We start from the raw sequence: 220,994 nt of genomic DNA, 5'->3' as shown, positions 1-220,994 counted from the left end.
TAAGAAAGCTTTCACACTTGCACAAACTTGGCCCACTCCAAAGTGGGCTAACCCCCGACATCAGCCCCGGCTAGCTGGCCCTGCTCTGGAGCAGGGTTATTCCCGACTTTTCAGGGATAACCCCGACTTTCCATCTAAACACAGGGCTAAAAGTTACCAGTGTGAAACCGGGCCAGAGACGGTGCCAAGGAAACAATGTGAATCGCATAGCCCTGGTTTTAGGTTAACCTGGGTTAACAATGCATGTGTGAAAAGGGGCTATTTTAGCCCTACTCTTAGCCCAGGGCTTAGATAGCCCCGGGATAATGAAGTGTGAAAAGCCCTGTTGAAGAGACGACAGGGTTTGCCAGTAGTCCATTTGTGGTCACCACACCGTCAACCATCCTTAAAGGAGTTTGAAACTTTAAACTCACTTTTTTTCAGCGGTTAGTCAACATTCATGACAGTTACACAAGAGTTCAGTTAACCTGAACAAACTGTTAGTCAAGTCAAGTCAAGTCAAGTCAAGTTTATTTGTATAGCCCTAATTCACAAGCATGTCTCAGAGGGCTTCACAGAAAATATGTCTAGCTAATTCTAGCTGACACAACAGTAGCAATTACAATAGTATAATAACACATTGAACAATCATAGAGAAATATAGAAATATAGAATAGAATGGGTGCCATGCTTTAGGGTAGAATGGGTGCCATGCTTTAGAATAGTGGGGGAGGAGAGATCAGGAGAGGGAGGACGTGGGGAGGGTGCAGGGGAGGGAGAGCAGGGGGAATGTGAGAGGAGAGAGCAGGAAAGTGATGAGGTGGGGAGGGAATGGGAAATGTGGAGGAGGAGAGAGCAGGGAAGGGGAGGAGGTGGGGAAGGAGCAGGGGAAGGGGGAAAGAGGAGATAGCAGGAGGGAGGGAGGGAGAGCGGGGGATGTGGCCATTAACCGGAACTAACTAGAACACAGGGAATCTAGCTAATCTACAGCCTAGTCTGCCCTGTCCTATTCTGCTATAGTCTGATTTTAGCCTGAACACTATAACAGGTCTACAGCCTACAGTTAGGCTGTAGCTAATCTATCGCCTAACCTAAGCTATTCTAACCTACCGGCATCCCTCTACCAGTGATGGAGAGCACCGATGCCCCCCACCCTGGCCCCCGCCCCCACACACATAAGGGGTGGGAGAGAAGGCCAGGTTGGGACACAGCGGAGCCCCCCTCCACCCACAGTGCGCGCAAGGAAACCTTTCCACCACATGGATTGCCTCAGTGACTTGTTGGCTGAGGAGGAACCTTGTGAGGGCCGATGTAGTTAGCTGTTAGCTAGCTAAGTTTGTTTGTTAGTTTTTTAGTCACACTGTAAGTTTCAATACTTTATTGCCATTCAACATCGTTGATAGGAATTTGGTTTAGTGAGCTCAATCACAGAACACAGCAAAACATGAAGACATACAATTCCCCTCACACACTGTACGATGCACACATTCCGACAAAAAAAAAAGAGATAAAAGTGACAAAATGCATAAAGTACAAAATACAATTTTACCAAAGTAAAACAACACTCCCACAGGGAGGTTACAGAACCACGACCAGCTGTGGTAAGTTAAGATAATATACGTTAAAATTAAGTGCTGTCACACAGAATATCTGTCTGTGTCAGACTTGAATAGAGCCTGCAGCACATTAAGAGTTGAGAGCACGGACAGCCTCGGGGTAGGTGCTGTTACAAAACCTAGCTGTTCTGCTTTTGTTAGGGCTAAGGATGACTTTGTGCCGCTAGGGGGCAGCATTGAAAATGAATGGGACTGACCCAAGGGTCACTGGTGCGGGACAACATGTTTACTCTAATTTGCTTGTTTCTACTAGATACATTGGCGAGTGTGCTAATCAAAAGTATGTTAACACCAAGACAGTGATGGTTAGCTGACCAGATACTATAAATACACTAAATCAAACTGATGGATCAGTGATGAAATGATCAGTTCAGTCCAAAATAGACAGAAATTAACCATGTCTATATTATTTTGAGTTGAATAGCCACATTTTTCATCCAAGATTTATGTTAACGTGATACAATCAGCATAGCCAGGAGCTGAGGTCCTCCAATATGGCTGTCAGAGGGTGTGTGCTATAAATTCTGAAATGTTTATGTGTTGTGGACTCAAATGCAAAGATTACCTTTGTCCACTGTGAATTGTGCTGTGGCTTTGACGCTTGCACACCTCCTGCTCCTTGTAAATCCCTTGGGATGAAAGTGTCCGCTAACTGGCCCTCTTCAACATTTCAGAATGACTGAATTTTCATTTTTTGCTGAACTTATCCTTTAAGAAATGTAGAGTATTCTGATCTTAGTCACATTATTGAAGTGCATTGTAGACATGCACAATAATTAATTGCACAATGAAAAGAAAAAAAATGCACAATGACGTCCTATCAGAGTTTTAAGAGCATTTAGTTAAAGGTATGGCAATCCAATTGCTTGACGATGCATGCTCTAGCTTCCAGCGAGTGTTGCGCAACTTGTTTACAGAAAAAAAGATGGCTGCCACCGGTAAAAAGAACATTTTGTCCCATCCCCATAGAAACATGACAGAACAGACCGTTTCAGGTGAAGTTCAGGAGGGAAACTGACACAGGACGTAGGGATTTAATGTATGTGGGCGTGCGTCTTCAGTCATTAATTGGACGAATGGAATATTCTATAAGCAACTCATGTAAACATCTTAATTGAGATATTGTCTTATTGTCATTGGCTGGGTTTCCCAAAAGCTTCTTTGCGCTAAGAAGCTAATTCAACCCTTCTTAAGGCCCCCTTAAGAAGCAAACGCGTTTCCCAATTGCTTCTTTACGAAGGCATGCGTTTCCCAAAAGCTTCTTAGCGCCAAGAAGCTTCTTTGACCCTTCTTAAGGCTCCCGTAAGAAGCCAACGAAGCCAACGCGTTTCCCGATTGCTTCTTAGCCTAAAATTATCTTCCAATTATCCTCCGTTAAGAAGGCTGCGTTTCCCAAAAGCTTCTTAGTGCTAAGATGATCTTTCGTTAAGAAGGTTTTGTAAGAAGGGTCTGGAGCCTTCTTAACACCTTCTTAATGACAAAACACTGGCAGATCCAGTCGCGTCAGGCAAAAGGAGATACTTGTGTCCACTGTTCCTCTTGTGTTTTTCCCTTTTTCCTTTCTTTCATGTACCCTTTAGTGTTTAAAATTAGGGAACACTTGAAAATCTCCCCTGTATGTACTTGTGTTTTAAATGTTTTACCGTAGGCTATATTCCTCTAATCAGAATGGATTCCTTTTATAATGTTGTGGATTTATATAGCACCTTTCACAGAACCCAAGGTCGCTTAAATTCTGTAGTGTTTCTCTGTTTTGTTGTATGCTGTGTATATAAAGCAATTTGAACTGCAGTCCATGTCTGAAATAAATAATGTTTAATAAAGTTTAACATGACCATGATTAGGTGTTAACAGTGTTTCTCAACCATTGAGTCGTGGCCCACTGCTGGGCTCAGAGTGCCATCAAGTGAGCCGCTCCAGTTAAGATGCTTCTTAAGAGCCTTCTATTTTTTTTATTTTTCTCGACTGTTAAGAAGGCGTTTGGGAAACACTTCTTTGGAGCCTTCTTAACTCCTTAAGAAGCTTCTTAACTCCTTAAGAAGCTTCTTAACTCTTAAGAAGCTTCTTTGTTGGGAAACTCAGCCATTGACTGCAAGAATAAGGATTCTTGCACTCTATGTAAATGTAGTCAATGTGAACTGACCCGCTGCCTCTGTGCTCATCGCCCGCAGCACCTGATACTGCAAGAGGACCGGAGCTGCATCCTGAAGATGTCCCTGGAGAAGCTGAGGTTCCTGGACGACCCTGAGGCCTACCTGCGGCGCTCCGTGCTCATCAACAACCTTCTGAGGAAGATCCACCACCAGGGGGCAGAGGAGCTTGCCGAGGGAGACGAAGAGGAAGAGGATGACGAAGAGGAGGAAGAGGAGGAAGAGGCAGAGATGTACCCTCAGAGGCTGACCTACCCGGATAGGAATCTGATCTACCCGGACAGGAAGCTGACATACCCGGACAGGAAGCTTACATACCTGGACAGGAAGCTGACATACCCGGACAGGAAGCTGATGTACCCGGACAGGAAGTTGACATACCCAGATAGGAAGTTGACCTACCCAGACAGGAAGCTGACGTACCCGGAAAGGAAGCGGGTGAAGGTGCTGGTGACCGACCTGGAGGAGCTGCCTCATTACCACCGCCTGGTGCCGCCGTGTTACCCGTGCTGCGGCCTGGGAGGCTGCCCCGGACTCACCACCAACCGGCAGGTCCTTCTGTATGACCCGGACGACAACGGGTGACTCCGCGTGCTGTGTTCACACCAGCAAAACTCGGGAATTGTCGACGAGTCACGACTCGGGTGCAAGGACGGAATCAGCCACGTTCAACGTTTGTTCAAATCTACCAAGGGGAATGATGCACCTTCCTTTGTTTTTTATCACTAAAAACCTTTGCTGACAACATGCGAGGGGTGTGGGATATGTTGTGCCAGTAAGCAGGTCGTCCAAAATCAGGGTCTCTCCTTCACTGCCTTTGCTGAACACACATGCCCTGTTCGGAATCGGTCCCTATGACAGAAATAGTGGACTATTTAGTGTGTCGCCATTTTTTTTATAGTGTCCGAATTCTAAACTGTTAATTTGATTCACTATTTAGTCCACTATAAAATACCCACAATGCACAGCGATTTCTAGTGAACAACGAATGTACCCTACATTTTTGCCGGTATACCACAATGCAATGCGGTTGTCTTTACCGAATCTGTGTAGTGTCCGAAAACTCATTTTGATCATTCCCCATATAGTTCACTACTAGATGATAAACATGGGGATAATGAGTGAGTGAATGAGTGAACAATTTCGAACGTGGTTACAGTGTAGTAGTCGAACCATCAGATGGGGTACCCATTCAAGATTTAGTGTAAATGAATCTAACTTTTTTCATATTTTTCAAGTTTTAATGTATCTAATGGGGTTTTAATGTATCTAACCCTCCCAATTTTAACTTGTTAAAATCATGACAATACCCGGGCCGTCTCAAACAATTCCCCATGCCAAAGTTACACAGACATTTTTTGTAATTTGTCTCTGTATGATTGAAGTTGAGAAGTTAGGCTGATTATCGATTTTTGTCGGAAATCCAAGATGGATCCAAAAATGGCTGCCAAACTGACCCTTTGGACATTATTTTGGGAACATCATAATTTGTTTACTATACACTTTGAGGATTACAAAAAAGTATGTTCGAAAAATATATCAATGGGGTGCATCTTCCCACCCGACGACAGGTGTGAGATACTCCACGCAGGAGTTTTGTTGTTGCTGTTTTGTTGATTTTTTTAAATAGCTATTGCTGCTCATGTGGATCTGTGAGCGCATTCAGGGATCTGCAGACTACGGGCGACTTTTAATGCACCTTGCCTTGCATGTGTTTCTTTCTGTGAAATGCTTCTGTTATCTTCTAACTCTAAGCCAGAGGTTCTCAACATGGGGTCCGGGGGCCACCTTGAGGGGGTCCCACTCCCCAGCAATTGATGAATCATTAAACTTCATTATATAATTTACAAAAACATTATAGAATATAGGAGACTGACTATATATTTTGATCATAGTTTCTCTATTATCTCTCTACCTACAATAAAGATAGTCATGGGTCCCTATTCTCCCACAGGCCTTCGGCGCAAAAACTGGCCTTAAACACAAAAAAACATGCCTTGCGCCTGCCTCGGGAAGATAGCAACATGGCTTTACGGCCCGAACTGCGCTTTACGTGAAATAGGCATGGCACAATGACAGAATAGGCCAGAATGGGCGTTTCGGCCTTAAATACCGGCCTAATGATATCTTCCCTCCTGGCGTTAATTTAGCGCTTTGCGCTTTTGAAAACCAGGCTTATTCAGTGCGCTGCGGATATTCCAGGAACAGCTTCGGCTCTGCTGATCTCAGTTTGTCCCCCTCTCTCGCTCTCTCTCACTCCCTTGCTCAGAAAGGCAAGTCCAATAGAAAAAAGAAGTTGTTATACCGTACATAGTATAACAACATGACAGTTTTTTCTAACATGACAGTTTTGAGCCCATGACATTCAGAGGCTGTTGCATCATCCTACGTGTGCAGTGAAGGTGAGAGAAAAAGAGATCATTCTGGCCAAGCAAATGTTCACTGCCTGGCTTCCCTGCCACAGCCACACGTGAAATCTCATTGCATGGGCTAATACATTTCGATAATAAAGCATACAAATTAGCCTAAATAGATAGAAAGGTAGATAGAAATAGATCAAAATAATGTGTAATGTTACCACAACATGCAATTGTAGAACATTTTAATATTGGACAAAATAAAATCGCGAAATCCAAACACAACCCTATGTGAGACATATATATCATCCTGGGCCTATATATAGGGCCTATATATATCCCTCGTAGATTTAACGTGATTTAGATAAGTGACAGCGTAATGCGGTTCTACTGTCATGTGCTATACTGTGATGTCTGCTCCAATAAATTGGCCCTACTTCACATTTAGTTTTACAATAAAAACACATTTCTGCAATGACTTTACATAATGTAGGCTATATTTATGTGCATCATCCTACCTGTGCAGCAGTGGAGAGAAAACGATATCATTCTGGACAAACTTTCACCAATCTAATCTCATCATAGGGATACGCTATTTTTTTCTAGACGATGCATTTAGAACATTCTTTTCACTTTGATCTTGCTATAGTGTAGCGTATTTTCAGGCTTGTCTGGTTTTACTGGATTGCTTCGTGGAATTGGAACTTAAAAGGCAAGCTTGGGACTCGTTTACTGCACTTCTCCAATGAGCAGACTGTGCATAATTGTACGCTTAAAAGGCGTGGTTGTAATGCTTAAGGCTGCGTGTAGCGCCGATACCAAAATATCGAGTGCGCTGGTCCACGCCCACTACTCTGGGCTGCGTCTGGCGTTGGGCGCAGTTTATAGGCTGATGCAACGATAGAGCCCATGGAGTCCGTCCTGGACAAAATCATATCTGACAATAAAAAATATTCTCAGATTTGGGACAGAGAGAAAATCTCATAAAGAATGATGACCGTGGCCATAATGTAGACTAAATTAGGGTCCATAATATGAAAAATGTTGAGAATCACTGTGCTACAGTACTGTGTAATTTACAAAATATTCTGTGTAACATTCCCTAGAGATGTGTGAACCATTATGCTATCTCAAGACCCAAGACATGTTTTAAATAAATGTTTGTACTGAGCTACATGTATGTACTGCCAGTGGAGAAGAAATCTTTTCCTCTCTGAATTTGTTAATTTTTGTGTTCATCAATGAGCTGTAGGCATTTAAATTTTGCAGCACTTTGCTGCCCTCTGCTGGTGAAAATATCAGTTTTGAAATCACACACTGGTGGGTGATGTGTTCAAAGTTAACAATGAGAATGGATGGTGGGAGAAGTCAATAAGTCTTCTACTTTGATTTTACACTTATGTCTATGGTTAGAGGAGTGATCCATTACTTTTTGTTTTTTTGGAAATGAAAATGCAACCTTCTCTCACCCTCTTTGCAGTAAATTTGATCTACTACCAAATAATTTGTGGATGAGTTTGAACCTTGTGTTTTAAAGAGGAATTACAAAGTACAGAATGCTTATGAATGCCCCCCACCCCTATTTTACCTGTAGTCAGTCCTGGCTCAGGTTTTCACGAGGGGTTGAATTTTACTTTGTGTGGACAGGATATTTTTTATTTAATGTAACAAAATGTGTGCTCAGTCTATAACTAATCTGCTCTTTGATGAGTGATTGTATTTGAGTGTTCAGTCAAGTCAGTTTTCCCCAGTTGAATTTTTTTGTGTCTTGATAACAATCACTAAGATGAAAAAAGATAACTAACGATAACTGTAAAACAATCTCAATATTTTATTTTTAATTTATATTTTGATGAAAATGAATATTCCATATTTAAGAGCTATTTTGACAAAGGGCCTTTGAACATTTTTCATGTGATTGACTATCAAATAAAATATGTAGGCTAACGTGATCATGTTTTGTGTTCTGATCATCCTTGTGGTTCAGTATAGTAATAATGATTGCCTAAAATAACAGCTGTATTTAGGCTACATTAAGGGAGGCCGGGTATAGTTAACACGTCAGTTGTAGCCTGGATGGAAAAACCTTGTTCCGAGTCTTCCGGCTATGGGCAGAAGACCTGGAACCAAAGTGCTTCTTATTTTTTCTCTAACTCATAGCGACTGGCAAGGTTAGGCTGCCTACTGCTGCATTGCTATGGGGGAACGAAAACTCTGCGGACCACCGGAAGACGGGGCGTGTCTTCTTTTGTCTTCCTGTCTGTAGTAACGCGTACCAGGCTGGTGACGCGAGGTTATGTCAGTTGTAACACTTTAAAATTCTCTAGTCAGGAACAAGTTATGAATCACCTCATTCACTCTGCACATGCTCAGTTTAGTTCTTAATCCACATGTAGGGAAGTAGCAGCCATAGCAGACACAGCCAAATTTATTTTAGAAGGAAAAATACATTTTGAGATAAGGTTGTTACTTCATTTATTTTTTTATATAATTGCCCTTCTTCTTCTTCTTCTTCTTCTTCTTCTTCTTCTTCTTCTTCTTCTTCTTCTTCTTCTTCTTCTTTTATTTATTATTTATTTATTTAAACTCATCAAACTGAAATCATGTTAATTATGTGTCTATGTAGATATCTTTCATGCGAGTTGTTAATATTGCTAATAGTGCTAATATTTTTGCTGTTAGCTGTGTGGTTCATAGTCAAGAGTCTGGGTTAGTTGTAACAACATTGTAACAACACACACTAAGGTTCAATTGTTGCACATTTTGTTCAGTTGTATTTTTATGTTCAAATGTTAATGAAATACCTGTAGGCCCTTTGGTCCTATATGAGGCCTGCACTCCAGGAGTGCCACATGTCTGTCACCACTGTGACTGATGGTGCAGGACAAATAGTTATATAAAAAAGTAATTTAAGTGTTGAAAGCTTTCAATGTCCTAAGCTTTTGTCTTAATCCTTACTTCATAATGTTATATTTAACCCCAGGGTAGCCTATGTTACTTACAACTATCTCGGCTCATGGGATGAGTTACATTTCACTCCTTGTGTTTGAGACTAAACCATTCATTTTCTGTTTGTGTTACAGAGATAATGTACATCAAAGGAAAGGTAACGTACACCAAAAGTTGTGGTGAGGTGCTGACCACTGGAAGTAAACTTAAGTTGAAAAAAGCATTGTACACTCTGATTTCGGCCCTCCGGCCTTCTTCAAGATCAACAATAGTATGACAACAGGTACTATTATAGGCTAGGCCGCACCCTAGTCGCACATCTGATGGTGCTTAGACAATCATTAGGGTGAGGCAAACAAGGTAGTCTTTAGCTCTACACAACAATGACAGGTCACACTCTAGCCAATCAATGATATATCAATCAATTATTATAACTAGTGCAGTGTCCGTTCCCCCATGCACCACCCCGTGGGCGCTCCCCCCTAAGCGCAAGTTTGAAGTCGATCCAACAAACGGTTCTCGAGATCTGCGAAGAAAATACATACAAACAGTCCTGGAATAAGTCCAAATTGCACTGCACTGTGTCGAATTCCCATCAGCGCACTCCCCAAGGTTGAAGTCGATCGGACGAACGGTTCTCAAGATAAACCACTTTTTGTGTTGCCAGTAGGTGGTGCTGTGCCGAATTGCACAACATTCTGCACTGTTCTATGTCAGGTTCCCAGCAGCACACTCTCCAAGTTTGAAGTTGATCAGATGAATGGCTATGGAGATAAAGCGCTTTTGTGTTGCCAGTAGGTGGCGCTATGCCGAATTGCACGAAAACAGGGCACTGCACTGCACAATAGGGCACACTCCCAACCCTACTTACACACGATGGGGGTTCCCGGAAGTGGCGTGGCCCTAGAGCAGTGATACTCAACTTGCGGCCAGTCACGTTAGTGAATTGCGGCCAGTGAATTAGAATCTAATTCACAATAATAACTAATGTGATAAAGTTTGGCTGAGCTCCAGTTAAAGTGTCAAATACCGCCGTCTGCTCGCTACCCAGGCACTTATGTATGTACTTAACTTAACCTAACTAACTATCACAACATTGTCAGACTAAACTCCGGCTGACACCCCAAAAAACTACAATCACTACAGAAAAATGTATATTGTTTGTTTATTAGCTGGCCCCTGGCCTCCTATCATTTCACAAAAGTGGCCCCCGGGCAAAGCAAGTTGAGTATCCCTGCCTTAGAGGATATTATTTCTGAATGCGTGACTCATTATAGCCTACCATTATAGCCACATAAAAAACTGAGCTCTACTGATTATTTCCCCTTGATTTTATTTATGACAGACTTGTAAATGCATATTTGGACAGGCACATACATAGGAGGAGATTTCTTCACCCTCTGCTCTTAATTGGAACCTGGGGAGAGATGCTGCCCCCCCTAAACACAGGGTCGTACCTCTGTTTACTCTCTCAGTAGGTGTCAACGGCCCTAATTAAAGCTGGGGCTTAGGGATCGAAGGAGCAGAACTGAAGACAAATATTCAAATATCGAACGTGTTTCATGTCCGAATCGCACGAAAACAGGGCACCGCACTCCGTCGGGTCGCCATCAGCGCACCCCCGAGTTTCAAGTCGATCCGACCAACGGTTCTCGAGATACGCGAAGGACAGACAGAGAGACAGAGAGCCAGAGAGAGAGACAGACAGACGATAGTCCATATATATATATATATATATATATATATATATATAGCCTATATATATATATATATATATATATAATTGAAAACAAGGCCTGGAAAAGTCTGGAAACGTGCCTGCACACGCAACACACGCTTGGCAACATTGCTACACTGCGGCCGACTTCAGTTACATGTTCATAGCGTTACTGCTGCTGCGAGGAGCCGATGGCTGTACCCGGTCGGCATTTAACGTTAGGCAAGCACATCGACAGTGTTTTCTCACTGCAGCCTACACAGTAGACAGTGTCAGCACAGCCAGCGCTCCCGATCCTCGCTGCTCGTTAAAGATTTCCAAATAGGCTTATTCTGATAAACTGGTCACATCTATGTAACGTTCTCACCCGAAGAATATTACAACTTTAAAACAGTTTGGTTTTTTTAGCTTGAAAACAGCTTTTTGGCAAGTCTAAAAATTACTACGGTAGCCGTAATCTACTTCCGTGTCTAAAACCCAGAAAGAAAATTACGGAATGACGTCATGCAGAAGCGTCCGTGGAGTGACGAGCAACGCCCCGTTGACCATCACAATGCCACCTAGCGACCTGGCATGTACATTACGGCGTTTTAAAAATTCAACAGCGCTCATGTAAACGGGGAGAAGGTGTGAAGGAAAAGGTGTGAAGGAAACGCTATTGTGTCGTTTCTTCCAGAGACTGTCCTCGTGTAAAGGGCCCCTATATTTGTTGTAAAGCCAGATCCTCATGTGATAGGCTACAGCCTGGTTCAGCGGTTCTCAACATGGGGTCTGGGGACCACCAGGGTTTCCAGGGGGTCCACGGCAAACGAATGAATTGTTAAATTTCAGCATTATTTCATTTAAGAAGATTAGAGAATTAGATTAGATAGCCTACAATTAGGCCTATAGAATGTACTGTAGAAGAATGACCATAGGTTCTCTGTTATCTCTCTGCCTACCTACAATACAGATAGTCATGGGATTCTGGACAAAATCATATCTAACAATAAGAAATATGGTCAGATTTGGGTCTGAGAGACAAATGGGGTGAAAAATGAGTAGAAAACCTGTCCAGAATATCTTCCTGTCAACAGATGGCGCCATCAAGCCTCTTCCCCCACTCACCTCCTGGTTCCTCTCCCAAACAATGCTCCCAAACAGCAGCTATACAGCCGCAGGGATGATGTATTTTTGTAGTCAGAACGCGGAAGTCCCGGACTTCCTGGTTCTTCACTGTTTCTGTCTATGGGATTTTTGAATGGGTTTTTGCCGCGATGCTTCTAATAATCTCTCTGGGCAAGGCAAGCTTAATGAAACGCGAACCAACCAGAGTTCAGTCGGATAATCTTCACACGAGGACCACTTTCATGAGTTTTGTAGCGTAAATGCGAGCCCTAGAAGTAAAAAGCTCGAGCTAAGCTAATCCAGAACTACACACTGTCGCATAGGCTTCCACGTCACGTCAGCACTCAACCTGGACTGTTGTTGGATGTGTGCCCTGTTACCCCGGGCTGAACCAGGTGAGGGAAAGAGAATTTCCGTGTTCGTCCTTTGAAGTGGTGACGTTATTGACGTATATATCCCCATCGACTCAACAGTGTAGTCTCATTTAGCTGTTTGCTAGCTAGCCACCCTTTTAATGGCACGTAAAAGCTTCAAAACTCATAAAAGTGGTCCTCGTGTGTGAAGATGATATTATATTAGTTTATCAAGTCAGTCGGGTGAAGTCCAGCGACAGGAAGTAACCCCCAGCTCGCAGGACATCAGCACCCCTGATGTTGAGGCAGGTCCTAGCACCGAGGAAAGCAGAGAGGCCAGCCAGCCAAAAAGGGAGAAGATTAGCGGTCAGAAGCCTAGAGTTAAGTGGCCAGGTGCAGCGGAAAGTAGGAAGTGGGAAGATATCAATAGTGATTTGGTTAGGATGTTAGAGAAGCTTAAAGGAACTGCTGAGAGTAAGTTGGAGAAAATGGGAGATTGTATTTATGATTATGGTAAGGTTTGGCGTCTTTGAGAAAAGGAAGAAACTAGAGGGTGAGGTAGTTAAATCTAGGCGCCAACAAGAGATAGATAGACTTATCCAGGAGAGAAGACAGCTTAAGAGGCAGTGGAGGAAAGCTACAGAGGTTGAGAAGGAAGGCATTGATTGCTTGCAGTCAGATGTGAGGGATCGGTTGGCAGTTTTAAGAAGAGCAGAGAGCATTAGGAAAAATAGGAAAAAGAAAGAGAGAGCTAGAATAGCATTCTATAAGGATCCATTTAGATTTGTGAAGTCATTGTTTAGTAAGGAAAAGAATGGTAGCCTTATGGTACCTAAGCAGAAGCTTGAGGAATATTTGGAGGAGGTTCACAAAGATAGGGAAAGGTTTAGAGAGATGACAGTCCCAGCTGATATTCCACCTATTGGTGAAATAGAGAGCCAGTGTGATGATAGCCCACCAAGGTGGAAAGAAGTTCAAGAAGTAGTGAGACGTGCAAGGGCCTCTTCAGCCCCGGGTCCTAATGGAGTCCCCTATCGGCTGTATAAGAGTGCTCCAGATGTGTTGCAGTTTCTATGTAAGCTGATGAAGGTAGTCTGGAAGAAGCAGGTTATTCCTAAGGCGTGGCGTAGAGCAGGGGGAATCTTCATTCCTAAAGAAAGGGACTCGTTAGAGATAAGTCAGTTTAGACCTATCAGTCTACTTAATGTTGAAGGGAAGGTTTTCTTTAGTGTTGTGGCACAGAGGCTGTCTAGTTATCTAGATACTTCGGTGCAAAAGGCTGGAATTCCCGGCTTCTCCGGGTGCTTAGAGCACACCAGCATGATCTGGCACCAAATCCAGTCAGCTAGGCGTGAGAAGAGAGACCTGCATGTAGTATTCTTGGACCTGGCTAATGCTTTCGGGTCAGTGCCGCATAGTCTGTTATGGGAGGCCTTTGATTTCTTTAGAGTGCCAGGTAGTATAAAGAGCTTAGTTAAAGCCTACTTCTTAGATATTCAACTCTGCTTTACCACAGCAGAGTACACTACAGCTTGGCATCAGCTGGAGATAGGCATTATAGCAGGGTGTACAATTTCCCCATTAGCTTTTACCATGGCAATGGAGATCATTATTAGGGCTTCAAAATGGGTAGTGGGTGGAGAAAGGCTGCAGGGAGGGCTGCGGCTCCCTCCAATTAGGGCATACATGGATGACATGACGACTATGACGTCAACCGCTCCATGTACTAGCAGATTGTTGGATAAGTTAAATAGTAATCTGCAGTGGGCTAGAATGAAAGTGAAGCCAAGTAAGTCCAGGAGTATTTCAATCATTAAAGGGAGGGTAGTAGGTAAGACGTTTGTTATAAATGATGAGGTGGTGCCTACAGTGTTAGAGAAACCAGTCAAGAGTTTGGGAAGATGGTATGATGCAAGTCTCAGTGATAAGGGACAGTTTGAGGAGGTGAGGCAGGAAATGATTCAAGGTATTTCAAGTATAGACAAGTCAGGGCTCCCAGGAAAGTTAAAGTTGTGGTGTTTGCAGTTTGGATTGTTGCCTCGGTTGATGTGGCCACTGACAGTGTATGAGGTTCCCCTTTCAAAGGTAGAAAAGCTAGAAAGGATGATTAACTCATTCATTAGAAAATGGCTCGGAGTCCCATCCATAACCCTACCCATCCATAACCCTAGCTTTTAGCTATGTGTCTCACTGCACTGTTAGGTACTGCCATGGGTACTGCTGGAGTCCTTTGATGTTTAACTGTTGGTTGGCTCATGCCTGGAATAGCCTGTTAAATACAGTACTAACTTGTGGGCCTTATGCTCAGCCACCTTTTGTAATTACCTTGTCTTGTAAGAAGCAGTAGGGGTTAACTGCCGTTTTGTTTGTAGTTTTGCTTTCTCTTGTTTCTTTTATTAGGGAGTTAGGGCTTAGGCAATGTATTTTGCTTATTTCTTGGCATTAGTTAGTGTTTTATGGGCCGGGTTAAGTAATTAGTTTGTTTGTTTACTTTGTTTCTTTATCTTTTGGCATTAGTTCTCCCTGAAGTCAAGGCTTCTTTCAGCTACAGTATATTTGTGAAACACTTTAAATGTTGTAATATTTATTGATATGTAAAATAAATGGCACATTTTTGCCTTTGAAAAACCTTGCTCTCGTGTAATTTTTATGTTGCGGCCTGACACTGACCAGGTTCATAACAATAGTCGTCATGTGGGCACATTTTTTCAACAAAAGCTCAATGAAAATAAGTTTTGCAACACCAGAATGGACCATGCCTGTGCATTCAAACAAATACTACAAGATGTTTTCATAGATATAGGCTAGGAGGACAGGCCTGTCATATGGCTTTTTCGGGCATCATCACACCTGATGTCTCATTCCAGTTGGAAGCAGATAGACGGGAACATTTTCTGATTGAATGGCCTCTTCCTTTGTGTCGCGGATTCCATGATTTTGTTCAGGATTTCATTTTCCATCACATCCGGACAGTGAAAGGCCTTTTGGTGTAGCAAGAGAACAATAATCAGCGAGAGGGGGTGGGGTGGGGACCATCCCTCTTTTACTTTTACTACCGCCAAACCTGTATTAACCTCCTGCACTGCATGGTCTTGAAACGTGCGATGAGCCACTGTAAATAGCGATATTCTGGTGTCCACCCGCTATGCCGACGGGGTCATCCCTATGTTCCCCGGGTCCTATGTTCCCCGGGTCCTATGTTCCCCGTTTTTAACACTCTCCGTAACATTTGGGGTGTCTATCCGCTATGCCGACCACCCGCAATGCCGACCTTAGGTTTAGGCGTGAGGGGTGGGAGAGGTTAGGTTTTGGGTTAGGGTCTGGGGGAGGTTAGGAAGGGTTTTATGTTCCCCGGTCCCACAAAAACGGGGAACATAGGACCCGGGGAACATAGGTACGCTCCCATGCCGACCACCCGCAATGCCGACCTTAGGTTTAGGCGTGGGGGGTGGGAGAGGTTAGGGTTAGGGACTCGACTCGGACTTGGAAGGTAAATACTTGAAACTCGACTCGGACTTGGAAGAAAATGACTCGAAACTCGACTCGGACTTGTGACAAGATCAGCCGAGTGCACCAGCTGGGCTCTATCTAACTTAATTTTATGACTAGTGCACCCTGTATGCACTGCGTCTGTGTATGGAGCAGGCGTAAAAGTTACACCCAAATGCGTAGCTACTCACTGACAGCTGTCTCATCTTGATCTGCGCGTGATGCGGCTGGAATCTTCTCCAAAAATATCGATCGATATGTGCTGTAAAATAGACGTTTTGGGCGCAGGACCTCCGCTCGTCGGCGGGTTTTAAACTGATGCGTCGGAAGATCTTTCAATTTCTTCCTGACTTCGTCAACTGCCCGCAGTGCGCAGTCTGCCATCGCATTCAGTAGGCTACTGATTGCACTTGTGATCAAACTGCTTGTGTTGGCGATGTTAAATTGAGCTGTGACAACGTTTCTATGCTTTGAATACAACTCTATAAGTTTGAGCTGAGTTGGAGCTGTCTGTCAGCTGTCTCTAGCTCGTCTGAGAGAAGTGTGTTGCTTGGCAACAAGCACGTATTAACGTGAACGCGCACGTCCGCAGCCTAAATAATCTCTGCCTTGTCATTTTTTCTAACCTGTGACTCGACTTGACATAACCTGTGACTCGACTCGAGACTTGACTTGAAATAACATTGTGACTTGACTTGACTTGACTTGCCGACAAAAGGAAAGACTTGGGACTTGCTTGAGACTCGGGACCAATTGACTTGAGACTCGCTTGGGACTCGGATCAGAGGGACTTGGACAATTGTCTGCCAATTACCTTTCCTTTGCATCTACATTTCAATCATGAGAAAGTTTAACAAGCTTTAATGATACAAATTAATTTTGGCGTATGACTCCATGATATGACGCTCTCCTGAGATGATGAGAGGGCGTTGTCAGTGAAGAATAGGGAGTTCTTCAATCAGGAATTATGACGATGGTGGTGGTCAGGGGAGGAGGTGGGGCGAAAACAACTGCTTCAGCGATGATGATCAGCAACTGAGAATGACACATGGCACATACACAGCACATAGCAAAACTTTAAGGCCCAATTCCAATTCGCCCCCTTACTGACTCAAGCCCTTAGAGGCGCGTTCACGTGAAGGGAGTGAGGGTTTAGGGATGTCCCACGGTGAAATCGCAAAGTGAACGAGGGCTCAGAGTGAGCCCTTTCTGCCCCCTTACCGTAAGGGAGCAGCTATGGCCACTTAGGCAAAGGGAATTGCCCACAATGCATAGCGTTGTGACTGTGAGGTATAAAACGGGGAAGGCTGCAAATATCAGTCAAAAAAATAAAAGAACACACGCGCGAAACGAACGCGGTGTTTGCGAGTGCGCTGGAATGCCTTAATTGACAATGAAACATTACATTAATAGGGATTTCAGATTAGACAAAAATATTATATCAGAGGAATGCAAGTAGTTATTTTACACAATCCTAGAATAATCATCAATCATTTCTATTACAATTGCAATCACAACTTTTTTGATGAATGAGAAATAGTTTTACCGAATCTGTATTGTACAGTATTGACATTGTGTATAATGTTGGGTGACATGTCATTATTATGCTTATTTTAATTATAATTCCACATGTTGCAGATTGCAGATTTTGCAGTAGGCTACATTTATTTTTAAATGACAGAGCCAGAGCCTGGATGAGAACAGACTCATCAGGGAGTCTATCCCTCAAACACTTTAGGCATCTTGACAATAAACAATATATAGCGAGCCCCAAACCTGCCAGAGTCAACATCATCTTGTCAAGTGCAAAGGGCTCTGCTGTCCCAATCTTCATATTTATCCAATGTGGATCCCTTCCACACTTGATGACTCAACCACTTTCAGATGGCGGCCATTAGAGGGACTGAGGGTTCAGGGCTTGAGTGTTTAGAGGGCGGATTGGAATTGGACCCTGATGTACTACGCTGATTAGGTGATTGGGATCAGCTGGAAAGGAATAGCTTGGGCTGATTGGTTATTGCCACATGTGTGGTAAACTGTGAATGGGTGAGGAGACGGCATCAGAGAAAGGGGGCGAGCCTAACAATGAATGGGTTATACAACCTCAAAGAAAGGGGGCGTGCACTGTGATATGACGTGAACTGGGCGTTAGCTGTTAAGTAGTCTTCATTATTGAAAATAGTCCAAGACATTATTAAATGAAGACGTTGCCGTTTGTTTTATTCTTTATGTTAGATACTTATTGGCTAAGTATATTAACATTATGGGCTGCTGAGCTAAGTCTGCTCATGTAGGCAGCCATGTTGCCTGCTCGGAATGTTCTCCTAGCCATGAAGATTGATTGACAGCTGTCATGTCATATTATTGGTTGAAAGGTTGAAATTTGATAGTAGCTGACATAAGCACACTGTAGATTTCGTTATGAATGAAGACAACATGGTTGACTTTTGATGTGAAAAAAAAACAAAGAAATTGGATTTTTGTGACTTGTTTGGCATTCAGTGTTAAATAGGTGCACTCTATCTAAAATAGTTTTAAAAAAGTCAGCCGTTCTATTCACCGTATGCAGCCCCGCCCACTTCACCCATTGTATCACGACTTCCTGTTCAAGAAAGAAAGAAAGAAAGAAAGAAAGAAAGAAAGAAAGAAAGAAAGAAAGAAAGAAACCGACAGATGGAGAGATGGCTAATAAAAAGCCTAAGTAATTTAGAGACAATTAAACTGGAGTCTTTTTACAGTAGATTCTGCAGTAAAGCCACAGTCAAATGAAGAAGGCTATTAGATTTCCTGCATGAATATTATACCCTGCCTCTCCCTGTTTCTCCTGTAAAAACCTCAGGATTTTAAGAGAGCATTTATTAAAAGCGAGCAAACATTCCTCTCGACTAGAGCCCTGCGCGCGGTGTAATAAAAACTGTGTTTACTGTATCTGCCCCAGAATTAATGAGACTAAACGGTCGGTGGAGTTCATGTCTGGAGAATGGAGCCGATAATCCACCGCCGTACTATCTTCACCGCAGCTCACTCTAACTCCCAAGCCTGCAGATCAGTCAAGTCTGTGTTTCAGACTTTGTGTGTAATGTGCAACTGTGTGAGCATAAGTATTGCTGGTAAAGAGCATGCTTTAAGCCACTCTTCCCTGGATAAACCAATGTGTAAAAAATATACAAATAAAAAAATATGTAAATAAAAAGTGCTCAGTGAGCAATTACAGTATTAAACTGAATGCCAAAGGGCTGTGCCTGCTGCAGCCGCACACCTGACTATAATCTCCTATTTGACACAATCACTTTGATGTTTTTCTTTTGGAGATATCAAGTCCTGAAACCCTGCCCAAGGTTTTAATACGGATATTTGTTATATTGGACCTTCGGACGATTAGGACTTACTGTTCCTCTGTGTTCTGTATGCCAAGAACACAAGGCCATAAATTACCCGCTCAAGGCCTCCGGAGCGAGGAGCGGATCTCCAGGAGAAATTCAAAAGCTGCTCGGCCACATCCAACACACTGTGTCTGTGTGGCCAACACCATCGCCAGAATAAAATGTCGGCATTGCCCATTCCTGGTTACTTTCCTCATTATTGAGTTGGCCAGGAACAACATGGTTTTATTCAGCCCGCTACTGTCTCATACATGTTGTCCAATTGCCCGTGAACCAACCCATGCAGCACCCAAATGGGCAGAAACAACAGACAGACTCTATAAGTCAAGACCAAAACTTCCCAAACCTGCAGTCTCATTCTTCACTTTTACTCCCATCCATGAGTAAAAGAACTACTTGGTCATGATCAGTGGAAGGTCCGAGTTCCCCAAACTTCACCTTTGAGGATGAAACTCATTACAGGATGCTTCGTCTGGCATTGGATAACCTGTTGGACCCTGATGAAACGTAAGTATCATATACTCCTGGACCATCTGAAGGTTGACCAAGCTAAAAGACTAGCCCTAGCCTTCTCTAATTCAACCAACCCCTTTACAGATGCACGGACAGCCCAAGCAGTTGGTTACTAAAGAGCTGCAGGTCATCATGGACCTGTTGCCACTCCAACAAAGTGTTGGTAAAGCACTGGATTCCTTTGCACTTAGGGATCCAAACATTAATGCAAGATCAAGATCAAGCAGAATCAAGCTGTGGATCCCATGTGGAGGCTCAGCATGACTCCAGGTGGAGACTCGTTGCCAACAAAAATACATCTTTCCTAGCCTAATTCCAAAAGTCAATTTCAGTCGATGGCTAAGGTCACAAAAAAAATGTATGGAGTAGACACACAAACAGCAGTGCCAACTTTGCAAGTTCCATTTTGATCCTGTGATTTATGTGACTCCACTGACCATCACATAGCTCGATGTGCCTCATTCCTCGCCATGAACAAAGAGCAACGCTCTGGGTGGATAAGTGAAAAGGGAAGATGCTGGCGATGTGCCGGAGGACATCAAGCGGCACTGTATAACTTGAAAAAGAAATGTTCAACTTGTTTTTTGTGATTTTTTTTAACATACAAGAACCACAAAACATCTACAAAAACACACAAAATACATATACATAAACAAGTTCACTCAGAAACATATCCCCCCTCCCCGCAGGACCCCCCATCCACCAACCCACAAAGATTATTGGCTCACACAGCAAATAGAGGACAAAGGGAACCTAGCCGTCACGGCGATGCCCATGACCCCCACGCACGGCTTCAACAAATGTATACCACAATGTAATGCTTTCAACTTTAGCACCATGCATACGGGCCACCGACATCTCCACGACAGCCAGGTCCACAACAGAAGATACCAAAGGCAGAGTATGAGGGGCCATCCATCTCTGAGCTACCTTTTTTGCTGCAGCAGCAGCAGCAGCAGCAGCAGCAGCAGCAGCAGTAAGCCCCAGCAACAGCCAACGCCTCTGCCTCAAAGATAAATTCAACCCAGTAAAATCATTTAACATCATTAGTCTCTGGTCATATCAACTCATTTCCAATAACCCTCCTCAACATCTACGGTCCAAAGACGGATGATCCCAATTTTTTCAAAAACGTTTTTGATTTACTACCTGACACCGATAACTCACATACAATAATTGGAGGTGATCTGAACTGTTATTTAGACCCGCAATTGGATAGATTGTCTTCACGCCTGCCTCCACCCATTTCCTCAGTCAATGTCCTATACAACTTGATAAAATCCCGAAACTTAGTTGACATTTGGAGAGTTCATCATCCTACTGATAAAGTATATTCATTTTACTCCCACGCCCATAAATCATACAGCAGAATAGACTACTTCCTAATAGATAATCAATTGATATCCCATGTCACCGATACGAAATACCATAACATATTGATCTCTGACCATAGCCCCTTGACATTGTCTTTACGTCTCTCTCTTCCCAAACAAGCCTACTCTTGGCGCCTCAACCCTTCCCTATTCACTGAAAAGAAATTCATAGAATATATGACCACTAAAATAAAATACTTTATGGAATCTAATGACAATGGTGAAGTAACAGACTCCACATTATGGGAAGCATTAAAGGCAGTCATTCGCGGGGACATAATTTCATATGAAGCCGCTGCCAGAAAGGAGAGACAGAGACGACTATTGGAGATTGAGAATGCTCTCCCCGCTCTTGAGGCGACATACCAGGTTTCAAAATCCTCAGAAGATTATAATAAGATACTGAAACTAAAATATGAATACAACTGTATCCTGGGCGGCCAAATAAACACTCTCCTCTTAAAGTTGAGACAAAAACAATTTGAATTGGGAGATATGCCAGAGGGGCTCCTGTCACGGCAGCTCAAGAGCGCCCAAGCCTCCAAAGCAATCCTCTCTATCAAATCAAACAGGGGCGTGTTGGTGACCAATCCAAAAGAAATAAACGATCGTTTTAGAGTTTTACAGTGAACTCTATTCGTCTGTATGAGTATGATGCTGCCCAGTCCGACCTGAACGACTTTTTTGATCCTCTTGAAATACCCAAACTTGGCGATGCTGCCAGAGAGGACTTAGATTCTGATTTCACGCTGGAAGAAATTACTTCTGCCATTAAATCACTCCCATTAGGCAAAGCGGCCGGGCCAGATGGATTTGGTGCAGAGTTCTACAAGACATTCTGTGACATTCTCGCCCCACTCCTCCTCAGAATGATAACCAGCTCTAAGAAGGACAATGTCTTGCCTAGAACCCTGTATGAAGCTAACATCTCCCTTATTTTAAAAAAGGGAAAAGAAGAAGTAGACCCGACCAGCTACAGACCCATAGCGCTCCAGAATTTTGACAGAAAGATAATCACCAAAATGTTGGCTATCCGGCTAAATAAACATTTGTCATCCATCATTCACCCTGATCAGACTGGGTTTATCCCGAATAGGTTATCTTTTTCCAATGTCAGATGCCTCCTTAATACTATATATACAGATCATAGCAAGACCAGCGGCGCAGCCATCTTGTCGCTCGATGCACAGAAAGCATTTGATCAGGTTGAGTGGCCCTATATGTTTGAGTCGCTGCGCAGATTCGGATTTGGTGAATCATTTATATCTTGGGTAAAGCTTATATATGCTTGTCCAACATGTTCAGTTATAACCAACGGTGACAAGTCATCTAGATTTCCACTACTCCGCTTGGTCCAGCAGGGTTGCCCTCTTTCGCCGGCCCTCTTCGCCGTCACGCTCGAGCCCCTTGCCCTAAAAATACGCAGCCACCCAAGCCTTGTAGGCCTGAAGGTCGGTGGTATTGAAACGCGTATTAGTTTGTATGCCGATGATGTAATTTTATACTTGCATAACTCTGAAAAATCGATCCCCCCTCTTCTAGAATTATTTACCTCTTTCGGTAAGTTGTCCGGATATGCAATTAACTGGACAAAGAGTGACTTTATGCCGCTCTCTGATGCCTTTACCCCCGGCTTTCTGGAAAATCTCCAATTCAAATTGGCAAAAGACCACCTCACCTATCTTGGTTTGACCATACCCAGAGATCCAAAACTAATATTTAAGCTGAATTTTGAGGATTTTGTTTTAAAGCTTAAACAATGTATAGAAAACTGAAAAATCCTACCCCTGTCCATGATCGGTCGCATAAACTCAATTAAGATGGTTTCACTTCCCAGGTTCCTCTATCTGTGCCAAAACCTCCCCATCTTTCTTACATCAGCTTTTTTTTCAAAACTGGACTCCATAATTCTTTCTTACATCTGGAATTATAAGAACCATAGAATCTCGAAAATTCATCTGCAAAAACCCAATTCTGCAGGAGGGCTGGCCTTACCAGTGTTTAGGCATTACTACTGGGCCGCTAATGTTAGGGCTCTAATGTTTTGGTGCCAGGGGAGCCCTGGCAATATAACCCCCGGGGCCCCCTTGTGGCTAAAAATGGAGGCCAGTTCTATTGACAGCTCTTCACTGCCAGCCATGCTATTTGCTAAGTTAGAGAACCCTGGGACCCTAGGAAATTTAAGTTTCGTTGTGGAAAACTCTGTCAGAATTTTAAACCAAATTAGGAGTGCTTTGAGCCTACCAGACGTTTCTGTCCATACGCCCATCTTTTTCAATCACTCTTTTCTGTGTCCATGGTCAGACAAAAATTACCACGCTTGGAGTGAGAAGGGGCTAGTCTCCATCAAAGACTTATATATAGATGGTCACTTCGCATCCTTTGATCTACTGAAGAGGAAGTTTGAGTTGCCTGGCATGAACTGGCTCAGATTCCTGCAACTCAGAAATTATGTTTGATCCAAAATTCGCACTTTTGAAGTGCTTCCAGGTGAAAATGCATTTTTTGATGTACTGCTAAGCCCTGCTCACTCCAAGCATCTCATTTCTAGATTTGTATGTCTGTTTGACAATTGTATCACGTCCTCTACTGAGAGGATTAGAGAAGCGTGGCAGGGGGAACTTGGCATTGACTTGTCTGACATAATATGGGACAAGAGTATGTCCGTGATACAGCTTTGCTCAGTTAACAGTAGACACCAGCTGATTCAATTTAAGGTCACTCGCCGTCTTCACTATTCTAACCATAAGTTGCACAAGATGTACCCCTCTGTCTCACCACTGTGTGTCAGGTGTCGTATATCGGAGAGCACTCTGTCTCATGCTTTCTGGAGCTGCCCTTCACTGACTGGTTTCTGGGCCAGGATATTTGACTGGTACTCTAAGGCCTACAGGATAGCCCTTCAGCCAGAGGCAGAACTTGCCATTTTTGGCTGCTTGGAGTCCTCTTTGGACTTCTCTACAGCTGTGCAGCAATCTCTGACACAGGGAACAATCGTTGCCAAGAAACTCATCATGCAGGAGTGGAAGTCCCCTTCTCCACCCTCTTTCCAGCTGTGGCTGGCGGACATGACCTCTGTTATACGGATGGAGAGACTCAGGTACCTGAGGACCAACTCACTCGGGAGATTTCTAGTCGTTTCGGAGCCGTTTCTGGCCTACCTCGACGAAGTCGGGGGTGGTGGGTGATTCGCTTGGTTGATCTCCTCTTGTGCAGGACCCAATGCACAATATGTGTATATATACATACATATATTTGCTTTTTTGCAAGTACCCTCATCACATTGTAAACTCTGAGTGTGAGTGTGTGATTTTTTGCTTTTGTTTGTTTGTTTCGCCTTGTTTTTGTTTTTTTGTTTTTGTTTATTTTATTATGTTTGTTCAGCCTTGTGTGCGGGTGTGTGTTGCACCACCCGCACGTGTGCCACGCTGACGCCGTGCCGAAGCCACGCTCGTGCCACGCCGAAGTGATCACTCAGGCCTGAGTGCCCACTTTCCAAGCTTGACGCTCAAGCCGTGAAGCCGTGAGGCATGAAGTCAATGGGAGTTGTGGGCGGGTTCAAGGCAAGAGAGTAGGCGCTGAGAGGAAAAGAGAAGGCGTCTTGTGTGAACAACAAGGCGTACGTTCAGCTTGTGCCTGCTTCAAGTCCTGTGTCCTGTTTGAATGTAGGCTATGTGGCCGTTCACACCATACCCCAAAGCCACACCGAAGCCACGCCGAAGCAATGCTTCATTTCGGCATCCTTGTTAACAGGTGAGACCATTCACACCAGCCGCTACGCCACGCTGAAGCCACGCTGAAGTGATCGTTCAGGATTCACTCCTATTTTCCAGGCGTGACGCGTGAAGCTTGAAGCTGCCAGGCATGAATTCAATGGGAGTTGTGGGCGGGTTCAATGCGCGCAGAGCGAGATGCTGGGGAAAAGAGACTGCTCCTGGAATGACCGGTTAAGCATCAGTTCAGCTTGAGCCTGCCTCAAACTTCAGTTCTGCCTATATGTTCTGCCTATGGTGTGAACAAAGACTAAGGCTGCGCTGCACTTACACTAGAAAATCAAATATTTAACTCTTTGTGGCACAGATCTGTTCTCATCAGGTGTCAAACCTGAACTAATGGACTATTGGGATCTGACTTACCCTCCTAGCCAGGCGCTTTTCGCTCATACTGAGCGTTAGCATCCTCCTCTTCTAAATAACTGATGTTGCGGCTTCCAAATTGTTGCATAAAATCCACTTTTATATCGTTGATATAAAAAAAATCCTTGGTGCAATACCATTCAGGAAGTGTGGGGGGCAGTACGGACAGCAACGTACTGTGTTTACACTATAAGAGGATGTTAGGCATTGGATAGCCTCTTCACTTCAAGTTTCTGGCTCAGGTAAGGACTCGTTTTAAGACCTAGACGCGAGAGCAGCGCGGCGGTTTGATGGGAGATGCTAATTGGGTCCCCGGGCGCTAACGCTCAGTATGAGCGAGAGCACCTGGCTAGCAGGGTAAGGATCTGACTTTGACTTGTCTGCTGGCAGCAGGTCTGCATCGCCTCCGCCTCCGCCTCGTGTTTTATCAGGGGGTTTTTCTCCCATTTTCTCTAGTTGTACTTGGCCAATTCCCCCTGCTGTCCCGGTCACTGCTCCACCCCCTCTGCTGATCTGGAGAAAGTTGTAGACTAGCACATGCTTCCTCCGATACATGTCTAGTTGCCAGCGGCTTCTTTTCACCTGACAGCGAGGGGTTTCACCGGCAGGACGTAGTGCATGGGAGCATCATACTATTCCCCTCAGTTCCCCTCCCCCCTTAACAGGTACCCAGACCGACCAGAGGAAGCACTAGTGCAGTGACCAGGACTCATACCGCACCGGCTTCCCACCCGCAGACACGGCCAATTGTGTCTGTAGGAACGTTTGACCAAGCCACAAGTACCGCTGCCGGGAATTGAACCCGGGTCTCCATAGGCGAGTGTTTTTACCTCTACACAACCACGCCTTATGTTTTAGACATGTGTTTTGGAGTGCAGCCCTGAGCTCCAAGTTGACCATGTTGCAAGATTAGCTGCATCACACATTCTGTCAATGTGAAAAATAGCTTCTCCTTTAACAGCAGCACAGACATCTGGAACTTTATCTTATTTTCGACAGCTTCGACAGCTTCCCCTTTGTTACTTCAGGGGTATAGCTAGCCAACACTAGTCTGATATCATGCAACTGGTTTTCAGACTTTGAGAATGATGTAACCCAGTGAGCAGAACGTTGATTTCTAGTTGAAAACTGTGTGATACCGGGTCTGAACATCTAAGACCTAATTATTATCGATTAGTGTGAAGGCATTTCTGTAAAGTAATTTCATTTTGTACTGACAGGTGAAATGTGGTTTTACTTCGTTTCGAACTCAAGCTCTCACTAGTGCCTACAACGCTGCGACGCAGCCCTATGGAAGACTGTTATTTTGCTCCAAAATTACTTTTCATTAAAACCGACCACCCACCCATAGGTGGCGTGGTACCCCCTGGGGCTGACACGGATCCACGTGACTACGTCACGTCCTGTCAGCCCAGGGATAATCACTTTACGTTTCTTCCACCCGCTGAGAAGACGTGTTTTAGAAAGCTCCGCGGTTAACTATGAGTTAGCTCTCTTACATAGCTTTAGATACTAGGCTCGTTCCGTCTGATTTGCCCACCTCAAGAGGTTCGCGTGGACGGGATAAAGCAGGCTTCGGGACCCGATCCTGTACCCTTCACCAGCGGCGTCGGAACAACTCATCTAAAAGCTAAGAGTATCTTCCTTAGTTAACTGTTTATTGCTACTGCCGTGTAGTTCTGCTGCTACCGCCGTGTAGTGGTTATTGCTGCCGTGCAAATAGCTTGTACCACGTAGCACAGGAACAAAGAGGCTAATTAGCCCAGTTGTTACAGATAGCTAGCTTGGCACCCGTGCGGGTAGCTTTCGTGTGCTAGGTACTTTAGGCGCCGGCTTTAGAGCGCGCGCGTTAGATAGTTAGCTAGTTTGCTCAGTGCAGCTAGCTTGGACTACCTTGTAGCACTCCAGCTATCTGGCTGCGTCCCCAGACAGGGTAACGCACCCGGTTATTGTGGCAGATAGCTAACGTGCACACGTGCAGTTAGTGTCTGTGTGCTAAGTACTTCGCGCCAGCTACCTCTGTGTAGGGCTCGCGTTAAGCGAGAGTAGTAGCTAGAAGCCATGCTCTTCAGTTAGCTAGATAGCTAGCTTGCTCCCGTGCAGCCAGTATCTAGTTGTGTAGCACTCCAGCTATCTTACCGTTGCAGGCTTAGCTTGCACGGTAACCCCGTTATTCCTGTTAGCAGAGAGAGGGGGGGAACAGCTAGGTGCTGTATTAGCTGTGAGGCTACGCTGGCCAGCGCAGGCGGCGACCTTCCTGGGGCTCGAGCTAGACTTCCTGCGAGCCTTTCGCCAGAGCGACAGGCTCGCACGGGTCGGACAGCAAGCCAAGGACGTTAGGTCTGTGCCCTCGGTGTCAGTGCATCAGTGCACAGTGATGTTGGGCCTGATGGCCTCAGCACTGCATGTGCTCCCGCTAGGGAGGCTACACATGCTCTCGTGGTCCAAATATGGTTCTCAGGCTTCGCCTGGACTCGGCCGGGGACCGTCATCGCAGGGTTCCTCTGACAGGTCAGGCCTGGCAGGCGCTGGCTATATGGGCGGACCCCCGTTACCTCTCAAGAGGTACTCGGTGGGGCCCTGTCCCGCTCAGGACGCCTCCCTCTGGGGAGGGGGTGCGATTTGCGGGCATTTTTCGGCGAACGGCCGGTGGGAGGCTCAGGAGCTTCGCCACATAAACGTGCTAGAGCTGAAGGCGATTCGCCGGGCTCTGCTTCAGGACAAGCCCACCATCAATGGCGCCTCGGGCCCATTGTTGGTTGGGAGCTCTCTTGGGGACTGCACTGCCGGACAAGTCCGCGTGCGGCCAGACTCGAAAGAGAACGTTGCCTCCGCAGTCCCCCCGGCCTGCGGAGGTAACACTTCCAGCGGCTCACACATGGGCACCATGTGCTGATTCGCTCGGACAATAGGGCAGCGATCGCCCACCTGAACAAACAGGGCGGTGTGCGGTCGGGGGCACTGAACCATAGCGGGGATTCACCTGTGGGTGTATCCCCGTCTCCTTTCAGTGTCAGCGGTCTATCTGCTGGGACGGCGGAGTTACGACCGGCCTGCTGTCTCGAGGCAATCCCCGTTATACTGAGTGGTGCCTCCACCCTCGGGTGATGGAACAGGTTTGGGCCAGGTTGGTCGCGCCTGCGTCGATCACTGGTTCTCGATCCAGGAGGACAGCCCCCGTTAGGTCATGATGCGCTAAAAGCGCACGCGTGGCTGAGGGAGGGGCTCTATGCGTTTCCCCCGACCCCCCTGATCCGTCAGGTGTTGGACAGGGTGAGGGAACAGCGCCTCCGGCTCGTTTTAGTCTGTTTTGGTCCAGGCAGACATGGTTTGCGGACCTGGTCTCCCTGGCGCAAGATCCGCCCTGGGCATTGCCGGTACGGGCCGATCTCCTATCCCAGGCGGAGGGGGAGGTGTTCCACCCCTCCCCAGGCAGGTGGAAGCTAGCGGTCTGGCTCCTGAACCGGACCAGTTGCTAGCCCAGGGCTTGCCTGATAATGTGGGATGCACTATGCAGCAAGGGTGTGGATCCAGTGAACTGCAGTGTGCGACCAGTTCTCTGTTTCCTTCAGAGCCTGCTTGACGCGGGTCAGTCCCCGCAGTCGCTTAAGGTGTACGTAGCCGCGATTTCTGCTTGCCATATGGGAATTGAAGGGAGCCCCGTGTGGGCGTACCCTTTGGTCTTGCGCTTCTTGAAGGGGGCGCGTAAACTGCGCCCGCCGTCGCGGTGCGTTTTTTTCCCAAATCGGACCTGGTTACGGTGCTGGACGGGCTAACGGGTCATCCGTTTGAGCCCTTGGACTCCGCCGATTTAAGGGTTCTGTCTTTAAAGACCGCGCTGCTGCTGGCTTTGTCGTCAGGAAAGAGAGTTGGTGACCTGATTGCCCTCTCGGTGCAGCAGGCCTGTGTGGTTTTGGGAATGATGGGCGCAGGGTTACGTTGCGACCTAACCCGGCGTACCAGCCCAAGAATATTAATGCCAGCTATAGGTCTATGGTTATAGACTTATCGGCATTCTGTCCCCCGCCGTTCAGTTCGGGTGAGGAGAGACGTTTGCACATGCTGTGCCCCGTAAGGGCGCTCTCGGCCTATGTGGCCAGGACGCGTTCATTACGCATTACAGATCAGCTGTTGGTTTGCTTTGGGCAAAGGGCCCAGGGCGGACCCCTTTCCAAGGATCGCTTATCACACTGGATAGTGGAGGCTATCGCGTTGGCATACTCTGCCGTGGGCAAGGTTCCCCCGGAGGGTATCAAGGCGCATTCTACGCGAGGTGTTGCGACATCCTCTGCGTTGTTGCGTGGTGTGTCGGTGGAGGACATGTGTGCCGTGGCCTCATGGTCCTCTCATCACACTTTTGTCAGGTACTACAGTCTCGACGTGTCCGGTTCGCAGTTCGCGCACGCGGTGCTGTCGGTGGCAAGAAAGTAGTATCGTTGCCACTCTAATATGTCATTCGGTTAGGCATAAACGTTGCCATATGGCCGTGGTTCACCGGTGCCTTTCGGGTCGCCCTTTGGGTGCTCCCGGCAGCAAGGTCGGTTGAATTGAGGCACTAGTGAGAGCTTGAGTTCGAAACAAAGTAAAACGTTAGGGTTGTGCTACAACCCGGGTTTTACGAGTGAGAACGAGAGCTCTCACTACCCAGCCTTGCTGTGTCGATGCGTCACGGGGTGCGTCGGATCTCAGCGGGCTGGAAGAAATTAGAGTGATTATCCCTGGGCTGACAGGACGTGACGTAGTCACGTGGATCCGTGTCAGCCCCAGGGGGTACCACGCCACCTACGGGTGGGTGGTCGGTTTTAATGAAAAGTAATTTTGGAGCAAAATAACAGTCTTCCATAGGGCTGCGTCGCAGCGTTGTAGGCACTAGTGAGAGCTCTCGTAAAACCCGGGTTGTAGCACAACCCTAACGTTTACACAAACACATTTCAACATCAAACATTCTCCAACAACTGCCAACATTGTTGGAGAATGGGAAAAAGATTATATTTGTCACAACAACTATAGTGATAAGATAAAATGGTGGGGGCGGTACATGTATATTGATGACATCTTACTGTTTTGGACTGGTTCTGAGGAGGAACAACAGAAATATAAAATTGTGTATTGAGTATTCAAAAAGCAATATTAATTTCCTAGACTTGACTATCTCCAAGGATGCGGAGGGCCAGCTCCACACTACAGTGTACAGGAAGGCAACACAAAAATACTGTGCTGAAAGCTGATAGTTTCCACCTAATTGGCTTGAAGGACATTATACCTTTTGGTCAATTCCAACGTCTCCGACGTATCTGTGATACTGACCAAGAATTTGAAAAGCAGTCTACAATCCTGACACATTGTTTCTCACAGAGAGGCTATAAAACAAAAACTATCCAGAATGCTTATAAAAAAGCTCAGTCCACTCCTAGATCTGAACTCTTTAAGAAAAAGCAAAGAAATTCCTCAGGACAGGAGCAGGTTTACTTTGTCACAGGATATAGTTCCTTAGCAAATCCTATAAAAAGGATAATACATTCAAATTGGGATCTTATTAAAAGTGACTCTATTCTGAGGGAAGTTTTTCCTGCTCCTCCTAAGATCAGCTTCAAGAGGGCCCCTACATTGCGGGACAGGCTAGTGCCTAGCCATCTCCCTGCCAATAACACAACTACTTGGCTTCATCGATCACTAAAGGGCACTTACAAATGTGGCCTTTGTAACCATTGTGCAAATATAAAGGAATGTAAACAATTCAATGACTTAAAGACACATAAGGTGTATGACACAAAAACATTTATCAACTGTATCACTACGTTTGTTGTGTATCGTTTATCATGTACCTGTGGATGCTTTTACATAGGTTGCTTTTACACACTAAGAGACGCCTTAAAGATAGAGTCTCTGAGCATAAGTATGCAATCAGAAAAGCTCATTTGGATTACCCTATGGCTAAGCATTTTTTTCATGTACACAGTAATCCAGATGGCCTTAAGGTGGAAGGCCTAGAAACCATCCAAAAGAACATTCGGGGTGGTGATCGACTGAAATTGTTATTGCAGAGAGAAACTTGCCGGGGGCGGCTTTAGCTCAGGAGGTAGAGCGGGTCGGCCAATGACGCAAGGGTTGGCGGCTCGATCCCCGCTTCCTCCCAGCTGCTGTCGTTGTGTCCTTGGGCAAGACACTTAACCCTCCTTGCTCCCAATGGTGTGTAGGCACCCTGCGTGGCAGCCTGCCGCCATCGGTGTATGAATGGGTGAATGTAGACTATCTACTGATTGTAAAGCGCTTTGGATAAAAGCGCTATATAAATGCAGGCCATTTACCATTTTACCATTTACTTTCTATATACACCAAATGCAGGCCACAGTATATCCAGGACTGAACGAAGAAATTGATTTCAGTCCTTTTTTGTAGTTTTCTGTAGTTGTTCTGATGCTGGTATGTTGCTTGTATTGCTGCAGATGGATATTATGTTTTCTGTCCTGTCTGAAGTCCCATTTTTTGTTTGTTTTCCATATTTCTCTGCATCATGTTTGGTTACATATTGTAGAGCCATCTAGTGGGTGTTTTTTGTATCTTTACCTGTGAGTTCACTGGCTTTCTGCTCGGGTGTTTGCAATCATCTCTAAATAGGGGAAACCTTGTGCTGGTGGCCATACCCTGAAGAAGGCTGTTTGTGCCGCTACACGTGGGTCATGTCCCAGCTCTTTTAACATGCACTAGCTATGTTTTTAAACTTTTCTAAATGATATAGCCATCTAAAGTAAATAAAGGCGTTTTACTTTATGCCAGAAGAGTGCCTTGGACCTTTCTTCTTTGTTGTTGGAGAATGTTTTGATTGGTGTGCCATGGGCTTTAAGAGGTCTAATTAAAATAAATTTGATAGAGGGCAAAACAGGAGTCATACTCTATGAGAGTGACGATCCTGGCAGCTGCATTTTGCACTGCCTGTATACAAGTCAAGGAGCACTCTACCTTCCATCAGGGTTGTTTACTGGTTTGTGCCTAATACACCTGGTTGTTGTTGCTATGGGAGTTTAGCACTCACCTCTCTCTCGCCCACGCTGGTCCTCCAAAACCTACACACACACACACACACACACACACACACACACACACACACACACACACACATACACACACACACACACACGACAGGAATAGGTTGAGAGAGAAAACATGGGCACATTAGGTTTGCCATCACCAGCCTATCCTCGGAGCCGTGTGTGTGTGTGTGTGTGTGTGTGTGTGTGTGTGTGTGTGTGTGTGAGGATGGTTGCTGGCAGAGATGTGTAGTAAGTAATCATAACCAATCTATCTTTTAATCCATATTTAATTAGGCAAGTTATCCTGGTACACATTTGGCAGAGCGCAGTACTTTTCAGTGAGCAGCTTCACTGTTTATTCTCCAGAACCTTTATTTGAGTCAAGTTGAAAGCGGCCCTGTCATAGGAATTCAAGCTTTCCTCTAATCAGATATGATCAAATATGTTGAATGAACATGCTGGTAACATTTTATTTTGTTATTGCATTTTAAAAAATCCATCCTTTTCTGTTTCGGACCAATTCCAGGAAAAAACATTACAGCTGGACTCTGTCCTGATGGGCTCCCTCACTACATAATGACTCAAATCTCTCATATCAGGCCAGTTTGCAGCAAGAAGGCTTCCAATCATCTACTTGACCTCATTTGAACCAATCAGGGTCCATTTGAACCAATCAGGGTCAACCAATGAGCGTCCAGAATTGTAACAACACAGTATTGTCAACTTAGACTGCGTTTACACATAGCATTCCCCGCAAAACTGGAGCGCCCTGCCAGGCACACAAAAGGCAGTCGCTCCTGCAACAACAAACATGAAGAAAAGTAAAAAAGATCTTGAGAAAGTCAAAGTGCCAAATTGGTCGTCCCACAACAGCGATCATAAAGGAAGGTTATACTTGACATGTATAATGTTTGTGTGCACACACTGTAATGTATGCTAGAAGAGCTAACCACCCAATGAGCTAACAGCCATACTCTTCAAATTCATTTAATCTTTTTTTAACTACCCCATACTATTTTAAAACAGAATAATATAAATGTATGTACCGTAACACCAAAGTTACAACCACACCTGCCTGTATTATGCATGCTGTAAGTAAGAGCCGTCTTTTGGTTAGAATCTGTCTAAACCAGAAAACCGGATCACCAGGCTCCAGTGTGCCAGTCGGCCTGACGGCCCTTAACTTAGGTTTGTGATTGCCTGATTAATTGCCTGATTAATTCATGGATTCTTATCAGATCCTTCAACAGAACCGTCTCCTGTCAAACAGTGTGCCTGCAGGATCTCTCTTCACACAGATGACACTCTGCTAAACACAAATAGTAATCCTACATTTAGAGTCGGGAGGGTATTTTTTATTCTGCTGCAGAACTCTGTTGCCATGGAGATGTGGAAGTTGTTTACCTACCTAACCCTGGCTTCAGACCGGATCAGACTGGTTTCATTAAGTACCATGCCATATCCATACTGGCACGGTGGTACCATGGTACTGCTTTTTCTGTTATGTTCTGTGCAGCTTGGTTAGGTAGAGTAGCTACTCTAGAAGCATGCCAGGATGTAGGGCTGAAAGATTCTAGAACAGGTTTAACCCAACCAATGAGACTATTTCTGCCTCCAGAGCAGTTTTGCCTGGTAAGTGTAGCGGTAGATTCCCTGGCTATACCAACATGAGGGTGGCAGGTTCGAGCCCCCGTGTTACTTCCGGCTTGGTCGGCCGTCCATATAGGCACAATTGGCCGTGTCTGCAGGTGGGCAGCCGGATTAAGGGTATGTGTCCTGGTCGCTGCACTAGTGCCTCCTCGGTCAGTCAGGGTGCCTGATCTGGGGGGAGGACAACTGAGGGGAATTATAGAGTGATCCTCCCATGCTTCCTGCCGGTGAAACTCCTCGCTGTCAGGTGAAAAGAAGCCGCTGGTGACTGCACATGTATCATAGTTGGGGAGAAAATGGGTACGAAAAAAAAAAAAAAATCACATATCTAGAAACGTGATATGCAACGTATTTTGGTTCTGAAATTTTCAAATTCATTTGATACGTATCCATGGATTCCAGAAACGTACAATACCGACATTTTATTCAGGCAACGGTGCTGCCCTGAATCATAGCCTCCTCTATACTGCAGCTGTAATGTGCTATTAAAAATAACAATGTTTCCTACCTCTCTCTTATCTCAGCTCCTATGTCTTTGCAAAGCACAAGAAAGCAACACAAGCACAACCATCACAAGCTATCACCAGTAAATAAGGAGTGCAGTGCATGCACAGTCACGTCTGACAACAGATGTTGCAAAACATTGTAGTGACCCGAATACAATCATGTATGATAGTAGAAATAAGAGATAAGAAATATGAGCTTATCCAGCTTCAGGCTGGATGAGACTGGACTCATTCAACCTTTGTGCATTCAAGCACCATGCCATCCTTACTGGCACCATAAAGTATGCATTTGGTAGCTACTGTACAGTACAGGGATAGGAAGGTGGTAGAGAGTCAGGATTCGAGGGGTGGTCGGGGGAGTGGTGTGGGGGGGGGGGGGCTGGGCAATGGAAAAGGGGCTGTATACACACATATTATGTAGTACATGCATCAACATCCCACGCCAAATCCACATGACATAGCAGTCCAAATTGATGCAATGGGAGTGAGAATGTATTGTTTGTTTCATGTATCTGGTTTGTATATCCACAGTCCTCCTAGGTGTCATGCAGGCACAGAAGGTACGTGCTAGTTGTTTCATGTATCTGGTTTATATATCTGCAGTCCTAGGTCTTTACTTTACTTTATTTGTTTATTTGGACCGGACAATGCACAATTAATGAACACCGTCCTACCATGCTTTAAGGTACAGTGATCGGTCCTGAAGCTAGATTTAGTGATATACCTCAGGGCTGAGTGATACAGGGGATCGAGCTTGGCCAAGATGGACGAAGAGGCAAAGCTATAAATAGTATCACCATCAATCTGGGATAAAAAAAAATGCCAGCAACTAAGCGCTTTTTTGATGCCATGGAAAAACAGGACTTTTCGCCTGTACAGAAAGCCCAGTGGGAATTTTAATTTCTTAGCGAGATGGTCAATATGGTAAATGTAGATTTTTGTCCCAGGTATTTGTAATTATCAACTAACTGGAGAGGCACCAAGGGTGTGGAGAGGGTAGAAACCCCAGTTCGCCTAGGGTGAAAAGTCTAGAAACAGGAATAGGCTACTCGTTACATATTGTCACTGTAGCTCTGAACCTATAGCACCTCTTAACAATGTATCTGGGAGTTTAAGGACCTTCTGCTGTTTTGACTCATTCACTCCCTCTGAATAATGGCTTTTAATGCCTAACATGTATTAACATGTGATTGATGTCTTGCAGTGCCCAGCCTTGGGGAACGGAGGGAAGGGGGGGGGGGGGTCTCATGAGAAATACTTTCCAGACTTCTGCTCCTCCTGGTCAAGGACAGCGAGCAGCCTGGTTATTCTGCCAGGGATTTTGAAAAAAGCCGTAAATGGGCCGACAGGAGGAGGGCTTCCAATGGACGGGAGGTACGGCAGTTCAAGGCCAACTCTCCTGCTTCTCCTCCTCACTCCCACTCGGCTGGCTCCAGATAACAATTAGATGATGGTAACAGCTCAAAGAGACTTTGGTGGGAAAGTCTTGAGATCTTGCAGTTCAGGGTTATTTCTGTCTGTTAATCACAAAAAGAGATAATATGCAAAAAAACAAACAGTATATCTTCTTTGCATTGAAGCTGCAGCACAAAGGACAAAAACAGGACATTAAAATAGCAACACAGCAGCAGAAAGAAACAGCCATAAAACAATCAGTTAGTGTTATATGCCTTTTTATTGTAAAGGGTTAGTTTTAGTGACTTCAGGAAGTAAAGGGTTAGTGTTAGTGACTTCAGGAAGTTACAGACCAAGAGTGACATGAAACGGCACGAACTTGCAAGGCAAATTTTGACCTACCTGTCAATCACAGCAACAGATGTGCACATGTTGGAAGCGAATTTCTGAAAAATCATTTTTTTATTTTATTTCTTAATCCGAAAAACTAAACGTCGGAATATCGCTCAGTGAAACTTTGCCGTTGATATGCACGGTTGCTGGATATAGGTTCTGTCATGGGGACACCCATGCCCTATAGAATTATACTGTTGAGTTGGTTTGTTTGCTTGTGACATTTTATTCATTGTACCGGTAGTCTGTCTCACTACAGTGGTGCAGTTGGTGCTAATTAACACTTGGCAATTCTTCGTTTAGGCCTGGTGTGTGAAACAGAGGCAGAGGAGTCCACCCTCCTTGGAAGAGAGGGCTAGTGGATTGTGCCAAGTGTGATTTGAGTAGAATAAAATGTATGAGTCTATTTTGAGTGTATCTATCTTAGAACGTTGATTGGGACATTGCAATATATTTGATTGGTCATCCAGTTATTCAGTGATACTAATGTAACAAATTATTGTATTGAATGTAACCCTTGATCTGTTGGTTCTTTAATTTACACTGATTGTCGGTCCTGTGTTTGTAGGAGGGGCTTGGGCTATTTAACATGCAAGCACCCGTGTGAGAGAGTTCACTTTGCCATTATCCAGGAATGGACAGGATTGCTGGCCTGATAGCTAGGGCCCACATTTGGATGGGTTTAGCCTAGGCTAAGTGTTCCAGTGTCAAGTTCTGGTGTCTTCATTCTGGTTTTGTTCTGAGTTATTTTGTCTTTTGCTTTCAACCCAATTGAGTATTTTTTCCCCCTTTTGTATTTTTGTTGCAACTCAAAATGGAAAGTGCCAGTTTCTCCACAATAAACATTTTGTGGTGAACTTGAAGCCTGCCTCTGCCTCTTCTCCTGTTCGCCATTCTCACAGGTTCAGAAAATATTATTGATGTGCGAATTAATCACACTGTGTGGGCACTCCCGATGTGTAAAAGCTTTTAGACTTAAAGGAAGGCTTTGGCATTTTTTTAGCCTTATCTCCATTTTGGTCCTCATACCACTAGGCTACACTCTGTGTCCCGGAGACGGACTGTGCAAAGTTCAACACTCGCTTCATGGATTACAGTGGTTATTTTGGGACTTCCCACATCCCTTCTCTGAGACAGAGCGAGTCGTTTTCTTATTTTGCCCAGTGAATGTGTACAATCTGAAAAGCATTGTATTTATGTCTGTATCTGCCAGTGGGCCATCATGATAAGAGTAGGCATAATAATGTGTTCATTCCACTACAGGAGAGACTTGATGATCTCTGAAATTGGGTGGGGGGGAAATGCATGCACACCGGCAATCGGCCAAAAGAGTTTGAAAATCTCAGCATGTCGGAGATAGGCAAAAGATCCAATATGGTGCATCCTTAATTCAGAAGCTTTGTACTGATACTAATAATCTTATCAGTCTCCTCCTGACCTAATGCTCCACTCCGCTCCGGGAACAGGCAGGCAGCTGATGTATTACAGCAGTAATAGGCTGCAGGCAGATGAAAACAGCAGGACTCCAGTCCACGCTCCGTGCCTGTCATTACAGAGCACCAGGGCCACAGAGGGCCGCAGGGCCACAGAGAGTCATTCAGACATGATTAAAGGAAGAATCTGCTGAAAGGATGAATTAACCTGCCTGGGCAATTGGACTGGAGCAAAGAATTTAGATGCACAAGTGAGAGAGCGAGTCCACATACGCACACGCGCGCGCACGCACGCACACACACACACACACACACACACACACACACACACACACACACACACACACACACACACACACACACACACACACACACACACACACACACACACACACACACACACACACTCATTTCCCAGTCCCGGGGGGAGTGCACACTGCTAGTGGAGCAAAGGCTAACAGAAAAGAGAGGACAGGAGATGAGAGGGAACACTCAGTTCCTCTCTGCAGACAGACAGACAGACAGACAGACAGATGGGCAGGCAGACAGACAGGCAGGCAGACAGGCAGGCAGACAGACAGACAGACAGACAGACAGGCAGGCAGACAGACAGGCAGGCAGGCAGGCAGACAGACAGGCAGGGAGGCAGACAGATGGGTAGGCAGACAGATGGGCAGGCAGACAGACAGGCAGGCAGGCAGACAGACAGGCAGGGAGGCAGACAGACAGGTAGACAGACAGATGGGCAGGCAGACAGACAGGCAGGTAGAGAGGCAGGCAGACAGACAGACAGACAGACAGACAGACAGACAGACAGACAGACAGACAGGCAGACAGACGGGTAGGCAGACAGACGGGCAGGCAGACAGGCAGGCAGACAGACATTGACAGACAGGCAGATAGACAGGCAGACAGACAAACAGACAGACAGACGGGCAGGCAGGCCGACAGACAGACAGACAGACAGACAGACAGGCAGACAGACAGACAGGCAGGCAGACAGACAGACAGACAGACAGACAGACAGACAGGCAGGCAGACACAGACAGACAGGCAGGCAGACAGACAGACAGACAGACAGGCAGGCAGGCAGACAGAAAGACAGACACACAGACAGACAGACAGACAGACAGACAGACAGACAGACAGACAGACAGACAGACAGACAGGAGTTGTGGATGTGGATGATCTTGTGAGTAGAATTATCAGAAGACGGAAGTAGAGATGCAAAGACAGAGGCAAACAAAGAGAGAAAGTTTATAAATGAGAGCGGGTATCTGGGTTCCTTCCTATACACATTTTCAATGAAAAAATTCCATACTTTTTCCAGACTTTGATTTATTTTGAAGATTTGTCTGGTGTTCAATGTGATTTATTTTTTTCTCACAGATAGACATCTTGCCCCTTCTTACTAGGTCATATCACTATATAGATCAAGATTGTTCTTCACAGCCACAAATATCAGAAATTATGTGAGATGATTGGCTGGCTTCCTTCCCCCCCCCCCCTCAAATTTCCAAACTATTCAAGAAATGAAACCTGAAGATCATCAAATTCATTTTAATACATTTCCGGACTTTCCAGCTGCATAGGAACCCTCGAGTATAGGGTATAGCAGGGATTAATAATCCTCAGAATATGAGACAGAAAGACAGAGGGGTGGAAGAAAACAAAGCTGCATTGTGCCATCTGTATCTCCTCCTTTCCTGCCGCCTGGCCTCCTTCTCTCCTCATGCTTCTTATCTGCTTCCTTCTCTAAACAAAGCTGCCTCTAGTGGAAGATGTGCATTACATCATGCTGTAGCCATTCAGCGAAACACTCACCCTCTTGCTAATTATTTTGGTGACTCATGTTTTTGTACATTTCAATCAGATTCCCTGTTTTCTGATGACATCTTAGTGCAAATATCTTCTTTAACTATGTGCTTTTGTAAGCTGATGCTCATACCGATACCCCCCCCCCCCCCCCAGTATTCAACCACAACCCCAGATGCCCTTAGGTGGAGAGAGTCCTACCTTTCTGACCAATCTCAAATTGTCAGAATCAATAACCATCAGTATGCTGCTCTCAGCTCCTTCACTGGCATCCCACAGGGATACATATTGGGTCCTATTTTCATTGGTTTATAAATGATCTGCCATCCGTGTGCCCCAGGATAGATATTCAAATGTATCCTGATGACACTGTCATATGTACACACAGTGACACAAAAAGCCAAGTTGCCTCCATCTTAATCAGCCCATGTCCATGAATGGTTAAACCATTGCTGTCTACAATTAAATGTATCAAAGAGCAAATGTGTCATTAGTCATTACTACAGCAGAATAAAATAAAACTAATATCGCAATTCATTTTTCAGCACCATGATACGAATTGTCACATTTTTGTATTGCAATATACTTTAGAATTTTTATATATTGTCCCAAAAAGAAAACATTTAGACACTGTAAACACTAAAGACCCCAAATTCAGTGTAAATCCATTTTAAAGCAGTTCACCCAAAAATGAAGATTGTGTCATCATATCCTCCCCCTCATGCCAGTTGAAACACAGTTAAAGTTTGTCCATATAATGTAGCACACAGGGAGGTTGCCAGCACATCTCCATAGGAGCCTTCTCCGAACACCCCCCACCCACCCACACCTATATTTACACCATTAGTGACAATCTTAAGCTGATTGATTTGCAACAAATAAAGGTGTATAGCTATTCACAGTGATTGTTCATCTGAGGCAGGTTTCATTGCAGGACAGACTGAGGCCACCAGAATCTGAGTCAATATTCTCACCTCTATCATAGAAGTGGAGGGAAACACTGGGTCTGTATCAGCCTGATATATCATGGTTCACCCTCCAGCAACCTCACAAACAACCATAATTTTCAACAACATTCAAAAATAAAATTAATTCAGTGTTTCATTTTGCGAGAGATTTGTGAGTTTTGCATTTTGTGTCAGTGTTTTTGTTTTGTATTTAGAGTTTTGAGAAAATGAGCCTTAGAAATTGTGAAAAAGTGTAAAAAATAAAATCCAATCAAACAACCCTTACCAGCAAAAGTACATCTAACTGGTTTGCCATCAGTTGTACCGCCCTGCCCCGCTGACCTCAGCTTCATCCAGACTGGGAAATCAGTGAAAAATCACTTTGAGAAATGTTTTCAGAGAAGTGACATTGAAATAGGGTGAGGAGGTCAGTGGAGGAGGCTGTTAAACAAAGGAAACATGACCTGAGCACAGAGAGGATTTTACAACTTCTAAAGTTTCTAAACCATCAGCTATACATCCTGCTCAGACACCTGGGCAGAGACACTGAGAAATCTATCGACCTCAAACAATAACTGAAAATGTTCCAAAACGGAATCTCCATTATTCTAAAAAAGTGACGCCTACTATACTACACAAACAAATTGAAAACTAGTTCATGCTGTACTTTGAAAAGTTTAGAAGGTCACTAAGTACTTGTTTTTGGGAAATTACAACACTTGGATCTAGATTTTTAGAGATAATCGATGAACCATGGGGGGAATTTAAATTTCTCAGAATAGCCAGGGTTTTAGAAATTAAATTATTCCTAAATGGAGGCTTACTAGTTTGAGGTGTGTGTGTGTGTGTGTGTGTGTGTGTGTGTGTGTGTGTGTGTGTGTGTGTGTGTGTGTGTATGTGTGTGTGTGTGTGTGTGTGTGTGTGTGTGTGTGTGTGTGTGTGTGTGTGTGCGTGTGCATGTGCGTGTGCGTGTGTGTGTGTGTGTGTGTGTGTGTGTGTGTGTGTGTGCGTGCGCGTGCGTGCCTGCGTGCCTGTGTGTGTTTTAGGTAAAATGAAGACCCGAACACACACGCACCTGTCATGGATTTCAAATTTAGACAAGTAATTAGACAGGTTTTCTCTTACAGGTATACCTGGAGGCATTTTCACCTGACTACACTGTACCTGATAAATGACTCCAGGCAACTTCTTTTCACTCTGCAGTTTGGACCTGTCTCTTCCTGTGTGGGTGAAGTGTTTGTACCTGACACCAGGGTTTAATTGGAGCAAAGAGGGCACATCTACAACATCTCATCCGGGGGGAATGTAACACTCTTCTGTAGCAGACCCAATTTGTGTTTTACATAATACATAAGTTTCTTGCCTTGCACAATTATAAATGAGTTCCCCTAAAACCTTTCTGAAGTCAGAACTATTGCGGTCTGGAAGAAAACTGATGTACCTTCAATTGGGGTCTGGATCAGGAACATGGCACAATGTATGACAATGGAAAGAATAACATACACCTTGAAAAACAAATTGGAAGTGTATGAGCGGATATGGAAACCATTTAATGATTTCATCACAAGTGCAGATATAGGGGAGCTCATACAGGAGGCGGACTCAGGACAGGGATCTTGAAGACTTACAGTATGTGGTAGATTCCAGGTTTCTTCTGAAAATGTTGTTTTAATGTTTGTTTTTGTTCAAAATTGTCTTTACTTTATTAGGTACCACTGGTCGATAGATGTTGAGAGCGAGAGGGAGAGAGAGTGGGGGTTTGTGTGTGTGGGAGGGTTGTATTTGTTTTGTTGTGTTTATTGTACAAAACCTATATTGTAATACTTGCAATAACAGTTGATAATTGACAGGGAAAAATTTAATAAATATATTATTAAAAAAAAAAAAAAACTATTGCGGTCTACTTACCACTGTTTTGACAACAGTGCCAGTCATGTGTTTCAGACATGAACGCAGGATCTCTCCGTCTGGTGGCTTTGGAAGCAATGATACGCACAGAGCTGCTGGTCACCAACAGAGGGCGCCACAGGAAGGAGTCCTACAACCCTTAAGTTGGCATCGCCTGGTTTCCTCGTCTGGAAGTCAATAATAGAGTACAGCAAGAATGAGTCCAGAAGACCTGCATGTTAGCACTTCCGGCACTTACATGTACTGTAAAAGCCAATGGTATTTTTGTATGGGGATTTTGGTTAAATGCTTGAAATAAGGTCTGTGGTCAACAAAAGTTTATGAAACAGCAAAGTTTGTGTTCAGCAAGATAATCTTCACAGTAATTAGCACAACTATTATGACCTTGGAAGTGTTTTCTGAAACTTTTGCTAAAATACAAGTTAGAAGAATCTGGCCTGAGTTTCCTTGTTGGAATTCTAGTAAGACATTGGATTTCTCCCACATCTCTGAGGCCGTGTAACACAGGGACTGGTTCATGTCCTACACCGTCCAGCCAGCCATGCTGCAGTCAGTGTATGGTATGCTGTGAGGTGTTTTGGATGAAAATGCCACATCAGAAATTAGGAACTTTCATGATTCCCTTGGAGAATCATCTTAACATATTATCTAAGTAATTGATATATAAATAATACACCAATGACACGTGTCTAGATCCTCTTTATAGAGCAGTGATTCTTAACACATTCACTGCCAGCCGTTTTTTTTTTTTTTTACTGTAGGTAGCTTCTGCCAGAGGGTTTTTTTGAGGATTCTGGCTCATTTTACAAGAGCCGAGGATTATTTTCTGCTTGGACTTTGTGAACACAAAGTTCACAAAAGTACTAATAGAATGTGTGCATTCTCTGTCTAAAAGAGTTAGTTTGTAGAGTTAGTAGTTATGTAGATATTAGCCGTTGAGTACAGCATGGTTTCAGCGTCTGAGACTGAAAGCTGAGATAATCGCAATTTTGTGAAATTCAATGAAACAGGCAGAACAGTCACTTTAACCATTTATTTTTGGCATCAGTGAGAGATCAGACATCTAAACAATATAGTTCTGAACGCCCTCTCCTTCAAACTCCTCCCTCCGTGGGCGTGTCTGGTGGCTTTCAGCAGCGTTTGTCACAAGCGAGTTTCTACTGCCTGTCTGAGCAGTGAGCAGCCTCCCTCCCTGGCGGCCCCCTCGTCGGCGAGTGTGGATGGGGCTCACTCGTTTCTTGGGTTTGAGAGCTTTGATGAAGCTTTGTGCGATTCTAGGCTTTATGCTGCGTGTTTCAAAGTGTGTTTTCCACCCAGTCTATTTTTGGAACCCCCCACCGTTGTGCGCCCGTGTGCACCAGCGTGAAAGCGTTTTCGCCTACAGTATGAGAATGAGGCTCGTTCGTTTCTGGGTTTTCGGTTGAGCTCAGCTGGAATGAAGCTGCGTGCGATTCTGCGCTTTCTGCTGGCGCGTGCGTGCGGTGTGTTTTCACAGTAATGAGCTCTTCAAGAAGCTGCTGGAAATCATCCCTTACAGAAAAACCACATGAACTTCACATGTGCTATTTCACATGTGATCACATGTGAAAACATGTTAAATATCACATGAAAACATGTGGAACACATGTGAAACATGTGCTTTGTCCATGGGAAGCATGTGGTTTTGGAACGTTTTCACATGTGAAATGTGTGAAACCCATGTAAATTCCCATGTGATTACATTTGAAACCTATGTGATTTACATGTGAAACCCATGTAAATGTTGTTTTCCACATGTGGAAAACATGTTGCTATACAACATGTGGCAAAACATGTTATCACATGTGATAACATGTGTTCCACATGTGAAAATGTTCCAAAACCACATGCTTCCCATGGGTTTCACATGTGTTCCACATGTTTTCACATGTGCAATTTAACATGTGTCCACATGTTTCACCACATGTGGCACATGTGGTGAAACATGTGGACACATGTGAACCTCGTGTGTTTTTTCTGTAAGGGATGTGCCACATGTATTACGTATATGTACCCTCTACACACATTACAGATGTCAACCTCCTCCGATACCAACTTTTCTGCACCAGACGTGGGGAGGTCAAGTCCAACCAGCTTCCACCATTTGAGGATTGGCTATTAATGCATTCCATTCATGCAAAAGATCAGACTGCAATCTCTAGACGGTCTCTTCAAACCCAGCCATCTGTACCAAGCCCCAAGGACCATGGGTGGACCACAGACGATGAGGGGCAGCTTGAAATCCAGTGGATGTGCGGTTCCCCAGCACCAGACCGTTTTGCAGTTGCTCTCCTGCAAGTGTGTGAGGTCGTGCAAACCACCAGAGTGCACAGGTCTCAATAATGGTCTGAAGTGCACAAACCTGTGCAAACTACAAAAATGTGCCAACCAGCACACTCAGATGTGAATGACGATGATGGTGTTGCCCTCGTGGGTGGCATGGTGTCTCAGGAAGGGTAGATTGTCCTAATATTGTCCTGAAAGACTGGAAACATTTTGAATGTGGCTGTTCATATAATGTAACACAAATAAAACTATTTTTGACTGAGAAAAGTGTCAATTTACTCTGTTTTTGACTGAGAAATGTGCCACTTTAGTAGACAAGCATAGTATATCTAGTATAGTATAGTATAGTATAGTATGTACAATATCATAGGATAGTTTGCCTATATCTATGTAATATTAACAGTAGTCCAGACACACCCTAGGCAACGGATAATGAAAGAAAGATGATTTCCAGGGAGGGCACTTTCCTAGTTTTGAACGACAGCAGTCCATAATTTAAGAGGGGATAAGCACTAATAAGCTACCAGTCATCAAGGTCTATCATATAAAAACATAATCTAGGGATGTATATGAATTTAAAAAAATCACAAGTAAAATTTGCCCACCTGGCTGGTACCGATTTGTTAAATTTAGGGCTCTGGCTCATTTCCCTTGAGAAGTCATTCTTCTACCTTAAGGGCCACATTCACCCCTCACGATGGGATAGTATGGGCACATGATACCTTTTCTGAATCCTTATAGTCCTGTGAGTATTCCAGTGTTTGTTGTTTGTATCTCTGATGTTCCTAGATGCCACAGTGCTGAAATAAAACTATAGTTTAGACGAAAATTGTGGAAAAACGAATGTCACTGACAGTTTGAGGAGCTCCTGTGACCTCTGTATTTGTCAGAGAGACACAAAACTGAGCTTAAATGAAAGCTAGGAAGCTACCCTTTAAAATTCTATCAAATATATTCTCATCAAACATGAGTAAAGGTCCTAAAAAGAGCCTAGAATAGGATATGCATCAGCACCTAGAATCCAAATTATTGTAGGGGCTGGCTAACTTCATGAGCTGATAACCGTGAGAAAGCTACCATTCTGGAAAGGCTATCATACTAAAATATCATCTATGGATATATACATGTTCAAAAATCATGATTAGAATTTGCCCACTTGAGTGGTACCGATATGTGGAATTTTGGTGTTTGGCCCATGGACTAATATGTGTGGGTTGTGGGTGTCGCGTGGGCGCGACTTCTTGTTGGGTGAGGAGTATGTAGCGATCCAGGTAATTACAGGTAATGTGGTGTTTCCGTGTTTAGCTAGGAACTGAGATGTGTGGGTTGTTCCTAGGGGGAAGGGTGTGTATGTGACCAGCGGCCGCGTGGCGGAAGTCAGACAAGTTAGGCGGGGAGCTAGTGTGGTCGTGTGGAGAGCTAGCAGCAAGGCTACCGCTGGGAGCTAAGATAACTAACTGTGAATAAAAGCCCTGTACCAACTCAAGTCTCCGGTTCCTCGGGCGCAGGGATAGCGGAACGCATCTGAACTTGGGGGGGCCGGGGGGCGTGTCGGGGGGGCGTGTCCCCCCGCCGGGGGGGCGTGTGCCCCCGAATCTCGGCAGCGCCGAAGAAAATTTTATGTTTTTTGGACTTTTATCCATATTTAGAAGAATATTTAATTTTAAATTAACATTAGGATTATACTGTTGTGATGTCATTATTCAGTATCTTCTCCTTTTCTATTATTAGTATTAGTATTAATATTAAATACTGAGTATCTCATGAAAAACTATTAATATTGCATCTTTTGTGTTTAGCTCCGTCTCACAGCAGGCCCGGCTCCAGAACCAAATTACAGAGGGGGCCTGCCCCTAGCTTGGGGGGGCCAAGGGGGGTCCGGGGGGATTCTCCCCCGGAAGAAGATTTTGTACATTTTAAAGTAAAATTCATCAAACTGGTGCATTTGAGAGCAAAAGGAAGAGGCTAAATCTATGAGGAACTACACACATCTCTAATGTGTTGTGACTTTACAAATAGGCCTAAACAATTAATATTAAATGTATTTACACATTGTGCACAAATTGCATTCATTGTGACAAATTTACAATAGTTAATTAATATCCAGCCAGAATCATTGCAAATGGAGGTTCAAAGTAACAGTTAGCAATAGCATTCAGTTAATCAATGCCTAATGACAGCCAGATTCCGTTTTAAACTTTAAAACAGAAAAACGGAAAAACGTTTTTAGCACACACACAAAAAAAAAAAAAAATTGAATGGGGGGGCCAGTTTAGGGAATGGGGGGCCCGGCCCGGTCAGGCCCCCCTCCAACGCCGGGCCTGTCTCACAGCATTGTAACATTGTAGTGCAGCCAGAAAGGAAAACTACTGTAAACATTTGAACCACATTTCTTGTTTAGAACCTATAGCTAGCAACATCGCCATCTCCTGAAAAACATTAATATTGCACCTTTCTTGTGGCTACATCACAGCATCTACTGAAAAACATTTATAGTGGATCTGACTTGTTTAGTTCACTTTAGATTCACATCACATCTGAAAAACAACCAGTCGAGTGTAATAAGTAAATGAGATTTAATTGTAAAAAAAAAAAAAAAAAAAAAAATCTAAAAAAAAAAAAAAAAAAAAAAAAAATCTAATTTTTTTTTTTTTTTTTTTTTTTTTTTTTTTTTTTTTACAATTAAACCTCATTTACTTATTACACTCGACTGGTTGTTTTTCAGATGTGATGTGAATCTAAAGTGAACTAAACAAGTCAGATCCACTATAAATGTTTTTTTTTTTTTTTTTTGGGGAACTGAAAAGTACCCGGGCCGCGGCCCGGGTGGCCCGGGCGGTTCCGCGATCCCTGCGTCGGGCGAATACCCGATTCGCTACAGTATTATTTAATATACTTACAGTTTCCGGGAAACGAAAGATGTAACGGCGGTGGAAGTAAAGTTGTATATATTGTATTTTGCATATTTACGTATTGTATTGTTTCTTGCTTCTTTCTTGCAATATGTTGATACTGCTGTTTTTGCTCTGCACCTTACCTACAGGAATTTGTGTAACTTTTTATTGTTTAATTAGTTGTTGCTGTCATTGATGCTACTGCTGCTGTAATGCCAGAATTTCCCTACAGGGATGAATAAAGTACTCTATCTATCTATCTATCTATCTATCTATCTATCTATCTATCTATCTATCTGTCTATCTATCTATCTATCTATCTATCTATCTATCTATCTATCTATCTATCTATCTATCTATCTATCTATCTATCTAGAGTCACAGACTTTTTGTCTGTGGTCTCGTCAGATTTTGTCTGTCAGACCCAAATCTGAGAATATTTTTTACTGTCAAATATGATTTTGTCCTGAATCCCATGACCCATCTGTATCATAATAGGAATGTGATGTTTGTGTGTGTGTGTGTGTGTGTGTGTGTGTGTGTGTGTGTGTGTGTGTGTGTGCGTGCGTGCGTGCGTGCGTGCGTGCGTGAGTGTGCGTGCGTGCGTGCGTGTGTGTGACTGAGCAGAATTGTGTTTGGCCACAGCAATGCCATTTTACGTGCTATCGCGCTGAATCTTTCAGGAAGTGTAAAGAGCAGCCCTGTGGGTGACATAATGCAGCCGGATTTTTGAATTAGTTAATTAGTGCCGACACCATGGAGAGCTCCAGAGTGGAGGAGTCCACAAGCAGGTGCTCCAGAGTGGAGCAGCCCACAGGTGAGCGGAATTGTAATGTATTGTAGCGTTCCTGGTATTTAAGAGACAGAGGCTTCTTGCTGGTACAGGGTTCTTTATTCTCAGTTAGTCATATCACAACTCTAGGCGGTTGCTACGCCATAGCTAGCTAGCTGCTTCTCCTTAGGCGGTCACCGGAGACTGACTCCACGCATGCTCTCCCCCCGGAAGCGTTCCCACAACCTAGTGTTCCCCCTCGGTAACACACCCACACATCAGTTCCTAGCTGCAATCTAGACACTTCTATTGCACATTACATGTAATACCTGGATTACCTGGATCGCTACAGTATGAAACTGGACTATGAAAACCCTGCAGAGAGAGAGGAGAGGCTGCTTCATGCCAGCGAAGCCTGACTAAATGACCAGTCACACACACTAATTTTAGGTAGGTAAGTAAGAGAGAAACTGTAGCCTATCTGCCATTATTAACCATTAACTCCTTGTATAACTGAAATAATAGTGAAGTTTAATAATTCATCAATTTGTTGGGGACTCCCTGGAACCCCCACAAGGACCCCTGCTGGTCCCCGACCCTATTGTCCATATTTTTCACATCAAGGACCCCTAAACTGACACAAATTAGACCACGGAGCACGGACCCGCATTTGGTAAGATTTTGTCCCATAGGTCCTCCATCTGATAAGATTTTTGCTTTTAGATGTTTTACAGAAAGTGTATGAAACCCATGACCAAAATAGTCAGTCATTGAGTTATGGGTGGAATTATAGCTTAGTGAAAATAAATTATTCCACTGGGGACCCCCTGGAACCCCCTGAGTCCCCCTGGTGGCCTCCGGACCCCATGTTGAGAACCCCTGCTCTAGAGAGGACCTGTTGCCTGCTGTGTGCGCAGCGGGCAACTCTCCAAGTGGGTGTGATCTGTGACGTCACCAGGTCCGTCCAACAAACCTGTCGCTCTTTTAAGCTGGACTGGAGACAGGCGCACAGACGCTGGGGAATATTAAAGACGAGAGGAATGAAGAAGTTGGAGACGGTTGGTGGAGCACGAGCAGGCGCCGGGCACATGTGACGCATATTTTCTACAGTTTGTAGGGTATGCGCGTGGCCGCGGCGGGGACGCACAGCGTTGGAAACCAGCAAACTAAACACAGCAACACTGGATCAACACGTCCGGAGAGCCACGCTTACTGACCAAGTGACAGGTCGGTGCCTTTAAGAAATCTTGTAGGCTACTTTTAATTTCACAAACTAACTTTTCCATATGAGCAGAGAGAGAGAGAGAGACTGACACACACACACACACACACACACACACACACACACACACACACACACACACACACACACACACACACACACACACACACACACACACACACACACACACACACACACACGCACACAAACGTCACACGCACGCACACACACACAGACAAACACACACAGAAAGAGAACACGCGTGTCGAATCCGCGCTTCATATTTCAGAGCGTTCTGACCAGTGCGCGGTGCAGCCTTGTGTCGGGAAAAAAGTGATTTTTTTTGTATGGAATGACTGTGTGCCAGAGAGTGATTGCCATCAGATTTCAGATAGCCTATTTAAAAGTAAAAGTAAAAAAAAATTGTTATAGCCTAATCTAGGGCTAAGAGCAGGTAGCCTACAATAATGCAGAGTCATGAGCATTAACGCAAAAGAGATCACGTTAATTTCTTTATTTTTTATCCTATAACCCATCCGTAAATCATGAATAGCCTATAGTTTAGTTTCCAATAGAAACAGGCCTATCGGAAACAATAGCCTACTAGTAGGCTATTAGCCTACTAATAGGCTAACTATAGGCTATTGCCTATAATCAAATGCCATCCCTGCAAACACTTATTTTGCCACATTTGTGATTATTCAATTACAAGAGACATTAAGTTTCACAAAGACGTAGCCTATATTACCAAGGACATGCAGTTATGTGAATTTGCATGTTGTGCTGTTTAATCCACATAAAAGCATAGGTAAATGTGGGAACTACTTTGACATCTGATCAGGTGCAAGTGTATCAAATGAGATAGCTATGTGTTTTTCTGTTAGAATACTGCAGCAGGCTTTACAGCCTCCACAGTCAAACACAGTCTCACAGAAAATGGTAAAATAGCATGCACAGTTCATTCATGAATGACTTTATAACAGAAATTCTAAGGTTGAGTTACTGATGTGCAGCAGCTGACTTATTTTAAAGCTGGCAAAAGATGAGATACAAACAGCAATGCTTAAATCCACTGTGTTTAATTTAAATCAAAATCACTTTTATTGCCACAATATACAAGATTACATACAAGGAATTTGTCTTAGTCTTAGTGCAAGTATGCAGCGTTCATATCAATATTCAGAGATACAAGACAATACAATACAATAAATATAATAATCAATGTATAATGCAAAGAAGTATGTTGTATCAGTCGAATTTATTATTATATGCTGTTTAATTGCACCCAATATTGAGTGTGTAATTCCGTAATAATACCATGTCATCTGGAAATAAATGAGAGAGCCCAACTTTAGGGAGTAGAATTGTAGCCTAATTTTAAATTGTAGAAATAATAATATCACAGCAAAGTCACAATAGGAATATTACAGGAATATTAGTGCTACCATAGCTGATGGAGAAAAAGAAGAAGAATGAAAATGTAAACAAACTAGACTCACTCACACTCTCACTCACTCTCACACACACACCACTCACTCCACACACACACACACACACACGCACGCACGCACGCACGCACGCACGCGCACGCACGCACACACACACACACACACACACACACACACACACACACACACCACTCACACCACTCACTCCACACACACACACACACACACACACACACACACACACACACACACACACACACACACACACACACACACACACACACACATTATACCTGCACCCTCTTCATTTTCTCAGAATGAGAAATAGTTTCATTTCACTCCCTAGAAATTAACCCGATGAGAGTAGCGGCAGGCTTGTGAAGGCTGATGCAGATTTGTGTGTCAAATGTTTATAGCTTTGATTTATTTTTGATAGGGATGCACAATATCGGCAATCATATCGGTATCGGCCAATGGTAGTAATTTTCTTAACATATCGGCATCGGACCGATGTTGCATTGTTGATATCGGTTATCAGACAAATGTGGTAAATCAAACAATGTGGTAAATCTATGATTTATTGGCTTTTCCAAATGTTTTGGAAATAAAGATATTCATTACTTTTTCAAATCCACAGAGGCCACATGTGTTTTTCAGTATGTACAAAATTGTATTATCATAGAAACTTGTTTTTATACAGATCATCTGTAAATATCGGTTATCGGCCATAACAGCAATGTTAATATCGTTTATCGGTATCGGCCAAAATTTTCCTATCATTGCATCACACATTTTTTACCATTTGCATTGGCAAAAAAGTTTAAATTGTTTGAAAGTAGTATCTCCTGCAGAGGGCTGGGGGGGCAGCCTCTGAAACAACATTTACACCACGACACACTGAGGCTCGCAGTGAAACGCAGGATATTAATAGTAAATAAGAAGAATAAATGTTCATGCATGGCTGGTATTGTTTTCACCTTGTGAGTGTGTCTGTGTGAGTGTGAGTCTGCATGTGTGTGAGTGTGAGTCTGCGTGTGTGTGTGTGTGTGTGTGTGTGTGTGTGTGTGTGTGCGTGCGTGCGTGCGTGCGTGCGTGCGTGTGTGCGTCCGTGCGTTACCACTGTCACCTTTCACTTTATAGGCTAGTATTCCTACAGAGACTTACCAATGTGTGTCTGTTCTAGTCTAGTGAGTTTATAGTGACGTTATCAGTTTTTTTTTACCTCCTATAGTTTTAAATTGTACTCTTCTATAATGTATATGAGCGAGGGACGCATGATGATATTGGTACATCATCGGCCGATAAAGGCTTTAAAATGAAATATCGGCATCGCCCTGAAATAAACATTTCTTTCGATATGAAAGGCTGATAAAACAGAGATGGCATGTTTTACATAACCTAAGTTGAAGTAGTTTTCTTATTCTGCCCAGTGAACGTGTACATTTTGAAAAGCATTGTATTTATTGTATGTCTGTATCTGCCAGTGAGCCATCACCATAAGAGTAGGCATAATAATGTGTTAATTCCACTACAGGAGAGATTTGATGTTCTCTGAAATTAGGCGAAGAAAATGCACGCATATATTGCTATCGGCAATCGGCCCAAAGAATTGGAAAATATCGGGAAACGGATATTGGCAAAAAAAAAAAATCAGATATCATGCATCCCTAATTTCAGCATTATCATAGTTCTTTTTCTGTAAGGGATGTTTGGTTTTCGCTTTAATCTTTTGACGCCACTGATGATATTTTATCACGTTGACAGAAAACGTCCTTATCTACTCTGTCTGCTGAGCTGTGGAAGTCGGCGAGGGTGTCCACAGCCTTGAGACGACGCTGGGTGTAATAATAATCTGCCTCTCGTTGTAAATGCCAGACCCCCCCCCCCCCCCCCCCCCCCCCGCGCGAATACCTGAGCTGTGGGGGAGTGTGTGAGAGAGAGTGTGGAGGGATGTCCTGCCTGAGACAGAAATAACAGCTCCGAGTGGACTCACTTTAAGCAGCATCCCCTTCCCCTCTCCGGAGCTTCACCCACGCTGAAAATCATTCCGCTGGCAAGCGCCGAAAACTCGCCAAGGTCACGCTGCCCCCCCGCTCCCCCTCCTCCAGTTTGTCCATCACCCAGATACCTCAGTACAGCCTGTAACTAAAACATGGCTGTAGTCAAGCTAAAGGCAGCCCCGTACGCCCGCTGCATGCAGGCATGCACACCCGCTGCACACATCGTGAGAACGATTCATTAACTCCTTCAGTTCAGTTGGTTTGTCCATGTGAGAAGGATGGCATTACTGTAACTCCTTCCATTCAGTTGGTTTGTCCATGTGAGAAGGATGGCATTACTGTAACTCCTTCCATTCAGTTGGTTTGTCCATGTGAGAAGGATGGCATTACTGTAACTCCTTCCATTCAGTTGGTTTGTCCATGTGAGAAGGATGGCATTACTGTAACTCCTTCCATTCAGTTGGTTTGTCCAGGTGAGAAGGATGGCATTACTGTAACTCCTTCCATTCAGTTGGTTTGTCCATGTGAGAAGGATGGCATTACTGTAACTCCTTCCATTCAGTTGGTTTGTCCAGGTGAGAAGGATGGCATTACTGTAACTCCTTCCATTCAGTTGGTTTGTCCAGGTGAGAAGGATGGCATTACTGTAACTCCTTCCATTCAGTTGGTTTGTCCAGGTGAGAACGATGGCATTAACTCCTTCAGTTCAGTCGGTTTGTCCAGGTGAGTATAACTCCTTCCATTCAGTTGGTTTGTCCAGGTGAGAATGATGCATTAATTCCTTCCATTCAGTTGTTTTTTCCAGGTGAGAATGATGCATTAACTTGTTCAGTTCAGTTGGTTTCTCCAGGTGAGAATGATGCATTAACTCCTTTAGTTCAGTTGGTTTGTCCAGGTGAGAATGATGGTATTAACTCCTTCCGTTCAGTTGGTTTGTCCAGGGGAGAACAATGGCATTAACTCCTTCAGTTCAGTTGGTTTGTCCAGGTGAGATGATAGCATTTCAATAATGAGAGACTAGAAGGAAGGTATAACAAACTTTAATGAATGAACAAAGAACATTTAGATTTGGCGTATGACTCCATGATGTGATGTCGCTCCTCCTGAGCGAGAGGAGGACGTCAGTGATGTATAGGATAGAGAACCCCCCATAGGGAGTTCTACAGGAGTCATGACATGGTGGTGTTCAGGGGAGGAGGAGGGTTGAAACAACTGCAACGGCGTAGGATCAGCAACTGCAGGTGACACACAAGGTGAGTTACACACAGACAAATACTAGGGGCCTGATATAAACTACTACTCCATTCATGTGATACTCCATTCAAGTGATTGGCCAGCAGGCCAGAGAGAGGGAAAGCGTGGGAGACAGTGATTGGACAGGATTGAAGGGGCATGTCTATTTATAACTGAGTGACATAACCTGAACAGGGCATTGGCTGCAGGGGAGATAAAGATGAATGGAAGGAATCAATGAATGAATGAATAAGTTTAATCAGGTATTGACTAAGGTATTATTGAAAATGGTCTGAGACATCATTGACTCCTTCCGTTCAGTTGGTTTGTCCAGGTGAGAACGATGGCATTAACTCCTTCAGTTCAATTGGTTTGTCCAGGTGAGAATGATGCATTAACTAGAGCCATATGATTTCCACGATTGCGGAATCACGGAATTGACCAATAAAAATGGAATCAACTGTAAAACATGGAATACTACAGAATTTGCCATTTTGGACTGAAATTCAGTTTTCAGGAGGACAGAACATTTTGCAATGATCAATTAGGCTACTCTCTAAAGGTCATGTGAGGAACTGTAGTGGTAGCAGCCATCTTAACTCTTCTTCTACTGTCAGTCACGTTCATTCACAGCATCTCAAAAGTGACTACTTTACGATAGTGTCCCTAGTGGTGGACTGTAGAATACATGTAAATGACGGAACACAACAGAAGTCTGTTTGTCTGAACTCTGACTGTCTAAAAACTCTGAAGTGAATGTTTTGTTCACAGTTGTGAACGAAACAGGGAGGTTGCCAGCACAACTTCGTTGCAGCCAACTTAAGTCAATTGGGACCAAAACAAAAACTGCCAAACAATCACACTGTGAATAGAAAGACCTAGACATCATTATTTGTTGCAAATCAATCAGCTATCAGATTGTCACAAAATTATGGTGTAAAATAGGTCTGTTTGGAACTCTGAAGAACTGGTCTCCACTGACTTCAGTTGTTTTGCAGAAGGTTGCTATGGATTTGTGCTGGCAACCTCCCTGTGTGTTATGTGGACAAACTTCACAATCTGTGTTTCAACCACTGAGCTAAATAATATGGACGGAGCCATCCATTGTTTTTTGGACTCACGTTTGTAAGAAAAGTGTTGTCTGATTGTAGCCATCTTGTGGTCCTTGCGCAGCTCACGTGAGACGACACGAGACGGGGGGTTTCCCAGAGCTTCAGCTCTGCCTGTTATTGGTCCATGATCAGCAAGTTGCGCGATCACTCGACAGGCAAGCTAGCCCACTGATTTAACAGGCATGAGGCTGAGGAGATGACCGAATTGTCTTTTTTGGGTGAACTGCTCCTTTAACTGATATGAACACCATAGAAGAAGAGTGTCCACCATGCAGTGCTAACGTTACAGACACTGCATCAGACTCCGGTGGTTGCTCTCAATGTACACAGGAAAAAGAAAAGGTATGCATATAAGCTAAAATGGACAAACAAGGACATCAAGCAAAGGTACATATTAAGCAAGTTAACTGCTGAACATTGTAGACAATATGTGATGTAGAGTGACTGTTATATGTATATACGGTATATAAGAAAAAAAATATTGTGTACTTATGTACAGTCTAAGTATATAATGTAAACCACACTGGATTGTAATTAAACAAGGCTATATAAGCATATTGTGCAGTTATTTATCAGTCTATATAAGCACAGATTTGATTTAGTTATTGAGACAGCTTTGAGAGAGTTATTACATAGTTATTGCACAGTTAACATGTTTCACCTTCTAGGTGTGCGTGCGTGCGTGTGCGCGCACGCTTGCATATGTGTGTGTGTGTGTGTTTCTGTGTGTGTGTGTCGGGGGGGGGGGGGGGGGACAAATGCAGACAAATGCAATTCCGTAGCTTATTGGTACATTTCTTTCATTTATTTGAAGAAACATAAGAGGGAAAGACTCAATAGAAGATGAACTGACTTGGGGCGTTGTTCAATTCCCGGCAGCGGTACTTCCGGCTTGGTCAGATATTCCTACAAACATAATTGGCCGTTGTTGCAATGGGAAGCTAGTGTACAACTCTCCCCAGATCAGCAGAGAGGGTGGAGCAACGACCAGGACAGCAGGAGGAATTGGCCAAGTAACAATTGCAGAGAAAACGTGAGAAAATCCCCAAAAAAGTAATAAAAAAAGATGAAGTGACTTTGTAAGATGTATATAGCCTATGGTATTTTGGTTGGGTACAGTAGACGGGCCAGATCAATCTGGCAGGTAGATGGGAGCAGCAGTGACAGGTAAAATTACCCCAAACTCCCCTACTCCCATTACCAGGCTGTTTGCTGTGCTGAACCCCCTGACAGCTTGGCGCTCCCTGTCCCGCTGCCCCCTGTGGAAAGTGCTTTTTCCCATTACTTTGAAACAGCTCTGTGAGCGATGCCTTGTTGGTTTTGTGAGGGGACAGAATGGAGGAATAGAGGCAAGCTAATGCTTCTTCTGGGGGTCTTTGTGTCTTGGTATGCATCTCTGGCTGGGAACCACGTGTTGAGGAGAGACGAAGGCTCTCCACTCCTTTATACACAAGCATGTTTTTATATGTGGCTGCGAAACCTTCTCTCTTGATTAATTCTGATTCTAAATTCAGAATTCTGTATCATACAGCACACTACTGTATGTTACTCTTTGACACAACATACCAGACAAGCTTTGTTGAAAAGTTACATAAAGTGTGTTTTTCAGAACTGCATACAGTTACACCAGTCAAAAGTTTGGAGGAAACACCACATTTTTCTTCATTTTTACTATTTTTCACAGTTCCGAATAACAGTAATGGCCTCAAACTATGAAATCTCACAAATCAAATTACGCAGGGACCAAAAAAAGTGTAAAAAAAAATCAAAACAATCTTATATTTTAGATTCTTTAAAGTAGCTGCCCTTTGCCTTGATGGCTTTGGGAAGAAATCGGATCAGCTTCGCTATTTATATTTGTCTAAGAAACACATTTCAAGAATTTAAGCAGAAACCTTTAGATCAAAATGGCGCATTACGGTATACCAGGGGATTTAAAAATCAGGACGGTATGATTTTCAATACTCGCAAAACCGTTTTCTATCTTTTTTGTTCAGCCAAAATTGTTGCAAGTGTCCTTGCCTGTGCTAGCCTAAATCATTTTTATTCATTTATTCTTATTTTTATTCAGCATTTGTAAGCTTTTTTTTACTACCTTACTAATAGACAAGCATACATGTTACAAGCAACACTATTGTTTAAGACCACTTTAAACTGAACATGTTACAGGCTTGCCCATAACGGTGTCCATTCCGTTTGTTTAATTGTCATTCTCCATTGAGGACATTTGTGAACAACATTGTGCATGTAAATAAAGTTGTCTGAAACATAGAAGTTGCAACTTTTTTTATTGATGTACATGGATTTATACAAGAAGAACTTAGCCAACAGAAGAATTATTAGAACATAAACACTTAACACAATTGGCTGTTTACTCGGGCAGCCCTGCCCCCCTCCCACACATCACACATCCTTTTTAAGAGATATTTGCGAACCTCAGCCTGTGTTCTATCTTGGGCTCATTCCTTTCAGCTGGATCTGAGGGCAGACACACGTGTTGTCAATGATCTCATTTTAACAAGAATCTCAGTAAAGTCAGAAAAAAAAATCTAGTGTGAACAGTGGACTTTTTCTCACTGACGGCTACTGAATTAAGCATCCTGAAAAAGCCCCAAAGTTGCTCATTCATGAATCGTGAGAACCTTTTTTTCCTTCCCAGTAGGCCTACAGTTTGCAAAGCCAGCACAGAAAACAGTCCTCATACAACATTTACATTTACATTTTACTGTAGGCTTTCAGCCAATGCTCTTCTCTAGAGTGACTTCACAGTCAGTGCAACAGCACAATAACCTTCAATGTTCAATTCCTAAATCTCCAACATTTCACATAACCAATAACCATCAACCAAATAGGTCAGAGGCCAGAGCACATTCTCTGACAGACTGTGGCCACAGAATGATAATAGGATTGTTAAGAATGATAAGAGAAAGAATAGAGAAAAATAAATAAAACCAGAAAAACTAAATGGTCGTTGCTTCCTCATCTCCCCCCCCCCCCGATTTTTTTCCCATTTTTATCCCCCTTTAGTGCTAATTTAATTTATTTATCCTGGTTGCTACTCCACCCTCTGCCGATCTGGGGAGAGCCAAAACTGGCTCCATGCTTCCTCCGAGACATGGGCAGTTAGCCAGCCGCTTCTTTTCACCTGACAGGGGAAGCTTCACCGGTAGGACATAGCACGTGGGAGGTTCACGCTATATTCCAACCAGTTCCCCTCCCTCCGAACAGGCGCCCTTAACGACCAGAGGAGGAACCACATTAGCAACCAGGATATTGCATGTTTTGGTGAAGGGGGTTCCTATATGAAGGAAACCCCCGGGAGGCATGGAGAGAACATGCAAACTCCACACAGAAAGGCCCTTTTGACAACCCCACCCGGGTGGTGGGCACTCGAGGATGCGGACGGGCTCGCATTCCTTCAGCGTTCACAGCGTCCCAGGTGGGAATCGAACCCAGGACCTTCGAGCTGTAAGGCGACAGCGCTTACCACTGCACCACCGTACCCCCCAGCTTCCTCATCTTATAACCAAGAATAAGGTGGAGAGCAAGAACAAACGCAGCTGCTCTTGGAGGCAGACTGTTCACAACATCTCTATTAGCAGAAAGACAGACAGAAGCCCACATTCATTATGGATCTTATAGTAAATGCTTTTCCAAAATGGCCACTTCAGCCATCACAAATGTGCTTGTTTTGACTAGTAAGGCGAGAGGCAAAAGATAATTCTTTACTTTCAGAGCAAATTAGAGCAACTAGAGGAGGGAGATGAGGGAGAGGGGGTGTGATCCAGTGGGAGGCCAACAACTCATAACTCAAATAGGGGAGAGCAGGGTATGGTGAGGCAGTTTTTACTCAAAATGTTATCTTGGCAAGGATAAATTAGACAAAACTAAAACAAATGCTTCCAGCCATATTTCAGGATGTTGACTTTCAAATTAACTGATAAGAATGCAGCTAAACAAAAGAATAATGAAAAGACAACTTTTGGGCTCAATTTGCCCCAAGGAGGGGTAATTAGATTAGATTATTTTATTTGGTCTCCCTTAGGAGAAACTTGTCTTGGAGGACAAGCCCATGCTGCAACGGACCAAACAACAATATAAAAATAGTGCAAGAAGACATAATGTGAACATAATGAACAACACCAGCCCAACACCATGGGCAGCAGCACATACTATTTCATATACAGTACAATGTATGCCTCACACATGCTTACAACCCACACGCACTCCCACTCATACTCCCATTTGAGTTGCATTTCACACACACACACACACACACACACACACACACACACACACACACACACACACACACACACACACACACACACACACACACACGGTGACCAGATCCCAACTAACCAGATGTGGGAGAAAGAGTACGTTTGTGTGGGACAATGTGGGACCCGGTGCATCGAGGTAGTCTAAGATATTGATATAAACATCTATCTAACTTAAAAAATAAACATTTCCATTCTGCCCCTTAGCTCATAACATATGCTTTGCCCTCTGGTTGATTCAGTAGCACATAAGAGACTATGCAAATAAAAACTTAACACAATATATTTTATTTAAATGCAACTTTCACAACTCTGACCTGATGACTGCTGAAGCCCACGGTCATCCATGGTATTTCCATGATATTCAAATTTTTTGGAAAGGATCTGTGTGTGTATATATATATATATATATATATATATATATATATATATATACACACAGATCCTTTCAAAAAAAAAATATATATATATATATATGTTGCCTGGGACCCCTGGAGACCCTCAAGGACCCCTGGGGGGTCCCCTGGGGGGCCCTTGCTGCCCGCAAGGGCAGCGCCGACCAGGGACACCAGGGGGTGCTGCAGCGCCCACCGCACCGGGCTTCCTGCACCGTTGGCTGCATGTCCTTTTCTTTGCTGCTGTCGCAGTTTCCTCCCTTTCCTCCTTCATGTTTCATAATATTCCGCGTCAAATCTGCAGCATATCGGCTTGCAGTTTGTTTCCTCGACGTTGTCGGTGGGCGTACCCTAACATGCTTTTGATCCCAGCCAGGGCCGTAACCAGGGTTCCGAAATAGGGGTGGTCGAGCAAGGGGAGGCGGATTCGGTGGCGACCGCAAGGGCGCCGCCGGAAAAAAATTGAGGGTTTTTTTCCCCCTTTTTTAGCCATATTTAGAGTAATATATCATTTTAAATCAACATTAGGATTATACTGTTGTGATGTCATTATTCAGTATATTCTCTTTCATGTCACCACCTGCTCAGCTCTCCTGTCAACATAATTGTAACTAACAAACACAAACTGTTTTAGCCAAATTCATATCAAAATGACACCTACAAACACAGGTACACAACCCAAGCCGTACACAACACACAAAGTCATCATCGATAATAAAAAAAAACATACAGAGGGACATTTATTTATTCCTGATAGGAACGATTGAAAAATAAAATAAAATATATTATGTTGTTTTTAACTTTACACCACCTCTTTTTGTTACTTATTGGGTCATGAAACTGAGTGTTTGGGAGAGAGTCGTACTGCATCCTCATGCACGAGCCCCAAGCGGGGGCGCGCGCAGCAGCAGCTGTGCTCTCTGTGCTCAGAGCAGAGAGAGCACAGTCTGACATTTCCGCAAACAAATCTCATCGCAGTTTAGCGCACATGTAAAATATAACGCTATACTACGACGTGACAACGTGACAAAGCTTCTCTAAACACATCGGCTACTATAATATATTTCCCTGCATCCCTCCTACTGAGATTATATTGGTATTGAGTTTGGACAGACTGAATGGGCTGACTGAGGAGGAGAAGAGCTCTGCCCTGCGCTGCCTGCGCCCTGAGAGGAAAAATCAGAGGTGCTGTAACTTTTAACAAGAATCACGAAAAGCCCCAAAACGCAAATTAAAAACGGATTTCATTGCGCGGTTTATCGCTAGTTAGACGAGGGAATGACGTGGAGAAATCTCGCATTGTGTTACCCCAGAGCGGGGGGTTTGTCCTATTGTGCGGTGTGCTGCGGTAATGAGCCTCGCCTCACTTTGCTCTTATCGATAGATACAGACGCCCACATACACATACATGGAGAAAAATAATTAAATTTCTAGTTCGCCACTGAATTACCAAATTGATATAACTTTCAACCATTTTGAGCAACACTGTTTCCATACATGCCACCAGCGTTGGCTAGTTGTTGATATTTATAAAGATATTGCCCCTCTCAAATAAATTATTTATGAGGCGGTGGGCAAACTGTAATGGCGTCGATTTCCGAAAAAAAATCTTGACTTGAACACAGCCAAAGAGTTTAGTATAGACAAGAGCATATGTAATTTCTTGGTTTTTTCCATAGGTATTTTCAAATCACTGTTCTGATACATATCTAAGGGGTAAGTCCTCCTTTAAGGTAAATTGAGCCGCTTGGGAGCAAACTGAGCCATTGAATTGTTCATGTTTGAGTCTGGTTAAAATTATTTGGATGAGAAGAGTCGCAACGCCGTCCTGCTATTGGTCCATGATCGGCAAGATGCGTGATCACTGGACAGGTGACCTGTCAATCACATCTGTTTGACTCTAAATGGGACCATAATTTACTAAATTAACATCATGCTGTATTGAAGAACACTTCACTTGAAACTAGTGATTGAAACCATAAACTCATTAGGAAAGTGTTTACTGAGGTCATAAATCAAGTGAGAAGTAGGCAAATTTTCCCATTGATGTCTAATCGGAGTGGAGACTCCCCATTAACACGTTCAGTGCCAGCGACGCCATATGGCGTCATTAGAAATTTACCGTACAGTGCCAGCGACGCCAAATGGCGTCATAACTCCAAATTGTTTTTTTGACGGGGGGGTGTCGATCTAAGCTTCTTACGTCGCCTCTAACAATATTGTAGCTATTGGAGGTCGATAACCTATTTTACAAACCCATTAGGTGGCGACAGCACTCTCCTGATCAGAGAAAAAGGAGCCAAACACACAGAAATAGTCACTGGGTAAAATGAGGAAATCGCATCGCATCCGTCCGTATGCATCGACGTGCCTCCATAAACGAGCACAACGCCAGCTGTGCCCCCAGCAGCAGCATCCGCTGTCACAACTGAGCACTTCCATGTACGCTGCAACAGCACATTCACATAATCAGCATTATTATTCCGAACTGGAAGCATGCCAGCCCGTGACAAACACACGCGGAACCAAAAAGCTGAATGTCGCGCACCATTCACTGTGTGTGCGCAGCAAACTCAGCAGAGACTGAGAGCCACCAGACACATAAGACACACCCAGGAGGCGTGTGCAGTTGAGGGGGGGGGGGGGGGGGGAGCACGGAGAGCAGCAGAGCAGCATACACTTCACCCAGACAGACCCAGACATCAGAAAATTAGCTTCAGAGTCAGAGATGTGCTTGAAATGTTTAATTTCACAAAAGGCTCGTTATCTCAGCTCGTAGAAAAAAAGGTATGTTTTTCGTTCAATCAAGCTATCTTCTCCGGCTCATAACTAAAGAACGGAAAATGGGATCAATAAACTTTTTTTTGCAGGTGATAGAAGAGAGTCTCATCGTTATTTGTGCGTGTTCAGTGTTTACATAGTAATTATTAAAAAAATTATATGACTGTTTTAAAATGCATTGCGGCCTATGTGGCACAGCAAGCAACCTTTTGCCCAAGGGCCGTGGCACTGAAAGTGTTAAAAAGAATGCAGGTTTAAGTTGCTTCCGAATTGGCTTCACTTTTCAAGAAACGGAGCTACTTTATTTTTTATTTTTCTAACAATTATTTATGGTCCCATTATGGTACTTTTATGCAGGCCGTGTTAGGCTACTGCTTTTTAAATTATTCTTTTAGGATACTGTACAATACCGTACAGCACTTAAATGGTTAGCACTTTATGATCAGCACTTTATGACTCTTATGTCCTGTGTCTTTTATTGTTATTATTGTTGTTTTTTCTTTCTTCTTTGACACAGTGTAAAGGCAGAGACCTAATCCTATTTCATTTCACTGCATGTTTTACCTTGTATGACATTGTATGTGACAAATAAAGTACCCTTGAACCCCCCCCTTGAACCCCCCTTGAGCAAAACAGAATGAAATTGACAGATTATTACATGAATTTCACATTGTCAGTCATAGTCAGAAGGGTTCAGAGGGTTTCGTCACTGACACATTAACAAAACAAATAAAACAAAAAACATGGCTGTCAATCGACACGGTGGCGGCTAACAGGAAACTGACCTTATGTTGTCTGAACTGCTGTGCCACCATGGAATCAAGCAGAAGTCAGTGGTGCCCGATGCAGTAATGCAGTGTCCTTTGACCTTTGACCCTGTGTCGCCTGCCTGGTGGTTTAATTACCATGGAAGTCTGCCATGAGTGCCGGGCGCTCTGTCCAAAGCTCAAACTTACATGTTGGCACAGCCATAGTGACAAAACAGCTCGTTGCATATACTCAATCTGTATAAACATCGCTCTCCAGCCACACAACATGGGAAAGTGAGTGACTTTTGAGTGACTTTTGATATGTTTTGATGAATTGTGCATGTGTTCGTCATGTGGTTTTCCCCTATGAATATCGAAAACTCGCTCAGCAAAGTTGAAAGGATGTAATTAACTGAGTAATTCCTACAAAGTTCAATTCAGACAGGTTCGAGACAATATTGAAGGTTCAGGTTTGAAATGTCAGTGTTGGAAGTTATTTTTAGTGTTATGTTATTATTAACATTGCAGGGCTTGATTTTGCCATTATGAAGCCAGCTTGAACAGTTGTAATATTAGAATCGCTCATACTGATGTCTTTTAGTCGTTGGTTTTATAAACCTTGGAGTCTGGACTGGTTGTAAACAGAGTCTCAATAATTTGCTGTTTCTCCCACAATATTTATATCTTCCATATTTATCTAACACACTGCGGAATAGAAAATAAGTTCAGCCTTGAGAAGAAAAAAGTGATTATCAGAGTGGTATGTGATTCCTGCAGCCTCTTCATTTGTCTCAAATTCATGTACAGTATGTTCTTGTTGTTTGTTTGTGGTATTGTTTTGTTACATCTGCTGTTCTTTTTTCATAACAAAGCCAAACAGTGGATTGCTATGTCCTAACATTAGCACAGGGCTTGTGTTAGGTCTGTGCTTTGCAGGATTGGACATGAAATGCCTTTTCAAATGTTAGGAACAGTCCACCATTAGTGAATTGAAAAGGAGTTGATCTGTTTCTCAACTTTAATGTTTATTCCAGCATTTCAGGATGTCACAATACACTTGCTACAATGGCAGCACTATTTACAGTACAAGCAATGCACAAACAAGGAAGAAGGAATCAAGCTGTAAAGGCAAGGGTTGAGGATTACAATTGGTTGATACTAGAATGGCGGGACGGGGAGGGACCTAACTCAGCCTCTGACCCAGAGCAATGAAGTAAGAGAATAGCAACAGCGGAGGTCCAAAATGCATCACTCAGTAGCCAATGAATAGCCAGGAAGGGGGCTTGCGCTACGTTTGAATGCATAAAATAAAGCTGATAATATACAATTTGATTCTTTAAATGTCTGACCCTTTCAAAGTACACCACAAATGGTCCATTTTGCTGCAACTCGACAGCGCTGCTTAATCCTTTCTTTCTTTCGTTCTTTCGTTCTTTCTTTCTTTCTTTCTTTCTTTCTTTATTCGCACAGTAGAAACAGAAAACAAAGGCATATGACAGTTCAAATGACAAGTCAGATGAGATATTTACAGAGCTAAAATACAGACAGGTCAGGACAGGAAATACAATCCAGAACCTTCTGGGAACTTTTGTGAGGTAAAAAAAATTGTCCATTGGAGTAAATGGAGATGTTGCATCTCTTATTATGGCTCTGCGCTGACCCTAACCTCAACCAATCATCACTCCTCGGCCCCTATCGTTGCATCGGCGCAGTTTCTAGGCCGAGCGGCAGGCGCAGATCAAAGCAGTGGGCGTGGAAAGGCGCACTTGATATCGTCGTGCTGGCGCTAGATGCAGCCCAAAGCATTACAACCACGCCTTTTAGGCGTAAAATTATGCACCGTCATGCTCATTGGATAAGTGCAATAAACGAATCGCACGCTTGCCTTTTTAGCTCCAATTCCAGTGATCCCGCAAAACCAGACGAAAGCCAAACGCTCTGCCCCCCCCCCCCCCCCTCCCTTCATCCAGCCTGTCTGTCTGCATTATAGGCTATTATTCCATATTATTATGCTTCTCAAACCAATCTAACTGCAGTTTCAATACTGCAAGCATGTAAATACGCTACACTATAGCAAGATCAAAGTGAAAATAATGTTCTATGCATCAGCTAGAAAAATATAGCCTATTAGATTGGTGAAAGTTTGTCCAGAAAGATATCATTTTCTCTCGCCTGCTGCAGGAAGGATGATGCACATAAATATACCCTACATTATGTCAAGTCATTGCATAAATGTGTTTTTATTGTAAAACTAAATGTGAAATAGGGCCAAGTTATTGGACGGACATCACAGTATAGCAGATGCCATTAGAAGCGCGTTCCGAAGCGCGTTCCGCTGTTACTTCTCTAAATCACGTTAACTCGACAAGGGGTATATATATGCCCAGGAGGACATATATGTTTCACATAGGGTGGTGTTTTCATTTCGAGGTTTTATTTGGTCCAATATTGAAATGTTGACAATGGCAGGCTGTGTTACCATTACACATTAATTTAGAACTACCTTTTATATCTATTTTGGCTCATTTGGTGGCTATTTAGTAGCGAAATGAAGAAACACAATGCATGCTGGGAACTCAGAGAGAGAGAGAGAGAAGGGTGACAGAGAAGAAGCAGTGAAGGCAAAGAATAGGCCTGCTTTTGAAAAGCGCAAAGCGCTAAATGTAGGCCAGCTCCCAAGATATGACTAGGCTGGTATTTAGCGCCGACACGCCCACTTTGGGACTGCGCCACGCCCATTCGGCCTAAAGCGCATTTGGCAGCCTAAAGCCTATTGCTATCTTGCCGAAACAGGCGCAAGGCACGTTTTTTTGCGGTTAAGGCCCGTAATAGCGCCGATGGCCTGTGGGAGAATAGAGCCCCTCATGCCTAAACCCAACCCCTAAACCTAACCAATCATCAGTCCTTCATGACTTTTCCCAGGTCCATTTTCTGTACAAGTGTTGCTAGATCTTCAAAATCACATGGAACTAGAAGGGCACTCGGAGAGCGCAGACCTCCGCCATGGTTCATGCTATTATTGTTCGTGAGTCGAGTCAGATCGGATTCGCTCCAAAAGTGAATAGGTTCTTCCTTAACCCATGCTACACCCTTCTGCAAAGTTTCATGAAAATGGGACCAGTACTGTAGTTTTTCTGTAGTCCTGCTGACAAACAAACAAACAAACAAACCAAAAACACAACTTCAAGATTGCAGAAAAACTACTGGCCCAATTTTCATGAAACTTTGTGGAATGGTGTACCATGGGCCAAGTAAGAACCAATTAAATTCTGGAGTGGATCAGATCCGACTCACAAAGCATCACGAACAAGCAGAAGGCTAATAGCACAAACTATTGGCCTTGGAGGAGGCCTGCACTCTGGTTGTCGGCCGTCAACAGCCAAACAGGTTTGTGCACTTCCGTGTTTGAGGTTGAGGCTTGACAGTCACTGGCTGCTTTGCTGTTGATCCTGGCACTGATTAACCAGCCGGTGCCTTGTTTGGCAGTCTCGTCACAGTCTGGTTACAGTGTTTTGAAAGGCCTACCTGATCACAGAAGAACCTATATGAGCCGGATAAACTTTCATATTGTCTTTTTATATTCTGTTTTCGGAACAAACTATGTGTAGTTTACATACATAAATGCAGTGTTGCTCTTATTCACCTTTTACACAGTAAGTAAGCTTTTATTTTATTTTATTTTATTTTATTTATTTGCACATTTAAAAACAAAATAATGGTAGAGACAGGAAACCCTAGGTGGGCGTATTAAAGCTAGAAAGCTTATTAAAGCTATTGCGTACTTTGACCTCACTCATCAGAATCAATCAGTGGTGTCTGTACGTGACACGCTGGGGGCGTTTACACCTGTACTTTCAAGTGTTCAAGCACTATCCGATTGTAATATGATCATAGAAAACGTATGTTAGTGCCAGGTGTAAATGGCCTCAGAGTGACAGAGACAGTGTGTGTGACTGGAAAAAAAAAAAGAAAAAAAAAAGTAACAGAAACAGAAACAGAAACAAATATGTTGCACGTTTTGTGTTTTTCTGGTTTTCTCCTGTGCATGTGTGTGTCATCTACATTACATAGCTGTGCACGTTCTGTGTATTATTATACATTGCGTGTGTATTCCAAGGCTGCATGCTTTCTGTCAGATCTGGTCCACACGTGCAGCAGCAGTATCTCAGTTTGTCCTCTGCCCATGCTTCACGCAGTACACAAAACGTCCTATTATCTTGTCGTTTCTTCTGAAGCCTTGGATAACAGGGCGCCATATGTGGGAGGGTGGGAGGGGTGGGGGATTAGGATGATTCCAAGGGCCCTTGACTGACAGGAGCCCTGATAAGTGCCCTGGAAAACAAAATTACACTCTGGATTTTTTTTTGCAGTATTAAATTATTAACTTATCATCATAAATATAATATTTTGTTCACAATGTACAAAGAAAACTAATGGTTTCTTTTTTCTTTTCTTGTTTTTTGTGTGCAAAAAATAATCATCCAGACACCCGCTGTATTGCGCAATCCCCCTCCCCCTTTGATTTCCTTGAAATGGTTCAGTCCTGACTCTTGAGAAGAATTTCTTTTAATTAGATTAATTATATTTTTAATTATATTAATAGAATATATTGTTCACAATGTACAAATAAAACTAATGGTTTATTTTTTCTTTTCTTGATTTTTTTGGGTCAGTCCTGACTCTAGATGAAGCGATGCTACTAGGAGAAGCAGTCACGCGGTGACTGTGACTGTGAGAGCAGCAGTTGCATCATGTCTAATCTCGCTAAAGCCAAAAAGAGAAAGAAAAAGCAGAAAGGAGAGAGAAAATAAAGTCACTAAATTTTTCAATAAGAAGGAAGGTGGATGTGGCAAAATTACTGTGTTACTGAAATTAAGCTGTTAGTCCATAGTGAATATAGGCTTCACAGAAAATTCTGAGTTTTTACATTTCCCTCCTCTTCTAGTCAACATTTAATCAATGCAGGCCATTTTTTTTTACAAGCCATTCATACTAAAATGAAGGAGGTGAGGGCAGCATTGTGTTGAATAACATGGCAGTTACCATGATTGCAGTGGGTCTATTCTAGAAATGTACCATTAAAAGTACATTTAGACTATAAAAGATGACCTTTAGCAAATTTCTTATTCATAAGGGCAGGCATGCAGGGAGAGCACGTGGTGACCCATGAGTGAGACAATGAGCAAATATTGATGGTTAATACTGAATAATGACATCATAACAGTCTAATTCTAATGTTAATCTAATTTAAAATGAGATATTCCCCTAAATCGGGCTTCAAATGGCCCAAATTTTTCACCGGTGCCCGATGTGATATCCTTTCATGGGGCCCAATATCCCTGGCAGTGCCCCTGGATAATGGTAACACTGCAGGCAGTAGGAAGATACGCTTAAGCCCCAACTAATTGAACTGAGTCGCAACACTATTGACAGAAAGCCTGACGTAGTTGAGATGAAATCAAGGCAAAACAATAAGAAAGGGCCTTGGTCTTTATCAAACACAAACTGACAGTTCAAGTCCAAAGTAATATCCATCCATTTAAGAAGAAAACAAAATGTCATTAAATATCTCAGGGAAAAGTGCTTTCATATTGTCATGTGCTATAATTTTGTTTAAATTCTGTACTTTTACCTAATGAATGAATGTTCATAATGAAGGCCCATAAGCAATTTTGAAACGGTTCTAATTTTGAGTAAATACCGAAAACATAAGAAATGATTTAATATAATCCTAGTGCAGTGCCTGCATGCCGCTGCTGCACAGTTTGCCATGCCCCGCTGCTGTAAGTTTATTAACATTGAACGTGTCCAAATTGCACCAAATCCGACACTGCACGACACGTCGCCAGGCCCCATCAATATACACTCATCAAGTGGGAAGTAGATCAGACGGACGGTTCTCAAGATATGCAAAGGACACAAACACACACACACACACACACACACACACACACACAGGGCCGCTGCTGGCCATTTGGGTGCCCTAAGCGTAATTGTTTTGTGGTGCCCCCCCCCCCCCGCAAAACTTTCAATAACTGTCAAACGAAAGACTGCAAAATCATTAATTATGAACGATACTAGTGTATCTCACATTACATTACATGTGGCAAACAAACAATTGTTAGAATTACTGTACATGTCAGCAAACAAGCGATTGTTAAACTGTACATGCAAGCAGGGGCGGACTGGGATCATAATTCAGGCCGGGCATTAGATACCAAGCAGGCCAGGCTGATACGGGCCGGCGTGCGTGCCGGCGTCCGAAGGGCGTCCGCGAAAAATTTGGGCTGTTTGAAGCCCAATTTGGGCCGTTTGAAGCCCAATTTGGGCCGTTTGAAGCCAGATTTGGGCTGTTTGAAGCCAGATTTGGGCCGTTTGAAGCCCGATTTGGGTCGTTTGAAGCCAGATTTGGGCCAGTTGAAGCCAGATTTAGGCCGGTTGAAGCCAGATTTGGGCCGTTTGAAGCCCAATTTGGGCCGAGTCCAATTTTACAATGAGATGCACCCACTTTAACCCTGAATAAAGTAATAAAACCACTAGTAAACCAGTAGGCGGCGCCTGGCCTGCTGTTCAGTGAGTGGCCTGACTGAGGGCACCAATTTTTTTTTTTTTTTTTTTTTTTTTTTTTTTTGGTGCCCTCAGTCACATGATGCCCTACGCAGTCTGCGTACTCTGCGTATAGGGTGCGGCGGGCCTGCACACACACACACAGATTCTTTGCTTTAGTAGTTTTACCCAGACACTTCAGCAGACAGACATCAGGGTCAGAAGGGATTGCACCTGGGACCTTCTGGTTACTGGACAATCACTCCCTGTAGACCAGTCTAGAGTGAATGTTTCAGCCATTTCTGGTGGAGCTTTGTTGTTTAATCTGAATCCGGATTAAATATTTAGTCTCAAATAACAACAAACATTTCTCTCCCTCCTGACACAGGACCTGTCCACAGTAAGAAATGCAATAGAAAAAGCAGCTTTGTCATCGTCACCCTCGTCATCGTCGCCTAGATTGCCCCATGATGGCCTCCTCTCCTGGGATCAGCGCTGACCCGGTGCCTCTGCTCCAGCTGCAGGAGGTGGGCTCCAGCAAGGCGCCGCAGAGGGCGAGCTCCCCGAGCCTTCTGCCCGCTGTGTACAGCCCCCCTGTGGGCATGGATGGCCACACGGTCTGCATCCCCTCTCCGTATATGGACAGCGGCCACGAGTACGGCCACGAGTACGGCCACGGTCCCCTGACCTTCTACAGCCCGTCTGTGCTGAGCTACGGCCGGCCGCCCATCACCGACAGCCCCTCATCACTGTGCCAACCTCTGAGCCCCTCCCTCTTCTGGCCCCCCCACAGCCACCCCAACGTGCCCTCGCTGACACTGCACTGCCCCCCGCCACTGGTCTACAACGAGCTCAGCCCCCATGCGCCCTGGGTGGAGGCCAAACCCCATGCCATCACCCCCAACAGGTAGGTTAGGTTTGCTCTCTTCGCTGACGCTGACATGCAGCAGCCATGGCTGCTGGGAGATTTCTGATAGAACCGCAAAGCCTCTATTCTAACTCTGTTTCAATGAAGAATGCTGACAGTTCTCCAATGCCATTTTTCAGTTGACTGAAATGTTGTGGAAAATTTTGTAATAAACTACCTGTTGGCAGACTAATGACAAGTGAATGACAGGCTAAAATTCCAAATGTCAAGTTGTCCTTTTAACTGGGTCTATGTTCACTGTTTCTCCCTCGTCAGCTCTAACAAGCCGCTGGGGAAGAGAGTGGAGGAGGGAGAGGAAGGGCTGAACTCCTCCTCATCCTCGGTGGGGAAGGCCGACATGCACTTCTGCGCCGTGTGCCACGACTACGCCTCGGGGTACCACTACGGCGTGTGGTCCTGCGAGGGCTGCAAGGCCTTCTTCAAGAGGAGTATCCAAGGTAGGCAAGGCAAGTTTAAAGTCTGAGACTGTGGGCCTTCCCCCAGACAAAGCTTGGAAAAAAAGCTTGGCTCAATTCCTCGATGCCTATGGGATCATGATTATGTTAGCTGTCTGTCTGTCTGTCTGTCTGCCTGCCTGCCTGCCTGCCTGTCTGTCTGAAACATTCATATAATGTAATGCCCCAATGCGTCTTTCTTTTCTTTGTCTGTTAGGGCACAATGACTACATTTGCCCGGCCACAAACCAATGCACTATCGACAAGAACCGGCGTAAAAGCTGCCAGGCCTGCCGCCTACGCAAATGCTATGAAGTGGGCATGATGAAGTGTGGTAGGCCGTCTCTCTCTTTCATCATATTCTCACATATTCTTATAGCCTTCTATTTGAGATCACACATCATTCATAGGACATGAAAGTTAGAAGTTAAAGGCCACTACTACCGATCTCATTATGCCATTCAGATTTTGAGGATTTTCTGAAAGCACGGGATCAGAATCATAAAGAACCATCATTTACAGTAATTCATATTGGCCATTCATCAGTAAGTCATATAGACCAAATCAGCGGGGATGTTTACATTTACTTCCGGTTACCCCTGGGTCCACACATCATAATGGCGGTGAACGGCACAAACTGACGTGTTGAAGACAAAAACAGACAAAGAAGACAAAAATGGTTCGTTCGTGTTGTGTTGTTGTTTATTATCATTCATAACAACACTTTCACTAACGTTAGTGGAGACCAGACTAGCTAATTTACCTGTTGGACCAGACCAGACCAGAGTAGACTTGAAGCTAAATTAAATTAACGTGGCGTCAGTAGCTCTGTCGTTAACGAGTCTGCAAAAAAACAGCGAGTTTGACAGTTGTAAACAAACGTTATTAGCTAGCTAACACTACATAAAACAAACACAGAAGAATGGCTAGATACGTCGGACAAGCATGTTTACCAACCGTTTGAACATTTAAATTGAAAGTAGTCGGCCGAAAACAACAAGAGGGTTTGACAGCATTTATTTGACAACACGCACATTTAAACCTGCCGCCTTCCCAAAATGGTACGCGGAAGTAATGTTGTTTACATGGTGACGTCACGGTGATTTGGTCTATTGGTGCAGAGATAAATTGTCAACTTACAAACTTTCACAGTACAACCTAATACATGATTTGGTTTACAACAGGCCTTTAAATGAAGAATTAACTTGGAGAAGAAAAAACATTATGTTGAATGCATATAATGTGCATAGACAGTACAAATTCATTGGAGGTTTTATTGTTGTTATTGTTTTATTGTCTTTAGGTAGTTATGAGTGAGGAACCTCCATCATATTTGCAGTGGACTGCTTGACGTACTTGAGTATTTGCTATTAAATAAAAGGCAAATATCGGCCTGATCACTCTTACCCTAACTGAAACACATGGTACAGGCAAAACAAGACCTTACATACAGTGCAAAGGGACATTGCAGGACATGTGATAGTAAGTAAGTAAAATTGTATTTATATAGCCTACACAGGGAAACTCAATGTGCTTCACATAAAAGCAAAACTTAAACAAGGAAAACAGTACAAATTGTATACATACATACATACATACATACAGTACATACATACATACATACATACATACATACATACATACATACATACAGTACATACAGGCCCCTATTCTCCCACAGGCCTTCGGCGCTAAAACGGGCCTTCGGCGCTAAAAAATGTGCCTTGCGCCTGCCTCGGGAAGATATCAATATGGCTTTACGCTGCCAAATGCGCTTTAGGCCGAATGGGCGTGGCGCACTCCCTGAATGGGCGAGAATGGGCGTTTCGGCGTTAAATATCGGCCTAATGATATCTTCCCACCTGGCGTAAATTTAGCGCTTTGCGCTTTTGAAAACCAGGCCTATTCAGTGCGCTGGTTGCGTGGAGCCCTCCCCTCTGGCTCCCCTCTGTCACCCTTCTCTGTGTCACTCTCTCCCTCTCTCCTCAGTCTGACAGGCACAATACGACTCTCTCTCTCTGACTCCCTCGCTCAGACAGACACAACACACTTCCCATAGGAAAAATAAGTTGTAAGTTCACTGCCTGGCATGTCCCAGCATGCATTGTGGTACTCCATTTCGCTACTAAATAGCAACCAAATGAGCCGAAAACCTATATAAAGGTAGATCTAAATAATGTGTAATGGTAACACAACCTGCAATTGTAGAACATTTCAATATTGGACCAAATAAAACATCGAAATGAAAACACCACCCTATGTGAAACATACAGTATATGTCCTCCTGGGCCTATATATATCCCTTGTCGATTTAACGTGATTTAGATGAGTGACAGCTTCTACTGTCATCTGCTATACTGTGATGTCCGCTCCAATAACTTGGCCCTACTTCACATTTAGTTTTACAATAAAAACACATTTATGCAATGCCTTTACATAATGTAGGGTATATTTATGTGCATCATCCTTCCTGCAGCAGGCGAGAGAAAATGATATCTTTCTGGACAAACTTTCACCAATCTAATAGGCTATATTTTTCTAGCTGATGCATTTAGTACATTCTTTTCACTTTGATCTTGCTATAGTGTAGGGTATTTACATGCTTGCAGTATTTAAACTGCAGTTAGATTGGTTTGAGAAGCATAATAATATGGAATAATAGCCTATATATGGAGACAGACAGACTGGATGAAGGGAGGGGGGGGGGGGGCAGAGCGCTTGGCTTTGTCTGGTTTTACCGGATTTGTCCAGGAATTGGAGCTTAAAAGGCAAGCGTGTGACTCTTTACTGCAATTCTCCAATGAGCGGACTATGCATAATTTTACGCTTAAAAGGCGTGGTTATAATGGTTGAGGCTGCGTGTAGCGCCGATACCAAGATAGCGAGTGCGCTGGTCCACACCCACTTACTGCGCTAGGCGGCCTAGCGCTAGGCCTTAAACGCAGTTTCTACGCCGATTGCAACGATAGGGCCCACAGTATTCACACATTGGAAGCATTGACTGTAATTTGTATCACCATGTCTGCTCCCAGAAAGTGAAGTCAAAACATTTCGACCGCCCTCTTGTGGCTGGCTGCAGTATGTTAGGTCATGAATCCCTCCATGTTAGCAGACGGAACATGAGCCAAACTAAACAATCAAAGTACACGTCAAATACATTTCCCCCCAAAATGGTTTTTGTCATTTCAGGTAGTTCTTATCACGCTGAGGTACTGTATGTTCAAGTACACATTTTTCTGATAAGTTTGTTTTTTAATAGTTATTTAACAATATAAAAAGGGTTGATTGACAGCTGTGACAGCCACTCGCAAACCTCCATCAAACGCCGGCACGGCTGATGGGGCTCAGCTCGACTCTACTGCACAGACTCGGCTACAAATGAGCAAGATGCCAGCTTGTTGAAACAAGATGTTTTGGCTTCACTTTTGCATAGCGGTAGGAAGTGGAGACGCGTCATCCATATATTATATGTCAACGATTGGAAGAGGGAAGGTAAAAAAAGACAACAACCAAAAAACCCTACCCATGTCCCTTGCTGTGTTCATGTACGCAGGTGTGAGGCGCGAACGCTGTAGCTACCGGGGGGCCAGGCATCGGCGTGGCGGACCCCAGCCTCGGGATCCCAGCGGGGGCAGGGGGCTGGCCAGGGTGGGGCTGGGGTCCCGGGCCCAGCGGCACCTCAACCTGGAGGCACCCCTCTCTCTCGTGTTCCCCCTCCCCCAGGGGGATCGAGCACACCACTCGGCCATGAGCCCCGAACAGTTCATCTCCCGCATCATGGAGGCAGAACCTCCGGAGATCTACCTCATGGAGGACCTGACCAAACCCTTCACCGAGGCCAGCATGATGATGTCACTCACCAACCTGGCCGACAAGGAGCTGGTCCTCATGATCAGCTGGGCCAAGAAGATCCCTGGTAAGATCTGCGGTACAGGGCATGGAGTGTGACTGTGTTTATGTGCAGTAGGGTTGGCACGATGGACGATGGCATCGACCATCGTGATGGGCCGACCCCCCATCGACCTCTGGGCCTTCTACATCGGATCATCATAATTCATTATCTGTTCGAATTAAAATTGTGCCGTTTTAATAATAAAAGAGGTCAAGTCCACTTACCGTGACGTGCGGGGGACGCACCGGCGGCATTAAATAAGCGCACCCAGTTCAGGGAAGCCTCCCCTCCCCCTCCTCCGCTCCACTCCTTCTCTGAACAGAGATAAGAATGTCGCCGGGGCGTCCCCCCTGCGTCGGCTGTGTTGTTGTGAAAACTTTTTCAGACAAAGAAGAAACTTCACGTTCTTTCCTGTTTTCAACCCAAAGTGAGTACAAGTCTTCAACCGTGAATTGAACTCGCCTGTTTCCAAAGTGAAAGTTGGAGTCGCTCCATATACTGTAGATACAGCAGCTGCATTTCTCTAGCCATTTCTCCTCTCATTACATTAGGTTCAAAAGCCCACGCAAATCTAATGTTATATCAGCCAGTAATTCAGTAGTTTTTCTGCCAGCTAGTTAAATTCAACACACAGTAGCCTACACACACGTTGTTGGTGAGGATCTGTAACGTTAACGTTATTTGTTTTGCGCCGTTCAAATTGCTGGTAGTGACAGCCACTGCCCACTTCAGTCGCCTGGCTCTGTGCTGTAACACAGAGCAGATTCGAGCCCGCTGGTATAAGAGCTCAGGCTCAGCTGTCCTGTTAACGTGAATGCATTGCAGCGGCATTACAGCAACGCAGCGACTTAATAAATAATGAATTATTCCCCCAACCCCCACCCCCACCCGAATGACGATGCCATCGTCCAAAACGATGTTTCACTGTAAAACAATCACGATGGGTATTTCGGTGACATCGCACAACCCTAATGTGCAGGGCTGTAGGACTCCAGTCCGGTCTCACTCTTGAATCCCGTCTAGAGAAACGTTTTTTCACGCCTTGAAACTTGGTCTTGATTTCATATTTATTTTCATTGGGACTTGTCTTTGTCTCAACTATTGGATGTTGATTCAAATATTTCATGCCTACCTAAAAATGAGGAAAAACAGTACATTTTGGTTAATTTTTTTGTAAACAAATTTGATTTGCACCTGTAGAAATGAGTGTGTAGGTAATGGTCCTCAAACTTCTATGTATATGACTTGATCGCATTGGCCACAATCTTTACTCAGTCTTTTGGGTGCTCAAATCCATTCATTTCAATGATGGCACAGCAAACAAAACAGTGCCCATGGCGCAGTGTTTTGGAACGCAGCAAGCGAGGGATGTATTGATGGCAAGATCTTTCTGCTCCACCCAGGGATGAATTTTTGATTTCAAAGGTTCAATGGAAGACACAATTTGTACAGGCCCACATCTACAGGCCCAAACTCACTATTCGGAAGGGGGGTGGGCTGGACCTAGTAAGAGGTCCAGCTCACAGAGGGGGAGGGCTGGACCTAGTAAGAGATGTGATTGGCCGGCCCAGTGTCACTTAGTATAGAAAATGAACCAACCGGCCACTTATGCTGCTTATGGGTCGGTCACTGGAAGCTTGAGCGGCCGTGTGGTTCTAGTGCCTGCCATATCTGTTTTTTAATATAACGTTCGGTTTTGGACTTCAAAGAGTGCAGGGGTCCAATACTGCCTTCTTAAAAAGTGGAGGGCACATGTCCCCCCACTCTAACCCTAACCCCCAAATGACATCCTTGGCTCCACATGTAGATCAAGAAGTAAAGCTACTATGACCGTTTTACTGCAATGGTAATCCATTATTTCAGTAAACTACTAACACACATGTGAAGTTGTTGTCTTTGGTTGTTTGGCAACACAAATATTGGATAGTACTTGCACCCGTTGTGCAACTATCCAAGCACACTTGATAAACGTTCAGTGTTCACTGTCCACAACACACATGTCTGAGGAAGGGCTTGCGCCCAAAATGTTACACATGGTGTTATACATATTTCCTGAGGGGTTCTAGTGTGCAGACTCTATTTTTCCAGTTCCACTGTCCACAATGCACTTCACGTTTTCCAAGCGTTTTAGAGTGCTGCATGTGAAGATGGTAAGATTAGGGAAGTTAAGTTAGGGAATGAATTAAAGGCAATGGAAACAGCTTTGACAGTTTTCCCCAAGTTCAGTCAGTTAGTATAATGGTGTCTGAGATGATGGGTCAATAACAGATGGACAGATGAACAGACTGATTGACAGACAATAAATCATTAATCATCTATGTAAAATGTTAAGCCTGCTACGTATGTCTTTCTTTCATTCCTTGTTTGTAGTTCTTTCTTGTGTTCTTTCATTTCCATCTTTGTCTCTGTTGTTTCAGTTTCTTTCATTCGTTCATCCGTTTGCTTTCCTTCATTCTGTTTTCGTTCTTTCCTTACTCTGTCAGAGGAGGTAAATGCTGCTCTGTTTCTTGAGTGTCTCCTCTCCTCTTCTCTCTCCCCTCCTCTCCTCTCTCAGCCACTGTTCTGCCCAGCAGATAGCTTCCTAGGAGGTGTTAACGTGAAGGGATCACAAATACCATTTTCTCAGCTTTTTTCTGGACAGAAGTGAAAATGAGTGCCCATTGTCTGCTATATAAAAGCGCTAAGAACCCCTGGACAGGTGAGAAAGGCACTGTCGAGCAAAATACACGCTGCTGCTCAGTGATGTCGCTGGACTTGTCTGAACTGTTAAGAAGCAGAGACACTGTGCATTTTGACATTGTTTTTTCAGCAGTGGCGAACCGTGCCTATCAGAACCGGGCCTTCTATAACGTAACCCACCCACCCCCACACGCACGCAGGCAATAAACCCAAATGTAAAATAATATTATACTGATCAAACCTGGTCCAAAACTGAATAACTAAAAATCATGCAATGTTGGGATCAAGTGAATAAAACCGCTTAAAAAGAATGTCCCACTCTGACACACACACACACACACACACACACACACACACACACACACACACACACACACACACATACACACAAACTATACCCTACTGTACGTGCAAGTCTGAGGTCTCTCTCTGTGCGCACTGCGTGCATCTTTACGCATTGGTGAGGGCGTAAACAGGCTATTGGAAAGACTACATGCCCAAGATCTATGATGAGTTGTCTTCCACAGTCAGCTTAGGTCACTGTATCGTTACATATAATAATTACTCCACTACTCCTCCTCAGCTATGAAAATTACATTAGGCTACATAAACAAATGGCTGTCACTGTCAACACAACCACAGTTTTAACAATTACACAGAAATACACAGAAAGACCAGGTGAAGACTCTGAAATTAAAAGCACAACAAACCCAAGACAGACTGAGGCGGGTTTGTGGAAACAAGCAGTGACGTTAATGTAACTCCCGAGGGTCTGGTGTGGCAAGCGAAGTGAAGCGAGACACAACAAAACCCGTGTGCGGGTCCAAAACTCCCCCTGCACACCGACATCAGCTGCCCCAGTGACACCACCAGCAATAAAATAAAATAAAATGATAACACACCAATGACGTTCACAGTGGTTCACTTGAAGACAAAACCCAAATCCTCCAAAAAGCAACAAGCAACCCACAGCACAGCACAGCACTGCACAGCAGTAACTGTAATACTAGCCTCTTGTGCTCAACTGCATGTAAACTAAGGGTAAAGTTCCCAGTTGCTAGCCTGGAAATGGTGAAAATAGAGCTTTTTGCAGGTTGTTAGCTCTAATTTTATTTTCAATCATTAAATCCTTTGGATTGAACCATGGATGTATTAAAAGAACGTTTGAACAGGCATCTTGAAAACTCCGCCACACTTCCTACTTCTCCGAAATTTCCGAATCATCATTAACTCCTCCCTCCTTGTTGTTCGCCTTGTCTCCTGGTTGGCTTGGATTCGCGAATCCCTGGAAATATCCCACCCACAACTCAACTAATTGTGATTGGCTGACCCCACAACTCAATGAAATTCTGATTGGTTAAGACACCTGTCATCAAAATTGTCATCCCCTCTCATGACCAGAGTCGGGTCTTCGCAAAGGGTTGCTGGCTTGCTGTCAATCAAATATCATTTGCCGGTGGAGGCTGGTCCAAATATTTAACCCCATATTTGCTGAAACAAAGTGAGTCCAAGATCTGAACAATTTAGGGACATTATTTATTTATTAGTGAATAAAAACTAATAAATAACAAATACAAATAATTTATTAGGGGGAAAATTATTTTCTTTTCAATTTATTCTTGGGCCTTCACTGAATACCTAGAAGGCCCAGAATTCTATAATTTAATTCTATATTATTATATTGTCACCAATGGCCATTCTTTGCCGCGCACCATCACATGTGGCGCCCCTAGCAGCTAGCACACGCAGCTAGCCTGCTACCGCTAGGTTTTGAGCCCAAAAGCCGCGCCACACACAGTCTCTTTTGCCGTTCCTTCTCTCACCCTCTCCCTTCTCGGCCGTCGCAGAGGGTTATCGATCCCACTCCTAGACACCAGTGTAACGAATCGGGTATTCGTCAAAGGAACCGGAGACTTGGAGTTGGTACAAGGCTTTTATTCTTGGCTTCACAATAGCTCCTAGCAGCTAGCTTCGCTGCTAGCTCTACACACAACCACTCTAGCTCCCTCGCATAGCTAGACTGACTTCCCCACGCGGCCGCTGGTCACATACACACCCTTCCCCCTAGGAACAACCCACACATCTCAGTTCCTAGCTAAACACGAAAACACCACATTACCTGTAATTACCTGGATCGCTACATACTCCTCACCCAACTTTAATGTCGCGCCCATGCGACACCCACAACCCACACATATCCCCCTGTACCAAAACACACCAACCCCATAACATTTTTCCCCCCGTCACCACATCAAATTCTAATTCCCACAACATTTCCCATTCAACAATGACCCCCACATTTCCAATTAACATTTCCAACATTATTTTCTTTTTCTCCTACCCCATTTCAAAGTCCTGCAAATGTCCCGGAGCCCGTGGCTCTCTACGGTCCCCCCCCCTGTGTCCCACAGCCATCGCACGCACTGCAGTAGCTCCGCACATCCTCCTTGTGTTTGCCCCAATAGAATCCCATACGAACCCGGCGGAGCGTCTCCTCAACCCCCCGATGATCGGGACCATTTCCGAGGCTCCTGTGGGCCCACCGCAGCGCCAACTCCCGCAGGCAGCCAGGCACCACCCACCCTCTTTTCCCGTTCACAACTCTCTCCAAACGCCCATCTTCATCCAGACGCAGGCCGGCAAACATGTTCCACAGTCCCCTCGTGGCACCGGAACACGTGTGAATCTCCTCCACAGGGGGCCGGCGTCCGGCCGCCACCCACGCATACACCGGACCGATATCCGCGTCCTCCGCCTGTCGGCGTCCCCACTCACGCCCGTCGACCTTCCAGATGGCTATGTCATCGTCCTCCAGGACCACCTCTTGCACTCGCTCGTTTTCCCGTCCCGCTCCCCAAGGGGGCGGCGTGTTCAGGACAGCAGGGCGAACACCACCGGCGTCGATCTCCACCTCGGCTCTCCGCAGTGCAACCGTGGGGGGTGTGTAGCGGCTAGGCTGGGCCGGTTCCCCCGGCGGTAACCCCCCAGGCTCCCCCGGAGACACGAGCGTCGCTCCCCCGACTGTAACAGCTCTGCAGATAATGTCTCTCTCTTCCCTCTGGCTGTTCAAAACGATCCCCGCTCTCCTGATGGTCTCGTCGCTGATAATGATGTCGCCCTCTACCGGCTGGTATGCAGAGCAGCTAGGCTTCTCCGGCATTAGCAACACCCGTCCATCTGGACACGCAGTCCACACTCTCCTGACCTGAATGACCGGCTCTGCACTGCTCCGCTGCTTGTTGCTCAGGCTGCTCCACTGCTCCGCTACTCCGCTGTTCCTCTGCCTGTTGCTCCGGCTGCTCCCCCGGCTGTGTGTCTCCTCCAGCGTTCACACTCTCAGTGCAGTCTCTGGCAAGTCAAGTGCTCAGGCGAACGGCACGTCCAACAAAGTCTCACCTGTCCGCCGCCTGCACGTCTCTCCTCTCCCGCTGTTCTCCAGTCCCCGACAGCTTCTTGACACTCTCTGGCTATGTGCCCCAATGCACCGCATGCCCAGCAGGCTCCCTGCTGTCCCCTGTACCTTTGCTCCACATACCCGGTCCGTCCCCCGGGACCGCTGCGACACCACCTCGCCACGTGGCCCGGTTCTCCGCAGGTCCAACACAGTCTCTTTTGTGGCTCCTCCGGCCGTTCTCCACACTGCGCTCCCTCTGTGCTCAACTCGTCCACACGCCCCCCGACTTCCCGCAGCGCCCGCCACAGCTCCACTGCCCAGGCAGGAATCGCCTCCGCCAGCCATCTGACTTCTCTCAACAAACGGGCTTCCATGCCCGCCAGCACCGAGCTGATCCCCGTCGTCAGCTCCTCTTTTCTCCCGTTCACCAATGGCCATTCTTTGCCGCGCACCATCACATGTGGCGCCCCTAGCAGCTAGCACACGCAGCTAGCCTGCTACCGCTAGGTTTTGAGCCCAAAAGCCGCGCCACACACAGTCTCTTTTGCCGTTCCTTCTCTCACCCTCTCCCTTCTCGGCCGTCGCAGAGGGTTATCGATCCCACTCCTAGACACCAGTGTAACGAATCGGGTATTCGTCCAAGGAACCGGAGACTTGGAGTTGGTACAAGGCTTTTATTCTTGGCTTCACAATAGCTCCTAGCAGCTAGCTTCGCTGCTAGCTCTACACACAACCACTCTAGCTCCCTCGCATAGCTAGACTGACTTCCCCACGCGGCCGCTGGTCACATACACACCCTTCCCCCTAGGAACAACCCACACATCTCAGTTCCTAGCTAAACACGGAAACACCACATTACCTGTAATTACCTGGATCGCTACAATATTATAGGCTGCTTTTTTGCTTCAGCCTCATTCGGTTAAACACGTTTAACACCTACAGTAGGAGGAGCTACCAAGTACAACAGCTGGCTAACAGAAGCAGAAAGATGTACGCATATGTCAGGAGTGACTGTTTGAATGCATTGTCCTGGCAGTGTTCTCACCCTCACTGGGGAAACTCCATAGTTAAAATCTTGAAAATGTATTTCTGAGGCTAGTGTTTCTTTCTTTTACATCTTTCTTTCTCTCTAGCTCGACTACCCCCTCCTCCCTTTGTGAATGTGTCAGCTCATCCTCCACCGATGTGTAGCACCCACCTGGGTGATGCACGGCAGCCCGTTTGCGCCAGAATGTTCACCACACATCAGCTATCATGGTGGAGAGTTGAGGACTGAAACTTGAACCAATTAAGTAAGGGATGATTAGTTGGCCATGATGGAAGCCTGTGTTCGAATTTAGCCAGGGCACCAGGGTTGCACCCCTCAGGGGACCGGGGTCACACCCCTACCCTTGCGATAAGTGACGACCACAGAGAGCCAGGACCTCGGTTTAACATCTCATCTGAGGGACGTGCTCACTCACAGGACAGAGTCCCTGTCGCTGCCCTGGGGCATTGGGGATGGGGCTATTATTCGCAAGACCAGAGGGAAGAGCACCTCCTACTGTTCGTCACCTCCAGCACCAGATGGTCTCCCATCCAAGGACTAACCACAGTCAGCCCTGCTTAGCCTCCCCAGCAAGCCAGAGATGTAACACAGACGGTGCCAGCTTGAGGCAGGAAGAGGTGGAGTTGAGGTGTGTTCCTGCTGCTGAAGCTTAGCTAATGTGTGTGTCTCTCCTCGGACCACCACAGGCTTTGTGGAGCTGAGTCTAGCAGACCAGATCCACCTGCTGAAGTGCTGCTGGCTGGAGGTGCTGATGCTGGGCCTGATGTGGAGGTCAGTGGACCATCCTGGAAAACTCATCTTCTCCCCGGACTTCAAACTGAACAGGTGAGGAAACATGACAGCTGGTAAGACCGGCTGATGGCTTGGTTATTAGCAGAACAAATGTTGGGCCTTTTATGAATGTTATGAATGCTTGTTGTCCTTTCTTTTCAGTTTCTTTACATGATTTCTTTCTTTTTTTGATACCGATTTTACAAGCAGTTACATGGTACTCGCCTTTGGTTTCTTTCTTTCTTTCTTTCTTTCTTTCTTTCTTTCTTTCTTTCTTTCTTTCTTTCTTTCTTTCTTTCTGAGTCTCTCTCTCACACATTAAAAGTATTCATCCCAGGTGGGCATGTATAAAACAAACTCACCAACTCAACACATTTTATTGCTTTGTGATGTAAAACTACCTGTAACCTGTCTGCAGTATTTATCAAAGAGGTAGGATTTATACTGTTTCCAAAGAAGACAAAAACGTTGTGAAACGGAACGACGAGACCGAATGTGAACTGAAAGTAGGCTAGTATGGTCATCCTTTGTTTTACAGTTGTGCCGGGGCCAGTGTGCACTTTTCATAACACGGGGTGATTTGTTTTGTGGGACAGGCCTTTGGCGCATTCTTCAGTCTTCTACTCCCACATGCTAAGGCGTGTTAGCTTTCACTGGCACAAAATGCTTCGTCATATGCCTGAATAGAGAGCTGTGGTGTGCGTGCGTGCGTGCGTGTGTGTGTGTGTGTGTGTGTGGGTAATCGATACCTCAAAGGTAACGATTACCGATACCAGTCTTAATTAAGAGAGTGAGAAAGACAGAGAGAGGTAGAGTGACAGAGAGAGAGCTTTGTTGTCGTGATGGGTTGAGTGAGGCATTCTACCTTTCCTCCTCCACTGCCAGGGAAACTGTCACTACAGGCTTTAGCTTCACCTTGGTGTGTTTTCATGTTTTCATAACAGTATTATTTGTCACGGTGCGGCGGCCATGACAGCCCGAGGCAGCACTTAATTTCTCCTTGGATGCAGAGGAAAACATCCTGTGGCAAATCCATCCATTTGAACAGAAAGAGGCTGGGGTCGGCCTCTCACATGTTTACGCTCAGTGTACAGTATGTGCGTTCAACTACAGTAGGCTATGTGCATTCAGCTATGTGTGTTCAGCTACAGTATGTGCGTTCAGCGACAGTGCCCCCTATTCTCCCACAGGCCTTCGGCGCTAAAACGGGCCTTAACCGCAAAAAAACGTGCCTTGCGCCTGTTTTGGGACGATATCAATATGGCTTTACGCTGCCAAATGCGCTTTAGGCCGAATGGGCGTGGCGCAGTCCCAGAATGGGCCAAAGTGGGCGTGTCGGCCTTAAATCTCGGCGTACTGATATCTTCGCACCTGGCGTAAATTTAGCGCTTTGCGCCTTTGAAAACCAGGCCTATTCAGTGCGCCAGTGCTCTTCTGCCTCTCCCCTGTCACCCTTCTCTGTCTCTCTCTGAAACCAGGCCTATTCAGTGCGCCAGTGCTCTTCTGCCTCTTCTCTGTCACCCTTCTCTCTCTCTCTCTGACTCCCTCGCTTAGACAGGCACAACACACTTCCCATATAGGAAAAATAAGTTGTAAGTTGTCTGGCCTGTCCCAGCATGCATTGTGCTTCTCCATTTCGCTACTAAATAGCAACCAAATGAGGCGAAATAGATATAAAAGGTTGATCTAAAATAATGTGTAATGGTAACACAGCCTGCAATTGTAGAACATTTCAATATTGGACCAAATAAAACATCGAAATTAAAACACCACCCTAAGTGAAACATATATGTCCTCCTGGGGCTATATATATCCCTTGTCGATTTAACGTGATTTAGATAAGTGACAGTGGAACGCGCTTCCTACTGTCATCTGCTATACTGTGATGTCCGCTCCAATAACTTGGCCCTACTTCACATTTAGTTTTACAATAAAAACACATTTATGCAATGACTTTACATAATGTAGGGTATATTTATGTGCATCATTCTACCTGCAGCAGGGGAGAGAAAACGATATCTTTCTGGACAAACTTTCACCAATATAAAATGAATCTCATCATATAGGGATAGGCTATATTTTTCTAGCTGATGCCTCTAGAACATTCTTTTCACTTTGATCTTGCTATAGTGTAGCATATTTACATCCTTGCAGTATTTAAACTGCAGTTAGATTGGTTTGAGAAGCATAATAATATGGAATAATAGCCTATAATGGAGACAGACAGACTGGATGAAGGGAGGGGGGGGGGGCAGAGCGCTTGGCTTTCGTCAGGTTTTGCGGGACCACTGGAATTGGAGCTAAAAAGGCAAGCGTGCGATTCGTTTATTGCACTTATCCAATGAGCATGACGGTGCATAATTTTACGCTTAAAAGGCGTGGTTGTAATGCTTTAGGCTGCGTGTAGCGCCAGTACGACGATATCAAGTGCGCTGGTCCACGCCCACTGATTTGCGCTGCGCCAGGCGCTCGGCCTAGAAACAGCGCCGATGCAACGATAGGGGCCAGTATGTGCGTTCAGCTACTGCTACAGTGTGTGCCTTCAGCTACAGCGTTCAGCTACAGTATGTGCGTTCAGCGACAGTAGCCTATGTGCATTCAACTACAGTATGTGCGTTCAGCTATAGCATTCAGCTACAGTGGTCCCTATCGTTGCATCGGCGCTGTTTCTAGGCCGAGCGCCTGGCGCAGCGCAAATCAGTGGGCGTGGACCAGCGCACTTGATATCTTGGTCTTGGCGCTAGACGCAGCCTCAACCATTACAACCACGCCTTTTAAGCGTAAAATTATGCACCGTCAGTTCATTGGATAAGTGCAATAAACGAATCGCATGCTTGCCTTTTAAGCTCCATTCCAGTGGTCCAGCAAAACCAGACGAAACCCAAGCCTCTGATCCCCCCCCCCCCCCCCCCCACCTCCCTTCATCCCGTCTGTCTCCATATATCGGCTATTATTCCATATTATGATGCTTCTCAAACCAATATAACTGCAGTTGAAATACTGCAAGCATGTAAAAACGCTACACTATAGCAAGATCAAAGTGAAAATAATGTTCTAAACGCATCAGCTAGAAAAATATAGCCTATTAGATTGGTGAAAGTTTGTCCAGAAAGATATCATTTTCTCTCGCCTGCTGCAGGAAGGATGATGCACATAAATATAGCCTACATTATGTAAAGTCATTGCATAAATGTGTTTTTATTGTAAAACTAAATGTGGAGTAGGGCCAAGTTATTGGAGCGGACATCACAGTATAGCAGATGACAGTAGAAGCTTCCGAAGCGCGTTCCGCTGTCACTTATCTAAATCACGTTAAATCGACAAGGGATATTTATAGCCCCAGTAGGACATATATGTTTCAAATAGGGTGGTGTTTTCATTTCGATGTTTTATTTGGTCCAATATTGAAATGTTCTACAATTGGAGGTTGTCTTACCATTACACATTATTTAGATCCTCCCTTAATATAGGTTTTCGGCTCATTTAGTTGCTATTTAGTAGCGAAATGGAGAAACACAATGCATGTTGGGACATTCACATTGCAGTGAAGTTACAGCTTATTTTTTCTATGGGACTCTGAGCGAGGGAGTCAGAGACAGTCGGTATTGTGCCTGTCAGACTGAGGAGAGAGGGAGAGAGGTGACACAGAGAAGGGTGAAAGAGGAGAGAGCCAGAGGGGAGGGAGAGAGCCAGAGGGGAGCGCTCCGCGCAACTGGCCCACTGAATAGGCCTGCTTTTCAAAGGCGCAAGGCGCTAAATTAACGCCAGGTCGGAAGATAGCAGTACGCCGGTATTTAGCGCCGACACGCCCACTTTGGCCCATTCTGGGACTGCGGCACGCCCATTCGGCCTAAAGCGCATTTGGCAGCGTAAAGCCATATTGATATCGTCCCAAAACAGGCGCAAGGCACGTTTTTTTGCGTTTAAGGCCCGTTTTAGCGCCCAAGGCTTGTGGGAGAATAGGGCCCAGTATGTGCGTTCATCTACAGTATGTGCGTTCAGCTACAGTGTGTTCAGCGACAGTATGTGCGTTCAGCGACAGTATGTGCGTTCAGCTACAGTATGTGCATTCAGTGACAGTATGTGCGTTCAGTGACAGTATGTGCGTTCAGTGACAGTATGTGCGTTCAGTGACAGTATGTGCGTTCAGCTACAGTATGTGCGTTCAGCTACAGTATGTGCGTTCAGTGACAGTATGTGCGTTCAGCTACAGTATGTGCGTTCAGCTACAGTATGTGTGTTCAGCTACAGTATGTGCGTTCAGTGACAGTATGTGCGTTCAGCTACAGTATGTGCGTTCAGCTACAGTATGTGCATTCAGCTACAGTATGTGCGTTCATAGACTAGGGGTGGGACAAAATATCGATACTCACGGTATCGCGATATTTCCACTTGCGATACGTTATCGATACACTGGCACCAAGTATCGATATGTTTTTTTTTTTTTTTTTATGTTTTTTTTTAATAAACAGGCTAAAATATTATGCTGTGTGGTAGTTGAAACATAGTTTCAAGTTGACGTTTATTTATGTTTGTAGTTGAAACAAAAACATAAATACTGTAGGCTACATGAATGGAAATGTTTGATCATTAATATCTACTTTTAGAAATTATATACGTAGGTAGGTAGGTTATATAGGTTTTCTTGTTTTAATAATAATAATAAAAATACTTAATGTGTAACTTTTCCTCCGTGGTATCGAAAATGGTATGAGTGAGTGAGTGAACTCTGAGAGAGTTCATGTCAATTCTGCTAATAAATACATAATACCTGCTTCTTGCCTTTTAGGGGTATTTTTTTCTCTTCAGTTACACAGATATCGTGATGTATCGTAGGTTAAATTTCTTTCGTTATCGAGGGCCAAGTATCGTGACCATATCGTATCGTGAGTTACTCCATGATTCCCACCCCTATCAGAGACAGTGGTCCCTATCGTTGCATCGGCGCTGTTTCTAGGCCGAGCGCCTGGCGCAGCGCAAATCAGTGGGCGTGGACCAGCGCACTTGATATCTTGGTCTTGGCGCTAGACGCAGCCTCAACCATTACAACCACGCCTTTTAAGCGTAAAATTATGCACCGTCAGTTCATTGGATAAGTGCAATAAACGAATCGCATGCTTGCCTTTTAAGCTCCATTCCAGTGGTCCAGCAAAACCAGACGAAACCCAAGCCTCTGATCCCCCCCCCCCCCCCCCCCACCTCCCTTCATCCCGTCTGTCTCCATATATCGGCTATTATTCCATATTATGATGCTTCTCAAACCAATATAACTGCAGTTTAAATACTGCAAGCATGTAAAAACGCTACACTATAGCAAGATCAAAGTGAAAATAATGTTCTAAACGCATCAGCTAGAAAAATATAGCCTATTAGATTGGTGAAAGTTTGTCCAGAAAGATATCATTTTCTCTCGCCTGCTGCAGGAAGGATGATGCACATAAATATAGCCTACATTATGTAAAGTCATTGCATAAATGTGTTTTTATTGTAAAACTAAATGTGGAGTAGGGCCAAGTTATTGGAGCGGACATCACAGTATAGCAGATGACAGTAGAAGCTTCCGAAGCGCGTTCCGCTGTCACTTATCTAAATCACGTTAAATCGACAAGGGATATTTATAGCCCCAGTAGGACATATATGTTTCACATAGGGTGGTGTTTTCATTTTGATGTTTTATTTGGTCCAATATTGAAATGTTCTACAATTGGAGGTTGTCTTACCATTACACATTATTTAGATCCTCCCTTAATATAGGTTTTCGGCTCATTTGGTTGCTATTTAGTAGCGAAATGGACAAGCACAATGCATGTTGGGACATTCACATTGCAGTGAATTTACAGCTTATTTTTTCTATGGGACTCTGAGCGAGGGAGTCAGAGACAGTCGGTATTGTGCCTGTCAGACTGTGAGGAGAGAGGGAGAGAGTGACACAGAGAAGGGTGACAGAGGAGAGAGCCAGAGGGGAGGGAGAGAGCCAGAGGGGAGCGCTCCGCGCAACTGGCCCACTGAATAGGCCTGCTTTTCAAAGGCGCAAGGCGCTAAATTAACGCCAGGTCGGAAGATAGCAGTACGCCGGTATTTAGCGCCGACACGCCCACTTTGGCCCATTCTGGGACTGCGCCACGCCCATTCGGCCTAAAGCGCATTTGGCAGCGTAAAGCCATATTGATATCGTCCCAAAACAGGCGCAAGGCACGTTTTTTTGCGTTTAAGGCCCGTTTTAGCGCCGAAGGCTTGTGGGAGAATAGGGCCCAGTATGTGTGTTCAGCTACAGTATGTGTGTTCAGCTACAGTATGTGCGTTCAGCTACAGTGGCCCCTATCGTTGCATCAGCGCTGTTTCTAGGCCGAGCGCCTGGCGCAGCGCAAATCAGTGGGCGTGGACCAGCACACTTGATATCTTGGTCTTGGCGCTAGACGCAGCCTCAACCATTACAACCACACCTTTTAAGCGTAAAATTATGCACCGTCAGTTCATTGGATAAGTGCAATAAACGAATCGCATGCTTGCCTTTTAAGCTCCATTCCAGTGGTCCAGCAAAATCAGACGAAACCCAAGCCTCTGATCCCCCCCCCCCCCCCCCCACCTCCCTTCATCCCGTCTGTCTCCATATATCGGCTATTATTCCATATTATGATGCTTCTCAAACCAATCTAACTGCAGTTTAAATACTGCAAGCATGTAAATACGCTACACTATAGCAAGATCAAAGTGAAAATAATGTTCTAAACGCATCGGATAGAAAAAAATATAGCCGGCTGGATGTCATGAGATTAGATGAAATTTGGCCAGAATGATATCGTTTTCTCTCTTCTCCCCCACTGCACGATGCAACATCCTCTGAATGACACCTATCACTTTTACTCGATCTGATTACTTTATTCTATTTTATTTAGCCTACTGGATTTTATTATTGAGTATTTGTATTTTATTTGGCCTATGCTTTCCCCCCCCCACCCCCTGCCCACAGGCTCTGACAAATATGTTCATTCTCAATAAAATCTTCAGTAATCAATCAGACTGGCTTTAAAAGCCAGGGGGTGCCTGGGAGGGGAGCGGCCGGGCCTCGAGCGGCCTGTCGGCGATCCAGGCCGGTTGCGGGAGTGGGCGCCGCACACCCCAGGTCCCGGTGGAGGGGAGGGGGAGTGGATGGGAGGAGAGCCCTCGCCCTCCGACTCAGTGGTTTCCACTGCTGTAAATAAAATAATTGTATGAGCACTCAATCTGTTTGTCAGTCAGCTCCACTGCTGCACGACCCGCCTGCACGACCACCAGCGCCTCATAGCGCACCAGCGCGGCTCCGCTCCCCGCATCTCCTGCGTGATGCCCGGCGTCCTGTGAGGAGGAGAGGACGGCCCCGTGCAGGGAGAGGAGAACGTAGAGGACGCCCCTATTAAATTAATCTTTTGCTTTGTCATTGTTTTTCATATTTTATTTAGAATTGTAGCCTAATTAAATATCCCCCTCTCTCTTTCTCATTCTTTCTTGCACTTAATGTAGGCTACACGGCACCTCGGACAGCTCCGCTGCCACAGACGGGGGAAACATTTGGAAATAATTCTAACTACTCTGCTTTGCAAACAGAAAATATAAATACAACAGACAATTCTGTAATGAATAGCTGTAATGAGAGTGGGGTTTGAAGAAGCGCTACACAAAAGGTTCTCCAGTTTCTTTCTCTCTTTCTTTCTCTCTCCCTTTCTCTCACATTAAACGATATACATGCCTATAATGTCAATTATCTGAATGAAATAATAATACATATTAATTAGGAATATTAGTAATATTAGAAGCCTAGCTAATTTCGGGGGGGGGGGGGTAATAAAACGTTGAGCTATATTAATACAAAGTTAATATTGCTAATCAAAATGTTCCAAAACGATTTTTTTATACATCAAATATGTGTAGTTAGACAGCTATCCCATTTGAAAAAGATCTGACAGATATAACTCTGCTGCTGTCTGGATGCTGCACATAAATGGGGATTATTATGATAGCCTAAACTAAATAAATGAAACTGTGCATTGCAGCTTCACCCAAAGCCTGAGAAGGGTTGCCACTGCATGCTATAATCTTCCAATCTTATATTCTATTGTGTTCTAAACTATTTTTTTCTATATATTCTATTCTCCATTCACTATCCTGTCCCCGGCACTGAATAGGCCTGCTTTTCAAAAGCGCAAAGCGCTAAATTTACGCCAGGTCGGAAGATATCAGTAGGCCGGTATTTAGCGCCGACACGCCTAGTCTCGCTCATTCTGGGACTGCGCCACGCCCATTCGGCCTAAAGCGCATTTGGCAGCGTAAAGCCATGTTGATATCGTCCCAAAACAGGCGCAAGGCACGTTTTTTTGCGGTTAAGGCCTGTTTTAGCGCCGAAGGCCTGTGGGAGAATAGGGCCCAGTATGTGCGTTCTAAACAAACCAATATAGAGATGCATGCCCAACAGTGTTGGGGGTAACTCATTACAAAAGTAACATATTACATGTAATATATTACTTTTAGCAGTAACTCAGTAATGTAACTTATTACCAATAGGATTTCAGTAATATTATCCCAGTTACTTTGTCAAGCAACACAAGTTACAAATTGACTTGCATTTTTTTTAATCAAAGCATATTTAAACTATAAAAGTACACTCAGTGGAGTGCAGATCTCCGCCAGGACCACATTTCCCCCCAAGCTGACCCATAGACCATGTGCGTGATGAGACATCGCCGGAATGCAATGTGTTAGTGAGTGTTGTCATACTGAGATGCTATTGTAAATCATATATTGTTATTGTTATTGTTATTGTCTGCTTTTATTTTAGTGTTTTGTTTATGTATTCATGATGGGTTTATTGTATGTGTTTTATTTATTATAATTTATCGTATAATCGATGCATCGCGATGCGGATGTGTGAATCGAATCGAATCGTTGACAGATGAATCGTTGAATCATTTATGTTTAAATTTCTGTTGACATTCAGATTTTAAAGCACTTTCTAAATAAAAAAGGGACTTGATATTTATCTGACTGCTTGTATTCATTGATGAAAAAGTAGCCATGTGCAGTAATAATACAGAAAATTGAGGATTTGATACTTACTACTTAAAGGATGGCTTTCCCGTGGGGAATATGAATATATATTAAATCTCACGCCCCTAAGGTTGTCGAATCCGTTGAAATTTTTGAAATTGCTTCTTCACAGCCAGAGATATCAACAGAGCTGTATCGAGATGCATCGTGATGCATCGTGGAATCGAATCGAATAGTTGACAGATGAATCGTAATCGAATCGAATCATGAGGCCAGTGAAGATTCACAGCCCTAGTTGTAACCCACGTATTTATGTGTTTTTGTCAAGTTTGTTATTGTGCGTTTGTGTTAGAATAATTGTTTAGTTTTTTGATTAGGGGATGCGGGTACGCATAGATGGGTGGGATTGGGGCTTCTCAAGGGCAGTCTGAGTGTATGCCTGTGTATATGTTTTCATAACACTGGGCCAAATAACCAGTCTGTATTTATATATTACTAGTGCAGTGCCTGTTCCCCCCAAAGCACAACCCTGTGGGCACCCCCCCCTCCCGCACACGCACACACATTGCACTCTGACGTGTCCTCCCTAAAGCGCACTCCCCAAGTTTGAAGTTGATCCAACAAACGGTTCTCGAGATACGCGAAGGACAGACATAGTGAAAATCCTGGAATTATTATATAAAGAAGATATATATAGTGCAGTGCCCCTTCCCCCCTTTCAACACCCACACTGCACTCCCATCAGGTCCCCCTAAGTGCATTCCCCAAGTTTGAAGTAGATCCGACAAACGGTTCTCGGGATCCGCGAAGTACAGACATACAGAAGTCGATCGGACAGACAGTCCTGCAGGTACGTGAAAGCTGTGATGTTATAGGTTGAAATGCACAAAGTTTACCACTGAAATTTCTGGGGTTCCGAGCAACGCACCCGCCAAGTTTGAAGTCGATCGGATGAATTGTTCTCGAGATCCAGTAAATAGCTTTTTGTGTTGCCAGTAGGTGGCACTATGACTATGCATAAGTCCAAATTGCATGAAATGTGTCACCGCACTCCATCCGGGTCCGAGCAGCGCACTCCCCAATCGCACAAATGTTTCTCGAGATAAACCACTTTTTGTGTTGCCAGTAGGTGGCGCTATGCCGAATTGCATGGAATTCAGCTCCCTGCACTCTGTTGCGTCCCCCTAAGCGCACTCTCCGAGTTTGGTCAGGCAGAATCGTGTTTACTGTATCTACTGTCAATGCTGGATACCAGTTTAGTGGGGCTTACATTCTCTTCTGTTCTTTCCATCAGTCTTTTGTGTTCCTTCCTTCGGCTCTGGTGAAATAAAATCGATCTCCTTGCTTAGCTTTAACATGACGGTGGTTTTCAATTGTTTTGAGAGAGAAAAAGTCTGCTCCTTGGGAAGCCCTTTGTAGTTGTGTGCTACGTCGGCTCCGTTAGGCTGGAGGCGGGGGTTTAGCGAAGCTGTGGTCTTGCCTGGTGAGTTGCCGCCGGGGTAGTGGCTTTCCTTCTCCCCATAGCGTAACTCCCATCCCCCGTGCAAAGTGATATCCATTCTCCATCAAGTAGAGACGAGTAAGACCAGGTCGAGTAGAGCTGTACTGTGCTGTTACATATATGTGGTGGAAATGAGCCATAAGTGCACTCCCCGAGTTTGAAGTTGATCGGACGAACGGTTCTCAAGATAAACCACTTTTTGTGTTGCCAGTAGGTGGTGCTGTGCCGAATCGGCACTGCACTGTGTCGAGTTCCCATCAGCGCACTCCCCAAATTTGAAGTCGATCGAACGAACGGTTGTTGAGATAAACTTTTTTTTTGCCAGTAGGTGGCGCTATGCCGAATTGCATGAAAACAGGTCTGCACTCTGCACTCGGTCACGTACTCCTTAGCACACTCCCAAAGTTTGAAGTCAATCCGACCAACGGTTCTCGAGATACACGAAGGCCAAGCTAGAGGATAGGAGGAACATAGACAGACGCACAGACGCGGCCGAAAACATGATCTCCTGGAGGAGATAATAAAGATACAATAATTTCCTAATCAAATTGTGTTTTTATGCAAAAAAAACACTATGACAATAACAAAGGAAAAGGAAAACATTTAGAATTTTGGACGGTTTACACTCACTTCAAGACACTTTAAATTATTTTTCGGGGTGTTCCAGGGCGGCGATGTCATTCTGCTACTGCTTTTATTTTGGTGAAAGTAATGCAAAAGTAGTGTAATAGTTAACAAGTTACTCTAAACAGACAGTAATATTGTAAAGTAACTTATTACTTTCTAATGAAAGTAACTAGCAATATGTAATATATTACATTTTGAAAGGAACTTGCCCAACACTGATGCCCAAAAGAAAAGCCCACATTTCACATTTGCATACCTACTTTTAACCATTATGGAAGACTTGCGTTTTTGGATATGCACAAATGTCGCAACACCGACCTTTTCAGGAGTAAGGGCAAAAAACGGTGGTTTAAATAAAGGATTCAATCAATCAATCAATCAATCAATCAATCAATCATACATAAATAGTAGATGCTCATTTCCTTACTGTTCAGTTCCAAGGGCTTCAATGTCAGTGACGGAATGATTCAAACAACTACGGTACTGTAATAATCCGCTCCCGGGATCATTAATGAGGAGAAGAAGAGGCAATACTTGGTACAGTCTTTATTCCCGGTTCACACTCATAGCTCCTAGCTACACACACACAGCTCCTAGCTCCACACACGTCCAGTCCGCTTCCTCGTAACTTCAGACTCGCTCCCCCACCCGAGACCAGAAGTCCCCTACACACTGGCTGGTCCGCTGCCTTCACGTAACGTCGTAATCGCCACCGACATGTCAAACTCTGGGTCGCCACATTACCTCCTCCATTCTTAGGCCAGCTCCCACGCTGGCACCCACAACCCACACATATCCCCCTGTACCAAAACACACCAACTCTTTTCCCCAGCATCTTTTTTCCATCCCCACATTAAATTCTAATTCCCCACAACAGTCTTTTCCTTTCTTTTTTTCACACACCATCATCTACATCATTGACATTTTCCCCCTTTCCTTTTACACTCATTTTCACTCACATTTAAATTATTTCGTTTCTCTTTTTACACACATTTCAATTCACCAATAACCCTAACATTTACATCATTTCCTTTCTTCTTTTTTACCTCCCATTCTCCCTCTGTGCCCCACAGTCCTCGCACGCACCGCAGTATCTCCGCACATCCTCCTTGTGTTTGCCCCAGTAGAAATGTCTACGGATGCGGCTGAGTGTCTCTTCAGGCCCAAAATGACTGGATCCAGGGCCCACGTGGGCCGCCCTCAGTGTCAATTCTCGCAGGCAACTAGGCACAAGCCACTGGAACCCCGCGCTTCCGTGCCCCTTTCTCTCCAAAATCCCCTCATCCAGACGCAGGTCCGAAAACATGTTCCACAGTCCCTTCGTGGCACCGGAACATGTGTGAATCTCCTCCACAGGGGGCCGGCGTCCGGCCGCTACCCACCCGTACACCGGACCGATATCCGCATCCTCCATCTGTCTGCGATCCCACTCATACACGTCGACATCCCAGATGACCCTGTCGTCGTCGTCCAGGACCACCTCTTGCACTCGCTCGTTCTCCCGTCCCGCTCCCCCAGGGGGCGGCGTGTTGAGGTCAGCGGGGGTACCACAACCGGCCGCGATCTCCACCTCGGCCTCCTTCACAGCAACCGTGGGGGGTGTGGAGCAGTCAGGTTGGGCTGGCTCCTCCGGCGTTGACCCCTCTCGCTCACCCGGAGACACGAGCGTTGCTCTCCCGACTGTAACAGCGTTGCAGATGATGTCCTCTACCGTGGGGGTTGCAGAGCAGCTAGGCTCCTCCGGCGTTAGCAACACCCGTCCATCTGGACACGCAGTCCACACTCTCCTGACCTGAATGACCGGCTCTGCACTGCTCCGCTGCTCCGCTGCTTGTTGCTCAGGCTGCTCCACTGCTCCGCTGTTCCTCTGCCTGTTGCTCCGGCTGCTCCCCCGGCTGTGTGTCTCCTCCAGCGTTCACACTCTCAGTGCAGTCTCTGGCTAAGTGCTCAGGCGAACGGCACATCCAACAAAGTCTCACCTGTCCGCCGCCTGCACGTCTCTCCTCTCCCGCTGTCTTCCAGTCCTCGACAGCTTCTTGACACTCTCTGGCTATGTGTCCCAATGCACCGCATGCCCAGCAGGCTCCCTGCTGTCCCCAGTACCTTTGCTCCGCATACCCGGTCCGTCTCCCGGGACCGCTTCGGCACCACCTCGCCACGTGGCCCGGTTCTCCGCAGGTCCAACACAGTCTCTTTTGTGGCTCCTCCGGCCGTTCCTCTCCGCGCTGCGCGACCTCCCGTAGCATCTTCATAAGCCCCTCTGCCCAGGCAGGCGTCGCCTCCAACAGCCGTCTGATCTCCTGCATCAAGCGGGCCTCCACGCCGGCAAGTACCGCGCTGAGCTCCTGCTTCAGGCGGCCCTCCTCCCCATCCACCGACAGGCGTTCTTCTATGCGCACCATCACACGTGGCGCCCCTAGCAGCTAGCACCCGCAGCTAGCCTGCTACCGCTAGGTCGCTCGAGCCGTCAGCCGTCGATTCCAACTTTTCCTCCGCCGTTCCTCCTCACTCTCTCCCCTCTCGACCGAATCAGAGGCGATATCGATCCCACTCCTAGACACCAATGTAATAATCCGCTCCCGGGATCATTAATGAGGAGGAGAAGAGGCAATACTTGGTGCAGTCTTTATTCCCGGTTCACACTCATAGCTCCTAGCTACACACACACAGCTCCTAGCTCCACACACGTCCAGTCCGCTTCCTCGTAACTTCAGACTCGCTCCCCCACCCAAGACCGGAAGTCCCCTACACACTGGCTGGTCCGCTGCCTTCACGTAACGTCGTAATCGCCACCGACATGTCAAACTCTGGGTCGCCACAATACAATAAATACATAAATACGGCCAATAAAAGTTCAATGACACCAATTTTTATGTAGCTCAGGAGTTACGAGGCTCGCTCCTCCCGGCAGCATGTCGAAGTGTTCTTGAGCAAGGCACTGAACCCCTAAGTGCTCCCAACAAGCTGGTTAGCACCTTGCATGGCTCCTGTCGCTGCTGCTGTGTGAGTTTGAATGGGTGAATGTGAGATATTCATTGTAAAGCACTTTGAGTAGTCAATAGACTAGAAAAGTGCCATATCAATAACTATTTATAGAGCGCCATTTACCATTTAAAAATCTTTCTAGCCATGCCAATAGCTGGTAGAATGTAACCAATTAAAACATGTCATTATAACATTCTCTCTCATTCTTCTATCTCTCCCCTCCCTCCCTTCTCATCTGTCTGAACACCTTACTCTCTCACCCCCTCCTCTCTCTCTGTCCCTTATCTCTCTACCTGTCTCTTTTTTTCCTTCTCACCTCTCTCCCTCCCTCCCCCTCTGTCTCCCTCTCTCTGTCTGTGTATCTCTCCTTCCCTCCCTCCCTCTCGCCCTCTCTCCCCGCACCGTCTGTCTCTGTCTCTATCTCCACCCTCCCTTTCTCCCCCCCCCCCCCTCTCTCTCTCTCAGGGAGGAGGGGCATTGTGTGGAGGGCATCGTGGAGATCTTTGACATGCTGCTGGGGGCCACATCTCGTTTTCGTGAGCTGAAGCTGCAGAGGGAGGAGTACGTCTGCCTGAAGGCCATGATCCTCCTCAACTCCAGTGAGTTCTACTGTAGGGTGAGCAGATGATTGTGTGGGACTGCACAGCAGTTTCCCATGTCCCACATATTGAGACAGTGTGTCACATTTTAATTGGCTCTATAGTTTTCAAAAGTTAAACCACTGCAAGTGAGAGATAGATTGAGATAGGTTCTACTATAAAAGTCAGAATTACTTTAACTGTACTGTATGTTGTTTTGAAGTCACAATCATGCCTGTGGCTCAAAATGGAGGCCAGCTCTATTGCAAACTCCTCCCTGCCAGCCATGTTACTTTCTAAGCTAGTGAAAAACTCTTGTCAGAATTCTAAACCAAGTTAGGAGAGTTGTGAGTCTTCCAGATGTTTCTGTCCACATGCAATTTGTTTCAATCACTCTTTTTTGGCTCCATGGTTAGATAAAAACTACCATGCCTGGAGCGAGAAGGGGCTAGTTTACATCAAAGACCTATACATAGATGGTCATTTTGCATCCTTCTATCTACTGAAGAGGACATTTGAGTTGCCTGGCATGAACTTGCTCAGATTCCTGCAAATCAGAAATTATGTCCAAGATTATTATCCAAGATTCACACCTTTGAAGCGCTCCCAAATTAACATGCTTTTTTCTATGTGTTGCTAATGCTGAGCCCTCCTCACTCCAAACATCTTATCTCTAGATTTGTCTGTTTGACAACTGAAACACAGCCTCTTCTGAGAGGATTAGAGAAGTGTGGCAGGGGGAACTTGGTATTGATTTATCTGACATTATATGGGTGTTATGCCCCTGTCTAGAGGTACCTGGACATAACACAAAATGAGCCCATCCTCCCCAGGTCTCAAAATCAAGCCACCACAACACAGTTGGTTGAGTGCAAGGAATAACAATTAATTTATTAAAAAACAAGAAACAAACAAGGGTTTTCAATAACACAGAGCAAAATAAACTAAAACTGGAGTTTAGCTTCAGAGTAGGCCAAAGCCAAAAAGGTACTAACTAAAGGATTAAATCTTACCTAACAAAATAAGAAGAAAACCAAAAGACATCAGCTTACGTCCCTAACTACTAAAACAGGAGAAAAAGGGGGTTAAACTTAAATGGCAGCCTGCTCCTACAGCTCCAGCAAATCATAATCTAACAAAGATCCAGTGTGGCTGGTTGGGATCAGGGAAGAATGGGTTATGGCCCTGCGCGCACCAGCGTCTGTGGTCTGGTCTCTTATGAAGGCTAGGCCTTCCCACCTCCAACCAATCACTGCTCCTGATTACACATACACTCACACATACACACCTGGAACCCACTCACACAATCACTCAGACAATCAGGGGAGGGAAACACAAGCAATTAATGAAAATCAAACTAACATACACCCAAAATACGACAGCAGTCGTAACACCTCCTTTCCCCAAGAATTAGGCATCCCCCTAAGATGCCTAATATCAAGTGAAAGAGTGCATCAATTTCATTATATAGGCTAGACAAAAAAATCTCCTAGTTAAAAATTTGGTCTAGTTTTTTTTTTGTGGGTGTAGACTTGCACCGTAGGCTACTTCGGACAAAACACACTAACGGACGAAAATACTGTTGGACGAAACACACTATTGCAAAACAAGCTATTGTAAAGGCACATATTCTCCAGCACAGACTGGATACCACCGATTACACACAAACAGTATTTGGCTCCCGTCTGTCTTCTTGAGCAAGCCTTTTGAGGGGACGGTCGCAAATCGCCACCTCCAGACTCAAACCAGACACAGACTAGGCGTAACCTGGACAAAATCACCAGACCACGAGGGATACACTCCAAACCAATGTCTGATTTGGTGACGGGAAACATCCTTTCCAATAGAAACGAAGCTCAACAAAAGTCATACGGACATTTCTCGAATCACATGTAAACTCAGCTGTCAGAGAACAGACCAAATCCATTCACTGTGTTTAACATGCTACCACAGAATATAAGAAAACGAGAGCTCACTCACCTAAGTTAATCATAAACTCCGACAGATCCACAACTTCACACATTTTACGAGCCTTGCGCGCATGTAAGCGCACCTGAAAAACACAGTTGGCTCAAACGAGGCGACAGCATCGACATAAATAAGATGGACACCATTTGAGGTCCCGTTTAGTGAAGCCGCTGCATGTCAGATCGCCGCCCTGACGGCTGAATCCAGTATTAGGTCACAAGGCCCGCCTCCCCATGTTAGTGGATGGGAAAACACAACCGAAATATTCACAGTAAACGTCAGATAATTTTTTTCCAAAGGTGGTTTGTATCATTTTAGATAGTCATTATCATGCTAATGCATGTGCAAGTGGTCATTTTTCTGATCAGTTTGTTTTTAAGTAGTTATTTGACATATAAAAAAGAGATAAAAATGGATGATTTCACATTATAGATCTATCGTCATAGACAAGACACACGGCTTCATCGTTATCTAACGCTGCCTGCAGTGCCTGGAGGTCGGGGTGGCTCTGCTGGGTGTGTGGGGCCGGCCCCGGACAGAGGCTCGTAGCACGGGTAGTGGCTCGCTACCAGACATATCAATGGACCACAATAAAAAGAACATTGTTTTGAGAAAGGTGCACGAGGAATTAACGTTGGTTGGGGACTTAAGTTCAGAAAATATGTGTTAGTAGTTACTCCAGCTACGTTAGCAATATCGTTAGCCGCTTTCGCTAATCGGCTGTTTTCATTATTTATCGGCTTAATACTATAACTTAACAACCGATAACGATAGCTGGAATAACAATACCATACACATATTTTCAGAACTTACCAGGTTGTCCAACTGCCAGGAAATGTGTTTTATAACGTTAACTCCCGTCCCGGTGTAAGATGGGGCCTAATACGCAAGCACCAGCCATGAGCTAATCGCTAACTGGTTAGCCGTTAGCGTCACATAAACAGGTTTTATTTTTGGTATTAAAGCAACAAACGTTTTTATATGGATATCTCAGAGAAATGCTTTGACTGTGGGGATGTTCGTTCTTCACAAGCTCCTTTCTTAGCTGTTGTAAGGATATAGTTAACAGAGACAAGACTAGGCAGCTAGGCTAACGTTACCACTGAGCTATATTAAATGGAACGTTACAACGTTGCTGCCCTACCCACACTATAGCCTATCAGTAAACAACGTAGTGTAAAGCGTCAAGGTTAGATTTGTAAAACCAACATTTGCTCCAAAAGGAATTAAATCATAAAGTTAATCAAAATGCCACGGAAACATTAGGCTGCTTCGGATAATTTCCCCAGTGAGGCCGAGAGGAGCATACATGCCTCCACTTTTGGTCCGGGCTGAGAGCGCTGAGAGCGCAGCACAGCAGCACAGCAGGTCTAAATCTCCGACAACCAAAATCAGATTTTCGTACAGGCGTCATTTTGATAAACTGATCTCATAGTGGGAATCTTCCTAGTTAGTTTTGGCGAGACAAAAAATATTACAACTTAAAGTGCCATATTTAGAGAGCTAGACTGTATATAAATACACAACGCACTGTGCGCATTCTAGAAAAAGCAGCTCTACATAAGAAAGTTCAGAGGGGCAGGGAGCCCACAGAGGTTCTAAATCAACGGAGCTACTGCACAGAATCTGGTTCACTGATCTGGCCAGATTTTGGCTTCAATAAAACATACAAGGAGGAGATAGGGACACTCCCTCCATTCATATATCTCAGTGGGCGACAGGGGCACACACACATGCACACAAAGTGTTGGGTGAAGCACACTTTTCCTCCGGCTAAATCTTACAAAACAAACAAAACGGAGATCCGCATCGCCATTATGCACAGGCTGAGGGTCAGAGAGAGGACTGTTGTTTTCTCCTGATGACAGGACAGTTACCAATCAAATGGCCAGACTCATGACAATAGAAACACTCACAGCTCTCACCAAAAGCCGGAGATGCGTTTTTACGCGCAACATTTGGTGACATATTACGCGCAGGCATGAAGTCTTGACCACGCGAGACTGGCAGAGCGAATTTATGAGTCAAAATGAACTCTTCTGCCAGCACGTCAGCATTAGTTACAGATGCAACTTTTTGCTCATTAAGGTAAACCACAATCCTGTCGGGAAGACACTTTTTAAACTCCTCCAGCAAGATCAACTCTCTCATCCCCTCCACAGTTTTAACACTACATGCCTGGCACCACTTGTCAAATAACGCTCTTCTCGCACACAAACTCAAAATACGACTGGCAATTTTCTCACCATTTCTAAAACATTGTCTGTAGGCTTCCTTCAGGCACAAGTTCATAAGCCTGCAACACTGTTTTTTTCAACAGCTGATAATCCTGACTTTGCTCAATGGACAAACTCGCACAGACTTCCTGGGCTTTCCCAACAAGTTTGCACTGTAATAGAAGTGACCAGAACTCAGTGGGCCATTTTAATGTGATGGCTATGCGCTCAAAAGCACTGAAATAGGCATCCACCTCAGACTCACGAAACTGTGGGACTAAACCGATGTGCTTGCTGATATCAAACGCCGGGACAGAGCTGCTTGTGCCTTGATGGAATAATTGGACGGGGGTGGAGACCACAGGTGTTCCCCGTTCCAACTCAAGAGCTCTGACACGGACATGCATGGCCTGCACCTCTATCTCTCTGTTCTTCCTCTCCGCCTCCTTTATCTGGAGGGTCATTTGGAGATCCTCACTAGCCAAACCCCCAGCAAGTTCACGGGCAGGACCGGACCCCACACCAGCAACGAACCCGTCAGCAGCCTCCGCCACTTTCACGTCCGCCCCTGACGTATCAGATCCACGAGCCCCCTCCCCTGCCACCAATGAGGCAGGCTGAGGCAGCACACCTTTTTCCACCAGCACATCACACAGCGTCTTTTTCACGTCTGCCTTCCGGGCACTGTAAAGCACATCGATTTTAAAATGGGTTGCCACAGCCAACAGGTCATTTTTTCTACATCTATCAATTATGTCCCACGAAGGATTGTCCACAAATTCATCTACTGAAAACTCCATTGTAAAAAGAAAAGCCTACACAGACAAAACTGCCAAACAGAAGTATGAAAGCTACTTACCATAACACGAGAAGAACAAATGGACGAGCCCCCAATTTCATGTTATGCCCCTGTCTAGGGGTACCTGGACATAACACAAAATGAGCCCATCCTCCCCAGGTCTCAAAATCAGCCACCACAACACAGTTGGTTGAGTGCAAGGAATAACAATTAATTTATTAAAAAACAAGAAACAAACAAGGGTTTTCAATAACACAGAGCAAAATAAACTAAAACGAGTTTAGCTTCAGAGTAGGCCAAAGCCAAAAAGGTACTAACTAAAGGATTAAATCTTACCTAACAAAATAAGAAGAAAACCAAAAGACATCAGCTTACCTCCCTAACTACTAAAACAGGAGATAAAGGGGGTTAAACTTAAATGGCAGCCTACTCCTACAGCTCCAGCAAATCATAATCTAACAAAGATCCAGTGTGGCTGGTTGGGATCAGGGAAGAATGGGTTATGGCCCTGCGCGCACCAGCGTCTGTGGTCTGGTCTTTTATGAAGGCTAGGCCTTCCCACCTCCAACCAATCACTGCTCCTGATTACACATACACTCACACATACACACCTGGAACCCACTCACACAATCACTCAGACAATCAGGGGAGGGAAACACAAGCAATTAATGAAAATCAAACTAACATACACCCAAAATATGACAGCAGTCGTAACAATGGGAAAGGATTATGTCTGTGGTACAACTCTGTTCAGTTAATAGCAGACACCAGGTGATCCAATTTAAAGTTGCTCACTGTCTTCACTATTCCAAGCATAAGTTACACAAGTTCTTCCCTTCTATCTCACCACTGTGTGACAGGTGTCAAGTGTCAGAGGGCACACTATCTAATGCCTTCTGGTTCTGCCCTTCACTAACGGGATTATGGGAAAAAACATTTGATTGGTACTCTAAGGCCTACAAAATAACCCTACAGCCAGAGGCAGAACTCGCGATCTTTGGCTGCTCGGAGTCCTCTCTGAACTTCCCTACAGCTGTGCAACAGTCTCTAACACAAGGGACTACTGTTGCCAAAAAAGGCAGGGGCAGGGTCGCTTAATTAAAGTATAAGAGTAGGAAAACAATTGAGTGAAATTCTGTTTAATTTAAAGAACACATGAAAGGTTTGATCATAGGTCTGTAGTTCATTTGCATTTCACCTCAGACAAGACAGGACACTGCTGTACAGTACAGTATGCTCTCTGTGCTGTGTGTGTGAAATTCAAAATTCTTACTACCAACACTTAATGTACTGTACTGTACAGCAACCGTTCCAAACCTTTTTCAACTGATATTTGCAGCCCACATCCGACCGCCAAATAAGGGTTTGCGTTCTCAGAGCTTTTATTTAAAGCTGCATTCAGCAATGTTTTTGTGTTAAAATAAGTGTTAAATGGCTCTATATTCTGACAGCAATCACTGAAATAGAGTGTTTGGTCAGTAACATGGACCCCCCAACCCCCCGCTATATCTGTCTCCTGTAGCCCTGCATGCAGGCCGGACGTATCTCCGCAACTGTAACTCGTAGAGGATTCGGGATGAAAAAATACATATAGGGCCCTATCGTCACAAAAGCGGTAATTTAGCGTTTGCGCTCATTTAACGCCATGCAAAATGCAAATTGGGGGCGTGCACAAGCACATGCCTGTTATAATTGTACTGGACATAGGCGTGCCACATGCCAAACCAGGTGTTTCGGCGCAAAAATGTGGGGATAGATGGCATTATCCTATCGTCAGCAGCGCGCAATTACTTTGCACTAAGAGCTTTTAAAAGCACCTCTTACGCGCTAAATACCCCGCTGCGCTTGAGCAGATAATTCAGTGAGGCAATCAACTATAACTCACTGAGAAACTTTGATCACATCGCAAAGAGGGAAATGAATTGAGAAATCTTAATGGACAATGTACATTAGCATACTTGCAATAGGCTATTCACCTTCACCTATCCCATAACCCGGAGGGTCGTTGGCACCAGAGACGATCTGTCAACAAGCTCTCTCCATCTCTTTCTGTCCTCGGCATGAGTGAGTCCACTCTATTGTGCATGGAGAGAATTACAGCATATTGCATGCCTCATGCAAACACAGCGATTGTGAGACAGGAATTTGATTGGTTTGATTGATGTAACGCCCAGGCATTGCCTGGCCAGATCTGTGAATAATTCTGGTGCTTAAGACCACCCAAAATCCAGTTTGCGCTGGCATTTTGGGGGCGCAGATGATTTGGCACGGCTCTAATTTGCGCCTGCGGCAGGTACTGTGAACGTTTCCGCATCCCCGCCAAGAATTGCATCCCCACCATATTTCAGGACTGTCTTAATTTAGAAAACAGTCAGGTCACATCTACCCAGACAATTACATCACTTTTAAACAGTTACATTTCTGTATAAATCATTACAATATGCTCCCGTGAGGTGGGGATGCGTTTAGCTGCTGCCGGATGGGGATGTAAAACTCGGCATAACACCTGGACACTTGTGCAAGGCGGACTGTTATCGTTAAGGCACGCAAACAGGTGCGCAAGCGCAAATAGGGGATATCGCCTGTACCAAGATAGGGCCCATAGTCCTTTAAAGGCATCACAATCTGACCTTCCGTTTCCCAGAAAATGTCAACATTTCTCTGATTGGATAGTGGGAGGTCCAATCAGAGAAATGTTGACATTTTCTGGGAAACGGAAGGTCATATCGCAATGCCTTTAAAAGACTGTATTTTGTCACCCCAAATCCAACGCCGCCACCCATGAGTCATCACGAGTTACGGTTGTGGAGATAATCCGCCCTGCATGCAAGGAGCTGTCCATCGGCACCACATGTAGACACTAAAAGTGAGGACAACTAATTGATTACAAATTGAATAACTGTATCATTCAATAATGAGAAATGCATTCTCATAATAATAATAATAATACATTTTTAAATTGCCCCACGAAGATTGTAATGTTCTGCAAATTATTTGACAGCCCACTTGCAATAGCCCACAGGTTGGGAATGGCTGCTGTACAGTCAACCTAGTGATGTCATCGGCGTCCGGGTAGTATAGCGGTAGATTCCCTGCCTACCAACCTGAGGGTCGCAGGTTCATGCTCCCGTGTTACCTCCGGCTTGGTCGGGCGTCCATACAGGCACAATTGGCTGTGTCTGCGGGTGGGAAGCCGAATTAAGGGTATGTGTCCTGGTCTCTGCACTAGCGCCTCCTCTGGTCAGTCGGGGCGCCTATTGGGGGTGGAAGGGAACTGGTGGGAATAGTGTGATCCTCCCACGTCCTGCCGGTGAAGCTCCCCGCTGTCAGGTGAAAAGAAGGGGCTAGTAACTGCATGTGTCGGAGGAAGCATGGTGCTAGTCTACGGCGCGGCCCAGATCGGCAGAGGGGGGGGGGAGCGACCGGGGCAGCAGGGGGAAATTGGCCAAGTACAATTGGGGAGAAAATGAGGGGAAATTTTGCAACAACAAAAAAGGTAGAACTGGATAATAAATGGCAACATATAACATTTTAAAATGCAGAACTGATAATAAATGGCAACATGTAACATTTTAAAAGGCAGAACTGATAAATGGCAACATGTAACATTTTAAAAGGCAGAACTGATCATAAATGGCAACATATAACATTTTAAAATGCAGAACTGATAATAAATGGCAACATGTAACATTTTAAAATGCAGAACTGATAATAAATGGCAACATGTAACATTTTAAAAGGCAGAACTCATCATAAATGGCAACATATAACATTTTAAAATGCAGAACTGATAATAAATGGCAACATGTAACATTTTAAAATGCAGAACTGATAATAAATGGCAACATGTAACATTTTAAAAGGCAGAACTGATAATAAATGGCAACATATAACATTTTAAAAGGCAGAACTGATAATAAATGGCAACATGTAACATTTTAAAAGGCAGAACTGATAATAAATGGCAACATGTAACATTTTAAAAGGCAGAACTGATAATAAATGGCAACATGTAACATTTTAAAAGGCAGAACTGATAATAAATGGCAACATATAACATTCTAAAAGGCAGCACTGATCATAAGTGGCAACATGTAACATTTTAAAGGGCAGAACTGGATAATAAATGGCAACATGTAACATTTTAAAAGTAACAGATGACCTGCTTGGTTTAGTACATTAATGACCCTGCCTGCCCTCATTTGAGTGACATACTGTATCTGGCAACCAATGGAACAGTGCTCAAAGTTTGAGGTCATCCTGACTGGAGTGTGCTGTTCAGCTCTGTCTCAGATTTCTGGATCGGAGGTTTAGCTAATCTGAGCTAGGCTGTGGGTTTTCAGGTTAGGAGCTGAACATGTAGCGAAGTATGAAGTCAATTTGTTAGACGACTTCCACAACAGCCCACCAAACAGTCTTTTACAGCTTCTCCCACCAAGGGAAATGAGTTGAAATGGACTGACAACAGTCAGAGCAACAGCACCTGGATGAGACATACAGTCACGGATGACAGTTTTCACCTTTCCTTTTTTGGTGTGTGTTCCTGTTGAGAGCTCGCTGAACCATAACGTTCCCAAACTGCACTGCAAAATATGGCTGCCTCAACAAGTCAACCAATCAGCCATCAAAACTGAAAACCTTATTTATCTCAAAACAAGGGCAGAAAGTGGGCAGGGCCAAAAGATGATGTTGCAAATTCCTGAAACTAGTTGGGTTGGTGAAGTGGAGTGATGTGATGTGATGCAAATGACAGAACTTTCCAGGAGTTTGGAGATAAATTAGATGTTGTTGCGACAAAGGGGCAACTTCCGTGGCAGAATTAAGCCATTATGGAAGTGCCTGAAACCTGCATTATTTCTAGACCATGAGGACATTAGCTACATCTTTAATTCAATGTCACTATGACTACATGTACAGTATATCCTAGTACAGTGGTAGCCTGGGTAAACCCATCCCCCACGTGACCTGCTCTCAGACCTGTTCTCAGTCACTATGGTCTGGTCCCCCGCCTGTGCTAAACGATTTCCTGCGGTTGTTGGGCCCCCCCCCGATAGACCGCTCCATTACGCAACCTTCATCCAACCAGCTTTGTGCACAGAGCACATGCGCAGTGCAGCAGATGGCGTCATCGCTCTGCGACCTTTGTTGTTAGCAAGCGAGCTAACACTTTTCATTTCAGTACTGCTAACACGCAAATGGTTACAACCAGCTACAACCAACCAAGCCCCCCTCCGCCCGAAATGTAAACAGACTCAGAGCTGGCCTACGGATCGATGTGTGATTTCCAGGTAAGAATATGTTATTCACAGGTATATGCCACACTATATATTATCTCAGAAACTAGCGTAATTGTGTTTGGTAAGAAAGACATTCGATAAATGACTGACTTTTCCTCATCGGCTGTGTGGGGGTTAGCTAGATTACGGGAGCATTTAACGATCTAATGAATTCTAGAAAAACATGGCAGAAGCTAGCTAACGTTAGCCACGTGTAACATACAGTAACTGCTACGTTTTATATTACGCAGGTATTGTGGAGAAGGGCAACTGGTCAGCTGCTGCCAACCTGATGAGGAAACAGGCGTGCTTGTTATGCTGGACACTGAATGCCAGTCTGCAGACTTCATCCTCCGGCGCTGTTCGCCTCAGGACTTGAAGGCCTAACGTTGTACCATGGACTGTATACATTCTGTGCTAATAATGCTAGCATGCTAACATCCTTTTCACACACACACTGAATATACCGAAATGCTAGATTTGATCATGGACTTAACGCTAATGTTAATCAAAAACGGCCGCAGTCATAACGGTAAGGTGTGTTTGACCTAATTGAAATATTAACGTTAATGCCCTCACATTTCAGCGTGGTTACAGATAAACCTATTTAACGCTAGCTAGCTACAGTAGATTTTTGGAGGCGTTAATGTGAATGTCATGACCTAGTGATCGTAGTATTATACTGTATATTATACATAATCCAGATGTAACCTAGCTATAGCTAGACGTTAAGAGGTTAGCGTGAATGCGACTGAGACCTGACATTACTGAAGTGAATACAAGTGACCTATATTTTTCAATCCTGTCTTTGAATAAAAGTTGTACATTGTGTTATACTTGAAAACCATGTCTTTGCTCCCTTATGTGTTCACAATTACAACAAATCTGTATGGTTTATCTGTCTGTAAAATATTTACACAATGAGATTTTTTTTATAAATAATCATCAATAACGTGGATAAAGATGACATCTGCAGCTGCTGGATGAGAGACAGAAGAAACTGAACTGAAGATTGGAGCAGAGGACATGACTACAGAGAAACTTAACCGACCAGCACTCTGCTTCAATCAATGAATGCTTATAAATAAACCATACACATGAGAATTACCGTTAACGTTACAGCATTTAATAACAAATATGGTGATATCTGGTGGTCTGAAATTAATCTCTCTAGCTACAGTAGGGTAACTGGCTCCTATTGTGTCTTATTATTGTAACGTTTGAATCAGCGTTTCATAACTATAATAGCCTAATGTTACTGTAGCCTGGATGACGTTAGCTAATGTTACCCAGCCTTCCATTGGCATAATGCTGCCTCACAAATCAATCATTGCAGCCGGACTGGTCATTTGGTTCAGCATCAAAATGGGTTGAGAGATGGAGTAGGCTAAATAAACAATACACATGATAATTACAGTTAACGTTACAGCATTTAATAACGTTAATTTTCGTGTACCCGATGCCAGGATATTTTGTCACTTTGTTTTCATCAAGTTCTCTGGACTTATATACACAAGCTCACAGCGTCCTAACAGGTTAACGTTATAATCTCAGGAGAGATTAGGCTTCATTCTGTGATGCGTTTGTTATGGTTTGTTGTTGTTCACTTCCTCCCAGCATGCATTGTGCTACTGTATTTCGCTACTAAATAGCAACCAAATGAGCCGAAATAGATATGAAGGTAGATCTCAATTTTGTGTAATGGTAACACAACCTGCAATTGTATAACATTTCAATATTGGACCAAATAAAACATCGAAATGAAAACACCACCCTATGTGAAACATATATGTAATCCTGGGTCTATATATACCCCTCGTCGATTTAACGTAATTTAGGTAAGTGACAGCGTAACGCGCTTCTACTGGCATCTCCTACTGTGATGTCCGCTCCAATAACTTGGCTCTACTTCACATTTTAGTTTTACAATAAAAACACATTTATGCAATGACTTTACATAATGTAGGCTATATTTATGTGCATCATCCTACCTGCAGCAGGACAGAGAAAACTTTATAATAGCCTATTACTGTATAGCCTGGATGACGTTAGCTAATGCTACCCAGCCTTACATTGGCATATAGCTGGCTAGACAGACGAGTTTATCTGGAATCAGTGTGACAAGATCCCTGCTGCTAGCTTGTCTGCCTTTCTGTGTCAGAGTATCTAGTATCTGCCTCCTATTGTGTCTTATTATTGTAACGTTTGAATCAGCGTTTCATAACTATAATAGCCTAATGTTACTGTAGCCTGGATGACGTTAGCTAATGCTACCCAGCCTTCCAGCGTTTATCTTCCATAATGCATTAAATCATAATCACAATGCTATGAAGACATTAGCTGATCACCACAGAGCTGCACAGACAAGTTTATCAGATAATTTCGCCGTAAAATGTGTCCAGGTGATCAGCTCTGAAGCCCCGGCTTGTATGGTCTGCTAAAATCCGATTTCGATATAGGTGTTATTTTGATCAACAGACCTAGCATCACATTATTCAGTTTAAGGATCCTTATGTGGAAACATTTTGAGAACCACTGTTTTGAAGTACTATTACTATAGCTGTTTTCATTCTCACATGACAATACAACAGAATAGAGTATCAAACAAAAACATTTTTATTCGGTTCCACCATGATTCCCACATTAACATTAACAGCTGTTTTCATTTCCTCAACGTAGTTGCATAGCCATATAGCTAGTAGCTAGCTCGGGAGCTATGCTTTAGAGAGGCCAAATGCTAACGGCTACCAGTGCTTAAGCCGCAGCAGCTGTTACACGTCATTGACAAAGACGCACTCTCTGATTGGCCGATCACGGCAGGACTGATGTTGGCAGTCACGCCGTCACTCATTGGCTGCGGGGTGGCTGCGGGTCTGCGGGAGTCTTTCAACCGCCGCGGAAATCGATTTGAATGGCCCGGAGTCTAGACGCTAGTGACTGGGAACTGAGAGAGCAGGTCACGTGGTGGCTGGGTTTACCTAGGCTAGTACAGTGGTATGACTAAAAGATCAAAAGACAGGCTTCAAAAAGTTCAAAACAAACAAAGTCATACTTAACCTCAATCCCAGAACGCACATTAGCCCAAACCATTTAAAAAGAGTTGAATTGGCTCCCTGTTGAAGGCAGTGTTCAACAGTTAAAACTTCATCATGGTCTATAAAATTTTACATAACGTTTGTCTTACTAAGTATTTTCAGTTTGTTCAGGACACTCATGGCCTAAACACGAGGGCTAGTGTTGCAAACTTGAAACTACCCAACCTAAAAAGCAAAGTTGGGTGAAGTACATTCCTCTATTCAGGGGGGGGGGGGGGGGGGGGGGTACGAAATTAAATCAGCTAATTCTCTGAATAGTTTTAAAAATCTTCTAAAAACAATTCATGCTGAGTAAGCTACAGTAATATAGTGCAAAACCTTTCTTTGACTGGTTTTTGAACTTGTGTTGGTTTGTATCTCTTTTTCTTTTTATTCTTGATTGTTCTATACTGATGTTTGTTGTTTCAGGACCACATGGAAATACGTTTAACGACTCTATATTGTGATATCCTGATGAATTATTTTATACTGTATGTATTCAATACACTATTTTACATATATGTATTTTTTATTTTATTTTTTTAGAATAAATTCAATGAATCAATGGCCAGCAGGGGGCAACTCCACTGGCTACAAAAATAAGTCCAATTGTATAGAAGTCAATGGGGAAATGACCGTACTTCTCACTTGGTGTATTACCTCAGTAAACACTTTCCTAATAAGTTTCTCAATCAGTAGTTTCAAGTCTTCTTCAATACAGCATGATGTTCATTTTGTAAATTATGGCCCCAGAGTCAAATAGACAATAAAACAGACTATGTTTTGGGGCATGATTGACAGGTCGCCTGTCCAGTGATTGCGCAGCTCGCCGATTGCAGACCAATAGCAGTGTGAAACCCCTGGTCGCGTGATTTCTAACCCCACATAGGATAAGCAATAACCACGCCCTGTGGCGCCGGGATTGGCCAGGAGCATTGAAGCTTGGGACTAAAGCACCTGGGGTTTTTCATCTTTTAAAATAAAGATGTTTAAAAAACTATTGCTTGGTACATTTTCAGTGGTGTACCTTTTCTCTGGGTAAGAATTGAGCTTGAAATTAACGATATGATACATTATATTATATGAGCTATGAACGTGAACACAACACCGTTTATATTATTGCATGTTTTTGTAGATTGTGTACATTGTGTAGATTACAATTATTATGCTTATTATTATTACTATGCTAAGGAAGGTAGGTGACCATAATTAATTTAAATGTCCGCTCTCAATGTCCGCTCTCGAAATCGCTGTCTGTTCTCAAGAGCTATTCAGTTGGTTCATGAAATCGCTGGGCTGCGTGCCCTCCAGTGTTGCTCCTGGCCAATCCCGGCGCCACAGGGCGTGGTTATTACTTATCCTATGTGGGGTTAGAAATCACGCCCCCTGGTCATACGCTAGCTGCTTCTAGTCCCCCCCCCACCCCCCCCGACAGTCAAAATGGCAAACTCGAGGCTTGAAAATGGGAGTTGACAAACCAATGGCCGACATCACAGTGGCTATGTCCATATTCTTATACAGTGTATGGGTGACGTGTGAAGTGATGTCATGTCACGCAGTTGGCAGAACTTCCCAGTAGTTTGAAGATAAATTAGATGTTGTTATGACATCCAGATTAAATGACCTGTGAAGAAGGCTTTTGTTTTTTAACCTTTCATGGGATCCCAGCGGTCACAGTGTCCTTTCCACCAACACCCCCCCCCCCCACTACCCCCCCCCCCCCCCCACCCTCCTAGCCCCCAATCCAACCCGCCTCAACCCCCACCATCCACCCCACTCGTCCAGGTTTGATCAAGGCGACTGACCTCACAAAGTGTCCTCACTACTCCTCCTAACACACACACACACACACACACACACACACACACACACACACACACACACACACACACACACACACACACACACACACACACACACACAGACACACACACACACACACAGCCGCTTGCCAGACACTCTGTTGACTCTGCTCCACTGCAGCTGGGGTGAAACAAAGAGTACAAATTGTGCAACAAGTAAAGTGAAGTCTGAAAAGTGAAGAGAGCAGGGAGGAATAGCAGGATTTATTGAGTTGGACAGATGGAAGGTATGGCTCAACTCCTGTCGTGTTCCCCTTGGGAGTGGGGGGGATTTATAGAGGAGCTTTGCTTTTTTTAGCACTGCCCTCTAGTGTTTCATATGGAATAATGAGACGTCCGTGCTCAAGCCTTGTCGAGAGGTACTGTATAGCTGAAGTCAATGTTGACTGGTTTTCTCTCCAGTTGTGTTACAGTCTATGGACAAACTTCACCTGTATCTCAACTGGCATGAGCGGGAGGAGATAGAATTGTCATTTTTGCGTTAACGGTCGCTTTAAACCAGGGGTGGCCAAACTATGGTTCGCGGACCAACTGCGGCCCATTTTTAAGTGGCCCGCCATGATTCATGGCGAGCCACTTAAAAACGGGGGTCGGGGTACAAAAGTATAATCCATTTTACCATTTTAAACCAAAAAGGAGAAAACTGTCCCGTTTTTCGTTTTTCCGTTTAAAACCAAAAACGTTTGAAACCATTTCTGGTTTAAAAGGGATTATACCTGAGTACCCTGGCCGTGATATTTTTCTGTATGCGGCCAACAACCAAAAAAGTTTGGCCACCCCTGCTTTAAACAGACCTTTTACTGTGGCAGGGTGGTTAGAGAGGCCATCCTGTATCCCAAGGTGATCGCTGCAGCAGCCACTACCTATGTTTTCAAAGTGCCCACTAGATTTTCTCTGTTACATTAAGAAATAAGGAGGGGTGTTGTCTGCACTGCTTTTGTTAACATAAATTATATATGTCCTAATACTTTGGATTAATTTCCTCAACAAGCAGCTTCAGGTTAATTAACGTGAGACTAAACCTAGCTTGTCTTTAATGGGGTCAAGTTCAGGGCCGATTTTACACTTCATGGGCCCCTGGGCTATTCATCTCTGCAGGGCCCCCCCCTCAAGCGGGGGCCCTGCAAAAAAATTTGAGTGTTTTTTTTTACCTTTTTTAGCCGTATTTAAAGGAATATCTCATTTTAAATCAACATTAGGATTATACTGTTGTGATGTCATTATTCAGTATCTTCTCCTTTTCTCACTAACTTTCATGTCACCACCTGCTCTCCTGTCAGCATTCTAACTTACAAACACAAACTGTAGGTTTAGCCATCATGTTCTTTCATAAACAGCCTGATTGGAAAGAAAACATTGCCACTGAGATGTCACAACAAGCACTTTTATTATTATTATTTAGTATTTATTATTGCTGTTATTATTACAGTGCACACACACATTCTCACAATTATTGCACAAATCAATCAAGCAGTATTCAAGTCTGTTCGTACCTGAAATGTCTTCTTCCTGACTTTTGCCGTGGCAAAGCGTTTGACTAGAGTGGTGAAGTCCAATGTTTTAACAATGTCACTTTCCAATGACATCAATGTCAAGTGGGTGAGCCTTTCTTGTCCCATTGTAGACCGTATCCTGTTCTTGACAAGCCCAAGTTTTGAAAAGGAGCGCTCTCCAGAGGCATTTGTTACAGGGAGAGTTAAGTAAATCCTGAAGGCAATATCCACATTTGGAAAAACTGATGACAGGTTCCTCTTCCTTATTATTTGAAGCAAGTGCCGCACACTTTTATTGTCTGTTTTTGATGAATTCTTTGAATTGCACTATTTCATCTACAAATTAGGGAGCCCTCTCACAGGGTTCCATGTCGTTGTTCCGACCTCTCGCTGTTCCGACCTCCCCTCTCCCAGCCCCCATGCCTAAACCTAACCTCCCCCAGACCCTAACCCAAAACCTAACCTCTCCCACCCCCACGCCTAAACCTAACCTCCCCCAGACCCTAACCCAAAACCTAACCTCTCCCACCCCCCACGCCTAAACCTAAGGTCGGCATTGCGAAGTGGTCGGCATAGCGGGTGGACACCCTCTCACAGTGGATGTTATTAGCCTACTCTGCAAAAAAAATTGAATGGCGTCAGTAAAAAAGAACATTTTTTGCAAAGACCCTGGACAGGGGGCCCAAAAAAAAACATCAAGGGTCCCCGGGTAAGCCCGTTGGTAAAATCGGCCCTGGTCAAGCTATTGCAAAGCAAAAAGCAAACATGCTTATTTATTAAATTATTTATGAAATTAAACATTTTCAAAGGCTACTGTAGGCGTCAACCCTTTGATGGATGGAAACATTAGAACAACCTGCTTCAGCTGCATGTCAACAAAAACATGGTGGTTAGCAGTACTTGCTTATTGGGGGTCATCATTTATTTCCCCTGTGTTAGAAGCATCTTCCCACATAGCAGAGACATTTGTCGGAGACTTGCCTTGAAGCTGGCATTCAGTCGACACTGACACGGCATAATATGAACCAAATATGGCCCAGGTGTACGTACATGGCAGAGATGTCCCCGGCTTTAAGATGTGGGCCAGGTGTGGAGCGTAGTATTTGGCCCAGATGTCAAATTAGAACTGTAGCTGGCTGGTCTCATGGAGGTAGATTTCTATCAATAAAAACCAAACACACAATGTGTAATCCACACTTATTTTTGCCATGCGCACACAAACACCTCTCAATTTGTGTTTTGTAAAAATAATCCACAAATGTGCAGTTTTTTCCATCAATACACAAACACCTCTCAACTTGACTGAGCAAATTTGCTGGTCAAATAAGGAGAGGGCAGCTGCTGGCCACATCTATTTTATTGTTTGTTTAGCCATGGACTGGACACCAACTGGAGGACTAGTGTCTTACCTGTTTATTCATGACAGCAGGGAGACTCAGTCGCAGGGTATCTAAAGTTCATAGAAACAACTTGACCAGAATGAAACCAGTGTCTGACCAGTAGCTGCCTTACTGAATGTAAACTAGGGGCTGGAGCCAGTAGGCTATACCTTTCTTTGGAGTATTCTCTCTATTCTTTATTCTACTATTCAGATTTGTTACTATTTTGGATTGTTTACATGGTGCTACTAATGTTATGTGTATCCTTTAGTCCAGAGTACCCCACCTTGCTTTAGTCCTGAGAATTGCATGGGGAGGGGAGGGGCTACGTTCAGGCAGGTGTGTCTGACTGGGGTGTGCTACGGTGTTGCTACGGTTTCCAGGTTGAACGTCATGTTTCCTCGAAACAGTGTGCAACAGGCTTTGGTGGTGGGCTCGTGGGTGTATCAGACGTGTAAAACCCTGCTGTTTAAAAAGGCAATGTGCTCAATGACTCCAACAGATAGGTACAATGCTTGTATAACATAACAGGGTGTTCAACGCACCACTGTTTCCATTTAAATAAACTTTTTGCTACGGGTTGTCAGGGCTAAACTTATCCCAGGTAAGATAGACAGGAAGTAGGAAATGTTTTTTGTTTTTGTTTTTTTGTTCTTGTTGTTTGTTTTTGTCGGGGGGGGCATACATTTTCTTTGGAACACATTCGTTTTGGATCCTGATTTACCCTTTTATTATTTTTTCCTGAAAATGTCAAAGCGAAAAGACTCATTTGCATTTTTGAACTGCCCTGATAAATTTTTGGAAGTATAATATCCATGGTGGAATTTTATGCTTTTATTCAATCAATATCTTAAACTTAAATAGTTAAATAGCAGTGGACCACACTACTTAACATCTGACATCTTCTTAGTTAAAATTGGCTATTAAAGTGTGGCGGCGGTGTCTGTCACAATTGTGATGTCATCAGTGATGTGACCATGGATGTGACTGGAGCAATTGTAATGTCAGTGATGTCACTCGAACAACTGTGATATAGTATGAGCTGATGGCGCACAGTTGCTCGACTAGGTTGGTGGGCGGTGTCTGTCTGTCTGTCTGTCTGTCTGTCTGTCAGTAACGATTTTGGGTAGTTTAATAAAAGTCCAATATCATCAGCCTGCCCCTAATGTAAAAACACAGCTGACACGTCTGTCCTGTTGAAGCGTCCCCTGGCTCTGATGTGTGTGTGTCTGTGTGTGTGTGCATGCGTGCGTGCATGTGTGTTCCTGCAGATATTTGCAACAGCTCCCCAGAGACAGCGGAGGAGCTAGAGAGCAGGGGAAAGCTGCTGCGGCTCCTGGACTCTGTGATCGACGCTCTGGTCTGGGCCATCTCTAAGCTGGGCCTGTCCTCCCAGCAACAGACCCTGCGCCTCACACACCTCACCATGCTGCTGTCACACATCCGACACATCAGGTATACACACACGCACACAGCACTGCAATACAGCGTGAGTGACTGAAACGGACTTGTCTCCAATGTTGGTAATTTTCATCTTTTAAAGGTCCCATATTGTGTAAAGCAGGATTTCCCTTGCCTCTGTGATGATATGGTGAAAGTATCAAAACACATGATCGCCAACTAAAGGTAATTTCAGACAAAAAACTGGGCAAAAAACACGAAAGTGTGGATATTCGCTGACAAATTTTCGTGTTCAACCCTTTCACACCAAGAGCGACATGAATAATCGTGCTCCATGGATTCGAAGCATTCCACCGAAAGTTAAAAGTCTGCAATGTTGTGACAGGCAGCAGTGGCTGAGCAGCTGCGGTGATTTGGTTTGTGGAACTGGAGAAGGCAGATGGCAGCAGCTCGGGGAAAGGTAACCGTATGGCACTGGCCAGGGGCTCCTTGGGAACTTACAGTATACTCACCTCTGCGTTGCCAAGGCGACTGTGGTGCGCCGCTCACCGGGGAGAGGGGCCGGTGAGGTCGGTGGAGAGGTAGTCTCTCAAGCCAGACTGTCTCTTCTACATTCTGCGAATGCAGATTCGACAGTCTGTAATTCACGGCCACAGAACATGGACAAAGGAAGTTGGCGGGGGGAAAAAATGCTTCAGACCGGAGGAAGATCGAACCGATGCAGGTGATTGGAGAAATACGAGCGGATAAGGCGGGACATCCGGGACATCCCCCTATAATCGCTCATTATTTTCCCTTTCCGTTTTCACCAAGTTTTCCGTGCTCGACGTTTAGGCGGAAGCATTTGAAAATTGCGAGAGCCAACCGTCTGTTTTAAGAGACTAGTCGAGAGGCGTCTTTCTCCGGCTCTTCCCCCCGCCCGCCTGGACAGCTCTCCCCCCGCCCTGCCTGGACAGCTCTTCCCCACACAGTGCACATTTGGAGAGCTCAGTGCCAGTTGGTTTGTCATTTCAGTGGGATAATGCAGCCAATATACTGTAGTGTTTTACCGCGACATTATTGATTTCCCTCTGATCAAGTTTGTACGACTTGCATCCTAGGTCTATACAGTTACCGATAACGACAGACAAATATTACCAGCCATGTAGCTGCATATCTAGTCATCACGCCACCATTATATTGTTGCAGAAAGAATACATTTGCACCCCAAAATATGGAAGTTTCTGATTTGGTCTGGATAGGCTCATAGACATAAATGGGTTTGTTTTTTTAATTGCTGTGCGATTTATTTGCACAAATTATTCACGCTTGGTCTGGAAAGACCTTAAATTCACACAATCCATATTAGAAGAGCGAGCCTCTTGATTAACAGTTGACATCTTGGAGATACAAGGCTTTCACTGTGGTCTGTGCTGTCTCTGCAGTAACAAAGGCATGGACCATCTGTCCACCATGAAGAGGAAGAATGTGGTGCTGGTGTACGATCTGCTGCTGGAGATGCTGGATGCCAGCACCTCTGGTGGCAGCAGCACCTCCAGCAATGTCAGCCACATGTCCCCATCCTCACCCGGCTCTGACAGCTGCTCTGACCAGCCCGGGCCCCAGCCTCGACTCCGGCACGGACCGGACCAGATGGCCTCCGACCAGGCCACCGTCCATCCTCCTGCCCAAGCTGAGACCCCCATTCTGGACACACACCTGCAGACTCGACCCCTCCAGCCTCAGAGTTTAGAGGTGCAGGCTCACATGGCTACAGAAATTCATGAGTAAGTTCTGACTAAGTTAGAAAAAGTAGAGACACGCACATCCAAACCTGAATAGAGCAGGTGAAGGAGAAACTAACAAAAGAACGAAAAGCTTGCACACTGCAAGGCTCCAAGTTTGAGTGTATTTATTTTACACCGGTGGTGGTAACGTTTCGGGCAGCACTCTGCTCTTCCTCAGACCTGGGTTCGGGTTAACAAAACGTTACCACCACCGGTGTAAAATAAATACACTCAAACTTGGAGCCTTGCAGTGTGCGAGCTTTCCTTTCTTTTGTAAGTTCTGACTAAGCTAATGAGTATGTTTTCACACATTATGAAATAGAAAGAACCCTAGAGAAATGCATCCTTTGGAGTTGCTTTTAATTGTTTTATCATTTGCATGTTCATGTGAAAGACTTAACTAAACTTTTAAGTGTTTTATCATTTGTATGTTCATGTGAAAGACTAAAGCTGTGTTCACACCGAGATATTTATTTTTCGCTCTGTCGCTTGATTCAACCCTTTGGAATCGCTCTGTCGCTCTGTTTAAATCGCTCATCAACAGGCACACGAATTGACGGACATGTGGGGGCTATAACGTTACGCAATGTCATGATGTTTGTCCACTACGAGCCACCGTAGATGTTTACAAGCTAAGCCTATCAGCGTGATTTTAGTTTTAAAATGCAGTTCTTACTACCACACTTACTACCACAGCTTATCGCCTAGTGATAAGCAATGTTATGCATCGAAAATTAACGTTGTTTAATGGGATATGTCTTACAGACCCACGCACTGGCGCTGTCAATTGGCCAAGCCTAGTGGCCAGCAATACATATCGTGCATTCCTTTATAAATGAGGATAGCGTAGATAATTATTCTGTAACTTGCAAAGATATATTGTTATGGTGATAATGCACACAACTCAATAATTACATTATGTAACGTTACTTGGTCGTTAGTCTCGGCTCCCAGACGTTTGGTGAGCTGCGCCACCAAACGTCTGGGAATTTCACTGTCAGAAACTGTCTGTCAGAGCCCGGCGAGAACGGCCGGCAGCAGACACGCCTACATTTATTATTAGAATTTTATTTGGTAGCGGCAATGCCATTTATCAGTTCCAATATAGAGCAAGACACCGATGTGCTGCAAAGAGAGTTTATACCTGTTGTTTATTTTACAATAATTTTTCCTACCCGGAAGTGGTCCGCTTGCTACTGTGAGTCATCAGCAGGCTCTGTAACGTTAGCCTCGGGAGTCGGGCTTATCGCTGGGCAAAAGACCTCTAGCCGCCGGGGCCGGATGAAACACGCCCTATTAACAGGTTATGTTTGTTTCTAAGTGATTAATATGTTTCTCCGCAAACGCGGCGATGTTTTGCGAGACACCGGTTCTGCATGAGCGTCACTGCCCCCAGAAAGCAGGCCCACCCACAACACTCATGATTGGTTCTCCGATGCAAGGCTTCCAACAGCGCCACCTAACGTTATGCAAAGATTTAAATAGTAATATTCTCAGTCTTACAGGAGTGAAACGGATTAAGACTGAGGGCTGAGTCTACTTGGTCGTTAACTAACCGAGCGATAGTGGCTGAGCAGCCTACAGTTTCAGGCAGCTTACCTGATTATGAAGAGCACTACAAAGTCGGGCATTTTTAATGATGTCCTCGTTCCAATCAGTTCAACTCAATAATGACATTATTTAACGTTACTTGGTTGTTAACTAACTGTTACTAGCAGCACAGCTTACCTGATATGAAATGAGCGAGCACTGCAAAGTCGGGCATTTTTAACGATTTCCTCTTTCGGCTTGCAACCAAAGACACCTACGGTTAGCATTAAAAGCAGTATGAGTTGACGGGATTCGGTAAAACTTTAGTCCTTGCTTTGTTGATAGTGTAACAGACTGTTCAGTGTTGTGTTGTGTTCTATTGCGTGTGTGCGAGGCTGTGTATGTTCCCTCGAGTTGCGTAGAACAGGATATGTGGGGAGAAGCTTGTTATAACGTTACAGCCTGGCTCTATCGTTTATTATTTTATTAACCAAGTGTGAATAGGCGGACCCGAATACTCTGCTACAATAGCTTTCCGATTCTGGCATCGCACTGCACAACACGAAGACATGTCTTCCTCGAATAGTTTTCGGGCCACTGGAAAACTACTTGACAGGGCTGTGCGGAGTCTGTCTTTCTGCCTCCGTCTTGCGCATCTGACGCTGCTTGTTGTCATTGTGACGTAGGCGTATAAGGGGTCTATAGTTACCTAGATACCTAGACATTACTAGACACCTACCTCTGTGTGTTTTTGATATGTTGTGTTACTGTCATTGATGTTGCTGCTGTAACGCCAAAATTTCCCTCCAGGGATAATCAATCTATCTATCTATCTATCTATCTATCTATCTATCTATCTATCTATCTATCTATCTAGTTGGCAACTTGTGTGCTTTCTTATGTTCAAGGAAAAACTAGGCAGTAAAATAATTGCTTATAAGATGTCTTACAAACAACACAATTGACTGAAAATGACCAAAAAAGTTATACATCATATCATTGTGTTACTTATGGATGGAATTATAGTGAAAATAAATCATCACCCTTTTTGCTGGGGACCCTGAAAACTACCGGCCTATAGGCTACATACTGCCGAGAAAGCCACCACCAGGGCCTTCACAGAGGAACTGTTGAATTTTGTCACATTTTCAACGCATATGATTGAGAAAAATAAGAGAGAGGGGCCATAGAACAACTGTGTGATTTGATAGTATACAACACAACAGGTGCGCACAGCATTACGCACAGGAGAGAGAGAGAGAGAGAGGCTGTGACCTAGAGGAAAAATAATCATTTCTGACTGAGCATTCACCTGAAAATAACCTGCAATCTATTTACAGTTAGTCTGTCAGTAAAATATTTGACGAATAAATCAATCAAAAACACTGCACTCTACTTCCAACATACACGTTTTCATTGCATTGCATGGAGGAAAAAGTGACGTCAAATTCAGTTTAAAAATGCAGCAGTTTAAGGTCTTCCTGGTTATCAGCAAATGATAGGCTAAGTAGCGTGAAACAATATTATAAAGCGCTGCTTGGCGGACCATCTACACACGGAATTTACCAGAAGAACCGAATAGCTTGCCCTTAATTGACTGACTTACTTGAACATCCTTCTGTGTCACCGTACAGCCCCCAGCCATTCTTTTAATACATCCATGAGTCCAACATCTAGCCCTGTGTCGATCTGCGCCTGCGGATATCCCAGTCTCCTGGCCACATCTTGCCACCCTCCAGTGGCATAAGGTCAACGGATGGACGGAAACAGATCCATAGTAACACAACTAAAACCTTCTTCACATTAGGGATGGGCATTTCTAGCAAAAACACTATTCGAAATTCGCTGGCCAAAGTCGAATTTTAATCGAAATTCGAAAATAAAAATAAAAATGTTTTTTTTTTTTTGTTTTTTTGTGAGTGAAATGTTGCATTGTCTCCCCTGATTCTAAGTCTAAGGCTTTATTAATTAATAGAAAAAGCTTCTGCTGTGGATTTTTAGCTCAAACAAGCATTGCACCACTGAAGTAAAGAACATGTTACATGACATTGACATTTTCGAAAATAAAAAACAGTTTTGATAATCATGAGTGGTTCATTAAATATTTAGTAGGCTCAGGTCTGAGTGCCAAAGGGGTGCCAAAGTCACCCCCTCTCCCTCTTCATGGGATTTCATCCGCCATTCATTTTTCCATAAACCTTGCTTAAAATGCTTATAAAAATTGTTTTACTTGCTCAAACCAGGCGATTCGACTATACTTAGAATCAGGGGAGACAATGCAACCTTTCACTCAAAAAAAAAAAAAAATCTTCCGAATTTCGACTTTCAATAATAAAAGTCGACCTTGATAATAACAACGATTATTCGAAAATTCGAAATTCGATGCCCATCCCTACTTCACATGGGACCAATAAGACCTCTGCCTTCTAATTCAAAGAAAAAAAGCTTCCAATCCCAGTTTCACATGTATTGCAGCCTCTGAAACTTGTTGTTTTATTTCGTTGAAGCTCGGCTCCCACCTATTGCCATCTCTGCGTGGTACACGCTATCGAATGCTCTTACCTTTTATTACTTTAAAAGTGTCCTTTCCAACCATCCATTAGACCGTTGACAGGATGCAGACTGGACCCTTGGAAAATCCGGGGCGATCCTGACGGTCTCATGGTCTCCGATCCAATAGCAGGAGTAGAGGCGGGCACAAGCCCTCACGCCTGGAATTGGACCGGGAAAACACCACTCTCTTACCTGCATTCGGCCAAGGACAGACGTGTGAATTATTGCTCCAGATTAGCGTTAGCTTGCCCGACCACTTTCACTTCAACTGCTCCCCGTACATCGGCGTAGCGGACGGGAACCTCGGTCGTTGATTTTCCGGTCTGGAAGGTTACCTTCGCCTGGGCGGTGAAAGTTGGAGGCGACAAAGCTAAGTGTTTTTTTCACGTGTCGGCGGCTTTTAAGAACAAGCCGGTCCGAGTGTCGTTGTATGCTTGCTAATTGAATTGCTCTGTCTAAGCTAACCTCACGTAGAGATAACTCTCCGCTACTAGCGTCACGTGTTTCGTAGCTTAGTCTCGTTCTTGTGTTGGTTACAGGTATTAGTCGGCACCACTGCCGACTAGCTTGCTAGAGTTAAGACCCGCTAAAATAGCCTGCCGCCTATGCGCGCTCGGTCTGCCACGTTCAGTGGTTTGTGTTAACTCGCTTGCTTCAGTGTTACCCACAAGGCGAAAAAGAAGAGGATACATTAACGTTAACGTTGTTCGCCTGTCACTACCGCGTGTTCTAACAGGATGGCTAAGTGTTAACAAGGCAAAGCGCTGTGCGGATAAGTGTGGCGCGTGGCTATCAGCCAAGGACTCGCACACGCTGTGTGTTGAATGCCTGGGACAGGCCCACGCAGATAGCTGCCTCGGAGATCCGGAGTTTTGCCTCGCCTGTACTGAGATGCCTCGTAGCACTCAAAAATACAGGGCAGACTTCTTCAGAGGCCACGCTGGCGGCGTTGCTGCTGCAGCTGAGCCCAGCCAGAGTCAGACTACCTCTGGGCCTGCTACCTCCGACACCCCGCTGCCTCTCGGACAGCAGCACGTTGACAACTCTCGGGAGGGCTCCCAGCACAGCTCCCAGGAGAGCTCCCCACGTGCTTCTCGTTTGGGTTCACAGCACGGCCACAAGGAGGGTTCCCAGCAGTGCTCCCAGGTGAGCTCCCCACGTGCGTCTCGTTGGGGTTCACAGCATGGCCACAAGGAGGGTTCCCAGCAGCGCTGCCCGCTGAAGCGCCCACGGCAAGATGCGCGGGGTTCCCGGTCGGGTTCGTAGCACAGCTACCAAAGAAAAAAGGTAGGTTCCCAACAGTGCTCCCCGCCGAAGCGCCCGCGGCATGACGCGCGAATTTCCCAACGCGGTTCTCAGTCGGGTTCACAGCACAGCTGCCAGGTAGGTTCCCAGCGTGACTTCCCGCCGGGATCACGGCAGTGCGAGCAGTATACCCGGCACAGTTTCCCAGCGGGTTCACAGCACAAGACGGGTTCCCAGCGCGGTCCCCACCTGCGTTCCCCACATGGTTCCCGCTGTTCCCTGCCCCCCTCCCCCAGGTCGGGTGAAGGTGCGGCTAACTCCCGTGTCTCGGAATGGGCTCGCCTTTCCGCCAAGATGGCCGGAGGCGGGGGACCCTGGGATGACTTCCTCGAGATCCACCCAAAACGGGATGATGAGGCCTCCCTGCTGGCCGGCCCGGGTAACCCAGAAAGGGCTCACCCCGGGGGGCTTCCCCCTCCTGACGACATCTCCTCTGAGATCTACCAGAGGGAGTTCAGGGAGGTCGTGGCCAGGGCTGTTTCCGCCCTCGACTGGGACTGGCCTACGCCCCCTACCGTCGAGAAGGACATGTTCACCGCCTCCCACTTCCGCGCCGTTGAGACGCCGCTACGGGGCAGCCTGCCCTTCTGCCCCGACGTGCAGCGTAGGGTTCAGCGATCCTGGACCAAACCCTACTCCTCTGAGGCCCCCATCCGACGCTTTAAGTGCTGGTCTAGCGTCGTGGAAGGGGCCCAATCAGGCTATGAACATCCCCCCCCACTGGAGAAGGCGGTGGCGGACCACCTGCTCCCAGGCCAGAAGAAGGAAGGGAAGCCCTTGCTCCCCTCCCCAGCCTGCAGGGAGACTGCTTCGCTCCTGGAAAAGTCCTATCTGGCGGCAGGCCAGGCGGCCTCCATGGCCAACACCATGGCCTTCCTGCTGAAGTATCATTGCTTCCTGGTAGACCAGGTCCAAGCAGCCCCCGAGCCTGAAATGTTCACTGAGCTACGCCGGGTCTCCGACTACGTCTTCAAGATGCTGGAGTGTGTGTCGGAGGACTCAGGGAGGGTCATGGGATCTTCGGTGGCCGCCTTGCGTCACCTCTGGCTGCAGCTCACCAGCCTGCGTGGCCATGAGAGGACGGACCTCCTCAACGCGCCCGTTTGCCCTACCGGGCTCTTCGGTTCAATGGCGGACCTCGCCAGCAGGGCCAGGCCACCCCCTGCCCGAGGTCGTTCGACGACGACCCGCGGCAGCCCTGCACGCCGTCCACGGGACAGGCAACCCCAGGGGTGGTCCGGTCCCCCAGCCAACGCAGACAGGAACAGCTCGAATGCCCCAAGGAACGCGGGGCCAACACCTCCCCAGCCAGCCTGGACTGGCGCGGGTCGAGGAAGCCGTGCCCGCCGCAGCAGGGGCTCCCGCCGTAACCCTGACAAGTCGGCCACCGCGACCGGGCCCCGAGGCCCGGCGCGTACCTAGCGGTCCCCCGGGGGGGGGAGGGGCAGCCTCCACGCTGCCAGGACCTGGCGTCCCACAGTGTTGTCGAGCGCCGAAGAGAGCCTTGCTCAGTACGTGTCCCTTGCCAGCGAAAGCTGCGAGGTGCTCGGAGGGCACCTCACCATCTGCAGGCCCCCCTGCTATTCCCCCCCCCCACAGCTGTCGTCGCACCAGCCGGGCAACGACCTCCTGTGGCCTCTGGGATGCAGCCCCCCCGGGCTGGTCCTGCTGGGGCCGCACACCACGGGCGACGACTCGCCGCGGCCTCCGGGACGCAGCTCCTATGGGCTGGTCCTGCCGGGGCTGCACGCCATGCTGCCACGGCCTCCGGGACGCACCCCCCCTGGGGACATCCTGCTGGGGCCGTGTGCCGTGGCGCCTCAGGATCATGTGCCAAGGGTAACCCCGACACAGGGCACCAGACCTGCCCTGGCAAACAGCCTCCCCCTGTGGGAGAGGCTGTGCTGACCCACACCGTGGGTGCTGCGAACGCTGGAGAAGGGCTACGCGCTGCAGTTCGCGGCCCCCCCGCCGGCTTTCACGGGCATCCCTGTCTCAGACCTGGCGGATGCGGACTCCATGGCTGTCCTCGGCGAGGAAGTCTCCTCGCTTCTGGCAAAGGGTGCGATACGGCCCGTGCCGGACAAGGACAGGCAGTCCGGGTTCTACCACAGGTACTTCCTGGTGCCCAAGAAGGACGGGTCCTTACGGCCCATCCTCGACCTCAGGCGGCTAAACCCCCTGCTCAGGAAGCTTCCCTTCCGCATGTTGACGCTCCCCACACTGTTCAGAGCGATCAGACCCGGGGACTTCTTCACGTCAGTCGACCTAAAGGACGCCTTCTTCCACGTTTCCATCGTGGAAAGGCACAGGAGGTACCTCCGGTTCTCCTTTCAGGGAGTCTCCTACGAGTACTGCGTACTCCCCTTCGGCCTGTCTCTAAGTCCCAGGACTTTCACAGTCTGCGTCAACACAGCGCTGGCTCCCCTCCGAGAGATGGGGATCCGCGTTTACGTCTACCTCGACGACGCCCTGATAGCGGCGAGCTCGAGCGAGATGGTGTCCGCACACACCGAGGTGCTGACTTCCCACCTCCAGGCCTTGGGGTTCCTTATAAACTGGCGCAAGAGCGCCCTTGTGCCTCAACAGGTCACGACCTTCCTGGGTCTGGAGCTAGACTCCCTTTCAATGCGCGCCCGCCTCTCTCCGGAGAGGCTGGACAACCTTCGGAGGACAGCGGAGACTCGGCGTCACGCACGCACGATCTCCGTTCACCAGTGCTCCGTGCTACTGGGCCTTATGGCCGCGGCGACCGCGGCAATTCCTCTGGGGCTGCTGCACATGCGCCCCTTCCAAAGGTGGTTCCTCGGTCATCGCTTGGACCCAGCGATACATCGGTCCCGCGTCCTTACGCTGTCGGACCGCGCTCGCCAAGCCTTGGAAGTGTGGACGGACCGCTGTTGGCTCTCAGAGGGCGCCAGACTGGGTCCGGTCCCACTCAGGCGAGTGATTCGGACCGACGCCTCCCTTTGGGGCTGGGGCGTGGTCTTCGAAGGCCAGGCTGCAAACGGGCGATGGCAAGCCCAACAGCTTCGCCACATAAACATACTAGAGCTGGAGGCAGTTCGCCTCGCTCTTTGGCACTTCCAACATCAGATCATGGGCCACCATGTACTGATACGGTCGGACAACACCGCGACAGTGGCGTACATCAACCGCCAGGGCGGTGTCCGGTCGCTGGCTCTGAACCAGCTGGCTACGGTCATCCACGAGTGGGCCCGTCTCCACCTGCTGTCCCTGTCGGCGGCACACATTCGGGGCCACCTCAACCTGGGAGCGGACCTGCTATCGCGGGGCAACCCGCGCAATTCAGAATGGGTTCTCCACCCACAGGTGGTGGAGCAGATCTGGGCCAGGTTCGGGCAAGCCAGCGTCGATCTCTTCGCCTCGCGGCTCGCACACCATTGCCCCCAGTGGTTTTCCATCCTCGCGGACGATCCACCGTTGGGCCACGACGCGCTGGCGCACGTCTGGCCGAGGGCGGCCCTCTATGCGTTCCCCCCAATCGCACTGATTCCCCAGGTGCTGGCCAGGGTGAGACAGCAAGGGCTACAGCTCATTCTGGTAGCCCCGCACTGGCCGTCGCAGGTCTGGTTTGCGGATCTGATCACTCTGACGAGAGGTCCTCCGTGGCTGCTGCCGCGTCGGAAGGACCTGCTGTCGCAGGCGGGCGGAGAGATACTCCACCCATCCCCACACAAGTGGAAGCTGGCCGCTTGGTCCCTGAACGGGAACGGTTGCTAGCCCAGGGCCTGCCTGCGAACGTGGTGCAAACCATACAGAGTGCTAGAGCCACCTCGACTCGCACTCAGTACACCTACAAGTGGCGGTCCTTCTCACGCTGGTGCGCAGAAAGGAACCTGGACCCGGTGACCTGCGACGTTCGGCCCATTCTCTGCTTCCTCCAGGGTCTGTACGAAGCGGGCCAGTCGCCGCAGTCCCTTAAGGTTTATGTGCCCGCCATCTCGGCCTGCCACATGGACATCGAGGGCAAGACAGTGGGAGGCCTGTCTTTGGTCTCTCGTTTCATGACGGGTGTGCGCAAGCTTCGCCCCCAGACAAGGAACATCTTTCCCAAGTGGGACTTGGTCACGGTCTTGGATGGCCTCTCGAGGCCTCCGTTTGAACCACTCGACGCTGCCGACCTGAAACACCTCTCGCTGAAGACGGCATTGCTTCTCGCTTTGTCTTCCGGCAAGAGAGTGGGAGACTTGATTGCCCTGTCAGTGCAACAATCGTGCATGGTGTTCTCTAACGATGGGCGCAGGGCCACGCTCCGCCCGAACCCTGCTTATCAGCCTAAGTGTATTGGGGCTGGCTTCAGGTCCATGACCATAGACCTGGTCGCGTTTGAGCCTTCTGCCTCTTCTTCGGCGGAAGAGAGGAGACTTCGGTCGCTCTGCCCCGTGCAGGCGCTCCGTGCCTATGTGGCCAAGACGCGTACTTTGCGTACGTCTAACCAGCTTCTGGTGTGCCATGGGGCTAAGGCTCTGGGCAAGCCGTTGTCCAAACAGCGTCTATCGCACTGGATAGTGGAGGCCATTAACTTGTCCTATTCTGCCGCTGGGAAGGTTCCACCGGAAGGAATTAAGGCCCACTCTACTCGGGGCGTGGCTTCTTCCTGGGCGCTGTTGCGCGGTGTGACGGTGGAAGATATGTGCGCAGCCGCGTCATGGTCGACTCACCATACCTTTGTGAGGTTTTATAGTCTGGATGTGGGAGGCGCGACATTCGCTCATGCGGTTCTGTCTGCCTCCGCGGACTAGTTGCCTCGCTGACTGCTCCCCAATCCTTATCGGGTTCCCATGCGCTATAAGCCGTGACGGCCCATTTTTCGATCGAGAGTCGCAAGGTCGGGCACTTAGGTGCTCCTTTGCAGCAAGGTCGGTTGTAAGGTGGCAATAGGTGGGAGCCGAGCTTCAACGAAATAAAACTAAGGGGTTGTCCTACAACCCAGGTTTTATGAGTGAAGCGAGGCTCCCACCTCAGGTGCCTTGCTGCCAGTCTGTCTGGTTGTGGCCGAATGCCGGGTGAGAGTGGTGTTTTCCCGGTCCAATTCCAGGCGTGAGGGCTTGTGCCCGCCTCTACTCCTGCTATTGGATCGGAGACCATGAGACCGTCAGGATCGCCCCGGATTTTCCAAGGGTCCAGTCTGCATCCTGTCAACGGTCTAATGGATGGTTGGAAAGGACACTTTTAAAGTAATAAAAGGTAAGAGCATTCGATAGCGTGTACCACGCAGAGATGGCAATAGGTGGGAGCCTCCCTTCACTCATAAAACCTGGGTTGTAGGACAACCCCTTAGATTTCATAGTCAGTCTGTTGTCTTCAGCACCTGTTGTCATGAATGTGCTGGCTTCATATACTCTTATTACTTCCGCCCTCAAAAAAGAAAAAAGAAAATTAAATTTCTGTCGATTGCTGTTCCATCCATCTACCTATCCAACCAACCAATCAAAAATCAAATCAACCAATCAATCACTTGTTTCTTCCAGCTTCCTCCACCCAGAGCTGTGGCCCGTGGATGCAGGCGATGTGGCTCTCTTGCCGGAAGACTACATCATCACAGATCGAGTTGGCATGGAAATCATCTGAGACTAGACCACCTTGTAGGGGTGACTGGACTAAAAAGAGAGAAGCTGAGACTTGGACTGAACCATAAGAGGAGGAAGGATCGAGAAAATATTGACCAAAAAAAAACGTGTTGTTGTGAGGTAAATATTGTGTTATAAGATGTTTTTGGTCTATGGGAAAACATGTTTTTAACCGTGAATTGAAGTGTTGTTGTTTTGTGATTGAATGTATATTTTGTGTGTGTAATATTTCTTGTGAACGTACACTCAGTGGTCACGAGCATCGCTGAGCCGCTGAAAGTCAAACTGTGCTCTTTTTTGATATACGGTACTTTGTATCCCTTTTTTCCCCCACCTTGGTGTAATGTTCAGAACATCTACAGTGACTTACATTACAGGTTCATGTGGTCAACACACTAACATCCATATCCATAACACTAGATATAGATATACAGCTATGGAAAGAGCCATGTTTTCCATAACATCCTGCTACTCTGCCCCCCCCCCCCACTCCTGTCCTATGCTTGGGTGTAACTGTGTTGTAATCGGTGGCTGTTCATTCAGGATTTTTTTCTACTCTCTTTGTAAAAGCAGTGCTCTCCCTTTGTACCAAGAGAAGTGTCAAACAGAAATCAAAGAGCAACACTATGTGGCCTTTCAATAAGACTGTTAACTCAGCCTCCATTCCTGTTTGCGTGGAAAACCCAAGGCTGGATTTGTAGCAGTTAGGTGCAAATAATATGGTGCAACCATACCGTACAGTAGGCTATGTGGCACGGATCTGTCCTGTTGTCTGTAATGCAAAAAGTAAAGAAAAAATCCACTGGAAGATCTGGAATTAGATTTGAATTGTGTAGCACTTGCCACCAGCTAACAATTGTGATTCTAGATTGAGCAAGAAGTTGTTGTTAGCTGCTTGAGTTCTTCTCTAAAATAGCCTAGCCTAGGCCTACTATTTATTTAGAAAAAACAACAACAACAACAATAATAATAATAATTATTATGATTATTATTAGGCTATATGTGACATTCATCATTGTCTAAAATACAGAGGATTCACTTAGTAACAGAGTTATCATTTTGTCAACTTATCTACTCTTATGAAAGGAACCACCTACAAAAGCATTAATGACAAAAGATTCAAACAAATTATGATACGCTCTCAGGATTGGTATCACTTATTGACCTTATTTCGGCGGCCATTTTGATCTCACATCATGGCCACGCTCATTAAACTGAGGCCTTCATATAGACCTAGATTGAGTGATAGAGTGTTAGTTCAATTAGTTCAATCTCAGGAACAACTGCAATGACTACTTTAATGTAGCAAGAAAGTTAGCTTACTTCAATGTAATTTGAGATTGTTGTTTCAAACTTTAGTTTATATTTTATTTAAATAACAAGTGAAACATCGAATGCCAACTCAAGCACTTTGACCTGGTGGCTCAAACCTCTGGACAGTTTGGGTTTCGAGTAGGCTAAATGTTCAGTTGTAAGTCAAAGCCACATGTGAGATGTCACCTGATGTCACTTATGTGGGCTGTGCTAATTGAAGCTTCGAGTATGCATAGTATTCCTATGATGTTACATGCATTTACTACCAGTATGGCATTTTACAATACACACAGCTGATTGGATGTCTGTCATTTGTTTGGAATCACCTGTTAATTTATTACAATCACCATGTGATGTCCGGGAGATGATGTAAGATAACTCTATCAATTGAACCCATTTTCAGCTATTTCGACAAAGTTTCAGAAAGTCTTGCTTCACTCACTAGTGGCCCAGATATATTTGCTTAAAATGTGAATAACCCTCCAGACCTGCAATCTATTTATTTCTAATATGTTTTTTTAGTGGAGAATCTGTGAAATGAGAAATTACTGCCTGTTTTTCACTCTGAGTGTAATGTGAATTCAAAATGGCCACAGTGGAAAGGACTATTTTGCACAAATTGGATGACCCCAATATTGAAATGTTCAGCCAGTATCAGAATTAAAGTATGTCGGACCATAATTTCATATCATCTTTCACGTTTCAGCATGTTTAAATACCGGTAGTTAAATTTGGCATTTGACAGTGCGTATTGTGGGCATTTTCAACTGATGTTGCAAATAGTACTATATTACTATATAGTATAGTAACTATACTATAATTGGAATGCTTAAAGAGACATGCATCAAACACACCAGGCAGTTGTAGCTAAACCAGTAAGGAATGATCTTATAAGTGAGAACATAACATAGAAAGTCAAAATGGAGTAAAAAAGCATTGTCCATTTCATCATTGTTTACATGCAGTGGCCATTTCTATGTGTTGCAAAGCAGTGGTTCTCAAACAACTCCTCAAGGACCCCCTGTCCTAAAACGTGTAGCTCCAAGTCTGCTCCTGAACACCTGATCAATGAAGGGCCACACCTTCTCACAACACCTTCATTCGGTCACGTATTCACAAAACATCTTGAGGCTAAAAGTAGCTCCTAACGTGCTGATTTAGGAGAAACTCTCTCTAAAAATAATGGGCGCCTCAGTCCTAAATTTAGGACTCCTACATTTTTGGTCTAAGAGTATTTCACAAATTGTTTTAGCGTTAAAACCAGCTCCTAAACCTGCGACAAGTTAGAAGTCCTCAAGAGGACTCCTAAGTCACTAATGCATGCTGTGATTGGCTAGTTGCGTTTTAGATAACTCTGATTGGTTGCTTTGGATTTTTAAATGAGGGAGAAGGGGGGGGGAGTCATTTTAAGGATTTTCACAAGATAATTTAACCTTTTTTGTGGGAAAAACCATCAGACACAAAGGGCTCTATCGTCGCACAGCGCTATCGTTTGCGTGCCTCTTATTGCTATCTTCCCAGCGTCTTACGCTATCGTCTGCCTCCACCGTTCAGTTTTGCACTGGGATGACGCAGGTGTAGGCGTGGCCCAGGCGTGTCCATGGGCCTCTAGCCTATCACCTGTCTCGCGCAAGCACGGCCGATTCTAGGGGGGGCAGGGGTGGGCTATGCCCACCCAAAAATTAATCTTGCCCACCCAAAAAAAAAAAAAAAATTATCTCCCTTTTTGAATTCCAGACGACCGCACTTAGGGTCGCGACCTGAAGGTTGGAGACCACTGGGTTAGTTAGTTTAGGACACCTAACAGTAGTTATAGCTTTAATTTGATTTGAAATAAGCTCATCCAATGCAAAGAATATTATGGAGTTGATTATTTTAAACTATGGATGAAGGATTGTTATTTATTTGTTAGGGTAACAAAGTCAATCTGCTTTCAAAGTTTTAATTTCAGTTTGAGTTTGAATAAGACTAAAAGTCTTGTAAATATAGGTTTGAAGGCTAAATGGCAAATAGTTTTTAGCTATGGTTAAGTCTCACTGCACTAGTCTTTAATTTGATTTGAGAAATAAGGTCATCCAATGAAAATAACTGTTATGGAGTTGATTATTGAAATTATGGATGAAGGATGTTTTTAAGTTTTATGGTAAATCAATCTGCTTTCAAAGTTGTTTTCTTTTCACTTTTAAGACTAAAAGTCTTGTGAATATAATAACAGTTGTGTAAATAGTTAGTTTGTTAGTTAGTTTGGTATGTACGTAATTAGTTTGCAAATAGTTTTAATAATAGGAGTTTTGTAAATATTGGCCTGTCCCCTGAGTGAAAGTTCATACTTAGGTTACCCACAGCACAATGTGGACACCTAGTGGAACAGTTTAGTGTTAGAATATAATGCAACAGAGTTTTTTTTTGGTATGACTATTTTCATTGCCCCCCCAAAATTTTCAATTGCCCACCCAGTAACCTCACCCTAGATACGGGCCTGCGCGCAAGTGTCATTTAGCACTCTGGCAAGATACCGTCGGTATGTTCCAAGCGCAAAGAGAGGTCTAGGCGTTGCCCGTTCCAAAATAGGCGTTCCAGCGCAATGTGTTAGAAAAAAACGCCTTGGGTGCTCTCAATTTGAACGCCAGGAAATAGATGGTCTTAGCGCAAACGCAGACGTACGCCTGAGCGCAGACAGTCTCCACATCTCCGTGCAGTGCAGGAAATCCTTGCTTGGATCCATTTACCCATGGCATGGATGTCACTCTCCACTCGCGCCTGCACACACTCTTCTCTCCTCGGAATGCCACGTTGATTTTCAACTATAGCCTACATTGCAGAAAAAACACACCTTGATTTAAAAATGAGAATTCGTTTGTCATGGTTTTATTAGGCTACATAATTCCCGACCATACAGGTTTGTGGTGTGAGGTAACAATAGATTGCTTCTGAGAAAGTTGTGACGGTGTTGTGCCAAGCTGCCTCTCCCCACCCTGGCCGGCCAAAAACACCCAGGTCACCGACCCACACCCTCCCCACCACCAAGCCTGCATACCCGTCCAGCTGCCACCTTCTCGGGGGAGACCCCCCTCCAGCACCCGGCGCACACAGACTCCCGCCCCGCTAGACCTTCGTTCCCCTAATCCAATTCAAAACGCATCATTTTTTCGCACAACACCTGTGTCCGGCCAGTACAGTAACCTCTTTCCCTGCAATTGCACGCATGCAAGACCAGCTTCTCCACAGCGCGGATGGCGTGACCGCAGTCTATGGCTTAACCAGAGTGGACAATTCTGATATAGGCTATTGAAATAGGCTAGAAGTAAAATCTCACACATTCCTACCCTATTAAAGAAACAAATATTTTTAGATGTGTAGGCCTATGTTATAGCCTATATGAACAAAACGTCTAAGAGTAAGCGCATGCTTTGGGACATCACTGCGTAATTGCGCGGCGGCCCTCTCTCTCTTCCCTCGCTTGTTCCCCCCCCTCTCTCTCTCTCACCCTCTCTTTTCTCTCTCTCTCCGTTTCTCTGCTTGCTCTCAGGAAGAAAGAAGCTGGTGACGTGATGGTGGTGATGCTGTGGCTTAAGGAGAGTGATCTCACCTTGTGAATCCTTTATGGGCATAAACACGCCTATGGAGGTTTGCACCAAGATGACGTGAAGCGCAGCGGGGCGACACACCCACAATTAGGGCTTTGCGCGCCGCTATTCCAGTGCAAAACGGGCACTAACGCAAAATTACCGCCGTTGCAAAGATAGGGGCCAAAATCTTATTCATAGTGGAGTATTTCATACACATCTTGAAACATGACTTTAGGGGGTCTTTAAGAGTTCTCCCAATTCCTTAGTAAAACTTGGTCTCAGCAGGTGTTAAAAGGGAACTTAGCTAGGAGCATTTAGTGCGATTTAGGAGTCCTGGTAAGATAAAATGCTTTGTGAATACGGGGAGAATTGGGGCTAAAAGCTGAAGGATAGGACTGGTTTGAGAAATACTGTTAGGGCATATTTAAATAGAACCACTACTACAAATAAGGCAGTCCATTTTACTGCTTGTTAATGCTGAGGATCGTCTAAGACTAGTTTACACCAATAATTCGCAAGGAGACAAAACCGTTTTAGAATGTTGCAGGGGAAAGTTGCAGCAGTGTAAACTGGCCCATCTCGACTCCAGCCGGTTGATGGTGTCGCCAGCAATTCAGCTCGTCAAGTCACAGGGGCTGGTTGCAAGTAGTTGCAAGCAGTTGCAAGTTGCATCCAGTCTTGTGAATCTTTGGTCTAAACTGGGCTTAAAGCATGTTACACTTATAGCTAATTCATTATGAAATAGCTGAATATGATCATCTGTTCAGTTCAACCCTCACTTAATTTTGTCCTGTTGCTTTTATTTGGTGCCACCAGAGTTTGAATGCCATTGTTCTCATCATCTAAACTAAACTAAAGGAGGATAATGTGCTCCATAAATAGTTCTAAGTCCAGCCATGACCCGTGCCACATACACAACTATAGCTCAACAGTCATGTGATGTATCCAGCCCTAGAAGATAATTCCCCATTCATTTTCTCCATAGACATTTCAGACAGAGGTCACTATTCTTTTGATGACAATGATTTATTAACATGAGCAATGATATATTTGTATGTGATCAATGATTGTGAATAACATATTATAAATGTTCAATGGTTATGAAAAGTTCAAAGACTTTGGCGATTAGACTCCATCACGACTCTGAGACGTCATGCTGACGTCATCGTGATTATGAAGTGAAGTGAAGCCGTGAGTAGAATAGGATATCCCCCCGTGGAGTCTAGACCTGGTGGTGGTGAACTAAGAAGGGCTTCTGGAGATCTCCGACCTGGAGGAGAATGGGGTGGAGGAGTACTGAAATGACAGCAGAAAGAGTATGAGAAGGGAACAGATCTTAAAGGTTGCCGCTAAAGCTGTGATTGGCTGAATGGGAAGGATGTGGCCAGCTGTGATTGGATTAGCAAAACCTCCTATGCCCCCTTAATCAGGTAGATGCATGACACCTGAAGGAGAGAGGGACATGTGTAAGTGAGAAACATTAAAGGTGACCCTTACTGAAACTTTGTTATCCAACTTCACTTAAAAAAATCCTTAGATAACGAGTTTTAAGGCTGGAACCAAGCCAACCAGTGACCTACTGAATTGTGACTGTTGAGCTCTATAGACTTTGGCCAAGCTGTGTACATGTAGCCTTAGTGCCAAACCATCCATCAGTGGATGTGTCTAGACGTCCTCTCCTCCTCCTTACTGTCTGTGACACACACACACACCTTGTCAAATTAATGTTATAAACCAAACCCAGTCTGAGTCTTTCTCTAATCCAGCAGCATCACTATACAGTACACAGACAACTGCACTTCATGGGAAACAAAGTTTATTGTCAATCCAAAATGACAATCTATACATCCCATAAATAAGCATCCACAAAATAAATCAAACTGTACACACTGGTGTTTTGTTTCTGTTCTATTGGCCTTCAGAGTTTGTGGCTGAGATTACACACACAATCTACTGTAATACAAGTGGTGTTCTGCATACACTGAGTGCACAAAATATTAGCAACAATATTAGAATATAATCATCACAGTCATATTACATGTCTAAGTCATCTCGAAGCGTAAAAATCACGTCAATGTGCGTAAGCCTAGAAAGCCAGAGTCTGATTATATACAAAATCCTCTATATTTATGATTAACATTAACATCATAAGTGATCAACCTTAACATTATAATCTTTGAGTGTGCATGTACACAACTACATTCAATGCCCAAAGGATCGCTTACATTCACGTCTGTTTCAAGTCTGATGCAACGCCATCAGAGGAGTGTCGGGTAATAAACACACACTGTAGATATGACCTGGATCAAACAGCATTTGAAAATAAGTATTTTAACCTGGGTGGAGTTTACTGTGTCAAACACAGAAGTATGCCAAATTGAAAGATGTATAGCTGGTTTGCCTCTTTGTAAAGCCTTCTGGTTTAATGTTCCGCCAAAATAAAAATAAAATGGCATCCAAAAAACTGCCAATTAACTTTACATAAGCAAAGGAACGTATTTTGAAAGTTATTTATCATTCTGGCCTCAAAAGAAGACGAAAAAGAATCCATGAAAGCTACTGCAATAACAGCAATCCAATGCCAAAACGCATTAGTCTGATATAGCCATCAATAAAAAAAAATTGTATGCTAAAGGACTTTCACATATTTTCCTGCAAATGTCTATGGTTTGTGGCACTTATTGTATTGTACTATATAATCTCTATCCATATACGTATATCACAGACTATCCTGTATATTCAGGCAGGTTAAAACAAACAAAAGCAAAGCCACACTCATACACATTAATCATCAATAATTTACCTATTCCAGTAGTTTGCCGTTTTATACAAAATACACCAATAACAACAGTCAAAAGTCCATTGTTATCTGATAAAATACTGTAGCTTAAAATGACAGATTTCTCATTTCAAACCCAGTGGCTATAGAAAGGCATGTCCGCAGATGAGTCTCTACCATTTATTTTATTTTAAATCGCATCGGACAATATACATAGCTCGAAATCAAACAAACAAAAACCCCACACGTCTTTTCAGTCGATATGTACAAAATGTGCTATCCACAGGTGGCTGTCCTATGGAAAACGGTAAAAACAGCAGTTGTGGTAGAAAATGGCCAGTGAATGCTTTGGTAAGAACTGTCCTTTATCATCATTACAATTATATCCCACAGAGTATTGTGATAATACAAAAAAAAGAGCGATATCAAGACAAAACTTGAAACTTCTTACTTTACGTTGAAGACATTGGATGGGGACCTTTGCTGGCAGATCTGTTCGACATAAAATCTACTTGACTTAAAAACAAACCAGGGATATGGCTTCTGTTTGCTTCACTGCAAAGCTCCGCACTGACATGAGCTCAACAGGCAAAAAATAAATACATTTTTAAATACACATATAATGTAGACTTTCAACACACACACACACACACAGTTGCGCCCTTCTAGTCGCAAGGCCTTCGGGGATGAAGAGCGATGTACCTCAACACTGCTCGCGAGTGGACTCCAGTTTGGCCCAATTCAAATATCCACCCTTCGGACTTTTGTACTAATGTTGCATTAATTTATGGTCGGAGGTGGGAGACGCGTCCCCTCCATCCTACATGCGTTCGAGCATCAAGTCGCAAGATGCTACTGTAATAGCATCAGCATTAGACAGCTAACAGCCAATAACATTAACATTTAATTGTATTGGTGTAATCAACTACTGTATTGTATGCTGATTTGTCTGAGTGCATACTAAGTTGCAAATTATTATTATTTGACAAAAATGTGTTTTAAATTCATACAATCTTATTTTATTCATCACCATATACGATGTGGGTGGCTATGTTGATATGACGTCAAATGACTGGGAGCAACTAGAAGTTGAGAAATCATACCCGAGTTTGCAACTAGGAACTCCGAGTTCATGTACGTATGTACCATGACGCGTTCAATGTCATGTCGTAAATAAGCTGCTGATAGACAGGCCTAAATCTTACAATAACAAAATGCATTTTGCTATTACCTCTATGGCCTGTACATATGGCGTGTCATTGATGTGTGCATTGCAATAAAGTGTGGGTAATTAAATCAGTGTGTGGGTAATTAAATCAGTGAAGTGTGGTAAAGTCTGCGGCCTAAGCGGGCTCTCTGGAAGTCTGCAGAAAGTCTGCTTGAGGCCCCGCCCCCTTGTGGGCTGGATGGATTGTGGATTTGAAGCCCTCAGCACTGACTCCCCGGGAACGCATCCACAAAGTCTGCGAGGGCGGTGGTGTCAGGACATTTGGATTGGGCCTTTGAGTTTGAGTTGGTGATCTGGAAAACGGCGTGGCAGTAGGCTCATGTGGGTGGGGGGCCGTTGGTGTAGCGCAGCATGGGGTAGAAGGAGCGGGCGAAGTTGTTGGACAGAGTGCAGCTGTAGTCCTCCTCAGACAGAGGCACGAGGCAGGCAAGCACCAACAGCAGCAGGAACAGCAGGTGCAGGGGGAAGGCGGCGCGCAGCACCCGCCGGAAGAAGGGGCGGTCCGGGCACGAGTCCCGCTTCTCCTCCCTGGGTGTGGACAGAGAGGATGGACGGTGATGTTAAACATAAAGGGGTAATAAGGAAGATTTTTACAACTCCATAGCACAAAAGGAATATAATGCATGCCAGATATTGATATGGTTACAGATTTGGACGAAGCATCATAAAAGGTTGATAAAGGTTTGTCAGATTGACGGGCATTCATTTGTTCCGTTAAACTTTTTTTTAACAGGCATATTTCATAGACCCTCAACCCATACAATACCGTGCAATAGTACCGTACAATAGTAAGTAAGAACATGAAAATGATGGAAATTATAGTTACAAGGTTTTAACACGGCACCAGCTGTTGTTTTGTTGCACTCAAAAAGATAAAGTAGATGTTGTACTGTAAGTGAGAGGACACTGGATTCTAGTGAATGACGATATGATGAAGCAGTTCAGAAAGTTCCTACCTTCTGGTTCCAGGAAGAGTGACTGTAGCTGCTCCCAGACCAGCCTCCTCCTGAAGCAAACCACAAGTTAAAGGATTAGTGTGAATTATAACAACGAAACATGCTCCACTCAAAACCTACCATCGGGTACAGTGTATAATTATTATTATAACACTGACCCTGTGCCCTCATGATCCTAACAGTTAATTCATACTGAGCAGTACCGTACATGACTTGTACAGTAAATGCATCAAAACAAATAACTGTGGTAAAATTAAAATAAACAAACAGATCAAACTCAAAATGTATAAATATACCAATTTACTGTTTTGGACATGTGCTTGCGAACAGAAAATAGACAATTATACTCAGATCCCACAAAAGGAAAAATAAATTAAACTTCTGTCCAAACTGAAAACTAACTCACTCCCCATGATTGTGTTTGATATTACAATATTATAGTACAGTGCACTCCTCTTATACAGTAGTGATCACTTTGGGACGGGTCAAATTGATCACTATAAGCGGATGATCATTATAACCGATTTTTTTCCTTTTTCTTTATTTGTTATTCAGATTACCATCTAAATCGAATTGACAATTGTATATTTATTACATGAATACAGTACATATAAAGTAATGAAACAGACAGCTTCGTTATTTACTGAATGTTATTGACCTCAAAAATCTATAAGTTAGGTCTCCAGCTGTTTCAGACACAGTGGTCTCGCATAGATAGAGACAGAGACCGGCATCTCTCCACAGACAGACAGAGACAAAGATGCCACGATCTCTCCATATACAGACAAACATGCACTAAGTATCGCTGCTGTATCTCATTGGGCTTATTTTTTGTCAGTTTGTAAGTGAAAAAAATAAATTACTGTAGTTTAAAAAAAATCCATTGTTCTCAGGTGTGACAAGGCCCAAATGATCAATGTAAGCAGAGTATTGATCACTATGAGCTAATTATTTAAACAGCATGTGTATAGGAATGATTCAGGACCATGCTTTTTTATCAATAATGTGGATGATCACTAGAAGCGAATTCCACTGCTCAGTTTAATTAAACTTGGAGCTAGAATTTGGATGATTTTGGAGCGTCTAAACACAGTGAAGCCGTACCAGAGCAGAGGTGATCGTTCCCAGGCCAATGCTGTCCATCTCAGAGCCGGCAGGACAGCTTTCCTGAGACAGTAAACAGACATCATCAGACAGAGAGTAAACAGTGACATCATCAGACAGAAACAGTAAACTGACAATGACATCATCAGAAAAGACTGACCCAACCGCACGATTTCACCTCAACACCAGTCCGAGGTGACAATTTCCTTACTTGACCCTTCTCTTGAATTTGGCTCTTAATTAAGATTACCATCTTTTTTCCAGATTTTTTTATTTTACGATTACCTTAACCCAAATAAACTCATAGTGGGATTACGCAGAATCACATTGAAGGTGCGTTCACACACACCAAGGTGGGAAAAAAAAGCTTTGTCTTGGTAATTGGACTTTGCTCTCCAGCATGTAAATAGGAATATGAATGGAATAAGCAACACATGTAACAATAGATTGCATTTATATTGCGCCTTTCTAGATACTCAAAGCAAAGTGCTTCACATATCAGGAGGGGGGCAGGGGGGCTCAACTAATCCACCACCGATGTGTAGCACCCACCTGGGTGATGCACAGCAGCCAGTTTGTGACAGAACACTCGCCACACATCAGCTATCATGAGCGCCTTTTAAACATGAACTCCGGATCATGTCCAGCTAGAGAGAGCAGGATATTTTCAGGTTTTGCCTTTCTAAACATGAGGGGTCTTTGTTAAGAAACAACTGGATATGAGCCGTTTTTTCTGCCAGTGGGCGGGAGTGATAGGAAACAGCTTTAGCTATGAGGCAGTCAAAATAGTGGTCGCACCGTCGTCAATCACTGTGGGTGATTTATTTTACAAGTGGCAACTAGTCATATCTGACTAGTTTTAAATGTATTTCTCCCCACAAAAGTTTGATAGCCTATGTTTCCTAAATAAACGTTTTGAATCCATTTATTTCTCTATAGTCCATTCTTTATAGCCTCTATAGTCGTAGTCGATCTTATTTATTCCAGTGTTGTCATTAAGAGGCCGATTTCGCAGCAAGAATATTTAATTGGTCGGCACGTCGTTCTCGGTAAAGGACACTTTCGTTATTGAAACAGACAACATGCATGCATGCTCCTACTGTAGCCTATCTATCTGCATTTGCAGAAACTCATGAACCCATATCTTCTGGACATTGCCTTGATGAAAAAACAACGTAGCGTTAGCTAAAAGTAATAAGTGCGACAACTTGAATCTCCCACAAACGTTAGGCTTTGTTTTTCTGACATGGGAGCAAGCAAGCAACGCAGCAGCGTCCCTCCTGATGCACTGGACCTGGCTGCCTGCAACTGCAGTCAAGCCAGCCCTCACCTCGGAAAGCACGTCATTCTAGCCCCCACTTAACAATTCAAGTCGTTTTTGCAACACTTGAGGAAACCGTGAGTTTGCTCGTTGATATAAGCGATTGCCCGAACAATTCATTAATTCATAAACTAGCGAACGTGAAGTGAGTCACGAAGAGCCACACCCGCCCACTACGGACATATGCGGATCATATCGTTCCACTGTTTAACATGACCAGCGCTTGCGTGGAAGCGGATCTTATACCGGCGGTCGAGGTAGATAAGATACGGAGTCGCGGGAGTGCGCGTAGGCCGGCTAATTGTTGTTTAACATGCAGGCCAACCAGCTAGGTGCAGGTTATAATACGGATTCCACTGCATGTTAAGAAGTGGCTATGGTGGAGAGTTGAGGACTGAAAGAGCCAATTAAGTAACAAGGGATGATTAGATGGCCATGATTGAAGGCCTGTTTGGGAATTTAGCCAGGGCACTGGAGTTACACCCGTCAGGGCACCGGGGTCACACACCCCAGGCCACCGGGGTTACACCACCCAAGGCACCAGAGTCACAGCCCCCAGGGCACGAGGGTTACACCTCTACTCTTGCAAAGAACACCTCCTACTGGTCCTCCAACACCAGTCTCCTATCCAAGGAGCATCCATAGCCAGACCTGCTTAGCTTCCCCAGGAAAGCCAGTAATGTAATACAGGAGCCACTGGTGCTGACGGCTTCATCAGATTATTGAATGATTAGAATGAAGCCAATAGTCAGATTACTGTTGTCCATGTAGTCTCTCCAGCCAGTCTAGCTCTTCCACAATCGTTGAATGCTCCAGAGACAGTCTGTACTTCAGAGCATGCTCTAGAGACAGTCTGTATTTCAGCCCGTTAAAATTTAGCCAGAGGAAGTTGTCATCTACCAAAGAAAAAAAAATGCTTCAGACCAGAAGTTTGATGGTATTCGACCAATCACGACGCATGTAAACAAAATGTTTTGACCAACACTCTCCTCTGTGAAGTAGAGATGGGTAGGTGGGAGCATTTGCAAATTGCGGGAGCCAATGTGTGTTTTAAGAGACTACTGTCCATGTGAACGTTACGGTGTGTAACTGAATGACAGCAAAGTGTCTTAAGAGACTACTGTCCATGTGACCGTTAATGTGTGTAACTGAATGACAGCAAAGTGTCTTAAGAGACTACTGTCCATGTGACCGTTAATGTGTGTAACTGAATGACAGCAACGTGTCTTAAGAGACTACTGTCCATGTGACCGTTAATGTGTGTAACTGAATGACAGCAAAGTGTCTTAAGAGACTACTGTCCATGTGACCGTTAATGTGTGTAACTGAATGACAGCAAAGTGTCTTAAGAGACTACTGTCCATGTGACCGTTAATGTGTGTAACTGAATGACAGCAAAGTGTCTTAAGAGACTACTGTCCATGTGACCATTAATGTGTGTAACTGAATGACAGCAAAGTGTCTTAAGAGACTACTGTCCATGTGACCGTTAATGTGTGTAACTGAATGACAGCAAAGTGTCTTAAGAGACTACTGTCCATGTGACCGTTAATGTGTGTAACTGAATGACAACAAAGTCTTTTAAGACACTATTGTCCAGTGTCCATGTGAATGTTAATGTGTGTAACTGAATGACAGCAAAGCAGGGCCATGTTGAGCCACAGTCGTCATGCTCAGAAAAGCCTTTGTTCAGATAGATAGCAGGTAAAGCAGCAAACCTACCAGCCTTCCCCGCAGCATGCTGATGTCACTGGCCACCTGACGCAGCAGGAGACGGAGCTTGTTGGCAATGACGTGGACCTTCTCCTTGGCCTCCAGGCTGTCGTCCCCAGTGGCCTCCAGCAGCAGCTGGGATGAGATGTCCTGTAGAGAGGACACCTCCCCCTGCCGGCCGCGCAGGTCCTCCCCCAGAGCCTGCAGCAGGGGGTGGCAGAGAGCACAGGCCTCACAACACACTCCGACTCCCACACACACTCCAAAAGTTTACTATGGAGATTATTAGTTGACTTAAAGCAATACTTCACTTTGTTTTAACATGGAGGATATTCGTCTCTTGATCGCCATGAAATATTGAACCTTTATTTACCTCAACTGCACAGGGTATATATTTTATATTTTTTTATTTTTGTTTTTGTTTTCATGTTTGTGGATTGCAGATGATATGAAAGCATGAAACGGACCAAATCTATGATTTTGATGAACAATGACTACTGAAACTACATTTTGAATAACTGATGTGCAGTGTATTGTTTCATCTTGCTATGTTGATATTACGTTATATGTAAATATATTGTATGTAACTGTACAATTTTATGTGTCGGACCCCAGTAAGAATAACTGTAGCATTTGCTACAGCTACCGGTAATTGGGATCTTAATAAACTAAACTAAACTAATTCCTCACCATCAGCGCGTCCTGGTGCTCCAGCAGGGCAGCACGGGAGGTCGAGGCGTCATGGAGGTTTACAGCTCGCAGTTTGCTCTCAGCCTGCGCCAGCCACAGCAGCATGGAGTGCAGCATCTCCTCAAACTCCTACAGGAGGAAAGAGACAAAACCTGTAGCCACCTGAATGTGTTACAGACAGTGTTGTACTCAAGTCACTAGATCTCGAGTCCGAGTTGAGTCTTGAGTCCCCAGTGTTCGAGTCTGAGTCACCAAAGAAGAGTCCGAGTCAAGTCCCCTGAGTCTGAGTCCGAGTTACTGAACATGAGCGTGACTCCACATGTGAACACACGTTACACAAAATATGATGTCACAGTATTAATATAGCTATCAATATCTTATGCCAAATTATTAGGGCCTATTACAAAAAAGAAAAGGAAAGAAACTGAAAACATTACCTTTATCAATTAACTAGTTAACTAATGTTATGAACCTGGGTCATATGTATGTTTTGTCATGCGTTAACATCTTTCCCTTCCTTCTCTGTGTGTGTATTCAGTGGGTGCATTTAGTTAGTGTGTGATTGAGAGATGAGGTGCAGGTGGTGTTCTCCCTGATTGGCCTGGTGGTCAGGTGATGGGCCTGCTGCTGGCTGATTGGCTGCTGCAGTTGATTTAAACTAGTGTCCTCTAGAGAGAGAGTGGAGGACCAAAATGAAAACTTTCAAAGTAAAACACAAACTGTCCATTTTGCTGCAACTCGACAGTGCTGCTTAATCCAGGACCTTAATTTCTGGAACTCTTGAGATTAAAAAACTGGTCCATTGGAATGCATGGAGATGTCGCGACTCTTCTACAGTATATACACGGCTCTGATTTAAACCAGCTGAGGACATCTTCCAGCCCCTTTGCTCTCTCAACAATGGAGGCCAGCTTTGAACCTTTTGCTGAGTGTTATAGACCAATTTCGTCACGGGGTTAGGTCAGTGGTTGCAAAAAACATACATTGATAGTAACAGAAGGTAATAGGTTGTTCCATTGCAACATCGGCGCACAGCAAATCCGCCATTTTGGCCTGAAAGAGACACCTCTGATTGGCTGTCATGGTTCTATGCTGGTGTCCCATTGGCCATTGAGGCTTTTTTCAAGCCAAAATTGCGGCAGCGCTGTTATCAACTCTTGCCTTCAATACTCTCTGCAAGTAGGAAACAAGCTGTAGAGATTCCCGGAATAAGGAAAAAAGAAAGTCTTGTGTGCGGCTCCGCCGTATAGACACTGAGCTTTCCCACTGGGTATATGATGATCTCCAGCACTGCCTCTTTGGCCATTTATTTGGATCGTAGACCATCCCCACAGTTGAGTACGGTTCACTTTCTGCAACCAGTTTGGCTCGCCCACGAAAATACGTAATCGTTGTTTACAAATAAAAAAATTGTCTATAGCTGTAGCCCTTTGAGTGGACTTAGTAGTCTGGATATCTTTGTATTACTTGGATCAGGTAACTTTTAAACTTGTGTAATTGTAAATGGTAAATTGTGCACTGTAAATTATTTATTGAATCAAAGTAGCAGTATGTAGGAGAGAGAAGCCCTTTGATTTTGTAACCCTTTCCTCCTGTTTTTGGTTAGGAGTTTAGGTTATAGTTCTGTATTTGTTTACCCATCCTTTTCTTTTGTTAGGTAAGTTTAGGGTCAGATTTAGGTTATTCTGTTTTTTTGTGTTGGCATTTGCTTTTCTCTGAAGTAAATAAGCCTGCTACTTTGAACTTTTGACCTTAGTTCAGGCTGGCCATTCTTGGGAGTGGGAATAGCGGGGGCACTCTTGTGTTGCATTCCGGTTCCCCTAGGCCGGTTCGCAACACTAATTATTAATTAATTAGTGCGAGTCCTTGTCTCCAACTTCCGAGTCCGAATACATGAATGCTTATGTCCAAGTACGAATCATCAGTGCTCAAGTCCAAGTCGAGTCATGAAAATGAGTCCAGGACTTGCACTCAAGTCTGAGTCCTGGACTTGAGTATTACAACACTGGTTACAGATTGATTGATAGTGTGATGCGGGCGTCGGACCATCCTCTCCTCTCCGTGTCAACCCTACCTGGCACTGCATGAGCGCAGCATGCAGCCTCTGCTCCCAGCTCTCCAGGCCTTGGCACGCCTGCGTCCAGCCGTGGTTTGCCGAGCGCAGGCCATCCTGGAACTCCCTCAGCTCGGCGCTGTCGCCCCGCTGGAAGTGACGGCTGCTCAGGTTGATGGAGATCATCAGACACTTGTAGCTGTTAAAGCTCTTCTGCATCTCCTGGGTGGACGAAGGGGAAAAGATTATGATCAAGTCTAAGATATGACAGTGTATTTACACTTAGCCCAAAACATGTCCAGGGTGTCTACAAGTTTCATCAAGTTAAATCTAAGATTTTCAATGAAAGTTAAAGCGAAATATAAGACCAATTTTGCCACTGAGATGAACGTGAGGATGAAAAAAAACTGTTGGCCTATCACTGAACAGTCTGTACTGGTCTATGTGACAAATGGTTGTGGCAGAAGAAGGCTGTATTTAACAGTATCCAAGGTCTTCCTCCCTGATCTTGAATTTGGTAGTGAATTTGGGCATCACATCCAATACATTTTAAGACTGTTTCAGGATGTGCAGACATGCTGATCTCACCCAGCAGCTCCCATCTTCACCATCAATCTCAACAATAAAACGAATTAGCCCATTACATACGGTAATTTAAATCGGGGTGAAAATCCCCTTTAAACACTCCAATCATGTTGGATTGTTTGTGTCTGGCACTTCAATCTATTCAGTTCCATTCCATTTGATTCAATTTGCTTAGCTTAATCCATCCAAACGGGTGCTTTTCAAGGCTAGTCGGACGGATCTCAGAAAAAGCAGTACTTTGCCACTATTTCTTGAAACACTTGAACATTTGCGTTTTTGTGCATCTGACCTGGTTAAGAAGTCCCACTGCTCTCGTTACCTTGAGTCTCCTGATGTTGACCTCTATGTCTCGGATGCTGGTGGCCGGAGTGATCCGCTGCAGCCTCTCCAGCTCCGGCAGCACCCGCGCCAACCAGGAAGTGACATTACAGAGGTCAGAGTTGAGCTTCTGCCACTGCTCCAGATCCTGCTTGATGTCTGTCTTGTTGCTGTAGGATTGAGCTTGTAGCAGCTCCCAGCGCTCGATCACACCTGCAGACAGGTACAAGTTAGAATGATGAAATGGTCTTAACAAGGTTTCTGCAGGTTTCAACAAGTTACATTTAAGACTTTTTAAGACCATTATGAATGCAATTTAAGACCTATTGCACGTCCATACTGGCAAAAAAAAGTATGAAGGATATGAAGGAAAATGAGAGTCCCAGAATTACTTTAAAAGTAAATGAATTTTCGGTAACCCTTTATTTTACAGGTACCCTAGTTACATACAAACTATTTGTAATTACACATGAACACCAAATGTAATTACACAGTAATTACCAATAGTTATAAATGATGTTCATATGTAGTTACATTGTAACGGACCTGTAAAATGGAGTGAGTCTGTTCAACTGTAGTTCATATGTAGTTACATTGTAACGGGCCTGTAAAGTGGAGTGAGTCTGTTCAACTGTAGTTCATATGTAGTTACATGGTAACGGACCTGTAAAATGGAGTGAGTCTGTTCAACTGTAGTTCATATGTAGTTACATTGTAACGGGCCTGTAAAATGGAGTGAGTCTGTTCAACTGTAGTTCATATGTAGTTACATGGTAACGGACCTGTAAAATGGAGTGAGTCTATTCAACTGTAGTTCATATGTAGTTACATTGTAACGGACCTGTAAAGTGAAGTGAGTCTATTCAACTGTACTGTAGTTCATATGTAGTTACATGGTAGCGGACCTGTAAAGTGGAGTGAGTCTATTCAACTGTAGTTCATATGTAGTTTTCTGGTCAGAAGCTGAGTCTGTCTTTGGCCTGTTCAGTCTATTTTCAATTCCAGGAATTTCCAACAGAGTGGTACATGGTCTCGGCTGCAGGAAGTCCAACAGAGTGGTACATGGTCTCAGCTGCAGTGTACCTGTGCTGGTCTGTTTGCCGCCGGTGCTGCTGGTGAGCCCTGGATCCTCCAGTTCCTCCTCGTCATTCAGGATCAGCTTGACTCTCTTTACACTGTTGATGCTGCCGCTGCACTCTGACATCAGCTTAGCCTGCACGCACACAACACACAGCATATAGACGGTTTTCACGGAATTGTGTTGGTAGGGAACAATTTCAAACCTAGCGTATTTCCAGTCAGCTATTGTATTAGCAAACACTGCAACAGAAGGGGCCATTTAGAATGATTATGTTGTCGAGTTAAAACCGTCTATATACTATACTGGGCTGATACTGGTGCAATACGAACCATGTTGGAAATAAATGTTCACACTTTTACATGTCTATCCCTTGGATTTTGTTTTGCTATATCCATAAAATCAATCAATCAATCAATCAATCAATCAATCAATCAATATGGTACTATTACTTCTACTTCTTGAATGTTCAAATTTAAAGAAATTGAATACTGGTGCAAAATATTATCTATCTGCAGCTATAATTCTAAAATATTATCAGCAGGTAGGTAAACTGCCGATCAAAGGTTTGGGGACACAGAGCTTTTGAACACTTTGATCAACATGAAGCGGAGTGTTGAAGAAATAGATCCAAATTATTAGGAAGTGGATATTTTATGTTAACAAAAGCATTGCACACACGTTTTTTCCTTATTTCTTAATTGAAAAATAACAGAGAAAATCAAGTAGTATTTTTTGAAAATTGAGAAAAGTCTAGGTGTCCCCAAACTTTTGATGGGCAGTATGACTCTTGAGTAAGCCATATCTTTCAAACTTTAAAACCTGTTACTATTTTTGATCTGGAATTGGACACGAATGACACAGTGTGTGTGTGTGTGTGTGTGTGTGTGTGTGTGTGTGTGTGTGTGTGTTTGTGTCCTTACGTAGCCCTGCTGGTGGAGGGGTGTGCTGGTGGTGTGTGTGGGAGAGGAGCCCAGGGGAAGTCGCTTCCTCTCTGGGGAGCCGGGTTGGTGCCAGCTGGGCGGGTCCGTCACAGACTTCACTGAGAGGAGGGTAAGGTGGAGAGAAATGTTTAAAAAAGGTTTTTTGAAGGGAGAGATATAGAAAGAGAAAAAGAGAGAGGGAGTGAGAAATAGACTCTGAAAGCGAGTAATAAAAGAAAGGATAGGACTTATCAGTGATGGATATCTTGTGCCTCATCCATCACAGTTTGTGGTCACCACCACAAACCATCTGATACAGGCATGCATCTTTAATGGTGATCAATAACGTGCAAAAACAGCAGCAAAAAACAAACATTATTTGCAAAAAATATATAAAAAAGAATCCAGTGCGATATCATGCGAGTTTCATATGTGAACTTATCACCTTGCAAAAGTATTCAATCCCTTGATTTTTTGCACATTTTGTTGTGCTATGAAGGCATTGTAAGCAGACTCAGTCTCTGACATTCATTTTTCAAGCTGAACCATGAGACACATAGTCTAGTCTCTCAAGCCAGACTGTCTCTTCTACATTCTGTGAATGCACCATAAACAGTCATTCATGTAATTCACGCCCACATAACATGGACAAAGGAAGTTGGGAGGGGGGATGCTTCAGACCAGAGGAATTTCGAACAGATGCAGGTGATCCGCTCGTATTTCTCCAATCCCCTGCATTTAGGCGGGACATCCGGGACATCCCCCTATCATGGCTCATTATTTTCCCTGAGTTTCCTTTTCCATTTTGACCAAATGTTTTGGTCTGCTTGAAGTACAGACGTTTTAGGTGGAAGCATTTGAAAATGGCGAGAGCCAACCGTCTGTTTTAGGGACTGTTGGTTATTTATGAGAGGGGGGGGTATGGTGCAGGGGCGACTTTGTTTTCGTTTTTTTCCTTCACCCTCCCCAGATCTATAAATATTTTTCCATGTCCCTGGACTGGAGATAAATGCATGACCCTCCCTCCATCATAAATAACCACACTTTATCATATTCACACCAAAGGTAGTATTGAAGAAAATATGACCTTTTCCGATGATTTGGTTACGTTTGATAGCGCCCTATGACATCGGGGGAGAGAGGGGGCGGGGGGCATATAACGTTTAGTAGGCTACCCAGCCCAATAACTGCCTCATCTCCTAGTTATAAAGCCTACAGTAGCCTAGCCAGGGCCGGCGCGTGCCATTCTGCCGCTCTAGGCGATAACAAATTATGCCGCCCCCAATTGGCAACACCATACCAGCATCAAAGTATGCATGACGCAATAAATGGCCTGCATTTATATAGCGCTTTTATCCAAAGCGCTTTACAATCAGTAGGTAGTCTACATTCACCCATTCATACACCGATGGCGGCAGGCTGCCACGCAGGGTGCCTACACACCATCGGGAGCAATTTGGGGTTCAGTATCTTGCCCAAGGACACTTCGACATGCAGACTGGAGGAGGCGGGAATCGAACCACCGACCTCTTTGATCCAAAGCGACTAGTGGACAACCCGCTCTACCTCCTGAGCTACAGCCGCCTGTGCAATATGCAGGCATTTTGCACATCCATATAGCCTACCTACAAAAATAACGCACCACAGGTCTGCACAGGTCTGCATAATAACTCCAATAACCACAGCAGTCATGATACAGCACAGATATTTTCCAAATAATCACATTTTTCAGACCCTCAAACTATGCAAATCTCTCTTATCTACCACTTTCTCATGTGCATAAAACACGGAATGTGCGCACGGCGGCGCAAGCACAGTAATATAAGACTCACAATGTATTTAGCCTATAGCCTATATCATCAGCAGATTCACAACTTAACAAAGGCGAGTTGTTGTTAGGAGCTGTTGGCAAATAAAGCTTGTTTACCTTTCAGAAGTGGACACCAGCGGGGGCTGCTTCAGCAAAGGTCTTTAAATAAATCCAATCATCCTCTATATCATCCTCTGCCAGTTCATTTTATATGGAGATTGTTGCCAGTCCATTAAGTCTGTCTTGTTTCATTGTAGGCTACTACTGCAGAGGTAGTTTCAACTTTGAGAAACTTCAGATATTGTATCTTGGAATTTTGGTCTCTCCAATGAATCGGCAGGCAAAGTGCGCACTGCGCACCGCACAGGGAAACAGATTGTTTTGGAACCCAGAAACAACGTTAGAAATATCGCGCTAAGGGACCGTTCGTTATTTAGGGAAGGGTCCACTGGAGGAAAATAGGGGAGGGTAATTTTGTTTTAAATTTAGTCTGAGGGAGGGTACACTCTCTTTAACACATTGAGTGCCAGCCATGTTTTCATTCCTGTAGGTAAGTTGTGCCAGGGGTGTTTTTGACGATTCTGGCTCATTTTAGAACAGCCGAGGATTCTTTTCTGTTAAGAATTCATGAACACCAATCATCTAAAAATAACTAATAGAATGTGTGCTTTCTCTGTCTAAAAGAGTTAGTTTGCAGAGTTAGTAGTTATGTAGATATTAGCCGTTGAGTACAGCATGGTTTCAGCGTCTGGAAATTTATTCAGAGATAAATGGCTTTTTGTGAAACAGTCACTTTAACCATTCATTTTTGGCATCAGTAAGACCGTCAGACATTCTAAACAATAGTTTTGAACAGTAATTTCCTCCATAACAACAGGAAACACCCCTCTCATTCAAACTCCTCCCTCCGTGTGTCTTCTCCTCCTTCCTCCTGGCTCTAACAGCGGGCGTGTCAGAAGCGCGTTGCTGCTGCCTGCCTGCCTGTCTGCCTGTCGGGCAAGACGAGTCTGAAATGGATTACTGTAAAATCGCGTCGCCATTTCCTTGAATGGCTTGCTCCCGCGGTGTGTGTGTGTGTGTGTGTGTGTGTGTGTGTGTGTGTGTGTGTTCGCGCGTTGCTCCGCGGCTCTGGGGGGAAGGGATCTCTGTCCGTTCTGTGTGTGTGTCTCCGGGCTTCTGACTGTAAAATCGCCAAGCCATTTCCGCGGGAGGCGGCTGCTTTTGGTCCCGTGGCTTTTGGGTCCCGTGGCTGTGGCTTCTCTCTGTCTCTGTCGCCACTTAGTGGTCGGTAAAATAGATTACACACATGCTCTTGCTCCAAATAGTTATCTCGAAGATGTAAAAGGGGTTGATTGATGTCCCACCGTCAAAAAAAAAAAATGTTTATGTAAGACGAGTTAGCTCGTCCTTGGCACTTAAGCGCTGGATTATGTAAGACGAGTTAGGTCGTCTATGGCACTTAATGAGTTAATTTGAGTCCAGGGGAGGGGTATACAATGTTGATTCGATAAAAATAAACTTTTTTTGTGTGTAATGTTTGCTTTTCGGACTTCAACAACTACTGAGTTGCTTCATTTACACCCCTCCTGTCCAAACTGTTTGGTATGTCCCGGTGCATTGTTTCTCTTTGGCGGTCTGATCTGTCAATCTTTGTGCTTGGCCTATCCAGACAGTGGGCGTGTACAGTATCTGGCGAATCGGTGGCGCTTTTCTGGTGATAATATGGAAGTACAATAACCCACTGGAACAAAGTCGAGCAAACAAACAGACATGGCATCACAAAATATATATGGGCTCTATGCGCAGATAAGTCGTCTTAGGAAGTCACAGTAGAACCGAGTTGGCTCACTCATCTCCTAAATTACGTTAAGTCTACAAGGGGTATTTATACCACCAGGATGACATATATGTTTCACATAGGGTTGTGTTTTTACGCACAATAATAGAACCGGCGAACTTTTTTTCCATCAGTCATTGACCGCTATTTAAACACAAATATTGATATACACAGACTGAAGACATTATGTAGCGACCGGAGGAGGCGGTCACTCTGATTGGTGACAGTTCTGCTCGAAGCAGCGCAAAGGATTATGGGAGTTCCATGTTCTTGTGGGAAGCTGTTACTGTACAGTTAAAAACGTGGTTTAGTGATGTTGTGCTCATGTTTTGATTGCATTATGTGGTATGGCAATGTTTGTGTGGCCAGGATATGTTTAGTTTTACTATCAATGTAGCCACCATGACTGAGACTGTTAGTGTGTTCGATCACCTCTGGCCGGAGTTTCTGCAAACGTTAGGTTAAAAGTAAGATATCTCTGCATTCTTCCACGCAAGCTCGCCACAATATTGTTTGGGGAGGGTCAATTATATTTTTCAAATCGCTTCGGGAGGGTGAAGGAAAAATATATTTTGATCAGGGAAGGGGCACAGCTTTTTATTTCAGAGCACACCAAATCCCTCCAGTGACCCCTATTCTAAATAAAGAGCGGTCCCTAATTTACTGATTACACTAATACTGGTACACACATATGAGCACATGGCCTACGCTACCTTAACCCAAAGTTAATGATGTAAATTAGTCTACTTGTAGGCTACCGGTATGTCCCTTTTCCTCATTCAAGCGGGATGGAGAAGACATGATGACCCGCCCTCCTCTGCCTCTGATTGGCTAGTAGTAGTGCTTGTTTAGGCATGAGGAGTGATGATTGGTTGGGTTAGGGTAAGAATATCAGGGTAAGCCAATCAGAGGCATAGTAGGGCGGGCTGTTCGTGCCCGCGGACAGCGGGGAGAGAATGGAAGAGGCAGAGCACTGGAGAATATTTGGAGAGCTGCAAGTGAAGGCGCACAATTTGCCGCCCCTCCAAGTGCCGCCCTAGGCGGTCGCCTATATGTACGAACCGGCCCTGAGCCTAGCCAACTGCATATGTGTCAACAATTCCAGCTCTGAAACAATATAAAGCGATGATAAACGTTTCCAGTCAATGCACCAAGCAAACAGCAGGACCGAGAGGGCCTGTACACAGTGCATAGGAGCAGCGGTTTACGTGAAAGGAAGGAATGGGAGATACCAAGTCCAGTCACCATACAGGTAAACCATAGATATAAATAGGGGAGTAAACACGAATTTTGGAACGAAAAAACGCATTTAAAATATATACAAAATACAAAAAATTAATGTTGTATAACCCTCCCTAAAGCCAAAATAAAAAAACACAAGTCCCTCCCCAGTACTCAAAAAAATATTTGATACCCCTCCCCCTTTCTGCACCATACCCCCCCTCTCATACTATAAGACACATGTGGCCAAGAAGACACAGTGGAAAAACTGACAAACATATTTAGTTAGTTATTTTATCTTGAACCCAGACATATCAAAGCCTACTTTAAGACATTATCAAGATAATGTAACTTGTTTCAGGACCATTTACTTTGAGAATTTGTCTTGTTTTAAGATTTTCTTCGTTGTTTTATGATGGTTTCTTGAAAGAAGTCATATTGGCATGTATCAACCAGCAAGATTATCTGCCAGTGCAGTGAGATCATTTGACTTAAAAATATCATGAAATAAGCTTCATAGGTATGGAAGCAAGATCAAATCACTGGGCAGCTTGGCACTTTTGCAGTGAAGATGTATAAAAGAAAACGGGGCAGAATGTGACAAGTGAAAATGGGTAACAAACGTGGGGAACAGGAGGAAGGGGTGCAGCCGGGTGGGGTTTGGTTTGGGGAGTGGGGCTCATGCCTGACACATACTGTAATGAGGCAGATGCATGCAGCAGGCAGAGTGCCTACCCGAGGCTGCTCTCAGTGCTTTGGCTGTGGCTTTGACAAAGGACTCTGAGCTGTCTGTGACTTCTACATCTGCAACAGAGAATGGAAGTCAACCGACCCTGATGGCTTTTCTCTCCACAACGGAAGGCAGCCAGAGCTACCAAGCTATTTTTAGGAATGCTGAAGAATGGAAGTCGACAGAACACAAGAGTGTTGTAAGGAACAACTGAAGTCAACCGAACTCGAAATGAAACTCCCCAGGATTTCGATCGATTCCAGTGGGACACCATATCTTTAGTAAAACAGCAGCAGATTGTTTCCTCTAGGTTTTACAATGGATAAATATAGTCTAAATCGGAGCAGTACTTGTGTTTTAATTTTATTATTATTATTATTATTATTATTATTATTATTATTATTATTATTATTATTATTACTACTACTACTACTACTACTAACGGATGATCGCCATAACCACCTCTTTTTTTTTTCAATTTTTCTTAGATGTTAGATGTGTATGTGCTAAGATATACACTACCAGTCAAAAGTTTGGACACACCACATTTTTAAGTGGTGCAGCCACTTCTATACATGATATGTGTGTCCGTCCATTTGTATCATGAGATATCCGTTTGTTCAGTAGCATGACTAGGGGCCGAGGCTAGGGAAGAGGGGCGGTAGCTAGGGATAGGAAGGTGGTAGAGAGTCGGTATTAGCGGTGGGTAGGGGGAGTGGCTAGGGGGATGTGGGTGGTGGGGGGGGGGTCAAGGAATTGGGGTGGGGCTAAGGAAAAGGGACCGTAGCTAGGGATATGAACGTCATAGAGGTCACCATTTTCGTACAGGTAAATAACACATCAGAAATAATGTGATAGCTATAACACAAATCTTCTATTACATTTTCTAAGATGACTGCTCCTAAACCTGCACCGCTTACTTCAACACCTGTGTGTGATTTGTCTTTAAGCTGCATATGCGAGCTGCAGGGTGGGCGAGCCTAGGCATCGAGCACGCGTAGCGTGCGAGATGCCTAGTATTGACTATTTTCCAAATATATATATATAAATATTAAATATATATATATATATATATATATATATTCCAAATACTGTATATTGTTGTTTCCAATATCCCAAACACCCACCCTCCCACCCCCAATTTTCTCCCCAGTTGTACTGCTAGGGTGTCCTGGTCATTGCTCCACCCGCTCTAAAGATCTGGGGAGAGTTGTAGACTAGCACATGCTTCCTCCAATACATGTGCAGTGCCCAGCCATTTCTTTTCACCTGACAGCGAGGAGTTTCAACGGCAGGGCGTAGCACGCTGGAGGGTTGCGCTATTCCCCCCAGTTCCCCTCCCCCCGAACAGGTGCCCCGACCAAACAGAGGAGGCACTAGTACTGTGCAGTGAGTGACCAGGACACATACCCTTAATCCCAGAGGGGAACTGTCTGGTTCAGTGAAGGTCCAAAAAATTGAAAAGAAAATAATTTCCCCCCTAATAAATTATTTGTATTTGTTATTTATTAGTTTTTATTCACTGAAATAACAGTAATAATGTCCCTAAATTGTTATGATCTTGGACTCACTGTGTTTCAGCAAATATGGGGTTAAATATTTGGACCAGCCTCCACAGGCAAATGGTATTTGATTGACAGCAAGTCAGCAGTCCTTCGCGAATACACAACTCTGGTCATGACATGGGGACGACAATTTTGATGACAGGTGTCTTAACCAATCATAATTCCATAGAGTTGTGGGGTTAGCCAATCACAATTAGTTGAGTTGTGGGTGGGATATTTCGAGGCATTCGCGAATACAAGCCAACCAGGAGACGAGACGAACGACAAGGAGGGAGGAGTTTATGATGATGTGGGAAATGGACGCGGCAGCGGTAGTTTTCAAGGAGTAAGGATTTCAATGCTTGAAATCTGGAGCTGTCAAGCTGCAAAAAGCTATATTTTCGCCATTTCCAGGCTAGCAACTGGGAACTTTACGCTTCGTTTACATGCAGTTTGGCACAAGAGGCTCTATATTACTGCTGTGCTGGGAGGGCTTGCTTGTTGCTTTTTGGGAGGATGGGTTTTGTCATCAAGTGAACGTCATTGGTAAGTTAAACTTTTTTTTTATTGCTGGTGGTGGTGGTGTCGCTGGGGCAGCTAATGTCGGTTGGCAGGGGGAGTTTTGGACCCGCCCGCGGGTTTTATTGAGACCCTCTCTGCAGCGTAACTGCTTATTGTTTCCCCACAATCGTCTGTCTGTCTTGAGTTCGTTGTGCTTTTAATTTCTGAGTCTTTCTGTGTATTGAGCTAATTGTTAAAACTGTGGTTGTGTTACTGACAGTGACATCCATTTGTTTATGCAATGCCATTTTCATAGCTGAGGAGTAGTTGAGTAATGATTGTGTGCAACGATACAGAGACCTAAAGAAGCTGGCTGGCTCATCATAGTCCGCCCCCACCAATGCGTAAAGACGCACGCAGCGCGCACAGAGAACTCAGACTTGCATGCTATATATATATTGTGTGTGTGTGTGTGTGTGTGTGTGTGGGGGGGTGTTACGGTAGAAGGCCCGGTTCTGATAGGCACGGTTCGCCACTGCTTAATCCGGCTTCCCACCCACAGACACGGCCAGTTGTGCCTGTATGGACGCCCGGCCAAGCCGGAGGCAACACGGGGTGTCGAACCTGCAACCCTCGTTTTGGAATCTAACGCTACCCGGATGCCCTTGGAACAACATTTCTTAGGTTCTCTTCTCTTTCCTCTGTGTTTTCAGTGAGGAGTTAGCGCCTGGCGAGCAGATCGTTACCTGACAGAGCACTGAAGAACGTGGCGTCCTCGTCATCCTCGTGCGATGAAGCCCCACCCACGTCGACGGTGTGGTCCCACTCCAGTGGGATGGAGTCCACGCTGACCGGCGTCTCCCGGCCCGAGCGCGAGAGGGGCAGAGCCAGGAGGTGGCACATGGTCTGCCGCCCCCCCGAGGCCACGCCCATACGCTCCTCGCTCCCCCTCCAGGAGGAACCACTGGTGAGATCCGGTGAGTCGTCCGGGTCTGTGTCTCTGTCTGACAGCTCCCGCTCCTCCTCCAGAACCTTAGTGAGAAGAGTCGAGAGGTGAGAATTATAGGGCTGGGCGATATGGATAAAATCACAATATTTGTGACCAAATACCTCAATATCGATATTATGACTGTTGTATGCTGCTGTCTGAACAGGTCGCACTTGTGAATGAGACCTCGGTCTCAATGTGATTTTACCTGTTTAAATAAAGGCTAAATAAATTAAATAACTAAATAAAATGACAATATAGTAGGGATGACTATAGGTGCTTTCACAAAATATTTACACTATAATATTTACATCATGCTGATGATAAATAATCATCAGCAATGTGGATATAATGACTAAGTGGGTAAAGGCAAATAATAGAACAGCTAGAACAGTCTGGTAATTTCAGAAACTTAGCGAGGTAATTAACGAGGGTTAATTACGTTTTGCCATGAGCTCAAAACGGACGTCTGTGGACCAGGTGGGGGTGGAGCTAAGCTACTGACCGAGCATGTGTTGACCAGGCGGTGGTGGAAGCTAAGCTACTGACCGAGCATGTGTTGACCAGGCGGTGGTGGAAGCTAAGCTACTGACCGAGCATGTGTTGACCAGGCGGTGGTGGAAGCTAAGCTACTGACCGAGCATGTGTTGACCAGGCGGTGGTGGAAGCTAAGCTACTGACCGAGTATGTGTTGACCAGGCGGTGGTGGAAGCTAAGCTACTGACCGAGCATGTGTTGACCAGGCGGTGGTGGAAGCTAAGCTACTGACCGAGCATGTGTTGACAAGGCAGTGGTGGAAGCTAAGCTACTGACTGAGCATGTGTTGACCAGGCAGTGGTGGAAGCTAAGCTACTGAATGAGCATGTGTTGACCAGACGGGGGTCATGCCTATGTTCCCCGGGTTCTATGTTCCCCACACCTGCTAAAAAGGGTTCTATGTTCCCCGGGTCCTATGTTCCCCGCTCCCAAAAAAGGGTCCTATGTTCCCCGGGTCCTATGTTCCCCGCTCCCGAAAAAGGGTCCTATGTTCCCCGGGTCCTATGTTCTCCGCTCGTATGCGTAAAGTCGGCGAGTGCAAACCGCAGAGCCATAACGGCAATATACATTGAGAACGACAAATCCCCCCCAATATTTAAGCCTGATAAAATGTGTCCCCCCCCCCAATAAGTTGATCTAAAAAAAATAAAACAGATTTACTGGCTGCTCCTAGGGGAGAGCAGAGCAAGGAACTAACCATTCTACTAACACGGAAATTGATGTAATGGGTATATATACCACTCCCATAACGTGTGTATCACTTAGGGTGTCGAGTCATAGTCTATTTTTAATTTGTCTTTGTTGAATGTTTCAAAACTGCATGTTTAAATAAGAATAGGCGAATTATTATTTCCACCCACCACTCATTTAATTTGGTTAATTAGTTACTTTCATGTAAAAAGTTTGGAAGGAACACGCTGCATCCTGGGAGAAATATGCAAATGCATTTGTCCAATGTGGTCCAATGACATTGCTCTCTGTCAGAACTTGTTTGGATGTCCTGATGTTGGTCTTGTTAGTTATGTTGGAAAATGCGCACCAGTCTGTGTGTCTGATTAGGGGCAGTTAATTCATTCATACTGTGAGCTGCTGTGCTTTTCTTGATGGCTATTGTTCTATCCTTATAGATATGTAAAGTTTAAACTGCTACCTTGTGTTGATTTGTTAGTTGCTGACTAGCTAATGTCATTGGACCACATTGGACAAATGCATTTGCATATTTCTCCCAGGATGCAGCATGTTCCTTCCAAACTTTTTACATGAAAGTAACTAATTAACCAAATTAAATGAGTGGTGGGTGGAAATAATAATTAGCCTATTTTTATTTAAACATACAGTTTTGAAACATTCAATAAAGACAAATTAAAAATAGACTATGACTCGACACCCTAAGTGATACACACATGTTATGGTAGTGGTACTGTATATATACCCATTACATCAATTTCGTGTTAGTAGAATGGTTAGTTCCTCCCCTATGGCGCAGTAAATCTGTTTTCTTATTTTTTTACATCAATTTATTGGGGGGGGACACATTTTATCAGGCTTAAATATTGGGGGGGATTTGTCGTTGTCAATGTATTTGCCGTTATGGCCCTGCGGTTTGCACTCGCCGACTTTACGCATACGAGCGGGGAACATAGGACCCGGGGAACACAGGACCCTTTTTCGGGTGAGGGGAACATAGGACCCTTTTTCGGAAGCGGGGAACATAGGACCCGGGGAACATAGAACCCTTTTTAGCAGGAGCGGGGAACATAGAACCCGGGGAACATAGACATGGACCCACCAGGCGGTGGTGGAAGCTAAGCTACTGACTGAGCATGTGTTGACCAGGTGGTGGTGGAAGCTAAACTACTGACCGAGCATGTGTTGACCAGGCGGTGGTGGAAGCTAAACTACTGACCGAGCATGTGTTGACCAGGCGGTGGTGGAAGCTAAGCTACTGACTGAGCATGTGTTGACCAGGCGGTGGTGGAAGCTAAGCTACTGACCGGGCGTCTGTTGACCAGGCGGTGGTGAAAGCGGGCGACGCGGCCGAACACCTCCTGGCAGTATGAGTGCAGCTCCTCCAGCTCATCTTCGATCAGCACGGCGTCCAGGGGAGCGCTTTTCTGGATCAGGTTCTCACCGAACACAATCAGCAAGTCAATCTTATTGGTGTTCAGGGTGATCTCCTGCTGGAAGCCCTGCAGACGGACACGGCCTTGCTCAAGAACACTTCGTCAAGACATGGGAAACTAGCCTGGTAAAACCATCTTGATCATGAGACATTTGGATTTGATTTGGCGATGCTGATTGACTGGAGGAGTTTGTCAAGGCAAGTAGTCCCGCCTACTGAAATTGCTGTGGGAGGCTGGAAGTCCAGACTGATACGTACAGCGAAACAGAATGAGGTCCTGTGATCAGGATGGTTTTACCAGAAAAACACATGTGAGGTTCTGATTATGAAACGGGTTCTGTAACCATTACAAGCATATGTCATCAAGACTGAGCCTAATGCTGATCTTTTAAATAGCAATTCTGCCAATTTTCGGGAAGCTTGTTCCAAAATGTAGGGGCTGCAATGGCAAAAGCGCAATCAATGCAACCCTCCCCTCCTCCAACTACAAGGTAGTTGCTATGAATAAATATACTTCAACTTCTCTGGCTAAATTTAGGTTCAAAATAAGAATTGTGTTTCATGTACGCCGCATATGGCAACTTGACATGTATGAAAAACAGAGCAGACTTACGTTGAGCTGCCTCATCTTGTCTTCCATGTCGCTCTCGGAGAAGTGCTCCACGTTGGTGAGCTGCAGGTCCATCTCTGTGAGCCAGACCAGGATGCCCTCCCGTGTGCCTTCAAAGTCCTCTCTCTGGGAGGTAAAGTGCTGCAGCGTGGACACAGTCATCACACATGTCATCTCATTATTAAAATGTATTCTCTGGCTTTATTCTGGATTCCACCATACACCAAATTAATTGACAGTGTTTATCTCTTGGCTTAAGCTAGAAATGACTATGATCCCTTTTAAAATGCTTTCAGTCATGAAGGTGAGATGTAGATGAAGACGAAGAGTTAAGGTTAAGGGATTGTTAAGCCTCCTAACAACGTACACTTTTTATAGACCTGGGTCATTATATATTGAAATAGATCGTAGCCAACAGTTAGTTTCCAGTTAACACTGGACCCAGGTCTGAATATGTATTTTATATATATATATATAGTATATGTACATACATACATACATACATACATACATACATACATAGGCCTACATGTAAATATATATATTTCCATGATGTGAATTTGCTGTAAATATATATATTTCCATGATGTGAATTTGCCTTCTATGGACTGAGGGTGCTTTCACATATACCTTGTTTGGTTTGGTTGAATCTCACTAGAGTTTGTTTTCCCTCTTGAGGTGTGAATGCAGCAATCGAACTCTGGTGCGCACCAAAAGCGGACCAAACAAACGGACCAAGACCTGTTGAAAGAGGTGGTCTCGGTACGGTTCCAAACAAACTCTAGTACGGTTCGTTTGTGGTGTTAGCGTGATCTGATCTCGATCCGACCCAAATGCAGGAAGTGTCACGGATTTTTTGATTAAACGAGTTCCTGTTGCCAGCTGCGCGCTGTGCGTAAGGCTGAGGACCAGCATTTTATGGTTAAAAACAGCATCTTCATTCTTCACATCCTGTTTTGGTGGCTGGTGAAACTGCCTGGATTATTTTTGGGTGGATTTTTTTGCATGATTGCAGCCGTCAGCAGACCAATTTAACGTTAGGCTACCTCGCGTATGGCAAATGGCAAGGAGTCTCATCGGAGCCAGCTTCTTCTGTGATAAGATTGATTGCACCATAGCTGGTAGTGTGTAAACAGAGAAAAGCAAAGGCCCCAGCACAGAGCCCTGGGGTACACCAAGGAGTTTGTAAAATTTGGGAAGCAGATATCTGAGGTGTGGAATCAATGGACTTATACTGTATGTTATTATTCATGAGGAACAGTCGTACGAAGCCAACCTATCAGTCAACACCTGAGCTCTGAGCCCTTATCCCACCTTGAGTCTGCGCAGAACGGCGGCCACCCTCTTCTGCAGGCTGTCCCAGCGCTGGTTTCCCTCGTGGACCATCACTTTCAGCTTGCTGGCCGCGTCGGTACGGTTCTCCCGGGCCAGACGCCGGTACTGCTTGTTCACCAGCTCCAGCTGAGTCAGCCGCTCATGGACCTGCCTCTGGAACGCCTGGGAGGAATGGGTGAGGAACCATGTGAGTACCGTACATGAAGAATGACCTTAATCCGTTTTCAGAAGCCAAGTTTGTGCGGTTGCATCGTCAAACCAAATCATTTTGGGTGTGAATGTGTTGAAGAGCCTGAAAGTAAACCTGTCTGAAACTCTTAATGCAGCTTTAAATAACAAGATATAGAAACTCTTTCATCTCAAATAGAGAAAAATATATTTTTATATAAAAAAACTGGTGGTCCCACTAATATTCTTGTTTTCAAATGAGAGTATAAACAAAACAAAACAATGTAGCCTACCTAAATATACAACTAAAATCATATAACAGTAAAGTACAATGTCAAATTCACTGTCAGAACATTCAAAAGGCAAGAGTCCAATATGGCCCAATATATCATATCAATAGAGCTCAACAGTGACCGCCCACATCTTCGCAGCTCCTGTTCCATCACAGAATACCCCGTTCATTTTCTCCATAGATGTTTTCAAAAATCCTTGGGGGGGGGGGGGGCGGGCGAAAGTATAATTTATTTTCAAGCTTTTTATTTTTTGTTTTTGCTCAGAGTCAAATGTTTTATGGACACTCACGATTCAGTAGCTGGCTGGTTGGCTTGGTTCCAGGCTTAAAACTCTTTATTTAAGAATCTTTCAAAACATCTATGGAGAAAATGAATAGGGGAATTCTCTGATGGAACCGGAGCTGCGAAAAAGTGGGCGGGCACTGTTGAGAATTAGTCTAAATATATATAGTATAGGGAAATTACTCTAAATATCTGGGATGCAATCAGGACAAAATATCAAATTAAACATACATTGAAAATAAAATAGAACAATGACATCCATGATAATTTTCCTTTGGATGACTGGTAGATATCTAACGCTTCGACTCAAATAGATTCCAAGGAAGTTTAACTTGAATGATTTCTAGGTTTTATGGTGGCTGAGAGGGCTGTTTGGTTTTTATGAAACCATTTAGCTGATGCTCTTATCCAAAGTGAGTTCTAATGAGCAGGTACACCGTAGGACACTGGGCTGTTGGTGAGTCATGAGTGTACTACCTGTTAAAGTGAAATATCGCTTCAGGAAATCAGAGTTTTCTGCTCACCTCAAACTTCTTGAGCTCCTCCTTGGCACTGGTGTAGAGCACGTCGGCAGACACGGGGTTGGCTGCGGTGAGCTCCGCTGTCTTCAGCCAGTCTTCAAAGCGAGAGTAGTCGTCCAGGAACTTACACCAGAGACGCCATGTCTCCTCAATCCTTCACACAATAACAGGTTTTGTTACAGTATGTTATCTAACTAACCTTATTATTTAACCAATGCAGGTCAACTGAGAACAATTTACCAGCTGGGCAGAGGGCAAAAAAGGCCTTTTTAGAGACAGATGGTTCAAAGCTCACTGTGCTATGCACTCACTGGCCAAATAATTGGAATTGGGTTGTGTGTGGGTGTGTGTGTGTGTGTGTGTGTGTGTGTGTGTGTGTGTGTGTGTGTGTGTGTGTGTGTGTGTGTGTGTGTGTGTGTGTGTGTGTGTGTGTGTGTGTGTGTGTGTGTGTGTGTGTGTGTGTGTGTGTGTGTGTGCGCGCGCGTGCGTGCGTGCATGCGTCAGAGGTGGAAAGTACAAATGTACATTTACTCAAATTCTGTACTTCACTACAATTTTACAAAAGCTCATAAAATATGTTGTATTGTTAGAGTTTAAACTCCCCAACAGTATGGAGCAGTTAGACCATCAACATTAATGTAAAAATACTTCTTATAGGTTAATGCTTCAATAATGTAACGCTCTGACAGAATGAAGACTGCATAATACTTGTGTAATTTTACTTAAATAAACTTTTGAATGCAGAAACTTGGTTGAAAAGCAGGTCATGGGCCAACTTAGAAGTGATTCACTTTCCACACCCACTGGCCAAAAGGGGCGTGGCCAATCACAAAAAGGCCACGGATTCACGTAACCCCATGAAACTTTGTAGAATGGTAGAGGTAAAATTGGCAAAGCACATTTGGGGAGAAAACGAGCGGGGGGGGGGGGGGTTGTGGTGGGAGGCTGCAGACTGGAGGCAACAGGAACAGGTAAATGTCAAACGCTGTGCAGAAGGCTCTGTGGTATGTGCCGAAACGTGTAAGCATTTTTCTATTGTGATGTGAGCCAAATAAATAAGTGAAATGTGAGTATGTTGTCCTCCTTGACTTTGAAATTTGCGGTGCGCTACCCTTTCATCTTTTTTGAAACATGTTTTGGATTTTGGGTTTAGCACTCCACTGAGAAGCCCATTGCTGTGTAGCGCAACCTTCCTTTTCCAAAAGGTATCAGGTACATATTAGAGGCTGATGGGACGGGAGTCATTCTATTGGGAGTGGGATGGGACAGGATTTCTTTTTATTATTATTTTTTTTTTACTCTGGCCTGGGACTGGGATGGGATGGGAGTATTTTTGTGGGAGTGGGATGGGACAGGAGTAGAAAACCACTCCTGTGTCATCCTCTAATACATATCAATAATCAATTAACATTATCTATTGACAGCCTACTGACCTCATCCTGCGCTCCATGGACATGGCGCAGATGTTCCTCCAGCGGCGGTCCAGGCTGCGGGTGGTCTGCTGGATGGAGTCGTTCTCCGAGTCGCTGCCTGTGGCGTCAGCGTCATGCAGCAGTACGTCACACAGCGTCAGCACTGATGCCACGCCCTCCGTGTGCTGCTCGATGTCCCGCTGCAGGTCCTGCAGGACAGCAGTGTTGGTCTCGTTACTCAATTTTTTTTATATATATTACTGGTTACTCCTTATCCTTTTCAAAAGTATTACTTTACTTATTACTCGCTGCCAACAGTTCGCTACACTACTCATTATATTACTTTTCCGTTACACCCCACAAAATTGCTAATTGCGTCCTTTCTCATCAAAAGCATGTATATGTGTGAATATAGGCCTAATCGCCAACAAGTGCTAACACATTCTATCAATACACAATGTACAGGTGAAACGTGTTGTTCGCATGCCTTTTTCAACTTTTTTAAATAAGATGAATTAAAGTGAAGCAATTCATCCTTCTTGTGTGCGGTGACTCTCCTTCTTCATCTACACAATGTACATGTTTGCACAACAAGTTTGTGTCACAAATAGCACTGCAACTTTCACGCATCATGTCCACTTGAGTGGACGTAAATTATTATTATTATTATTTTTAATAATAAATGTGTTTTTTTTGGTCAAAGTTGCACATAGTCCAATAGAGTGGACGTTAGAGCATCACCCTATACACTGCCACCCACTGGCCAGCCGTTGGAACTGCACCTCAATTGACCAACACCCAAGATGGCCGACAGAAATAAAAACATGCCAAGCAGCTGAGGTATATCCAGCCAATCCTTCTATGGAAGCAGACACTTGCAGGTAAAACATTTTTTTTTTACATCAAGTAACATCTAAAAAGCAATATAGTTGTGAAAATTTCCAAGAATTAATTTTATTTAGTGAGAAAATATTTAAACTACAATTCATGCTATTACTGCCACTCTTTTTCTCCTTGAAAATGTTTCATCTGCAGTAACTTTTTAGGATATAAATCAATGTATTTATGTTCTTAGAATAAATGAATTATAATGTCTGTAAGAATGTTTTGTTTATATTGTAACGTTGTCACAAACCAGTCTGTGAGTCAGGATCTCGTTACCGCACTTTATTGGTTTCACAGGGTCCGAGGACTACTGTCAGCCATAGTCCACGCCAAAACAACCCCACAATACACACCCCAAACCCCGCTAGCTCTCCTAGCTTCTCCGCTCTCCACACCCACACAGCCGTCTCTCTCAGGTTCCACACACCGACTCCCCGAGCTGTCCCCCTCTTGCTCACGTCCCCCCTCCCCCAGCCAATCACAGGTGAACCCCTCTCTCACCCCACCCACTGGCTGTAGGCTGCCTTCACAGACCCCTGTAAATCCCCACCACATGTCAGATCCCACAGTTAACCCCCATGCACAGAACAGTATAACACACAGACACAGTCAGACATAGACGAATACAGTAGCACCCAACTCCAACCCGCTACAATATCAAGAAATATGTTGTGCATTATTATTTACATTATATGAGTAACATTTAGTGTCTATTTTTATTTTGTCGGCTCAAGTGCAGATCGCGATAAAAAGGCCTACAGGATAGTTGAGGAGATACCATTTGAGTCAAGTGAAGATTATGAAACTGACAGTGGTGGCAGTGACGATGATTGATTTATGACATCACTGATGATGTCACAGTGGGATTTATGACATCACTGAGATGTCACAGTGGGATTTATGACATCACAGATGATGTCACAGTGGGATTTATGACATCACAGTGGGACAATCACAGTGGGACAGAGAAACAAACAGAGCCCCAGCTCCCATCACTGATCAGTGGGACAAAGATAGCTGTGTGGGTGGGTGGATGTCATGCAGTCAATTACATTTATATTTTATCTCATGTTTATATTTTTAGGGTGCCTTGACTGCCTTCTGCTGACCAGGGTGATCCAGAGCCAGCTGATGAAGAACCAGCCTGTGTCTACGGCCAGACAGGAACTGTTTCAAGGAATACTACCAAGGAAAAGGCCAGAACACGTCTGGAAATTAGGAAAGACAATAAAAAGGCCAGGGAGCTCACAGACTTTGTTGGACATTGTAAATAGTTTGTATAGTTCAAATTTTGTAAAAAAAGATAATAATAAAAAATAAAAAAAAGTTTCAATTTCAGTGTACATGTACATGTGTACCTGTAAATGTGAAATCACAGTGTGTGCAAAAGAAAGGCACAAAAAGCGATTTTCCCTGATGAGGAAAAAGAAGCAGAATAACCTCTTTCCAGAAGCCCTGGGGGCACAAACTTTACCGACAGTTGGATAACAAGTTCATTTTCAAATTCAACTGACGTAAATACTTTGATCTGTAGAATTATATTGCTTTCTATACTAAAAACCTCTAAAATCAATCTTTGTTTTTTTGTTTCTGTTCCATTTAAACTGTTATTACACACTCAAGACATACTGTGAAATGTAAATAACTCCAGATAATGAAAGTTGAACTGATTCTGAAAAAAGAGGCAAAAGCACTTACTCCAAAAACATTTTCTGACACTTTTACAGCCAAAAAAACAATATATCCAGGCGGACTGTTTCAGGTTTAGGTGTAAAAGGGTTAAAACCCAGATGCTTAACTCATTGAGTGCCAAGGACGAGTATAGTCATCAATTCAAATACTAACGTTCAGTGCCAATGACGACTAAAGTCGTCAATTGCGTTTTTTGACGGTGGGACGTGGATCAAAGCCAGATCCATCTCCTGTGAAAGTATGGTGGATGTTGAATGTGTAAAAGCTATTTTACAGACCCATTAGGTGGCGACAGTGCTCTCCAGATTAGAGAAAGTTGAGTAAAAAACAGAGAAGTTATGGGGAAACGGAAATCGCATCCGTATGCATCGATATCAGGGGCGTAGGCAGAAATTCAATTATGGTTGGGCCTGGATAAAATTGGGTGGGCCTGGACAAAATTGGTGGGGCAATTGCATGACGAAATTTTGCACGGAACGCGCAAAATTCCTAGATGTCATGAAGTTGTCATGCATTAGACTCTGGAGATGATGTGCCCTGCATTTTTAAGCTACAAAACCATTGGCTAGCAAGGCAGCAGCAAGTTTGCCTCTAGAAAACAACCAATTAATTATTATTATTATTATTATTATTATTTTTTTGGGTGGGCCAGGGCAAAAAGTGGATGGGCCTGTGCCTACCCAGGCCCACCCGTAGATACGCCCCTGATCGATATGCATGAAGCATAACGTTAGCTGTGCCTGCAGCAGCCAATCTGCTGCCACAATTGAGCCCCTCCGTGTCCGCTGCGATAGCCCATCCGCATGATTTAGTTGCCGACACCAGCGTCTTTCTGAAAAGTTACATTATTCACAGCTGGGAGCCGGCGACACGCTGTGAAAAAGCGGGGTGCAGCGCACTTTTCAGTGCAGAGCAAACGCAGAGCAAACGCAGCAGAGCCACCAGACACTCCCACGGAGGAGGAGGAGGAGGGGGGTGGGGCACGCAGGGCAGCATACAACCATTGACAGTAAACACAGACCCAGACAGCAGGCTCGATGGACAGAGACAGGCAAACAAGCTAGAATATCTGATGCCCACCAGCAGTAAATCAAGACCAGCAAGAAGCTGCAACCAGCAGCGCACGCAGGGGCCAGCGCTGCTGGTTGCAGCTAAAAAATATTATTTTGCCAAACAAAATTCCTTTGTTTTCACTGTTTTATTGAAGGAAATTATTTTTGAGGTGTGACTACATCAGAAAATATTAGCTTCAGAGTCAGTCATGTGCTTGAAATGCTTCATTTCACAAAAGGCTAATTATCTCAGCTTCTAATTTGAAACGCCTCTTTTTGCTCAAAACAGCCGTTATCACCGCTACATTTTTTTTTTGTTCTTTTCATGCCTAAAGATAAATAAAAACACTTGGGGAAAAAATCCTGACTGAGGCTTTCATAATTCATGCATGAAAGGGTTAACCCAAGTCAGCGCTGTAGAAAGTAATGCAGTAACTTGAAGTTACTTGTATTAGTTTAACTGTAATATTATTACCGTTTTGGAAATTGTAATCTGTTACACTACTCGTTACTGGGGAAAAGTAATAGCCTATATTATGTAATATATTACTTAAGTAATATATTAATGCCCAACACTGCAGAACAGACACACAACCACAACCACAGTCACATCACAACCACACTCAAAAGGAGTCCATGAGAAATAAGTTGGGCGGGTTACTCGCCATTTCTAACCTCGTCCAAGTAGGCCATAAACGGGTCCCAAATAGTTTCAAACTTCCTAAGTGAGTTGGTCCTCAGGAACCTAAGTCTTTCCATATGCACAACCGAAACCATGTCTGTCAACCACAACTGAAAGGAAGGTGGAGAGGGGGACTTCCACTCTTTCAGAATGAGTCTCTTGGCTACTTGGCAGGTGATTGGATGAACAATCTGTCTATATCACGGGCTAAGTTCACTTCGGCTAATCACTTAGGACCGCCTCCTCCTTCCTCGGACGCTGATTGGTCCAAACCACTAGATTGGAGGGTAGCAAGATGGATTTGTCGCGTGATCGTGATCTCGTTCTCTGTCGGTCACGCAGTTTTACAGCAACCTGGATGATTAGTGCCCGATGCCAGTGCCTTCTATTGGTCTGTGTGTGTGTGCACGCACACGCGCGTGCGTGCGTTTGTGTGTGCGCGCATGTGTGACTCACTCCCTGGGGCCTGACAGCACTTTTGTCTGGGCTTGTTTGTTCAAAGTTAACACTCTCTGTGTTGCCATGGCAACAGATGGAAGCGTGGAGAGCCATCCATACAGGAGTCACTTTAGCCTTCCTAATGGCCTCCTCACAGCAGGACAGGAGAGTCTCTCTCTCTTTCTGTCTCTCTCCTGCTTTTCTCTGCCTGCCCGTCTGCCTGTCAGTCATCTCTCTCTCTCTCTCTCTCTCTCTCTCTCTCTCTCTCTCTCTCTCTCTCTCTCTCTCTCTCTCTCTCTCTCTCTCTCTCTCTCTCTCTCTCTCTCTCTCTCTCTCTCTCTCTCTCTCTCTCTCTCTCTCTCTCTCTCTCATGGCTGGAACCATTTCCCAGTTCCTGTAAGTACCAGTCTCTCTGGCAGCTCCAAAAAAAACAACTGTCTGAATAGCACAAAAAACGGATATAAAAAGCATTCAAAGGAAATTGGATAAGATAGCAAGCTAGATTTTGCAATTTCATCAGTCCTTAAAATGTATTTGGCATTGTTATTGTGTCGATCGAGCTTGCTATCATCCAATTCCTTTGTCAGCACTGCCATTTTGATCATTGTCATCACGCTCTCATAACATCATAACTAGGTTTCTCCCGCCTACATGGACCATCTAATCAGATGTGTCGGACAGTATCTGTCCCAAATAAGAGCCGGTGGATAGACGTGCGTCCAGACGGCTATGAACCACTGTGCAAAAAGACTGAGATAAAGACTGAGATTCATGTAGGGGTGTGAACCACCAGAGTCCCCACGGTACCACTATCACAATACATACATCGCAATACGATGCGATTTATTACCTTTTTTCAAGTACAATTTATGTCGATGATCCTTTCGCATCTGAATTATTGTATAACTAGCTGGTCTTTGACAGGAGTAACCACTCTCAAACCAGCCGAACTACTTTATAAAAAAGCCCTGAAAATACTAGATAAAAAACCCCTTTCTCATCACCACTGTCATATCATACGTAAATATGACATGCTAAGTTTTGAGAACTTTAGAAATTTCACCTCTGCCTGTCTAATATACAAAGTTCTACATGGACTGGCGCCGCCTCCTCTTGCTGACTTCATTAAATATCGTTCGACCGCCAACTCGACTCGTGTCACCCGGGCCATCACGAAAAAGGTCTGTGAGGTCCCATTTAGAAAAACTTCCTTTAGTCAGAAGACCTTATCCTTCATGGGAAGCACCTTCTGGAATAATCTACCTCCCTCTATTAGAGAATGCCCTAGTCTTGCCACTTTTAAAGGCCAGTTGAAAATATGGCTCAGATCAAACCAGCAACATATCGTCTGTCATGTTTCGTTGCATGCTCTGTGTGTTTTACTCACCTTAGGTTTTACTAACCTTTTGTACTATTAATTTTTTTGTACTATTAATTTTTTTTTCTTTTTCAAGATTACATCAACCTGCCATGGGACTACAGGTGGAAACTAGCCCCTCGGCTATAACCTGGCATGTTTACTGTACGGCTGTACTGTTCATCAATGTGCAATGTCCCATTCTTTAAATAAATGAATCTGAATCTGAATCTGAATCCACAAAGAAAAGAAAACTTGGCCATCTGTTTTTTCTAATGAGATAAAGTTTCCAGTTTGTTCATGTCACTTCAATAATTTGTATTATAGCAAAATGGGATTGTCAAGCAGACAGACTGACCAACATTGTCATTAAAACCTGTCATAAATGTTGCATGCACTTGACAATTTATATCACAAAATATTACGATACTTGGCATTTGTGTGATACGATATATTGCCATACCACAACCAAGTATCGATTAATTAGAAAGTAGCATTTGCCTACAATTTCACTCACTTAAACGGCTTCGTAACATAGCTACTGTGAATATGTCTGATAAAAAGTGGAAAATTACACTGGCGTATGTCAGCTGAAAGGAAGAGGTGGAGGCGGAAGGAGAAACCGCACTACAGTAAATGGGTGACATCATGCAGCGAGAGGCTCAGGGACTTTCCCGAAGGCGTGTCGTTTCCTGCTGCAGCTACTTCATATCAAAAACCTGTTGCTGACAAGCTAATGGGACGCTGATTGGAAGTGAAATGAGTTAGTATAGCTTGATTAGCAGTGCTATTCGTCAATAAAACAAGTCAACACAAACAACACATTTTGGGAATATTTCGAGCTGTTTTTTCCCCCAGTGAATCAGTTACAATGCAGAAAAGTTAACAAAACAGAGAGTACAAGCAGAAACAATAAAATTAGGCTGATCTCTTACCTGAACGTACAAACAAGGCAGTAGTAGCATCTATTAGCATCCTGACCTGAAATTACCATGTGCGGCAGCAGAGGCCGCTGTTGCTGCTGCTCAGCAGTTTTCTTTAACAAATGTACTCATGAATGAGTCATGTAAGGGATAATGTATATTGAGGCGGTGATTACGGGGGAAATAATGACCGACAGGTGGATTGAGCCCGACGCGCCAGCGGAGGGCTTAATCGTTCACCTGAAGGTCATTATTTCCCAGTAATCACCGCCTCAATATACATTATCCCGCTTAGAACACGGCCTACAACTAAATCATTCAATAATCTGACAAAAATAATTATTCAAATAGATTTTTTAATAGCGTTTTCAACGACAAATCGGTTTCATTCGTAATTGGCACACAAGACACCACAGCTGCAACTGGTTGGCCTAATTAGTAGTGTCTTGCTGACAAAAAGCTCTTATCAACTGATTAATCCAGGTGTGGCAGAGCAGCGGTCGGTTGTCGAGAAATAATGACCGGTGAATATTGTTGATTGACCAATCAGAATCGAGTATTCAAGAGAGCCGTGTTCTAATGATTGGTAAACACCTTCAATTCAAATCCATCCTGGCTGTCCCAGGTGTTTGCACCCACCTGCTGCTCGGCCAGCTTCCTGTGGATCTCGTCACTGTGGCAGACGCTGTAGACCAGCGGCTTGGCTAGCTCCGCCTCCACGCGGGACAGCCACGTCCGCAGGTTAGCCATGTTCTTATCCAGCTGCTGCACTGTCACCAGCGTCTCCTTCAGCTTACGCACCCTGCACGGGAACAACAAACATGGATTTTACAAGATGGAGTTTTTCAGTTTGACTGGTCAAATATGTTCTCCAACTCATGATAATTTAAAGGGATACGCCAACTTTTGGGGAGTTTCGCCCAACAAATATACACAAGGCCTTTACCGTCACTCTCCGTGCAGTATACAGTGAGCTACAGTCGTCCAGTTAGTTATTATCGCCAATGAATTGGAGGAAATGGTACAACCATCCAAAGTCACCAAGAAGCTCTATGTACATGTTGTGACTCGGGTACTCACCACGAGATGAAATATTACCGTAATCCAAAATGCAGAGAAACGCTCTTTTTTTTTAAAGGTAAATAGATAGCTGGAACTACTTTCTAAACATGGCCGCGCTGCATACAGTGCATGCACTGTGTACAGGCAAACAAGGAAGTAACTTGATCTTTGTTAGTTATCGGTGTGTGGATTACTACAAAAATGATGTTTCACGTAACTATGTTACTGTTATTATTTCATCGCTTGGTGAGTACCCGAGTCACCACATGTACATAGAGCTTTTCAAAGAGCTTATCAAAATAGTTGTCGATTAATTTTATGTCGCTCTCGCTGGCATCACACCAAAGCCCGCCCATACAGCAGCTGCGTGTGGACGCTGATTGGTGCGAACCACTGGTGGTTCGGATTCAAACAAATAGATTGGAGGGTGGCAAGATGGACTTGTCGTGTGATCGTGATCTCGTTCTCGCACGAATCCAGCTGCCTCACAAGGTTAGTGATAATTCCCCTAAAGCCAAAAATGTGTCATTGGTTGCTATGCTAGAACACTTTAAGGGCTCTATTTTCCCACAGGCCTTAGGCGCAGAAACTGGCCTTAAACGCAAAAAAAACGCGCCTTGCGCCTGCCTCGGGAAGATAGCAACATGGTTTTAGCCCACGAAATGCGCTGTAGGCCAAACAGGCGTGGCGCAGTGCCAGAATAGGCCAGAATGGGCGTTTCGGCCTTAAATACTGGCCTAACGATATCTTCCCCCCTGGTGTTAATTTAGCGCTTTGCGCTTTTGAAAACCAGGCCTTATTCAGTGCGCCGCGGATATTCCAAGCACAGCTTCTGCTCTGCTGATCTCAGTTTGTCCTCCTCTCTCTCTCTCACTCCCTCGCTCAACAAAAAGTTGTTATACCGTACGTAGTATAACAACATGACAGTTTTTTATAACATGACAGTTTTGAGCCCGTGACATTCAGAGGCTGTTGCATCATCCTACCTGTGCAGTGGGGGAGAAGAAAAGGCAAGAGAAAACGAGATAATTCTGCCCAAACAAATGTTCACTGCCTGGCTTTCACAAATGTGAAATTTCCCAGCATGCATTGGGCTAATCCATTTCGCTAATAAACAGCAACCAAATGAGCCAAAATAGATAGAAAGGTAGATCTAAATAATGTGTAATGTTAACACAACCTGCAATTGTAGAACATTTCAATATTGGACCAAATAAAACATCGAAATCAAAACACAACCCTATGTGAAACATATATGTCATCTTGGGCCTATATATATCCCTTGCAGATTTAATGTGATTTAGATGAGTGACAGTGTAACACCGTTCTACTGTCATGTCCTACTGTGATGTCCGCTCCAATAAATTGGCCCTACTTCACATTTAGTTTTACAATAAAAACACATTTATGCAATGACTTTACATAATGTAGGCTATATTTATGTGCATCATCCTACCTGTGCAGCAGGGGAGAAGAAAAGGTAGCAAAACGATATCATTCTGGACAAACTTTCACCAATCTAATCTCATCATAGGGATAGGCTATATTTTTCTAGCTGATGCGTTTAGAACATTCTTTTCACTTTGATCTTGCTATAGTGTAGCATATTTACATGCTTGCAGTATTTAAACTGCAGTTAGATTGGTTTGAGAAGCATAATAATATGGAATAATAGCCTATATATGGAGACAGACAGAGGGGATAAAAGGGAGGGGGGAGATCAGAGCCCTCGGTTTTTCTGAAGCCAGACTGGATCGCTCCGTGGAATTGGAGCTTAAAAGTGAAGCTTGTGATTAATTTACTGCACTTCCCCAATGAGCAGATTGTGCATAATTTTACGCTTAAAAGGCATGGTTATAATGCTTAAGGCAACCTGTTGCGCCTACACCAAAATATCGAGTGCGCTGGTCCACACCCACTAATCTGGGCTGTGCCTGGCACTAAACGCAGTTTATAGGCCGATGCAACGATAGAGCCCTTTAAGCCCCTGCCTAGAGTGCATGTACATTTTAGACTTTCTTTGTTCCAACAGTTAACAGTTAACACCATTCATCCACAGGAATAGCTCTGGGTATCGCCGATTCGATGTGATACTGATTCCAAAGTTTTGCTTGGATATCAAAGATATTCTCAAAGAACTAATACTGTAAATCGTACAATGAACTCTCATTAAGAATATTAATGATTACAGATGTTACAAGATCTTGTTACAATAAGAATCTAGCCATGAAAGCCTAACGTGGTTAAAGCTTCAAGCATCCATGGGAAAAGGCATTGTATTAAAAATATATATATATCGGCATTTATGAATTGATTTTGTTTTAACCCAGCCCCACACAGGAATACTTTTTGCAAATATTGTGAGAAGCTTTGTTGGCCTTTGTTTAAGTGCTAGAAGTGATTTTCAGACTATTCCTCCAGTTCCTCTCTCCTCCAGAGAGATATCCCTCATTAAACCATACTATATAGAATTTAATGTGCATTCTGCACCATTAAGATATACTATCGTATTTAATCTGCATTATCCCTCATTAAACTATATATAGTATTTAATCTGTATTCGCCCACATTAAACTATATTATAGTATTTAATCTGCATTCTCCCTCATTAAACTATACTATAGTATCGAATCTGCATTCTCCCTCATTAAGATATACTATAGTATTTAATCTGCAATCTCCCTCATTAAACCATTCTATAGTATTTAATCTGCATTCTCCCCCATTAAAATATACTATAGTATTTAATCTGCATTCTCCCTCATTAAGCTATACTATAGTATTTAATCTGCATTCTCCCTCATTAAGATATAATATAGTATTTAATCTGCATTCTCCCTCATTAAACTATACTATAGTATTTAATCTGCATTCTCCCTCATTAAACTATACTATAGTATTTAATCTGCATTCTCTCTCATTAAGATATAATATAGTCTTTAACCTGCATTCTCCCTCATTAAACTACTATACTATAGTATTTAATCTGCATTCTCCCTCATTAAGATATAGTATAGTATTTAATCTGCATTCTCCCTCATTAAGATATACTATAGTATTTCATCTGCATTCTCCCTCATTAAGATATAATATAGTATTTAATCTGCATTCTCCCTCATTAAAATATAATATAGTATTTAATCTGCATTCTCCCTCATTAAGATATACTATAGTATTTAATCTGCATTCTCCCTAATTAAGATCTAATATAGTATTTAATCTGCAATCTCCATCATTAAAATATACTATAGTATTTAATCTGCATTCTCCCTCATTAAACTATACTATAGTATTTAATCTGCATTCTCTTTCATTAAGATATTATATAGTCTTTAACCTGCATTCTCCCTCATTAAACTACTATACTATAGTATTTAATCTGCATTCTCCCTCATTAAGATATAGTATAGTATTTAATCTGCATTCTCCCTCATTAAGATATACTATAGTATTTCATCTGCATTCTCCCTCATTAAGATATAATATAGTATTTAATCTGCATTCTCCCTCATTAAAATATAATATAGTATTTAATCTGCATTCTCCCTCATTAAGATATACTATAGTATTTAATCTGCATTCTCCCTAATTAAGATCTAATATAGTATTTAATCTGCAATCTCCATCATTAAAATATACTATAGTATTTAATCTGCATTCTCCCTCATTAAGATATACTATAGTATTTAATCTGCATTCTCCCTCATTAAAATATAATATAGTATTTAATCTGCATTCTCCCTCATTAAGATATACTATAGTATTTAATCTGCATTCTCCCTAATTAAGATCTAATATAGTATTTAATCTGCAATCTCCATCATTAAAATATACTATAGTATTTAATCTGCATTCTCCCTCATTAAGATATACTATAGTATTTAATCAGCATTCTCCCTCATTAAACTATACTATAGTATTTAATCTGCATTCTCCCTCATTAAACTATACTATAGTATTTAATCTGCATTCTCCCTCATTAAGATATACTATAGTATTTAATCTGCATTCTCCCTCATTAAGATATACTATAGTATGGTGTAATGGAATAAGAGTGGGAAGGCTGCTGTCATTCTCCCATGATACAACAGGAGGAGGAGCCATTATGGCCGAGGCTGACCTACATCTGGGAGGCGGACTTGAGCGGCCGCATTCCAATTCAACTCTCTGTCAGTGACCTACATCAACACTTATCTCCAATTCAACTCTCTGTCAGTGACCTACAGTGGTGGAAATTGGGGGGGGGGGGGGAGGGTGCCTGGGTTCCCAGAGTAAATGTTGAGAGGGAATGGCGAAAATGAGAGGGGGAACGGCATTCCTCTTAAAAAAAATGTCTTGCAATGCAGTGGAGAGCAGAGCAGTGGAGAGGGGGCAGCATGAAAAGAGCAGAGAATATTAGGAGAACATGTATAATGGAAGCTGAATAAGCAGTGTCAATGTCAATGTGTCATCAAGTCTGTCATGAATAAAATCAAGGGGACATAATCAGTAGAGCACAGCAATTTTATTGAAGTAACTTTTGTAAGCGATTTTTAGCTGTAATGGTATAATGGGTAACATAGAAGTAGAGAAAATCCCGCATGACACTGACCTTACTGGTAAACTCTTTATTAGAAGATAAATAGGGAAACAACGTTTCGGTGCTAGACCTTCATCAGGTTTTAAAAGACTGACTCATGTCAGTGAGTGATGGCATGGAACTTATATTTTTCTCCAACAGTGAGGTATATATACAGGCTGGCCACACCCTGAAAATTGCTCAGGTGAGCTTGATTAGGGAACAGTGGGTGTGGCTAGATGAAAACATTATAGCCTACATACAGCCAACAGCAACAACAATAATTAACAGTAAATAAGATAACATTTTCAGAGTATACATGTAGAAAAAATTCCATCAATACATATCACATGGATAAAATTCCAAATTGGATATAACATTATAGCCTATATAGCCAACAACAACAATAATTCACAATAAGAGTACATATCACTCAGGGAAAGTTGTAAGGTCAATCCACAGATTACAACATCACATTAAGTAACATCTCATCATTAAGACCCTTAGGAGCTAAAGTCTGCAAAGTGAAAATCCAATAAACTTCTCTTCTTTTCAAAAGCAGATCCATGTCACCACCTCTAGGTGGCACCCTTAGTTTTTCTAGACCATAGAAACGAAGTGTAGATATGTCATGTCTCATATCATTAAAATGGACCGAAACAGGATAATTTCTGTCATTGCGGCGAATCGTGCTCTTGTGTTCACTAATTCTCAGCTTTAATTGTCTCGTCGTCTTGCCTACATAAGCGAGACCACAAGGGCAACGGAGCATGTAAACAACATAAGTAGATGCACAGGTGATGACACTTTTAATGGGAAATAATTTTCCTGTGTGAGGGTGACTGAAGTGGGAGCTCTTAGCTGTACTGTTGCACTGGGTACAGTGGCCACAGCGGTAATTGCCATTTGGAATTGGGCTGAGTAATGACTGTATTGGTAGACCAACTGTGTTCTTACTAGTAAATTGTGCGTGTACTAGATGGTCTCTCAAATTACGGTCACGTTTAAAGGCAATCAGAGGTGGATCTCTGAAAATCGTGGATAACTCTGTGTCTGACTGTAAGATGTGCCAGTGTTTTCTAAAAGAGGATTTGATAGCATGGGAGTTGGGTGAAAAGGTGGTCATACAGGTAAAGGAAAACTTCTTGGTATTCTTCTGGCTAATGCTGAGTAGATCAGCTCGGGGTTTTCCAAATGCCGACCTGAAACCCTGCTCAATCCATGTACTGGGATAACCACGCTGATGAAAACGTGTTTTCATTTCACTGGATTTTTGGATGAAGTCCTCAGTTGAGTGGCAAATTCTTCTAAGTCTATAGAATTGACTTTTTGGGAGACCTCTTTTAAGGGGTATAGGGTGGGAGCTGGTGGCTAGTAAGAGTGTATTTCTATCTGTTTCTTTCCTGTATAAGGTGGTGGATAGACAATCACCATTTTTCATCACGCACATGTCCAGGAAATGCACTCTTTCTTTACTGTACTCAATGGTGAACTTCAAGTTACGATCAAAATTGTTTAACAGATTGAAAAATTCTAGCAACTCCTCTGTGGTACCTTTGTAAATACAGAACACATCATCCAAATAGCGAAACCATTACCATATTCTATGTGCCTGAGGGTTCTTCTCTGAATTATAAATGAAATTATGCTCAAACAAACCCATATATATGTTTGCATAATTCGGGGCACATATCGAACCCATGCTGGTACCAGATGTTTGAAGATAGAAATCACCATCAAAACTGAAATAATTGTACTTCATCACCAGCCTTGTTAGGTCGAGAATAAGTTCATTAGGGGGAAGTTCTTCAACTCTATTCTCTAGGAAAAAACGTAAGGCTTCAACACCCCCTTGTGGTGGTATGCATGTGTAAAGAGACTGGCTACATCAAAACAACAGAGAATAGCATCATCTGGTATATTAATGAGACTAGAGATCTTATTAATGAAGTCCGTAGAGTCTTTAATGTAGGATGGTAGAGACTGCGCAATAGATTTAATATAAAATTGACTTTTATATTTGAGAATTTGAGAACGTCTTCTCCGGCTTTGTGAAACACTGATCGAGATTTTTCACCATTTTCTGACACTTTATAGACCAAACAGCTAATCAATGAATGAACAATGAAAATAATGCTTAGTTGCAGCTCTATAGTGTGTATGCACATGGAGGTGAGCTGAAGTAATGCAGCCATGTGAGGATGTGTGACAGCAGAGGAATCGGGGGGACCATAACGTCTAACACGTTCCGATAGGGTGGGATGGTGGCTCAGTGGTTAGCACTGTCACCTCACGGCAAGAAGGTCATCGGTTCGAATCTCCACACCGGTCCTTTCTGTGTGGAGATTGCATGTTCACCCCATGTTTGTGTGGGTTGCCTCCCACAGTCTATAATGCTGTATTTGTGTACCATCACAATGTAATCTAGTAAAATGTGTAGTGATGGATGTATGTAATCTATGTTGTGTAGATATATGATGCCGTATATGACTATGATGATGCCCTGATGCTAGGATGTATGTAAAGCCCTTTGAGACATGCTTGTGAGGGGCTATAAACAACCATCAAGCCATGCTGCACCTCGAATAAATACCCCCACATCGAGGGGGCGAGCTGAATTCCCGCTGCCTGACATGGCTCTCCTCCGCCTGCATGCACTGACAAAGCCCAGCCCATCCCCCTACCTCCTGGCTCTCCATCTCTCCCCACCTCCTCCCTCCCTCCCTCCTCTCCTCTCTCTTTCACAGAGACGCCACACCATGCCCCATCGTCTCCCATCGGTCCCGTGCCGGCCGGGGGATCGGACGGGGTGAGAGGTACTTACAGGCTGGAGAGGAGGTGGCTACTCCATGGCGACGGTCCATCCGCGAGCGAGCCGTCTCCTCCACCACACACACACACACACACACACCCCTCTGCAGTCCGCCTGTCCCCACCTCCTTGCTCTCCTCTCCTCTCCTCTCCTCTCCTCTCCTCTCCTCTCCTCTCCTCTCCTCTCCTCTCCTCTCCTCTCCTCTCCTCTCCTGTCCTCTCCTGTCCTCTCCTCTCCTCTCCTCTCCTCTCCTGTCCTCTCCTCTCCTCTCCTCTCCTCTCCTCTCCTCTCCTCTCCTCTCCTCTCCCAGCTTCAGCCAAACACACACAGGTTCATTCAAGGATTCACACCCATTCTAAACTCTGGGATGGTACATGGAAGGAATGCATCCCAACAGCTTAATTTGCACAACTACACCAGACAAAGGTTTGGACACATTTTAAAACAGTAAAGACATTAGGGCTGCAATGATTAACCGATCAACTATTAAATTAATATTTTTAATCGATTAATCGAGTAATTAACTCATTGAGTGCCAATGACGACAGTTGTCGTCAATTTGAATACTAACGTAGAGTGCCAAAGACGACGATTGTCGTCAATTGCGTTTTTTGACGGTGGGACGTGGATCAAAGCCTAATATATCTCCTGTAAAATTTTGGGGCATGTTGAATGTGTGTAACCTATTTTACCGACCCATTAGGTGGCGACAGTGCTCTCCAGATTAGAGGATGGTCCGAAAACAGCAGGAAAAACGCCTGTGATCAAAGAGAAACCGCTCATGCTGCAGCCAGAGCCATATAGATGGCTCTGACTTGCAGCTGATGTTGGCTGCGAACATCAGTCAATCCGCGCACACAACTGAGCTCCTCTGCCTCTGTCTGTCTGTCTGCATAGTTTCTTCACACGATTAGCCGCCAGAAAGGCAGCACCCGATGCCGAAGGGCCAAACCTTTCCCTGCAGTGCGGTTTGGCATTTCCTTGTCGCGCTGGGAGCTGCCCGGCGCACAAAAACGAAGCGCTCCGAAAATAGACTGGGTGCGTGAGGCTGTGTAGTGTGGGGAGGAGTTTGCAGCTGAGGGGGGGAGAGGGGGGTGGGGCACGCAGGCACCACACAACTACACCACGTCACTACATCAGAAAATATTATCTTCAGACTCAGTGAATGTGCTTGAAATGCTGCATTTCACAAAAGGCGGAATAACTCAGCTTCTAATTTGAAAAGTGTCTTTTTGCTCAAAACAGCCTATCTTCTCCGGCTCATAACTAAAGAACGGAAAATGGGATCAATAAACTTTTTTTTGCAGATGATAGAAGAGAGTCTCATCGTTCTTTGTGCGTGTTCGGTGTTTACATAGTAATATCACACAATATTCTGTGGGCCTTGAGAAATCACTGAAAACGCTCTGAAACTCTGGCACTGGGAGCGTCCGTTCTCCAAAAGTGGCTGGCACTCAATGAGTTAATAATACATTTTAAAAAGTCAAAATTCTCTGATTCCAGCTTCTTAAATGTGAAATGTAAAATAGGTTTAATTTTGAAAGCAAATTGATATAATTCGTCTTATGACTGTAAGAGGAGAAAATCTGGCTCATCCAGTATTAAATAATGACAGATTTCCCTCTGACATGTCCACAGCAACAGATAGGTTCAAGACACAACTGTTTCCGTGTGGGCAGGTGCAAATAACGAAACACCTGCAACACAGATAGCAATAACAAACTGTTTACAAGGGCTTCAAACTCTCACAGAGGGTTTTAGCATGGAGCCTCTATGACTATAATGATGAGATCCATTTGAAGTGTGATTTATAAAATATACAACACCAAATGTGAAAGTGTAGCCTATATGGTAGAAGACTAAATAAACCCGAACATATTCACATTTAAGAAGCTAGAACGATGTATATATATATATATATATATATATATATATATATATATATATATTTAAGCAATATTACATAAGAGGGAGTGCGGTTGTTGGCTAATATTGGCACTGCTGTGATTCGGTCGCCGAGTGCCGAAGATAATCACAGCAGTGCCAATATTAGACAGCAACAGCACGACCTCGAGTGTGATATTGCTTTTATACAACAGTTCTATTAAACAAAGCTGATTAAAAAAATGACAAAAAGCTGAGAAAATATATGATTTCTGTATTTATTCCTCCGCCAACAAAAATAGTCCCCTCAGCTTTCTGCTTTGCTGAAAATGTAGCCTAATCAGCCAAATTAAATGCAGGCTGTCTACTTTACTACTGTCTACTCTACAGCTGTGAAGCGTTTTGTTGATTAGGGCAGCTGTGAAGCGGAGTGATCTACACACAGTGAAGCGCCAGTGCATTATCATGAAATAACGGCACTCGTAGGATCTTTCTTGTCCAATCAAATTGCTCGGCCGGAACTACCTGTTGTATAAATATATATATATATATATATATATATATATATAAATCAGTCTATATATTAATCGATTATTTATAAAAATTGTTGATTAATTTTTTGTCGATGGAATAATCGATTAATTGTTGCAGCTCTACTACAGAGTGACACTGCTTCTCAGAAATCACTGAGTGGCTTGAAACTTAACGTATCCATAACTCAACTTCACTGCCAACATCACAGCGTCTATTGTCCCCTACCATTAGTACCACACACACACACACACACACACACACACACACACACATACATACACACACACACACACACACACACACACACACACACACACACACACACATCCATATAGAAGAGACTTCATTAAGTAGCTTGAAAGGGATATTTAAAACACCCAAATCCATAACTCAACTTCATTGCCATACTGTCTCTCTTCCACTTTGAGATGACCCCCTCCACAACACACACACACACACACACACACACACACTCTCTCTCCCTCTCTCTCAGACGTCTCCATCTCTCTGTCTCTCACTCCCTTGTTCAAACTTCACTCGTCACCGTAGCAACAGAGCAGCCGGTGACACGAGCATTCTTAGAGAAGCGTGGCGTCGTCACCATGGCGACCAGATGTACGAGCACGCCGACAGAGAGACGAGCGGTCGTAAACAAGCACTTTGTTTTGTTTACGTCAGCCAGTTCATAAAGCACTGAACAACATTCAGTTCTATTCTATTCAGTCTCCCCGGGGCAATTAGATTGTGGGCGCTCATCAGACAAACACAAAAATGACTCCGAACAACAATAAACTAACACTAAAATCAATCATGTGTGAAGGCTGCACTTGAAATTAATGACTTGGCAAACGGGGACTTAGAAAAAAGCAACATAACACAGTGGAGTACTGAAAATCTATACTCAAGTAAAAGTACAATTACTCCCATAACAAATAACTCAAATAAAGGTGAAAATTACTGTTTGAGAAACCTATAGTAAATGTAAAAAAAGTACCTGGTTAATAAATTACTCAAAGTACAAGTTACTTTCCATTTAAAAATGTAGGGTGTGCTGCTGCTGCAGGCCAGTGCAAAATAATGAAAAAACAAACAAACAAACAAACAAACAAAACAGCACTAGCTAATAACAATAAACAAATAAGATAATATGAAGAATCTTCCACTTGCTCTCCAATATACGCCTCTGTTCCTCACCTAATGTACCCTTCTCCTACTCCATTAAAAAGTAAAAAGTAGATTACTGTCTCAAAAATATACTCAAGTGAAAAGTACAGTAAAAAGAAGGCACATAAAAAAGTAAACAACTTTTTTTTTACTCTTGTGCGTTACTTGTAATGCGTTACTTTAGTATCCACCCATGCATATCAACCTAAAAGAAGTGTATTTGCAAATGCATTGACTCCTGGTGTGGGCAGGAGGACATCTGCCTCGTGTGCATCTTATTCAGACAATGAGGAGTGCGAAGGCTGGGGGGGGGGGGGGGGCATGGTGGCACAAAGGGCGGTGTCAGCAGAGGGGAGGCAGCTGCTGGCAGGGCAGGGTGACGGAGCACCCGGTTTGTTTTGGGGGACAAAGGCGAGCGGAGAGCCAGTGTCAACGTCTCTAATCCCCCAGGCCAGGCAGACCTCAGCGCTCCTCTGCCCAGACTGAGTGCTGCGACAAGCAGACAAAGGCTGAGGGCGAGGACGGCGGCCGCGTGTCATGACACACTCTGTACACGCTCTCTCACTCTCTCTTCAACTCCGTCAGTGCTTGTCCAAACATGTGACACACAGTGGTGTAATGTAACAAAGTATTAATACTTAAAGGAACACTCCACCGATTTTCAACCAGGGGAAGTTACAGAAACTGGAATCGGGATGAGAGGCGACCACACACACACACACACACACACACACACACACACACACACACACACACACACACACACACACACACACACACACACACACACACACACACACACACACACACACACACACACACACACACACACACACACACACAGTCCAGGTCCCAAGTTCATTTTCAATGGGTCAGTCCACCCTAAAATACAAAAAACCCAACAAGGTGAGCTTGTTCCACTGTGGCTCAGTCAGAAGAAAACAAGCTGTAAACCTGGTCAGTGTGTTGTGGTCTGTGTGTTGTGGTCTGTGTGTGTGCGCGCATGCGTGTGCGTGTGCGTGTTGTTGGAGGTTGTTGTGGTGTGACTGAGCGCATGGCTGGATTACTGATGTGGAGCAGGTCAAGGCAGACCTGCTGGGCCCACTGATCTACTGAGCTACTTTTTTTTTCACTCCACCTTTAACCCCCCCCCCCCCCACACACACACACACACACACACACACACAACTATTTTGATAATTGCTTAATCGGTTGGAGTAATTTTTAAGAAAAAAAAGTCAAAATTCTCTGATTGCAGCTTCTTAAATGTGAATATTTTCTGCTTTCTGTACTCCTCTATGACAGTAAACTGAATATCTTTGGGTTGTGGACAAAACAAGAGATTTGAGAATGCCATCTTGGGCTTTGGGAAACACTGATCGACATTTTTCACCATTTTCTGACATTTTATAAACCAAACAACTCACTGATTAATCGAGAAAATAATCGACAAATTAATCAACAATGAAAATAATCATTAGTTGCAGCCTATAGGTTAAACCGGAACATGACCACAACACATTCCATCACATTATGGTTCACTATCTGGCAGCAATGGCTCGTGCCTGCAGCTCGTTAACAGGCTTAGCCTTGTTATGCTCATCAGTTCCTGAGGAGGGCAGGGGGGTAGAGAGGGCAGGCCCACTGCTCTCTCTCCTGTGTCTCTCTCTCTCTCTCTCTATAGACCAAATCACCGTGACGTCACCATGTAAACAAATTTACTTCCGGGTACCACTTGGGAAAGGCGGCAGGTTTAAATGTGCGTGTTGTCATATAAATGCTGTCAAACCCTCTCGTTGTTTTCGGCCGACTACTTTCAATTTAAATGGTTAAACGGTTGGTAAACATGCTTGTCCGACGTATCTAGCCTTTCTTCTGTGTTTGTTTTATGTAGTGTTAGCTAGCTAATAAAGTTTGTTTGTCTGTCAAACTCGCTGTTTTTTTACGTTACAGACAGAGTAACCTCGCGTCACCAGGCTCTTCTCGGCGAGAAAGAGCCTGGTACAGACAGAGCTACTGACGCCAGGTCAATTTAATTTAGCTTCAAGTCTACTCTAGTCTGGTCCAACAGGTAAATTAGCTAGTCTGGTCTCCACTAACGTTAGTGAAAGTGTTGTTATGAATGATATTAAACAACAACACAACACGGACGAACCATTTTTGTCTTCTTTGTCTGTTTTTGTCTTCAACATGTCAGTTTGTGCCGTCCACCGCCATTATAATGTGTGGACCCAGGGGTACCCGGAAGTAAATGTAAACATCCCGCTGATTTGGTCTATAGACATGGCCATATGTGTCTCTCTCTCTGGTCACAGACAGAGGTCACACCTCGGTAACGACCTGTCAGCCACGCGTGATTTCTAACCCCACATAGGATAAGCAATAACCACGCCCTGTGGCGCCGGGATTGGCCAGGAGCATTGAAGCTTGGGACTAAAGCACCTGGGTTTTTTCATCTTTTAAAATAAAGATGTTTAAAAAGCTATTGCTTGTTACATTTTCAGTGCTGTACCTTTACTCTGGGTAAGAATTGAGCTTGAAATTAACGATATACATATTATATGAGCTATGAACGTGAACACAACACCGTTTATATTATTGCATGTTTTTGTAGAGTGTGTACATTGTGTAGATTACAATTATTATGCTTATTATTATTACTATGCTAAGGAAGGTAGGTGACCATAATTCATTTCAATGTCCGCTCTCGAAATCGCTGTCCGTTATCAAGAGCTATTCAGTTGGTTCATGAAATCGCTGGGCTGCGTGCCCTCCAGTGTTGCTCCTGGCCAATTCCGGCGCCACAGGGCGTGGTTATTGCTTATCCTATGTGGGGTTAGAAATCACGCGTCAGCCACATTAAAGACCCTCGTCCTCGGCCAAGTGTGTACTGACAAGGCTCCACCTTCTCTGTCACTGCCCCGCCCCTTTTTGGTCTGATGGTCGGAATGGGAGTTGCTGGTATGTAAATGGTAAATGGACTGTTCATACAGTGGTTTTCTATCGACTACTCAAATCGCTTTACAATGAATACCTCACTTTCACACATTCACACTCACAAGGCGACGGCAGCGGCAGACATGCCAATCGCTAACCAGCTCGTCGGGAGCAGTTAGGGCAGGGGTTCCCATCCTTTTTTGGCTTGTGACCCGATTTTGACATCACAAAAATCTAGGGACCCTAGACATTCAAATTCCGGTACACCGTCGATAATATCCTCAGTGACATCGTCAGTGATGTCACATGTATGCTTCTTTTCCCCTCAGAATTCTGACTTTACTCTGAGAATTCTGACTTTAATCTCAAAATTGTGACTTTATTTTCAGAATTCCGTCTTTATTCTCAGAATCTTGATTTAGTTATATATATAAGTTTTGGCAAAGTTTAGCCACCGTCCTCAACTAACAAACGAGCAGGGTGATTGGGGCTTTGAGAAAAGCAGCTTAATCAACATCTCTGTGTACGTTGTTGATATGATTCCTTGACATTACAATATAGTGTAGCAATACTTTTAAAGTAAAAAAAATGTTCTGATGAAGGTCTAAAGCCACTTTCAGACATGAACTCCGGGTCAGGTCAGGGTTGCTTGCCGTGAGCCTGACCCGGGGGGATACGTGAAATGTACCCTTTCAGGAGCACCTCCGGGTGTAAAGTAGAGAGGGGGTGGGGGTGGGGGGAATTTGGGCATGACCACACAATGGGGAGTTATGAAAACTGACCACACAGCTGTACTTCACTGTCTGAGCATACAGTAGCCTGTAGCCTTAAGTGAATCGCATTGACATTCAACAAACTATCACAACATGCAGAGTCTGAAAACAAGTTGCTAAAAATACATAATGGGTGCCTAACGTTCACAGCATATAATCGTTTGCGCATAACGTTAGTAATGAATTAAACAAGCCTACAACTCATGCCCAGATGCATCGATTTCCTCAAGTCTCAAGTGCTACAAAGAAAACAGGTCTTTGCTATGTTCAGTCCTAAAATAGAATTATACAGAATACTGGAAGCTAGACGTTTTTACCTTCAAAATAAAATCAATGTTGTATTACTTAGTAACAAAAAATCAGAACGGTCGACTCACTACCGGTTAAAATTGACTTTTCAAAGGGAGCAGATATTCTTCCAGTTTATCTCTGTTCTGTATCTTTCGGATCACACACACAAAAAAACATTACAGATAGATAGATAGATAGATAAATTTGCACCATATTCAAGGTGCCCAGCCCGTCTGGGCTTACAAGACACAAATCATTCAAGTTCAACAATACAAACAAATCAACAAACAAGCTACAAAACGCTCAAACATAAACAAGACAGAGTTATATATTCAGATGAACAGCTTCTCCATTCTGAGATTCCAAGCCCTCCCAATAAACCTGGCCAAACTGAAGACTTCATCTCTGAACAACCATTCCATCATCTCCTGACCAAAATAGTTCCGGTTTCTTATTTTGCATTAACTGAAATAGAGATAATCTTGGTTCCTCATATAGGCTAGCGTACAATGAAACAAAAAATGAAATTCATCTTCCACAACACCTAATTCACATACAGTACAAAGTCTCTCCTCCTCAGCAATAGAATTGAACCTGCCAACCTCAATAGCCAAAGGGAGGGTACCCGTTCTCAACTGGGCACATAAAGATCTTCTGGATCTATCCAGGGGTAAAGTAACATAGGGTTCTGGAGTGAACATATTTTTAATTTGAACATATGTTCTAAGTTTTGGTTTGAGCCAGATGTCATTGGCCCATTTTTCTTTATAATCAAGAAATAGCCTATGTTTAATATAGCGAACACTACAACGTAAACTGTTTCTGAAAATAAATTGCTGATCAGCTTCCCTGAACACATCATTGATATCATTACACCATGGATACTTATGTGCTTTATCCCAGTTAAACACTTGTTTTGCAACTCTACTCTCTGGCATATTAGATAGACGGTTCCACAATCTCAACATTTCACCTTTTTGTTTGATCAAACAAGGCTCCCAACCCATATCCCCTTGAAAAGCCAACACAGGTGTAAATTTATGTACCCCCAGAAAACATCGGATTGCACGATTTTGGATGGCATTCACCTTAGAAAATTCCTTTCTTCCCCAAACTCCAGCTGCATAAAACAAAACTGGTGACACACATGCATCATAAAGCTTTGAAAATGTAGCATAACCAAGATTTTTACAAGTTTTCACTTTACTTATTACTGAACCCAGGGCTCTACCAGCAGTGTCGGCCAACACACTGACGCCCTCTTCAAACGTAGAAAATTCATCAAAAGTAAAACCCAGATATTTATATGAACTGGTATATGCCAATGACATAGCTCCAACATGAAAATCAAAAATGCTTCTCCTTGTACCTGATTTCCGGAAATGTACAATTTGAGTTTTTTCTCTATTAACTAATAATCTCCATTTCCTACTCCAAAGATTAACAACATTTAACATAATCTGCAGCTCTTTCTCATTCCCTGCTACATGTGCATTTACTTTATTTAATTGCCATTATTGCGAAGGTTGTACCCGGAAGTTTCCATTTTATACTACCTGACTTGAAGCTACTTGGAATTTGCGGTTCTGCACGTGAATCTTCACAAACGCTGTGTAAACGTTAAATCAAAGGCAGGAATGCAACCAGATCCAGATACCCTACCTAGCTAGCGATGTTCAATACTGGGAAGCAGGACGACCCTCGCAAAAATGCTCTATTTTAAATGTGTGTGCTGTGCGAAGCTATGCAGAAATTAAATAAGATCAAAGCCATGAGCATTTCAATCCAGCAACATGTAGCCTGTTGGCTGACCTCTGGAAATACTTAAACTAAAATGTGTTCATACATACACCGCCACCCGGGTCCCCTCTAAATAACTTTAGAGGGGTGTTCCAAGTTCCAAGGCATGTCTGAAAGCGGCATACAGTAAGAGACCGAAAGCTCAGCAAATAAATGTGAGCCTTTGCACAGATTTAAGTGTGCTCATCCTTTTCTTTTCAAAGTAAAATAATAATAATAATAATAATAATAATAATAATAATAATAATAAGTGCATCCTCAAGAAGGCACAGCAGCGACTGTACTTTCTGAGGCGCCTTAAGAAATTTGGCTTGAGCACCAAAGGCCTTGTGAATTTCTATCGCTGCGCCATAGAAAGTGTTCTGACAGGGTGTATCACAGTGTGGTACGGCAACCTGACCGCCCAGGACTGCAGACTGCTGCAGAGGACTGTGAAGACAGCAGCTAAAATCATCGGCACAGAACTACCAAACCTCCATAACATCTTCACCACTCGCTGTAAAATGAAAGCCAAAAACATTATCAAAGACACCAGCCACCCCGCTCATACCCTGTTCTCACTCCTCCCTTCCAAAAAACGCTACCGGAGCATCAAATCACACACCACCCGTCTCAGTAACAGCTTTTTCCCTCAGGCAGTCAGGCTGCTGAACAGTTGACTCACACACACTGCAACGCACTGTCACTTTGTTGTTCACCATTACTGTACTGTATTGTATTGTGGTTTGTGTTATGTCTACACGTACTGTGTACAGACATGTCTGTATCACGTGTAGCCTACATAGCTATGTAGGTCTACACCCTTTTTCTGTCGGTCTTTGTGACCATGTCCTTGTGTATGTAAGGCTGAGGGTGCTCAAAGCATAAAGAATTTCATTGTATTATACATTGTATTATACATATGACAATAAACTACTTGAACTTGAACTTGAACTTGAACTAATAATAATAATAATAATAATAATAATCTGTTAGATTGCTGTTTCATTATTTCTTTTCTCCACCTTTGGTGCTAAGTGGTCATGGCTGTGGTCTTCTTCCTTGATACAGTTTGAGTTCTGCTTTTGAGAAGCAGATAATGTATAGGTTGACTCACTGTTGTGTTATCAATCAGCGATAGACATTTATTTAGATGAAAATGTCACAGATTATTACTTTACTCTTTGACAGTGATGCCAATAAAGCTCCTTTAAATTAGCATTGACAGAGAAACAGAGATCGGGGGGTGAGCATGGCTGCTAAACAGCCACCATATGTCATATAAGTCAGTCCTTCTCATAGAGGTTAAGCACCCCCCCCCCCCCCGCCCACCCACACACACACACACACACACACACACACCCACACACACACACACACACACACACACCACACACACACACACACACACACACACACACACACACACACACACACACACACACACACACACACACACACCACACCACACCACACCACACCACACACTGACTGCACCCATCTGCCTACAAGAAAGCATTCCACTGTAGCACAGGTTGCAGGTTGGCTCAGTTCAGCTCAGTTCCATCTAAATTGGCGGTCTTCTAGTGAGAACACCGTCGTCAAGGAGCAGAAACTCAGTAATGAGTTTAAACCATAGACTGTATACAAATATGGACCTAGCCACTGTGACATCACCCATTGCTTTGTGGATTCCCATTTTGAAGCCGCAAGTCTGGCATTTTTGAACATCACCATCTTTAAAAAATAATAAATAGTAGATGCAGCTAGTGCAAGACCAGGGGTTTCCCACTGAGCTGTAGTGCCACCTGCTATAGGTCTGTGAAGCCTTTAGATCAGGTGTGTCAAACATACGGCCCGGGGGCTAGACCCGGCCCGCCAAATGGTCCAATCCTGCCCACAGGCTGACTTTGCAAAGTGTAAAAATTGCACTGAGAAGTCCTTCAATCAAATGTGATGTACTTGTGAAGGCTAAGAGTTACCTAGCCTTTAAAGTTAAATAGCCTATTCATGTTTTCGGTATTCACCACTAAATGGTAAATTATTTTCATACCCTGACTAGATAATTGCACAGTTGCCATCAATTGTAATGTACAGTTACAGACAGTAGATTTGATCATTTGTTTGATGGTAGCTGAGATAACCCTGCGTGAAAATGTGTTCTTAAAATGTAACTGAGTCTCCCCTTTACAGATAAGGTAGCATTTTTCACAGCCTAGCATGAATAGCTTGTGGATTGATTTCTTCTGTTGTTGCTCATCACATTTTGTCTCAACAAATGTGTTATGCATGCAAATACTTCTGATGAGTAAGGGGGGAGAAAATGTTGGCAATCTGCTTTTGGGTATTTTGCCTAAATGTTTTTGTATGTGGATGGATTATTAATTTCCCCTACATGCCCAAGTCCACATGCTCTGTTAATAAAATAAAAACATATATAATATAAAAAACATATAGAGAAATACATCATTTTAGTCTTGTGTGTTGATCAGAGTTGTGATTAAAGGGTTGGGTAGGGAGATTTTCAGATTTCAAAGAGAGCTACGGCATTCTTAAGTTTGGGAACCCCTGCACTAAGAGAAACAAGAACATTTAGAGGTTTTGTCATTTATAGGTTTTAGATTTTCTTTGTCTGGCCCACTTGAGACCAAATTGGGTCGCATGTCGCCCTGAACTAAAATTAGTTTGACACCCTTGGTTTTGATCAAAATAGCCTTAAGAGAATGAAAAAAATTCAATCAGGTGTGTCAAAACTCTCGACTGGTAGTTTACACCTCATTGTGGTTTGTCAGACAGCAAAATAAACGGAATCGCCTCCATGGCACCTTAGTATTTATGGCCTCTGGTTCGGCTTGTGTTGCTCATTCTCAATGTTTATTTATGTTCGCCTCGTCCTGCCCTTCTGCCACATGGCGTCACGCTGTGCCTGTGTAGTTAAGAGGTAAAGAGGCACTAAGCCGGTGAACAGGCATTTCAGCAACTCTCTCCCTCCATTCAGACACCACTCCCCTCTGTGTTGGAATGGGATTTGCATTGAGGGATTAATAATATCTGTCAATCCCCCCGCGGCTCTGGGCTCTTTCTGCTTTAATCTGCAGCTACAGTAGAATGACAGCTGTGCTCTGGAGGGGAAAAAAACAATGTCAATAAAGAGATTCTCTTAAACACAACTCAGCAGCATGACTTTTTTTTTAATATTGCCAGAATCTGCTTTGTTCACATTAGTTTATGTGCTAGAGATGATTTTCAGACTGCTCCTCGATGCACCAATATGAAAATGTTGGCCGATACCAATAACCGATGTTAACATTGCTGTTATTTTGCTCATTGGACATATACTGATATTTAAAAAATGAATAACATCAGCCGATACCGATGTGATTGCCGATATATCGTGCATCCCTAGTTCTGCCGTACAATGCAGTGAATAGAAACAACAACAAATCTCCAATCACAGAAAATCACTGATATTTGGGGTTTTATCATGGAGGAGGATACACAACCCAAGGTACCCAAGCTGTCAGGAATCAATTTGATAATATATTGATTGAGCACGGCCGGGAGAAACCCACAGAGCCTAGATCCTCCATGCACCGAAGGGCCAATACTGCGGCGTAGCACTAGCTCTATTGCAGCGGATTGGGTTCTTTTTACCCCTCCCGCGGGCAACGTTGCAGATAGAGTAGTAAGGCTGATCCGTAGCGGCTTCTGGGACGTGAGTCGGGGTCTTAATTGGCCTCGGCTGGGTCTACTGGGCGAGGGTGTATGATGTTGACAGACCCGAAACACCTAACGACCCCAGATAACATCACTGATGACACGTCCTAGCGCATGCGGTAGCAGTGTATTTGAGAATTGATGTTTACAAATTAGAGATGAAACGGTATGAAAATTTCATATCACGATTTATAGTGAGCCAAATCATCACGGTTATCAGTATTATCAGGGTATTGTTAAAATGTGCTGAACATTTTTCAAAAAGTACTGATACATTCACTGAAATCATTTCTCCAAAGTTTTATATTGAAAACTCAGACCCAGTTTTCAAATAAACGCCGGCTCTGTGCAGGCGTTTAGCGGAGGAATACGGTAGTTCTACAGTTGGGAGGAAATGTAGTGCCGAATGAGAGGGCTGTTTGACGGTAAAGTAAAGCGCTGAAAATTGTCAAAATAGAGCGTACATGTACACTGATATTCATTTGTTTAGGTGGCCGTTGTTTTAGGTGACTAAATTACTTTTTAGTTCCTGGCCCCATGAACTAGAGAGAGAGAGCTCTGGAGGCTGCTGCTTCAGAGTGCCGAGTCTCGATACACGGTGTGCTCAGCGTCCAGAACGCTTTACCTATTTCAGTTAGTGTATGGAACTAGCTGATAGGACCCCACTTCAAACAAGTTCAAGTTCAAGTAGTTTATTGTCATATGTATAATACAATGTATAATACAATGAAATTCTCAACAACAAAGTGACAGTGCGTTGCAGTGTGTGTGAGTCAATTGTTCAGCAGCCTGACTGCCTGAGGGAAAAAGCTGTTACTGAGACGGGTGGTGTGTGATTTGATGCTCCGCTAGCGTTTTTGGAAGGGAGGAGTGAGAACAGGGTATGAGCGGGGTGGCTGGTGTCTTTGATAATGTTTTTGGCTTTCATTTTACATTTTACATTTTAAACCGAACTATCCCTTTAATAGCCTTCAGAGTTACAGATTATGTGCACTGTAGACTACTCTATGCAATGACGCTTCAAAGGTGGATGTGTGCAAGGAATCGCAAATGGCTTTTAATTGTTGGTAACACAAAAGTACTCTAAGAGTACTCTTAACAAGTTACTTTTCCCGGTAGGTAACGCAGTAATGTAATGGATTACTTTTTAATGGCAGTAATCTTAACTAACTCTGCTGCTTCAGAGAGTCTCGATACACGGTGTGCTCAGCGTCCAGAACGCTTTACCTATTTCCGTTAGTGTATGGAACTAGCTGATAGGACCCCACTTCAAACAAACCAAACTATCCCTTTAACAGGAATGATCAGACACAATATCCCCTTTACAGCTCTTTATTAACAATTATTCTGTTTGATTAGCCTACAAGTAAACATAAAAGACACTTGTTATCACATAGGTGTAACGGCGTTGTGTTGGTGGTATTTGCAGCAACCCATAGGGCTTGCCCAGGGGTGGATTCGAACTGCCGACCTTCGGCTTACGAGGACATGCTAACCACTTCACCAATAGCGCTTTCAGACAGACACGGTTCTGGTTCTGGCTCTGGCTCCGTTCTGGAGTCTCAGAACCTTGGTGCTTTCTGGCGAACCAGCGCGTGTTCACACCAGTTTAAGCGGAACCAAAGTGGGAGGACATTATTCGGTAGTCCTTCTTCAGTTTATTTTTATTTTTTAAGTTTATTAATTATTTGGTCTGGCGTTCGAGTGAACCCAGCCTTGGCCCTCTCTTCTGCAAGTTCGGCATATGACTTGTTCTTTCTTGTACTGCTTTCTAGCTTTTCTTGAGATTCGGTAGATGCCCAAATCGCCACTAAACATTTGGTTTCCTCAGGAGACCACTGCAAATTATTTTTCTCTGTGTTGTCACTGCCTTTTTCTCCTTCCTGCTCGTTTTCACAGCCTAGAATGAGACACGCCCACTGATGATGTCACGGTTCCCAAGGAAAACCAACTATTTTTTGGTTCCGCTGAGAACCAACTTTTCAGGCTCCGAACCAATTATTTTTTCGGTCTGAACACGCCGGCCAGTTCAGAGTAGGGTTCTGGAACCGGAACCGGCACGGAGCCCTGCCGGTGTGAAAGCCCTACAAGAGAGCTAGCTCCCTTGGCGGAGCTGATTAACGTGCCTTTATACTGGGGGAGTGAGTTTAACCACCCTACTCGCTACCACTCAGGAATCATGAGGAATCGGCGCTGATTCACTTCGGTTATATAGGCACAACTTGGATTTCACCATGATGTTCTTGTCCCTACTGCACACTGATGAAATGTTGTTCAGACGTAAATAAAACCGCTCGTTCTGAGTTCTGAGTGTATCGGGCAAGCACATGGGAGACAAAGGTAACAGATTACTTATTTGAAAAGGTAACTAATAACGGATTACTTAAATTGCAAAACGAACGTGTTACGTTGCTCGTTACCTTAAAAAATGTATCTGAGTACTCTAACGCGTTACAATGTAATGCGTTATCCCCAACACTGCTCATATCCACCCCTCGAACTCTGACTCTCTACAACCTATCCTTAGCTACATCCCCTTTACCCTAGCCCCTCCCTTGACCCGAATTGGATCTGATCTGCGCCAGAATTTAAAGTGTAACTAACCCCCAAAACACTTTTTTCAGCTTTTAACCAATATATATGACTTTGGGGGTGAAGAATGCTGGTCAAAATTTTCACATTTGAGACCAAACTGTTGCCATTCTACCATTTGTATCATTTCTCAGCAGCATAACTGGCATAAGTGCCCTCTATGGGTGGAACACTGCTTTTTTTTTGCCCTCAAATGAATGGGAGATTTGATACGTCGTGATGTCACGATGAACCAAAGACTATGGGATTTCAAGATAGTTACTCCCCTACTCCCCCTGTAACCTTTCGGCTCCTCACAACTCCAAGCCTATTCCCATGATGTCACAAGCATTTTCCTACCAATATGGTGCTACAATACACACAGCTCATTGGCTGTTTGTGTCACTTGACCTGTTAACACTAGAACCGCCACTGTGGTCAGTGGGACCGTTTTGATATTTTCAATGCATGTAACTCTATTTCAATAAAAGATATGACCCTGCCTGTCCATGACTTTTCCTAAATATGTGTTTTTTACTATCTATCTACGTTTTAAAGTTGTGTCATGAAAGGCAAGTGATAGAGAATGAAATTCCACAGCCAAAAGGTAAACAGTGAACCACTTGAAGGAAACCAGTTGAAATGAAATGATGGAGCCAGCAGTCAGAAGAAGTCGTCTGACATGATGTATTTGACATAGATCTTGGCCAAGAGATGCACTCTTGTATATTCACGGATGGATACACAGGCTTACATACATTGAACAGAAAGTCAAAGATACTTATAGGACACACATCAGATTACATGTCTTGACGCACACTTGAAGGCTACTCTGTAGACTCAACCTATCTGTTATTCTGCCCCTGTAGAGGGCACCGTGGCACGGTGACAGGGCACAGTGTGCGATAGAGAGGAGCTGCAAATGTAAGGTACAAGTTATCTAAATACGTCTGTCTGTGTATGTACACAGGTTATCCAAATATGATGTCTATCTGTGTATGTACACAGGTCATCTAAATATGAAGTATGTCTGTGTCATAACTATATGTAACTAAAATGGAAATGTATATGAATATATTAATAACTAGTGATTGTCCAAATAAAGGCTAATATGATGTAATTTTTCTCTATCAGCAAGAGAGTAGCCTAATAATAATTTAATCCTTGGAGCGCCATCGCGGTCACAAGACCAGTGCAGTTTGTGAATTGAGAGTGTAGCCTATAGCGCAGCCAGTGCACTTGTCGCCGCATGTCAGAGCAGCAGCATGTCTCTCTCTCACCTCTCTCTCGTTCTCCTTTTCTTTCTCTGTCTCTCTTTCTCTGTGTCTCTCTCGATCCCCCTCTCTCTGTCTGCACGGAGCGTCCCTCTCGTTCTCTCCCTCTCTCCGCTGCCGATATCCCCCTCTCTCTCTCCCACTTTCTCCGTGCAGATCCCTCTCTCTCTCACTTACTCTGCTGCTTGTACGGAGCCGATCTCTCTCTCTCTCTCTCTCCCCCTCTGCCTGCAGCGCACGGAACCTTTCCCCTCTCTCTCGTCCTTTCTTATATATAACGCTATACTACGACGTGACAAAGCTGCTCTAAACACATCGGCTACTATAATATATTTCCCTGCATCTCATACTGAGATTAGATCGGTATGGACAGACTGAATGGATTGAGCCGAGGAGGGAGCTCTGCAGCTCTGCCCTGCGCTGCGCCGAGGGGAAAAATCAGAGGTGCAGTAACTTTTAACAAGAATCACGAAAAGCCCCCAAACGAAAGTTAAAAACGGATTTCATGGCGCGGTATATGGCAAGTTGGACGAGGGAATGACGTGGAGAAATCTCGCATTGTGTTACCCCAGAGCGGGGGGTTTGTCCTATTGTGCGGTGTGCTGCGGTAACGAGCCTCGCGTCACTAGTCTCTCCTAACGCCTAAGCCACACACACATACATGGGAGAAAAATAATTAAATTTCTAGTTCGCCACTGAATGGCCAAATTTATATAACTTTCGACCATTTTGAGCAACGCTGTTTCCATACAGGCCACCAGCGTTGGCTAGTTGTTGATATTTATAAAGATATTGCAGCTCTCATATCAATTATTTTCGAGGCGGTGGGCAAACTGTAATGGCGTCGATTTCCGGAAAAAATTCCTCAGCTGAGCACAGCCAAAGAGTATAGTATTGACAAGAGGATACATCATTTCTTGGTTTTTTCCATAGGTTTTTTCAAATCACCGTTTTGTTACATATCTGTGGGGTTAGTCCCCCTTTAACCAGTAGTTTTTTCCTTAATCCTGATAACAAACACACAGACAAGTGGACAAATGGCACCGAAACCCTTGACGGAGGTAATAAAGGTTTTACCAGGCTACTCTAGTAGTACACACAAGTTTCCTCCCACCCTCCCTCCCTCCTTGCTTCCTTTCCTCACCTGGCCTCGATGTGGTCGAACAGGTGCTGCCAGCGGTCGTTGATGTCCTTGAGCTTGTGGTTGACCTCAGTCTCCTTGGTCTTGTTGCTGGCGGTGATCAGCTGCTCACCCAGCTGCTTCAGGTGAGTCTTATTCTCACTGAACAAGTTGATCTCCTCCATGCAGTCCTGACCAGGGGAACACAGAGGACGGGATGAGACTGTGACTACATCCACACTAATAGAGTACCCCAGGGATTACATATTTTTGTAGGCTTACCCAGAAGTCCCTGCACTTCCTGGTTCCTACGTGTAAAAGTCAATGGGATCTTTGCATGCGAATTTCGGTTAAATGCTGAAATAATGTCTGTGGTTACCAAAAGTTTATGAAACAGCGATGTTTGTGTTCAGCGAGATAATCTTCACAAATGAGGACCACTTTTTATGACTTTTGAAGCGTTTTCTGAAAATCAAGTGAAAAAAACACATTTACACTTCGTTCCGGGAGAAGACTACTACTACTAAGTTCCTCGTAGCTGCTTTAACTAAATGAATTTAGGTGTGTTTACCCTCCACTACAACCCTGCTTATAACTTTTTGTTTCAACTTTTTAGGTTACAATTATGATACTTCTGACTTTGGAGGTTGGCCAGAAGTAATAATCCTCGTGACAAGAGCAAAACATTTAAAGCTTTAGGCTGAGGGGGGCATGGTGGTGCAGTGGTAAGCGCTGTCGCCTCAGAGCTAGAAGGTCCTGGGTTCGATTCCCACCTGGGACGCTGTCAGCGCTGAAGGAGTGCGTGCCCGTCCGCATGTCCTCGAGTGCCCGCCGCCCGGGTGGGGTCGTCAAAAGGGCCTTTCTGTGTGGAGTTTGCATGTTCTCCCCATGCCCCCTGGGGGTTTCCTTCATATAGGAACCCCACACCAAAACATGCAATATCCTGGTCGCTGATGTGGTGCCTCCTCTGGTCATTAGGGGCGCCTGTTCGGAGGGATGGGAACTCGTTGGAATAGCGTGATCCTCCCACGTGCTATGTCCTACCGGTGAAGCTTCCCCTGTCAGGTGAAAAGAAGCGGCTGGCTACTGCCCATGCCTCGGAGGAAGCATGGAGCCAGTTTCGGCTCTCCCCAGATTGGCAGAGGGTGGAGCAGCAACCAGGATAAATAAATTAAAATTAGCACTAATGGGGGATAAAAAAATCGGGGGGAAAATATTATAAAAAAAAAAAAAAGCTTTAGGCTGAAATGTTTTAAACCCCCCACTGGGGCAATACGTTTCAGCCGTCACCTTTACTATCCCCTGCTCCCGCGCCCCCCCTCACACCATAACAAATGAAAGGGGCCAGGTTAGACACAAAACAAACCCACATGGCCCTGCTGGGGCCCAAAAACAGCTGTCGTCTCTTTCAGCCCACAGGCCGCCCCACCCCACCCCACCACTCCAACATGTCCCAGCTTAGCACAGAAGCTACATCTGCTGCATGCTTCAATTGAAATAGCAAACTGAATACAGTAGGTGACGAAATTAATGAAGAAACGTGTAGTGCAGAAACCAAAGTGCACTTTCCAGTTCAAAACTCTACCTTTTCCAGACTGTAATTGTTGATGAGATTTGAAGATTGTGGCCTAACTACAATATTATATGTGTGCTGATAGTGCAATAAGACTGTCAACTAGGGTTAGGGATAGTCATGCATGTTACATTTTATTTTATTTTATTTATTTTTATTTTTGCAAGTTTGTCCAATTCCCAAAACTCCCAAGAACTCACATTCCTAGACTTTATAGTTCAACAAAGGCAGCCTGGGTGTAGCTGAATTTTTCCAGTTTAGTGCATTGTTTTGACCTGTAGAGTGTATTTGTTTTTGCTTTCAAACTTCCACACAATAACAGACCTTGATCATTTTAGAGGAGCGCAATGATGGCATCTAAACATCTGAAGTAAAGTTAATCCAATCTGCAGGTGTTAAGTATCTATTGTCATCACAATGATGGTGTTAAATGGAAGCGTGTGATTGGCTGCAGCTCCCTACCTTCTTCAGCTTCTCCACCATCTCCTCGATGTTCAGGTCAGAGTTGTATGCCACCTTGTTCTCCATCTGCGTCAGCCAATCACACAGCTCCTTGTTCTTCTCATTGAAGATGATCCAGGCATTCAGACGGTCAGCGATCTCCTGTTTACGCAGAGACACCTGGACAAAGACGAGGACCAACATGAAATAAGCAGGGGGCGTCTGGGTAGTGTAGAGATAAAAGCACACGCCTACCACCAGACCGGGTTCAATTCCCGGCAAAGGCACTACCGGCTTGGTCATACGTTCCTACAGATACAATTGGCCGTGTCTACAGGTGGGCAGCCAGTGGGGTAGGAGTCCTGGTCGCTGCACTAGCGCCTCCTCTGGTTGGTCGGGGCACCTGTTTGGGGAGGAGGGGAACTGGGGGGAATGGCGTGATCCTCCCAAGTGCCACATCCTGCCGGTGAAACTCCTCACTGTCAGGTGAAAAGAAGCAGCTGGAAACTGCACATGTGTCGGATGGAGGAAGCATGTGCTAGTCTACAACTCTCTCCAGATCGGCAGCGACCGGGACAGTAGGGGGAATTGGACAAGTACAATTGGGGAGAAACATGGGGGACATTTCTGAAATAACTTAATAAAAAAAAGAAGTTAAATGAGTAGATGCAGCTGGTGAAGAAGTCACATTTTTCAAGATTTCTGTTATTGGATTTGTGCTTGTTTGGGATTGTATACAGTGGGGAGAGAGAGGGAGAGATTGTAAAATGAGAAGAGGGATTGCATGTGACAAAGATGGTGTGTCAGATCAAATTGGAACTCATGACCCACTGTATCTAAGTTATTCTATTTGATGGGAAGTGATTCTGATTATGATGAGCCTGGTAAAGTTGGTAGCAGGTTAAAGGGATATGCCAAAAATTTTGGAGATTCGCCTATTTACCATATTGCCGATATTAAATGTAGAATGTGGATGTCTTTAGCCACTTCTTAACATGCAGTGGAATCCGTATTATAACCAGCTCCTAGCCTGTTGGCCTGCATGTTAAAAAACAATTAGCCGGCCTACGCGCACTCCCGCGAGTCCATATCATATTCATCTCGGTCCCCGGTGTAGGATCCGCATTAGCGCAAAAGCGGCTGCTGTTTAACTCTGGCAGCTCATGATCCAGATCATCTAGCTGTTATGTGAGTGGGCGCGTGGTGGCACGTTACAAACCATTAATGTCCCATCATTATTTTCATGAATGGACGTAGCGTTAGTTACGTGGCTGCATTATTTGGAAGACAGCCAAATTAGGTGAGTAAACAACTAAAAGTTGAATCCCCCATCTGCCAGTTTAAAAATGCAACAAGAGAGATGATAGCCTACTAGAGTTGCGCGATCTTGACCTCAGTCAGATTGTCAATCGCCACCCTTTGACATCGCCAATACATGATGTCATCGCGCAAGCACATGGCTATATATATTATGGATGTCCATATTAATTAGCTTCAGCTGCGCTCTTGCTGTAGGCTACTTTGCTAACTTAGCATTGATGCTAGCGGGACTTACCCAGCTATCGTCATTGCCTGCTTTTACTGCTGCTTGCTGGTAATAATCCCATCATTCCCATGTCAGAAAAAGTCTCCAGATTTGTCGCTAACGTTAGTCTCTTCTGAGAAGTTTTCTCGAGTTGGATGCAGCCAAGTCTATTGTGTGAGGCAGCCATTTGACGCAGGCAGTGTTGTGTGACTGTGAGCGTCCACACTGCGGAGAGGAGAGGAGCTGACTGACTGACAGACTACATCGAGACATAGGCCTAGCCTAACTTTTGTGGGGAGAAATAAATTTAAAACTAGTCAGATATGACTTGAATGCCACTTGTAAAATAAATCACCCACAGTGATTGACGACGGTGCGACCACTATTTTGACTGCGCTCATTTTTGGCACAATGCCAGGAATGGACCCTCTGTTAAAACGGCATGTTTTTTAATGGAGTTTGGTTACAAATTCGCTAAAGCTGTTTCCTATCACATTTCTTGTTATCGATACATGCTACCGCATCCCCCCCCCACCCCCCGCCCACCCCTCGCCCACTGGCAGAAAAAACGGCTCATATCCAGTTGTTTCTAAACAAAGACCCCTCATGTTTAAAAAGGTAAAACCGGAAAATATCCTGTTCTGGTTCATGATCCAGACTTCATGTTTAAAAGCCACTTTTATCTTCAATGTGCATGCAGTACAAACTGTGGTACAGCCCTCACTGCTACTTAACTTAGCACTACAGTCTATGCTACTTTTGCCCCGTTAGGTGCCAAAAATACACATTCCAACAGGGCCAGAAACACTCACATGTACATGTGCTGACAATTGTTTCAATTGACATGGGGGGGAGGAGATGATGACAGAAATTGCATTTTTGGGCGAACTGTTCCTTTAATGAGAACTTACATTACACCAGCTCTGCTTTGCAAACCGTTTTGAGAGCAAAACCAAACGTGACCTCAATAGGCACGCGCACACACACGCGCGCACACACACGCACACACACACACACACACACACACACACACACACACACACACACACACACACACACACACACACACACACACACACACACAGGCTGATTTCAATACAAAAGGCCTAAACTCATTTCTCCCCTATCACCATCTGTCCCCCCATTCCCACAATGCCCCTCACACCCCCTTACCCAGACCTGTTGGTCTCTCTGGCCACAAAAAGGCCAGCAAAGATTTACAAACTGAACTGAACTGACTCTGTTCAAGTTATTTATCTCTGGAAAACGTATTCCTCTCAAGGTTTACTAACTGAACTTAACTGACTCTGTTCAAGTTATTTAGCTCTTGAATGGTTCTTCATCTGAGGAAATCACACACAAACATCGACACTTAACTTGTTTTATTGGGCACATCGAATTGCTCAAAACATGTCAGATGACTGTCGTTTTGAAAAACAAGTAATTTAATAAAGCAATTCAGTTCCGTTCAGAAAGATTGTCTAGTCTGGACCCAAAGTTGGGTGGCTAAAACGGATCCCAAAAAATGTCCCGCAAAGGAAAAATTCTTATGGCCAGAGTTCCATGAAAGTAAGTCTCTGTTGTTCTCATCCCGTGTCACCAGGACAACTTGCTGCTATCATCGCTTTTGATTCAGAGTAAATTATTTCGACTACAACCCAAGTTACATACATTATTTGCAGGCCAACTTTACCCAAAGTCTTTTGTGCAGTGAGGGCACACTTTTTAGCGAGAGTAGGGGAATTAAGCTGCTGGGAAACACTTATCCTGCAAGAGTTATTAGTGCATCCTCTCTGCCAGACACTACCAAAACCTACACAGGACCACAACTTATCATTTACATTTTCGGCATTTAGCTGAGACTTGAAGACCCCCTCCACTCAAAAATGTGTTTGTCTTCTTCCTTCAGTTGAATGTTAGAGGTCACTGTGCAGAAGGATGTCTGTGCAGAGTTTGACACTAGAGGCTGTATCCACAATCGTCTGCTGAAAGCGGAATGTTTCTCTGTGCTCACAGAAAAGGCGATTTGTGACATCATCGCAAATACTTGTAGCCAATCCCTGTCCAGTATTGAGCAGTTAAACTTAAATTGGGAGGATGGGGGGGGGGGGGTCTTAAATTGAGCACAACAGTGGAAGAAGCTTCAAAATAAGATCTCAAAAAGAACAAGCAGCAAATGCTGGAAAGTGCTAGGAAAGAAGTTCAATAAGGAGAGATGTAGAAGGGATTTCTTTGAGCATAGAATAGGTGAGGTGAGGTAAAAAAGATAGAGTTTTCAGTAGTTTAGTGTGAGCCTGGGGCAGTACTACAATGTTTTCAGGGTTAGGCTTAGGACTAGCAGACTGACCTTGAGGCAGAGCTCATCCCATTGGCAGTGAAGGTGGTCCACCTGCTCCTGCAGCAGCAGGACATCATCAGCGATGATGTACTGGGACAGGTCCGTCTTCATGGTAGCCAACTCCGTCAGGCTCTGAGCCCAGTCCTCCAGGGAGTCCTCGTTCTCCTGCATACCATAACACGCCAACCCACCACAACAAACTGTCAGGGACCCCCTCCAACTCACACTCACACTCGCTCACAGTCACAGCTACTCTCTAATGTCTCCCTCTATCTCTCCCTCTCTGCACGGCCCCTTTCTCTTTCTCTCTTGCTCTCTATCCCTCTGCCACTATTCTCTCTCTCTCTCTCTCTCTCTCTCTCTCTCTCTCTCTCTCTCTCTCTCTCTCTCTCTCTCTCTCTCTCTCTCTCTCTCTCTCTCTCTCTCTCTCTCTCTCTCTCTCTCTCTCTCTCTCTCTCTCTCTCTCTCTCTCTCTCTCTCTCTCTCTCTCTCTCTCTCTCTCTCTCTGCCCCAAGAGAGGATTAAGGGCTGCAGCAGCCTGCAGCCTGGGATGGGCCGGGGGAGGGGTGACAGGAGGTGGAGGGAGGGGTGGAGGATAAAAGCTCTGATGGGTCAGGATGGATGAGTTGTTGTGAGCCAAACCTGTTACAAACTTGGCTTTGCTGTCCTGGAACGGACAGAGTCAACTGGTTTTAGGTTTGAGTGACTAATCAATGTTGCGTTCCATTTTTGCATTGGGAACTGGGGATTTCCCAGTTCACAGACGGGACACGTCACCTGAACTCAGATTTCCTACTTTGAAAGTCAGGGGAACCTCACCAACTCCGACCTCAAAATCCAAGATGGCAGCTCCCGCATCAACAAAGTTGTATGTGCAAAATACCTCATAATGCATTGTTATCCACTGTTATTGCTAAGAATGGCTAGCCTGGCTAGAGCTAACGCAGGCTGGTTTTCCGACTGTTTTAATGGAACGCGGTCAACTCAGGTATGACGTTGTTCCCAGCTGGGACTTCCAACGTCCGAGGCAAATGGATCGCTGCATATTTGCCTGGGAAACAAGCATACACTGCCTGTTGGATAAAATTTAAGTTCCATTGGTTTTCATTTCATAATCAATAAGCTATAACAGATACAAATAGTTATTGGTAGTAGTTACTAATCATAAACCACACACACATAGGTTAAAGCAGATTTTACCATCTGCCTACAGTAACAGGGTCATGTCACACGTGGCTGACCTTGCTCGGCTCCAGCCTCTGCTGCAGCTCTTAGACAAAACATGTTGTGTGCGTTGTGCTCCAAGTCTCCCCTCCCCTCTCTCTCTGCTCTTCTCACTATAAGAGCTATGTGCAAATGTTAAATGTTTACTGTAACTCTGTATCATGTATACACTGAAATGTTGCAGTCTCCCTGTAATGTTTTTTTACAGGGATATGTAATGGCTAATACACTTTTGTGAGACAACTTCCTGACTGCTTGGCTTCATTTATTGTTTTGATCAAAGTTGGTCACCGTCTCTTTTGGCTTGAGTTGCTATCAGGTTAATGCGGATGAAGAATGATGTTATTGATACAAATTCCATTGTACAACACTGCCTGAGGCCTGAAGGCTGCCCGTAGGTTTGCTGTCCATGTAGGCCTACTGCCTGTCAGGATGTGATCTGTTACTGTGCAAGTTGTGGACATGTCTCTCTACCAATGCAACCAACACAAATTCCTGTATAATTACCAGCATGTGGCTAGTATTGTTTTCACCTTGTGAGTCTGTGTGTTTGTTGTTTATGATTTTTTCAACGCGAGAGTGCCACAACCATGCAAGATACAGTCACGAAACTTTACAAGTGTGTAGTTGAGATCACAAGGCTGAGTTCAAAGATGGGTGCGATCCGACCAAGGGGGCCAGAATTAGGGGGGCAAGCGTCGCAGCTGGCGTGATCCCATCGCAAGATGGTCTCTAGTTCCTATATATATATCAAATTAAGTAATTCTGATTCAATAAATCTAAATTGACAACCATACTCTCCCCAAAACAAAACAGCAATGCACAGATCGGCCATTTCTCCAATTGTCGAATCCACAGTCAGGGCTGCACTGGTGGCAGAATAATCTCAATGGTTGATTTAAACATCAGTGGGCGAAGCCGAAGAACCAAGAGCTAACTGGCAAACGTGGAATGGAATCAAAAAGAAGGAACTCAAAATAAATAAATAAAATAAATAATGATTTATTTTTCATGAATTCACTCCCATGGCATTCACCAAGTTCGGTTAATGGGGGAGCAAAGATTACTTCCATGGGTTTGCATTGAGTTTAGTCGGAAAGCCACAAATCCACAACTGTGGAGTGGGCGTGGCTTCGAAGGTCTGGAGCCAAGCTAGTGTAACAAACAATTAAAACAGGAAAAACTGTCTCTTTGTCCCCGCCCACTGAGGTGTAACTCAACCAATGAGATGATTTCTGCCTCCAGAGCAGCTCTGCCTCCATGAGATGTGAGTATTGATTTGTGTTGTGTGACCATGTGCTTGCAACGTTGATCTGTACCTTGTTGAACTGCTCTGCACTTTGCAGCTCGTCGACACATTCTGGCATCGACTGGTTCAGTCTGGTCTTCACATCCTTCAACTGCAGAACGCTATCGGCTACTCTGGCCTCACAGTTCTCCCAGTTCTGAGAAACAGAATAAATACAATCAAACAGTCAGAGTAGATCAACACTGAGTGAATCCTCATAAAGGCAAAATGACTTTGAGAATGATGTCAGTCCAATCACACTCCCTTGTCTTTTACTTGCTAAACATATCCTCCTCCATTAATTAAAGGAGATTGGATTAACTTGGCTGCTCACAGGCCATGAGAGAACCTCAGAGACAACCAGGGGACAGATGGAGGACAGAGGATCCAGGTTTGGTCCAAAACATGTCTTATACACCAATGTCAAACCAACGACCAGGGTCGGATCAAGGTAGTCTCGCTTGGCTCGCTCTATCAGTGCTGGAGAGAGTCTGGCTCAACCCACCATCATTGTGAATTGATGTAATTGTGATTGTGAAAGGGGAACAAATGCTCTGCCTTGTTTGGATTCCTTCGAAGTTTAAACCAATTACAAGCATCTTGGGCGGCTGCAGTGCTCTTGCAAAATATTGTCGGGGGGGACTTGTTTTGCTGGAACCAAATGTCTAAATACCCGCAAAAGAAAATGACATATAAAACAGTAAAACACATATGTAAACCTTGCCATTTTCAGCATGTAACGCTAGGTTGCTAGCTCAGCGGTTGTTGTTTCACGTAGCTACATGTACTTTGAAAAAACACAGCTAGTGGAAAGGGAAGGGGCTGCAATAGAGAGCCAAAGTGGGGGTTCCTCCCCAGCAAGCACGGACGGACCCGGACGAATCGAGAGAGCCCAATCGGGGCCAGCTCAAGTCATATCATGACGAGTCAGATCTGGCCCAGATTATCACTGTATAATCACTATCCAACTAATTTCACTCACCGGTCACCACTGAAATATCCATGAGGATAACTAAATGGTTGCAATCAATCACGTATTTCTCAGCCTGGGCTATTTATTTATCCAAAATCCAAGTGATCAGCACTTGCATGTGGACAATCTGCGCTGATTAACAAACTGTTTATTCGTGGAGGTGGGACGAGGAGATGAATTGCGGGGAATCCTGCAATTGTCTGCAATGTGTTTCGGGGTTCTTCTTACACAGATTGTAGACAGTTACACTGTGATGTCCGATCCAAGACTTGACGCCAACGTTTTAAATACATAGGCTATATTCGTGTCTCATAGCCTAACAGGAGCACTGGGTAAACAAACGTTATAGGGTGACACTTGTAAATTTTGAGGGAATTCCTCAATGATTCTTCGAGATAAGGTTTGAATTAAATTAGCTTTTGTTTGTATTAAAACTGTCCCGACTCCATGGATGTATACCGGTATAAAAAGAACAAGGGGTCCATGTTTTGAAACGGTAGGCTATATTACTCCAACATACAGCAGATAGTTTCAGCGAACAGTTAGCGTAGTGGTAGAATTGCTGTTCCATAAGTTGTAGATCACGAGTTCAAATGCCGCACGGGTGGTCTTTTATTTTTTGAAAATGTAGCATAAATTGTTAATCTGGACATAATTATAGCTTTATGTATAAAGTTGCTGAATATACACTGTGTACATAGCAGAATAACTGAACTATTTGTATATCATAATATTGTGATATGAGACTAGATATCATCTTAGATTTTGGATATCTTTAATATCGGGATGTGGCATAACTGTTGTCTTTTTCTGGTTTACAGCTCACTTCCACTTAGGCTACAATTCAGCCCACTTCGTAGAAATACAGAGATATGTCATATAGAGATATAATAGTGAGATATTTAATATAGAGATATAATACAGAGATTGCATTGATTGTTTCTCGGAGCGAGAAACAAGCCATGGGCAAGAGAAACACCAGACTCTCTGAATCGCTCAACAAAATCGGGACACGATTCAAAAGTGCTGCACGTAGCACCTTTAAAGTAATCATATGTTCTTAGTCAAAAGGGGTTACAGTAAAACAATTTGGTGTTCTTTTGCCTCTATAATGCTGCAGTTCATCTATCTGATCATATTAAACCTTGACTTACAGACACAGACTACAGAGCCTCCTGTCAGCTAAACCAGAGCGTCTGCCAGTCAATTTGATTAGTGTTAAAGCAGGCCAGGCATATGTCTAGAGTTGGAATTTGATCTTGCCAATTTGATGTGGCAATATAGTGAGATCATTTCACCTTTCCAATTCTGTTTCACTCAGAGCAACATCAAGCATTCACAAATCTAGCTGGCTGCCATCCAATTCCCTTTCAGGCTGCCATTGTCCTGCTCTGTCACACTCCTCGTCAGTAGGTTTGTCCTACACAGTATTATGTCCCATTAACTCCCAATGGATAGGCTTGACCAGACCACTATGAATTACCAAATTTAAAAAGTGCTAAAGACTGTGATGCATGGAGTCTGTACACCAGGCAATTATCTGTCAATAGCAATTTAAATTTAAATTTTGAATTAATTTAAAATGGTTAGCTTTTTTTTTTATCTTTCTTGCTTTCTTTCTTTAGAGAAGCGAGCTTATGACTGGAAGGTCGTCGGTTCAATCCCCAGGACCGGCAGGATAAATCTGAGTGGGGAAACTGAAAAAGCAGTGCTTGCCCCTCCCTCATTACCGCCACTGAGGTGCCCTTGAGCAAGGCCCTTAACCTCAACCGCTCCAGTGGAGCTGCTCATTGGCCAGCAGATCAGACTGTGGTTGTATTGGTCAGCTTCCAGGTGTGAATGTGTGTATGAGCAGGGCCCACACACACCTGTACTTTCCAAAGTGCTACAGTATCTCAATGTCAAACAACTTCTTCTAGTCCTTTCTCCTCAACCCGATCCTTTCCTGCTGGAGAAAGACATTTCTCTCAGAGCTCCTTGTTTTTTATTTGAAGAACATTTCAGAAGACCATGCTGTGTGATCCCTGAAGACTGTCAAGGTTACTTTAAGAAGACAATTAATCCCGCTCAGACACTGTGTGGCGCTCTGGATATGCTAAACACAGCTAAACAATCAAATGTCATGAACGTGTGTGTGTGTGTGTGTGTGTGTGTGTGCGTGCGTGCGTGCGTGCGTGCGTGTGTGTGTGTCCCTCAGGATGACGTCAATGTCCCAAAGAACCAACAGTTCGGCATTTCACTCCATTTCCAAACGTAGACACTGCCAGACATTGGGCTGAACATATCATGTTTCTTAAATTGTATTGATTTTGAGCATCCTATGGAATGTGACCTTCCCCTTCATTGATTGGATGCTGCCTTCCGGTCTGGTTTCGCACAGCTGTGGTCCAGCACAGAGCAGTCCATTAAAAAGTCACCCAGATGAGAGGAGTTTTGTTACAACCCTGTGGCTGAAAATGGAGGCCAGCTCTATTGTCAACTCTTCCCTGCCAGCCATGCTATTTGCTAAGTTAGAGAAACCTGGGACCTTAGACAACTTAAATTTAAGTTTTGTCATGAAAAACTTTTGATTTTTTTTAAACCATGTTAGGAGTGTTTTGAGTCTACCAGATGTCTCTGTCCATGCGCCAATTTGTTTCAATCACTCTTTTTGGCCTCCATGGTTAGACAGAAACTATCATGCCTGGAGTGAGAAGGGGCTAGTTTCCATCAAATACTTATATATAGATCGTCATTTTGCATCCTTTAATCTACTGAAGAGGACGTTTGAGCTGCCCAGCACGAACTGGCTCAGATTCCTGCAAATCAGAAATTATGTTTGATCCAAGATTCACACCTTTGAAGCACTCCCAAATGAACATGCTTGTTTCGATGTACAGTATTGCTGAGCCCTCCTCACTCCAAGCATCTCATTTCTAGATTTGTATGTCTATTTGACAACTGCACCATGGCCTCCACTGAGAGGATTAGAGACAGGCAGGGGGAACTTGGCATTGACCTATCTGACATTATATGGGATAGGAGTCTGTCTGTGATACAACTCTGCTCAGTTAATAGTAGACACCAACTGATAAAATGTAAAGTCAGTCACCGTCTTCACTATTCTAAGCATAAGACTACTACTCCGACTACTGTGTGACAGGTGTCGGAGGGAACTCTGTCTCCTGCCTTCTGGTTCTGCCCTTCACTGACCGGATTCTGGGCCAAAATATTTGACTGGTACTAAGGCCTGCAAAATAACCCTTCAGCCGGAGGCAGAACTCGCCATCTTCGACTGCTCGGAGTCCTCTCTTGACTTCCCTACAGCTGTGCAACAATCTCTGACACAGGGGACAATTGTCGCCAAGAAACCCATTCTGCAGGAATGGAAGTCCACCCTCCACCCTCTTTTCAGCTGTGGTTGGCGGACATGATGGAAATAACTATTTGGGCCCTGTTTCTGGCCTACCTTGGCGAGGTTAGGGGCGATGGGTGACTCGCCCGGCTGGTCTCTCATGGACCCCCATGTGTGAGATTACATGCATAGCGTCTTTTGCGGGCACATAGGAACCTTGTGCGGCTGGTGGCACCACGTTGTGATATTGGAGTGTCGATGTATATGTTTTTTTCTTTTCTTTTCTTTTCCCATATCTGAGTTTGTTTGTTTTTGTTTGTTGGTGTTCTGAAAATTGCAAAAATAAAATATTTAAGAAAAAAAAGTTAGGCAGGTATATGGTTTGCGTTAGGCTTAAATAACAAAAAGGTTAAATGTGACTCATGCTTGAAATGTAGACTTTGAACATGCATGGCTCTCTGGAGCCTCCATCCACCCCGACCACAACACCCTTACTGACTCTGTGACATGGTGATACATGTACAGTATATAGAGATGTGATATGCTCAACTCTAGGCCCTAGATGATGGGAGTGTGGCCGTCACCATCTTGGGGTTCTTGCGCAGCTCGTGCGAGGCAGCGCAAGACCAGGGGTTTCCCAGAGCAGCAGCTCCGCCTGCGATTGGTCCATGATCGTCATGCTGCGCGATCACTGGACAGGCGAGCTCTCAATCATGCCCAAAACATAATCTTTTCTATCGTCTATTTTTCTCTAAACAGTGAGTTTATCTAAACAGTGAGTTATATAAAAATTCACCCCCGTACATTTGTCATGAAAGGTGAAATTAGCTATATAGACCAAAACCGTGTTTCGAACCAGGCTGTAAACACCTTTAATCCTGTAAAGTTGAGCATTTTAACATGGGGATGAATGGGGAACGACTCTCTTTTGGAGCCAGCCTCAAGTGGCCATTCGAGGAACTACAGACAACTCCAAGCTTGCCACCTGGATATGCAACATATTTTCGGTTCAGAAATGTGATACTCTGCGTATCCTTGGATTGCAGAAACGTACAATGCTGACATGTTATTGTGGCGAGCAGGCTGGACGGGTCGGGTTACCTTGATGATGGTGTGGGTGAGGTCCATCCTGCGGCCCAGCAGAGCGTCCAGCTCGTCCCACTCCTCCTGCAGCGCTCCCAGCTCCGCCTGCAGCCTCGCCTGGGTCTTCTCGTCTCCCATGCAGAACAAGTGCCGGCCCTCCTCCAGCGTCTGGAGGAACGTGCCCTGGTACCTCTGGAACAACAGCTCCGTGTGCTGAGGAGAGAGAGAGCAGGGGAGCATGTAAGGGTTAAAGATGACTGAGGACACAGAGGGGAGGGGAGGAGGAAAGGAGAGGGGGAGGAGACGAGAGGAGACTAGAGGAGAGAGGAGTACAAAATTCAAAATAGGACAGATGAGAAGATACAAAAATAGAAAAAATGAATGAAAGTAGGGCTGCAACAAACACAGAGGACACAGAGGGGAGGAGAGGAGAGAGGAGAGCGGTGGACACAGAGGACACAGAGGGGAGGAGAGGAGAGAGGAGAGCGGTGGAGTGCAAAATTCAAAATATGACAGATGAGAAGAAGATGCAAAATAGGGAAAAGTGCATGAAAGTAGGGCCATTATGATGACACACCCGGAGGTCATGCAGGGAGGGTCTATAAAGTGTACTGTATGATGATTATGATGACAGACCTGGAGGTCATGCAGGGAGGGTCTATAAAGTGTACTGTATGATGATTATGATGACAGACCTGGAGGTCATGCAGGGAGGGTCTATAAAGTGTACTGTAGGATCATTATGACGACAGACCTGGAGGTCATGCAGGGAGGGTCTATAAAGTGTACTGTATGATCATTATGATGACAGACCTGGAGGTCATGCAGGGAGGGTCTATAAAGTGTACTGTATGATCATTATGACGACAGACCTGGAGGTCATGCAGGGAGGGTCTATAAAGTGAACTGTATGATCATTATGACGACAGACCTGGAGGTCATGCAGGGAGGGTCTATAAAGTGTACTGTATGATCATTATGACGACAGACCTGGAGGTCATGAAGGGAGGGTCTATAAAGTGTACTGTATGATCATTATGATGACAGACCTGGAGGTCATGAAGGGAGGGTCTATAAAGTGTACTGTATGATCATTATGACGACAGACCTGGAGGTCATGAAGGGAGGGTCTATAAAGTGTACTGTATGATCATTATGACGACAGACCTGGAGGTCATGCAGGGAGGGTCTATAAAGTGTACTGTATGATCATTATGATGACAGACATGGAGGTCATGCAGGGAGGGTCAAAGTGTACTGTATGATCATTATGACGACAGACCTGGAGGTCATGAAGGGAGGGTCTATAAAGTGTACTGTATGATCATTATGATGACAGACCTGGAGGTCATGCAGGGAGGGTCTATAAAGTGTACTGTATGATCATTATGATGACAGACCTGGAGGTCATGCAGGGAGGGTCTATAAAGTGTACTGTATGATCCTTATGATGACAGACCTGGAGGTCATGCAGGGAGGGTCTATAAAGTGAACTGTATGATCATTATGATGACAGACCTGGAGGTCATGCAGGGAGGGTCTATAAAGTGTACTGTATGATCATTATGACGACAGACCTGGAGGTCATGCAGGGAGGGTCTATAAAGTGAACTGTATGATCATTATGACGACAGACCTGGAGGTCATGCAGGGAGGGTCTATAAAGTGTACTGTATGATCATTATGACGACAGACCTGGAGGTCATGCAGGGAGGGTCTATAAAGTGTACTGTATGATCATTATGATGACAGACCTGGAGGTCATGCAGGGAGGGTCTATAAAGTGTACTGTATGATCATTATGACGACAGACCTGGAGGTCATGCAGGGAGCGGCGGAGCTGCGGCAGGCTGCAGCGGGTGGGGCCGGCCGGGGGGAGTAGCGCCCGGCTGTCAGAAAGGAAGCGCTGCAGCTTCCTCAGGCTGCGGCCGTACAGATGCCAGTGCTTCACCAGACCATCCACCAGGGAGCGCCGCTGCTCCCCTCGTTGCACCGCACACTGCCATTGCTCCCTCAGCTGGGCCAGCGTCAGGATGAAGTCACTTCTGGACAGACACAAAAAAACATATATGTCCAGGCATTTTACAACAAAATGTGGGTCAACCTCTCACTAATAGCAACAAAACCAAACCCAGTGGATTGTGTGTCCTCAATATTATGTTCTAAATGAGCGAGTAAAAAAGTCTTAAAGAATCCCATGAGGGGAAAGTTTTGAAAATCACCTAAATCCTGCTAAAACAGACACTACAGGTTAATAGGGTAAACATTTTAATTAATAGAAATTACCATGAAACATTCCCAGTTGATTACTTACATTAAGTCAATTATTTTTTGTATTACAAGTTTTCTGAAATTGTATGTTTAATTGTGCAAATGAGGCATACATTTCCAGATCACCGTTGGTGAGGTTCCAAAATACTTTTGCAACTATTTTAACTACATCAAACATAACCATTCTTACCTCACCTGAGGGAGTACAACTAACATAATTCCATTTAGGTTGAAGCCTTGCACTTTTGGACAGGTCACCTTCCTCTATTCAGCTGCAGTACTATGGAACAGTCTGCCCTCCAACATAAAAACGGCCACCGGACTGACCTGTTTTAAGACGTCCTTGCGTAAGTGGCTCTCCGCTTAGGTATCCAGATAGCCTTTTAATGCGTTTTTTAGTATTCTTTGGTTTTAAGGTATCGCCAATTTGTGCTGTTTCTATATGTATGTTTTCTGCTTGGTATGTGTAATGTACAGATTGATTTAGATTCTGTACACTGGTTGATCCTGAGGTACAGTAGTAGTAATACATCTTGCTGATTCTGAGGCCAAAATAAAGATCTTGAAACAGGTCGTTTGAGCGCCTCACCTGTCATCCACCTCTCCTCTCTGCAGTAGGTGGAGAGCCTCAGTGATGACCGAGTGGAGGATCTGGTGACCAATAGAAAGCTCTGCCTGGAACCGCTGAAAACACCAGGAGAACACGAGTTAGTGTGTGTGTGACGTGTGTGTGTGTGTGTGTGTGTGTGTCTTTCTTTTTTCTCGAGGGTCGCAGGTTCAAGCCCCCGTGTTACCTCCGGCTTGGTCAGGGGTCCATACAGGCACAATTGGCCGTGTGTGTTTGTGGGTGGTAAGCCGGATTAAGTGTATGAGTCCTGGTCGCTGCACTAGCGCCTCCTCTGGTCAGTCGGGGCGCCTGTTTGGGGGGAGGGGAACTGGGGGGAATAGCGTGACCCTCCCCACGTGCTAGGTCCTGCCTGGGAAACTCCTCGCTGTCAGTTGAAAAGAAGCAGTTGGCGACTGCACATTGGAGGAAGCATGTGCTAGTTTGTTTATTGTTTGTTTAAAAGGATCCCCATTAGCAGCCGCCTAGACAACAGCTAGTCTTCCTGGGGTCCAAAAGTCCAAAAGTCTACAGCTACAGCTCCTGGGGTCCAAAAGTCTACAGCTACGGTACCTGGTGTGTGCGCAGCTGCTCTCGGAGGCCGCTGTACGTTCCAGCCAGGTCGACGGCCAGACTGTCCTCCATCCTCTGCAAGAATTCCATCCAGCTTGCACACTTCTGCTCAAAACTCTGCTGCCTCAGAACCTCTGTCTGCAGTTCACTACACAGTACACACAGGTACACGCACGCACGCGCGCACACACGCACACACGCATGCACGCACACACACACATGCACGCACGCACGCGCACACATACACGCACGCGGGCGCACGCACACACACACACACACACACGCGCACACACACGCGCACACACACACACACACACACACACACACACACACACACACACACACACACGCACGCACACAGGCACAGAAGAAAACCCAAAACTCAGTGTTAGAAAACCATACAGCATCAGAGAACTTCTGATGCTGTTTATTAGATTTTTATTTAACTGTTTAACTGCAGAGGTGTGACCAAGTCAACTTCACTCGAGCCCCAAATCAGTCTCAAGTCAAGTCCCATGTTAGTAGATTACCAGGTAAAATCCATGTCATTAATCTCAAATCAAGTCCCAAGTCTAAATATAACACCAAGTCAAGTCAGAACAAATCAAGAGTCCAGTATCAATTTAATACCTTAAGGAAAACTAAATATCTAGGACTTTTCAATGCAATATGGTTTTAATAGGAAAAAGACTTGGTAATAGCATTATCAGTTAGATTTCTATAATCAGTTTCAATTTCAATAAACACAATCACTCCATCCAATTTCAGAACCTGTCCCCCCTGGGTGCTGACCTGCAGGCCTCCACAGCAGTGGCGGCGGTGTGGGTCCAGCGTTGGTTGAGGTGTTGCAGGCGTCGCACCGCGGCCTCGCCCAGACTGTAGCTCCACCCCCTCAGCACATCCAGGTCAGCTGACCGGCCACTCGGTTCCAGCAGTCCACACTGAAAACACACCGTGTCACATGATCACACCCACAACACTCTGCGGGGTGTGCCACCAATTCTTTTTAATTGCCCTTGGAATTGGGATGACGGGGGCTTTTGAATCCCCCGTAACTAAAAAGTTAGCTTTCTGTATTTTAATGTTACTTACTTACTGTATTTGCAGAGCGCGACTCGAACAAGGCATCCGTACGTGCACAACCCGTGCCTCCTCCTCCTAGCATTATTTACCTCAGTGACTGGCAGCGCAAACTAGCTAGTAGCTAACGTAAACTTAAGAACAAGGAGCGTTTTAATACACAAACCACCTGCTGAGTCACAACTAGAAACAGAACTAGAGGGCACTCGGTAGAGTGCATACCTCCGCCACGGCATGTTACCCCCATTACCACACCTCCTTTGGCCAGTGGGCATGGAAAGTTAATCAGTTCGTCCATGACCAGCCTTCTACAAAGTTTTGTGGTGTCACGTAAATCTGTGTGGAAGTTAAGCGCCTTTTTTGTGATTGGCCATGGTCATTACACCCTGAAGAAGGTGCAAGCCGACACACGTCGGTGTATTTTAATGATTCAAGCCCATTACATTAAAGGCCTTTTACATTTTTTAAACCTTGAGTGCCTGGACCTGGATTTTTTTAATGCTTTTTTGGTTATGTCTTCCTCTCCATTTAATCTCTTCTAAATTGGCCCATGACCAACCCTTCTGCCAAGTTTTGTGCAAATCTGTTAGTTATGTGCTGTTACAATATGGTGTTAGGCTGGGAGATGTGGTTCCTTTAGAGACAGGTGTAGATGTATTTTGGATAGCGTAGGTTATTGCCAGGGATAGACTGACGTCACACGAAAGGGGTGGAGTGTTGTTTGACTCATTAACAGGTTCCAGCAGGGCCACGCTCTCGAGGACTTTTGGGAGTGGCGAGCACACAGCGAGAAGCGAGGACGCTACGCTAACGCGGACTCTTGCACAACAGAGACTCTTTTTGCAACAACCTCATCCCCACGGACCACGGATACACCTTTTCCCCCCAACCCCTGAATTTCCATACCGAGAGCGGGCTGACTGAGTTGACAGACGAAGCAGCTGATACAGGGCTCGTCTGCTCAAGCACGAGTTGGTCGCAGCCACGCCAAGGCAACAACACCGACAAGGCTTGGTGAGTTAAACATACACGATACCCCTTAGGCAGAATTACATTCACCCAGGTAGTTTCACATTCACGTTAAAACACACGTAGGAAAGCGCCAGTTTACGGGCTGATTAACCTTAGTGGGAAAAATAGGAATTAGTACGAGCTAGGTTAGTTAGCAGCGTAACAGGTGCCTTTCTGTGATTGGGCATGCCAATTGCCACACCCCCTTATGGCCAGTGGGTGTGGAAAGTTAATCAGTTCTAGGTTGGCCCATGACCTACTTATCTACAAAGTTTTGTGGTTACGTGAATCCGTGTGTGTTATTATAAGCGCCTTTTTGTGAATGGCCAAGGCCAATTGCTACGCCCCCATTTGGCTAGCGGGCGTGGAAAGTAAATCAGTTCATCCTTGGCCCAATCTCTCTACAAGTGTCATGGTGTTACGTGAATCCATGTGGAAGTTAAGCACCTTTTTGTAATTGGCCACAGCCATTTCCATGCCCCCATTTTGGCCAGTGGGTGTGGAATGTTAATCACTTCTAAATTGGCCCATGACCAACCTTTAGGCAGACAGACAGACAGACAGACAGACAGACAGACAGACAGACAGACAGACAGACAGACAGGTTGGTTGTGAAACACAGCCATGTTTTGCCTCTGACAGGAAAGATGTTTAATCCTGTTACAAAGTCGGGCATTTAACATGGGGGGATTGCCTACTGCCCCTGGCGCCTAGTGGCCATTCGAGGAACTACAGCTTTTCAATTAACTTCCGTGTCATCCAGTGCTGTAGTGGTAATAAAAAAGAAAAAGGTGGGTAAACTATACTTTTGAGGCAGCTTTCTCTCACGGCACCGGCAGTGTTATAATGGCAGATAAACTATAAGCTTCCGTGACCGATATACAAGACAAAATATGAGAGTAGAACAACTTAATCTGAATCATATAGCCCTATAAGGTATATCACATTTCGGAGTAGCCAGCCAGATAGGAAAAGTAGCTGGCTATGGGATGGGCCTTGGACCCTCAAGGGAAATCCGGGGGGATTCTTCCCCGGAAGAAGATTTTGTACATTTTAAAGTAAAATATTCATCAACCTAGGTGCATTTGAGAGCAAAATGAAGAGGCTAATTCTATGAAGAACTACACACATCTCTAATGTGTTGTGACTTTACAAATAATTAGGCCTAAACAATCAATATAAAATGTATTTATTGAACATTCGTTGAATTTAACATTTTATACATAACAAATTATGTTTTGCAGCCTTGTGGAGGTTGTTACAACAGCTCATGTTGTTTTCTACAGTCTAAATGCTGTTTCTCAGGTGTTTTAATTTACATAGCATGCATTGCAAAATGATTGGAGGAAACTCTAAGTTTTTACATCACAAGTTCACATCTTCACATGCTTTTAAATGGTCTTTCCCATAATGCATTGGTCTTCTTTTAAGCACTTCCCCACATAACAGGCAAATTCTCAGGGTATGAAAAGTTAAATTATACAGCAAAGCATTCAGTTAATCAATGCCTAATGACGTTAGCCAGAGCAGTGCAAATTAATAACATTAGCTTGATTGAGCTCAGCACATCAACCTTCAATCATTGCTACTCGACAACAATAATGTCAGGCATAATCTGATTAACTGATTTAACAAGCAATTTACCATTTGCAACCTCTATTCTTCGTTTTTTCTGGTTATTTGTGAAAAACTGACGAATGTCCATTCTGCTTCTTCTGCTCAGAATTTGTCACGTTGTCTTAACTCATTGAGTGCCAGCCACTTTTGGAGAACGGACGCTCCCAGAGCGTTTTCAGTGATTTCTCGAGGCCCACAGAATATTGTGTGATATAAAACACTGAACACGCACAAAGAACGATGAGACTCTATTCTATCATCTGCAAAAAAAAGTTTATTGATCCCATTTTCCGTTCTTTAGTTATGAGCCGGAGAAGCTAGCTTGATTTACCCCAAAACAGCAATTTTTTTCTAGAAGCTGAGATAATGAGCCTTTTGTGAAATTAAACATTTCAAGCACATCACTGACTCTGAAGCTAATCTTTTCTAATGTAGTCACACCTCAAAAATAATTTCCTTCAATAAAACAGTGAAGGCCAGGGAATTTTGTTTGGCAGAATAATATTTTTAGCTGCAGCAGCGCTGGCCCCTGCGTGTGCTGCTGGTTGCAGGCAGCTTCTTGCTGGTCTTGATTTGCTGCTGGTGGGCATCGGATATTCTGGCTTGCGTTTGTCAATCCTGTCCTGCTGTCTGGGTCTGTCTGGGTGTTGTGTGCTGCCCTGCGTGCAACCCCCCCCGCCCCGCCTCGACTGCACACTCCTCCTCCGTATGGGAGGTGGCTCTCTGCTGAGTTTGCTGTGCACAGTGAAGGGTGCGCGACATCCAGCTTTTTTACAGCGTTCCGCGTGTGTTTGTCACCGGCAACCATGCTTCCAGTTGAGAATAATAACAACTCCACGGCTGATCATGCGTTTAGCCACCACTACAGCCCTGGTGTCATCAGTTCATGAAAACTAGTTTAATCTGCTCCACATGGGGTTAACTCACTCACACTCCAACTTGTCAAGGAACAAAAAGGCAAAGAAAATATAGGGATTATTATATACATAAACAATTGCAGCC

The 220,994-nt window shown here is 44.4% G+C and overlaps 2 protein-coding genes across 2 annotated transcripts; one reads left to right on the top strand and one right to left on the bottom strand.

Annotated features, from left to right (window-relative positions):
* Nucleotides 1-49,252: 49,252 nt before the first annotated feature.
* On the top strand, nt 49,253-131,943 carry esr2b (estrogen receptor 2b). The gene is made up of 10 exons (XM_083633278.1): nt 49,253-49,397; nt 70,325-70,843; nt 71,120-71,301; nt 71,516-71,632; nt 74,852-75,214; nt 82,998-83,136; nt 97,682-97,815; nt 117,133-117,316; nt 118,687-119,028; nt 129,912-131,943. The coding sequence occupies exons 2-10, from the start codon at nt 70,404-70,406 to the stop codon at nt 130,009-130,011; spliced, it is 2,001 nt and encodes a 666-aa protein (XP_083489404.1). The 5' UTR covers nt 49,253-49,397; nt 70,325-70,403; the 3' UTR covers nt 130,012-131,943.
* Nucleotides 131,944-136,758: 4,815 nt separating this feature from the next.
* Nucleotides 136,759-207,599, bottom strand: LOC310773116 (nesprin-2-like). Its single transcript, XM_083633033.1, has 20 exons — nt 207,478-207,599; nt 204,944-205,099; nt 201,093-201,251; nt 199,082-199,248; nt 173,221-173,383; nt 165,574-165,761; nt 164,144-164,294; nt 162,856-163,038; nt 161,545-161,682; nt 160,804-160,998; nt 158,031-158,316; nt 149,642-149,760; nt 148,724-148,853; nt 147,642-147,853; nt 146,759-146,959; nt 144,685-144,813; nt 144,004-144,195; nt 140,961-141,023; nt 139,857-139,906; nt 136,759-139,428 (listed from the first exon to the last, which is right to left on the bottom strand). Exons 1-20 carry the CDS (start codon nt 207,523-207,525, stop codon nt 139,218-139,220), a joined length of 3,141 nt encoding a protein of 1,046 aa, XP_083489159.1. The 5' UTR covers nt 207,526-207,599; the 3' UTR covers nt 136,759-139,217.
* Between the last annotated feature and the right edge of the window lie 13,395 nt (nt 207,600-220,994).

Source organism: Poromitra crassiceps (assembly GCF_964638095.1).
Source record: "Poromitra crassiceps genome assembly, chromosome: 3".
NCBI lineage: Eukaryota > Metazoa > Chordata > Actinopteri > Beryciformes > Melamphaidae > Poromitra > Poromitra crassiceps.
This window is presented reverse-complemented; position numbering and strand designations above follow the sequence as displayed.

Coding starts and splice junctions, on each gene's coding strand:
- esr2b (XM_083633278.1), top strand. CDS start 70,404: ATGATGGCCTCCTCTCCTGGGATCAGCGCTGACCCGGTGCCTCTGCTC. Junction 71,633..74,851: donor AGTGGGCATGATGAAGTGTG/GTAGGCCGTCTC, acceptor TCATGTACGCAG/GTGTGAGGCGCGAACGCTGT. Junction 75,215..82,997: donor CTGGGCCAAGAAGATCCCTG/GTAAGATCTGCG, acceptor GGACCACCACAG/GCTTTGTGGAGCTGAGTCTA.
- LOC310773116 (XM_083633033.1), bottom strand. CDS start 207,525: ATGCCAGAATGTGTCGACGAGCTGCAAAGTGCAGAGCAGTTCAACAAG. Junction 199,249..201,092: donor TGGTGGAGAAGCTGAAGAAG/GTAGGGAGCTGC, acceptor TCCCCTGGTCAG/GACTGCATGGAGGAGATCAA. Junction 158,317..160,803: donor GCCTGGTCAACAGACGCCCG/GTCAGTAGCTTA, acceptor CTTCTCACTAAG/GTTCTGGAGGAGGAGCGGGA.